Below are 224422 nucleotides of genomic sequence, written 5' to 3'. Positions count from 1 at the left end.
TACAGTCCATGCCTCGAAAGGGGTATGCAACTCAATATTAAGGTGTTCCTAATGTTTTGTACACTCCATGTATACCTGCAGGCATATAAAACAATCTAAATCTTATGTGTTTTGAATTAGTCCTGACGGAGTAGCTTTAATGAATTATTTGGTTGTATAAGGTTCACAGCTTCTGTAAGCAATTATTAGAACGGAGCATTTCTATCTTGCCTCGTTGACCCCGAGTTTTTATTTATTTCATATTTTCTCTTGAGGAATGCTGAATAAGTTAATCTAACTTTACTTCTATTTATACCATGCATTTCACAATGATGTCCCTGGTGACCAATCAGGAAAATTACAAGCAATTTTTTAAGTGCTTAGCTGTACATGAACAGTATCTATTCTGTTAAAACAGCTGTGATGGTTTCAGCAATGTACCATAAGTACATCGGTGTCTGTGTATGTGGTCATGGTATGAGCTGTGCACCATGTTTCAACTCAAGAAACATAGAAGAAAGAAGTAATATAAAGTGCATGTACCTTAAAGGCCCAGGAGTCTTCAAAGCATATTGGTTAGATTCATTTTCCCTTTTTACCTAATGGACATATATGCTGTAGCTAGTTTTCTCCACACCCATTTCTTCCTATTGTCAGTAAATAGAGGTATGATAAATGTTGCACCCCAACGATTGTGCAATTCCAATATCCTCTTTAAGTCCTACTCATGGCCATTCCCACTCACAGGGGAACATTCCCAAGAAAACTGTTTACAGACCATTAAATAAACTTGAATAGATTACAGCAGAAAAAGTAAAACAGCCCCTTTTGGGAATGAAATGAAGTCAGTGCATATAAAGTTGAAGTCAGACGTTTACATACACCTTAGCCAAATACATTTAAACTCAGTTTTTCACAATTACTGACATTTAATCCAAGTAAGAATTCCCTGTCTTCGGTCAGTTAGGATCACCACTTTATTTTTAAAATGTGAAATGTCTGAAATGAATAATAGTAGAGAGAATTATTTCTTTCAACTTTTATTTCTTTCATCACATTCCCAGTGGGTAAGAAGTTTACATACACTCAATTAGTATTTGCTAGCATTGCCTTTAAATTGTTTAACTTGGGTCAAACATTCCTCCTGACAGAGCTGGTATAATTTAGTCAGGTTAGCAGGCCTCCTTGCTCGCACACACTTTTTCAATTTTCTGGGGTCAGGGCTTTGTGATTGCCACTCCAATACCTTGACTTTGTTGTCCTTAAGCCATTTTGCCACAACTTTGTAAGTATGCTTGGGGTCATTGTCCAGTTGGAAGACCCATTTGCGACCAAGCTTTAACTTTAACGACTAATGTCTTGAGATGTTGCTTCAATATATCCACATAATTTCTCTCCCTCATGATGCCATCTATTTTGTGAAGTGCACCAGTCCCTCCTGCAGCAAAGCACCCCACAACATGATGTTGCCACTCCCGTGCTTCACGGTTGGGATGGTGTTCTTCGGCTTGCAAGCATCCCCCTTTTTCCTCCAAACATAACGATGGTCATTATGGCCAAACAGTTCTATTTTTGTTTCATCAGACCAGAGGACATTTCTCCACAAAGTACGATCTTTGTCCCCATGTGCAGTTGCAAACCGTAGTCTGGCTTTTTTATGGCGGTTTTGGAGCAGTGGCTTCTTCCTTGCTGAGCGGCCTTTCAGGTTATGTCGATATAGGACTCGTTTTACTTTGGATATAGATACTTTTGTAACTGTTTCCTCCAGCATCTTCACAAGGTCCTTTGCTGTTGTTCTGAGATTGATTTTCACTTTTTGCACCAAAGTACATTCATCTCTAGGAGACAGAACGTGTCTCCTTCCTGAGCGGTATGAGGGCTGTGTGGTCCCATAGTGTTTATACTTGCTTACTATTCTTTGTACAGATGAAGGTGGTACCTTCAGGCATTTGGAAATTGCTCCCAAGGATGAACCAGACTTGTGGTGGTCTACAAATAATTTTCTGAGGTCTTGGCTGATTTTCCCATGATGTCAAGCAAAGAGGCACTGAGTTTGAAGGTAGGCCTTGAAATACATCCACAGGTACACCTCCAATTGACTCAAATGATGTCAATTAGCCTATCAGAAGCTTCTAAAGCCATGAAACCATTTTCTGGAATTTTCCAAGCTGTTTAAAGGCACAGTCAACATAAGTGTATGTAAACTTCTGATCCACTGGAATTGCGATACAGTGAATTATAAGTGAAATAATCTGCCTTTTTCCAACAATTGTTGGAAAAAATGACTTGTGTCATGCACAAACCTACTTGCCAAAACTATAGTTTGTTAACAAGAAATTTGTAGAGTGGTTGAAAAACAAGTTTTAATGACTCCAACCTAAGGGTATGTAAACTTCCGACTTCAACTGTATGTAAGGTGGCTGAGTGTGTGTCGTAGACCTTAAAGAGCCAATGAACACACTGATTGGTGTATGGGAGGGGGGAAACTGAAAATTAGTTGTCATTGGCAGAGGTTTGGAACTCTCTTTCTTATTGATCTATTAACTAATTAACCGCATGGTGATGTCACCATGGAAGGCCAAAACTCCATCCCACTGACAGGCTGATATTTCCTGCATCTTTCAAACAGCTCGTACAATGAAAGTGCCCTTAACATAATTTTCACAATTTCATAATATTATTCCAATATTATAGTGTGTAAATATACAGTGGGAACAAAAATGAAAGTATAAAATAAATAATTTAAAAACTGAGGTATATTGAATGCAAACAAAAAGGGGGGAAATTATATTATTTTATACTAATACAATTGCTCAGAGAAAGAGATTGTGTTTAACAAGTAATATTTATTTTCTCAAAAAGGTAGCGTTCAAGATTATTGACACCCATTTTCAATACCTTTCAATACCTCACCTTGCGAGGATAATGGCACTAAGCCTTTAAAAAAAATTGGAGAACACATTGGGAGGGATCTTAGACCATTCCTCCATACAGAATAATTCCAGATCATTGATATCAAATCAAATCAAATGCATTTATATAGCCCTTAATACATCAGCTGATATCTCAAAGTGCTGTACAGAAACCCAGCCTAAAACCCCAAACAGCAAGCAATGCAGGTGTAGAAGCACGGTGGCTAGAAAAAACCTAGAAAGGCCAGGATTGATATCCTTCGTCTACGCTTATGGACTGCCCTCTTCAATTCAATCCACAGGTTTTCAATGGGTTTCAAGTCCGGAGACAGCTGGCCATTGCAACATTTGGCCACGCACACCAGTGGTGGGTTTGGTGCTGAAATGAGAATGCACGAGCAGAAAATAACCCCATACTACTGTAAAATATGGGGCTATTTATGGGGCTATACCGCTTGCAGTGTGGAAGCAGAGAGAATAGTCTATGGCTTGGATTGGAGTCTTTAACAATTTTCCAGGCCTTCCTAACACACCGCCTGATATACTATAGCTGTTCTACATGGCAGGCAGCTTGGCCCCAGTGATGTACTGGGCTGTCTGCACCACCCTCTGTAGTGCCATGCGATCGAGGGCGGTGCTATTGCCATACCAGGCTGTGAAGCAGCCAGTCAAAATGCTCTCAATGGTACAGCTGTAGAACTTTTGGAGGATTTGAGAGCCCATGCCCTCAAATCACATGACTGCGTTTGGACCATTTTAAGTCTTTACTGATTTGGACACCGAGGATCTTGAAGCTCTCGACCTGCTCCACTGCAGCCCCGTCAAAGGATTCTGCATGAAGGAATGGTCTAAGATCCCTCCCAATGTGTTCTCCAACTCATAAAACATTTTAGAAAAAAGGCTCAGTGGCGTTATACTCGCATGGTGAGGTATTGAAAGGTATTGAAAATAGGGTTGTGAATAATTTTGACCCCTGCCTTTTTGAGAAGAAAATATATGACTTTTTAACAGTGCTTGACTTGGACTGAAATTGGTTCCGGTAGTCATTTTGGGTGCCGGTACAGTTTATATTTAGGTGCAGGAGCGCCACAATACTTTGAACAGGAGCTCAAGCAGTAGAACATTTGAGGTGAGTAATTGTAGTAGTTAGTATCCATAATATCATTCCCCAAAAAATGTAGAATACAATATAACTCAATATTTGAATTATTTATTTTATACACACATTTTTGCTAATCTTTATCAAGTGCGTCAATGATTTTTGACTGCACTGTGCATTTAAAATGCTCATGTAATTAATGGGTACATTTATCAGTTATTGATAATTGATAGTTATTGATCACCACAGGTTTATGTACTTTATGTAACATGTGCAGAGAACGTCAAATTACTGTAGTAGACTGTGTGAATATGGGAATGGAATGCCTGCTTCTAGCAGGAAGACACACAAAGGCTTTGTATCCATGTTCCAATGTTAGTGTATGTGTATCTTTAAAAAACAGACAAAGGGAAGTGTTGTCAAAAATAGATCATATGAATTCCCGAAGACCTCCACAGCTTTTTTGAAAGATACGTAACAGCATTGTACTAAATGGCACAATAACAATTGCTTATTGCTTTACAGAAGCGTTTAATATTTCACAAAATGATTGTACATAAATGTTTTTAGATGTAATATTAAATAGGTTCCCCATCACTGTCTGTCTATACGATAATTATATCAAGGCATCCCATTTGTGTGTCACAGTGAATTGTTATTCTGCATGGTATTGGATCCGTCTCAGGCGAAAGAGCAGCCATTGCCTGCGGCTGGAGCAATAGCAGGTGTGTCTATTGGCCTGATGAGAGCCAGACAAAGCGCTTGGGTTCACACAAATGATACAGACGGCTGCGAGCTACCACTGCCACAAACTGAGAATGTGTTAAAGAGAAAGTGTTAACGTTTTTACCCGTATTATGAGCTTGGAGAGGGCATAGTAAAAAATAATTATGTTTTTTTCCCTTAACTTTTCGTCTTGATGTTTGACTTCTTAAAACAAGAAACTAAAAAGGCAATGCATCATAATTACTTTTATTATGAAAGGAAAGAGGCTCAAGGCAAGCATAATACATGTTCAAAAGAAGGCTCTAACGTTGACAGTGAATACTGTACTGTACCAACTAAATAACAGCAGCATCAACATGATTAAAGCACTCAACATGCTTGGAGGGGAAACTTTGCAAAAACATGCAAAGACACTTGTGCACAGAAAGGTACCACTAAACTGATACATTGTGATAGGAAAAGGCCACAGTTTATCACAAGAACATCACATGTCAAAGTGTGAAAGCACACTCATTTGGTAGGTGTATGACATCTGCTTGAAGTGCATAACATATTTTTCTGTCATCTATTGACTATCTGTAAACATGCTACTCTATGAGGCGTACAGTTAAGGAGTTGCCACAGACATTGTCCATAAAGGGATCGTCCAAGGTGTGATAATCTGTTCAGATGTAGCACACTGCTAACATGTCATCTGTAGGCAGTGATATGCTTTATTTTATTTCAGATATGAAAAGGATATTACATAGAACTATAGCAAGATGCTATCTACGACAGAACTACTGGAATGAATCTTTCGACTCATTTCCCTAAAATGCTCATCCAGATGTTCATTATTAGGCACAAGTTACGGCACAGTAAACATTTCAATAAACCTCATTTGGTCATTCAGATTTATGACTCTGGATCCTTTACATTAAAAGTGATTTGTAATTTTTTTGATTACAGACATTGAATAGTTAACACTTATCCCACTGCTGACATCAAACATCTAAGGCCCATTGAAGCCTCCCAAAAAATAATGAAGTCTCTTTAAAGGATACATTGTCTACCTCTCTTTCCACGATGGCAAGAAAACAAAGAACTTGGGTGACAAAGATATGGATATCAATGTTAGGCTGGCTGATGAAATATCTGTCTTCCAATTTCAAAAAGTATCAACCAGCTCAATGAGGGTCAGGGTCTTTGTGAGTGCACAAGGCCCTGGTTGGCATAAATGTAACTACATTTGTTTTTTCTGTGTAAGTGTATTTTTGTTTGAGCGATGCTTGATTGATTGTTTGTGCATTTTGTACCTTGGTCAAAGTGGACAATTGAAGTAAAAAATTCCACAGGATACACTGTTTATATACTGAGGACCTTGCCGCAAACAAGCAACTTTATAGCTTCAAGCGGCATTTAAATGTTTTCCTTGTTCTTACATGGAGTTTTATTCCTTTACTACAACAAGTACACAATTGAAATGTAGGTCTATTTGCAGGAGGAACTGTTGCATAGAGCACCTGTAGCCCTTTCCTGCAGTCAAATGACCAAAAGTGGTCTCATGGGTGGAATGTTATTAATATTTATCATAGTTTCATAATTAATAAACATCCAGTGTTGCTATGTCAAACGGTTGTGTTATATTTCAGTATTCTGTGATGTATATAAAATGTAATATTGGGATGCAAACTCAAAATTGAATACATTTCAACTCTATATCTGATTTGGTAAAATTGTCTTATTTTTTTAAACCCATAACCATGTGCGTAAGGTGTATACATTTTTTCTGAGTAGATTTGTTTAAGACTACTAAGAAACACTCTGTGTGACCCTAGTTTAGCCCACCGCAGTAAAAGGTTAAGGGGATGGGGTAGTGAAATAATGCAATAGTAGTGGCAACGAGTTGAGTGCCTGGAGTGTGTCTTCAGGAGTTAGATTTGATAGCAGGTACCTTAGATGATGCCTATAGTGTTAGGCATTTGGTAGAAGTGTTGGCCATTTGGTAGAAGATGTTCCTTCTAAGTGATTCCATACGAAACCAGAACAAATAAAATACCATGATTTAGGGATTTTCGCAACATTTAATCCATAGAATGGTCCTTTGGAGGAAAGCATAACTGAGAATTACTGAATCAAAGTTGCCATATTATGGCATTTTTGCCTTACCCAGGCCTCCTGTAAGACTCCATAATCTTTCATCTGTAGATGCTAAAAAGCTAAAATTGGTGTCATATTAAACTTTAACGCTTGCTCTGTAATATGAGTAGTATTATGATTTCAATAACATTTTTGTACATTCATTTATGAATATTTAAAAATACAAACATGAATATTGAAAAGAATTAACAAATGTTTCAATATATTGTTGAACATAATATACTCTAGGGGCATATCAAAGTTCCATGGTGGGATCTCTGCTAGTTTTAATTTTATTGACCGTTTCATATTGAGAAATTGGCACGGCAGGCAATGTAACCAATCACAGCCCTCCTTTTACTTGCATCATTGCACATCATGCAAATTTAAGGACCCCTGGGAAAGGCCAAAATGTCATAAATATGACAACTTAGATCAATTATTTCTCAATTATGCTTTTAGATACAAATGTCAAATATATGTCAACAATCTTTCTTACAAAGGACCATTCTATGGATAAAATATTTTTTTAAATCTGCAAAATGATGTCCTTTTTTTGTCTTGGTTTCGTATGGAATCACTCGTATGTGTTGTCATTAAGGTAATAAGGGCTGGCAATTACTGCTTATGACTGCAGTAATTGGTGAAGCAATTGATACAACATGTTACAATAGAGCGGACAAAGAAAGGTTTTAGGTGATGCATGCTCGAAGGCTGCTTCTAATCCAAAGGTGTCACTGGTGGTTTGGCACCAGCAGTCATACAGCATGTGGTCCTTGGGCAAAATGGATAAACAAAGTTGCTCCTCGAGCATTGCGATATTTGACAGTGCTTCAGTGTCAAGGGAGCTCCTTCTCCACACGGAGAAGGACACTGCAATACAGTGTCAAGGGAGCTCCTTAGGTCCTCAGACAATGCGGTAGTCAAACGTGTCCTTCTCCGTGTGGTCTGTCCAGTTGGAGGAGGGCATGCTGCGGTATGGGTCCAGCAGGATGCGGAAGCAGCGCACGATGAGCAAGGCCAGGGCGATGAAGAGGAGGAGGACGAAGACAAAGGCAGCCTTCCCCTCAGCCATCCTGGACCCCGCATCCATTTCGTCACTGCTCCTCCTGCCTTCCTCAGATAATCACTTTCAGATGTGGTAAGATACTGGAGCACTGGTGGCTCCTGTGGTGAAAGCCAAACCAATCAAATATGAGTAAATGCAATGTATATAATCAGTGGCTACCTGTCGTTCAGGGCAGGTGGGGCTTGCCTGTTTTGAATGTTATTTTGGCATTAATACGTGTCACATATCAGTTTGCAAACAATGCAACAACAAAAAATATAATTGAGTTAATTAAGCCGCATACAAACATGGTCTCTTTTTTGTTTTCTTGAGTAAGGCAGCTCCAAAATGCAGGTGTTTCAGCTTAGCTTAGTGCTTTCTGTGGTGGTGGGGCAAGCCAGCAGAAAATACGGAGCATTGTGCAGTGATTGGCTCAGTGTTCTGTCACTCATGGGGACACTACGTCACCACCAAGTCTAAGGGTAGACATAAAAAATGATATCCCCTTGGGTGCTGCCATAGAGTTACATTAGAAGTGCCCATCCAAGAAGGCTCAAGGTCATTGGCCACAGATAAAATTACATCAAATCCCGTTATACAGTAGCTTTGAATGAACTGATCAGGGCAACATCATACTTTCAAAATATTAGCTAGCAGTCATCATCATGAATCAAGTCGACAATCTACAGGCAAATCCCTTTAAACCCTTGTCATATGAAGAGAAATAATGAAGAGAAATTATAGATATAATGCATTGGTGCTCATCGCCCATAAACATTACAGAACAAGTTGAAAATCGCAAATTCAACAATGAGTGGTTTGGAAGGAATCAGCGGCTAACTGGAAGTACTGCAAAGCAATCATTAGCCTGCAATTCATTGGAGTGGCCGTGGCTGTGTGGTCCCAAGTCTAAGATTAGGGGTCTATTTTCCTAGTTTAAAATGATAGACATTTAACATTGGCCATGCTGTTAATGAAACAAGATTTGTGCCGCACTCAAAACAACTGTTAACTCAGAACTGCAAAATCGGACTTTAGTGAGTTCAAGACAATTGGGAACTTGGGTAAAATACGTTTTTAACTTTCATCCAACTCGGAATTGTAAATCCGGAATTTGAGCTTCTATCTAGAGCTACAACCTTAAGATCACAGACATCAACAAGATTCAACCATTTTTCCCCCCAGAGTTTCCAGTTGTCTTGAAAGCACAATAAATCCAGAGGATGCCAGACTTTGATGACAAAATTGTTCAAGTGAGCACATCACAAGGTGAGTCCAAAAATGTCTTGTATGATGCTGCATAAATTATTTAATATGCCAGGGAGACAGTATTACTTTCCTTGCAACAGTATTACATTCCTTGCTACAGTATACTTATGTGTATGTTGTGTAGTAAGCTGTTAGTAGCCCATATGCCAATACTTTGGTCTATTTTTCACCTCTTAATTTCACCCGACCAAGATTTAAATGCTGTGAATAGTTCAGGCTCCAAGCAGCAACATTGTGTTAGAATGTTTTGCTCTCTTGATTGTGAGCTTTAAGAGGCTCTTTTGGGCTGGATTTAGGCCTCATGGTTCTGTAAGCATTAAGTGTTGTCACAGAGATTGAGAACGTCACCTGGGAGGGGATGACAGGCAAAGCCGGTAGTGTTATGTGATGGCTTATGGTGAGGATGAAGACGAAAGAGCCCGTTGTTCAAGACATATCTCTGCCAGTGACTCTCGGGAGAGAAGCCTTCAACCCTGCTTCTCTGTGACAGGCAGAGGATGAACATCCTGTAATCCATCACACTTAGGACTCAAGAATGATATTTCACCCTGCTGACTTATTGTGTTGCTAGAGGAAAGTGACATGTGATGTGGCAGTAAGCACAGCTGAAGGAAAAGGAACCAAAACGAATGTCTGGTTTACGGTAAACAAAAATTCAGTCTGATGTAAATCGATATTAGTTAATACAATATAATTGTTGATGAATTTAAGCTAATATCCATGTCTTACTATGATGAAATTAATCATTTAGACTACAAAAAAGAGAGAACATGTTTAAGCAGTGCTTTTGATATAGGCTACCTTCTTCAGTTCTTTAATTCTGTCCCTTCAAGGTACTATTGTTGAGCAATTAAGTCTAGCAACCGCATTTTTAGGCAATATAAAATCAAGTCTCCTCACATTTACTTGACCATTTTGCATTGTCGTTGCATTACGGAAGCCTCAGTTACAAAAAAAATCAGGGAGGCAGTTGACACATTAAAGAATATGATTGTTCATGCCTGTGTAGACATGAATAGAGTTGACTATCAAAGTGGCAAGAGAATGAGTTTTGGTTTGATTTATGACTTACTATTCAATTCTACAGCTGACTTCTAGTGTCATTTTGTAGGGTGGGCTGTGAACAGCATTAATTAAATATATATTTTTATTAGTCAAACTGGAGAGAATAATACTATTGTATGATGGTTTCATACGTTTGTTATTGATTCTACAGTGTCGAGAATGCATATTCTGGGCTATATCTCATAACAAACACATAATTGCCTGGGATCGACTGACTTCTGAAATAATGTGACAGAATGGCACGTGTTGCGCATTGACAAGCCACACCATTTTGAAAATAGAAAACAAGCTATTTTTAGAAAACAGGGCACACCCTTAAATAAATGTTTATTTTAATATGTTTTATAAGAGTTTATAGACTATTAGAATTATTTTCTGATAGTGTTATTGTATCAGGACAACATTGGGAAATTAAAAGGAAAATTCAAGGCATTCTCTCGCCTGTGCGCAGGTGCCAAAATGACAATACACAAAAATAGGCAAGTTTTTCTCTGTCACTCAATGAGCAGCATGGCATTGAAATGCTAAAATAAATTACCAAAACATTATTCAAAATAATTCATGTATTAGGCCTACTTTAGACTAGCGAGAAGATGGCGTGACGCTTACCTGTTGTATCAGAAGAGCGCGGGAAATTCCGTCAGCGCGCGCACCAAAGGCAATACATTTATGAATAGCCTCATATTTTTCAGTATTTTGCGAGAAAAACAATAACAAGCATTTTATCTAAACATACCCTGCTCTCCATTTTCAATCTCTTTCTTTCAAGCTGTTAATATTTCTGCCTGCTCATCCACCCAGAGCTTTTGTCGTCCCCCTCACTCACTCCCACCAAAGTGATGTAGTAGGCTATCTCGTTGCCAGTGGCAACCTGTTGCCATAGTAATCCATCCTTACAGGTGTAAGTGCACGAGAGAAAACAAGGTGTGGTTCTGTCTGTGTGTTTCATGACATAGCAAATTGATAAGCTTCTGTTTGAGACATATGAATAACTGGTTCTTCCACAACCTTATTGTTAGATAATTGTAAAATGTGCAAATTATCTCTATAGAGAGATAACACATCGAAAACACTTAATTCTGGACTTTGATATATATATATTTTTTTACTTCACTGCAAGAAACATGTAGAGAACCTTTGCATAGACTAGTATCTTGGTTTTGACTCATATCCCATTCCCCGAGTCCCCCGATAGTCCAGGCTACCAAACTATTGCCTAATACCCAAATTATTTTTCATAAATAAACAATGATGACCATGCAAGTCAGTTTCTCAATGGTCTGTGAGTAATAGGCTATATTAGACATACCTCACTGGTAAGATGTGATTGAATTACTTGATTCATAATATAAGCAGACCAATACTGTTTTGGGTCACAGAGAGTGGGTTATTTGACCTCAGTGTTCGATGAGCATGATTTGCTCTGAGCCAGACGTCAAGCAGTTAGTCTTCCACATTTAAGAATGATGGGTCAGACTGCTTGAAAAAAAACAAATCCATGTTGAAGTTGTTCACTAATCTAAAACTCACTGATGGGCCTGGCATACAAAGCCCCACAGAGCTCTCTGGTGGTTATTTTGTGTATTGCGGTTTAAAGCACACAACGGTGACGCACGCTGAATGTATAAAACAGGAACCCTTGCTCTTTACATGACAGGTGAATCCAGGTGAAAGCTATGATCCCCTATTGATCTCAACTATTAAATCCACTTCAATCAGTGTAGGAGGAAGGGAAGGAGACAGGTCAAAGAAGGATTTTTAAACCTTGAGACATGGATTGTGTATGTGTGCCATTCAGAGGGTGAATGGGCAATACAAAATATTTAAGCGCCTTTGAACGGGGTATGGTAGTAGGTGCCAGGTGCACCGGTTTGAGTGTGTCAAGAACTGCAACACTGCTGGGTTTTTCACGCTCAACAGTATTCCCTTGTGTATCAAGAATGGTCCACCCACAAAGGACATCCAGCCAACTTGACAAAACTGTGGGAGGCATTGGAGTCAACATGGGACAACATCCCTGTGGAACACTTTCAACACTTTGTAGAGTCCATGCCAGATGAATTGAGGCTGTTCTGACTGCAAAAGGGGGTGCAACTCAATATTAGGAAGGTGTTCCTAATGTTTTGTACACTCAGTGTATAAGAATATACTGTATAACCTGGTATTGAGCCTCAGGCGTTTAGTTACCGGACAGCGATGGGCCTATACCAGTGCTGTCATTGGCTCAAAGGGAAGCTGAATCTCAATAAATCTACACCCTCACCACATGCAGGCTATTATTATGCAAAAACAATACACGTATAGACAAACAATAGTTTATGTGCAAGTAAGAATCAAAGATTTACTCATTTGTTGATTCCTATGGAAGTTCCACTGTTAACACTTCTGTAGCCGCTGACTGTTTTTTGCTTTCTTTCCAACAGAGAACTGAAAACACAGTCTTTGATTAGCTACCCTCCTAATTAGGAGACATTTTCACTTCATGTTCTTTTATGGAAATGAATTGAAATGAACACCGTTCATATCAAACACCATTTGCATAGTTCATTCAAGAAGCTATATACTCAAGAAGCTGGCTACATTTGACCATAACACTTTAGTTCACACACCAAAATCAAACCCATATGAATTTACATTTGAAAGAGGAGCATAATAAATATATTTTACCCAGGGGGTATGTGGTTACAGAACAGATGAAACAATATTCAAACATGCACTCACACCATCCCTTGATGGATGCTTTTCATGTTGGCTACTGTTGGAGGAAAATATAGTTGAAATGACTAATTATGTATACATTCCAATCAGAACTGACTAGTCCAAATGCTAATATGTACTGTACACATATGAATTTTCTCTCTTGCTCCCATTCCCAATTGTATATAATATAGTCAGGAGTTTAGTAACAATGAAGGTCTGTTCCTTTGTACAAATGAATGAACTATCTCCAGATGGCAGAGACGGACTATCTCCAGACTGTCTAGAATGCTGATTTACAGTGACTGACCTTGGCTTTAGGAGAGGAGGGAGGGCTCGAGAACTATGGGGCCTCTACCGGTGTCATGAAGAGATAGAACATTTAGGAAACGCTGACGTCATTTTCAGTTTATAACTTGTGGTAAAATGTGTATGTAACCAGTACTCTCTTGTAATAAACGCTGTTACCTGACTTTTAAGACTGGTCTTGATCTAGGAATTTAGAATTCCTCTAACAGCTACATAGTTTACAGAGCTTTTAAGTCACATTTCTACTGATAAATGAGTGGGCACAAGTGCACACACATATCCTTTCATGTGAAACACACAAACCACAGGAGGCTGCTGAGGGGAGGATGGCTCATAACGGCTGGATTCAAGTGAATGGAATGGTATCATACATGTTTTCGATGAGTTCAATACCATTCCATTTATTCCGTGCCAGCCGTTACTATGAGCCCATCCTCCCCAATTCGTTTTTTTTTTATCCCTTTTGTGCAATTTTCACAAGTATGTGGTACATTTTTACAACTCTTAGTACAAAACTCAAAATAGATAATCAAAAAGGCAGTCGTTTCAAATCTCTAAGCACATTTTCAATTGACTAAGGCCTAGATTTGATTAGATCATGCGTCAACTGGCAATAGCGGACACCCACATAGCTGATATTTTGGTTGTGTCAAAGCTGATGTTTTGGCTGTGTCGGAGGTGTAACTGCATTGGAGATGTCAAAATCTGTGAGCAACTCCTCTTGATCAGTCACAAAGTCGTAGGCCTAACCCTCCCGGCTGACATCTGATTGAACAACAACACACAAAATCATAGTCACTTTTTCACCAAACTTTATCAGTGTTTCAGAAATACAGTGGGGCAAAAAAGTATTTAGTCAGCCATCAATTGTGCAAGTTCTCCCACTTAAAAAGATGAGGCCTGTAATTTCAACTATGACAGACAAAATGAGGGAAAGAAATCCAGAAAATCACATTGTAGAATTTTTTATGAATTTGCAAATTATGGTGGAAAATAAGTATTTGGTCAATAACAAAGGTTTATCTCAATACTTTGTTATGTACCCTTTGTTGGCAATGACAGAAGTCAAACGTTTTCTGTAAGTCTTCACAAGGTTTTCACACACTGTTGCTGGTATTTTGGCCCATTCCTCCATGCAGATCTCCTCTAGAGCAGTGATGTTTTGGGGCTGTTGCTGGGCAACACAGACTTTCAACTCCCTCCAAAGATTTTCTATGGGGTTGAGATCTGGAGACTGGCTAGGCCACTCCAGGACCTTGAAATGCTTCTTACAAAGCCACTCCTTCGTTGCCCGGGCGGTGTGTTTGGGATCATTGTCATGCTGAAAGACCCAGCCACGTTTAATCTTCAATGCCCTTGCTGATGGAAGGAGCTTTTCAAAATCTCACGATACATGGCCCCATTCATTTTTTCCTTTACACGGATCAGTCGTCCTGGTCCCTTTGCAGAAAAACAGCCCCAAAGCATGATGTTTCCATCCCCATGCTTCACAGTAGGTATGGTGTTCTTTGGATGCAACTCAGCATTCTTTGTCCTCCAAACACGACCAGTTGAGTTTTTACCAAAAAGTTATATTTTGGTTTCATCTGACCATATGACATTCTCCCAATCTTCTTCTGGATCATCCAAATGTTCTCTAGCAAACTTCAGACGGGCCTGGACATGTACTGGCTTAAGCAGGGGGACACGTCTGGCACTGCAGGATTTGAGTCCCTAGCGGCGTAGTGTGTTACTGATGGTAGGCTTGTTACTTTGGTCCCAGCTCTCTGCAGGTCATTCACTAGGTCCCCCCGTGTGGTTCTGGGATTTTTGCTCACCGTTCTTGTGATCATTTTGACCCCACGGGGTGAGATCTTGCGTGGAGCCCCAGATCGAGGGAGATTATCAGTGGTCTTGTATGTCTTCCATTTCCTAATAATTGCTCCCACAGTTGATTTCTTCAAACCAAGCTGCTTACCTATTGCAGATTCAGTCTTCCCAGCCTGGTGCAGGTCTACAATTTTGTTTCTGGTGTCCTTTGACAGCTCTTTGGTCTTGGCCATAGTGGAGTTTGGAGTGTGACTGTTTGAAGTTGTGGACAGGTGTCTTTTATACTGGAGGACAGAGGGGCCTATTCAAGAAGAAGTTACAGGTCTGTGAGAGCCAGACATCTTGCTTATTTGTAGGTGACCAAAAACTTTATCTTCCACCATAATTTGCAAATAAATTCATTAAAAATCCTACAATGTGATTTTCTGGATTTTTCTTTCTCATTTGTCTGTCATAGTTGAAGTGTACCTATGATGAAAATTACAGGCCTCTCATCTTTTTAAGTGGGAGAACTTGCACAATTGGTGGCTGACTAAATACTTTTTTGCCCCACTGTACATGTTTCACATTTATATGAGCAACACATGTTCATATACAGTAATTGCCTTTTACAATGCAAATCTCACATTACTTTTGATATGATTTTACTTAATCCGACTGCTCTTTATTGATGATCACGTAAATGTTTGGTTAACCTATAGATTTGACATATAAACTGGTTTGTCTACCGCAGATTTTGAGAACGACATCACGGAAATGTATGTCGATAAAGTAGAAACATAAAAAGTATGATATGTACTCAAATGAACTATTATAGGCTAAATGGTGACTTGTGATTTTACTTCCGAGTAAGTTTTCAAAAAATGATATTGACAAGATCATAGATGTACTGTATGCAACAAATCCAATCAAATTAAACTTTATTGGTCATGTACACAGATTAGCAGATGTTACAGCAGGTGCAGCAAAATGTTTGTGTTCCTACAGTGCATTAATACAATATCAATACGCAATTCAGTACTGTATACCGAAATATAAACCATTTACGTAGAAGACACTTTTATCCAAAGTGACAACAGTCCACACATTTTGGCATTTGACCCCAGTGGGAATCGAACCCACTGCTCTGGTGTTGCTAATGACCTGAGACACGTACGGGACCACTACAATACATACGGACAATACTGTAAAATACAACACACGATTACAATTCAGGTGGAAGAAGTATGACTTCCATCCCCATGAACGTACCACTCTCCTTCAGGCCATGGATGATGAGGATGCAATGATTTCAATCCAGACCAGTCAGGCTTGGATTAGCCATGCCAAAAGGTTTTTCCCCAAGTACATTTACTGTGATGTTGATGAGAATCTATGAACCTGTGGAAAAAATGCTCAAAACATGCTTGATGCAATGGTGCCTGCTAAACATTGCTTCTTTAATTGATTTAATTTGATTACATTGTGAAAGTTGTCTTGAATGATGACACCTTTGATCACACATGGGACAGAAATTATGTAAATGTTCAGTCAATTTTAATGGGTAGTGCAAGTGTTTCGCCAAATGTGAAAATGTGTCATGTACTGTAATGAACAACAACAACAAAATTGAGAAGATGTCAATATGTTTTGTTTTGGTGATTAAACCAATGTACTCATTATATTTCACAGTAAACTTACATTTTGAATCAATGGTTGTGTGGTCAAAGATGTATAGAAACTAAATTAATGCACAATGCAATGTTTAGAATGTAAGACTGGCTGCATGACAAGTGTTATCAGTGTAGAGTTCCGAAAATTCACCACATACTTGTGAAAATAGTACCAAAGCGCAAAAAAAGGTGCTAACAACTTCCTGTGAGACACACACACACACACACACACACACACACACACACACACACACACACACTCTTGTACAACTAACCACAATTCAGTTCCATTCAAAATCCTATTTTCCCTAACTCCTAACCCATACCCTAACCTGTACCCTAAGTGCAACCTTAACCCTAAACCTAACTCTAGCTCCTAACCCTAGAAGTAGCATTTGACCTTGTGGGGACTAACAAAATGTCCCCAGTCGGACAATGTTTGTTTGTTTACTATTCTTGTATAGTTAAAACACACACACACTCTCTCTCTCGACAAAGACAGACATATCCTCTCATGTGAAAGCACGATTTTCCTAACTATTCATCAGGCACAGCCTCAGAAGAATGACCATTACATTTTTTTTATTTTTTATAAATTGGTGGGCTGAAATTGATTTCCTTTCATTATTTTTGTATGAATGTATGTATACTACCTGCCCAAAAGTATATGTTCACCTGCTCGTCGAACATTTCATTCCAAAATCATGAATCATGGGCATTAATATGAGTTGATCCCCTCTTCTCGGCTATAACAGCCCCCACTCTTCTGGGAATGCTTTCCACTAGATGTTGGAATATTGCTGTGGGGACTTACTTCCATTCAGCCACAAGAGCATTAGTGAGTTCGGGCACTGATGTTGGGCAATTAGGCCTGGCTCGCTGTTAGCATTCCAATTCATCAAAGGTGTTTGATGGGGTTCAGGTCAGGGCTCTGTGCAGGCCAGTCAAGTTTTTCCACACCGATCTCGACAAACCATTTCTGTATGGATCTCGCTTCATGCACAGGGGCATTGTAATGCTGAAACAGCAAAGGGCCTTCCCCAAACTGTTGCCACAAAGTTGGAAGCACAGAATCGTCTAGAATATCATTGCGTGCTGTAGCGTTAAGATTTCCCTTCGCTGGAATCATAAAAAACAGCCCCAGACCATTATTCCTCTTCCACCAAATTTAATAGTTTGCACTATGCATTCGGGCGGTAGCATTCTCCTTGCATCTGCAGATTCTTCCTTCAGACTGCCAGATGGCGAAGCTTGATTCATCACTCCAGATAACACTTTTCCACTGCTCCAGAGTCCAATGGTAGAGAGCTTTACACCACTCATGTCTACACTTGGCATTGGATTTCCCGATGAACAGTTCAGTTCTTGTACTGACGTCACTTCCAGAGGCAGTTTGGAACTTGGTAGTGAGTGTTGCAACCGAGGACAGTCGATTTTAACGCTCTATGCGCTTCAGCACTTGGCGGTCCCGTTCTGTCTCGTTCGGCTGTGTGCTCGATTTTATATGCCTGTCATCAAAGGGTGTTGCTAAAATTTCCGATACGTTTGTATATATAGTGAATGTGTACGTATGCGTGCATATACCGTTTAGTGGCCTGAATGGACTAGGTGTGACGAACATATATTCTATTCGGAAACATGGGTAACTCCACGTCTCAGTAGTCTGACTGATTTCATGTGTGTATTGTAGTAATATGCTATGTTGTTGGATGGTGTTGATCTGTCAGTAAACATGTGGTCTATTGAATGTGTAGTGAAGAAAAGTGAAGTAAACCCTTGAGTCTTGAACACGAATGTCAAAATAAAGATAATTCATTATTAACAGTTAAGATTACATTTGTCCATCAAAGAGTTCATATAAGGGCATGGAAGGATGTCACAAATGGATTAATGGTTGTATATGTTTCTATCCACAAGAGGGCACTATACTATTATACATCTCATGTACATAATCCAAAAAGGATCTTTAGTCAGACGCCATTCATGCAAACAGCAGTCATCTTAAATGTTTATTGATCATTGCCTAGATCCTGTCGAACATGGAATTTGCTGCTCTTTAAATTGGATTAATTCACAACAGCAGCCCTGAAAGTGGCTTTTGTGCCTGGAAAATATCCTCCATGTACTGTACAGGAAGGTTGACAAGTGTTTAATTTCCTGAAGTGACTGTCTGGGAGAGTTGTGGCCTCTATGCTCATCGCAGCTCTGCAGCAGAGCAGGCCCACTGTATACAACTGAAGAGTAAACCACAAAAAATATCAAAGTCCCAATCGCTCGCTCGCACGCTCTCTCTCTCTCTCTCTGAGTTATTACAGCATGTTTGCTGCTCTTCCATATAAATCAATGTAGAAATCACTACACACTCATCTTTAGTGGTGATGTGGAGCTGATAATGTCTGGATGCTTTTGACTTGATCCTGCTCTGTTTACAATGCACATTAAGGGGATCGCAAGCGCTTTTCAAACATATATTTTGCTGTTAATTACCCTGAGTAATCAACCTTTCGATTGCCACACCATAATTCTATGATGTATCACATCATTTGAATTAATGAGGTAGAGCGCAGATACATATGGTGTGAAAACATAAATGAAATACAACAGGAACTATCGGCCTCTCAGACAGAATCCCTATTGGTGAGGATTCTTCATCACACTAAGATTCCTCTGTTCTGTGGCCCATCTCTATTTTGTGTTCTTGTACTTTGGGGGAAATCTACTGTATGTAATATCCATTGCCAGATGAATGACGGATTTCTGTTTGATTTTCTTTGTGAAAGTGAGAAATTCGTAATTACACGATACACACCTCCGCGTTATCGGCAGCCTCGCACTACGCACGATGGACAATGTCCTTCTTCACAAAAACAAGTTTAAAAATCAATGAGCTAAGGTTTCATGATCAATTCTTAGGCAGTGCTTGTAGTCTTCAATTTTCCCCCTCTCATTTTCTGGTTTTCTACCTGATGGAACTGTAGAGCATCCAGAAAATAGCCCAACTCATTTAAAATGACAAAGACTAAAATGTTACTGCCTGGAAAGAAAATCAGCATTTCTCCAAACTGTCATCTCCTCAATCTCCCAAAGACAGTAATGATCCTTAGGCTGTGCAATTTAAGGAAACCATTTGTTTGGGGGGGTGAAAAAGAAAGAAGGAATGATGTCTCGGGGAAGGATGGGAAGAGGTTCCGAATCATTAGCTCTGTGGAAGTGCCGCTGTTACGGGACTAATTGAGTGTCCGGGTGAGCCATCGTTGGGTCGGAATCAAAGCGCCGGCATCAGCATAACCAGGTGGGCGGCTGTAAAGCTAGGAAAACGAAGCCCCACTTCCAGGCAGGAGTAATCAGTGCAGTTTAATAGGGGCGACTTTGAGCCGGTTCAGCCGATGAGCGGCATAAAAGGTCATGAAAGGCAGAGCGAGGGAGTGTATGGCGTGTTAAGTGAGGTTAGGTACACGTACTGCTGAGTTAAGCAATTTAATTACAATGTACAAACACCTGAAGATGTGTAAGGAAGTGGAAAAATGGTCTATTGTCACACTACACTCCCCGTTCTGTTTGATCTTGTTCATTTCAACAATGACTTTAGAATCCAGGTCACACCGCCTTTCTCAGACACTGGAACAAAGTGAACAGTGGTTGAATGCTTTATCAGTCTCTTCCCTCCTTGCAAAGTCTCGCAGAATCACCACAGAGGAGGAGGAGGAGCTTCCACCTTTGTTAGTTGTAGATCTTAACTTTTAGGAAAATAAAGATATCATTCCCTTGCTTCACATCCTGAAAGTCACATAAGCCATTTACATAACTCAGTGAACTTCACGTGAAGTCGATAAACCCACCCTTTTCTTATGTCAAGAATTTAGAAATTGTGGTATTCCTCAAGTGCTATAATCGCATAGCTGCAAGACAAGTTACCCACTGAGCTGGAAGTGGAAACCAATTTCATCATCCATTTCACTTCATCATCCACAGCTGGACAGGGCCTACAGTTGAAGTCGGAAGTTTACATACACTTAGGTTGGAGTTATTAAAACTAGTTTTTCAACCACTCCACAAATTTCTTGTTAACAAACTATAGTTTTGGCAAGTCGGTTAGGACATCTACTTTGTGCATGACAAGTCATTTTTCCAACAATTGTTTACAGACAGATTATTTAACTTACAGTGAATTATATCACAATTCCAGTGGGTCAGACATGTATATACACTAAGTTGACTGTGCTTTTAAACAGCTTGGAAAATTCCAGAAAATGTCATGGCTTTAGAAGCTTCTGATAGGCTAATTGACATCATTTGAGTCAATTGGAGGTGTACCTGTGGATGTATTTCAAGGCCTACCTTCAAACTCAGTGCCTTTTTTCTTGACTTCATGGGAAAATCAAAAGAAATCAGCCAAGAAAAAAATTGGTTCTTCCTTGGGAGCAATTTCCAAATGCCTGAACGTACCACGTTCATCTGTACAAACAATAGTATGCAAGTATAAACACCATGGGACCATGCAGCCGTCATACCACTTAGGAAGGAGACACGTTCTGTCTCCTAGAGATGAACGTACTTTGGTGCAAATCAATCCCAGAACAACAGCAAAGGACCTTGTGAAGATGCTGAAGGAAACAGGTACAAAATAATCTATATCCACAGTAAAACGAGTCCTATATCGTCATAACCTGAAAGGCAGCTCAGTAAGGAAGAAGCCACTGCTCCAAAACCGCCATAAAAAAGACAGACTACAGTTTGCAACTGCACATGGGGACATAGATCGTACTTTTTGGAGAAATGTCCTCTGGTCTGATGAAACAAAAATAGAACTGTTTGGCCATAATGACCATCGTTATGTTTGGAGGATATAGGGGGAGGCTTGCAAGCTGAAGAACACCATTGCAACCGTGAAGCACGGGGGTGGCAACATCATGTTGTGGGGTGCTTTGCTGCAGGAGGGACTGGTGCACTTCACAAAATAGATGGCATCATGAGGCATTATGTGTATATATTGAAGCAACATCTCAAGACATCAGTCAGGAAGTTAAAGCTTTGTCGCAAATGGGTCTTCCAAATGGACAATGACCCCAAGTATACTTCCAAAGTTGTGGCAAAATGGCTTAAGGACAACAAAGTCAAGGTATTGGAGTGGCCATCACAAATTCCTGACCTCAAACCCATAGAACATTTGTGGGCAGAACTGAAAAAGCATGCGTGAGCAAGGAGGCCTGCAAACCTGACTAAATTATACCAGCTCTGTCAGGAGGAATGGGCCAAAATTCAGCCAACTTACTGTGGGAAGCTTGTGGAAGGCTACCCAAAACATTTGACCCAAGTCAAACAATTTAAAGGCAATGCTACCAAATACTAATTGAGTGTATGTAAACTTCTGACCCACTGGGAATGTGATGAAATAAATCACTCTACTATTATTCTGACATGTCACATTCTTAAAATAAAGTGGTGATCCTAACTGAGAATTTTTACTAGGATTAAATCAGGAATTGTGAAAAACTGAGTTGAAATGTATTTGGCTAAGGTTTATGTAAACTTTTGACTTCAACTGTATATCTCTGCATTCAGGATTTCAGTGCAGAGGGTGAGCCTGTTTTATTGCACCGATCATCTTCAGAGACAAGTTGAGAACGGCCTCTGTTTAGCACTAGTATAACGGGGCTCGCTGTGACCACCACTAACGGCCCATGATGAGAACACTCAACCTGTCACTTCCTGTTTCCTCTGGCTCTCTGTGTATGCTCCCTGGCCATTCACAGCACAGAGGCTTTAATGGGGCACCACAGAACCAACCAAACAAACAATAATCACCCTGTAAGGTGTCAAACCAGGATGTGTTCACCACATGATGAGGAAAGACTGTCAACATACCCTCCCTGAAGACATCGATAGTTGATGTATTGGTGTTGGGATCATCGATTTTGGTACGCTCTTGCCTACAACAGAAAGCCTTGGGTTTGTCTGAGGACACAGTCTAAATATAGGAGTAGGTTCAGGGGCAGCTGTGGTTGGGGTTGTATGTTATGAGTGTGTTTTTGTTTGATAGGTATCAGTGTGGACTGGACTGGATGAAGGCTGTTTAGACTGGTTGTGCTGTGGGACTTCTAGTTGGCTGACAACACTCTGGCAGGTCTGAGGCCAGCAAGTGGTGTGTGTTGGGGGTTGTAACTGGGGTGGGATGTCCTGGTCTGGACAGGTGCAGGGTGAACAGGTTGAGACAGGCAGGGAAATGGGAAGAAATGGGAGGGGCACAAAGGGCGAGGAGTGGGTGGTGAAGGAGGGGAGGGGCAGAGGAGACTTGTCAGAAACGGACAAGCACAGGTGGCTTCTTGTCTCCGGGTGAAAGTGTCAGAAGTGCTGAGTCGAGACCTCTACTGTGCCAGAATGGTCCGGATTGAACCGGCCCCCGCCCCCTCCGCCAACTGTAGCATTGGGGGTGTGCTACGGTCCACGGGCGCCAGACGTGCCAGGCATGCCAACCGTACAGCATGGCTCTCTACTGACATAAACCCTGATTGTGGCTGAGCCCAGCGCGACAAGCCTCACCCCACAGAGTAAAGGCCACGTTGCTGTAACAGAGAGTGTAGTACTGTTGATGTGGGCATATGCTTCACATTCCCCATGGAACAACATACACAGTGTGTGGCTTTCTCAATGGCCAGTTCACAAAGGATTAATGAAAAAGCCAGTGAACTTGAATAAAATGAGCTTACAGGAAAGTTACTATGTTTAGCTAAGCCCATTTTAAATGTACTGTATATACTGTATGTTCTAGGTCGAGGAAATAGGATTTTGTTTTAGGCAATAGTTGAAAATGTTGAAATAGTCCTTGAGGTCAGAATTGTGGACAGAAAAAAAGGAAAGCAATTTAGAAAGCCCTGAAGAGAATTATCCAATCAAATCACAAAACATGCAGAAGAGAAACTGAGAAACTGTCTGGTAAACCAATACATCTCAGAGGGAGACTTGATGGTACGTGGTTGACTGCTTTGCAGTGGTAGGAGGACAGAGGGTAAGGGAGGTCAAGTTCAGTTTGATCGTGTGGGCCAAGCTACTGTAAGATCTGCATGGGTCCAGAGTCAGATCAATGTTGAACAGGGGCCATAAGAGGCCACTATATGGTTAGTATTAGTGTAAAAAGCCTCACCCCGTGAGACCTATAGCCTGAGAGGATTTCACCCTTAATCCATAATAGGTATGCCTGTCAATTACCATCGCATGACACATTTGTGTTGGCGGAAATGAATTTTGAACATATAATGGATCCTATAATATCCATGTGATGTAGACGAAATACTATTACATACATTTTCTCCCACATTCTTTTCAGAATGAAAGGGTCTTTCATGAAAGGCAATAAAGGAAGGAGAGCATGAAAGAGAAATTTAATATTTTTCATACTGCAATTTTCAGGAAAATGAAATGGTATTCACCCTAGTAGAAAGGAGACTAGAGGCTGCTTGTCTCTGTGCACTGGGTGAAGCCTTGTGTTTCTCCACCAGTGTTTATGGGCCATTTAAAAGGCTCCAAATGCACTGCGGTTTGTGGCTTACTAGTCCTTCCCAACTCCTCGCTGGGAGCGAGGCCTCACTGGGCCTACTGTAAAAACAAATACTGCAGAAATAGTGAGGAGTCTGAGTTATGGACACTAGTCTTGTGGATAGAGAGTTTTTGGCTTATATGTCTGTAAGCACTTCCATCGTTCTGGCATCCATTTTTATTTCACTAAGTGTAGCTTCTACAGAGCTTAGCAATGATCTGGTCAATAAATGTTTCCATTTTTCAGAAGGAAATCATTCTGAGGGGGATCTATTGCACATGCTCAAGCACAAGACCAAAACAAGATATTTGAGGATGTGTCCCTGTTCTTATCAAAGAGAAACATGATTAACTATGATTTGAAGCTATCTTGACCAAATGCACTGAGAGTCTGTAAGGAACGTTTGCATCCATTACCAAAGTATAATAAACATCATAGGGTACTGGACCAAAGTAGTCATTTCAATAACCCCCTATCTTATCAGATGTGTACTAATGCCCTTCAAAGCATGCCAAAGTTCATTCAAAACTGACTTGGGAAAAAAAACCTAACCTTGGTTTCCTCATCCCCTTGTGATACACGCTGACCGAAGATAGTATGACGCTGACTTTTAAGTGAAAACTTGACGGCAACTTCAGCAAGATGTTTCTGTCACCAAATGAGATGGAAGCCTTGGTGGTGGAGTATAAAACAAGCTCCAATTAATATCCAGTTTAATGAGGAGCTTCCTCCGATCGTCTCCATGGGGGCATTCATAAACGGAGTCCTTGCATTCTACTCTCTAGAAAAAGCATAGTGTTGAATTTGCCCTCAGAAGGCTGGCGTCCCTACATCTCTTAGTTGAAGCACACATGCGCCGACTGTGAAAATAAAATGAGGAACTTTGAGGCCAGAGCTTTCACAGGATTCATCATTCATCAAATAATGTGCAGTCAACTAAAGTGGGTTAATTTTGTAAAGCCTGGATTCACATTAGTTGACAACTCAATCAAATGTTCGCAGTGGGAAAAGACTCAGCCGTATTTCTTTATTCTGTGGTCCTATTGGTTGTCTGGATTGTCAAACAGCAATGCTGTGGTCTGCATAGTGACAGCCAGGTGCAGTGAGGCCACCTTCTTTGTTTAAGGCCAGTGACAGTGATGAATGGGACTATATGAAAGCGCCACAGAAAAACACAAGAAAAGGTTGATGGAGGGAAAAGTATGAATACAAGGAAGGGACAAGCAGCATTACACGTGTCCTGAAACCTGGATCAATGTTCTCAGCATCGTCTTTTTTCCCCGGGCAAAACCCTGTCAACTTTTTAGCGACAGTGATTATTCCACTGACAGGTCTCGCTGGTTTAAAAAAATGGTGACTGCGTCTGCCCAGCCTTTCAGACGTTCCGTTGGGAGATATGTAATGAATTCTGATGCCAGCTGTCAGTGTGCTGTCGCTAGGGTGGACACGTCGGGAATAGGAAGTAATTTTAAGGCGATTCCATGATTCCACTGGAGCTCTATTTCTTAGGGGAGGGGGAAGGGGTGGGTTGAGGGGAGTGGAATGGTTGGGGGGAGGGGGGTGCAGGTAGGTCACAATGGAATAGCTGACAGCATATAAACCTATTTAGAAGGAGAAAAATACATGGCTTGTGAAGTCAACAGTCAGGCGGATTAAGGGAGGTGTGGGACCATGCAAGGTAATTGGAAAATGTATTTTTCTGTCAATCATACATGGTGTTTTCTTACATCGGTATTCTATTAGTTTTTCTTCGATGTAGAAAGTTGAAGGACCAATCTAGTTCTGGAATTTGCCAGACAGTGACTTATTTTGGGGCGTTTGATTTTCTCATCAGGAGAACAAGTGTAGGTGGTGTTCTGATCGAATTTGTTTCACATGAACTTCCAGGGGTAAAATTCCGTTATTTGAGGCCAGAAGGCTTTCTCATACACCTCAATTCAAAGACTAGACACACACAAAAAAACAGTCTTCCCATATGAATTCAAGTCACACAGGTGTAGGCCTGCTTTGCATCAGACAAACTAGCTTTGCAGTTAAAAGCACCAAAAGGACAGCTCTTTCATTAAGGTGCAAAGTGGTTTAAGTGATATGTCTCTGATAAGCCATCATAAGTTATTTCAAGGGCCGTCTACAGTTGTGGCCAAAAGTTTTGAGAATGACACAAATATTAATTTTCACAAAGTTTGCTGCTTCAGTGTCTTGAGATATTTTTGTCAGATGTTACTATGGAATACTGAAGTATAATTACAAGCATTTCATAAGTGTCAAAGGCTTTTATTGACAATTACATGAAGTTGATAGTCAATATATGAATATTTGACCCTTTTTTTCAAGACCTCTGCAATCCTCCCTGGCATGCTGTCAATTAACTTCTGTGCCACATTGCAGCCCATTCTTGCATAATCAATGCTTGGAGTTTGTCAGAATTTGTGGGTTTTTGTTTGTCCACCCGTCTCTTGAGGATTGACCACAATTTCTCAATGGGATTAAGGTTTGGGGAGTTTCCTGGCCATGGACCCAAAATATCGATGTTTTGTTCCCCCGAGCCACTTAGTTATCACTTTTGCCTTATAGCAAGGTGCTCCATCATGCTGGAAAAGGCATTGTTTGTCACCTAACTGTTCCTGGATGGTTGGGAGAAGTTGTGTTGGTACCATTCTTTATTCATGGCTGTGCACTTAGTAAGCCCACTCCCTTGGCTAAGAAGCAACCCCACAGAATGGTCTCAGGATGCTTTACTGTTGGCATGGCACAGGACTGATGGTAGCGCTCACCTTGTCTTCTCCGGACAAGCATTTCTCTGGATGCCCCAAAAAATAGGAAAGGGGTTTCATTAGAGAAAATGACTTTACCCCAGTCCTCATCAGTCCAATCCCTCTACCTTGTGCAGAATCAGTCTGTCCCTGATGTTTTTCCTGGAGAGAAGTGGTTTCTTTGCTGCCCTTCTTGACACCAGGCCATCCTCCAAAGTCTTCACCTCACTGTGCGTGCAGATGCACCCACACCTGCCTGCTGCCATTCCTGAGCAAGCTCTGTACTGGTGGTGCCCGATTCCGCAGCTGAATCAACTTTAGGAGACGGTCCTGGCGCTTGCTGGACTTTCTTGGGTGCCCTGAAGCCTTCTACACAACAATTGAACCGCTCTCCTTGAAGTTCAAGATGATCCGATAAATGGTTGATTTAGGTGCAATCTTACTGGCAGCAATATCCTTGCCTGTGAAGCCCTTTTTGTGCAAAGCGATGATGACTGCACGTGTTTCCTTGCAGGTAACCATGTTTGACAGAGGGAGAACAATGATTCCAAGCACCACCCTCCTTTTTAAGCTTCCAGTCTGTTATTCAAACTTAATCAGCATGACAGAGTGATCTCCAGCCTTGTCCTCGTCAACACTCACACCTGTGTTAATGAGAGAATCACTGACATGATGTCCGCTGGTCCTTTTGTGGCAGGGCTGAAATGCAGTGGAAATGTTTTTGGGGGATTCACGTTCATTTGCATGGCAAAAAGGGACTTTGCAATGAATTCCAATTCATCTGATCACTCTTCATAACATTCTGGAGTATATGCAAATTGCCATCATACAAACTGAGGCAGCAGACTTTGTGAAAATGTATATTTGTGTCATTCTCAAAAGTACAGTCGTGGCCAAAAGTTATTTGACCACAGCAGTAGACTCCTATTAAATAAATTAACGCTTCACCTCTGTGCGAGTGGGGCCTTTTGACTCCCTACTCCCTCCCACCACTACCCCCATGCTAATGCTGTCATGATTACCCAACAGGCACTGAGGATAATTATGTACGTTAATCAATACAGGCTTGTTAGGAGCCAAAGTCAAACATTTTCAGCACAGCAGTATTGTACTTCATCAACAAAATGGAGAAGGTAACAACCAAGACATCAATCCCAGGTCACATCAACACATGTAAACAGTCCTCTTGACTAGGGTTGAATATTTTCCTGGTATTTTGCAAATGTTCTATCCCTAAAATAAATCACTTTTCTTCTGGGTGACCCAGCATTTCCTGCCAAAAACAGAAGTGTCATTCTAAAGCATACACATTCGGTATGTCTGGATTTGATTCGAGCTTCGATTGGCATGAAAATTAAATCCGGATGTGCCACACTACAGACATTTTATTAGCCCTACATTAAATACATTTTATGAGCCCAAGCCCAAAGAAGCCTAAATGACTGTGCAGTCATCCAATACATGACCTATGGTGACTTCCTGCTTATATAAAGGTAAAATAAAATATATAGGTTACCTCACATTACGCACAACAGAAAACATAAAAGCCCATAGATGTAGCTATTCTGTCTTGGGTAAATAAATTAAACCAGCTCCAGAAGGCTACTCTTTTTGAGTGTGGACTGACTGTATTACTGTACAAAACTGTATTATACGGACTGGAATTACACACTTGTTCAAAGCATGAAGATGGGAGAGAACATGCGATGCTGGTGCAGTGCATGCAGTCTACAAGTTACAATTATAGGCTAGCAAGTTTGATTTTGAAATATAATAGGGTCTATTTTACTAAAAAAAAAAATAGTAGGCTGACGCAAGGAGTGTATTAGCATGTGTCCTCTTTTTTCTCTATTGCTTCATTGCTTCCTAGCTTTTGACAGTTACATACTTTTAGCTGTCCTTATCTTTGCTATGACATGCTTGAATAATATAGGACTAGAATAAAATGCAGATGGCTTTCATTCACTTCAAGAATGAATGGTGAATAAATAACTGCTATAGCCGACCACCATCACAATCTCTTATTTTCTTTCTATAGGCTGCTGTATTTAACATTCAGCAAACAAGAGCTTGCATTCTTCTTCGAATAGTCTAGTAGTATAAGAAATGCAAAAAAAGTATAAAAATAAACCCATCAAGCAATTCTAGTCTAGCTTTTCCTGGGACTCCAAGAACTAAGGAGTGTTTAAGGATAGAGGCCAGCAGAGCGCAGGTGCGTATTGAGCAAGAGGCTATAAATGAGAAACTTATGCATAATCCATCATTCATTCATTAGCTAAAATGCTACACTACACTGAATGTATTACCTGAAAAAGGTAGGCTAGGACATCTATTCATCTAACTATATACAGTGCCTTCGGAAAGTATGGACTTTTTCCACATTTGTTTACATCCCTGTTAGTGAGCATTTCTCCTTTGCCAAGATAATCCATCCAATTGACAGGTGTGGCATATCAAGAAGCTGATTAAACATGATTATTACACAGGTGCACCTTGTGCTGGGGGCAATAAAATGGCACTCTAAAATGTGCAGTTGTGCCACACAACACAATGCCACAGATGCCTCAAGTTGAGGGAGTGAGAAAATGGCATGCTGACTGTCGGAATGTCCATCAGAGCTGTTGCCAGATAATTGAAAGTTCATTTCTCTACCATAAGCCACCGCCTACGTTGTTTTAGAGAATTTGTCAGTACGTCAAACCATGTGTATGGTGTCAAGGGGTTTGCTGATGTCAACGTTGTGAACAGAGTGCCCCATGGTGGTGGTGGGGTTATTGTATGGGCAGACATAAGCTATGGACAACGAACACAATTGCATTTTATCAATGGCAATTTGAATGCACAGAGATACCGTGAAGAGATCCTGAGGCCCATTGTCGTGCCATTCATCCGCCGCAATCACCTCATGTTTCAGAATGATAATGCACGGCCTCATGTCTCAGGGATCTGTACACAATTTCTCAAAGCTAAAAATGTCCCAGTTCTTCCATGACCTGCATACTCTCCAGACATGTCACCCGTTGAGCATGTTTGGGATGCTTTGGAGCGACGGGTATGACAGCATGTTCCATTTCCAGACAACATCTAGCAACTTCGCAATAGCCATTGAAGAGGAGCGGGACAACATTCCACCGGCCACAATCAACTCTATACGAAGGAGATTTTCTGATCCACGCCCATCCTTTAAACATTTTTTTTTTAAAGGTACATGTATCTTCTTTTTTTCCTACCCCTTTTTGCTCCCCAATTTCGTGGTATCCAACTGGTAGTAGTTACAGTCTTATCTCATCGCTGCAACTCCCGTACGGACTCGGGAGAGGCGAAGGTCGAGAGCCACGCATCCTCCGAAACACAACCCAGCCTAGCCGCACTGCTTCTTGACACAACGCACATCCAACCCGGAAGCCAGCCGTGTCGGAGGAAACACCGTACACCTGGTGACCTGATCAGCGTGCACAGCGCCCAGCCCGACACAGGAGTCGCTAGTGCGCGATGAGACAAGGATATCCCTGCCGGCCAAACCCTCCCTAACCCGGACGACGCTGGGCCAATTGTGAGGTACATGCATCTTCGACCAACAGATGCATATCTGTATTCCCAGGCATGTGAAATCCATAGATTAGGGGGTAATTCATTTCATTCAATAGGCTGATTTACTTGAATGTCTTGGAACTCATTAAAATCTTTGAAATTGTTGCATGTTGCATATATTTTTGTTAAGTACATATAAGTCAATTAAAAAGTGAAACCCGAAATATGGAGATGTGTAAATTAGATGTGCATTCAGTCCTTATATCATCCTACTGTGGCATAGGCTATGCTGCAGCAAATGTAGACCTACCTGTCACAAGAAAAATAAGTTCCCATGATAAGATAATGCATTGTGGACTGCGCTCCATAGCCTACTGAGATGCGCTGGGTCCCAACCCTGAGCGTTGATGATTGATCATGCAGATAGCAGAGAGAAGGCCGGTGATAAGCCAGATTTAGCCAGATATAATGTAACAGTTCAATTTCACGTCATGCTGTTGATAGAAATGATTTATTACAATTTACTGGGTTCTCGCAGTGATTTATCCCAGGGAAAAGGGAGTGGGTTTGGGCGGGAAGTCTCGGTAAATCTGTTCCCGCAATTCAACCCTACTCTTGACAATGGTTTATAATGTTTAATATTTTTGTAATAAAACAGGTAACTTCTATGTGAGAATAATGTGACACATATCAAAGTCAGTGACACACTTGCAATGTATTTTCATTTATTTCTATTATAAGAGACATACAATGGTATTCTGTGAAACCAAATTCATAAGCGCCCCAAAGAATGAAAATATTATGAATCAACGAGAGCCCTCCCCCCAAGAGAATGTATTTACACTCTGTGCAATACTGATAGCTATTAAAAGTCAAATAGACCATTCCCTTTCCCATACAATCTCAATGCAAACTCAAATAAACTTCACTTCAACTCACCAATAAGTACTGTAGCTGCCCTTTTCCTGTTATGAGATATGATCACATTCAAATAAAATACTGTTTCATGTGTAATGGGAGTGATCCATAATGTCTGTGAGGATTCTATTTATGCGTGTGTTGCAACCAAACAACTAGTTTGCCTAAAACGCAAGAATATAGCCATCTATAACAAATGCTGTAGTTTTAGCTCATGTATATATCGGTCAGTCCCAAGGTGAATTCAAGTGTGAAGGGTGAACTTGGGGTCAGACCAGCTTCAGGAATCTAGGGCATAAATACTCTTTTCAGATACAAGTGTTTTTCTCTCTCAAATAATTGACCATGAATCCAGCAACCCATGAAGTAGCCCAGAAAGTGCAACAACAGAGTTCCAGTGGGAGTGGTATTTCTGAGGCCGATCTGACTGCTTTCCCTCTCTCTCCCTGAGGAGAACGCCCGGCAGACGCTTCCGGTCCCTTCCGGTCTACGCTCATCAATCAGGGAGTCCATTCCATTTCTACCTAAAACCATTTCAACATCTTCTGATCAGACGAAAAAAACACCAAATCCCACCCTTCGGATCTTTTCCTGTGGTGTTGAGGTTGAGACCAAGTGATATGTAGGGAGTATCAGAGAGCCTGAAAAATCTTAACATCTGAGGGACTGATACCCCCCCCCTTTTAATCTATTGAGTAGCCTGCTATGCTTACAAACAATCAAAAGGTAAAGTTAGCAATCAGAGAAAAAGCTAACCCAGTGAAAACACATGAAAAGGAGGCAAACAAAAAAGATGCAGCCTCAAGCTGTGGTAGTTGCTATGCCAGGGCTGGCAGGCTCACAGTTCAGGGATATCAAAAACCCTAGTTAGAAATACAAATCTACAATAGATATATGACACATTCCGACGACCATAAAAAATAATAATAATCTAACACCTATTATATAGCATCTTGGCGCCTTGCATTCACCCCTACCCCATACCACATACTATATTAAATAAGGCACACATTTACACATACAATTAACATTTGGCTAGTATTATTCCTTTATTTACAACCAATAGCCACAAAGTGAATAATTATAATAACTGCAGTCTGTACCATGTTAAGAGTGTTTTTTTGGGGGCGGATGGTCTGATCTTGATCCTGATTCATTGGGGGTTGAGTGTCTGGTCCTCTTTGGGTATGATACATGATAATTATATTAGAATTCATGAGGATCAACTAAGCACCAATGTGATAAAAACATTATTTAGGAATTGTAGTAGGCCCTACTTCATAGACCCGCTGTATTAATGCCTTTCATCGGCTTCTCAGGCCAAGGCAGGCCTTGGTATCCATTTTCAAAAAAGAGAAAAGCCTAGCATAGTTGCTTTGAGTAGTTTCCTTTGCTTGTCAGTATCCACCAGCTTGACTCTCTTTTTGAATGTGAGTAGCAAATTCACCTTGAACGTGTTAATATGGTAAATGATGACTTATTCCCCTGGTCCACATACTAACCATGCTGAAACAGGGGCAGGCAGGGCCTTGCCTCATTTCGAGAACTTCTATTTGAGATGCCAAACACCAACCAGTAATGAATTTCAACATAATGGGTTCAGTTTCAAAGTAAGGCAAAAAGACAGAGCTACCTTTAAAAGGAGTTTTGTTGATGTCGCTCCACAGGATACATATACTGCATATGTATATGTATACATATACGGTGTAGATATAAAACACACATATATATACACACACATGCATATATAGAAACACGTTAGGGGGATCAGGACTGTTTGTCAACACTACATAAGAAAAGGTAAGCAAAAGCAAGTTTCATAGGTATCGCAAGAAGCTCTAGATTGAATCTTAAGCTGTCCGATGTTTGATGGCAAACCCTTCCATAACTAAGTTGCATGGTAAATCCACACTGAGGACATTGGCAGCATAATATAAGGGGGTCGCGTTTCACCAACCCCAGTCCCTCACCTTCTATAAGCAAGTAGCTGAGCAATACCAATATGGTACAAAGATATTCATTGGACAAAAAGGGGGAAATAACAAGTTTGTTTGAGGTTTGTCGACAGCAAGAATGGCTGCCACATTATCCAGGGCACATCTTCTCATAAAGGTCTTTCACTTTTCACCCATTGAGAGGAGAGGACGAGGCACAGTCACTCTTGTCCTGTTCTCCTCTCCTCTTTCTCCTCAGTAGTTGAAGTTTCCCTGTTGGTTGACCGGAGAGGAGGCAGGGATGAAGAGGGGTTTGGGAGGGACATCGGGTTTGAGGGAGGTGGTCCGGCGGACTATGGCCCCCCGGTGGAGGTATCCTCCGGTATCCTCCTGTTGCTCTCCGTTGTAGCTCTGCTGGCGTGTCAGGTACCCGTTGGGGATGAGCGGGTAGTGGATCTCGCAGGTGCTGCCGGTGGAGTTCATTCGAGCCAGCATAGGGGGCGGTTGGTGTTGGTGACCGTTACGCTGGCTGAAGCTTTGCTGTCGGTGGACCATCCCTCCACCACCCCCTCCGTTGGCAATCTTAGTGGCAGCGGTAATCAGTGAGTGTCTCTGGGAAGAGTGTCTCCGCTCCAGGGTGGACTGGTGGTGATGGGGCATGTCTGGAGGTACGTCCATACGGCGGGACAGGCTGTCTCGGGGCAGGGTGGATGAGCTGTAGTAGGGCGCAGACTCCGTCTCGGGGATGTGCGGCTGGACACGGTTGGCAAAGGCTAGTTGACCCCCATGGCACCCGCCGCTGGCTGACAGGCCGGATGAGGTCATGACCTGGGCGTTCTTGCTGGCGTTGGCCTCGTGGATGTGTTTGAGCAGCTCATCCAGCGACGTGACCTCCATCACCTTCTGTGAGTAGCAGGGGTAAGGCTGCTGGACCAACATGCGCTCGGTATTGTGGATCTTGCGCTCCTCCAGGTGCTGGGGTCCACCGACCAAGGCATGCCCATTGGCCAGAGCTTGCCCATTGGAGAAACTGTGAGAGTAGGGGTAGATCTGCTGGTGGAGCTGGCCTGAGCTGGGCCTGGAGCCTTGTCCCATGTTGTGGGACTTGGGCTCCTTGGCATTGTTGCAGTTCTGGTTCTTCTCCCACTGGTTCTTGAAAGCCTTCATGTTCTTGATGGGCAGTTCAGGGGTGGAGTCTGGGGTGGGCAGACCCGAGAGCTCCGAAGAGTGGTGTAGGTGATGGGGGTGGACCTGGTCTCCCATGGACATCCCTGGGTGGTGACCACCGTTCCGTCTGGGTGCTCCTTGATGATGCTCCTTCCCGTTCTGGAAGAAGGAGTTGTAGAGCTTGGGCGAGGACACCTCCATCTTATCCTCCTTGTTCTGGCATTCCAGAAGGCCATTGAGCTTGGCCAGGCTGCGTAGAGACAGGGCGTGAGGAATGGGGGCCTCTGGGTCCTTGGCCAGCCTCTTGGTCTTGTGGCTAGTGTGGTTGCAGTAGCAGGAGACCAGAAAGCCTGAGAGGAAGGCTCCAAGGACAAAGGCCACCAGCACACAGGCAATCAGCAGGGTGTAGTGGACACTGTGGTTGGTCTTCTCCATCTCGGGAGGCCGTCGGACACCTTCACAGAAAAAGAGAGCGAGAACAAAATGGTCTTTAGTGTAATAAAACCAGAGACCTAGAAGAGACTATCATTTCTATAAGGCCAAGCAGGCAGCAGCTGGAAAAGACTGGTTGTGTATACAGAAGCTCTACTATGTGGAAAGCAGCATTGCAGAGGTGTTGGAACTAGCCTCTTGGCTTGCCTCCCTCTCTGTTAATGAATCAATAAAGTATTTCTTGCCAAAACCTCCGCTTTCGTCGCCAACTGCAAAGAGTGGCAGAGCGCAAGAGCTCCCCAGTCAGTGAGAAATCAACTCCAAAATGAGTTTGGGTTTTAAATATTGATGGGTGCACCGCACTGGCAGGAGTCTGATGTCATTCACACTGGCTGTGCTTTCAAATGCATGGATCATGGTGAGTGCATCTGCAATGAACTTGACAAAAATAACCAACTCGACCAACCATAGAATAAGAATAAGAATAACCACTCGACCAATCATAGAATAAAGTCGCTCTTTAATTGAACGAGAGTCTGACTGATTCAAATGGTTGTCTGGGAAAACATCTGAACCGCCCCAACTAAGCGCCTCAAAATCTCAAGGTTATCTCAACACTATGAAAACGCCCTTGGATGGTGTGACCCTGCCACTATATTTGCCTAATGTCATCGGAGATTCAACAGGAGTGGTACTAGCCACCTTTCTCGCAATCAGCGCTCATTTACAAAGGCTGCTGCCATCTGTGGTGTCAGGCCCTTCTCCAACCTTAATGATAGTCTCTGTGAAATTGATAAGTCTGGGGAGTCGGGGGGAGTCTGGGGAGTCGGTTTGTGCCACACAGGAGCAGAAATACAGGTGTTCCAAACAGGCTAATTTCATCCCGTAATGAGAGCTCAGGTTAGGCAGTAATGGGCAATGATAGTACCAGCTTTAGATGTAATGGTGGTGATGGGATGTTGAAGATGATGATGAGGAGGAGGATTTAAGTGATTGGGCCTAAGAGAGACTTGTCGAGGGTTTTTCTCTTTCGATGAAATTACAAAGAGCTGCCACATGCTTCAGCTTTAACAGAGTGAGGGCACTTGATTAGAAGGGAATTTCACTGAGGGAATTTACAATTAGGCGTTTAGTGGAATCAAACATCTCGTACAACAATTTAAATGACAGCAGTGTCACTTCATAATTTCTTTAAATGGGTTTTGTTCAAATAGGTTGCCAATACATGATTCTGTCAGAATAAGGAAAACATTGCTGGGCCGAAAACTGGAGTCTGTGAGGGTAAATGCAGGCAGCATACCAATACCATTTGAAAGAAAGATATTCATTAATTTATAAGGGAAAGGGAGATGTGAATAATAACTCACATTAATCTACAGCACACGCAGAACACAAAACGGAATGTCCTTGGATACATTTTCTTAAAAAATGCTCTTAGGTCAAGTGTGTGCGTTTGTCTTTATATATATATATATATACTGTATGTGGAGAACAGGTACACACACAGTATGTCTTTAGGTATATACTGTATGTGGAGAACAGGTACACACACAGTATGTCTTTAGGTATATACTGTATGTAGAGAACAGGTACACACACAGTATGTCTTTAGGTATATACTGTATGTGGAGAACAGGTACACACACAGTATGTCTTTAGGTATATACTGTATGTGGAGAACAGGTACACACACAGTATGTCTTTAGGTATATACTGTATGTGGAAAACAGGTACACACACAGTATGTCTTTAGGTATATACTGTATGTAGAGAACAGGTACACACACAGTATGTCTTTAGGTATATACTGTATGTGGAGAACAGGTACACACACAGTATGTCTTTAGGTATATACTGTATGTGGAGAACAGGTACACACACAGTATGTCTTTAGGTATATACTGTATGTGGAGAACAGGTACACACACGGTATGTCTTTAGGTATATACTGTATGTGGAGAACAGGTACACACACAGTATGTCTTTAGGTATATACTGTATGTGGAGAACAGGTACACACACAGTATGTCTTTAGGTATATACTGTATGTAGAGAACAGGTACACACACAGTATGTCTTTAGGTATATACTGTATGTGGAGAACAGGTACACACACAGTATGTCTTTAGGTATATACTGTATGTGGAGAACAGGTACACACACAGTATGTCTTTAGGTATATACTGTATGTAGAGAACAGGTACACACACAGTATGTCTTTAGGTATATACTGTATGTGGAGAACAGGTACACACACAGTATGTCTTTAGGTATATACTGTATGTGGAGAACAGGTACACACACAGTATGTCTTTAGGTATATACTGTATGTGGAGAACAGGTACACACACAGTATGTCTTTAGGTATATACTGTATGTGGAAAACAGGTACACACACAGTATGTCTTTAGGTATATACTGTATGTGGAGAACAGGTATGCAGTGCACACATTGTAGGCTGAGGAAATGAGCAACAAAGCTCCACTGCAGCTTCAAGCACAAACTCATCATGAATCTATAAAAGTAACAAAAGCACAACAGGGAAAACCTTGATGTGTCAATAGAGGAGCACAGGCATCAGCCTTGAAGCTCCTGGCACTCTGCTCGTAACTCTAAAGGGTACTTGTCACCATTACCGTTTTTCTCTGACAGCCTCTTAATACAAACAGAGAGAATATGTGGCAGAATTAGCATCAAACAAGACTTCGTTCCTCGGTCTTGAAGTAGCTGCCGACACGAGTGTCTCGTTACCTGGCGTTGATGGAAAGTTATATGTAGGTCACAAAGTTACAGGAAAAGTGTCTGCTCCCTGTCTCTCTTCCAGCACTATCAGGAAGTAAAGGCTTTTACAGCACTGCAAAGCTCTCTATCACTATCAATTGGGCCATTTGCTCTACATCAGTAAGTAGAATACTGGGTGCCATTCCCCTATAAAGAGATGCAATATACTGTACTATCACATTCTCCTGGCGATAATGTTAAATTCACAGAATATGTTTGACGTGCTGCTTTGAAATCGTAAGTTCTATCCATTCAAGTGCTATATCCATTGTATTTCTATGGCGTTATTTTTTATTTATTTAAATGTTCAACTTTATTTAACCAGGTAGGCTAGTTGAGAACAAGTTCTCATTTGCAACTGTGACCTGGCCAAGAATAAAGCAAAGCAGTTCGACACATACAACACAGAGTTACACATGGAATAAACAAACATACATTCAATAATACAGTAGAAAAAGTCTATATGCCAGTGTGTGCAATTGAGGTAAGGGAGGTAAAGGCAATAAATAGGCCATGGTGGCGAAGTGATTACAATATACCAATTAAACACTGGAGTGATTGATGTGCAGAAGATGCATGTGCAAGTTGAGATACTGGGGTGCAAAGGAGCAAGATAAATAAATAAATACAGTATGGGGATGAGGTAGTTGGATGGGCTATTTACAGATGGGCTATGTACAGGTGCATTGATCTGTGAGCTGCTCTGACAGCTGGTGCTCAAAGCTAGTGAGGGAGATTTGAGTCCCCAGCTTCAGTGATTTTTGCAGTTTGTTCCAGTCATTGGCTGCAGAGAACTGGAAGGAAAGGCGGCTAAAGTAGGAATTGGCTTTGGGGGTGACTAGTGAGATATACCTGCTGGAGCGCGTGCTACAGGTGGGTGCTGCTATGGTGACCATTGAGCTGAGATAAGGCGGGGCTTTACCTAGCAAGGACTTACAGATGACCGGGAGCCAGTGGGTTTGGTGACGAGTATGAAGCGTGGGCCAGTCAACGAGAGTTCAACGGTCACAATGGTGGGTAGTATATGGGGCTTTGGTGACAAAACAGATGGCACTGTGATAGGCTGCATCCAATTTGGCATGGCAGTGCTTCATTCATTTATTTTGTCCTAGGCCAGTGTGTCAGTGAGCCGAGGCAGTATGGGTGTTTTTTGAATAATACAGGTCAGGATGCCCATGTCTCTGTGTGGATTCCCACAGCCTCCCTGTGGCTCTCAGCTCCCAGTTCTGTGACTCATCTGGGCCCCCTGACCAGGACCCTATGACTATTGAAGGGTTCCACATGGCCGAGGAGCTATGAGTCAAGAGCCACAGTGGGGAAATGCACAGCGGAGGTACACAGATCTCCAACCCCACGCACAACCTGTCACAACACGTTTGGGGCTGGAGTGGATGACTCAATCGGGCCGTATGCGTGACATATGGTGGCATGGTCACAGTGAAATTAATACCCACTGAATCATGGCATGTGGGAGACTGGTGTGCTGCTTGATGGCACACAGGAGGCATATCATGCAGGCCAACAGTATAATGCATTGCCTCAATACAGTGTTGAAAGAAAATACCTTCAAAAAGGGTCAAATTAATAATTTTATGACCCAATATTGTACGACACCTCTGATAAAGAGGTGAGTCAAAAAGGTTTGAGAGCTTTGCTTTAATGTAACATGTGACCATTAATTTGAGTTGCCTGCACCTGTGTAGTGGTAGAGGTTGCATAAAAATATTAGTAAAATATAGGTGTGTTATATAAAGATATGTGGTGCCGCAGGATAATTGAAGCTACTCAAAGCAACAATAACAACCTCCTCTCAATGGTTTATATAATGTTAATAACTGAGTGTTTTTCCATGTTTGTTTTTCTCAGTTGTCACACTACCTTTAGCCAAAGTGTGGGTTCAGCATGATCTCTGTTGAACAGAGGCCTACTGTACGTGTAATGCGTGAAGAACAGGAACACACACACACATTAAGAACTCTCAGGTCTTCTAAAAGGTTAACACACATATGGTTGAGAGGGGACAGGAGGGAAGGAGGAGAGAAATGGTGACGGAAAGGGAGGGGGCAGCTGGATGTATTCATGCTCAACAGGACGAGAGACAGAGACAGAGACACAGAGACAGAGAGACAGAGAGAGAGACAGAGAGAGAGACAGAGAGAGAGAGACAGAGAGAGAGACAGAGAGAGAGAAACAGAGAGAGAGAGAGAGACAGAGAGAGAGAGAGAGACAGAGAGAGAGAGACAGTGAGAGAGAGACAGAGAGAGAGAGAGAGACAGAGAGAGAGAGACAGAGAGAGAGAGACAGAGAGAGAGAGACAGAGAGAGAGACAGAGAGAGAGACAGAGAGAGAGACAGAGAGAGAGAGACAGAGAGAGAGACAGACAGAGAGACAGAGAGACAGAGAGAGAGAGATACAGTAGGGAGAGAAAATATAAATTCAGTAAGAAACTGCCAGGCAACAGAAAAGAGAGAGAGCGGAACAGGACAGAAAAAAGATGAGCAAGAGAACTAGAGAAAATAAAATGATATAGAATGTGGCAGAAAGCTGGGGACAAAAAGTGACAGAAATAGAGTGTGAGAAAGAATGTGCAGGGAGCAGATTGTAAGGGGGAGGCTGGGAGATGATGATGGAGAGAGAGATGTGTCAAAGTGAGTGACAGATTGTCAGCCTGGTGGGTTTTGAAGCCTCGCTCTCAGAAGCAGCTGTGTTTTGGTACGTAGAAGGCCCCCGCTTGACGCTCTCATAGCCCTGCATGAGAGAAACACTGAGCGATTATATCCATAATGATAAAAATAGACAAGGATGTGCATTATGTAACCAAGCTAAAGCTATACGCAACCTGGAGTCTGTTCTGCGTTTCACTAATTAGGTATGGGTTGCGCGAGGAGCCAAAGTTGAGAACGTGTCGATTCTGGAGTGTGAAGTGCTATTTCAGCAGGTGATTAAATGGCTCCAAAACAAACAAAAACAAAAGAAGTGAAACACAAACAAGGAAAGCAGAAGTTTTCACCTTTGACTCAAGTCTAACCCTTCTCTGAGATGCTTAAAACCGAGTTATATAAAATCATACAGATTCATTTAGCTCCAACTGAACTACTACTGTACATACCTAAGCAGTGTTTCTGTAGCTGTGTTTTTATTCTACAGCATGTGCACCATAGAATCAGCTAGCCATCAAATGGATGGTCTTGAGCATCAGGGATTTTGGATAAACTGGACATCAACCGATTATTGAACTGGGATACTACAGTGTTTATGGTAATCCTGATTACTGATGCCTAACTATTGTGTGGAATATAGACAGCTCTACTTTGGGACAATTCCAATGTTGTTTTCAGAGTGAACTATCCCTTTAAAGATTACTGACACAATGGAAAAGTTCACTGCTCAAGATCACACTTACAGCGCCTTCAGAAAGTACTGCTACGGATGGACTTATTCCACATGTTGTTGTGTTATAGCCTGAAGGAAAAAAGGAAACCGCACACTGCTCTTGATAGGATCACTGATCTTTAATAATCTTACGTATTGGCCTCACAGCCTTCGTCAGAGCTCTGCTATTTCCTTTTTCCTTCATCTTGTTCAACTGTTACCATGCACCTGCAAAAGAAGATTGCTCAGATGTGCGAGTGCCTTTTGAATGTTGTGTTATAGCCGGAATTCAAAATGGATCAAACTTATTATTTTTCTTATCCATCTACACACAATACCCAAAAATGACAGAGTGGAAACATGTTTTTAGAAGTGTGCAAAATGTATTGAAAATGAAAAACAGAAATATCTAATTTATTTAGTATTCACACCCCTGAGTCAATACTTTGTAGAAGCACCTTTGGCAGCGATTACAGATGTGAGTCTTTCTGGGTAAGTCTCTAAGAGCTTTCCACACCTGGATTGTGCAACATTTGCCCATAATTGTTTTCATAATACTTCAAGCTCTGTCAAATTGGTTGTTGATTGTTGCTAGACAACAATTTTCAGGTATTGCCATAGATTTTCAAGTAGATTTAAGTCAAAACAGTAGCGTGACCACTCAGGAATATTCACTGTCTTCTTGGTAAGCAACTCCAGTGTAGATTTGGCCTTATGTTTCAGGTTATTGTCCTGCTGAAAGGTTAATTAATCTCCCAGTGTCTGGTGGAAAGCACACTGAACCAGGTTTTCTAGAATTTTGCCGTGCTTAGCTCCATTCCGTTTCATTTTTATCCTGAAAAACTCCCCAGTCCTTAAAGATGAAAGGCTTTAAAATGTAGGAATTTGTAAACATTTCGAAAAACACAATTCCACTGACACAGAACCAAAAATCTAAATTTAATCCATTTGAAAAATCAGGCTGTAACAACAAAATGTTGAAAAAGTCAAGGGGTGTGAATACTTTCTGAAGGCACTGTAGCTAAGCATGGGAAACGACTCCTGAGTTCTATATCTGCGTCAAGTAAAGATGTTCCAAAATAGCCTAATTAGTTTCTGTTTCTCTACAGCTGAGGGGAGAATGTAATAGTTCCATTAAAGGGTACTTCATTCCATAGTGCCGCAATGAGTCAAAATGGCCCCAGGCTTCGCAGGCAACCATTAACCCCAACGAATGCCAGAGATGTATTTTCTGCCATGGAAAACACAACAACAAATCATAGGCTGATATACTACAAGCACTGAGAGCATTTTCAAAATTAGAGACGAACAGGAGTCTGCTAACTAAAATTCGGAGTACTTTGACTGTTCAAATAGCTGATGCTTGGGTAATGATGAACAGAGTTAACGCTCTGTGTTCGTGTGTGTGACAGGGGGTCTGGGTGATCGTGTGAATGAGTTCAATCATGTATTCTCATTATTAAGAATATTCATAATATTACACATCAGTGCCCAACCAATTGGATGCAGCTTGATTTATGCACACACAAGGTAATATGATACGCTGTAATGTAACTGGTTCACTCCAATTGAAAAATAGTGCTAATGAACATGGCATTGTATTAGAAGTGTGCTGATGCATGTAGAGCATCAATAGGTTTCACTGAGGAGACTTGTGTTGAATACTGGTAAAAAAAAAAAAAAAAAAAAAATGGCATGAATGGAGAGATCAAAATGTACACAATAGTTACCTGGAGGAAAATAGGGGAGCATCATGCTTTTTCAATTTCAGTCAGGAGGGTTTAGTGTAACAACAATATCATGGAATAAAATACAATAAATTAGTAAATGATAGTTTCCCAAATGATGATTATTATTATTTTCACAAGTGCATATAGGCCTACCTGTTATGTGGCATATAGGCCTACCTGTTATTCATTGATGATCAGATACTTCAGTTGTATCTGGTTCTGTTGCAATACATTCGAAGAGTTGATATACTTTAGCATTGTTCCAAACTTAAGACTGTCCTCTTTTTTTGTGGTACTTTTACCCGTTTTTCATGATATTCAAATGGGTAGTTAGTCTTGTCCCATCTCTGCAACTCCCCTACGGACTCGGAAGAGGCGAAGGTCTAGAGCCATGCATCCTACAAAACAAGCCACAATGCTTCTTGACACACTGCTCGCTTAACCCGGAAGCCAGCCGCACCAATGAGTCAGAGGAAACACCGTCCAACTGGAGACCATGGTCAGCTTGCAGGCACCTGGCCCACCACAAGGAGTCGCTAGAGCGCGATGGGCCAAGGAAATCCCAGCTGGCCAAACCCTCCTCTAACCCGGACGATGCTGGGCCAATTGTGCGCCGCCTCATGGATCTCCTGGTCACAGCCGGTTGTGACACAGCCTGGGATCGAACCCGGGGCTGTAGTGATGCTTCAAGCACTGTGGTGCAGTGCCTTAGACACTGCGCCACTTGGGAGGCCAATATATCCTATTTTTTAACAATAGCCTGAATAGAAATCCGGTAGGCATGTTTCTTGATATCCACTTCATATTTTAATTATTATTTGGGGTTTTGCGGAGGGTCACTTGTTTTTTTTTCTCCAAGCATTCAGGGAGGGTCGGATAAATATATATTTTACTGAAGGGAAGGCCATCCATTTTCTCCAGGTATCCCACATTACAAATAACGTACAAGACCTTAGAACATGGCAAGTAGACCAATTTGCCATAATATCTCAGTACAGTACATCACTCAACACTGACTTTGAAAACCAAGATATCTGTCAAAACATGAGCAATAATACAGTTCAAAGACACATTTTCTATTTCAAACAGCTTTGGAACAGACATAGTTCAAGTACTGATAGCCTCATCATCCACAATCAAATCAAGCATGGCACTACATGCATTGTGGGACACATTTTTACATGCAATTGCATCTGGAATCAAATAAAGAGATAAAGAGGGCATTCACCATTCAGCACCTGGTAAAGCTACTGTATTCCAGAGCCAATCCCTAACATAACTCCCTAAACAAACAAATTAACTGTCTGAATAGAAAAGCAGCTCTGGAAGAACCATAGCTTTACCAAACAGTGGCCTGAAACCCACGCCTAAAGCCACAGAGAAACAACTGCTTGTAGGCAACAAAAACACACAAAGCAAAGTTTCAGTCATAGGCTTTGAAACTGGGTAGAGAGGTCATATGGGGAAAAGGGGAAGAGAAGGAGAGGAGGATTCAACAAAGGAGGCAGATAAGGATTAGTCCAACCGAAAAACAGGCAGGTTAATAGAGAACTATTCCCCAGGGGTCGAGGAGACAGAAAGGGGTAAGGGGTCGGGGTTAGGAGTCAGGACAACTGCGTGTGTGGATCTGTACACTGTGGGCCCAAACGTCACTGGGACACTCAACATTCTGATGTTGACTAACACTCTGGTCTCCATTGTGTTATCATGATAATAAAAATGTCATGGTGACACTTAGCACTCTGAACCTGAGGGTGACAGTAAACATATAGGAAGTTTCCCCAGACACAGATTAAGCCTAGTGCTGGATTTAAAAGCATGCTCAATGGAGAATCACCAACAGCTTTTTTTGTCCAAGGAGTAGGGTTAATCTGTGAATGGGAAACTAGCCCAGGCAAGACAGGCAAGAACATGATGTGAATAACTTCAGTATAGTGCATGTTTTGAGGTGTTCATTTTGCTGCGTATGGAAAGATGTAGTATTGTGCATGTACTGTATATGACCTGTGGGGAGGTGTACAGTACAGAGCTCTACAGTGTGTGTTTTCATAGTCAAACCTGATGTCAATCTTAGCCTTCATAAAAGAGCGAATAATTCAGGCAGAGGAATTAAAGGAAACAGTGATCTAGGTAAAGTGACCTTTATTTAGTGTCATTACCACATGACTAACGAGTGATGCTAAATTGGCTGCAACAGCTGTGACTGAGGCACTTTAGTGAGGTGGGCAACATTTTCCTGGTTATGATGAATAGCTTACACACCCAGCTTGAGGAGAATGCTGCATTGGATTGTTGATATGCCTAAACTATCCATGTTTTTTGAGTTTATAATGCACAACTTAAAATGAATTTAGCGACATAGGATGACTGATGTTGTCGTAATCAAGAAGAGAGGTGAGGTGATATGAGAGTTGAGTTGTATTTATGGCTTGACGGGAAGTCTATATTCCTCGATCCACTGAGATATAAATAAGAGTAAGGAACTGACACCAACCCTTCTTCAGCAGCAAAGAGAAGTTCAGCCCGAGTTCATTCTCTGCTCTTCTCCTCGTGCTTTAATGAGTTTCAGAGCCCTGCCTGCTTGCCTCTATTATCGAGTTTTCTCCCTGTACTTGTTGGCTAAATTAGCTGCTAGCAAGGGTTTTTTCACCGTACCCACACAGGTGAATTTGAATATGCGGACGACCCCGGAGAAGGTCTGTTTAAAATAAGCTAAGCAGGAAGTAACACTGGGAAAACAAACAATAGGGAGGTCTGGGTCTAAATAATGTGTGTTTGCGTAGGTTGAAGCATTCTGACACTACAGGGAGGTAGGCGTTCTCCCTTGATGGAAACATAGGGTCGAACCGCAGCTAAATGATCGCTGGAAATGTTCATAACAGAGAGGTCTCAAAAGGGGTGCTTGTACTTGAATTTTGGCCAGTCATAGTCTTTATATAATACATTGCTTCTATCCGTAGCTGGATGAATCATGTCACCTTGTATTTGCGTCTGTGTAGGCCTTACATAAAATATAAACAAAAGCAGTTGGGATGCAATTCTAGAGTGCTTCAGAATTGCTATTACTGTAGCTTGTGGTAAATAGTTTGTTTATTGTGCCAAAGATGTTTCAAACCTGCTTCAAGGCTAGCCTTAAACTTACATCAGAGCTAACTAGACTCTTCTCAAATTAACCTCAGTTTACGTTGGTGCTGAGCGAGAACAAAAGCCTGCACCCACAGCTGCCCTCCAGGACCAGAGTTTCTTGACCCCTATTCTACCTATACTGCATCTCTTCTGAAGTTTCCACGATGTTCCTTAACTGAAACCAATAGCATCATATATACACACACGCATACAGTGGGGCAAAAAAGTATTTAGTCAGCCACCAAGTGTGCAAGTTCTCCCACTTAAAAAGATGAGAGGCCTGTAATTTTCATCATAGGTACACTTCAACTATGACAGACAAAATGAGGAAAGAAAATCCAGAAAATCACATTGTAGGATTTTTAATGAATTTATTTGCAAATTATGGTGGAAAATAAGTATTTGGTCACCTACAAGATTTCTGGCTCTCACAGACCTGTAACTTCTTCTTTAAGAGGCTCCTCTGTCCTCCACTCGTTACCTGTATTAATGGCACCTGTTTGAACTTGTTATCAGTATAAAAGACACCTGTCCACAACATCAAACAGTCACACTCCAAACTCCACTATGGCCAAGACCAAAGAGCTGTCAAAGGACACCAGAAACAAAATTGTAGACCTGCACCAGGCTGGGAAGACTGAATCTGCAATAGGTAAGTAGCTTGGTTTGAAGAAATCAACTGTGGGAGCAATTATTAGGAAATGGAAGGCATACAAGACCACTGATAATCTCCCTCGATCTGGGGCTCCACGCAAGATCTCACCCCATGGGGTCAAAATGATCACAAGAACGGTGAGCAAAAATCCCAGAACCACACGGGGGGACCTAGTGAATGACCTGCAGAGAGCTAGGACCAAAGTAACAAAGCCTACCATCAGTAACACACTACACCGCCAGGGACTCAAATCCTGCAGTGAAGTTTGCTAGAGAGCATTTGGATGATCCAGAAGAAGATTGGGAGAATGTCATATGGTCAGATGAAACCAAAATATAACTTTTTGGTAAAAACTCAACTCGTCGTGTTTGGAGGACAAAGAATGCCGAGTTGCATCCAAAGAACACCATACCTACTGTGAAGCATGTGGGTGGAAACATCATGCTTTGGGGCTGTTTTTCTGCAATGGGACCAGGACGACTGATCCGTGTAAAGGAAAGAATGAATGGGGCCATGTATCGTGAGATTTTGAGTGAAAACCTCCTTCCATCAGCAAGGGAATTGAAGATGAAACGTGGCTGGGTCTTTCAGCATGACAATGATCCCAAACACACCGCCCGGGCAATGAAGGAGTGGCTTCGTAAGAAGCATTTCAAGGTCCTGGAGTGGCCTAGCCAGTCTCCAGATCTCAACCCCATAGAAAATCTTTGGAGGGAGTTGAAAGTCCATGTTGCCCAGCAACAGCCCCAAAACATCACTGCTCTAGAGGAGATCTGCATTGAGGAATGGGCCAAAATACCAGCAACAGTGTGTGAAAACCTTGTGAAGACTTACAGAAAACATTTGACCTCTGTCATTGCCAACAAAGGGTACATAACAAAGTATTGAGATAAACTTTTGTTATTGACCAAATACTTATTTTCCACCATAATTTGGAAATAAATTCATAAAAAATCCTACAATGTGATTTTCTAGATTTTTTTCTCTAATTTTGTCTGTCATAGTTGAAGTGTACCTATGATGAAAATGATAGGCCTCTCATCTTTTTAAGTGGGAGAACTTGCACAATTGGTGGCTGACTAAATACGTTTTTTGCCCCACTGTATATACACATATGTGTGTCCTATAGCTAGTACAGTGTGTGGGTGCATCAGAGAGAGAGAGAGGCCTTCCTTGGAACTGCCAAGCTGTTACTTCCAGAACAGTTCCTCTCTCGCCTTATCAGCCAGGTCCCCGTGCTTTTGATTGAACCGGCAGCCAGGCGACACTAGCCCATGCTGAAATAGATTGCGTTGCCCAAGTTTCTATTACGGTTTCCCCTTGTACGCTTGCCAGCTGCTGGTTATTTATTTGTTACAGGCTTTTCTCATTTGAGTCTGAGTGGCTCATCATTGCAGCCGGAGACTCTGTCGGCCTGAATGGAACCCATCACTAGCAAGGATTTATGGACTCCTGACAAGGTGCCAGAGGAGCGCAGCAAGGAGAGCCTGGGCTAAAGGAAATAGCATCAACGAACAGTCTTCCCATCCTGCTGAATATTAGGAGCTCCGGTTGGTTTCCTATTGGGAGTAATCTGGGAATGACATTCAGGAAGCAGCGCTCTAGACAGCGTGAGAAGAGAAGACGTGCTTGGTCGTGTGTGACTGTTAAAGTGTCCCGCTGGAGAGCGGAGAGTAAGCTACCCTAGTAGATGGACTAAATAAGAGATGAGAGGAGACATGCAGGAGTCATTTTGTTAGGACATTGTTTGGAAGAGTTAATTGGATCCAATGCAGTATCTATTTAAGTGATTAAGCCTCTCTAACTCACGGTTGCTTCATTAAGTGAGTGGATATATGGTTAAATGTCTAGTGTCCTACACACAGAGATTAGAGTGTTAGTGCTCATCTTGGTTAGTAGTGTGCAGTGAAGCTTCAGGGCCCATCAATGCAATCCAGTGCAGATCAAAGTTCAGCAGACAGGCACCCCACCTCCTTACCCTCCATCTCCACACTGATTGCTTCCGAGTCAGGTGACCCCTGGTCCCCAACTGGGACTGGAGGACTGCCATCAGGACCTGTACCTCTTTCAGAGTCACCTGCCACCTTAGGGAATGGGGCCACCTGATTGGTTGTGCTGGCGGTGGTTGTGGGTGTGGTCTTCCCTGTTGTTGTGCAGGTGGGGGAGGGGTAACAAAGTGACCCGTTAGTGAAATGGAAATGCAGCACACAAAAACACCTAAATATAATGTTGTTTTATGACAAAGGAAGGATTCTTTGTACCTTGGAGAAAAAGATATGTAAATCCAGCATGAAAAAAATATTACTGTCATAATTACTGTTAAGCTGATGATGACAATGAGGACATTAACATAAAGAGCGCTTTGAAGAGAATTCAACTGAATCCATGACTGCAATAAATCAAGTAGGTAGCCTATACATCACACGTAAAGCACTCCTCCATAGGTGCAACATGACTCAGTGCTTTAGAACCAACATTTTTCCCACTGTTTAATGCCCTTAATAGATAAAACATTCAGGCGTTGCAGAAATTACGAGACATTGGAGAAAAACACTCAGGGCCAATATGGTCATGAGTTGGCTGCAGTGCCGGCCTTAAGATTTCCAAACCGGCTACCTTTGTTACTGAACCAGTGAGGAATCTCTTGCACCTGGCACTGCAGCACATTCTACACAGCAAAACCCTGTTGTTGTGGATGCTACCAGCTGGTGCATGGACTCTTCCAGCACATACAAACTTTGATATACAGTTACCTTTCACGTCCGATTTTCTTTACTAAGTAGTTTGACAGATGAGTTGAAATAGATACCAGTAGCTGAGGTAATGGTAGATAATGACTTACAGCAACTTTCGGTTCTCTGCTTCACTAAACTGTTTTACAGGTAGTTACCGTCTAACCTACATAGGGAATGGTCTCTGGAAAATGTGACAATGTTTATGGAAAATGTGACAATGTCAACATATCCAATTAGGATCTGTACTGGTACTGTGGGGTTATGCGGTGTCTGAGTCTGTGGATCCAATACGGGTCTGTACTGTGAGAGACCTGGAAGAAGAAAGCACTGTCATCATCACAACAACCATCATGAGTGTCTTCCTAATTCTCTGACAGTGGATGTCCTTGAGGCCTTGTGTGCAGCACGCCGCTATTGACGTGGACGTTTCGCTAATAAGCCGGCCATAATGTTAGCATACTGGAGGGTGCCAGCCCAGATTGAAAGTGAAAGGCCCGCTCTCGATGCCAGTTGATAGTTTTCACTCTGAATAAGATGCCCTGTCAGAGCACCAACTGTGCCAGGCAAATTAAAACGCCACACCGGGGGAGTTCAGCCTTGGGATGCCAGACAACAGCTCCAGGGCTGCATTATTAGTTCAATTTATCAACATTGTGTGTGTACATTGCTTTCTCCTTTCCAGAGAGCAAAGAAAGGAGAAAAGCACAATATGCAATGGGGAATGATTTGACTGTCCACACTGCTGGGTGTTTGTCTCTCGCTGCTTTCTCTATGGGATGGGATTGTTCCATTCTGGGGAATAGTATGAAAGAGGACTTAGCAACCAATGCACACCAGCGAGAATGGCATTGTTCAACATTATGGGGTGTTCTATTGTGGGGAAACGTTGTTCTTCAGTTTGGACTCATCAAAGGCTTTTGTCATTCTGCAAGTCTGAGTCTGAAGTCTGGCAGTGTGTGAAGTACTTCAAACAGAGTACAGAGGCATGGATGGAGTAATCGCCTGGCGGAATTAGCCAGTGGGGTCGCTCATCTAGTCCCACTGCCCACTGAGCGGCACTTCCTCCAGCAGAGAGGATACAGAGAACAAAGGCATTGTGGGAATGTGGAGGTCTGAGGCTAAGTATTGCTTGTGTTCTGAAGTAGATAGAGGCTGGACTGGATCCTGCATGGATGGTATTGTTGAGATATAATGGCCAGCAACTCTCATTAAGATGGTCTCAATGCTGTGTTTATCACTTCTAGGGAAAAGCAGCCACCATCAGTACCCATGGATAATTTGTAAGGTGACAAAGGGCTAATTATTATTATTTTTTTTTACCAGCAACTCCTTTTGGGGAAAATGGTGGATTCCCAATTGAATTAGACTGACAAGTAAGTTTGAGAGAAGTGAGCCTGAATGAGTTCACCAATTGTATCACTAACTACCTGACTAGTTAACTAACTAACCCACTAACTCAGCTAACCGAAAACCAGAGCTACGTAAATAAGAGCAGTAAACAATTCTGCTCTCTGAAAAAACAAAAACAATCATTAAGTCATGGCCCAGGGATGTCACTATCATAATTCAAAGATAATTCTACAGTAATTGTTTATTAATGCTACGTTAGACTACATCTCAGCTGAGAGCTAGCAATGTGCTTGCTGCCAGCCGCTGAGCTCTGTAGCCACCCTGCTCTATGGGAAGGCAGTGGGGAGTAACGGAGCGTGACAGGGATGATGATTCTCCTTGATAAAGGGAAGTGGGCAGTTTGGCAACTGGCGCTGCTAGCCTGTCAAACATCCATGCTGGTGCTGCTGCCGCGACTAGTTGGCCAATAGCTCAAATGTTAAAGATAGCTGTTGAGGTGAGAGAGGTGGTGTTGCTGTTCAACGCAACACACTCTCCTGAACTGCTCGTGTTGCATAACAAGTCCAAAAAAGGGGAATAGAGATGTTGCTTACAAGGCTTTGCTAGCGTTAGCCTGTTCGCTAACAACCTCAGACAGTTCTGACAAGTTTTAAAAATAGAGGATAAAGAAATGTCAACTGACCATATGCTGAATCAGCAAGAGTGTTTTGCTTGCGTGTGGTCGCCAGGATGTCTAGAGAAGAAAAGGGAAAGCAACAGACATAGACAGAACAGTACATTGTGTAAGTCTGAGTAGTGGTTAAACACTCAAACTGTGCTTAGTTAAATGTATAATTGACTGCTTGTTTAACGTGCCCATCTGCAAGGGACAATTGAGAGCAAAATTCCCACCGGGGTACTCTTCAGTTAGGAAATGACAGGCTACTTCAACTTGTACCGAGTTGCTGATTCATTTCATTGTACTATCACTCTCCAAGTATGGCAATCACTTTTTCTGTATAATTTTGGACAATTAAATGCACTTGATAAGCTTCGCTTGTTATGAAAGAGCTTTTATGATGGCTGGCTCTGTGCATCTAGTGGAGAGCCATTAAGAACAGATGATTGGTCCACCTTACCGTGGCAGCTGTCGGGGTAGTGAGGGTAGCCGTTCTCCACATCCTGCTCAAATCCGCCCCTGAGGAAAAACAAAAACAGAAGAGGACAAAACGGCCTGTCAGCGTGTGTGTCATTCCTCTTTCACCATTTAAACACAACCTTCCGCTTTCATTAATTGGGTACATTGTCAAGCTTTCCAAAATGAAGACAAAGACTTAAATAAATGGTGCTGCAAAAGAAAACCATTTGATTGGTTTTGTCTCTGCAAGGTCAGGCTGACTGTTTTGTTAATGTCCAAATTCAAATGGATGTGTCGAGGTGCTATCACCTGGCAAGAATAATGTTTCCCCACCAGTTGCATCCATGATGATACTCTGTTCTCTGGTTCCACTTATACAGCAAAAGAAACATTGCATTCTTGCAACATATTTAGTACCTCTAGTATGTATTTACATTTGGTTGAGCTCCAGTGCATTGGACACTTTCTTGGACATCTTTCTTCTATGAATCAAAGGCTTGTGCACATTCAGAAATCATACATTTCCCCTGGTGAGTAATGTGATTGCGTTGATGCACAGTGGAGTGAGTGGCCCCTTAGTCAAGCAGAACATAACATCAATGACACTGAATCTTCTACGACGCAGTATCGACTGAGCAGGCAATCAAAGAAAATAACAGATGTAAATACTCATGAACATTCACACATACGCAAACACGCGCTCACACACTTGCTCGCGCGGGCAATCAAACACACATCTACTGAAAAACAGACGTTCCAGGCGCGGCAAAAAAAAAACAAATTACATCTAAATGAGAAGCAGGCCTAGATGAGTGAATACAGACCCAGTGAGCAAATCAAGAGTGAAAAAATACAACAGGGAATTCAGAGGGGAGAAATAATCAACTCTAAGAAATAATAACTTCACTTATCTTTCCATGCTCAGCAGTGGGCCCACTGACAGCCGATAGCATTAGTTGTATTACCACAGCAGAGTGGGTTTGCTTGTGAGTGAATAGGTCGGCCTGGGGGGATTTTGCGTGATTGTGTGTCCGTGTATGTGGACCACAACTAGTAACCAGTATTACTGTATGCCTCCATTCCCTTTCTGTTTGTTTTATTCATGTATTTATTTATTCTGAGAGTTTGAGAGAAAGAGCCACAGAGAGAGTCCTAGACTGGCCTCTTTGGCACGCCGTCCCCAAGCGCTGACAGTGAGGGGAGAGAGACAGGAAACCATGGAAACAATTCACCTCTGGCTCAACCCCCCAAAAGCAGCCGGCAGAATTTATGCCACCTCTGGAGCGAGAGAGTAAGGGAGGAGAGAGTAAAGGGGGATGTGTCCCCTGTTGCTCTCCGGTCCAGCCCCATTACAGCCTTTATGAGCTGTTGCATCTGTTCTGGAGGCATGGCCATGCTCAGGTTCTGACTTTTTCACACCATATCACTCTCTCTCTCTGACGTGGACAGAGCAGGCACAGCGTAATAGCTCTACTGACTGCATGTATAATATTTGCCAATCTCTTCGGTTCCACTCCATTGACTTGCTGCATGGCACTGTCCCGCTGGTTAAAAATGTGATAAATCAAGCCTCAGTCCAATTCTGATTACCTGCCCAGCACCTACCCACCGCCGCCGCACGCACGCGTACACACACACACACACACCTTTGGAATATTACATTAACGTCTGGCTGTGAAGCTATGGCAAATAAAACCCATGGGTGGCCAATCACAGGATATGCAATAAGTCGACCCCCAGCAGAATAATCCATTTGAAGCAGTCCATATGACTATTAGGATAGTGGCATCTGCCTCTACTGTGATGCCTGTCCACCCATCCACACTAAGTTTACAGCCCATGTTTGCAGAAGCGAATACCTACAGCAAGTGATTTAAGGCCACACTGAAAATCAGAGGAACAGCGACAGCCCAGTCCCTGAGTGTCAGGAGGCAACATAGGAGGTGAAATAGTGCGTTCTACTGCCTCTCCTCCTCTACCTCTCTCCTTCCCTCCCTCCGTTCGGAAGACAGTGAGGTACACACGACATGATTGAAATCCACCCAGCTGAGCATTACTTTCGATTCCATGCTACAGTGCAGAAAGAAAAAGACAGTGGGTCAGGAGGGAGTCTCAGACAGAGGAATTGATTGGCTTTTTGTTTGCACACACACACCCTGCTTGGTGCTGACGCTGAGCCAGTCGATAGCTCTAAGTGTCAAATGGCTTCCTTCCAGTTCATCAGAATGGATCAGTAAATTACATTGAGGTCATTTTGATCGATGCCTTTCAGTCCCACCCCAAGTGACGCACGGCCCCTCCAAGCAGGTATCTGGGGTTTCATTTCCGAGTGATTGCAGACGTGATGTATGTCCGCCACATAGAAATAAACAAGATGGATGCTCGTCCTATATGTGAAATGGAGCCGACAGACCAATGTTTTTACTGGAATTTAGAGGCCGTATTCATCACGTTGACAATCTGGGCAAGTCAAACTCCAGATTAGGTATCGATTATTGAAAGCATACAAGGAAGTAGATTGCAGAGTACTATGAAGTTACTGCTACTTCCTTCATTTACTGTATGTTTCATGCAAGGTCATGTCTATGGCCATTTGATGATGATAAATTGTCAGTAATGTTAAATTTTTCTGATCGAAGACTCAACACTAATATTTGACACATAGTACTCAACAAAACAAGGAGTAGGGGCTAGGGATGGGTTTGATACTTGGCCTCTTAACCTGCTGTCATATAATTGGCTGCGTGGTGAGGTGGTCCTTACGCAACATCTGTGACTCACCTGAATCTGGGCACCACTGTGACACAGCTCCCAGTCCTCTGCCACACGCAGTAAGGGTCCCTCGAGGACAGACAGCTCCTGTGAGACAGACAGACAGTCAGAGTTCGGTGTGTGAACACTATCAAAAAGTAAGAGACCAAATACATATTTTAATGAAGACTCTTTTGTGAGGCATGACCTGAAGTGACATGTGATATCTATTCACCTAACAACACCCCCATATTCTGGAGTGTCTCATTAACATCACAGGCCACAGTCACAGTCAAAGTAAAACAGATCAGGCAAGGATGTCATTTTACCACACAGAAAAAAACCTGCCATTTCAATTTTTCAACTGCAGAGTGAGCCTAGCTTGTAACTCTCCTATCTAGGAGCTCAGAAAGAGGCAGAGATGAATATGAGAGATGGTCAACGTAGTGTGACTGGCTGTTGGTCTGTGAGGCTGCAGACAGCAGTGTTTGGTGAGAGCCCCCTGGGTGTCTGGAGCCCCCTGGGTGTCTGATAGCCAGAGGCAGTCTTGGACATGGACTCAGTGACACAGCCCAACTAACAGGCCAGTACGTAGAAGAGATGTCGGGAGCCAGAGATGAGGACTGAGAGTTAGGTCAGTCATGCTCAACATGGTTTACAACACAGAGGGTCGTGTAGAGCGGGAGAGTGGAGGAGTCTCCACCAGACCGGCATTGACAACATGTCAGAGTTAAAAGGTAATGACCCCTATCTGTAGGGGAGACTTGAAGCATTCCTGCTGGCTCCTTTTCTCTGTGCCTGTCAGGACATGATGAAGACACAGGTGTTCCTCTCACCTATGGATCACTAGAGCTGTGTATATCTCTATAGCTCTGTATGGAACCACTCATTAGAAAATGTCTATCTGGAAGGAAGGTCCACCATGTCTAATCTCTCTTCTCTCAATGGTGTAAATTCACGATGTCTCCTTCCTACCTGTGCCTTGTCAGTTTTGCTGTCTTACTGTTCTTTACTGAGAATATCACCCCGGGTCTGTGGGGTTACAGCTGACCTTTTCTGGGGGTTCTCATTAACCTAGCACTGAGGCAAAACAGTTGCAAATGTGACAACATTTTGTAACTGTGCTTTAATAACTAAAAAGGGGGGAAATGAAAATGTTATGAACATTGTGTGGGTCAGAGGGTTGAGACTTTCACATAACTTTTGATATCCCTTTGCCATCTTTTTCACTAAATCTCTTTTCTCTATATATTTCATTCAACGTGTTTCTGCTGTCTGAATCATATCCATTTTGCTGAAACCTAATAGAAACAGCAGCTGCAGCGAGAAGTGAGAGATAGAAAAACCGTTTTGCTTTGTGCCAAGATAGACGCTACAGTAAGGTGGAGAGACAGACCAAACCAACCAAACCTAATTTGGAGGCAGACAGATGGGGAGAGTGTGGAGAGGAGGATATGGGCCTGACACCTGACCCCTGCAAAGCATCATGGGGCTTAAGGGGCCCCTTATCCCTGGTTGAGGTGCGCTGGGCTGTTTCAGAGTGATCCAGCGATGGAGGGGCTTTAAGCCCTCTAAAGTGAGACAGGCCCTATCCTTCTCCTCGTCGTCGCGTTGAAACCCTGGACGTGGGTTGGCCTGCAGCCAATCAGCTGGTTCCAATTTGTGCGTAAATGCTGTTGAGCACTTCTCTAAGGCTCACAATGAGGGTTTAGCATGCTACGTCCCTGTATCAAATTTAATACAAATGTTTTTCTCGGGGGGTTGGGTAGAGGCGGGGGGAACATTCCTCCACAACCCCAAAATAGGACACAAGATTGTTGAGTATACTAGCTCGGACAAAACATCCCTGACAAAACAAATCCCCTCCAGCAGTTGATCTGACTGCAAGGAAGTCCTTTTCACTGCCCTCATAGCAACGTCGGCTTCTAAACCCTTAGTGATTCATATTGTGAATATAGTCTGTTGCATACAGCATATTCACAATTTGACATAAACGATAGCAGCAACATTTTTTTTATTTAGATTTATTTCACCTTTATTTAACCAGGTAGGTCAGTTGAAAACAAGTTCTCATTTACAACTGCGACCTGGCCAAGGTAAAGCAAAGCAGTGTGACAAAAACAACACAGATTTACACATGGTATTAACAAACGTACAGTCAATAACACAATAGAGACATGATTGATTGTATGTCACACATGTGTAACTTCACATCACCATAGCAGCACAGGGGGAAGGAAGCCTTTATAGCGGCAAATGCATGAAAACTGGAATTCCACAGCAATATTAACACACACTTGGCAACTGTTAACAGTGCAGTACTCGCTGTATATAATGGACGGGGTATCACTCACTTCTTGCAGGAGCCGTAGTCATTGCAGCGGCTCAGAGGTACTCGGACCACACAGCTGGAGAAGGCCACAAACAGGGCGTGATGTTCCCTGTCCAGCTCCAATCCCAGAACCCGTCTGTCCTCTCCGCGGACATTACATCTAGGAAAGGGGAAACGACAAACACGTCTCATTATTTCCCTAAATTTATGCTGATGGATGGCGACATCTACAGCACCCTGGGAGACTGTATGCAAATGAGAGTAGAGTTGAAAAGCTGTTCGGGACACGTACTAACAGCACCACAATGCATATCACTGTCTTATTACAGTGGACTCTGCTTGGAAGCATCACATACAATAACTATCCTCTTACAGCGGGCAAAAAAGTGACTTCTGTTTGTTGCTGAACCAATAAAAGTTAACATTATGAGAGGAGTGCACTATATTATAAAACAGATCGTTTGCATCATGTAGATGAAGAAGAACGGAGAAAGGGAGGCTGACTTGGTGGGGTTGTAGACATCGATGTCCTCCAGTAGCTGTGTGCTGAAGGAGGCGTTGAGCTGGGTGCTGGCCAGGATCTTCAGTACCCTGCCGTCCTCGCTCCCCAGGAACAGCACCGTGTGGTTCTTATAGGGCCCAGCTGACGTATCCACTGCTAGCTGGGTCAACTTGAACCTGGGTGGGCACAACAACAGGGTTGTGGTTCGGGGTTAACATAATGATACCGCCAAAGAGACAAAGCATCTGCATTTAAAGTTCATTGTCGGAGTGTGTGCATGCAAAGTGACAACACTGTGTAAGAATACGCAGGACACTATTGTAAGTAAAACCACTGTACAGCTGCTCTCAACTTTCCTTCAGTCCCACACAAGTTGATGACATGTTGTTTACTCAGAACATCACACTGACTGGCACTACGCTAGCTAAATGACTCAACAACGTGAGGTATTCATCGTTAAAGTTCTGTTGTTCAGCTCGTCTCGGGAGAGTTCTGAAGCAGATGTGACATTTGGAGGCAGATGTGAGACAGACAGCGTGCCTTCCCTCCGCTGTGTGAAGACGCCTGGTTGTCTGTCAGACTGGCTCGGCTTTACCATGTAAGTCACAGCAGGGGACCGAGCTAGGTGGCTGTCTGACAGCCCTCTGACACCCATTCTACATTCAGCACCACTACATGGCTGGGCTTCTAATGAGCCACTGGCGCTATTTCCTGTGTTAGTCTGGTAGACCACACTCGGACGGTGTCTTTCATTGATGTGCTTTTCAGCTTTTCACAGACCCCTTCCTGTTGGATCTATAATTTTGGGGAGGCCCTATCCTTTTTGGGTCTATCTTTGATGTGGTGTTATGGAAGGCCTCATCCTGACTGCTTTCAAACTTTTATATTTAATGGGCTTTTCATGTTGAGACAAGGGACCAAGTTTTCTACCCATCAATTTTCCCTTTTATCTATCCATCTTTCATCCCTCCATCCACCCTCATGCTGTAGCTACCTGCTGGTTGTGCGTGTGAAGTAGGGCCGGTGGTTGACGGAGGGAACAGCCTCGTCCATCAGGGGGTGGTTCTTGATGAAGGTCAGGGTGTCGTCGGGGAAGGTCGTGGACGACTTGTAGGCAGCAGCAGAGCCGTCGCCGGCACAGCGGCCTGGTCTGTGAGACCGAGAGGAGGGGCAGAAGTTAGTCAGTGGAGTTTCAAAGTCAGTGGGGTAGATTTACTAAGAACCCACGGTGAGGGAATATAATACTGTAGATGCAAACTTTTGTTGACAGTGTTTACACTGGAATAAAGTAAATATGTCTGGATGGAGGCTGTCAAAGTTCCCACTCACATGTGTTGGTCTTACCTGGGTTTCGGTACCTGCTCCTCAGGCACGGGTGTCCAGGCTGACTCACTGTTCCTCTGCTCCTTGAACTTCCCGTTGAAAGCCTTCTCAATGTCGTCCATGTAGAATGCACATACTGCTGAGCCTGTGATACTGATGAGGAAAACAACAGAGACATCTGTCATGGACAGCATCCACCTGTAGCACGCACTCCAGCAGGTATATCTCTCTGGTCACCCCCAAAACCAATTCTTCCTTTGGCCACCTCTCCTTCCAGTTGTCTGCTGCCAATGACTGGAACGAACTACAAAAATCTCTGAAACTGGAAACACTTATCTCCCTCACTAGCTTTAAGCACCAGCTGTTAGAGCAGCTCACAGATTACTGCACCTGTACATAGCCCATCTATAATTTAGCCCAAACAACTACCTTTTCCCCTACTGTATTTATTTATTTTGCTCCTTTGCACCCCATTATTTTTATTTCTACTTTGCACATTCTTCAACTGCAAATCTACCATTCCAGTTACTTGCTATTGTATTTACTTCGCCACCATGGCCTTTTTTTGCCTTTACCTCCCTTATCTCATTTGCTCACATCGTATATAGACTTATTTTCCTACTGTATTATTGACTGTATGTTTGTTTTACTCTATGTGTGTAACTCTATGTTGTTGTATGTGTCGAACTGCTTTGCTTTATTTTGGCCAGGTCGAAATTGTAAATTAGAACTTGTTCTCAACTTGCTTACCTGGTTAAATTAAGGTGAAATAAAAAACATTTAAAAAAATGGATAAGGCCCATATTAACCCAGGTTATAATGGATTGTATAACTATAAAAACATTCAAGACTGCTGCCCAAGGTTGTAAAGGACATTAAACAACAATCTTATAAATGAGTCTTTTAAAAATATACAATATCAAGGGGTAGGATTTTGCAAATGTGAGCATTATCTTCTGTGAAATCATTTGGCTGTTTTTTTATTTTTCTATAAAAAGAGGTACAGTAAAACCTCATTATATTCGTTGTATGAGTATGTACTGTATATCTGTATGGCCGTCTGTAATGTTGCTGCCTGGTACTGTGACTGACCTGTTGGCCTGTGTAGTGAAGACCCCCAGCACGGCTGGTCTGTGATTGATCTGCAGCACGTTGGTCAGCGACTGCAGAACGTCAAAGTAGAAGAAGGAATCGCCCGGCACCGAGCAGTTGAGCCGCGCTTTGAGGAACGATGTCCAGTAACGTTCTAGAACCCTGGGAGAACCTCCGTTGTCGTTCTTACATACGCGAGCCACTCTGGAGAACACAACCTGATTGGGGGGGGGGGGGTTAGAGGAATATCTTTATAGGATTTTCCCACATATTTTAATTCCTTTTGTGTTCATTCAGCAACATAATAATAATATAATAATAATAATATAATATATGCCATTTAGCAGACGCTTTTATCCAAAGCGACTTACAGTCATGTGTGCATACATTCTACGTATGGGTGGTCCCGGGAATTGAACCCACTACCCTGGCGTTACAAGCGCCATGCTCTACCAACTGAGCTACAGAAGGACCACATAACACAGTGTCATGACATGACACTGTTTCACATTTGACATTACATTGCAGCCTATCCAATACAATCCAACGTTACTGTCCATATGTTACAACAGAAGAAGTTTTGTGTTCTCTACCCCTCCAGACAGCACATATCACACATACAGTTGAAACAAGGGGGGATTCTAGTAAGCGATATGGAATTGTTTTAAGGTCATACGAAGCATCATTTATCTATTTGATTTTGAATTTTAAGACACCTTGAAGTATCAAAGAAATATACACAAAAATTATTTGGTGAAAAATGTAATTTGGCTTACTGCTATTAGCCCATACAAATGCATTGAATAGCAGATTCTCTACATGGAACAACAGATAATCCCCCCAAAAATATCAAAAGGGAAGTTTATTTTGAAGTGTCTGTCCTATATCTGAGGGGGATAAAAACATTTTCCACATTTTGTTACGTTACGGCCTTATTCTAAAATGGGTTAAATAAAAAATCCTCATCAATCTACACACAATACCCCATAATGAAAAAGCCGAAAACAGTTTCTGAATTTTTATCCATTTTTTAAAATAAAAAATAAAGATATATTATTTACATAAATATTCAGACCCTTGAATTACAACTGTCGTACCTTGCCAAGTGTGGTGTACTCCACAGCAATCTCACTGAAGAAGAAGTACACATAGTTCCCGTACTCAATGGCATGGAGGAAATGAGGCTCTGAGGAGACAAAAGGGAGAAATATGAAACAGTACAACTGACTGTACTACCTGGTATTCACAATAATAATGCATTAGGCAGTCAGTGTTTTGGTAGGAAACATCACTCAAGTGGATACCACACATTGATTTAGAATTAAATACCACTCTAATATGTAATGTACTGCATACAAATATTTCATGATACGTGGCAATGCAAAACTGAGAAGAATTTCAGAAGGAAGATTCAGGAAGATTGAGGAAGGTAAATTCACAAGTTGTTTCAAATTAAGACCTGAGGCCAAAGCCAGGTGCTCACCTCGTAACCATTTGGAGTCGTACTTCACGGTACGAAGCACCGGGCTGCTCTCTCCCAGACTACGGTAAATTACCGCATCACTCGCCAGGAAGTCTGTCATGGTGGCCGAGTAGAAATCGCCACCTGAAAGGAACAAAATAACTCATTTAAGAAAGGCGCGCTTTTTTCAAATGAACACAATTGCAGTGAAGACTAGAAACCCATGCCTCCCAATGTGTATTTTCATCTCTCGGCTACATTTCATGTCGGGGCTGTGCTGCTCTCAATAATACTGTGTGAACTATGTCTAAATGTCACTGGCAAATTGGCAAGATTGAGGGCAGGTTTACTGATCAAGTTGCTGCCCCCAGCTGACATGTCTCTCTGTCTCTGTCCAGAGCAACTCACCAGCGAAGAGGCCGACGTTGGATTGGCGAGACTCAAAGGGACAGCGGGCCTGACCCACCACCTCCTCACCGTCTTGTTCCAGTGTGGACATCTGGGAGAAAGAGGGACGAAAGAGAAGAGGGGACGAAAGAGAGGGAAGGGGGTACTTCATAAAGCTATTTATAGGAGTGTAACTAAAAATAAATACTCCACGGAGCTTATATTGAAAAACCTCAACTAAAATAACTAGGTCATTGTTTGCAGTTGTTAAGTTTAATATTTCCCCCTTACTGAAAAATTGATTCATTCCAAACTTGAGTATTGTTCTGTTTTATACCAGGTTAGCTTTACGGCTAACTGCCGACCCCTTAAAGTCATGGACAGAATGAGCCTCTAGTCAACCCTGATGAATAAATAGGAACACGTGTCATAAAGATACCTTTTATTTAGTACGTTTTACACTGCATTGTAAAAACAGTGAAGTCAAAAGGTCAGGAGTAACACTCCTGTCAGCCTGCTCTATGGCTGCTACTCTGGCAGCACTGTGAGGAGACAGTATCTCCTAACCACAGATCTTTAGCAGCTATTCCTGCCCCACCGTTAACAAGGTCGTAAACCTCGGCTCAGACAATACGTGTGAATCCCGCTGGGGTGGGGGGGAGGGAGGGGCAGAATGCGACCCGGAGGAGAGGTCATTCTCGGCAGCTCCAGCACACCAGCCTTCACAAACACACACAGTGACAGCCGTCAACATGTGTGTTTATATTTAATGCTGTGTCATTGCTCAGTGTTCCCTATGGGTACACTCTCCAAGTGAGACATCCACCAATGCTACTGTGGCTATTAGTTATATCTCTGATATGTCTGCATAACCATGGTTCTGGGGCTTCAATACAGTGTGATTTAGACTAGAGGCTACAGGTTTTCACTTCCTGGTCTAACTACCACCTGGTCACACAACCTCTGTCTTTGATCCAGCTGGCTCATTGGGCAGAGTGTTTTGTGGCGATCAATGTACATGGAAAATGCACTCTGTGCAAAATAAAACATCTTCCACCCGTCCACACCGATAATCCAATCCCCTTTACCCTAACAGACCCGCTCCTGACTCCACTGCCCTTCTCAGTCTTTCCAAGGAATGCTGAAGACAGATTGCATGATATGATTTCCACTTCAGCACACTATTCCCAGTTCTCCGGGTAGTCATCGCTCCTGGTTTTTCCGAGCCGGGAGGGAGGGGGACAGGGAGAGGAATTTGTTCTGGATAAAGTGTAAATCAACGTCTTCCATTGGGAGTCTATGGCGGAAAAGGTAAATCCTCTGCAGTGGTCTGTATGGATTTAGCCAGCTCCCCATTGGACTTCTCAGACTGTAGACGTTACGTCCCCTCTTCCAAAAAACACACCGTGAATCACTGTCCAGAACCGTGATGTCATCTCAGCTCAACCAGACTTCTTTTGTATTGGTAGACATCCTGGGGAGTATGAGTCCATCTACGCACCATGGTCACGATTAACGTATCGCTATTTTCCTTTGTATGTTTCCACTTAGCCGAGATCTCGCTCTTGCACACTTTGGGTTGTTAATCATTTGAGCAGTCAGATAGCCATAGAGACTAGGTGGCGTGAGTTCTTTTGGAACTAAAGTAGTGGCTCTCCTGGGATTCTGACTCCAGTTTTCAGGCAAGTTTTGTTTTCTCTCTCCCCTCCCTTCTCTCGCTCTCTCCCTCCCTCTCTTTCCCCCACTCTGTCCCTCGGAGGATGACATGATCTCAAATCTGCGGTTGCAGTTTATTCCTCAGATGTGTAAATAAAGACAGTTATTATCATCCTGGATCTGTGTTCAGTCAACAGACCGCTGCCAACCTTGGTTGAGTCAACATGTTTCTCCATCAACATCCAGGATAGCAGCACTCCTTTGAAGTGTTTATGCAATCTGGAGCCCTCTGTGCACGACAACGTTGATTTGATGATTTTATACAGTAGATAGTATAAAAAAGTTAGGAGAAAGTCAGTATGTCAACACCTGTAGGCATATGCTCTGAATGCAGCGCCCTTAACCGCTAAACCACCCCATGCTACGGAAAGGAGCACTTAGACATTGGTTCAACAATTTTTTAAACTAAGCTTATTTACCCCATCTGTTAGGTTTCAGAACAGTGCAGGGTATGGAACTGGGGGCTTCAGATAGAAAGGTGACTGAGGTGTAGTGTCCTACCTTGTAGTTGCGGCAGGTGGGGTTAAAGGCGTTGGTACCGCAGGCAAATAGCGTCTCGTCATTGCGTGGGACCAGAACTTTGATGTAGTTGTAGCACTCATCCTGTCAAAGGGAAACGGCTGGGTTTCAGAGGACGGCAATGTGACTACTGGCTGCTGGTGTTATCACCCCACATGCAGTGTCATTGCACAGCTTATTATGCACTGAATTGCATTTTGCTAAGTGTGCACACGCACACCCTCTCAGTCATACTTCTGTTCCTATTCTTGTCATTCCCATAATCCCTGTGCTGATCTCTATGGTTTCACTAGAGCTCTGGGAGGCTGACGCTGCTTGTGCCACAGACTAGTTCTGGAACTACAGATACCTGTGGTGCCGATTTTGATAAGCAATCTATGCTATTGTTAGTGCTACCCTCCAACATCAAATAACAGACAGTCGGAGAGCGAGAAACAGAGAGAGAAAAAGAAAGAAAGAAAGAAAGAAAGGGAGAGAGAGAGATACTCACGCTGTTCTTCCCCCTCACTGTGCATTTATCCACGTCCTTTGTCTTCCAAGTCAATTTCTGCAACACACAGACAACCAACTGTCAGAGCAAGAAAGAGACCCTTTTTTCACCCAGCCATTCAAATGCTATTAGGAGACAGCTGTGATGAAAAAGAAGCTTCTGACAAACAAACAATCAGACAGACAAACATCTGAAACACCTGAGGAGCTGTGTCTAACTTTGTCAGCGTGCAACTAAAAACTATTGTTCCTCTCTTACAACCCATCTCCCATACAATCCATCACAATCCACCTGTACTTCTTAACAACAAGACATCTCTATGGATAATTCGACCAACAAGAAGATCAAGGAATCAGAAAGGAATCTGCAATGCATCCCTGTGGGAAGTAGATTGACATCCCTGATACTAGCTATCTATGGTCCTCCTGGATGTCCTTATCTCCTAGCATTGACCCCCCGCTAGTGGAGTGAATAGGAAGAAATCAACTTGTTAACAAGGTCGCCTGGTTGAAGGTGGTTTAATGCACTGCCCACCAGTGCAGGTCCACTGTTCCACTGCCAACTGACTGGAAGGGTGATTTACTGACCCCGCTGTCCTCCCTGCAGGAGCGCCAAACTCATCACCATGGGGCATGCTGGGAAATAAGATTTCTCCAGAGACTAAAGTGAAATCCCCCTTTTGGCTCAAGACTCAACCGCTACCCTTCTGGGCCTTAAAGTGGAGTGAAATATTTCCCCCAAGGCTCTTCTCACTTCCCTATTGAAGATCCAATATGATAGGATAAATAGGATAGACGTCAGCAATATGCTAATAGTTCCCCCTAGACCTCTGGCAGAGTGAGGTGGAGTTAGCTATTTATTGCTTATACCCATCCAGGCCTTTGAAATACAGTATCTCTGAGTTGGGGATCATGAAGGGTCTGGTGAGGAGACTGGGGATTAGAACTGAAACTGGGCCATAGAAAAGGAATAGATCCATGATGAAGCAGACCCTAGGTTTTTGATTATGACTCAGCCGCACACTAATGAGCTCACTAAGACCGATAAGAAGCATGGGAAAGTGAGAAAGCCAGGTTGGTAATATGGCTGATGACCAATGAACTATGTACCATGCAATGCACATATTCTTAGTTCTCCTAGCTTCCTTTAAAATACATACTTTCTCTTCCGACAATTCTCTGCACTACACATCATTCCTCTCATGTATTTCCACTGCAATCATGTACATCAATAACGTTAGATCTCATTGATGTTGAGTGGGTCCCTTATAGGGATGACTCATGCTGTAAATTAATCTAAATACGATAGGCACAAGCAAACACAAGCCTTAAAGTGATTTTTATTTAAGTGCAATCATGTTTGACAAATGCGATTCAGATGGGAGAGAGAGAGCACAGCACTTCAAAACCAGGAGTGCATGACATGACTTCTATTGGATATCTGTCTGAAGTGAAATGGCTTCATATCTGCATGAATGAAGAGATTGGCTGAGTAAGAAGAAAACAACACAAATAAACTATATTTAAAAGATGAGCAGAAAAGTAGGAGCCATTGAACCACCAGTAATGCTCTTATGTCCAGCCAGCTGCAATGATACACTAGTCTATGACCCATGAGGTCATAACTCATGTAAACGATGTGTTTCTAAGACAACATAAGGCTTACCTGTTGTGGGACGATCTGCTCAGAGGAGGCGCTGAGACTGACAGCAAACACATGATCCCTGTAAGAGGTCAAAGGTCAGAAAACATTTCAAGCCGTCTCCTCTCTGCCCTGAAACCCAATCCCACCACACCACACCCAGGCTGCCTGTTCTTAGCCTAAATTAGATTGATAAGGGTCAGTCACAAAGCTCTTTAATGCAGGCTTATTGATGTAGAATGGCTTCTTGCTGAGCCTGAGGAACCTTTTAGATAATGAACCTACTGTATGACAATATGAACGTAACGGGAGCTATCCAATACGGTTGACTGATACAATGACAGAAATAATACAAAGGGATTCAATGAAGAGCTTTCAATACAGGGATAATGTAAGGCAGTACAGTGCATTACAGTTAGGTGAACAATACTGAGAGGTGTGTTGACTGACCTGGCTGCGATGTAGAGCATGTGGTTGATCCGGAGCATCCTCTGGAAGTCCAGGCCCAGTCGTACTGTATCGTTGTCCGACATGAGGCCCTGGAAGCTTGGGTACAGGTAGGAGTCTGCATGGGGAGGGGGAAAGAGTAGCAAGCTCAGTTCAGTGACAGTGTTCATCTGGGGAAAACACATCTCCATAACGACAAACCAGGCACTAAAGAAATCAAGTGTGTGAATCTGAAAGTAGGGTGAATTCAAGCACAAAAATAGAGATTGTTTGAGTACGAGAGAGAGAGAGAAAATAGGTTGTTGACTTGATAAAACCCTCTGATTGCGGTATGCGTTTCTCATTTTCTATTTTGTATGCTTTTCCTTTGCCCCACATTTGCTGCAGATGCCCAGATTGCAATTTGTTTTAACTGTCAGGTGGTTGTTAATGTGGGCTATCCCATGACTCTATTCTGTGCTGCTAGAGATAATACACTTAACTGTGTAAAATAAGAGGGGGGAGTGGGAAGCATCGCCAGACCCTAAGTTTATCACAAGAGCTGGACAAAACAAAAACACTGCAACAACTGGGACATGCTTAAACCACCTGACCAAGTACTAAAGCAAATGTGACTCCCTAAATCTTTCTCAGATTATTACCAGTCCCACAAGGGATGACTCCAAACACCCAGAAAATGCAACTCTCCTCTATGTTATCCTCACAAATAATCCTGATCGGTATGAGTCTGGTGTTTTGTGTGTTGACCGTAGTGATCACTGTTTTACAGCCTGTGTTCGTAATGGCTGCTCAGTGAAACGGACCTGTCCTGATTTGTCATAGACGTCTGCTAAAAAACGTTAATGAGTAAGCCTTCCTTCATGAACTGGCCTCTGTAAAATGGTATAGAATCAGCTTGATCCCACCCCCTCTGTCGAAGACACTTGGAACTTATTTTTTGATATTTTCAGTGGTATTATTAACAAACCAGCCCCTGGTTCAGCCCCTGGTTTGACCGTGATCTTGCACGGAGTTACTCCACCTCAAGAATTGCATTTGGCCAAAGGCTCGGCACACGCATTCTCAGGCTGACTGGCTCTCGTTCAGGCAAATGAGAAATAAGTGCACTCAGGCTATCCGGAAGGCCAAAGTTAGTTACTTTAAGGAGCAGTTCTCTCTCTGTGGGTCTAACCACAAAAAGTTCTGGAAAAGGGTTAAAGACCTGGAGAATAAACCCTCCTCCTCACAGCTGCACATGTCCCTTCATGTTGATAATGTGGTTGTTCCTGACAAAACACAGCTTACCCTTTTGTTAATCCACCTGTCGTCTCAGATTTTTAAATTATGTTTTACAGTGAAAGAAATCCAAGCGTTTGTGTCCAAGTTTATCGAACGCCCGACAAAACATTATGTACACTTTAAGTAGCTTGGTCACGAAAATCAGCAAAGCAATCAAATTAATCGCTTGCCTTTGATGATCTTCGGATGTTTTCACTCACGAGACTCCCAGTTACACAATAAATGTTCCTTTTCTTTCATAAAGATTATTTTTATATCCAAAATACCTCCCGTTTGTCTGATGCGTTATGTTCAGAAATCCACAGGAAAGAGCGGTCACGACAATGCAGACAAAAATTCCAAATAATATCCGTAATGTCCATAGAAACATGTCAAACGTTTTTTATAATCAATCCTCAGGTTGTTTTTAAAATATCTAATCAATAATATATCAACCGCAAATGTCTTTATCAGTAGGAGAGGGAAAGGTAATGGCTGTCCGAACTCTTTTGCGTGAGCAAAACTCACCTGACGTGATGTTATCTTTCTGGCTCATTTTTCAAAATAAAAGTTCTGTTATACTCACAGACAATATTTTTGACAGTTTTGGAAACTTTAGAGGTGTTTTCTATCCTAATTTGTCAATTATATGCATATTCTAGCATCTGGTCCTGAGAAATAGGCAGTTTACTTTGGGAACGTTATTTTTCCAAACATAAAAATAGTTCCCTCTAGCTTCAAGAGGTTAAAGATTTTAACTCCGGAACGATTGGGTCAAGCAGAGCAGTGATTCACTGTGGGGCAGAAAGGGAGCGGGATAAGTCCACCCCGGCGAAAGCTCGCTCGTTCCTTTAATTACTCCTCAGCACATTCAGTTCCTTTAAAGTTTTGGCCGCCACGTCGCCATGGAAACCACTAACCCAGTTCCTCCAATTAGCCTCTGCGAGGGAGATGATTCCGGAGGTGGATCTGGGTGCTGGATGTATTACCATACATAATGGACATCCTGGGGAGTTGTGAGGGGTTCTGACGCCCAGTTACCTACAGACCTGCTGATAAATGGCCCTCATTACACCTGAGATGGGCTCCAAATATAGATCTATTAGTGTGGCTATTTATGCTAATGTTCCACTCCTCCAGATAGATAAATGAAAGTGCCAGGCCTCAGTCTGTCACCTCTTAAATAAATGGGTCTGGCCAGGACCTCCTGACCACACGTGCCACTGACGGGCTGTACATGTGGCCCAATCAGACACTGTATTTTGTCATATAGCTAAAATGTATAGCCATTTTATTTCGATAGTGGCAATTATGTATTTGAAGTCGTCATCCTATTACTGACATAGATCTGTAAGACAACTGACAAAATATGTGTACATAAAACTAGACATGATGCTGCCCTTTAACGGTACATCAGAACTTCATGCCCCCCTGAACTAAGGAGCAACATTGCATCATGATGGGCTTGCACTCACGTTCTCTCCCCCCAATGCTGATTGGCTCCAGGTCCTGGGGGAAGGGTGTGACTCCCATAGTCAGGTGAGGTAAGAGTGCTGTGAGGGCTAGAGCCAGGACCACCGCCAGAAGGGGGAGGGGCCGAGGCGACCCGGGCACCAGCCTCATGTTGGCAGGGGTTTACCACACCTCACCAGAACAGCATGGCCAACAGCGGGCACACCACCACCTAGAAGATGAGAGAGTGAGACACAGGTTAACATAGCTACAACCAAAGTTAATGGTACAGCTATCTGTTAAAACAGTCACAGGCTAATGTGAATCACTACAACTGCAGCGTCGGCTTCATAATGCTCACTATAATTCTGCTATCTAGTTCTACAGTAGCTGTTGGAACTTTCTAAGTTTGGATGCTAAGCTCTCATTAGCATGCGATGCTCACTGCCAGTGCGGCATTGTGATTGAGTGTTAGCTGAACTGTGATGGCAGCCTGAACACAGAGAGAGAGGGAGAGGGACAGGAACGGAGAGAGAGGTGAGGCCACAAGGGCCCCTTACTGGGACACCTGGCTCATTTACTCCCAGCCTTCAGTCTTTCACAGGTGACTTCACACAATTAACCACCGCCCCCACAGGGGAACACGACCCCCACTGTCTGCACCAAGACACCAGGCCCAAGGGGGAGGTGACAGGTACCCACTTTCACCTAATATACAACAAAAGAAACTATAAATTGTTTGACTAGATGGGAAAAACGAGTGGCCCCTGTAAGAAAGTCAGACGATTCAAGTTTGAGCAAAGTTTACACTCTGCATTATTAATCACTCAGGTAAGCTATGTGTCAGATCTGAATTGTCTCGAAATGCTAATTTCCACATCTGCTTGATTTCTGGGACGAGAGACTGGGACAGATGGATGCGGATTGCGCAGGGATTTGTTCAACTAAATCACCAGAATGCTGTGACCTGTGTTTTGGCACCAACTTAATAAGGGCAGCGTGTCCTCTAAGGGTTTCAACTCAGCACAGCCCAGATTGATGTAGTTCACCAATGTGATCCTGCCACACAACTCTTAAATGGGGAGCTGAAAATAAAGTCAACAGAGATATGAACCGCCATCAATATTGATAACAGGCTGCCTCATTCTGATTCAGAGGAGACTGTTGCATTTAGCGATGAGGTCAAGCGATGATCACAGTGTCATAAATCGAGGGGAGGCGGTGTCTGCTCCTGTTTACTTCATGAATTACTGCCTCCCGCGTGTCCTGCCTGGGCGATATATGAGGACATTACTCCCAATGGATTAACTCACAGGCTTTTCGGCTTCTCAGAGGAGGTAGACAGCTTGAGCAAACAGGATATGATGCGGTGGCTTCCTGCCTGAGCAGGCCAAACAGCATGTCCCCAAAACACCACTGTCACCCCATCTAATCGGAATATATCATTGATGATCCAATATCTTTGTAAATGCTCTGAAGGATGAGCAATGGCCTCAAGTTAAAAGAGTATGCTCACATTTATACTGATTATGCAAATGCTTGAGGGATCTTGAAGTTAAAAAAAACACTTGGTAAAGTCGCAGTTTAAAACATGCTAAATAAACTCAAAACTATGAAATTATTTGCATAACTGTCTCTCTGCTCTCATTAATATGCATAGACTAGACCGACGATCATAAACATGTAGAGTGTGAAAATCAAAGGTTATGGAGATGGGGCAGAGATCAAATATCGACAAGTGCAGAGTATTTATCCAATGGCTATAAAGCCAGGAAAATGCAAAGATGACTCACAGCAAGACAAGCACAGTGCCTGCAGGAGCTTATGCAAGACAGACCAACAGATACACTGACCCTACAGACCCTCTGAGGCTTCTAGACCTTCCACAGATTTCCACACAAAGGCACTGAGTGGATGAGCTTCTTGGCGTGTTTATCAGCAGCACCCTGAATAGTTGCGGTTCCTGTTTGTGAAGTTCTCCACACGTTGACGAGCCTCACAGCTGGGGATGGATGTGGAGCTTGTGGAAGTGGAAAATGCTATGACGAAATGCCCAACGTAATCCAATTAAATCCTAGCTACAGTAATGTAATATAAACCAGCATAAGTCCCTTTGATCTGATGCATACACTGTTGTCCTGGGGTTCACTTCCAGACGGGTGCTGGTGGTGAGGATTTGGCAAGAGGCCTTTATCTAGGGCTTGATGACAGTGACACGGTAGAAAAAACCCTATCATGTAGACTTGAAATGTACTGCATGTGAGGCACGTCCAGTCTTTCATGCTGAGTGAGTGACTGATGTGATGGTAAGCATCACTGAGAGAGCAGGGGCCGACTTCCGCCTCTTTAAAAGACATGCATAGACATTCCACAGTGACAAAGTCAACTTCTTCTTAAACTCAGAGACTCACTATGCCCAAGCCCCATAAAGCCACTGGCTTCATTTAACAGTCTTTTAAGATGTGATTTTACAAATATATTTGGGGCCTGCCTTCAAATTGCCCTGCTTGTGGAGCATCTATTGTGTTCATGTTGTTTATCGCCTCAACCTGTAAATTCTTCAGCTTCTTCTCAATGGGATATTTCCATAGTGACAGGGGCATGATCTAAAACCCGATACCAGGGTCCAGCTGCTCCCGCCACACCGAATGCCACCCGCCAAAACTTGCCATGTCACAAACACAAACACACCACACCCTCCCCATAAACATGTAAACCATGCAGCACCCTTTAGGAATTTGTTGCTGTCCGTTTTCTTTATCTAATCAATTGCTTTTTACAGAGTGAATGGAGAGGCAGGCTGATGAGCTGACAGCTGTCGATGGGATATAAGCCACTGCTTATCCCGACCCACACTCTCTCTCTGTGTTCTGTTTTGGATGGGATGTATGGGATCGTTTTGTTTTTAATGAACTGGACTTGTCAAGCCATCTGGGAGATACTGGCAGTTGGTCCTCTTTGTAGGGCAAGGAATTGATGGCCGCTGGGGCCGCACATTGATTATCTGACATTCATTTGGATTAGACCACAGTGATGGTTCTGTGGTTTGAAGAGATGTCTTCAGTCTGGTGGTTTGAGGGATTTTTCACAGCACTGTGTGAAAATGAAACTTAATGATGAGAAAATGGGAGCCTTTATGAGGGGTGGATGAGGCCACGGTGTCATCTTTTAAAAGGATCCATTTTAATTCATACATAAACCTTAACAAGTCAATCTTTATGACCCAGCTTCAGTTTGGCCAGGGACCACAGTTCCATAAAAAGACGCAATTAGAATAAATGCCAATTCTATCCTCAATCAACCGCTTTATGCACCTGTCTGCTCCAGGGATGTTTATTTTCTGCCAACACCTGTCGTACAAGCTAAATAGAGGCGCATTATCCTAATGCAGACCCACCCCCTCTGATATGCTGTGACCTCACAAACTGAACACCGCTGCAGTTTCACTGGGGGGAGGCGAATCCCTTCACGGTTTTGGATAACAGGGGGATAGCTAGCCAACACCCACCCCCCGCCTCTGCGCCTTGGGATGCCACATGGCCCAAGAGAAGTAGGAATTGAATGAGTCCACCCCCAGGATACATGGGCCTACATAATGAGGGTGCATGTCCCTAGCCTCTGTCATTTCAGACACGATTAGGCACATTACCCCCTGCTCTTCATGGACCATTACCCACCCAGGGCTCTGCTGGGGACTATCACATCACCATGGCGATGAGCAGGGACAGGGGGCCAGATGATCTGCCGCAGAATGTGTGTGTGGTCGGAGTGTGTAGGCCTTTGTCGATGTGTGTCTACCTCATTTGGGAAAGGAAACTGTTTAGCTCTCTAACCATGTATCCCCTAGCTATCGTGACTTTTCTCTGGTCGGTTTACTTTCAGTGATCCAATGATTAAGACTGTGTAATGGCCATTGTTCTGCTTGATAAAGAACCAGAAAGTCATCCAAGTGCATGGAGTACACAGTACAGCACATTCATTGATCAATAGCAGTTCTGTGTGAAAATCTACAAGTTGATAGAAGCAGGATGCTGTTATAATTTCTCACATTATAAGTTACTCAATAAAGTGATTAATGAAATGACAACAGGGAACTTCACAACTCCTAGCCGAGGAAGCACATTGTTTATTCAAGACTGTGGTTACCTCAGGAAATGGCACTCAGTTTTCTTTTCATTCTGACAAAGTTTGACCAACACCTTATACATTTTCTGCTGTGCAAAAACTTAATTGGAAGAAAACTCATCCGAGGCATGCATCTTGTGAGTGACCTTACGACAGAAGATTCCGTCATTAAGCCTGGGCAACATCATCCTTACCCTACTCTCTGAGAGTTCATCTGACTGTTGATACCTGAACACTGTCCCATGAGGCACCATCACAAAGCTGACAATTAGCTGCTGAATAGAGACTGTTTTCTAGTCACAGACAACTCTCCTCTTACCCCGAGACATCCACTCCCCTACAGAGTGCTCAGTGTGGCAGCACTGTATGCAGCTGATGAGTCACCTACGGGTTTTAGGAAGTATGATGCTCCTCCTATCACTCTGAATTCTCAACTCTCCGCCTCTCTGTAGACTTTGTGTTAGATGCTACTTCTCAACAAGCCCCTCTTCTGCCCGAGGGCCCTTTCAACTCTCTACATGAGCCCCTCAGAAAGAGGAACTTCGCTAATTAGATATCCAATGGCTAACCACATAGACGCCGCCGAGGCAAATTGGAATTGGGATCAAGGAGCATTGGACAATAATTGGGGAACAGACCCCGCAGGATACGGGTGATTTTCAGATGACTGCTACATGCTGGTGGTGCTTGGAGTTCATCCTACTGTTGCTCATAAATTAACTTACTGGAGTCTTTGAAAGCCCCTCTATAAGTTCAACCACATCCAGCAAGGCCAGCAGGCTTCAGGACATTTATAGCCTCTGCTGGTTTAACTACGTTCACAGTAGTTTTAAACACTTCTTTATCAGTTACTTCTGAATTCCACTTTCAGTTGGGGCAGGAGTGCAACAATGTTGGATGTCAGTGTCAGAGTTGCAATATCGGCAGGCTTTGACAGGCCAAGTCCCGTGAATGAAGTCAACACTTGATCTAGATGAGGGTCAGAAACTTAAAATTGCTGTTGAATAACAACATGTCAGTTGAAGTTGATGGGGAATTTCAGAGGCCCTGCAGTAGCAACATGAGAGCGGCTCAAGGGAGGCCTCAGTGACAACATTCTGAAAGCCCTATTAGCATGCTGGGTCAAGAGAGAATGACGGCTGGCTGCTTTCCTTTTGGTCCCTATAGTCCCTTAGTTCTGGAATCTGCATTTCAAACGGATGGTGGCAGTGTCGTGGAATCTCTCCTTATAGTCTTTATCTGACAGTTGCATGGGCAGGAGGAAAGAGTTTGGGAGAGGGGAGCGGAGATACGGGGCACCATGGCATCCAGGGTGAGATGTGTCTGTCAGTGGAGGTCAGGACCCTCCCTGCCATCACTGCCACTCAACTTGCCCAAAAGGGATGCTGTGATGGCCTCCTCGCCCATAGGGTTCAGACAAAGTGACGGGTTGTCCTGTGAGATGTGCCATCTATTGTCACCCTACGTAAGAGTGCTCTACGCCTTCCACATGGAAGAGTCCCCACAGATTAAAGCCCGTTTGTCAGCCACGGGCAGCGCATCAAGCCTCCAACTCATCCCCACCAGCTCCTCTCTCTAGGAATGATGTTGGGCTGAATCATGTTGACAGTGAGAGTCAACTAAAGTTGTACGACAGGAAGAAGTGATACTGTACAAAGTCCAGTTCAGTAACCGTGGGCTGAGGGCTCTCTAAAAATGAGACTGAAAGGGAGCATCTAAACATTGGTTTGAAATATCTCACCAATGTTCAAGGACCCGAGACATGTTGACAACTCAAACACACTACAGCAGTGATACATAGAAATATAACTGGCACCCATTACTTTCTGTTTACTGGTATTAATCTCTGAGAAAAGTGCCTCTGCCACCAGTCTGGGCCTAAACCTGTAAGGCATCCCGCCACAGCGGGTTGAGCTGGCCAGACTTCAGACAGGGATCTATGCGAGACACAGACACTGAGACGGTCATCCGATCGATCGGGAGAACCGCTGAGAGCGTCATCCATCGTCTTTCTGTCTACTTGAGATGAAAAAAGCCCCAAAGGCTATCAGCGAGAGACGGATCAGACACACACTAAGGTTATCCTCTTCATTTGCCTGCCTCATATTCATTATTTATTTTTTTATCTTCAGACAAGCCCTGTAATTCACTGGAAAACCCCTCTCTCTGTCTAGCCATCTACAGTATCCATTCATCCACAGTATCCATCCATCTACAGTATCCATCTATCTAGCCATCTCAATTCTCCTCTACTGTTTCTAGTGTGACATCTTCGGATGAGTGTAACCCCGGGTCACCTCATCAGACCTACTGGCAGGAAAATGCAGATGTCGTTCAAGCTCCCTCCTCGACCCTCCTCCCGTCGTCTCCACCTCATAACTAAAACTGAATGTTATCTACCTCCTCCTCTCAATCTCCCCATCATCAATAATTCAAAGTGTTATTGAGAAACACTACCTGAACCTCTATTGACAGAAACTCCAGCACTGTCATTCCCTCAAGGGCATCATAATTGGATCCTCAAAGTCTGCTGCTACAGACCCAGGCGGGGGAACAGGAGTCTGTGTTTACGTTTTTTTGTTGAGGTGTCATTGTGTGTGTGTGTGTGTGTGTGTGGTGTGTGTGTGTGTGTGTGAGTTTGTTTCTATTTTTACATATTTATTTCAATACTCCAAACCAGCCGCCTCCAGAACCAACAGCACACAGCAGGAGCCATCCCGTGCACAGAGTGACCTGGCCAGTCTTCAGAAACATTCCCCTCAGGGGTGTTTTAAAGGTGGGTGGGAAAGTGTTTGGTTATCTAGCACCGTGGAGAAAGGATTGTGGAGGGATTGTGGATGAGTCAGATTGGGAAGGGCAGTGAAGCTCTTTATCAATTGCAGTAGTGCACTTTCTCAAACCTGGAGAGGGCAGTTGTTTGGGACAAGTCAAAAGGTGAAGAGAGTTGCATTGCAAGCAGGAGTGACAGCTTTTGAGAAGGTTAAAATTCTGAGAGCTTGATTTCACAAAGCAACAGTTTAACTCCCACAGTACATGCTTAAAAATAACAGGCTCACCAGTATGACATACTGCATGTTATGATACAATTGTATGTCAACAGCTTTAATATTTCAATGTTGATGCGGGTGGTAGAACAAAAAAAGACTCAGTCATAGAGCTAAATTAAGTTTAAACAATAGCAAAACTGTCAGTATTGACACTAAACTTATCTTCAACATCAACGTCAGCGGTATTCAAGGCCTCGCTTTTATGCACAATATACAAATATGGCAAACTCAACACTGCTGTCGTGCAGAAGTGTCCTCTCCTCTGACAGGTCAACAATAGGAAGAGATAGTGCTCCCTCCCACTACGCTTTGTAGACTATAGTACCAGCGGAGCCTATTATTATTTCACCAGAACTGCCGACCGCCCGGAGGGGAGAGGAGAGGAGGGTGGAGGAGGGAGAGCAGCCAGATGAAGATGCTATTCAAAACACTCCTGCTGGGAAAGATGAAACGCGCCACACCAATATAAGCGAGAGAGAGTAGAACGGGAGGAGAGGATGAGGTGAATAAGCAGCGCTGTCAGTGCTCATCAGGTTGCTGATCGCTCAGCGTTCTCCAGTGGCTCTTTATTACCACCAGGGGGGCTAGCCCTGGACCCTCCTATCACTTAGGACCCCTGAGTTCAGCCTTGGTGGTACAGTACAGAGCAGCAGCGGGGTGGAGATGTGCCTTCCTGCTGGTGCCAGGGCCCCTTGGGTGGCGGTGCAAGCTAATGGGCGGGGTGGCCGAGCTAAGCGGCTGGTCTGCCTCCCTGTGATTAGATTTGGGCTCGTTGAGAGTGAGAGTGTGTGTGTGGTGCTGATCCCCCTCATCACATGGCTCTGATTAGGCACTGCGGTGGTTCTATGGCTTGGCGAGCCCTCGTTCTGCTGCCAGTGCAGGAATAAAGCCTGTCTATCAGCGCATCGGTGCCAGAATGATTCTGAAGGACAACAATAATTATGCTCAGTGGAGAGTGCTGAGAAATAGAAGAAACAAAGTATACGGTTATTGGCAACCTTGAACTGTACAGTAGGTTTAATAACTAATGTTCTAACATAGCGAAAGTAACAATTCATGAAGGAGACGGAGTGTTCTTTGCTATTTTCTTTCTACCCTTCTATACCATGGCATTACAAGGAGAGGTATTGAGACTGAGCCCCTTAGAAACGGGGTCAATTAAGTAAATAAAATGTTTTAAAACATGTATGAGAGCAACCTTTCTTTAAGGCACTGAATGGTGCTTGAGTTGAGGACTGCTGTGATGATGCTCTCATGATGCCTTTGTATCCGTCTCCGTATTTAAGGTGGGGAACAATGAGAGAATGCGACATCTCTATTAACAGAAAGCTCTTTGATCTCCATCTTTCTCTATGCTCTCCAGCAAATGGATCCTCCCCAGGCACCAATTAGATGGGTGCACTGTTTGCACTTCAATCTCTGCATTCCAATTCTGAAAGTTGGAAGACACATGAATTATCGAAGTGAATTTTGAGTGTCACGGTGTTCCGGAGGTTTCATTTGCGAGTGAACTTTAGAGGTAGTGAATTTACTCATCTCAGGCGCATTGTGCCAATTTAATATATATCTTTCATTCTGTTTGAAGGACCTGTACCATGTTTGTCAGAGCCATAGATAGAGCCTTTGGGATGCAGGACAAGCACACAATGATACGTATGAAAACATGTAGAAAGCACCTAGTCAAGGACTCAGGCGTAACATTAGAGACAGAGTAGTTGTGAAAGGAAGATAAATAGCGTCCGCAATCACGCTGCCGTCATCCACCAGATCCATCCTTGTCACATTACCCGAAAATATAATCAATTAAAAAAAGAAGTGGGCACGCAAGACGGGTTGGTGACAACAGTATGTTCTTTAGCAGCTGGCGCAACCTCTTTAATAAATGAAAGATTTTCCAATCTGAGAAGTCGATGCTGATGAAGGGACATATAAATCAGGTGAGGAGCGGCGGAGGGGTTCTGGAGAATGCTCCTCGCTGTAATGCTATTATCATGCCTGCGTGCTTCACTGTTCCTGTGGAGATTAAACACTTTATCATTGTCTTGGCTACAAACAGTCCCCATTCCCAACATGCATCCCATAATCAAACCCCTCCCCATTCAGATCCACCAGGCTGCCACTCTTAACAACACAATCACACACTGCCTGAGGGAGAGTCAGGAGAGAAAGAGAGTGCGAGAGTGAGCGAGCATAGGGTTATCAGGGCCTCCCTACGTTCGGGGTTATGGCCTCAGTGGATGAACCGGACATCATTAACGCCTTCTCACAACTGATGACATCATCGAGAGGCATCCCCGAGACCCCAGGGGCTTTTTGCTCCATATATCTCATGTTATTGCTGTGGCACATCTTTCTCAGCTCAAGAAAGTCCATGACCACTGGCTGCTCATACACAGAATGTGAAGTGAGGCTCTTCTCGGTGTGCTGAAGGCTACATTGCTAACAAAACAGGCACACTATAATAACACTATTCATGATTTTTATTTTAGGAGGTATTTTATTTCTGGATAGTGTATTACAGTAAACAATGGATCTCATGACTCCAGCCCAGACCAGAGCTAGAAAGGCACCAAACCAGAGCTAGAGGTGCACTAGAAGAGAAAGGAGTCATTGAGGAGCAGGACCGGCATACCAGTATGGCGATACTCGTTTGTATCGTGGCAAGGAAACAAAACATGAAGAGGATGTAACTTCTTCAGGAAAACAGTCCTAATGTTGGAAACAAACATTATGTTGTCATCCAGAGTCACATGTATTCATTTCCCAAGCTACAGCACACAATATTTTAAATACAGCAGGATTTTAAAGGATCAAAGTGTTTGTCTGCTTGGTGTTTTCATTTTTGCCATGGAAAAAATATTACGATGCTGGTATCGTCCCGGCTCTACTAGTTGGTACCAACAATGCTTTCTCTAGTCTACAGATTGTTGACTAAGGTTAAGTATGGGCATGGAGACTGAGGGTTGGAGTGTGTGTGTGTGTAAGTGTGTCTCTGAGCTGTTAAAGAGAGTCTCTGATCACAGTGCAGATACTGTAGATCCTGCAGCCCTTAGGGAGGATAAGCTCTTTATCTTTCGGGCTAAATCCCAAAAGTCGTTAAAGGGGTTCCGGAGTTGCTTAGAAGTCCAACTAATTAGAGTTCAAATCATTTTCGGTAACACTTTACATGACACCTAGCGTCATAACATGTAATGACATGGCCATAACCATGTCATAATAGCTGACATAACTTGTCATAATATGGACATAACACTGTCATTACACATATTCAGACCAGTTGTGACATATATAGCATTATTTTGTGGCTGGTTATGACACCTACATAAGGCAAAAACATTCCATTACACCATAGCCTACTTGTCCACAGTATGTTACATACAATTTTCAGATATTGACCATATTAAATTATCATTGCGATTGCACACAAATCAGACGTGCACCTAGCCCAATGCTCTGTTGCTGATGACTGGGATGAATGCATAAACAGATTTCAGGAGCAGGACAAGACACCCTCTTTTTAACTGATGACTGACATAAGGGCATGTACGTGATAGGTCTATCTGGCTCATATGATTATGATGGTCATAATGCTTCTTGACAGTGGCATAAAGTGTATTTTCTACAAGTTATCTAAAATATGATGGCGGGAAAAAAATTGACAAAATAATTCACAACAACAACAACAACACTTAAAAAAAAAGGGAGGGATTTTTTTTTTAAATAAATGTGGGTTTTGACACTTATGTAGATGTCACAACCAGCCATAAAATAACCCAGTATGTCTACAGTTCACAAAGCACGATCAATGAGTTATCAAGCTAAATACTGTACAATGCAGCAGCCCTTTGTTTCAGATGTATAGAAAACAATAAACCAAGCCTGGTCATTCTTGACAGACATTTCGTTAGGGTCGAGATGAGGTGAGAGCCGTTGTGTAGAACGCTGCCCACTCTCAAACAAAACAAACAACAGTCAGTGTGGATCAAAGCGCCGTATGTAGTTTTTCTGTCGAGCCTCCCGCTGCTCCAGGCACAAACACGCATCTGCATTTGTTGTCCTGAAGTGAAAAAGCGAAACGCGGCAGGCACAAAGAGAGACCAGACAAATCCACAGGGCGAGGGTGAGAATGAAAGATGGACAGAAAAAATACAGAGAGAGTGAGAGAGTTGGAGGAAAACAAAAGCTGTCTGTTGCTTCCAGCGTCCCCCCGACTTACCACCCCCCACTACGAACTTCTTCTCTCCCTCAGCAGCCCTGGGAAGCACAGGAGGTTGGTGGCACCTTAATTGGGGAGGACAGGCTCGTGGTAATGGCTGGAGCAGAATTAGTGGAATGGTATCAAATACATGCCAATCTATTTGCTCCTTTCAAGTCATTATTATGAGCCGTCCTCCCCTCAGCAGCCTCCACTGGTGGGAAGGTATGAGCAGGCAGCTGTAATGGAAAAGATAAGAGACTAACAGGCCCATCTATAACAGGCTAGATAGTGGTGTATGGGTGCCGTTAAGCCTGGGCGATGGTGTCATTAAGTGTGAGTGCGTGATAAATGCACTCTGCTTGTCGTATTTGAGATTCTCATTAGTCTGTGTGCAGGAGGGAACCGGAGGCTATTACTCTTGTGGCTGTGGTGACACCGCGCAGAGTGTGTGTCTGTATCTATTGTCTGTGTTTTGTTGTGTACTGGACGTGTGTACAAAGGGAACGTGTGTGGCAAATGTACAACTGTGAGGGTGTGTAAAAGAGTTTGATAATAATCTCCTTCTGTGTTATGGTGAAATGCTCTGTAGGTGTGTACATACAGTGAGTATACAAGAACACCTGCTCTTTCCATGCCAGACTAACTGCTATGATCCCTTATTGATGTCACTTGTTAAATCCAATTCAAATCAGTGTAGAAGGGGAGAATGGTGACCATGGTGCTCGCCTACGGAGCTGTGAGGGGAACGGCACCTCAGTACCTCCAGGCTCTGATCAGGCCCTACACCCAAACAAGGGCACTGCGTTCATCCACCTCTGGCCTGCTCGCCTCCCTACCACTGAGGAAGTACAGTTCCCGCTCAGCCCAGTCAAAACTGTTCGCTGCTCTGGCCCCCCAATGGTGGAACAAACTCCCTCACGACGCCAGGACAGCGGAGTCAATCACCACCTTCCGGAGACACCTGAAACCCCACCTCTTCAAGGAATACCTAGGATAGGGTAAGTAAGGGTAAGTAATCCTTCTCACCCCCCTTCCCCCCCAACAAGATTTAGATGCAAGTGGCTGTTCCACTGGTTGTCATAAGGTGTATGCACCAATTTGTAAGTCGCTCTGGATAAGAGCGTCTGCTAAATGACTTAAATGTAAATGTTAAATGAGAAGACGGGTTAAAGAAAGATTTTTAAGCGTTGAGACATGGATTGTGTACGCGTCCCATTCAGAGGGCGAATGGGCAAGACAAAAAATGTAAGTGCCTTTCAATGGGGAATGGTAGTAGGTGCCAGGCACACCTGTTTGTGTCAAGAACTGCAACGCTGCTGGATTTTTCACACTCAGAAGTTTCCCCATGTGTTTCTAGAATGGTCCACCACCCAAAGGATATCCAGCCAACTTGACAACTATGGAAAGTATTGGAGTCAACATAGGCTAGCATCCCCGTGGAACACTTTCGACACCATGTAGAGTCCATGCCCAACGAATTGAGACTGTTCTGAGAGCAAAAGCGGGGGCAACTCATTATTAGGAAGGTGTTCTCAATGTTTGGTATACTCAGTGTATATAGGAAGTGTGTTTTTGCTTTGTGTGTTGTGTCAGGTTTCTCAAATGCTCCCTTCAAGGTACAGACAGCCACAGCTATAGCAGCAGCCAGCCGCAGAACGACCTGTGGGTCGTCTGGACGTCTGCTCTGCTCCAATCAATACTTGGAGGTGTCCTGTTACCCTGTCTTCCCTAAACCTCCTCTCCCCACTGCTCAACGGGCAGGCAGGCAGCCCTTTGTTGGCAGTTGTTCATATCAGCTCTGGCTTATCATGGAACATCACAGGAAATGTGAGAACAGCCACGTACAGGTCAGTGACACTTTTAATTTGTCTCGGGTGATAGGGTTTGTCAAACTATTCCTGGGCTGCCTCATCACCGACCGCATTTGCTCACTTAGAGGTTGACTTTCCCCCCTCTTGTGAAATGTGGCGACGCTATACTGCTATCTTGACCTTGATGTTGAATTGCATCATGTTTTTTAATTTATTTTCGAATAGGAAAAGTCCTCCGGAATGGAGACGGCATTGTACTGCAATAGAAAGTGGTGCGACACAATCCGCACAACTAAGAAGGACATGAGAAGAGTTTTTAAAATAGATGCCCTTTGCAGTATCTGCTCTACAAATCATCACGTTAGAAAATTAACTAGCTAAATCTAAATGGAGTGAGATATTTTTAAAGCTATAAGACGACACTATAAACAGGTCCCTGCTTGGTGATTGTGGATGTCTAAGGAGTCAAATTAACCAATATGGTACTGGGGTACAAATGAACTTTTCCTAAATAGGTGCTCCAAATAAAGTGTGCCAGGATATTAGATTTTCAAGTTGTCATTAAGGCAACATCAAAATAGCTTTTAATGGATTGTGTACTTGAAATAACTTTCTAAATATAATTTTCATGGTTTACTTCTCAATCTGACCCAGGTCTTACATTGAATTACCAAGATAACATGCTACTAATTATTTGGATGGTCAATATTACTTTGAAAATAACTCAACTCTACATGCTATAAAACAGCACCTTCTGATAGTTTTGTTTATTTACACAAATCTGCCCAACAGACTACATTAGCGCAAAGTCAAAATGTGTAAACACGCAATAAAATGTACATATCACCCATTTTTTCCCTCTTAAATCTTTCAAATGTGTTATCTGGCATTCATCCAATTCAAATCCATTTGAAACTGCACACACGCGCACACACACACACACACACTTTTAAAATGACCCGTCAAAACATTCCATGCAGTGCTACGCCTGGACGTTAGGGTTCATAAAATCCCCAAATAGCAAGGGATGCCTTGTAAAGCGAAGGTTGACTTTGCAAGTCGGGTCTCTTACACCATAACCCTATGATAGTTCAGTTTCAATCGAAACAGACTGACCTCTCTAACAAGGCCCAGGTATAGTTACAGCACAAATAAAAATGATCCAATGTTCAAATTGTCTTCCAGAGTAGAAACTATAGCAATATTATTTATTTTGGGAGAGGTAACAATTACATTTGAGTTTATCCTATTAAACTACTAATCATACTGTAAAGAGGCAAAAGTAGCTTCCTTTGTGTTGAAATGCCATGTCAATTAAAGTCTGGAAGTAGCAATAGTGACGACTACCTTCCATTACATTACATCCCTGTGCCATCTAAAATTAGCCTTGCTCATGGATTTAGTCTCTCTCCCGGGTAGAAATACACTTTCATCTCTGTTATTTTTTTCTTCATTCCTGAGATTGGCAGTGCAGATGTATTTTCTGTGTGCTAAAGCTTAACAGCCATATGTCACCACTGCCCTGTCCATGACACGCACACTTTTAATCAGAGCTCAGTGATGGACCACATTGTGTCCTTTAGACCCAAAGCTTGGAGTCCTGGACTGATACAGCCGTGCTCTGAGCCGGTTGGCTGCCTGCATCCAGTACTGAGCTTCATCACACACATTCCTGGGTAGCAAAAAGTTAATAACTGTGAGTTACTGTGACCCATAGGAGTCTCATTATATTTACATCTTTTAGTGGCATTTCACAAACTGAAAATATACAGACGATAGAGGGAAAGTCCTCTATCCCTATAGCCCAGGGAACATCAACTAGCGGATGGTCAGGGGGCCGGAACATAAATACAAATCATTTGTAGACAGCAAATTGACCGCAAGAAGCCCAAACAGATACACTACATGACCAAAAGTATGTGGACTGCAGCTCGTGGAACATCTCATTCCAAAATTAGGTGCATTAATATGTAGTTGGTCTCCCCTTCGGTGCTATAACAGCCTCCACTCTTCTGGGAAGGCATTCTACCAGATGTTGGAACATTGTTGTGGGGACTCGCTTCCATTCAGCCACAAGAGCATTTGTGAGGTCGGGCACGGATTTTGGGCAATTAAGCCTGGCTCGCAGTCGACTTTCCAATTCATCCCAAAGATGTTCGATGGGGTTGAGGTCAGGGCTATGTGCAGGCCAGTCAAGTTCTTCCACAACGATCTCGACAAATCATTACTTTATGGACCTCGCTTTGCGCACGGGTGCATTGACATGCTGAAACAGGTGCGGGCCTTCCCCAAACTGTTGCCACAAAGTTGGAAGCACAGAATCATCTGGAATGTCATTGTATGCTGTAGCATTAAGATTTCCCTTCAGTGGAGCTAAGGGACCTAGCCCGAAACATGAAAAACAGCCCAGGCCATTATTCCTCCTTCACCAAACTTTACAGATGGCACTATACACCAAACTTTACAGATGGCACTATACATTCGGGCAGGTAGCGTTCTCTAGGCATTTGCCAAACCCAGATTCTTCCATCGGACTGCCAGATGGTGAAGTGTGAATCATCACTCCGGAAAACGCGTTTCCACTGCTCCAGAATCCAATGGCGGCGAGTTTTACACCACTCCAGCTGACGCTTGGCATTGTGCATGGTGATCTTAGACTTGTGTACGGCTGCGTGGCCATGGAAACCCATGTAATGAAGCGCCTGACAAATAGTTATTGTGCTGACGTTACTTCCAGAGGCAGTAACTCGGTAGTGAGTGTTGCAACTAAGGACAGACAATTTTTACAGGCTATGCGCTTCAGCATTCAGCGGTCCCATTCTGTGAGTTTGTGTGGCCTACCATTTTGCGGCTGAGCCGTTGTTGCTCCTAGATATTTCCACTTCACAATAACAGCACTTACAAATCGGGGCAACTCTAGCAGGGCAGACATTTGATGAACTGACTTATCGGAAAGGTGGCATCCTATGACGGTGCCACGTTGAAAGTCTCTTCAGTGAGGCCATTCTACTGCCAAATGTTGGTCTATGAAGATGGCTGTTTGCTCAATTTTATACTCCTGTCAGCAACGGGTGTGGCTGAAATAGCCGAATCCACAAATTTCAACGAGAATCTCAATGTTTGACTAAAACAATATTTTCAAACCTTGCGTACATTTATATATGATCACGTGTTTCTCTATTATGCGTAGGAATGCTTGGGAACAGATTTCTAAAAATAAAGTCACTTGTAGCTGATTTCCTGGTTGTTAGTCTTATGTCCAACAAAATATTATTTTTATTTTTATTTGTTTTAACTTGCTCTAGCCTCTTTCGGCAGCCAAGCCAAGGGTGTATGTAGTCAAGTCAATCAAGAAAGGTCAGATGTGAAACAGGCTGATGCGGATTAATGTTGACAATAATGACATGATAATGCAGATGGCAGATGAAAGACTTCACCCACACTCATGTTCTAATGTTCAACATCAAATCAGAATTCCTACTCTCTCAGAATGTACTGTACTTTAAGGACAGTGCGCGCACGTGCATGCATGTGCGCCCACCAATTATGTAGATTTTAAAAGCATTCTAGGTTCACCTCGATGCCCTGCACTGAAAAAGCACAGACAAGGGGCAATGTCAAGATGACAAGTGCAAACAGCCAAAAGCTAAAAAAAAGGACTTCATATTAAAACTAAAGTAGCTATTTTGGATGACAGCCAACTGTCCAAGTAAATCAATTTGAATTTGTTCAGGAGTTATCTGAAGGGTGAAAGTGATGTAATTTTAATAAGCAAATATGAACTTTAGGATGATTAAATTAATTTAGATGTTTTCCCTCAAAGTGTACATTATTCAATAGCTGAACACATTTGCATACATGAAGTTACATTCCAAGAAAGCTCAGTACATGTCTTAAGTCAAATGGCAAAAACAAGGAAGTCCCATTACCTTACAGTAGATAGTTAAAGGCAAACCTGCATTCATTAATCTACTGAATTGTCTTTCATTAGTTTAACGTAAAACATCGCAAAGGCTTTAGGACTTTCTAAATCTGCAACAAAACCAGGACTCCTACTTTTAGAGCCAACAAGCACCTTCTGAAATGAGAGCACTTTCAGTATTTATTTAGACCTGGCAAAGAATCACCCTGGGAGGTGGTTTAGTGGGGTATAGCAAAACACAATCAGGAAACCTGAATCTCCTACCTGACTGATGTCTTCATCCAGACCTGACCGTGGGGAGAGGAGGAAAGTAGAAGAGGAGTGAGAGTAGGACAGAGGGTAGTGGAGGTCAGATAGGCCATACATAACCAGCCCTGCTGTTGACATTGTAGAACTCATTCTGTGGTTGTAGAGGCATTTCTCTTCCACTTTGGTGAGAGGATTTATTTACATGTCTCTGCCTGCAGCTTTCATTTGGCAAGATTTTACAGAGTGAGCGAGTCCTAGGGTTTGGGGGAGTAAGGTCTGCAGATAGTCTTGTTGACAGTAGAGCTGTTATCACAGAGGGAGTGCTGCTTGTCTCCTCACAGCTTAAGTACTTAAGGGTGTGTGTGTGTGTGCGAGAGAGAGGTTTGGATCGAACCCTACAGCATGGAGTGTCTGAGAGGACACCTCATAAAAAATTCCATGCTGTGTGAAGTTTTGGCCCCTTTAACATTCCATGTGGAAGGAAAATGGCCGCCAAGTTACTTCGAACTCAGCAAAGTACAAAAGCAGAGCATGTCCGTAACTATATATGAGGACACCAAGGGTTGGACCTCAATTTTTTGTATTAAAATAAAAATATATGATTTTGTACACAATAAAGAAAAGAGAATATGGGTCAATTACGAGTCAACATCTAAATATTGTTCCTGGCATTCGTCAAAGCTCAAAATAATAATTTATTTGAATATTCTAATCGCGCCTGTCTTTGCGAACAAGTGGAATTGTGAACAGTGGTTTGTTCGTTATGATAACCTGCATCCCCCTGATTTGCCTCCCAGATTTGCCTTTTTAACAGCACATTCACCACTCTCACAAACAGCTAACTCGGCCCTCTTGCGGCACAGGCCGAGGGCAGAGTTATTTTACTTATTCCACATTTTGTTGTGTTACAGCCCAAATTCAAAACTTACACACAATAACCCATAATGAAAAAGTGACATTTTTTCCAATTTTAACACATTTATTGAAAATGAAAGAGAATTACCTAATTTACACAAGTATTCACACCCCTAAGTAAATACTTTGTAGAAGCACCGTTGGCAGCGATTAAGGCTGTATAAGTCTTTCTGGGTAGGTCTCTAAGAGCTAGACAACCACTAAGGTCTTGCCATAGATTTTCAAGCAGATTTGGTCAAAACTGTAACTCTGCCAGTCAGGAACACTCATTGTTTTTTTGGTAAGCAACTCCAGTGAAAATTTGGCCTTTTAGTTTATTGTCCTGCTGAAAGGTGAATTCAACTCCACCTGTCTGGTGGAAAGCAGACTGAACCAGGTTCTCTAGGATTCTGCCTGTGCTTAGCTGCATTCCATTTCTATTTTATCATGAAAAACTCCCCAGTCCTTAACGATTACAAGCATAACAATAACATGATGCAGCCATCACTATGTTTGAAAATATGGAGAGTGGTACTCAGTAATAAGTTGTATTGGATTTGTTCCCAAACTTGGGGTCGGGGTCCCATGTGGGGTCCCATGAGAAAATCTGTACTAATCTTATCAAACAAGTTAGGAACATAAAAAAAGAGGATATGTTGCAATATGAACATCTCCACATGGCCTATCTTCCCTATAGGCCGACATTAAAATGCAATCAAAATGAAAACAACACAGTTGAAAGTTTTCGCTTCGTCGCTATTTAATTCCTTGAGAGGAAGAACACACAGAGGAGATATTGTGAACGCTTGTCCAGCCTAGCTCGTTTCTTTCTCACTCATCTCCACTGTGTTGCCTCCCATGGTCTCTAAGGACCAGCCGAGGTTGGGGCATTAGCATTCCCACACAGAAGATCCCACAGATGCTCAGGGGAAAGTCCCACAGGATGCAATGATCTGTGGATCAATATCCGGAGCTTAACACATTGTGTTCACAGAATATTAAGTCATCGTGGGAAAGTTATCCCATCACGCTCCAGGTGAAAAGAGCCAAAGCCCACAATTATCCTAAGCCAGCCAGCCACCCACCCACCACGCTACGGTTTGAGATGATAAATGCAAATCGTACCAATGAACAGAGGAAAAACTACTTTGAGACAGGAGTCTGTCGAATTACAAAATACGAAAGCTGCATCTGTAAGCAAAATATTGATGCATGAATCAAAAGTAAGCAACATGCATCAACGTGCGTTGCAACAAAGGAACTGGATTTATTTGAAGTGTCCACAGGGACTTCGGACATTCAGACACAAACTCGTTGCTCAAATGTCGACAACGGCAACTGTGTAAACAGAACATCTCGTTGTTGACATCCTGACATGTACAGTGCCCATATTGCTGTAAACCCCTGAGTCTCCTAGACCTACCATTAGTCTGACTCGTCTATGTCAAATCCCTCCTTGTCCCTGCTTTTCCAGGGTAGCGGAGCGGAGAGCCTGTGACAGGTTACGCGCGCATCCACTGCACACATCATGGATAGTAATGGGGGCAGGGAGGGGTGTGTGTGAGAAAGTGTGTATGCAGGGGGGTTAGCAAGTCAGGATTACACAAGCGGAGCATGAGTTCCGCTCCGCGAGATCAATTTATGTCACCAAATGGCATGACAACCAGTCCCCTCCCAGTCACCATCTGCCTTGTCCCCAAGCCAATTTGTCACAGCACATTCATGTGTGGTGATGCCCTCCTTTAACATTGAGGAAGATGGCTGTGGGGAAAAGAAGAAAGGAAGGAAGGAAGGAAGTAAAGAAAGGAGGAAGGGGAAAATAGCACTGGCAGCACACTTATTGAGGTACTACTGGTTTGGACTGGTGTCAGAACTTAGTTCGCACCCAACTGAATTAGAATTACCTAATTGAGGTGAACACTCTCCAGCATTTTCTCACGTAAGATGGCGTCATTCTAACGTGACATACAGTTGCCAGGAGCCATCTGTCTAAACAAACGTGGAAGAATCATCTCTAAGAATCATGATGGCCTAACACTAGTTCCTAATTCTCCACTCTCCGTAGCTATGATGCACTGGCTACTACGGCAATGCTCGATCAGCTGAGCCAACCAGTGAATGGCCATTAGAGTAGGTAGTTTGCCAGCTTGCTGATGAAGTTGTGTCTGACTGATAGCAGGCACTGTGCCTTGCTACTTTGTAACATTTGGCCAATGCCATAACGCTGCAAAAGAGTGGTCAGCTGTGCTGCAGAACTCAGCCCACTAGTCACGGCAGAACAGAACAGAAACTGCCTTATCATGAAAACTCACTAGTGCTATTAGCTAGAATTTCACTACACTAGCTAACGGTAGTATTCAGCACTGAGTGTGTGAACTTGTTGGAAGCTCTTTAACTTCATATAGATTGATTTGAGACTGGAAAGATGGCGCCGACAGACACGGCAGCTCTGCTTCTATCTCCGAAGGAACTTCGCAGTATTTCGTTCGGAAAAGCTGACCACGACTCCATTTTGTTGATCCCTGCCTACAGACAGAAACTAAAACAAGAAGCTTCCACGCTGAGGTCTGTCCAACGCTGGTCCGACCAAGCTGACTCCACACTCCAAGACTGCTTCCATCACGTGGACTGGGATATGTTTCGTATTGCGTCAGATAACAACATTGACGAATATGCTGATTCGGTGTGCGAGTTCATTAGAACGTGCGTTGAAGATGTCGTTCCCATAGCAACGATTAAAACATTCCCTAACCAGAAACCGTGGATTGATGGCAGCATTCGCGTGAAACTGAAAGCGCGAACCACTGCTTTTAATCAGGGCAAGGTGACTGGTAACATGACCGAATACAAACAGTGCAGCTATTCCCTCCGCAAGGCTATCATACAAGCTAAGCGTCAGTATAGAGACAGTAGAATCTCAATTCAACAGCTCAGACACAAGAGGTATGTGGCAGGGTCTACAGTCAATCACGGACTACAAGATGAAAACCAGCCCAGTCACGGACCAGGATGTCTTGCTCCCAGGCAGACTAAATAACTTTTTTGCCCGCTTTGAGGACAATACAGTGCCACTGACACGGCCTGCAACGAAAACATGCGGACTCTCCTTCACTGCAGCTGAGGTGAGTAACGTGTTAACCCTCGCAAGGCTGCAGGCCCAGACAGCATCCCCAGCCGCGCCCTCAGAGCATGCGCAGACCAGCTGGCCGGTGTGTTTACGGACATATTCAATCAATCCCTGTACCAGTCTGCTGTTCCCACATGCTTCAAGAGGGCCACCATTGTTCCTGTTCCCAAGAAAGCTAAGGTAACTGAGCTAAACGACTACTGCCCCGTAGCACTCACTTCCGTCATCATGAAGTGCTTTGAGAGACTAGTCAAGGACCATATCACCTCCACCCTACCTGACACCCTAGACCCACTCCAATTTGCTTACCGCCCAAATAGGTCCACAGACGATGCAATCTCAACCACACTGCACACTGCCCTAACCCATCTGGACAAGAGGAATACCTATGTGAGAATGCTGTTCATCGACTACAGCTCGGCATTCAACACCATAGTACCCTCCAAGCTCATCATTAAGCTCAGGGCCCAGGGTCTGAACCCCACCCTGTGCAACTGGGTCTTGGACTTCCTGACGGGCCGGCCCCCAGGTGGTGAAGGTAGGAAATAACATCTACACTTCGCTGATCCTCAACACTGGGGCCCCACAAGGGTGCATGCTCAGCCCCCTCCTGTACTCCCTGTTCACCCATGACTGCGTGGCCACACACGCCTCCAACTCAATCATTAAGTTTGCAGACGACACAACCATAGTAGGCCTGAGTACCAACAATGACGAGACAGCCTACAGGGAGGAGGTGAGGGTCCTGGTGGAGTGGTACCAGGGAAATAACCTCCCCCAGAACGTCAACAAAACGAAGGACCTGATCGTGGACTTCAGGAAAAAGCAAAGGGAGCATGGCCCTATCCACATCAAAGCTTCAAGTTCCTCGTCATACACGTCATTGAGGATCTGAAATTGTGCACCCAACACAGACAGCGTGGTGAAGAAGGCGCAACAGCACCACTTCAACCGAGGTTGAAGGAATTTGGCTTGGCCCCTATGAACTTCACAAACTTTAACAGATGCGCAATTGAGAGCATTCTGTCGGGCTGTATCACCGCCTGTTACGGCAACTGCATCGCCTGCAACAACAGAGCTCTCCAGAGGGTGGTGCGGTCTGCCCAACGCATCACCAGGGGCACACTGCCTGCCCTCCAAGACACCTACAGCGATGTCACAGGAAGGCCAAAAAGATCATCAACCACCGAGTCACGGCCTGTTCACCCCGCTATCATCCAGAAGGCATGGTCAGTACAGATGCACCAAAGCTGGGACCAAGAGACTGAAAAACAATTTCAATCTCAAGGCCATCAGACTGTTAGATAGCCATCACTAGCCTGCTACCCCCAGTTACTCAACCCTAGACATGGAATCACTGGTCACTTTAACAATGTTTACATACTGCTTTTATACATTTATTTTTATTTCACCTTTATTTAACCAGGTAGTCCAGTTGAGAACAAGTTCTCATTTACAACTGCGACCTGGCCAAGATAAAGTAAAGCAGTGCGACAAAAACCAACACAGAGTTATGCATGGAATAAACAAACGTACAGTCAATAATACAATAGAAACATCCATATAGTGTGTGCAAATGACGTAAGAGTAGGGAGGTAAGGCAATAAATAGGCCTTAGTGGTGAAATAATAACATTTGAGCAAATAAACACAGAAGTGATAGATGTGCAGAAGATGAATGTGCAAGTAGGGATATTGGGGTGCAAAGGAGCAAAAATATACAAATAAAATAAATAACAATATGGGGATGTGGTAGTTGGATGGGCTATTTACGGATGGGCTATGTACAGGTGCAAAGATCTGTAAACTGCTTTGATAGCTGATGCTTAAAGTTAGTGAGGGAGATATGAGTCTCCAACTTCAGTGATTTTTGTAATTCGTTCCAGTCATTGGCAGCAGAGAACTGGAAGGAAATGAGGAGGAAAAGGAGGAATTGGCTTTGGGGGTGACCAGTGAAATACAACTGCTGGAGCGCTTGCTACGCGTGGGTGCTGCTATGGTGACCAGTGAGCTGAGATAAGGCGGGGCATTACCTAGCAGAGACTTGAAGATTACCTGGAGCCAGTGGGTTTGGCAACGAATGTGTAGTGAAGGCCAGCCAACGAGAGCATACAGGTCGCAGTGGTTGGTAGTATATGGGGCTTTGGTGACAAAACGGATGGCACTGAGATAGACTACACCCAATTTGCTGAGTAGAGTGTAGGAGGCTATTTTGTAAAAGACATCGCCGAAGTCAAGGATCAGTAGGATAGTCCGTTTTACAAGAGTTTGTTTGTCAGCATGAGTTTTTTATTTTTTTATTTCACCTTTATTTAACCAGGTAGGCTAGTTGAGAACAAGTTCTCATTTGCAACTGCGACCTGGCCAAGATAAAGCATAGCAGTGTGAACAGACAACACAGAGTTACACATGGAGTAAACAATTAACAAGTCAATAACACAGTAGAAAAAAGGGGAGTCTATATACAATGTGTGCAAAAGGCATGAGGAGGTAGGGGAATAATTACAATATTGCAGATTAACACTGGAGTGATAAATGATCAGATGATCATGTACAGGTAGAGATATTGGTGTGCAAAAGAGCAGAAAAGTAAATAAATAAAAACTGTGGGGATGAGGTAGGTGAAAATGGGTGGGCTATTTACCAATAGATTATGTACAGCTGCAGCGATCGGTTAGCTGCTCAGATAGCTGATGTTTGAAGTTGGTGAGGGAGATAAAAGTCTCCAACTTCAGCGATTTTTGCAATTCGTTCCAGTCACAGGCAGCAGAGTACTGGAACGAAAGGCGGCCGAATGAGGTGTTGGCTTTAGGCATCATCAGTGAGATACACCTGCTGGAGCGCGTGCTACGGATGGGTGTTGCCATCGTGACCAGTGAACTGAGATAAGGCGGAGCTTTACCTAGCATGGCCTTGTAGATGACCTGGAGCCAGTGGGTCTGGCGACGAATATGTAGCGAGGGCCAGCCGACTAGAGCATACAAGTCGCAGTGGTGGGTAGTATAAGGTGCTTTAGTGACAAAACGGATGGCACTGTGATAAACTGCATCCAGTTTGCTGAGTAGAGTGTTGGAAGCGATTTTGTAGATGACTTCGCCGAAGTCGAGGATCGGTAGGATAGTCAGTTTTACTAGGGTAAGCTTGGCAGCGTGAGTGAAGGAGGCTTTGTTGCGGAATAGAAAGCCGACTCTTGATTTGATTTTCGATTGGAGATGTTTGATATGGGTCTGGAAGGAGAGTTTGCAGTCTAGCCAGACACCTAGGTACTTATAGGTGTCCACATATTCAAGGTCGGAACCATCCAGTGTGGTGATGCAAGTCGGGCATGCGGGTGCAGGCAGCGATCGGTTGAAAAGCATGCATTTGGTTTTACTGGCGTTTAAGAGCAGTTGGAGGCCACGGAAGGAGTGTTGTATGGCATTGAAGCTCGTTTGGAGGTTAGATAGCACAGTGTCCAATGACGGGCCGAAAGTATATAGAATGGTGTCGTCTGCGTAGAGGTGGATCAGGGAATCGCCCGCAGCAAGACCAACATCATTGATATATACAGAGAAAAGAGTCCGAGAATTGGCCCGAGAATTGAACCCTGTGGCACCCCCATAGAGACTGCCAGAGGACCGGACAGCATGCCCTCCGATTTGACACACTGAACTCTGTCTGCAAAGTAATTGGTGAACCAGGCAAGGCAGTCATCCGAAAAACCGAGGCTACTGAGTCTGCCGATAAGAATCTGGTGATTGACAGAGTCGAAAGCCTTGGCAAGGTCGATGAAGACGGCTGCACAGTACTGTCTTTTATCGATGGCGGTTATGATGTCGTTTAGTACCTTGAGTGTGGCTGAGGTGCACCCGTGACCGGCTCGGAAACCAGATTGCATAGTGGAGAAGGTACGGTGGGATTCGAGATGGTCAGTGACCTTTTTGTTGACTTGGCTTTCGAAGACCTTAGATAGGCAGGGCAGGATGGATATAGGTCTGTAACAGTTGTGAGTGAAGGATGCTTTGTTGCGAAATGGGAAGCTGATTCTAGATTTAATTTTGGATTCTTAATATGAGTCTGGAAGGAGAGTTTACAGTCTAACCAGACACCTAGGTATTTGTAGTTGTCCACATATTCTAAGTCAGACCCGTCCAGAGTAGTGATGCTAGGCGGGCGGGCAGGTGCGGGCAGCAATCGGTTGAAGAGCATGCATTTAGTTTTACTTGCATTTAAGAGCAGTTGTATGGCATTGATGCTCGTCTGGAGGTTAGTTAACACAGTGTCCAAAGAAGGGCCAGAAGTATACAGAATGGTGTCTTCTGCGTAGAGGTGGATCAGAGAATCACCAGCCGCAAGAGCGACATCATTGATGTATACAGAGAAAAGAGTCGGCCTGACTCATCTCATATGTATTTGCTGTATTCTATTTAATGCCACTGACATTGCTCGTCCTAATATTTAAATATTTCTTAATTCCATTACTTTACTTTTAGATTTGTGTGTGTTGTTGTGAATTGTTACACATATTTCTGCACTGTTGAAGCTAGTAACACAAGCATTTCCCTACACCTGCAATAACATCTGCTAAATGTGTATGTGACCAATACAATTTGATTTCAGCCAGAAAGCAGGTCGCTAGTTAGCTAGCACATTTTTGTGCACATTTCAATTTTAATACTGATTCTACAACCACAAAACACCTTTAGCTTTATTTCGAATTAGGTAAAGACTTTCTCATGAAAAAAACATCAATATCAGCTACGGGTTTATAGTGTTTGGTTAGATTGGTAAGCCTTAACTGAGCCTTAAGGATGAAAGGTGGTTCAGTTTTGAGGATGAAATGAGTGTTTTCTAGTTATCAGACAGATCAGTGAAGACCCTCCAGTGGCAATGGAAAAGGTTGGATGAATGTCTTATAGGAGCTGTTATAGAGTAGTGAGGTTTGGGACAGGGCAATAAATTGGTGCCAACCAAGGCATTAAAGGAGTGTACACTACAAATCAGAGCTTATTTCTTACCATCTTTCACTAGAAAAAGCAGTGAAACAACCTTTGCAGCGATGCATGGAAGATATGAATAGAATATCACACATTTGTGCCAGTGTGTGAGGCCAGTGGGACGGAGACAGTGCTTTATTGCGAAATGAGTGGGTGACAAGGTATGAAAGCAATGTGAGACACAGTCCTCTCATATACACACACACACACACACACACACACACACTGTTTGCTGTGACAAGTCCCGCCAGTCTGATCACATTACATGCCTATGCTCCCACTGACTGGTGTTCCTTCCCATTTTACCGTTTGTGGCAGCCATAATGAAAAGCAGAAAATGGCCAACCATATCAGAGCCAGCTGTAGACACCCAACTACTCTGCCAGTGACCAATTGAGCACAACACCTATATCCCCTGTCTACATGGCCTGCACACCAAACCCTAATGCATTGTTTGCCTGCTAACATATTTGACAACAATGGAAGTGGCTGGCATGTACTCACTTTGATTGATGCACAACGCTACACAATGGCCCGTGGTGTTTGTATACATAGCCGGCCAAAAGAGGGCTATCAGTACAAAGCCAATGCACATCAAGGGGTATGAACGCAGGTGTGTCCAATGTGAACCCTCGTCCCGTCAAAAGGCTGAAAATACGGGCAACAGGGAGTGAAAAGGGTGACAGAGACAGAATTGCAGCTGTGTTGAGGGCGGTTGTCCATCAAAGCCGGGCCTATACAGATAAGGTTTCAAATGAAAGTCCTGAAGGGCTCATTTCCACTGCGGACAACAATCACTTCATGATGTGAGGGCTCACGTAGTCAGCTACTGGTGTTATCCGGAAGGACATTGAAACATCAACTGCAGGCATCATAGCACACCACTCGGTGACCTTTGAGCTATAGAACACCAATTAGATACGAGTCAGCATTTATTACAGCCAGCATGTTTGACGTCATACTCCATCTAAACCCATGGGTTAGACTACTTTGGATCCTGTTTCCAAGCCAAGATTCTATGTCTGAAATGTAGACATGAAGAGGGAAGAATAATGGTGACAGTACTCACTTTCTGTATCAGTACAGATGGATGGTTATTGGTTACACCGTCAAATGGCCCAGTCGATCTTTGGTTCCTCCCAAAAGAGGTGAAGAATTCAGAGGGTCCGATCCGATAAGTACGGAGGGGTTGTGCAGTTGGGGGAGGGTCAGGGGGTTGAAACCCCCCTCAGATATTTTCACAATTAGTTTTGCAATCCTCAGCAAACTTCCTGTGAGAGAAAAAAAAAACAAGAGACGAACAACATGAGCGGTGCGCTGCAGCAGTGATGGTCCAGTACGTAAACAACGGGAGGGAGAGTACAGCTGAGCTGCAAACACACAGGCTAATAACCTCTGCCTTTTCAACGCACAGCCTCGGCAGGATACTGCAACGGGCCGCTGACCCATGACTGAGGAAGACGTACGGAGGGGGGCAAACATCCTCTTAGCATAATCTCCTCAGTCGCTTTACTGTCATAACATAGCAGCATAACACAAGCAGATGAGCTTTAAATAGAACCAGATGCGTGGGGCTCCACAGGGGTTGAGGCGGTGAGGCGACAGAGAAGCTGCGGAGCTACAGTATAGTGTGAGAACTTATCTCTATACTTATCCATTTCCCCATAGTCTCAAATTGTTTAGATTATTCAAACAGCCTACAATGGATGTGGAATATAGACACTAATGGAAAAAAGAGCTGTCAATCATCTAAGGTTGTTTGTTACATAGTAACGCTAACAGCCTACTGGTACTTCATATAAAGTTGCTGTTAACAACTCTGTGTTACAAATGGCTATTCCACTGAAGCTTGTTTATGAGCTTCAGAACCATCTGGGAGATTGAATTATAACCGGCCTTGTCAGCTAACTGTATCATCATGGTTTTACCATCTCTCCTAAAGAAACCCCCTTGCAGTGATGGGAACCCGTGACAGATGAATTTCCCTTCAATCCATTCCAGACTAATGGCATGTGGTCGATGACTCTTGCGCCCATCGCTAACAACCAGCACTGACTAATGTCATGTGGTCGATGCGTCTTGCGCCCACAAATACGCCCCCGCCGCACATCCATTCATGCGCACAGGAACGCACACAAATGGCTGCGGATTGCAGGTCGTGACCCTGGAGCTCTCCCTTACATCCTGTGATTACTAAAGTATGTCCACTCACTGAACTGACTCACACAGCCCAGCGGATGGAGGACATCAGTGTCTCTGACCCCCCTGGATATTAACCCAGCTGACTGCAGCTGCTATAGACTGCAGAGTGACTCAGGAGCCTAACCAACAGTGGTCTAATGCCCCCATGAATAAGGCTATAAACCCAGAACCACCCCAGCATTCTCCACATTAACTAGGCTAGCGTGGGTTCCTTGGCATAACGACCCACAGTGACTAAACCTATGTGGTGAAGAGGGGGACGCGAACCTTCGCTCACACGGTGTGGGTCAGTAAGTGGATGCGTGTTGGTCTACATGCCAAATGACATAGGTTCCCAATCATGGGAAACAGAAGTTTGCTGTACAGGGTTGATGTCAGTGCTCAACTACAAATACCCTCTACAACTGATTTCCCTTTTCACATAGTTAAGACCACAGTGGTCACATTTGGCACAGAGCAGCCATTTTGGAGTGACACTAAACCATCAGAGGCCCTGTCAACATCTGTTGAATAGCTAATTTAGCAGCCTCTGGCACATAGGATAGCTCAAATTATGGTGAGCTGATTTCATTGGCACACAATGTGTCTTTTCAGAGTAGAGACCAAGAGAAGGTATGAGCAGGGCGTTTTGTTGTTTGTGCTTGCTTGTTTGTTTGTTTTCCCCAGCCCAACATGGATTGACTTGCAGTATAGATTTCACGAAGTTAAAACTTCTAGACGTGGTCTTTACTTTTTTTTCTCTTAAAACAAACCATACCATGCCCTGGAACCGAAGTTGAGAGAATTGGTTTTGGTGCACACATAAATATGGAGAATATAAATCATTCAACACATTTTTACTATTCAGATTTTGTCCAGTAATTTCTAATCTAATTGGCTTGGATTGTCCGCACTGAGCCTCCGTTTCCCCTGCCTTAAGGACAGCTAGTCCAACTTGGTGTCACCCCCCCCAAAAAAAAAAAGACAAATATTTTCACATGAACCTCCCTTTGAACTGTAAAAAAATATTTATTAATGTGGATATTGACTTTGTCACATCAGCATGCTTTTGTGACTCAGTCGATGCCAAGCAGGGCTACGGGCCAGAAGGTTAAGGGTTTCCCCGACCACAATGGACGAGCCACTCCCCGCCATTCTCATTACACCTACACTACGATCATAGCTGGCTGCAGATAATGATCAGCTAAGTGGAAATCAGATTTAACATTTTGATGCTATATTTATAATCATATAAAATATATGCAACAAATTTTCCACCAACAGGTTTCTGTGCCAACACATCACAACCAATAAGCAAAGCATACCGACTTTTGCCGCGTTAATGTCACGGTTTGAGATTTCAACACCACAATCTGCACAGTTTGGAGACTGGAATTATATTTTGGACGAATGTGCACAGGTAACCTACAGGAGATTTCTGAAGTAGTCTAATCAAATTAAAACATTGTGACTAGGTCTGTGACAATACCAGTATCGCAATATTTCTTCCATGGCAAAAATGAAAAGATAAAGCAGCCAAAACTCTTTGGTCCTTAAAAAACCTACTGTATGTAAACTATTGTGTGCTATATCTTGAAAAATAAATAAATGTGACTCTGGATGACATCATAATGATCCCAATGGGCACAGATGTCAGTTCAAAATGTAGTTTTGATTTACATTTGGTTGAGTTAACATGAATTCAACAAAAAATATGGTTTTAGGTTAAAAGTCAGGTAAAAAAAAATAAGACAAAATGCCCTTACATTGATTACTTTTTGCAAATCCAATCAGTTTTCCACATTGATTCAACGTCATCCCTTTTAACTCAGCATTGTTGTAAAATGACCTGCATTTCACTGTTAGTCTACAACGGTTGTTTACTAAGCATGTGACGAATTCATTTTATTTGATCACATTGATTTTCTTGGTTGAAATGGTATGGACACTAGGGATGGGCATGTAACATTTTATTACTGTTCAAGTCACTCGCATGTTTTTATTTGGTGTACGAGTCAACTGGTGATATTATATTGTGGAACACAATCTTCAAAAATGTAGTAACCTCAGCAGTGGGGCTTGCTTGTAGAAGTCTATGGCGTAGTTTTGCTTTGTTAATATAGCAGGCCTTATCTCCTGAGCCCTTATCACAGTCAAGACACCTATCTCATAGTGATAAGTTAAAAAAATAACATGTAAAATAACAGCATAAAATAGAACATAATGCCAGTGCGAAGAGATGTGCATCTCGGGTCTGGAACAGCTATTCTCAAAGAGTGATCATTTGAAACGGGGCTCGATACGGCGAGTTGAAATATTTTTTTTTCAGGGTTACAAACCGAGATCTATCTATCAATATACAGACGTTCCATTTAGAATATTCAAACTGTTCTTTGGAATTTTCCTCAATGGATTAACAATTCCACATTGAATACTGCATGCTGATAACGTATGGCCATGGCATCTGTTTGGTGAGCAGGTTTGTGTATTTTCAGTGTGAAACCCATCTATGTTTAGGCTAACCAATTCTAAAATGGATCATGGCTTTCACCTGGTCAGTCTACGTCATGGAAATGTTTGGTACAATCAGTGTATTTTCCTACTTCAATCAACCAGTCCATTTTGAATGTGTGATAAAACGTTTGTCATTTGACAAGGAATGCAGCTTGTGTATTCCGTTAGTTAGATCCGTTATTATAGGCATTTATTTTTGTAAACCTAACAGGAGCATGTGTGTGCAATCAGCATGCATGTGTTTAGGGAGCGGTCAGAAAACAACTGAGCGAATGAGACGGAGGGGAAAGGGAATTTAGGGAGAAGGACTGTGTGATGCTTGGCTTGGTTTCTTCTTGGTTGTGCCCCGCAAATGCACATCAATTTTGTGAAGAATTTCACTTGCCATTTTGGGCATCCACAAAGCACATTCCACCAAATAATCTCTGGTTCAAGATTGAGCTTTGACGTCCATTCGAGTACTCATGCCCATCCCTAGTGGAAACAATGTTGATTCCACCCGTTTTTTCCCCCAGTGGGATATTTGTTTCCAACATTAGGGCAGATTTCATAAAGAAATGAAATCCACTTTGTGTTTTGTCTCCTTGCCACGATACTAACGAGTATCGCGATACTGGTATAGTCCAGTCCCCTAATTGTGAATGGTTGTGTTTATGCCACACATGAAAGGTAAATACATTTTAAAAGTTAAATGACAAATATTTAGGGTATATTAAAGCTTTATTGGTTCTACGTGCGTAAGGAATATCGGAGAGGAGTCAGACCACACGTTCAGCTTTCCTGAATAACTGGGCCTGCTGGGAGCATATGTGGCCACATTATTATAGGACGACTTGAGAGAATGATGATCCACAACAGACAGCGCATCTCAGTATCACAACTTAAAATACAGCCAGACTGGCTTGCTACTGTGCCTCTCTATGCCTTATAAACTGTTCAGTAGACCCCCTGATCCAAATGGAATGAAATATTCAAATCACAGGGCACTGTTATTCAAATGATATTTTCACTGCAGTTTACAGCCTAGAGTAGAATGTTGTCCTCACTTGAAAACAATACTGAAATTATTCATTGTAATGTTGTGTTGTAGGTTAATCTAGGTAGGATACTTGTACTGTTCCTAACGAGCAATAAGGGAGCTGCGTGTCTCATGTCTTCACTGTTCTTTCCGCTTACATTGAAAATTGGTGCAGCTTTGAATGATATTACATGTAGTATGATTGTCCAGATCTGCAATATGCAAACTAACAAACAATCCACCTACCACTATTGTCACTATGAATGGTGGATAAAGGACATGATAGACAGACTGGTAGACTATTGACCTGTATGGTATAGTTAACGTGGGAAGTACCAAAACACCTTGACTTCCAGTACGGGAGGCGCATGCAAGCGGATGAGGACATGTGGCTAGGATGGAAGAAAGTATAATATTAAAACCTGCAAAAGGGCGAATGCAAACCAGGTTTAAAAAAAGGCACTACCCCCCCCATGCCCAGTTCATCTCTGCCCTCAAATCCCTCCTCCTTCCCTTGCAGGCTCCTCACCTCTTGCCTCCTTTCTTTATCTCTACCACTTCCAACCTTCACCTCCTACCCTTTATTGGCGAATTCCTCCCGTCTTCCAAAAAACCTCTTCAATGTCCTCCTTAAAAGTCTTTGCAAACCCTCCCCCCTCCTCCACATCCTCCCTCCATATCTCAGATCATTCTTCCCTCCAGATATCTCCCTCTAGGCATTGCGCTGGTTCGCTCTGCTGCAGAGGTGATCAATGGCCCCTGGCGCCTCGGGGCCCCTGGGCTCCTGAAATGCAGGTATTAATAATGCAGGGCCCGGCTGTCATATCCTCCATTAGCTTGGGGGAGACATGGGGCCCGGATGGCTGATTGATTACTAATTGGATTAATTGCAGTCTTTTAGGGGAGGAGAATGTAGTAGCCTGGAGACCTAGCTGGCAACTGATAGGGAAGTGCATTTGACATGCTGGCATTCAGAGATAGGGATACCGAATGCTGAAACGGGTAGCGTAAACTGTGAGGGGGTTGGGTAGACTGGGGTTGCCTGTTCAGTTTCTTTGGTTGACGCCAGGGTTGAGAGGGTATGTCATTTGAGATACAGGAACATTTGTGCAACATGCACTTGGTAGAAACGAGGAATTGCTCAAGCAGCTTCTCAATAGAGGCGTTTTCCATTATTGCACAGTGTGTGTCTGCTGAACGAAATTTACTCAATGCCTTGTACACTAAATCACCCATCCTGATGATATCGTTACTTTCATTTGCTAGGTCTTTCCTCCCATTTCCTTTGGAGGTATCTTCTTAGCCATCGACATCTGGCTACACACTTTGATAAGACAGAGATGTAGATTAGGTAAATGTGCAATGATTGTTTCTGATGGACAACACTTTCTGTAATCTTCTAACCTTCCTTTGAGATAAAGTTAATAAACCTCATTACAGCCATGGCACACAGATCTGTATTCTCCAGAAGGGCCCATTCACCACATTGGAAAAGCCTAAAACATGCAGTCATGTCAATGACTTTCTGTATAGGATTCTAATTGTTGACCTATCCATCGCACTGATCGCAGACATGTGCAAATCAAAGTTTATTGGTCGCATACAGTTTAGCAGATGTTATAGCAGGTGAAACAAAATGCTTAATCTACTAGTGCCTAACAATGCAGTGAAATGTCAAAAAGTACACATATATATCAAACAAATAAGAAATGTCCAAATCCAATTAACAACCCAAATTGCCTGTAACAGTACGTCAAATGTAATCCATACGTAGATACACTGAGTGTACAAAACATTAAGAGCACCTGCTCTTTCCATGACACAGACTAGGTGAATCTAGGTGAATGCTATGATCCCTCATTGATGCAACTTGTTAAATCCACTTCAATCAGTGTAGATGGAGGAGAAGAGATAGGTTAAAGAAGGATTTCCTAGTCGTGAGACAATTGAGACATGGATTGTGTGTGTGCCATTCAGAGGGTGAATGGGCAAGACAAAATATTTGTATGGGGTATGATAGTAGGTACCAGGCGCACCAGTTTGTGTCAAGAACTGCAACTCTACTGGGTTTTTCACACGCAATAGTTTCCTGTGTGTATCAAGAATGGTCCACCACCCAAAGAACATCCAGCCAACTTGACAACTGTGGGAAGTCAGCATGGTGAACGCTATCAACACCTTGTAGATTTCATGACCTGATGAATTGAGGCAGTTCAGGGGGAAAAAGGGTTGGGGTGCAACTCAATATTAGGAAGGTGTTCTTAATGTTTGGTATACTCGGTGTATACCCGATGAATTTACACAATACTGTTGAAGTCGAAAGACTACATACACTTAGGCTGGAGTCATAAAAAATAGTTTTTCAACCACTCCACAAATGTCTTGTTAACAAACTATAGTTTTGGCAAGTCGGTTAGGACACCTAGTTTGTGCATGACACAAGTAATTTTTCCAACAATTATTTACAGACAGATTATTTTACTTATAATTCACTGTATCACAATTCTAGTGGGTCAGAAGTTTAAAGGAACAGTCAACTTAGTCTATGTAAACAGATTGGACAATTTCAGAAATGTCCTGGCTTTAGAAGCTTCTGATAGGCTAATTGACATCATTTCAGTCAATTGGAGGTGTACCTGTGAATGTATTTCAAGGCCTACCTTCAAACTCAGTGCCTCTTTGCTTGACATCATGGGAAAATCAAAAGAAATCAGCCAAGACTTAAGAAAAAACAATTGTAGACCTCAAAAAGTCTAGTTCATCCTTGGGAGCAATCTTCAAATGCCTGAAGATCCCACGTTCATCTGTATAAACAATAGTATGCAAGTATAAACACCATGGGACCGTGCAGCTGTCATACCGCTCAGGAAGGAGACGCATTCCGTCTCCTAGAGATGAACGTACTCTGGTGCGAAAAGTGCAAATCAATCCCAGAACAGCAGCAAAGGACCTTGTGAAGATGCTGGAGGAAACCAGTACAAAAGTATCTATATCCACAGTAAAATGAGTCCTATATCCACATAACCTGAAAGGCCACTCAGCAAGGAAGATGCCACTGCTCCAAAACCGCCATTAAAAAGCCAGACTACGGTTTGCAACTGCACATGGAGACAAAGATCATACTTTTTGGAGAAAAGTCCTCTGGTCTGATGAAACAAAAATAGAACTGTTTGGCCATAATGACCATCGTTATGTTTGGAGGAAAAAGGGGGAGGCATGCAAGCCGAAGAAACCATCCTAACTGTGTAGCATGGCAGAATCATGCTGCAGGAGGGACTGCTGCACTTCACAAAATAGATGACTTCATGAGGAGGGGAAATGATGTGGCTATATTGAAACAACATCTCAAGAAACAGCCAGGAAGTTAAAGCTTGGTCTCAAATGGGTCTTTCAAATGGACAATGACCCCAAGCATACTTCATAAAGTTGTGGCAAAATGCTGTGGCAAAATAGCTTAAGGAAAACAAAGTCAAGGTATTGAAGTGGCCATCACAAAGCCCTGACATCAATTCCATAGAATATATGTGGACAGAACTGAAAAAGCGTGTGCGAGCAAGGAGGCCTACAAACCTGACTCAGTTACACCAGCTCTGTCGGGAGGAATGGGCCAAAATTCAGCCAACTTATTGTGGGAAGCTTGTGGAAGGCTACCCGAAATGTTTGACCCAAGTTAAAAAATGTAAAGGCAATGCAACCAGATACTAATTTAGTGTATGTAAACTTCTGACCCACTGGGAATGTGCTGAAAGAAATAAAATATTCTCTACTATTATTCTGACATTTAACATTCTTAAAATAAAGTGGTGATCCTAACTGACCTAAAACAGGGAATTATTACTAGGATTAAATGTCAGGAATTGTGAAAAACTGAGTTTAAATGTACTTGGCTAAGGTGTATGTAAACTTCAGACTTCAACTGTATATACTACGAATGATATGTACAGCAGTGGATATATTAAATTCCGTAAATATAAACACACACACACTAGTACCGGGTTGGACACCTCTTAGCCTCCAGAACAGCCTGAATTCGGAGCATGGGAACGTTACTCAATTGGTATCAAGGGACCTAATGTGTGCCAGGAATACATTCTCCACCCCATTACACCTCCTCGAACAGCCTGTACCATTGACACCAGAAAGGATGGGGCCCATGGACTCATGCTGCTTACGGCAAATCCTGACTCAGCATGACGCAACAGGAACTGGGATTCGTCGGACCAAGCAATGCTTTTCCACTCCTCAATTGTCCAGTGTCAGTGATTACGTGCCTCCTGGAGCCTCTCTTGTTTTTAGCTGATAGGAGTGGAACCCAGTGTAGTTATCTGCTGCAATAGCCCATCAGTGACAAGGACTGACGAATTGTGCATCCCAAGATGCCGTTCTGCACTGTTACTTGTCTGTTTGTGAACCGCCTGTTAGCTTGCACCATTCTTGCCATTCTCCTTCGACCTCATCAACGAGCTGTTGTTGCCCACAGGACTGCCGCTGACTGGATGCTTTTTGTTTGTCGCACCATTCTCGGTAAACCCTAGACACTGTCGTGCGTGAAGATCCCAGGGCGCCGTCTGATTCTGAGATACTGAAACCGGCACACTTGGCAAGGACGATCATACCACGCTCATAGTCACTTAGGTCACTAGTTTTGCCCATTCTAACGTTTAATCGAACAGTAACTGAATGCCTCAATGCCTGTCTGCCTGCTTTATATAGCAAGCCATGGTCATGTGACTTTCTGGAATCAGGTGGGTGTATCTAATAAACTATCAAGAGAGTGTACGTATGTAAATGGTGTGTATAGACAGTTGGGACAGTATGTGAATAGAAAATTAGTTATATAGAATGAACCATGACTAAAATACAGTATATACTGTACATTTAAAGTGGGTTAAACAATATGTAAACATTATTAAAGTGACCAGTGTTCAATGACTATGTACAGCAGCAGTCTCTAGTTGCAGGGTAGAGTACCGGGTGGTAGCCGGCTTGTGACAGTATCTAAGAATAAGGGCATGGTAATGGGCGGAGGCCAGCTAGTGATGACTGTTTAACAGTCTGATGGCCTGGAGATAAACAGCTTCTTATCAGTCTCTTGGTCCCAGCTTTGATGCACTTTAACTGTCTCCGGGTTCTCGATGGTAGCGGGGTGAACAGGGCGAGGTTTAGGCGGCTAAGGACTTTGATGATCTTCTTGGCCTTCCTGTGACACCGGTTGCTGTAGATAACCTGGAGGGGAGGCAGAGTTTCCCCTGATGATGCGTTGGGCTGACCGTACCACACTCTGGAGAGCCCTACGGTGCAATGTTTGCATGTATGTGCATATTAATGCATCCAATGCTGTGCTTATGTGTTTGTATGTGTCGGCCTTACGTGTTGCCCTTGGTAACTGGTGGTCAGGCATAGATCATGGTTGGAAAAACTCATGTGTGTGCACGCTGGGAGTTTGTGTGTGTGTACTGTATGTTTTTACAACACGCCAATACCCACAATAGAAACAAATCCACTTATGCATGGATCCGATACATATCATTGTGGGTTTGTGTATGCGAGCATCCACATGAAAGCAAGTCATATCCTGCCAGCTGGAGCACAGAAACCTCAGGAGTGTGTGTACAGTGTGTGAAACAACATACTGTAGTGTCCTACTTCCAAGCTCATCAGGTTATTTTGAAGGGAAAATACGATTTATTGGCCAATCCAGAAATCAAAAAGGCAACTCATTATTCCTGAATACATTGCAGCCGGACTGCCTCATCCTTTCCCAGGCTGTATCACATCCGGCCGTGATTGGGGGTCCCATAGGGCAGCGCACAATTGGTTCAGCGTCGTCTGGGTTTGGCTGGGGTAGGCAGTCATTGTAAATAAGAATTTGTTCTTAACCTTTACTTAACTAGGCAAGTCAGTTAAGTAAAAAACGAAAAACAAAAATCCTCAGTATAGAATGTCAGAGTGATAGACTACTATAATGGGATTTACAGAAGAGGTCCTTTGTCTGATCCTTGCTCTTCTCCTCTCAAGTCTTATGAATCATTAGAAGACCCTCATCAGGATTTTATACAGTATGAGATGTCATTACGCTTTCTTCCCAACGAGGTGTTGTCAGGATTCCGTCATGGTTTCAAACAGTAAGCCTATCTCTACATTTCACTCCCGAAGCGCACGCACGCACACACACACACACACACACACATACCCTTTGCTTCCTTCCAGGCAAAAGCGTTATTCCTTGGGCAGTCGGGGACAAGCACAACTCTCTTTCTCGCTCTGTCTCTCTCTTTCGCGCTGTGCTGCACCTGCTTCTCTATCCCCTTCACCCACTCCTCTCCTCACCCCTCACCGCCACCTCCTCCTGGCCCCTGTGGCTAGCTGCAGAGATGGCCCGCTGCGCTAATTGAAAGCGACCCTGACTCGTCCTTTTCCCCCCAGGCGCTCCAGCCGATGCCCCATTGTTTTCTTTCACTGGCGGTTGACAACTGGCCTTTTAGCCGCGGCGTGCTGCAGCGCAAACTCTGACCACAGCGCTCTGTCCTCGCGACCTAACCCCTCTCTCCCCACAGCCCCTTTTCAGGCCCATGGTGAAATGGAGAAACTGCAGAGTTGCAGATTTGGTCGTTGTTCTGTTTCTAAGGTAAGAACGGTTCAAAATTAGACAGAATCGCATGTAAGTGGATTCAGTTATTTTGATTATGGTCCATTTATTGGAGCCAGCAGCCCAAGAGGTGAAAATGAGACAGTGATGTTAAAATACTTTGAGTGCTGATGATAATAATTCACTACTTCCCCTTTCTTAGCAAGACTCCCGAAAGGATAAAGGATAAAACATTAAATGGGAACGCTGATATACCCACAAGACAGGCAAATGTGCTTGGATACAATTTCCTTCAGATGGCACCTTGTGAAAAAAACTGCAATGTCCCCCTGAAATGAGGCGCGTGAACGGGGAGTTTTCCCATGGCTGTAGGCTGTTCTTATCACCCACACGGAGCAGAGCTGGAGCCCATAATCTAATAGCCTCGCAGCACAGTCATAAATCACCCTGAGAGACTGCATGCTGCAACACACTGACACTTCCAATCTGGCAACCTGTGTCTTTATTAAAGACCACATTATACGGGGGAGACCCCCCTTTCCTCCAACTATCCTCCATTGGAAAAGCATACATCCTGTACACACACACAAGAACGTTAACACACACAAACACACAGAGATGCCATACATGCCGTGTAAATGCATGACCTGCGAACTGAGAGGGGAGGGCGATGAATGCTAGAGTGATGGCTGTAGTCAAGAAGCACATTTCAGTGCATGCGTGCGTGTTTGTATGTGCAGAAATGCACACAGTAGGGTTGGTTTTTGCCTGGCTGCCTGCCTGCCTGCCTGTGTGGGTCCATGCATGCATGCATTCGTTTCCTTTCAGTCATTTTGACAACTTCATTGGAAAATGCCAATGTAAACATGGATTCTGACAAACAGTAGCAATGCAGGGTCTAAGATAGCCAGCTTAGGCTCACTCATTTCCTTCTTAAATATAATTATAGCAATGTCACACAGAGAAATTACAACATAGCACATCCCAAAACGGAGATAGAACATTGGCTCATTTACGTAATAAAACTAAATGAAAAAAACCCAGCCAACCCACAGGTCTAGATTATTGAACCTGAAGGACCAGCAGGCTATTTTAAAAACATTAACATTTTGAGGAGGAGACAATGATTTTGGTAACAAATCCACAGCTATTCTGTGCTCTTTCTATCTACGAAAGCTCTCTCTTCAAAGTTCACAAGAATGACTCACTGAATCTTTGTCAAGACACTAGATCCATCGCTCAATGTGGAAAATCAAGCGTACCTTTACCAACCCTCATTTTTGAGTTGAACCAACTTTGGTGGAGAAAGCTAAAACTGCTTAAACTCACTGAGCGATGTACCAACAAAATGAGAAATTCAGCTTTCACTGCCTGTCTCAGTACTCAACCAAAATAGTGCAAATTCCCAAAAGGAGAGACCTCCCAAATTCCTACCCCCCCACCCCTCCCAAATCCGTGTGTACACATTGAGTGCCCCTCAGTAAACATTGCAGGAGGAACATCACCTCCAGACCGAGCCTTACTGTGGAAAGACATCACTGAAGACATGATATTTAAGTAGCAGTTGTTATTCTGTAGCGATACACCGTTGAGGAAGTGGATTATACAAAGACAAGAGTCAGAGGTGTTCTTGGGTTTTTCTGTAATCCATTCCACTGTAATATGACCTGTAGTTCTAAACCACAAGAGACAAGTCTCAGAGGACCTTTCTCACACACAGAGCGACAGTGTAGATCTTTATTACACCCTGCCATGCTTCAGAACCAGACACCCTCAGTCTCTCTGCCAGCAGATACCCAGACAGCAGCCTCCTCACCTGTGTCAATACCACACATCCTCCCAGACCCACCGTGGAAACCTGGGCACTGTGCAGTCTGGGCTTGCTGGGCAACTCACAACCAACTGTCGCTGCTATGCAGATGTTACAGAGCCATATCACAGAGAAAAACACTCACACAGTGAGTCAAAGTCTTGGCCGGTGTCGTTATCTCTGCTGACGTGGATCGTTGACACAGATGACAGAATCGGACAGGTAATCCTGGATTACAGTCCAGACGTGTCATATACTGGATGCCCTTTAGACGTGGGCGTAACCTCATCCATCCTTCCATCCTCTCCTCTGGTGCCCATCAACAGAGCGCCGTGCCCCTGCATAGATGGAGGAATAATGAGCTCTAGTTGCCTTGTCAACGCTGTCCTTTCTACCACCGTGCTCTAAGCTCCCATTTGGCCATTCCCTCCCCACCAGGCTCTTTTGTAATCATGGGGATCCAGGAGGCAGATGAGATTTCATATTGTCTGAAATCCCTCAATCTCTGATTGGAAACCAGGAATGGAGCATGCATACCCTGGCTGCATAACTGCGTGTGTAGATTGGCTTTTTAACAGCTTCTACCCCCAAGCCATAAGATTGAACAGCTAATCAAAGGGCTACCCAAACCCCTCTTCTACGCTGCTGCTACTCTCTGTTTATTATCTATGCATAGTCACTTTAACTCTACCCACATGTACATGTTACCTCAATTACCTCGACTAACCTGTGGCCCCGCACACGGACTCTGTACAGGTACCCCCTGTATTTAGCCTCGCTACTGTTATTTTCCTGCTGCTGTTTAAATATTTGTTACTTTCATTTTCTATTTTTAACACTTATTTTTCTTAAAACTTCTTAAAGCATTGTTGGTTAAGGGCTTGTTAGTAAACATTTCACTGTAAGGTGAACCTGTTGTATTCGGCGCATGTGACAAATTCAATTTGATTTGATTACTTCCACGCAGATGATGATTATAAGGGGATCATGTAAAAATGCTCCTCGAGAGGAGGAAAAAAACAATTGCACTTTTGCCTCAGATCTCAAAGCCATCAAACCTGGCAATAACAATGACAATGGATGATGGAGTGTTTTATATCGGAGTATTTAACAGCCCTTTATATTGGGTGGATCGAACCCGAGCAACAAAAATGATCTCGTCCTCAATTGGGTGACTCACTACAGCCAGTTTACACCAGTAAGCTCACCGCACAATTATCGCTATAGGGCGGTATCCAACCAACTTCCCTAAAGTCATACATCAAAGGGAAGAGCGCATCGGCTTGTAATTATGGAGGTTGGTTTCTGGTTAGAAGAAGTGGTTGACTTTCTGGTTTTTCTTCAAGCCCTCTTAGGTTCATCACTCTACTTGAGAAGAGACAGTATAGCATGACATTTCCTGTGGGGGAGCATTCTGCTCCTTGCCCACGTAACAACATGGTGTCAACCACACTCCAAAACAAAAACGTTCAATTCAGACAAACTGAAAAGTTGTGTTTCCTCGTGATGTAGGCAGTGTGCCGTGACTAACCAAATGTCTTTAAATGTATGTAGAATGAAATGCGTGTGATGTGTTGGTATTACGGTTCAGATAAACATTTACAGGTTGAGCTTTTCAGCATTCTCAACCTCTAGGTAACACAAAACGTCCTCATACCTCAGGTTAACGCTCTACTTTTTAACTCAGCTTCTCTTAAACCTTCATATGCATGACAGAGCATTTTTCAGACTAGCTTTTCGTATATTCATTGCTTAAGTTATTATTACTTCTAACTGCCTTCACCTTGTGAATTAAACATTACTTTTTTTTAAAGGTCAAACAGGAATAACTAGTATGGACTTTCTCAATATTTACTCAACCTATGTTGAGTTTTAAAAAACTTTTAGAAAGGGAAGTTATACTAAACCCAAGGGTGTGTGTAACTTCATCTACAGTCCCAAAAAGTCATTCGGCTACTTCATACACTTCATCCCTTCAAAACATCCATTGGGGGTTAATGCACTGCTCATTTAACAGTTACTGTAGCAGAGACAGACTTCTAGTTCTGGCAGCAGGGTTGGATTAGCTCATGTTTCTCTCCCCATAACTGACTCATTAGTTATATTTGAACCAAAAAAATAGAGATCTGTTCTTCAACAAAAGCAGCTGCTCAAACAAAGAGGAAAAACACATGCTGACAGAATAACAAAATGTTTCTTTACCGAGCTTGGTTAATTAACACAGGCAAGCTAACCTCTCACCCAGTAGAGAAAGAGTTAAAAAGAAAGGACTTGCTGAGCAGTGAAATTCTTACTCAAAATCAAATCAACACAAATTGTCACACATCCAGTTGGAAAAGGAGCATGTTTCCAATGATGACATGATGACACTAAAATGCTCTGAGATTTCTCAGAAATTACATTTCCCCAGCCTTGGATATGGAGATGCCTCGTGTTTCAATAGCTGTTGTATTTTATTTTACGAGGCAAGTCAGTTAAGAACAAATTCTTATTTACAATGACAGCCTACCCCGGCCAAACCCTAACCCGGACGATGCTGGGCCATTTGTGCGCCACCCTATGGGACCAATCACAGCCAGTTGTGATATAACCTGGAACCGAACCAGGGTCTGTAGTGACGCCTCCAGCACTGAGATGTAGTGATTTAGACCGTTGCGCCACTCTCGGGAGCCCAAAAAATATAGATTACATTTTTTTTAAACAAAATAATAAATTATTTTTTGACAGCCACTATAAACCATGAAATGTTTCAGAAAATACAATACAAAAAAACAACAAAAAAAACTGTCCCTCCTGTTCTTGAACCATTGGAGGGTAATGTAACATAATGACCACACTACTCTATGTCAACATGCTGTTTGGATGAATGGATGCAGTGACAGCCAGGGGGCAAGGGGTGCCCATACACACTGACATGTCGTGGCCTGGCACGAGCCAGTGTTCTGGAAACCAGTGGGACACGGGCCGCCAGGCAGGCCCGCTACAGGAGTAATCTGGTCTGCTAATGGTCCTCAGGGTTTGGGGCTGCCAATGTCGGCCCCACTGATGTGAGTGCCAGAAGGACCAGACTCTTTCCATCGCTCCACCAGAGGAAAAATACTGCAGTCCCGCTGGCCAGCACTGCACAAACACACACCCACTCATAATGATCAAACATACAAACACACGGGCATAGACATAGAATACTGTCCACAAACGTTTGTGTGGATGTATTGCACATGGAGGAAGAGACTTGCAGCAGAATCTGTACTAACACAAACTAACCCACATACAAAGAGAAAAGCAACTTGACAAACTGATACTGTACCTGATACTTCAACAGCAGACACTGCCCCAAAAACTGGAAACAAGATGGTCTGTTGAGATAGCCTGTTCCGATTCTTGCCATGTTCCGATTCTTGCCATGTTCCCAGCGCATTATGAAAAATTGGTCTCTCTTTCGACTGATCTGTATTCAAGCCAGGCAAACGGGATCCCAACAGGAAGCACGAAACCTCTCGTGAAGAGAAAGGGGGACGGAGAAACATGAGTGCAAGAGAGGGAGCAAGCTAAGGAGAGAGGTAGAGAGGTTGTGGGGCCCCGAGTGTGCCCCGTGGTGGGCCATTTCACAGTCCCACAGACTGACTAACACAGACAGGTCAGCTGGAAGACTCGCTGCCAAGAGAAACCCACAGGGGAAAGAGCCAGGCACAAGGCTGCACACACAGACCACACCTCCCAGCACAGCAAAACTATTTCCTTCTCAATCTGCCACACAATAACTGGGCCGCTGTTTATTGACCTTTTGCATGGGCTTTCATCAGGCAATCAGTTCCCTGCTCCAGGTACAGAAATATAATCTAAGCCCTCTGCCCTCGGCTGTAAACTCACCACCTTCCAGTTGGATGGAGCTGCTAACCCTGATTCTCCATTCACATCAGGGTATGTCAGGGATGTTGGGCTGCGAGCGCCTACGGGACTGTACGTCTCAGTACTGCCAGCTGTCACACCTTTCAGAGTTGATGAAATCATCATGGGTGACAATGAGATATCATATCGCAATAATTAGTGGAATAACAAATCAATTAAGCGTAATAATGGAGCTGAAAGGCTCCATACACAAGGGGGTCTGAGAGACAATGTCTGAATGCAGCGCACACTGTTTGAGTACTCATATCATGTCCCTGTGATTGCCATAGGAACACACATCATTCATTTATGGGTTGAATGTCAACATTGCATTTTATGACATCGTGAAATTGCAATCTACTTCCTGGTCTATGGGATACTGAATCTTTATAATAAATAACAATAATTTAAAAAATAACAATAGGACAGAACTTTCCAAATTTTAGAACTACAGCGTTTCAGCATCACCCCTTCTCAGCGTCAAACTTTAGGCAAAGTTATGGCAACAAGCTTTTGGTTTGATAGTTGACAACAACACTTGTACGAGCACGTCCAAATAAATGACTGAATTATTATCATTCAGAAAGTTCTGTCCTATTGTTTAAAGACTATCTTAGCAACACAAGCTACTTCGAACATACCATCGCTGTGATGCATAGGATCTTCAGCCATGTGGACAAGGGTTTTCTATTTTCAGTTCATTATTTCCATTAGCGTCACTATCTGTGTAGTAGGAGAAGGAGCTGCTCTGTTGATTTGGACTCTCACCATCTCACTCTCTGGGACAGGGGATTAGGCGATGGGGGCTCCATCCCAGTAGAAACCTGCCCGTCCCAGGTGAATAACGGTGACAGTGCGAGTCCCGTTCGACTGACGAGCGGCAGGAAGCCAGGCGGGTAGGCAGCGGCTTATCTGTCAAAACAGCTGGAGTGCTCCGTATCCCCAGCTGTGAGCGCCGCCACGACTGAACGACCCCATGCAGAGAGACAGACAGAGAGGGGGGGGAGAAAGGAGGAGAAAGAATGAGAAATAGTGGGAAACAGTATAAAAAAAGAGGAATTTGGAAAGCGCGGAGAGAAAAACTAGGTGGGAGGAATCACACTTTTGCTCTACTTTTTGCGCTCCCTCACCTGGAGATTACACTAGCCTCGTTCCGCTGTTCACTCATGGCTCGTTCCACCTCCTCTGCTGCCATTTCAATATAGTCCCAATGTAACACATCCGGAACGCACAGGAATTCCATTTGGGGCAGCGCTCTGTGCCAAACTCATCTCCGGAGCCTGTGAAGGGTTGACTAAGCATGGGGGGGCCGCTGTCGGGGAGCTGTCCTGGACTTTGTGGAAGGTGTGAATGTGAGACCCAGGTGTCACTTTAATTGAGACTGAGACATTGCTGTAGGAGCAATACAACTGAATTGTGGGTGGACATTTTAACTTTGCAACAATGTATAACCTTACTGAGATAGTGGGGCGAATAGCTTTTGCCTCCAAATAAACTGAAAGTGTCTCATCCCCAGTCACAGCCATAGACCCAGAGAGGGTTAAGTCTCCAAACAGCAAAAGGAAAACAGCGGTCTGTCAAGGAGTCTGTCTGCTGCATCGGCACACTGGCTCCTCTTTCTGCCGTTGTAATGAAATTACAGTGGGCCCCGTCTGATTGATGAAAGTGCCATGTCTGCGAGTGCCTCTTTTACATAAAGGAGAGGCTCTCCCACAGACTGCAATTCATCATCTGGCAGTCGGATGGCTCCATTCGTCTTAATTCACGCCAGACCCAAAAGCAAGGGCCCAGGTCATGCAGCCCTGCCTCAACCTCCCTGCTCGGGTTGGGGAGGGGTTGGCGGGGCTATTAAAAGGAGTTTAACCTTGTTATGTACTGCCACTCTGAGCGGTCTTAAGACAGCTCAAAGTGTGTATGCATTTTTCTGGGTCAAGAAAAAGATGGAGACAATACAAACAACAAAATTAATACTCAGATCCTGTGCTCTCTACATATTCCTATGGCAGTCCCTCCAATCTATGTGAAGACAGGCCTACACTGCCCGAGGGTAGTGATGAGGGGTCATTGCAATAGAGACCTATTCATCCCTCAGGACCACCCAGACTGCAAGGAACTTTCCCATCCAACTTCTGCCAATAACTGCTACTTTTTACCACCGCCACACTATACACAGAACTGTCAACCTCCCCAAATAGACTGCCACAATTGCAAGTGAATCGTGATCCAAATACTCACCGGCAGATAGAGGGTAATATGGTGTGACTACACACTACAGTGAATCCTGCTATCCAGGGTGAGGTAAGAAAAACCCTACCAGCCCAAAAAGAGGAAGTCTCAGCTCTCTAACTCTGAGGGTAAACTGCTGGTCAGTTCAGTCTGGGATATTTGGGTTGTCCTTACCCTAAATCCTAACCATCACCCCTACCCTAAACCATTTTCACTTCAATGGGGGGGTAGTGACATTTCAAGGATCCCGGGAAGCACAGAACATAAACTGCCAGCCTTACGCAGTTAGGATTTGTTTCTTTCACATGTGGCTTGGCCTATGGATGCAGTCCATAACCTACCACGAAAAAACATGGTCATTACATTGCGTGACTGTTTCTTTTGACTCATTTAGTGAATAGAAATGGTGCTTTAGAAATGTGTTTGCCTCAGCTAGTGAGCAAATAGCTCTATTTTTTTTCTCTCTTTCATTGTTCTTGGCAAGTCAGCAGGGGTAATTGGCATGCATGCCCTGGCAGTGCACTCGACGAGCCAGGTCTTGAGTTTGGGCAAGGAGCACAACGGCTCCGCTATGCCCACGTAATTTGTTTAAAGCTATGATTCAGCTACAGGCAGCGTCCTGTAGGGCTCAACTGATGCAATCCATCACTGCAAATCCATTTCGCTGGGAAAACAACCGATCCACACCGTTCTCTCCCCACACAACCCCCTGCAGCCAGTTTCCACTCCTTACCACTCCTTCAGAGTAAACAGCAGGAATGAGACAAAGCTAAAGAAGGCTGGGCGGTGGCTAACCAGCCACTACCCCTACAGCCATGATTCAAGCAGCCGTGCGAGAAAAACATTGGTGGTGATAAGGTGCTGGGGATGAGGGGGAGGGTTTCAAGGGGATCACATCTTCTAATTAACTTTGGCCAGGACGGGGAGTGTGGGAGGATGAGGTGGAGGGAGGGATTGGTTTAATGAAGACACCTACCGTGAGGGTCCGTCTCCCGACTGCACTGCCCTGTGAGTAAGCTTGGCCGACAGATGGGCTGAGGAATTGATCAGTAGAGACCTGAGCTGACAGACGATACATAGATACACACACACACACATACATATATATATATATGTATATACATACAGATACACACACATACATATATATATATATGTATATACATACAGATACACATACATATACACATACATACATACATATATATATATACATATATATATATATATACATATATATATATATATATATATATATATATATATATATATATATATATATATATATATATATATATATATATATATATATATACATATATATATATATATTACACACACACACACACACACACACACACACACACACACACACACACACACACTGCTCAAAAAAATAAAAGGAACACTAAAATAACACATTCAGGATCTGAATGAATGAAATATTCTTATTAAATAGTATTTTCTTTACATAGTTGAATGTGCTGACAACAAAATGATTCAAACCATGGAGGTCTGGATTTGGAGTCACACTCAAAATTAAAGTGGAGAACTACACTACAGGCTGATCCAACTTTGATGTAATGTCCTTAAAACAAGTCAAAATGAGGCTCAGTAGTGTGTGTGGCCTCCATGTGCCTGTATGACCTCCCTACAACGCCTGGGCATGCTCCTGATGAGGTGGTGGATGGTCTGCTGAGGGATCTCCTCCCAGACCTGGACTAAAGCATCTGCCAACTCCTGGACAGTCTGTGGTGCGACGTGGCATTGGTGGATGGAGCGAGACATGTCCCAGATGTGCTCAATTGGATTCAGGTCTGGGGAACGGGCGGGCCAGTCCATAGCATCATTGCAGGAACTGCTGACACACTCCAGCCACATGAGGTGGCTGGAGTGTCTTGCATTAGGAGGAACCCAGGGCCAACCGCACCAGCATATTATCTCACAAGGGGTCTGAGAATCTCATCTCGTTACCTAATGGCAGTCAGGCTACCTCTGGCGAGCACATGGAGGGCTGTGCGGCCCCCCAAAGAAATGCCACCCCACACCATGACTGACCCACCTCCAAACCGGTCCTGCTGGAGGATGTTGCAGGCAGCAGAACGTTCTCCACGGCGTCTCCAGACTGTCACATGTGCTCAGTGGTGAATTTGCCAATCTTGGTCTTCTCTGGCAAATGCCAAACGTCCTGCACGGTGTTGGGCTGGCAGCACAACCCCCACCTGTGGACGTCGGGCCCTCATACCACCCTCATGGAGTCTGTTTCTGACCGTTTGAGAAGACACATGCACATTTGTGGCCTTCTGGAGGTCATTTTGCAGGGCTCTGGCAGTGCTCCTCCTGCTCCTCCTTGCACAAAGGCGGAAGTAGCGGTCCTGCTACTGGGTTGTTGCCCTCCTACGGCCTCCTCCACATCTCCTGATGTACTGACCCGTCTCCTGGTAGCGCCTCCATGCTCTGGACACTACACTGACAGACACAGCAAACCTTCTTGCCACAGCTCGCATTGATGTCCCATCCTGGATGAGCTGCACTACTTTTTAAAAATATTTTTATTTATTTTACCTTTATTTAACCAGGCAAGTCAGTTCTTATTTTTACAAATTCTTATTTTCAATGACGGCCTAGGAACAGTGGGTTAACTGCCTGTTCAGGGGCAGAACGACAGATTTGTACCTTGTCAGCTCGGGGGTTTGAACTTGCAGCCTTCCGGTTACTAGTCCAATGCTCTAACCACTAGGCTACCCTGCCACTTGTGTGGGTTGTAGAGTCTGTCTCATGCTACCACTAGAGTGAAACAACCGCCAGCATTCAAGTGACCAAAACATCAGCCAGGAAGCATAGGAACTGAGAAGTGGTCTGTGGTCACCACCTGCAGAACCACTCCTTTATTGGGGGTGTCTTGCTAATTTCCTATAATTTCTACATGTTGTCTATTCCGTTTGCACAACAGCATGTGAAATTTATTGTCAATCAGCGTTGCTTCCTAAGTGGACAATTTGATTTCACAGAAGTGTAATTGACTTGGAGTTACATTGTGTTGTTTAAGTGTTCCCTTTATTTTTTTGAGCAGTGTATATCCATCTATCTATATGTGTGCATCCACGGTTATAGAAACAAAAACAATGGTTTCGGGATCTGCTAATCAACAGTAAAGGTTGTATTTGAAGTGTATGCACAGCTGAACTTGAGGGATGAGATTTTTACTCAAGGTGCACCGCATCAGAAACACTTCCACTAATTCTTTATCAAAACAGAAAAACATTGCAGACGCAACACCCCAGAGTGCAGGAGACTGATGAATAAACATGTCTGTGCAGGTGTGCTCAGGTCAGGATTCCCCACGAATTAAGAAAGAACTGTCTGACATTAGGTATCATTCCTGCCCTGGCGCTGTCACTCCACTGTCCTTCTGAGAGCTGTCCTACTTTCAGCCTCTGTGTGACATCCATCTTTCACAGAAATTACATCCCCCCCTTCCCTCCCCTCCAGTCTCATTCTTTTGTTCAAGGCTCAGAGATGGAACCCAGCAATTCTGTCATCTGCAAAAGCTCAATACCTGCCTGCCGCACTGATAAGCAGACAGGTGCTAGTCGAGGCAGAATACAGCACATGCAGTCACAGGGAGGGCGCCTATTTGTTCCATATAACCCAAGCCGAGCATTTTGATTCAAGCCCTGAGGACAGGGAATATGGCTTTTCTTTGTAGCAGCCCAGAATTTCAAGCCTGCTTGAGTGACCTCTCAGGCTAAAGCTTCCCGTGTTATTGCAAAAATCATGCCAAGGGGATATAAGGACAGTTGGGAGAGAGTAGAGCATCTGAAAATGTTCATTTTGTTTAACCTATTGGTAATCTCATTGTAGGTATAATTAGTGTCCCTTGGACAGTGAGCAGGTCAGATATGCAGGCACTCTCACTTCTGTCACTGTTGAAAACACATGCAGACACAATTAGCATAGCACAGAAGGATAAACGTGCTACCACACCGCTAATTTTCCCTGTATTGTGTGCTTTTGTCAGTGCAGACAGTGTTCCGTTACCTCATTCTTTGTCCAGACTAGCAAATATGAGATGAAAATGTATTTTCTATTGATGTCAGTAGATGTTTTTTCTTACATCTCGATGACCCTTTAAAAAAGTCATTGCAAGGAAACAAGGGCTGCTACGCGCCCAGATTCAGATAGCTCAGTGGTACTCCCTGGGGGCTCTGAAAACTCTAGCTGTTCAGAGCACAGTCACCATAGTTACTACTGCTTGACACTGCTGGCAAATAGACTGACCACAATGGGGCACATGGGAGGGCACTGCCAAACACACTAAGGGTCTTCACACACAAAAAGCTAGAGGGCACCAGAATCGCCCTTCTAATGCCATTCAGGGAATGCCAGTTAAGGTTAGTACTTTCAGGAAGTTTCCCGAATGCTCTTTTAGGGGAAATGGACAACGACAGGGGAAGGACTTGCAGGCTGGGTGCCTCTGTCCCTTGGCACAACATGGAATGTTTAATTAGGCCTTGAAAAACAGGACATAGCTCTCTTAAATGTCACATCCTTGTGAGGAGAATGGGGATGGCGGCGAGTTAGATTGACTTCTGTGAACTGATTGATGCCAGTGTTTATTTACCTTTCCCTTGGCAATTCATGCTCCCCATCCCCGCCTTTCCCTCCGAATCGCTCTTTCAGCTTGCTCTTTCAGCTCACTCTCTCTCGCTCCCTCTCTCACTCTCCGTTCCGCTGTTTACTCTGTGATGTATGGCTTCATTTCAACTTGGGCTTTTTTGCCAGAATGAGATTACAATCTGTGCAATTGTGCGGAAACAAGATAGATCTAGCCAAAAAAAGGGGGAAAAAAGGGAAAGAATATAAGAATGGACAGCAGTAGCACTTTTATAAATCCTTCCCTTTCTGATGTCCCGTATTCTCTCCTTACCAAATCATGTCATGTTGCATTGAACTTAAAAGTGGAGGTTCCGATAAGGTGTCCTGCAGACCAGACAGTGCTTAAAACTGAGACCATGGAAGAAGGTGGGAGGAGAGACGAAACACATATCAGAGAGGTTTGTAATGATAGGTGACACTTGAATGCAGCCGGCAGCGGACTTTTAAATGGCAGGCCTCGTTACCGATCTGGTTTCATACCGTCAGAAGGGCAGAGACAAAGATAAAGGGAGCATCGTTAATGGATGGGGAACCAGAAGGGCTGACATGCAGCGAATGAACTAGCCAAACACGCAAATGTCACAGAGGATACATGACAAAATACCACAGTCCATGGATACGTAGGCTATTTGCGTTCATTTCCTGGTTTTGTCCTTGACATAGCTTTGTAATAGCGCTACTTTTCCTGAGTTATGTCTAGTGATACAGTATCCCAAGAGTAGCTTGGGGTACTCATTGAATAATTAAGCAATGCAAAAAATTACTTGAAATAATAATTGCCTCCCTCTAAATTCCCACCAAATTAATCAAACAGGCACCAAAAAGATTGAAAAATGAACCATTCCTTACCAGAGGTGAAGACTGACTGACTCATAGCAATGATCTAGGGGCAATTTAGCTGTCATGATGGTTAATGCTTGGGTGGGGAAACCATTTATTTTTTACAAACTTTGAAGGAGCAAATTCATCCCAAAAGGTGAGATTCCAGATTGTATGCAATGGCTTTTCATGAAATGAATACAGGAGTGGAGCAAAAAGTATAAAGCCTGTCAAAGCAGTGACTCAGGGGTATGTTCCCAACCCTCCCAACAGAGGGAGCTCAGCAATTCACACACACCGACAAAATGCTTTAACATTCTCAACTAAATGTCACGGGGAGCATCTGAAAAGATAGGGAATGAGTCTTATAAGGAAGAACAAAAAAAATGTCCAACTCCTCAGAGCTTCAATGGTTTACACGCTGGCTGCCAGCTCGCGTTTCGTCTTAGTGTTACAATTTGTTTGGAGACCGTCACGGACAAGCTAAAAAGAGAGGGCCCACTCCGAAAGCCTTCCCAAAGGCTGCAGACTTGCTAAACATCACTCACAATCTTTCAGCCAACAGGGAGGGAGAAAGGGAGAGAACAAGAGACAGAGAGACAGAGACAGAGAGCGAGCGAGCGAGCGAGCCTCATGCATCCTAATCCGTGCCTCATGTGGTGCTTGCGGTATAATCTGAGAAAAGACTGTAGAGTTCAGGTTTCAAAGCTGGGAGATGTCGAGGGATTGGACCTGTTTTCCATTCCAGCCAGGCACACAAAAATAACAAGAAAACAGAAGACAAGTGTTTATAGAAGTCTTCAAAAGTTCATTTTACTGTTGTAGTTGAGGGGTTTGTGGTGTTGCGGAGGCCTGGTTTGGTTTCTTTAGTTTGATTCAGTCTAAAGCCCTGCTTATCTCCATCTCACTTCCACCAGCATTGAGGAACGTGGGAACGTTTCCATTCATTCAGTAGGGGTGGTAGAACGATCCGGAATGATCAACCGGTGCTTCAACCTTGCATCGACATGCCAGCTAACTGCTCAGAAGCAGAATCATTTGACTCTACAAGTTGGTCTCGTCTTTCGCTCTACCCAAACGGATCCTACAGGAGCTGAAAACCACTCTATATGCAAGACAATGTTCTTCTGTATCTGAGAGTCCACACATTTTCTGTTTTGAGGGTTGTTCCCTTCCCTTGGTAGTCGCAATTTTACTTGTTCTAATTTTGAATCGAATTGGCTTACATACATTTTTCATTGCCTAGCCCACACTGGTATAAAGGGCCATGAGCAAGAACCAATGACTGTTACAAAGTTATCCCTATCTCAGATAAATATCAATCAGCTCTTGATGGCATTCAGCTGGTCCTGTAAAAACAGTATCTGCAGGTGTTTTGGCTCGCTCAAGAACCAGGCGCTAATGTTGAACATGCAATCAAACTTCAATGTGTTTTAAGCATCAAATTCAGTGAATGGCAACGTGGTGAAAAGCCCCTTCTCTTGGCTGACATGGCTGATTTAAATATCAAAACATGATGTAAAACGGTGATTAAAACTCAATTATAGCACACACCGATGAAAAGTCAATTAGTGCTTTAGAGGCTGGGAACGGGCAGTTGCCAATGTGAGGATAGAGGGAGAAGAGAAAAGAAATGAGAGATAGAGAAAAGGGCTGGAGGAGTGAGCTGGAGGAGTGAGTCGGAGAGAAGAAAAACCAAGAGACCGATACAGTCGCTGAGGGAGCGACAGAGAGCAGCAGTGAATGAGTCCGATAAACACAGCCTCTTGAATTCTGGAGTCAGACTGCGAGCACAATTTACAGTAGAAAAGGATTTCTGTCAGTCCCTTCACAAACCATCCATAAATTATGACCAATTTGCATCAGGAGGCGTTCAATTAAGAGCCCGATCCATTGTGGGACAAGTGGGGGCCTTTTCTGATGAGGCCCCCAAAAAACAAAGGCCCCTTATTCAAATAACTCCATTATACAGTCCCTTTGCTTCCCTCCAGGCCAGGTTCTTTCTGATTGATCCTGCATTACTTATTTATGCACCCGTAATGACTGTTGAATATAAAAAAAGATGGAGAGAGGGAGGGGGGAAAGCTCAGGCTTGGTGCCATGCTGGTCTTCTTGATCACAAGTCTGGAGCCCGCAGGGGAGCGGTGTTTAAATACAGTAGTGGTGACACACCGGCGCAGGAGCCCCGTCGCCATGGGAGAGTAGACTGAGGTTTAACAGCATATGTGGCACAAATCAGCCGTCACATAGAGCCCCTTTCATGACAAACCAGCCTGCGTCCCCATGGACTGCCCCACTGGAAAATAAATACATATAAATTAATATGCGGCAGTAGTGCTGCTTAACCCTTCACATTAATTATTGAAATATGGCTGAAATTAGTGATACACACAAAGCTCTTGTGCTGAGGTTTTTTTTAAGAGGGTAATGAGAGGGTTAGGACAAGAGGAGATCATTTCAGAGAGCTGCCAACCTGGGTCTGACATGCTTCAAGTGGATATCTTTTGAAGTGTTTGGCTGCCTTTTAAACAGTTCATGGAGTGGAGGAATATTTCAGGAAAGCTGAGAAAAGCACCACAGGTAGAATAGCAAGAGCCTGGTCTTTAGACACATTGCATTTGCTTGTTACTCAAGATATTTGGCAGAATCCAAGATGTCACGCGCGCACACGCACACACACACACACACACACACACACACACACACACACACACACACACACACACACACACACACACACACACACACACACAAATCAACTGACGCACACACCCCCAGCAGGACTCCGGCACACACACACTCACTCAATCGTCACCCAGTGAAAACAACCACAGGGTGAAATGTTTACTCTGAGGATTTTTCTCAAGATCGGAGGCCTGGAAAGGTCTGGGAATTCAGAACAGTGTTATCTGAAGAAAAAGTCTAGGATATCAATTAGGGTCACTGACAGCGCATGGTCCAGACAGTCAGCAGTTTCAACTGTACTCTCGCCAGCAGCGCCAATGGCCGTTGCCTCATCTGTGTATGTGTATGTGTATGTGTGTGTGTGTGTGTGGTTAATAGAGAATGAAACACACTCAATGGGCATGAACCACAAATAGAGCAAGCCTCAAAAGCTGTCCTCCCTCCACATTAGTGTGCGATTGTTTTCCTGTAATGCTGGGATTATTCTTTGCTTCTCTTGGTATTTTTTAGATGGTGTGTGGGTGTATAAGACATGTGAGTGTATTTACATGCAAATGAGTTATTCCCTCCACTCTGTTTTTGTGTGTGTGCAAATTTTAAGCCACCACCCAATTACCTCAGGGGATCAGACTTGATAGAGCACGAAATGGTTGGCTTTTGGCAAAGTCCATCCAGAACCCACAAGGAAGAGTCATCCAAGGATTCAAGCTGTTTATATTACTCCACAGAAAATTGCATCAGCTTCATTCGTCATGGTTTGGGCATTAGTCAAGGCAATACCAGCAGAAAGCTGCATAGGCATCAGCTGAATAAGGTTCATGGCTTATCTGGAATCTCCTAAATGGGGGTGAGTGCACAGAGAGGACAACACAGTGCACATGTTTTTATTCAGCCTTCACCTCATTACTGCAATAACAATAATCATAGACCCTGAGTGTTGTGGTGAAAACCTGGAGCCATCTCTAAAATGATTTAGCAGAGACCAGATTCCCGGCAAATGGCGGTCAATGCCTTGGAAACCCTGCGTGAGCGCCCATAAAGGAAAGCTTTTAGGAGTAGAGTCGACTCTCGGCCAGGGTGCTCTAACATGTTCCCGCAGCATTACCATTTTAAAAAAGGGAGGAGAGGAACACACCAGGAGAGAAAGAAAATGACACGAGAGAAAGAGAGACGGAGAAAAGGGGGGGTGAGGGTGAAACTGTGTTTTTCATCCCACTGACTTCTGGGAACCTATAGAATACAGGCCCAGTCCAATCCAACATTGTTTTACTGTATCTTGTGTGCGTTTCAAAGTTCCTGTTTTACCTATTTGATATGTACGAACACGCAGGTGTGATCATTCTACAGTGATCCCTGCAGCGTACGCTCAAACCAGTGTGATTAGAACATCTCTTTAGAACGTCCAGTTACGATTGACGCAACAGTCAGACTTTGAGCTGACCACACTTTTTTCACAGAAACATTTTTGCACAAACACAGTGTTTACAATGTTATGCCCTCAATGTGAGCAGTTTATTTTGGGATGCAATGTTCAGACATTCACAGAAGTAGTGACGGCATAACACAATTCTCATCCAAACCGGAAGATGTAGGCCACATTAGTCCTAGTGCTGAGGAAAGAATGACCTAACACAAGCGGTTATATTTACCTAACTCTCGCCTGACAGAAACCATAATATGAATTAGTTAATAGCAATTACAATTTACAATTCATCACAACACGGGTGAGCTTACTAGTGATCAAAATAATTGAGTAAAACACTTTCTAAAAGTCAAAAGTAATCTGACAATGGGTAGTTTGTGCGCGCCGCCATGTTTTTTTCCCCCCACGTCAACCAAAGATAAGAGGTGACAATATGAGTTGGATCTGTTTGCAGTATTGCTCTTTGAAGTGGGTGTGATAACTTAGTCCCTTAGGGAAGTTTACTTGAAAGACGAGTGGACTATCCCTTCACCTCATTTTGTTATAACATCTTTAGTCTGACAGATGTTTACGTGACAACCAGAATGCATTGTTTGATGTCAACAAACATGGTGCCACACATAGCTGGCAAATAGCTTAGCATTAGCTCATCATAAATCAGTACAACCTTCAAAAATGTGTACAAGAATGCAAGAACCAGAATGCATGATTTGCCACCAGTACTTGAAAACATGTGAATACAACAGTAAATGCATTATGCTCCATACATAAATACAGTGTGCTACAGTAGAAACAACATGATGTACATAAACTATAATGATAACGTAATAAGGCACTTACTTTGATAGGAACGCACACATGTCCAAAGCTATCATTAGTAAGGAAAACATCAATGAAGGCCATGCGGGTACCAGGGGGAAAAACATTCTGTTCTGATTAAAAATACACAAATGTCTGCATCCTTGATCTGGGTAAACACTAGGATGTGCTTGGGCTCTTGAAGAGAGAAGTTTGTCCGGCTCAGTAATGCCTCAATTGTACACAACAGTGAAATGGGCTACTTCTATGTGAATTAATTAAGTGGTAATGCCAAAGAAGCCGGTGTTTGGAGGATATATTTGCACGGGTGTTGTTAGGCCCGAAACAAAGTTGAGGGCCGGCAAACCGAACAAATATATCCTCCAAACACCAGTTTCGAGGGCATTATCACTTTTATACAACGGGTTACGAACACGTTAAAATAATGATTGACATATTTTCATTAAAAACGTTATTTTGCTGAATTTATTCATACTATTTCATCCTTGCACAAGATATAGTCCCGAAACAAAACTTGGGTTGCTACCCAAGCCGGCTGGTCGTTCGTTCTATAGGTTTGGTTGCCAGAGACGTGACCCAGTCGTTTAGTCTTTTTGTTCTGTATGTATGGAAGCAACCCAGTCATTCATTCTAAATGGTCCATTGCCATACTGGCTGGTAACATTATTATGCCTTGCTTGCTAGCTAGCCAACTACGGCTAACTTACAGTCACGTCAAACAGTGCAGCCAGAATAACAGTAGCTGCATTTTTTTCTAGTGACATTTATTTGGATACATCCATAACAATGAGCTAATGATGCACGATTTTGCCTGGCATAGAAAATGTGCTCTCTCGTTAGGACACTGCTGTTCAGAGGAGCTAGCCAACAACACAGCTAACACAATCACTCAATCGCTGGAAAGACTGCAAACTAGCTGCACTTCGTTTTGTTTACCTTTTTTTCAATTGACATTTCTTTGTATATATATACATACATAAAAATGACACCAGCTGATTCACGATTTCGACTGGCTGTGAAAGATGCCTGTCCCTTTCTCATCCTGACTACCGACCCCTACACTTTCATGACTATGAGACAGCTGGAGATCAAATTTGAATATTGAAACAATGTTGCAAATGTCAGAGAGACAGACAGCAAGGTTTGAGAATGTCCAGATGCTTTTTATAGTGAAGATCAAGTTTATCAACTTCCCTGCTTGTGCTGACAAACTGTGGATCGCGCAATCAGATGGAACAGAGTAAATAGGCATTTTAACACCATAGATTTAGCAGGTGGTAACTTGTGAAATAGACACCAGCTGGAATGCACTTTTAACCAATCAGCATTAGACCCACCTGTACGATAATGAGGCGGAACACACCTCAATTCAAACTGTTAGAAAAGAAAAGCTTTTAGAAAATAATTTGAAATCGACAAGTTGAAACATAGCCCATAGATAATTAGCAGGCAGTGTGCCTTGGTTTGATGGCAGTGCAGGTAAACTGTCCTGCAGCATAACAATCACATTTTGGAACAGTTTGTGCATTCTGACATCACCCGCATAAAAAGAAAAACTCACACTGGGGCAACCGTTAGAGATATTTGGAACTCCCACGTGAAAGGTGCATTCAAACATTTGACTGGAAATGGAGGGGAAAATATTCTGAGATCTGTAGCAGAACCACTTAAACGGTCTCTCAAACTTTCCTTGCCAGGTTGAAATGGCACTGTTAGCTGAGCTCTGTTCTGTTCTTCCGATCCAATCTATACACCGTTCACCACTGCATTGTAGCCAAGACTGGTGGGAAGTGTTTTGAGATGGTGTGAAGAGTCCTGCATCCGCAGTAGACCAGTGTTATCGATTTCTCAACCTCTTCACACTCTCTAAGAGACACTGGGAAGGGCAAAACATTGAGTGTAGGGAACTCCTCTCAATGAGTCACACACATCTGTGTGTTGGTGCCATCATTTAGCTAGTTTTTCTGAAAACTGGTTGGTCTTCTCCACCCCAGGACAGGTGCCTGCAAGCAGGTAGTGACACCTGTTTCCACTTGCTATTATTGGGCGTTCTCCAACAGCAGTTCCACCCTCTTTTCCTTTTAGTTGTTCAATGAGTTCCACCCATTCAACAGCTGGATGCAGGCACCCACACATACACACTCACTGACAGATCGAGAACAGCTATTTCACGACACACTGAAGCACAAATACTATCCATGAAGACTGAGGAATGGCTGTGGCTAATTGTTTCACTGGTCTAAGGTAAACAACTTTGCCTGTTTTTTCCCCTTAATCCCTTGGGATGCAGTTTTAGGTACGGCTGCAATGGAAAAAGGTGACGTTTCTCACATAAAGTAAATAAAATGCCAAAACCCATTCTATGGAATAAGCACAAGCGACATTTCTCCGGAAAAAGGCGATCGTTACTGGGAATCAGATAACCTTGGGGAAAGTGTCCCCCGTCTACCTGCTCTGCCCAATGGCCAACTCTTGACCCCATGTTCTATAGCCTCATGCACTGGAGGAGGCCAGGAGTCAAAGAACGAACAAAACCTCTGCAAAAGTGTGCTTAACAGGGCAATCTGAGAGTAACAGAATTTAAGTTCTCCACTTAGAGCACAGAGAGTGGAGAATCTCCATGGAAAACCAGATGGTGGCTTTCCAGTTTTGAGCTTGTTTGGAGGACATTAGATATGGTGCCATTTTGGAAGTCATTTCCTTCAGAAGTGTGAAAAACCCTGCTTACATTCTGCACCTCACTTACATACTCTGATCTGCAAGGTAATCATGGCAGTCACACAGTGAAAGAAAGCCTTAGCGGTGGGTGATAAAGGCTGGGAGATTGTCAGTAGGCAGCATAACTTCCGAGCAGCTTGTTTCAGCAGTAATTATGGAGAGGGAACGGTATACTGTGGCTGGTGCTAAAGAGCTTACAAAGCCTTTTGCTTGTGATGCAATGTCAACGAGCTACTGGAGGGAAGTCAATCGAATAAGTAAAAGTGACTATAAAGCCAAACAAAATGTCTTAAACAAAGACATAAGTGTTGGAGGGATGCAGAGGGTGGGAGGCAGGGGAAAGAGATGTGTTCAGAAGACTATGAATAGGGATGAGATTGGAGAGCACACCGCATCAGTGAACCAATCACAGGCATATTGAAAAATCTGGAGAGAGTAGAGATAAGGAAGGAGAAAAAGAAAGGAAGAGAAGATGGGAATAAATAATGGAGTGGATGAGAGGGCTAGCATAGTCACGGGAGCAGGTGATTGAAAATAACCACCAACAGGATGAACAGATTGACAGAGATATGCTGACAGAGAGCAAGGTTGTGTGTGTGTGTGTGTGTGTGTGTGTGTGTGTGTAAGGGGTTGCAGGTTGCTCCATCCTAATACCCATCACAATGTACATGGAATCTATCACCTCCCTCTCCCCCCTGGTCTGCCCTAAGTAATCTCCTTTTCCCCTCCACCTCTTCATCTGCCCTTGTCTCATCAGTCTGCACTCATCCTCCTCACTCTGTGTCATACAGGTGCTTGTAAGGAGGGCGCTTAACCCCTCTCTCAGGCTTGACCTGGCAGATATGGAAGGAGGGTGCTGGTGGAGCATGGTAGTAGCGGTAGGTACACAGTGTACAGTGCCTAGAGTCTACACCCCCCTTGGATTTCTTCACATGTTATGTTACAAAGTGGGATTAAAATAGTAATTGTATGTAATTGTAAATGTAATTGTCATTTTTCTGTCAACGATCTACTCAAAACGTCAAAGTGGAGATTAATATATATATATTTTCAGCAAACTTAACGTGTGGAAATATTTGTATGAACATAAGATTCAACAACTGAGACAAACTGAACAAGTTTGTTGAACATGTGACTAACAAATGGAATAATGTGTCCCTGAACAAAGGGGGGTCAAAATCAAAAGTAAGTCAGTATCTGGTGTGGCCACCAGCTGCATTAAGTACTGCAATGCATCTTCTCCTCATGGACTGCACCAGATTTGCCAGTTCTTGCTGTGAGATGTTACCCCACTCTTCCACCAAGGCACCTGCAAGTTCCCGGACATTTATGGGGGGGGAATGGCCCTAGCCCTCACCCTCCGATCCAACTTGTCCCAGACGTGCTCAATGGGATTGAGATCCGGGCTCTTCGTTGGCCATGGCAGAACACTGACATTCTCATCTTGCAGGAATTCACGCGCAGACCGAGCAGCATGGCTGGTGGCATTGTCATGCTGGAGGGTCATGTCAGGATGAGCCTGCAGGAAGGGTACCACATGAGGGAGGAGGTGGTCTTTCCTGTAATGCACAGTTGAGATTGCTTGCAATGACAACAAGCTCAGTCCGATGATGCTGTGACAGACCACCCCAGACCACGGCGGACTCTCCACCTCCAAAATCCCAATCCAGAGTACAGGCCTCGGTGTAACGTTCATTCCTTCAACAATAAACGCGAATCCGACCATCACCCCTGGTGAGACAAAACCGTGACTCGTCAGTGAAGAGCACTTTTTGCCAGTCCTGTCTGGTGCAGCGAAGTGTCCATAGGCGGCGTTGTTGCCGGTGATGTAAGGCAGGTCCTCACCAGACAACAGACCTACAAGCCCTCAGTCCAGCCTCTCCCAGCCTATTGCGGACAGTCTGAGCACTGATGAAGGGATTGTGCGTTTCTGGTGTAACTCGGGCAGTTGTTGTTGCCATCCTGTACCTGTCCCGTAGGTGTGATGTTCGGATGTATCGATCCTGTGCAGGTGTTGTTACACGTGGTCTGCCACTGCGAGGACGATCAGCTGTCCGTCCTGTCTTCCTGTAGTGATGTCTTAGGCGTCTCACAGTACGGACATTTCAATTTATTGCCCAGACCACATCTGCAGTCCTCATGCCTCCTTGCAGCATGCCTAAGGCACGTTCACGCAGATGAGCAGGGACCCTGGGCATCTTTCTTTTGGTGTTTTTCCAGAGTCAGTAGAAAGGCCTCTTTAGTGGCCTACATTTTCATAACTGTGACCTTAATTGCCTACATAACTGTGACCTTAATTGTAAGCTGTTAGTGTCTTAACGACCGTTCCACAGGTGCATGTTCATTAATTATTTATGGTTCATTAAACAAGCATGGGAAGCAGTGTTTAATCACTTTACAATGAAGATCTGTGAAGTTATTTGGATTTTTACTAGTTATCGTTGAAAGACAGGGTCCTGAAAAGGGGACGTTTCTTTTTTTTGCTGAGATGTATATATAGTTTTTTTTTTTTAGATGAATGAAAAACACTAATATACCTTGATTAAATAAGTATTCACCCCAAGTCAATACATGTTAGAAACCCCTTTTGCAGCTGTGAGTCTTCTTGAGTAAGTCTCAAAGAGCTTTGCACACCTGTATTGTGCAATATTTGCCCATTACTATTTTCTAAATTCTTCAAGCTCTGTCAAGGTGTTTGGGATCATGGCTAGACATCAATTTATGTCTTGCCATAGATTTTCAAGCAGATTTAAGTCAAAACTGTAACTTGGCAACTCTGGAACATTCACTGTCTTCTTGGTAGGTAAGCAACTCCAGTGTAGATTTGGCCTTGTGTTTTAGGTTATTGTCCTACTGAAAAGGTGAATTCCTCTCCCAGTGTCTGTTGGAAAGCCAACTGAACCAGGTTTTCCTCTATGATTTTGCCTGTGCTTAGCTCCATCCTGTTTCTTTTCATCCTGAAAAAAACCCCAGTCTGTGTCGATGTCAAGCATACACAGACCATGATGAAGCCACCACCATGCTCAAAAATATGGAGGCTCAGTGATGTGTTGTGTTGGATTTGCCCTAAACATAAGGCTTAGCATTTAGGCCAAAAAGTACATTACTTTGCGAGTTACTTGAATGTTGTTGATCCAGCCTCAGTCTCAGTTCTCCAATCACAGCCATTGAACTCTGTTGCAGTTTTAAAATCACCAACGTCCTCATGGTGACATCCCCAAACAGTTTCCTTCCTGTCCTGCAGCTCAGTTCGGAAGGACAATCTACATTTTTGATGTGTCTGGGTGGTTTAATACATCACCCACAGCATAATTATTAACTTCACCACGCTTAAAATATATACTTCATGTCTGATTTATTAGTTACTGTAACAATCACTGCACTTCTCTTTGAGCATTTCAAAAAGCTCTGGTCTTTGTACTTGAATCTGTGCTTGAAACTCAATACCTGACTGTGGGACCTTAGATGTTGTATGTATGGAGGACAGAGGAAGGGGGTAGTAATTCAAAAATCATGCCAATCCCTATTATTCAACACATAACTTATGTGATTTGTTAAGCCAAATTTGACTTCTGAGCTCATTTTAGGCTTTGCCTAAACAAAGAGAAGGGAAAGGAAAGGGGGATACCTAGTCAGTTGTCCAACTGCATGCATTCAACTGAAATGTCTCTTCTGCATTTAACCCAACCCTGAATCAGAGAGGTGCAGGGGGCTGCCTTAAATCGACATCCAGGTCTTCAGCACCCGGGGAACAGTGGGTTAACTGCCTTGCTCAGGGATGAATACTTATGCAATGACAATTTTATCGTGATTGAATTGTTATTAATTAGACATTATGGAGTATTGTGTAGATCAATGACAACAAAAAAAATAATCCCACTTTGTAATGCAACAAAAAGTGAAAAAACTTCAAGGGGGTGTGGACTTTCTATATGCACTGTACATGATCTGGAAGAAATTGGATATTGAATGCAGGAAGGGACGAGGGCCCTGGTGGAAGATGAATGAAGATGAACTCATTTCACCCACCCACACAGGGAGCAAGGGCTATGAATGAGCAAGTCGATAACATTGAGTATGGGGAGGGGACTCCGGACCAAGAGGTTTAGTGACCATGTCCAATCCACCGGTGTCGGCATCCATAGAGAGGTCATTCATCATGGGACAGACAAACGGAAGTTGGGGAGGGCAGGTTTGCGATAAGAATGGGAAGTTCTGGATTGCACTACAAACTGGCTGCTAATATGCAAGGTCGTGGTTCGGTAGAAAAGGTAACAAGATAATGAAAAGCATTATAAAACACGGAATTGGGAAATGTTGTGGGAAATGCCATTGAAATGTACAGCCCAGTCCTAATGGAACTGAATGGGAGGAGTCAAAGAAATGTGGAGAGAGGTCAAGTAAGGGAAAGCAACTATTTTATTGTCTATTTATTAATGAAATGGACCGGAAGTACATCCATATAAATGAACTCCATTAAAACACAAGCAGAGTGCATTTATATTCCAGCAAACTGCTTGCAATTACCTATTTAGAAGACATACGTTGGTAATTAATACAGCAATCCCTGTAATGCTGTACCTAGGGAATGCATAAACATCAATTATATTAAATAGGAGAGTCAATGAGATATAACTTGTAGCCTGCTGCAGCAGTCACAGCATGACACCATTACCAGTAAACATCCCCCTCAACGCTAACAAATGCTTCACTGGACAAAACCATCCAACTCCACCACGTATTTCTCCAAGAGAAATTCTGATTGGGGGTTTTGTGATCTACTACAAATACCAACAGTCTTCACATTGTAATAACCCAGAAGTCCCTTGACATATAAAGAAGGGATGAAGGAGGAGGAAAACAACCTGCCACTGTAAATCTCCAAGCCCTGCTCCCCTGTCAATATCGCTGATCAGACTGGTTCTTCCACATGATGCAGACATCTCCAAGTCCATTGCTGCTTACAGTATCAGTCTTTCACATAAACCATCCGTCTCATGGACCAGATCAATACAAGCTGTCTCTCCGGCACCCTGCAAAGGGTAGGCACTGTTTTTGTGGACGCTGGACAGAATACACTCCGAAATACAGGGCTCTACAGTGCGACCATTTTACTCGCATATGTGCCTAAATAATTTGCTGCGCGACCTGGAATTTATATTTAGGAGCACCAGTACACCTAGAATTTATAAAAAAATTAAAATCAGCCAGATGATATTTGTTGCAATGATTACTTCACTATAACGCAGCCCGAGTGTCCCTGAGAATACACAATGCCGATTCATGACCGTCTTGCTCGCACCATTACTACAAAGAAATCATTTTGTTACTTCAAATATTTTTCATTGTGCTCCTAAATGTATTTGTGTGCTCCTACATTTTTCAACTTAGGCAGACACGTGCTCCTTGTTAAAAAGGTAAGGGCAGAGCCCTGAAACACAATACAACACAGTAACTCTAGTCGCTGTACAGTGGGTCAGAAAAGTATTTAGTCAGCCACCAATTGTGTAAGTTCTCCCACTTAAAAAGATGAGAGGCCTGTAATTTTCACCATAGGTACACTTCAACTATGACAGACCAAATGAGAAAACAAAAAATCCAGAAAATCACATTGTAGGTTTTTTAATGAATTTATTTGCAAATTATGGTGGAAAATACGTATTTGGTCACCTACAAACAAGCAAGATTTCTGGCTCTGACAGACCTGTAACTTCTTCTTTAAGAGGCTCCTCTGTCCTCCACTCGTTACTTGTATTAATGGCACCTGTTTGAACTTGTTATCAATATAAAAGACACCTGTCCACAACCTCAAACAGTCACACTCCAAACTCCACTATGGCCAAGACCAAAGAGCTGTCAAAGGACACCAGAAACAAAATTGTAGACCTGCACCAGGCTGGGAAGACTGAATCTGCAATAGGTAAGTAGCTTGGTTTGAAGAAATCAACTGTGGGAGCAATTATTAGGAAATGGAAGACATACAAGACCACTGATAATCTGCCCCGATCTGGGGCTCCACGCAAGATCTCACCCCGTGGGGTCAAAATGATCACAAGAACGGTGAGCAAAAATCCCAGAACCACACGGGGGGACCTAGTGAATGACCTGCAGAGAGCTGGGACCAAAGTAACAAAGCCTAGAATTAGTAGCACACTACGTCGCCAGGGACTCAAATCCTGCAGTGCCAGACGTGTCCCCCTGCTTAAGCCAGTACATGTCCAGGCCCGTCTGAAGTTTGCTAGAGAGCATTTGGATGATCCAGAAGAAGATTGGGAGAATGTCATATGGTCAGATGAAACCAAAATATAACGTTTTGGTAAAAACTCAACTCGTCGTGTTTGGAGGACAAAGAATGCTGAGTTGCATCCAAAGAACACCATACCTACTGTTAAGCATGGGGGTGGAAACATCATGCTTTGGGGCTGTTTTTCTGCAAAGAGACCAGGATGACTGATTCGTGTAAAGGAAAGAATGAATGGGGCTATGTATCGTGAGATTTTGAGTGAAAAGGTCCTTCCATCAGCAAGGGCATTGAAGATTAAACGTGGCTGGGTCTTTCAGCATGACAATGATCCCAAACACACCGCCCGGGCAACGAAGGAGTGGCTTCGTAAGAAGCATTTCAAGGTCCTGGAGTGGCCTAGCCAGTCTCCAGATCTCAACCCCATAGAAAATCTTTGGAGGGAGTTGAAAGTCCGTGTTGCCCAGCAACAGCCCCAAAACATCACTGCTCTAGAGGAGATCTGCATGGAGGAATGGGCCAAAATACCAGCAACAGTGTGTGAAAACCTTGTGAAGACTTACAGAAAATGTTGTCATTGCCAACAAAGGGTATATAACAAAGTATTGAGATAAACTTTTGTTATTGACCAAAAACTTGTTTTCCACCATCATTTGCAAATAAATTCATTATGTTGTGTGATATTTTGGATTTTTGTTTTCTACCTATGTACCTATGATGAAAATTACAGGCCTCCCTCATCTTTTTAAGTGGGAGAACTTGCACAATTGGTGGCTGACTAAATACTTTTTTGCCCCACTGTATATTATCATCAATGGAAAGTCACTTTACCCCTACCTACATATTACCTCAATTATCTTGACTAACCTGTACCCCCGCACATTGACTCTGTACCCGTCCCCCCTGTATATAGCCTCGTTATTGTTATATATTTTTTTTTAACAAATATTTTCTTACTTAAAAAACTACCTCTGCATTGTTAGTTTTAAGGGCTCTCAAGTAAACATGTCAAGGGCAAGGTTGTTATTATATTATATATATTATTCAGCACATATGACAAATACATTTTGATTTGATTTGATATAATTAAGATGTTTCAAAAATTTCAAAACTGACCTAGGAATCAAGTACTTTTATCACAAAAAAAGAGGTAAAAGGTATGTAAATCAATCTGTAGAGAAAGATCTGAACTAAATAATAGGCTAGGGTTTGCTAATTGAATAAGCTGAATGAATTGCAAAATCACATCTACGGTACTTATGAATCCGTAGTTAACAGAACCTCCTCATTATTCTACTGAACCTTGCTGACCTCTAACACAGGGTTGGCCCAGGGCAAAGCTGTCTCAGAGCATTTGGGCTGAATCCCTCTCGCCACACATCCCAGCACTCTCCTGGTCGGGAAGGCATAAAGCTTCATCCGGAACCCGGGGAGTCCACTTAAGCTAATTACCAGGTTGCACGGGCACGCTGCATTCGTTAAACAAGCGAGCAGCCAAGTTAACATCAGGAGTAAGGAGTCCCTTCACTGTAATCATTCCTTTATTCTAATCAAAAGGTTTAAATTGAGCAAAGCCCTCTCAACTGTCCAAGCAACAAAGACTTTTGATTACATTCAAGTAACGAGACAAATAACTCAAGAGGAAGACAAGAGGAGGGCAAATATTTTTGAAAACTGGATTTCCACTTAGTCGGAATAACAAGCACATGGGCACAAACATTTGTACTTAAATGCTTTGAATTTGAAGCCCACAAGATTAGTCATGCCAATTGAAATAACCAGTATGGTATTGTTAAATTATTTCTAAGAAAGGGCGACAGATGATGAATAGAAAACTCTGAAAAATTCATGAAAAAAAATGATCACAGGCTTGTTAAGACAATAAGCTAAACTATTGTTGATCACAAAAAAATAGTAAGTGCAATGACCCTGAAAGTCCTACAGAACTGGCATGAATCCTTGCTGCTCCAATCAAGCAAATTGTTATCTGAGAATCTAACTGGGTAAGAAGACCCAAAAAGAATGTACATGGTAGTAATTGGAGTGATTCTTGGCAAAGGAGCAGCAGTATTCTGTAGAATTATAAACAGTGAGATGTCTCACAATTAATACATCCAGAGCCTAAATCCTGACTCAAGATACATCCTATACATAGATAGGCTTGTTACGGACAGTTCAATGAACATAATCTGACAAGATTGGCACAAGGCAAAGGTATCATCATAACTATAAATGATGAGGATCAATCAAAATTCCAATATTCAGAATTAGGAGTTTGTCAGTTCAAGATTGAAAAATACTTCAAAGGAGAGCGGGGTTTTCCATTAATAATTCCCCCCTGCATTTCACTTTCAATATGGCAGCAGCTCTTCAAATTGCGAAAAATAGCGTCACTGGCCTGCCATCTTTCAGTCAGGTTCCACATGTTATAGCCAGAGAGGGCTTCCACATACACATCTGATAAGCCAGCTATCCCCCACCCAGTACCCCAATTAACAAAGCCATCACCTCGGGAATGAACTTCTCTGTGTTGCCTTGGGGAAAGTGCATAGGTAACGTTTGAGGTGACCCTCGGAGCAGGTTTGCTCGCAGCAGACCTCATTCACCGAGCCCACTTTCTCAAGCCTTGTATCGCTGTGACTTTGAACTGTGGCCAGAGACGGGCTTTGAAAAGCCAGCAATCTCCCCACCATGACCAGGCACAGGATTAGCAAGTCCCTGTAGGATTGGGTAGGAGGACAGGGGGTCGTTTTTGGGGGGTAGTGTGCGCGCAAGCATTTCCCCTCCGGACAGAGCTGGGGATTAACAAGCTACTAAGGAAGCAGAGAACAAGGAGCCAGCCTCTTTCTTGAGTTCCTCGGAAACCAATTTGTAGTGGGAGAAACTAAGAGAGCCAGCTAATTCTGCCCGTGACCTCTCTGCATCAACTTTCTCTTGTTTTGCTGCTCAGTCGAAAACTATTTTCTCAGGAAAAGAGCTGTGTCCAGGCTGTCAATGTCCCTCTCCTTGACAGTGGCTTTGAAAACAAGCCTCTACAGGGCACGGCAGCATAAGAGCCTGAGCGAAGGGGGGACTTCAATGACCGAGCATTAACAATTTAGCATTTACTGTGTGAAGAAAATAAAAACACAATAAAACATCACTGAAAAAGTGTCATGTCAAACTGTCTTTGAAACAAATAAAAAAGCCCTGAAACTACTGAACACACTTGCATATTAACTAATAGGTCGTTAAATAGATCTGACAGAAGCATATGTTTTCAACTGGAACTGTGTCAGAGGAGAAGACAACCATTTGGGACACATGACCATAGATAGCTTTCCCACTAGCGTTTGTAGATTAATGAGGTCTTTGTCTTATCTCTGATTGAAAGGAGCCTGAGGAGTTTGCCCTCTATGTCTTTGTTGAACAGAGTCTCTTGTGGAAATGGAAGATTGGCCTGTATGTGTGGGTGTGTGGGAAAGCGAGGTGGACGGGCCACATCGGAGTTCAACTGACTTAATAAAGCTTCTCTCCATCTACCCCGAGATCCCCTCACCCCAATTATATGCCTGACACCTCTAACCTCACCCCCGGTCCCCAATCCCACATCCAGCGCTTGTCCTGCCCCTCCCTTCACCGCTCTTAAATCACCCAGCAGGGCTGGCAAGTGTCGGGCTGATGGTGGCAGTCATTCCCCAGGCTCCTCTCACTCTGTTTCTCGCTGTTTGAATTGGGCCAGGGTTGGGGCATCTCCTCTGAGCGCCCTGGATGGTCAAGTGGCAGGTGAGATGGGAATTATTGAGAAGAGAGAAGCTGCTGTATAAACGATAGAGGGTGCAGAAATTGCTATAATTATGCCTGTATGTCCTCAAAATGTAAAATAAATGTAAATCACTCACTAACAGACACCAAACAATAACAAAGTACTGTAAAATGGGTCTTAGACTAATATTATGGACATATTTTTTTGACATTTGCACAGGTTCTACCCTCAGATTGGTCCAAGGTCACAGCTAGATTGCATCTGGCCAACCATCTGTTCAGACCCGTCCCGTGAGATGGCCTGTCACCAGCACACCTTGGCCCTGTCCTCTACTGTCCGTGGTCATGGTCACCAGGGACTGTCAGACCAGACAGGATGGGGGAATCCATGCAGTTGTTTTTTCAATACCTGCATGACTGGCGGGTTGGCCATCGTGCAATTTAAGCCACTTTCCATCACGGCCTTGACCTCAATCTGCTACTGTCATGCTAATGAACACATAACATGATAATATACATCTAATCTACTTCTACAAAAACAAAAAGCAAGGATATTTCAAAGTTATGAACAGGAGTTACCCCCTATATTTGCTCATGAAAATTACTCAGCTCTGTAAATTGATTAAAATATTTTATAAAATCTAATGAATAATATAGGTCATTACAGTGTCATAATAACCTTTCAAACTGCTTCCATTTATCAATCTGTCACTGGGTGCCTCCAGCCAGCAGACCTTGCCCCTATCCTATCAAACCACTCTTATCCAGAATTATTAAAGATCAAACAGTAAGAAGAACGTTCCTAGCCAGAGCTACAACTCCCAATCAACATTCATCTCACTGCAAATCAAATTCACTGCATTCTTACCTTAACTTTCGACAAATTTGACTGCAGAGATTCAGCCAGCTGATGCGGATAGATGATTGGCACTAGCTGGTTAGGATCGTCACCCCGAGTGAAGACATCCACAATCTAAACAAAAACAAGAATAGGAATGATTTAAAACGGGCAAATTCAAGAGTGACTTCCAGTTAGACATTCACCATATGTAATGGTCTAGGCAAGAAATAGAACATCTGCTCTGTTTGGTCATTTTAATTCAAATACGTCTTTTCGAGCAAATGAAGATCTTCACACCTCGGAGGTCCTGCTTGTCACATCAATCAAATCCCTCTGCCGCCGTCATGCATCAATTGATATATTGTGAAGCAGGGTTCCTATCTGGTACATAAAGTTCCTTTTGAACACCGACACAATTATATTAACGAGTGGACTATTTCCTAAAAACAAGATGCAGCAGATCAATAATATTAGAAGGTGATATTCGAACCCTGCATAATAATTATGTATCGGTCAACCTATTTCCTCGCCATCAAAATGTGCAAATAATTGTCTTCTATAAATAGTTTTTGAATTTTTCTGTGCTCCCTGACTGACTACATTTTTTTCAGTGGTTATTAGCGAACTGGACAGCCAAGAAACTGTATGAATGAAGGGCTATTATAATTTCGAAGCAGTTGGTTTAAGTAATTTAGAAAAGTATATATAGATAGAGATCTCTTGGAGCGATCGAACGATAGAGAGAAAGATACACTACCGCTCAAAAGTTTGGGGTCACTTAGAAATGTCCTAGTTTTTGAATAAATGCACATTTTCTGTACATTAAAATAATATCAAATTGATCAGAAATACAGTGTAGACAACTATAGTTTTGGCAAGTCGGTTAGGACATCTACTTTGTGCATGACAGAAATCATTTTTCCAACAATTGTTTACAGACAGATTATTTCACTGTATCACATTACCAGTGGGTCAGAAATGTACATACACTAAGTTGACTTTGCCTTTAAACAGCTTGGAAAATTCAAGAAAATTATGTCATGGCTTTAGAAGCTTCTGATTGACTCAAATTATGTCTAGCCTATTGGAGGTGTACCTGTGGATGTATTTCATGGCATTCAACTCAGTACCTCTTTGCTTGGCATCATAGGAAAATCAAAAGAAATCATTCAAGACCTCAGAAAAACAAATTGTAGACCTTCACAAGCCTTGGGAGAAATGTCCAAACACCTGAAGGTACCACGTTCATCTGTACAAACAATAGTATGCAAGTATAAACACCATGGAACCACGCAGCCATCATACAGTTCAGGAAGGAGACACGTTCTGTCTTCTAGAGATGAACATGCTTTGGTGCGAAAAGTGCAAATCAATCCCAGAACAGCAGCAAAGGATCTTGTGAAGATGCTGGAGGAAACTGGTACAAAAGTATCTATATTCACAGTAAAACAAGTCCTACATCAACATAACCTGAAAGGCTGATCAGCAAGGAAGAAGCCGCTGCTCCAAAACCGCCATAAAAAAGCCAGACTACGATTTACAACTGCACATGGGGACAAAGATTGTACTTTTTGGAGAAATGTTCTCTGGTCTGATGAAACAAAAATAGAACGGTTTGGCCATAATGACCATCGTTATGTTTGGAGGAAAAAGGGGGATGCTTGCAAGCTGAAGAACATCATCCCAACCATGAAGCACGGGGGTGGCAGCATCATGTTGTGGGGGTGCTTTGCTGCAGGAGGGACTGGTGCACTTCACAAAATAGAAGGCATCATGAGAAAGGAATATTATGTGGATATATTTAAGCAACATCTCAAGACATCAGTCAGGAAGTTAAAGCTTGGTCACAAATGGGTCTTCCAAATGGACAATGACCCCAAGCATACTTCCAAAGTTGTGGCAAAATGGCTTAACCTGTTGAGTGTGGGGGCAGTATTTTGATGTTTGGATGAAAAACGTACCCAAATGAAACTGCCTATTCCTCAGGCCCAGAATCTAGAATATGCATATAATTGTCAGATTAGGATAGAAAACACAAAAGTTTCTAAAACTGTCAAAATATTGTCTGTGAGTATAACAGAAATGATATTGCAGGCGAAAACCTGAGGAAAATCCAACCTGGAAGTGCTGTTTTTCCTGAAAGCTCTCTGTTCCATTGCCTGCCTTCGCTCCATTTAAAGGGATATCCACCAGATTGCTTTTCCTATGGCTTCCACATGTTGTGAACAGTCTTTAGACATAGTTTCAGGCTTTTATTTTTGAAAAAATGAGCGAGAAAGACCACATCGCGTCATTGTATGGCTGGGTGCCAGCAGCGTTTTGACTGCGCAACAGCTTGGAGCAGACATTTTCTCTCTCTCTCTCCTATTGAAGGTACAGTCCGGTTGAAATATTATCGATTATATATTGTAAAAACAACCTGAGGATTGATTATGAAAAACGTTTAACATGTTTCTACGAACTTTACGGATAATATTTGCAATTTGTCTGCCCGGTCATGACCGCTCGAGCCTGTGGATTTCTGAACATAACACGCCAACCAAATGGAGGTATTTTGGATATAAAAATCATCTTTATGGAATGAAAGGAACATTTATTGTATACCTAGGAGTCTCGTGAGTGCAAACATCTGAAGATCATCAAAGGTAAGCGATTCATTTGATTGATTTTCTGACTTTCGTGACCAATCTCCTTGGCTGCTAGCTGTTTGTAATGTTGTCTGCTGAGAGATGTCCTTACATAAATGCTTGGTAAGCTTACGTCAGGTGGATTAACAACAAGCTAAGCTGCGTTTTGCTATATTGCACTTGTGATTTCCTGAAAATTAAATATTTTTAGTAATTTAATTGGCGCTCTGCAATTCAGCGGATGTTGACGAAAATGATCCCGCTAACGGGATGGGTGCATCAAGGAGTTAAGGACAACAAAGTCAAGGTATTGGATTGGCCATCACAAAGCCCTGACCTCAATCCTATAGAAAATATGTGGGCAGAACTGGAAAAACGTGGGCGAGCAAGGAGGCGAGCAAGGAGGCCTGCAAACCTGACTCGGTTACACCAGCTATGTCAGGAGGAATGGACCAAATTTCACCCAACTTATTGTGGGAAGCTTGTAGAAGGCTACCCGAAACATTTGACCCAAGTTAAACACTTTAAAAGGCAATGCTACCAAGTATTAATTGAGTGCATGTAAACTTCTGACCCACTGGGAATGTGATGAAAGAAATCAAAGCTGAAATAAATAGTTCTCTCTACTATTAATCCAACATATCACATTCTTAAAATGAAGTGGTGATCCTAATTTGCCTGAAACAGAATTTCTACTAGGATTATATGTCAGGAATTGTGAAAAACTGAGTTTAAATGTATTTGGCTAAGGTGTACGTAAACTTCCGACTTTGTATGTGTGTGTGTGTGTGTGTGTGTGTGTGTGTGTGTGTGTGCGCGTGTGAATATATATATATATATATATATATATATATATATATATATAAAACTCAATACTATAGCCAGGTTTATAGTGGAAGGCAAACATTGATTATTGAAGTAAAGGAAAGACCCGAACAACCAATGCAACTGTAAAGTACTCTGGAAATAACAAGAGCTGCAGCAAAAAACATGCTTCAGATGTCAGAAGAGAAATTACATTGACTAACAAAGCAGAAGAAGACACGTTTCTTGACTGGTTCTTCTCTATTCAGAGAAAGGGAATTTAACAAAAGTGCACTTAGTTTACATTGATAAATGGGCAGATTATGAATAAAATCTGTTGACAAATCCTAGAGAGAGTTGGAGATGGCCAAATCACAGGGCATCTCAGAACACAATCTGTTCTGGCAATCTGCTTCAAGAGAATTAGACTTCACTTTGCCAGTTCCTCTTTCAGTACAGAGTGGTTTGAGAAATCTTTGGATTTCTTTCTTTGAATCCTCCACTCTCTGACAATATGGCAAAGAGATCTTTCAAACAGTGAAAAAGAACAATCTGTTGGTTACGTAAGTGATTTTGTTCCTCTGGATAGGCTGACACCTAGATTTAGGTCCAATTTTTTAAATGATGCCAGAGCATTTCCATGCTCTTGCAGTGCACGGTGAATTATAGCATATTATGAGGGTTATCCAAGTCCTTGGCCACAAAAATATACACTAAAGAAATCCCAAATCGGGACAAGGTCTTGCTTAACATGAGGGCCATCAATCACAATTAACATTTTGGAAACACATTAACCTGGTCATTGTTCTGGAAAATTCCTCCTGCCAGTCAATTCAGCAGAGTCTCAAGAAAGTTCATTTTCCCTCCCATTGCAGTGGCTATTTATAGTTAGACTGAACTTGGTCGGTCAAAATCATCTGCGATTGAACATTCTTGGGGCCATGATTAGAGGCCATTGGCCTAAATCCAACACTACGACCTTATCTATTCCAGACAAAGGTAATTGTGACAAATGGTGAAGGTTGGGTATGTGACCTAGTTACCCAAAAACACAGCAGGTATTTCAACCTGTAAAGACTTATTTTAAAAAAAAAGAAGCCACTGGACTAAAAAAAAAACAGACCAGCTGGCAGCCACATGCTAACGCTGGTTCCTCTGTCTCAAATTCTATAATAGCTCTGTTCATTTGTACTTTGTTCTATTTTCTCTATGCCCCCAGTATGAGAGAAAAAGGTCAAGAGCATAAAGAGAGAAAATGTAAACTGTAGTGTATCAATAACAGCCTATTGTGGGTTGCGTGATATGCGTGGGCTTCTGGCCAATATTCTTTTGTTTTGCTCTTTTTTAGTCTGTAGCAAAATGTTGATTGATGAATGCTGGTACTTGCCATCTGTAAGAGCTGTAATGGATCAGTTCAGATTTCAAAGCACAGCCTGGGAAAGAACAACACAAAATAATAACATATTCAACACTTGTGTGCAGTGGAAACCAAATTCCATTTCAAGTTCAACAGCAAAACATGATTAACTCCAAAGCACTAAAAGGTCCCAGACTTCAAATTGCTCCCAAATGCCCAGTAGATTTATTTTAGAGGGTAGGGCTATGCATTTTATTTTCCTTCGGAAAGGAGGGGAAGGTTGCACAGTTTAATCAACACCACAGATCAATAAGCCACCTGTTAGGATGCTCGTACTATCTGATTGGTGCACTGCGATCAACTCGTCAATGCAATTTCAAAATATATTTTCCTGGAGTAAGGGAAAAAGCAAGCTTCTGTGTCGGGTTCAGTAAACTTTCAAGGCTCTTAACATATTGTATGTGGAGCTCAATCTTATTTTCCTTTTAAAAAATCCCCAAATGGTCTCAATTTAAAAGTACGATACGCAAGCCAGCATAAGAGTAGCATAAGCTAAACACCTAAAAAAAAAAGGGAAAAATGGACATGGAAATTGGAAGGAAAAAAAGATCTGAGAGGGCTTTGAGACAACGGTGCTAGCATAATCTCTTCTGATTGGGTAACATGAGTAGAGGAACGATTCCATCACCAGAGCTAAGGTAACAAAACTGGCCAGCCTGGGCTTCCTCTCAACTCTGAGTTAACATGTAAACACCATTACACAATCCACTGCTCGTAATCACAACTTGGTACGTAATCATGTACAACTCTGGCAGCTGAAACATTTTACAGGATGTTTGTTTTATTTGCAACTTTATTCTACTCTTTTTAGGTGCTTCCATATATGGTTGGAAGGACAAACAAGCAGTTCACACACCTGCATGTTAACATGAGCATGTGCAATCCTGCATCGATTCTGAATATGGACCTTCAACAGTGAAAGAGGAGATTCCACAACCACATCTCCAAAGGAACCAGAAAAGCTTCATTAACCAGCAAAATAACACAAATGACAACAACCACAGATCTCGCCAAGTGGATGAAGAGATGAAGGATAGGGATGGCGGTTAGGAGAGGACAGATAGCTCCCAAACCCTGTGTGTCCCCCCACTGACCTGGGAGCAGTTTGATTAATCACAGAGACTAAAGCGGGAAGACTTAGCTGCTCATTATCCCGGATCAGGACCAAGGCTCGGAATTAAGATATTGGGATCATCTACAGCTGTGGACCACCATGTCACCGCAGGTGGTGCCCATTGTCCAACCCCTCCCTGTGAAGATTTAACACAGGGGCTCCAGAATGGTCGTTGATCAAGCATATGTTTCAAGTGCCCCTCATTTCTGTTACAGTCAATATTAGCAAATATGTAGTAACAACGGTTTGCAGTTCAATGTCACGGACCACCTCAAACTACTTAAAGCGAGAGTGCCAGAATTTCTGTTCTGACCATGTTGATGATATCTCTGATTACTTGAGAAGAGAGACATTTAAAACAGTCAATTAAAATTTAGACTTTGGGCAGATAATTGAGCCCTTCCTCTAGAAATGCATCAAGAACCATCCATTTGTGAGCAACAAATTGCCACCCAAAGATCATCCAAATATCATCAGTTGAGTTCAAGCTAAACCCTAGAGCTCTCTTGTGCATGTCATCCCATTGTCAAAACACTAGGAGAAAATGCAAGACTAGCCAGGGAGTTTTTCAGCTCTACATCAAATGTTAAAAGAACTGACCACAGAGATGAGCATTCCTACGGAATACCAAGAACATGTTCATCGGGCACATAGAGTACGCTGTAAAGGTCCTTCCTCCTCTCAGCTGTCTATTATTGTGGGTCATTGTAGTATTGTGGGTCAGTGAGAGTGAAATCACAAGGAGCACACACACAGTCCAGCATAAGGGAGAGGCATGTTATGACTACTCGTCTCTCACCATTCCTTCACCAAATTCCCATACTCTATGTCTTAACAGTGGGTAAGGTAAATGACTTGACCCCCCCCTAACATGGCCTCCTTCCCCAGATAGCCCCAAAGAAATTCAATCAGTATTCAGGTCAAGCCACAACTCCACCTTAACTCCTGACCTCACCCGGCTCTCCTCAGACCATGACAGGGGTTTGCCTGTGTCAGGCTTTAACAAAGTCCTCGTGTAAAGGGGGGGGAAATCAGCGGTCTAACCCTGTCAAGGCCAACACAATCAATCCAGAGGAGGAGTTCAAGGTGGTCTGACCCACACCTAACCCTGATGCTGAAACCATGGCGACAAGCTCAGCCAATGATTTTCCCATCAAACCCCCACCGAGTGTCTTGAGGAACAGTCCGGAGACACCTGAAACTCCACCTCTTTAAGGAATACCTAGGATAGGATAAGTAATCCTTCTCACCCCCCTAAAAGATTTAGATGCACTATTGTAAAGTGGCTGTTCCACTGGATGTCATGAGGTGAATGCACCAATTTGTAAGTCGCTCTGGATAAGAGCGTCTGCTAAATGACTTAAATGTAAATGTAAATGCAGTCCAGGATATGCTTATGTTTCAGGCTGGCACTGGAGGACAATTACTATAATTTTTTTTAAATTAACTTCGCTCTAGTTTCACTCTATCTACAACAACGTGACACAGCACAGTTTAAACATGAAGGCTGAACAACCCTGCTGCTGGTATAACTGGGGACCAAGGGGAGGGTATTAGCATAGCATAATTACACTGGGGAAAGATCCATGGAACAATAGTGTGGGACACCAGGGAGCAAGACATAGCCCACAATTTGCCATTGTGCTCCTTCCCACTTTCTTACCCCGTTGATATTGGAGAATAATGCCGGAATTCAGACTGTTAGTTTAACCAATGGTGCATTTAGTATCATAATAACCAGGCGGAGCACAGGGTTAAAGTGATTAGCAACCCTGTGCTGACACCTCACCACCCTCCACCAGTGGGGTATTATCATGCTAACCTAAAAGAGAAAAAAATATATTTGAAAGGAAAATATAGGAGGAGGCAGGGACCTCGGAAGCCAAGTGAACACAATGCCTGCGAATTTCAGCCTAGTCTGCCAAGGCGAGCGGGTAGACAAATGGACATAGACATAATGCTAGCTGGTTAATTAAAATAACATCATTAAAAAGGTATTGTGTGTGAATGGTCATCTCAATGCAATCACTGACCTGAGTGTCCGAAATATGTCCCTCAGAGCGCAGTCAGTCTCTCTCCATTACCGACTCCATTAGACATCTAACCAGACATTTCTTAGCACTTTTTCCAAATCAGACAAGCGTCTTGAGATACTGTTTGTTGGAACCTTTTTTTTTGTGACCATCTAAATGGTCACGGACACAGACTGTGATTATAATAGTAGGTAATGGAACCATGCCTTAGAGTGGGAGTGGGAGGTCGGGGTCATTTCCGCTGTGTTGGCTATTTGGGTCCCTTCAAATTAGGTGACTAAAGATATACCTGGTTTACTGTACCTCTCTCCATCGCTCACTCCTCTCCCACTCTTCTCTCTGAGACGAGGCATTAGAGCAGTATCAGGCTCTGCAGTTGGAGACTTGTTTACCTTGAGTTGTCTTTCATACCGTCAGTCACCAGTGATCACCCCTCAGGGAGAGACTGTCGAGGCAGAGAGATAATATGGGAAAGCAATAAAGGAGGATCAAATGAAGCCGCCTTGGAGACACTGGGCAGGAGAAAGAGAACCTGTAGGAGTGCGTTTGTATGCGTCAACACAAATATGTTTACTGTATCTGTGTAAGACGAAACACATGGTAAACATCGTAACAGCCGTTATAACAGACAAATACCCCCACACACACACACACACACACACACACACACACACACACACACACACACACAGCTGCGTGGATGAGTCACCACATGGTTAACTGGCACACCCGTGGAATGGGACGAGTGAAGTGAGAAGGGGGGGGGCAATTGTACGCACACTGGTAGAATTATATGACACTTACCCCCTGGACCTCTACAGACCGGTTTAAAAATAACCCTGATTCAGGCGAAAGGGGCTGGAGTTCAGAGAAACCCAGGAAAATGACTGCGATAGGAGTCTGTTACTGAACTAATCTTGCACCTCGTCCAAACCAAACGACTGATAGCATTATCACCACCCAGAGATGTAGACTTATACTGTAAAAACCAGCACATACACCAACCCTCACACAGGCATAAATACACACACAGACGTTAAACAAAGCGAGGACTAGCCGACACTTGAATGCGATCCATTGTCATCCCTTCCCTAAGTGCATATAGTACAGTACATGCTAAGTCTTGATAGACCCCGGACAAGGTCGAACAAGACAGCTATTTATGGATAGTTGGGAAATTCGATGCAGGGTTTTGAACAAGCTAATAAAAACCCAATTGGCAGTATGCATGTCATTTAACACCAATGTGTGACAGACTAATATATGTATTTTTCTATAGTTGCATGATACCATTAAAAAAAAAAAGAGGCAAAAATAAGAGGTTTAATCAAAACACTTTGTGTAAATGAATACCAGTCACCTTTTGAGTGCGTGCAGAGCCTGAATCGGGTATGATGAGGCATTACTGCATGAAGCAGCGGCTTTAAGCGGGAAAAACAATCTTAGGTTTTTAATTTCCTGCTTCATTTCACGTGTCGGGCCCATAAAAATCCTAAATTCCAAAAACTGCAATAAGCTACTTTGAGACATGATCATGACTCAGAATAAGTTCTCCAGTAGCAAAACTCTAAATAGATCCCCCCCCCCATAAGGTTATTGCTTTGCGGTATAGGCTATATCTGTGAGAACAGACACAATAACTGTGCCACAGATTTTAAGAACACAAACAAAGTCTAATAGGAGGGAATTTCGACCAAAGTTAAGCGTGCATAAAAGGGAATGTAATTTTATTTTTATACGCTTTTCTCTATATACGTATTCTGATGTTACGCATGAGAATAGCATGCTATTCAGCCACTATACATTTGGGGTAGAGATCAAAGAAAGGAAGGAAGTGGCAGAGGTGTATTCTGGTGTTGACTTCATTTCATTGACTTCAACACCTTCATGCAAAATGAAATGATGAATAAGGTCAAGCAACCTGTCGGTTCTAAGTGCAACAACAACTTTCTTTTTTCGAATAGAAATAAAACACTATTCTCCATGCACTAATTTACAGAGCTATTTGAGTAATCCGTTTGGATAAGGGAATTGTACATATACACGGCAATTGTTTAAAATCTATTTTACCTTATGATTGCTGGTGACTAATGTAAAACCAGTCATATTTCTGCAAACTAAAAAGCATGTCAACATGACAGGTATTTCGTACTCTTTTCCACAGTGAAGTATAAAATAGCTCTGCCGTTATTCAGAATTCTAATTGTAGGCCTAAGGCTTTATAATTTGTGGGTCTGAAATTTGGAGACCCAAGCAGAGGCTGTAGCCTGTGAAAACCAGTACACACTGACAGTAGCGGCGAACCTACCGAGTTGATGTATGCACTCTAGAATTATTTAATTATATGGCCGGACATTTTTTTTTTTACAATTTCAATCATATTAAATATTAGCCACTATCAGTAGCCACCATCAGTAATACCCAGAGAAATAGGCCTACAGTGCCTTCAGAAAGTATTGACAGCACCCCTTGAATTGTTCTACATTTTGTTGTGTTACAGCCTGAATTTTAAATGGATTAAATTGAGTTTGGGTCACACAACACCCCAGAACGTCAACGTGGAATTATGTTTTCAGAAATGTATTAACAATGTCAAATGTACAGTGCCTTGCGAAAGTATTCGGCCCCCTTGAACTTTGCGACCTTTTGCGACATTTCAGGCTTCAAACATAAAGATATAAAACTGTATTTTTTTGTGAAGAATCAACAACAAGTGGGACACAATCATGAAGTGGAACGACATTTATTGGATATTTCAAACTTTTTTAACAAATCAAAAACTGAAAAATTGAGCGTGCAAAATGATTCAGCCCCTTTACTTTCAGTGCAGCAAACTCTCCAGAAGTTTAGTGAGGATCTATGAATGATCCAATGTGGACCTAAATGACTAATGATGATAAATACAAACCACCTGTGTGTAATCAAGTCTCCGTATAAATGCACCTGCACTGTGATAGTCTCAGAGGTCCGTTAAAAGCGCAGAGAGCATCATGAAGAACAAGGAACACACCAGGCAGGTCCGAGATACTGTTGTGAAGAAGTTTAAAGCCGGATTTGGATACAAAAAGATTTCCCAAGCTTTAAACATCCCAAGGAGCACTGTGCAAGCGATAATATTGAAATGGAAGGAGTATCAGACCACTGCAAATCTACCAAGACCTGGCCGTCCCTCTAAACTTTCAGCTCATACAAGGAGAAGACTGATCAGAGATGCAGCCAAGAGGCCCATGATCACTCTGGATGAACTGCAGAGATCTACAGCTGAGGTGGGAGACTCTGTCCATAGGACAACAATCAGTTGTATATTGCACAAATCTGGCTTTTATGGAAGAGTGGCAAGAAGAAAGCCATTTCTTAAAGATATCCATAAAAAGTGTTGTTTAAAGTTTGCCACAAGCCACCTGGGAGACACACCAAATATGTGGAAGAAGGTGCTCTGGTCAGATGAAACCAAAATGGAACTTTTTGGCAACAATGCAAAACGTTATGTTTGGCGTAAAAGCAACACAGCTCATCACCCTGAACACACCATCCCCACTGTCAAACATGGTGGCAGCATCATGGTTTTGGCCTGCTTTTCTTCAGCATGGACAGGGAACATGGTTAAGATTGATGGGAAGATGTATGGAGCCAAATACAGGACCATTCTGGAAGAAAACCTGATGGAGTCTGCAAAAGACCTGAGACTGGGATGGAGATTTGTCTTCCAACAAGACAATGATCCAAAACATAAAGCAAAATCTACAATGGAATGGTTCAAAAAAATAAACATATCCAGGTGTTAGAATGGCCAAGTCAAAGTCCAGACCTGAATCAAATCGAGAATCTGTGGAAAGAACTGAAAACTGCTGTTCACAAATGCTCTCCATCCAACCTCACTGAGCTCGAGCTGTTTTGCAAGGAGGAATGGGAAAACATTTCAGTCTCTCGATGTGCAAAACTGATAGAGACATACCCCAAGCGACTTACAGCTGTAATCACAGCAAAAGGTGGCGCTACAAAGTATTAACTTAAAGGGGGCTGAATAATTTTGCACGCCCAATTCTTCAGTTTTTGATTTGTTAAAAAAGTTTTAAATATCCAATAAATGTCGTTCCACTTTATGATTGTGTCCCACTTGTTGTTGATTCTTCACAAAAAATACAGTTTTATATCTTTATGTTTGAAGCCTGAAATGTGGCAAAAGGTCGCAAAGTTCAAGGGGGCCGAATACTTTCGCAAGGCTGTAAATGTCTTGAGTCAATAAGTATTCAACCCCTTTCTTATGGCAAGCCCAAATAAGTTGAGGAGAAAAAGAGTTTAACAAGTCACATAAGTTGCATGGACAATAATAATAGTGTTTAACATGATTTTTGAATGACTACCTCATCTCTGTACCCCACACATACAGATAATTGTAAGGTCCCTCAGTCGAGCAGTGAATTTCAAAAACAGATTCAACCACAAAGACCAGGGAGATTTTACAATGCTTCGCAAAGAAAGGGACCTATTGATAGATGGGTAAAAATAAAAATGCAGACACTGAATATCCCCTTTGATCATGTTTAAGTAATTAATTACACTTTGGATGGTGTATCAATACACCCAGTCACTAAAAAGATACAGGCGTCCTTCCTAACTCAGTTTCCAGAGAGGAAGGAGACCGCTCAGGGATTTCACCATGAGGCCAATGCTGACATTAAAACAGTTAGTTTTCCCCTGTCACAGCCATTAAACTCTAAGGATGGATCAAAAACATAGTTACTCCACAATACTAACCTAAATGACAAAGTGAAAAGAACATGTATCCTGTTTGCAATAAAGCACTAAAGTAGAACTGCAGAAAATGTATTATGTTTGGGACAAATCCAACATAACACGTCTGTGAATATATTTAAGCATGGTGGTGGCTGCATTGGAGTTTTTTCTAGGATTAAAAGAAACAGAATAGAGCCAAACAGGCCATTTCCTAGAGGAAAACCTGGTTCAGTCTGCTTTCCAACAGACATAAACCACATTGACAAATATACACTGGAGTTGCTTACCAAGGCGACATTGAATGCTCCTCTGTGGCCAAGTTACTGTTAACTTAAAAATGTCTTGAAAAATCTATTGCATGTTGTGAAAATTACTGTCTAGCAATGATCATGAACAAATCCAGGTGTACAAAGCTCTTAGAGACTTACCCAGAAAGACTCACAGCTGTAATTGCTGCGAAAGGTGATTCTAACATGTATTGACTCAGAGGGTTGAATACTTCTCTAATCAAGATTGTGTTTTATTTTTGATACATTTTATACAAATATGACACATTTTGCATCGTTCCCTTACATTGTTAGTTTACCTTTCTTTTGTCTGTCAAGTCCATGAGGTTGTTCCTGAGGGTCAATAATGTTTTACATTAGGCTAACATATTACACGTTGTTCCATAATTTGGGACATGTAGCCTATTTGAATCATTCATGGAGCACAGACCATACAGAGTGTCCTGTGAGGATCAGATGGTTCAGATCAGCTTGGCAATGGTTGACAAGAGGTCGACCGATTATGATTTTTCAACGCCGATACCGATTATTGGAGGACCAAAAAAAAAAACGCTACAGATTATTGGAGGACCAAAAAAAAAAAACACGATACAGATTATTGGAGGACCAAAAAAAAAAACACGATACAGATTATTGGAGGACCAAAAAAAAAAAAACACGATACAGATTATTGGAGGACCAAAAAAAAAAAAACACGATAAAGATTATTGGAGGACCAAAAAAAAAAAAACACGATACAGATTATTGGAGGACAAAAAAAAAACACGATACAGATTATTGGAGGACCAAAAAAAAACCAATACAGATTATTGGAGGACCAAAAAAAAAAACAATACAGATTATTGGAGGACCAAAAAAAAACAATACAGATTAAAATCAGACAAATTTCTTTATTTGTAATAATGACAATTACAACAATACTGAATGAACACTTATTTTAACGTAACATAATACATCAATAAAATCAATTTAACCGCAAATAAATAATGAAACATGTTCAATTTGGTCAGAATGATGATATGATAAGAGGTAATGATTAATAAGATGACTGTTTATCCATGAAATATCATTTTTTTATTGAACCTTTATTTAACTAGACAAGTCAGTTAAGAACAAATTCTTATTTAAAATGATGGCATACCCCGAACGGCGCTGGGTCAATTGTGTGCAGCTCTACGGGACTCCCAATCACAGCCGGATGTGATACAGTCTGGATTTGAACCAGGGACTGTAGTAATGCATCTAACACAGATTCAATGCTCTAGACCGCTGCGCCACTCGGGAGCCTTATAAAGTTTAGTTTGGGGGATGGTAACTCTTTAAACAACCTCTTCTGTGGTGCCCCAAATCCTAATGAGTTAATTGTTGCATGATTCATTTAAAAATTGAGTAACAATTAAACATTGTTAGTTGATTAAATAAATAACAGTCATTCGATTAATGAAAGCAAAGTCACGACAATAGCAGTTTAAACCTGGAGCATGGTTCATGACGACGGGATCGTTGTCATCACAGTTCCGGAATTAGTGAGGATAATTAAGGTATATTGATAAGACTGCTGTTCAACCCCCATTGTACCCTTTTCTCACCTTCCAATATTTCATGAATTGAACATGGAAACATTCATGATGAATCAAACCGCTGTTGACTACAATGCTTTCCACAGTTGTGTCAAGTTGGCTGGTAGTGGATCTCTACTATGAATAGATCATTCCATCTCATCCCACAGATGCTCTATTGGATTGAGATCTGGTGACAGGGTGGCCATTGCAGTAAACTGAATTGACCGTCATGTTCTTGGAACTATTCCTGAACAAGCCTTGTGGCATGAGGCATTTAACCTGCTGGAAAAAAATGAAGGGATGCACCTGATTGGCAATGACGTTCAGAAATCCTGTGGCTCCACTTTTATCAAGAGGCCCAATACGTGCCATGAAAATACACCTCACATCACACCACCAACCTGCAATGTTGACGCACTGCATTATGGATGCATGTACTCATGTGGTTCTCCATACCCTAGTCCTCCTGTCAGCGTGAAACAGCAGGAACCGGGATTCATCAGACCAGGCAATGTTTTTCTGATTTTCCAGTGTTTTCTCCATTTAGCACACTTTGTTTTTTGCTGAAAGAAATGGAACTCCGTAAGGTCATCGACCTCCATACCCCATTCGTGTCAAGGTACAATGAGTTGTGCATTCTTTTATTGGTCTTTGGGCACCAATGTTGTACTGGACTGTTAGTTGACTAGCTGTAGCCCATCTGTTGCTCTGCACATTTTGTGTCAGCCTCCTTTGTTGAAGTAGATTTAACAGATGACATCAATAAAGGATCATAGCTTTCAACTGGATTCACTGGTCAGTCTATGCCACGGAAAGAGAATGTACACATGTACAATGTTTTGTACACTCAGTGTATATTCTAGTGAGTCTGTCAAGAAAATTATCATTAAAAAGTTAAAGTATTTAAAGGGATGATTTCAGATAGATGTACTGAAGACTCTATTGAATGAAAACTCCACAAGAAAATCTGTTGGCCAGCAAGTGGGAGGGTTTCCAGAGATTGAATAAATGTATTTCAGCGTCCGCAAGGCAATCACACCTGATAAGCCCGTTATGCACCTGCATAAGATAAGTCTGAATACCAACTACTGAGAAGTGCCTAGTAAAGGCGTGCGTAAGAAAGGCGTACATTCCCCAAGTCTGAATCGGGCCCTAAATGCATAAGGATTACATGTATTATATGGCATGAAGGATGGATTTTAAGATGATCAAATTACATTTTTGTTGATGTTATTCTCCTACTTACCCTGCCTATTTCCAAATCTCTCTCCCTTTTTTTACTAATGTCCTCCTCTCACACATTTTCTCTCTGAAGAACAGATCTTTCCTGCATGCTAAGAAATTGTGGGTCGATTTCCAAGAACAACAAGCTCCAGCATGCACCCACATTTCAATTCCTGGGATGTGGTTAGGAGATTCAGTTCTGCACTTTAATTCTAGCCTAAAAATAAAAACATATATTTTGAAATCATGCAGGAACTAGATGGTTTTCAGCTACAGTGAAATCCATTGCATGATCACAAAAATAGACTATACAAAAACTGTATGAATGCGCCACCAGAAACAAAATCAACTTATAAGGATTTTGGATACAGCTAAGCCGAAACACCAGTGAATCCAAAGTAAACATTCAGTGAAGTGAAAGGACGGATTGCTTCAGTTTCAACATGGGCAGCTAATCAATGAGGCAGGATGGCGGGAGGCTACCCTCATTATGAAGTGATTAAGAGATAATTTGGAACAAAAACCACTGCACCTTTAGCCCCTCTTGGACTGCGCCAATCAATAATGTGTGTGCGGCCAGCAGCAATTCACAGGAGGGCTTGTTTCGTTAACCTACATTCTAAGAGAAGATGAGCAGTAGAGTAAAAAGATCGCTGCAAAATATACACTGCTCAAAAAAATAAAGGGAACACTTAAACAACACAATGTAACTCCAAGTCAATCACACTTCTGTGAAATCAAACTGTCCACTTAGGAAGCAACACTGATTGACAATAAATTTCACATGCTGTTGTGCAAATGGAATAGACAACAGGTGGAAATTATAGGCAATCAACAAGACACCCCCAATAAAGGAGTGGTTCTGCAGGTGATAAGCACATACCACTTCTCAGTTCCTATGCTTCCTGGCTGATGTTTTGGTCACTTTTGAATGCTGGCGGTGGTTTCACTCTCGTGGTAGCAATAGACGGAGTCTACAACCCACACAAGTGGCTCAGGTAGTGCAGCTCATACAGGATGGCACATCAATGCGAGCTGTGGCAAGAAGGTTTGCTGTGTCTGTCAGCGTAGTGTCCAGATCATGGAGGAGCTACTAGGAGACAGGCCAGTACATCAGGAGACGTGGAGGAGGCCGTAGGAGGGCAACAACCCAGCAGCAGGACCGCTACCTCCGCCTTTGTGCAAGGAGGGGCAGGAGGAGCACTGCCAGAGCCCTGCAAAATGACCTCCAGCAGGCCACAAATGTGCATGTGTCTGCTCAAACGGTCAGAAACAGACTCCATGAGGGTGGTATGAGGGCCCGACATCCACAGGTGGGGGTTGTGCTTACAGCCCAACACCGAGCAGGACGTTTGGCATTTGCCAGAGAACACCAAGATTGGCAAATTCGCCACTGGCGCCCTGTGCTTTTCACAGATGAAAGCAGGTTCACACTGAGCACATGTGACAGACGTGACAGAGTCTGGAGACGCCGTGGAGAACGTTCTGCTGCCTGCAACATCCTCCAGCATGACCGGTTTGGCGATGGGTCAGTGGTGTGGGGTGGCATTTCTTTGGGGGGCGCACAGCCCTCCATGTGCTCGCCAGAGATAGCCTGACTGCCATTAGGTACCGAGATGAGATCCTCAGACCCCTTGTGAGACCATATGCTGGTGCGGTTGGCCCTGGGTTCCTCCTAATGCAAGACACTGCTAGACCTCATGTGGCTAGAGTGTGTCAACAGCTCCTGCAAGAGGAAGGCATTGATGCTATGGACTGGCCCGCCCGTTCCCCAGACCTGAATCCAATTGAGCACATCTGGGACATCATGTCTCGCTCCATCCACCAATGCCACGTTGCACCACAGACTGTCCAGGAGTTGGCGGATGCTTTAGTCCAGGTCTGGGAGGAGATCCCTCAGGAGACCATCCGCCACCTCATCAGGAGCATGCCCAGGCGTTGTAGTGAGGTCATACGGGCACGTGGAGGCCACACACACTACTGAGCCTCATTTTGACTTGTTTTAAGGACATTACATCAAAGTTGGATCAGCATGTAGTGTGGTTTTCCACTTTAATTTTGAGTGTGACTCCAAATCCAGACCTCCATGGGTTGATAAATTTGATTTGCATTGATAATTTTTATGTGATTTTGTTGTCAGCACATTCAACTATGTAAAGAAAAAAGTATTGAATAATAATATTTCATTCATTCAGATCTAGGATGTGTTATTTTAGTTTTCCCTTTATCTTTTTGAGCAGTGTATATTGCTTCCTGCATTAAGTAGCCAATGGGAAAATGTTTTGATTAAAGTTTACTGATACTATTATACACATACAGTACCAATAGGTATCTCAATGCCTGAATATTGCATATAGGCCCTTGTGATTGTTATGGTTCATTGGGGGCTCTGGGGGATTGTGGGTGTCGCAGTTAAATGGGAGTATAAAAAAGGCAACCGTCTTAGTCATCGCTCAGTAATCCTCAGTGATGAGACTCAATGTGCAAATGAAGTAGCTACCTCCTCAGATGAAATATGCATGAAAGGGAAATAGGTTTAATCTCAACAGGATGTATTTCTTGCCCAAAACTCTTCTCCCTTACCAGCCCTGAGAGTACTGGGCAAAAACTTCCCATCACACTAATCAAACAGCTGTGTGTGTGGCCAATCTCTTTTGAGGAAGACAAAAAGATAATGGAATCTAAAAGGATTACTCAAAATGCAGATTGAAGCACCTTCCCAAATCACCCAATTACAAACAAACATAGACAAGCCACTCAGACAGCATGATTTACATACTAATATAACACAAATAAAGTAGGATGAAAACATGTTCACATACAAAAACTAAGGGTTGGGAAACCTTTACCGACCTGAATACATAAATATGATACTATCTGCTGACACAGGTTATACTGCCCTCTATAATTGCTGGAACTCTTCCACTTCAGTTCGTGGAGCTTAACCAGACAGTTACCCAGCATTCTCAGCCCGTGGCTGCTGCGGGTTAGCTGAGCGGCCTAAGACCATGTTTGACAAGGGGTTAACACTGCTGAAAAAGGCTTTATAAAACCACAGGAAGACAGCCAGTCTGGAAAGGAGGACTGAGGCCTGTCACTTGTCCAGAGTGTGGTCTGCAACCTTTTTTTATTTTTTTCCATCCTACCCTTTGGTTGAACTCTGCTCTTTTTCCTCCCAAATTCACACACTCATCAGCTCTGGGATAATTACCCGTACTGTGCTAACCGCGGCGGTGTGACAGGAGGGCAGCCATCACTCGCCTGTTTTTAGAATCAGAGCTAATTACTGCCCTGTCAAGGACTCTATTTAAATGACTGCTACTGATGGGGCTAATAGGATAAAACAGTGTCAATATTGAACACAGTCAATTAAACCAGACATTTATTTTGGGCACCAAGGTCCTGGTGTGCTGAAATGAACACAGATATACAGAAAAATAAATGAAAAGAGGTGATATTCAAACCAATACTAGAAAATCCAATTAATCATGATAAATCTATGATACAGTGAAGCTTAGCATTATAATGAGGACTCAGTAAAACAAGTTTCTGCATTGTGAAGAGCAAACAGCTAAAACACAGTAAAGTACATTTCCCCCTACTGGTCCCGGACAATGACTGAAGACCCCCTTCAGCTGCCATGGCAAAGCCACGAGGCTTTCCTCAACCCACCCTTTTTAATGCAATATGTTCATGTGATTTTCCCCCAATGTCCATTGGAGGGGCCAAACCTGAAGGCCAAGGCCTGGTGGTCTCAGCAGATAGCTGGGACAGGCCTGTTCCGTGTCAGCCTTGGGTTATGGATGATGGGGAGGCTCTGGGGCTGACAGGTAATAATTCACTCCCCAGGGTTCAGGAACCTGTCGCTGAACCGAGGCAGGCAGACAGGGAGGGTGGAAGACGGCACGGCCTCGCAAAACCCTCCTTTCCTTACTTTCCCCACTAAGCAAGATATGGGGTCCCCATTGGCTGCCCAGTTGCCATGGGTAACAAACTACCATCAATATGAAATATGAGGTGCCACAGTCCAGTGCTTCACTCCGGTGCAGGGCCAAACAAAGTCCCATATGGTGAGGGTGGGAGCCGAAGATTAACTGTTGCTCCTTCAAGCCAAACACAGTCACACTGCCCATTTTTTAAACTCCAGCAGCCCTCCAGTGCCGTAGGTAGTAATTCAGAGTCACCTCAGACAGATGGTTACTGTCAATACTCCACACTTACAATGCTTTTAAAGAAAGATACTATAAAAGTCATATTGATCTCAAAATGGAAGTTATCAACACAGAAGGGGCAGATTGCAGTAATTCAACCACTGCAATTGATATGTGCCAGGGCGTCTGGGCTCTATTAGGATCCTAACCGAAACCATTCAATATAATATTATGGATAGCATTATGGTACCACAGTCTTCTGCGGAAGACAGTTGACTCAAAAGACAGTTGCTTCTCTAAACAGTAAAGTAACTTGAGTCTGGGCCAGTTCTGAAGCCAGTTCTCCAACTGTTGGAACAGTTGGAGAGGCAGCAGAGTTGGATGAGGGAATATCTGCATCACAGGGGTGACCGTGGGCTGGGAGGTATAGGCTGTACTGTACGTCCCACAGGACCATAGTCCTGGGCCCCTGGGACAGAGCCTATTTCTGCCCTCATGACCCCGCGGACCATTAAGGAGACACAGCCATCCACACATCACAGCCCAGCTCAGCCCTGCAGCAGACCTCCTGTCATTTAATACAAAAACTACAGCACCATCGGAAATAGGAAATAAAATTACACCGTGGTCTGAATGCACCATTAGCCATGCTAACCGAGCGCCGGCTCTTTCAGGGCTGAAATGAGAGCCGGACAACATGCAATTTGGGAGCCGACGGAGAGGGAGCGGGCTGCCTCTCTCAGCTCTAGTCATTTACAGCCATCACCCACCAGCATGCAAGACCTGAGTTACTTATTGAATGGGGTTGGGTAATAAGAAAGCGGAGATGTGTGTTTCTGGAGGTAGGAAATGAGAAAGAGAGAGAGAGCGAAAGAGAGTGAGCAAGGTAAAAAGAGTTCCGAGAGGGCATAATGGTTGGGTAGGAGTTACAAATAATATAAACATATTATTCAAAAATGATAAATCCAGAAAGCGCAACAAACCAGTAGAATATTCCAACTCTGTTGAAGGGAAGCAATAGCACCGCTTGTTGATTAGGCTATGACATCTAAAACACCTAATGTATAACAGTATTGTCATTTTCTCTGACTGAGCAGCCTAGCACCAGTAAAAGCACCAGTAAAAGCACCAGTAAAAAACTATGATACCAACTGCAACTTTGGTTTCCTTTTTAACATGTAAAAGATGGGGGTGAACATTGTTTTTAATAAAAATATCTGCAGCAAGAAACATTTAAAAAGGAGAAAAACAACCTTGTTTGTACTGTTAGATAATGATACCCTAGAGTCAGTGAGTTTTGCACCAAATTAACATGAATATTTACATTTCTTCTAAAACATTGGAATATAGACGCAGTTATCACACATCCACATCACCAAAACTATCATGGATGGGAAACGTTAGTTGTGCATGCTGCCAGTGGCGACATGTCCATAGGGGGCACAAAGGCAAGTGCCCCCTCAGATGTCGTGTTGTGAGATGTTTCAGATGTTAAATTAATTAGTAATCTTCATTTTTAAGCCCGTGTTTTATCCGAATCATTTAGAAAAAGATCTGTCAGCAGCATTTTGCAGATGGGACACACTGACTGGACTAGGCAAAGAGTACCCACCGCCCCCCACAATTCTCCCTAGTAAGTGGTCCCTTCCCAAGTGCACAGAAAAAAGAAAGGCAGGCCACTATACTCTAGCGCGTGGAGTATCGTCAGTGGAGGAGGAGAGTGTAGAGTGACACACAGCGTTTTATTTGCTTTTAGCTGATGGTGTTGGACAGGAGGTATGTTTATAAATGAACGTGATCAAGCTATGTAGCCTATTGATTTCTTCTTCATGAATAAATAAAACAAAAATGTTTTGTTGTTTGTCTGCTTCTACATCTGCATTGCTTGCCGTTTGGGGCTTTAGGTTGGGTTTCTGTATTGCACTTTGTGACATCTGCTGATGTAAAAAGGGCTTTATAAATACATTTGATTGATAGTACTAACCTTGCAACTGTATGATGTTGGCTTTAGTTAGCCAGCTAGATAGACTCCCAATCTCACCATTTCAGGCTATCAATCAAGTTGGATTATCTTGTCTAACCTACCTGCTGGCCAGGTTACTAGACTTGAGAAAAGCAGGCAATTACTAAATGTACTAAATAAGACTCACATTCCTTTCAATCTTTTAACCAGATTTGAGCAAAACCCACCCCCCACACACACGTACTTCATGCCATACTTTGGTCAAGATATTTGACTTGCAGATATAAGCCTACTAAAAGCTTCTCTCTGTTGGGCATAGCTGAGAGTGGTTCTAAAGAGCATAAAAATATAGCCTATTTTTGTCTCAATCCAGGTCTGTAGACTACACACAGACTGTCACCTTCAATGTCCTCCCATCTGGAACTATTGGACATTATTCTCGCTAATTCGACACAATATTGGCTATTATATTTTGGCTAGTGTTTACCAAAACGCATTAAAGACTGCATGAAAAAACTAATATCAACATGTAATTCGAATCACTGTTATTGATAGCCTCTAGCTGTATTTTCAGGCTATAAATATGTGCACAAACTCAAAAAACATAAAACAATTTAAGAATCAGCCTAAACATACAATCAAAGGCATCATCATTTGTTTCATTGCATTATGACAGATAACCAGCAGGTCACAGACTGCAGTTGTTGTGGAAAATTCAAAGTCATCCACAACTAAAATCACCTAATGCGCATTTTAATTAAGCAGCTGTCAAAATGACAAGACATTGCTCTATAATATAAAGCTGGTGAACCAAGTAAGGTCAATCTAGGCCTACAACAACAAGTTTGTCACGCCACACAAAGGACTGCGAAATCTGTGAAATCACCCAACTCGATACATCTTGGCGCACGCAGCTATTATGCATTTCAACTTACTCTTTAAGACTGGCAACAATTTTCTACAAAAACGACCTTGTTCAAATGACCCAGTGAGATTATATAACAGTGTTTGAAAGACATGTATGGTTGCAGGTCTATTATATAGACCATTAAAGTCTCGTTTTAATTTCTGTAAACTATAGCCTACATAAATACAAACAGACGTCTGTCTGCACAACGACAAAAACACAGTCATATAGCCTATCCAAAAACGGATAGAGTATTCCTAGTATACTATTTTTTGCATATTTATTTGATGACAAATGCTATTTTCGCATGCATTTAGCTGAAAAGATGATCGAGCTGAAGCCAATGGTTTAGGACACGGTTTCCCAGTCTCGGTCTTGGGGCCCTTCCTGGGTGCACGTTTTGGTTTTGCCCTAGCACGAAACATAACTAACTCCTTCAGTAGCCGACTGTCTCCGTGGCTGCACCTACATTTAACTTGCGCATTCGTAGTATTTTGTGTTGCCACAAGTTTTCCCCAGTGTCTACATAGAGGACATTGGGCTATTTAAAACAAAACGATGTCGTATTCTAGTTCTAAGTAGGTACTCATAGGAAGTCCTACCATTCATAACGTGTTTGGCCAGTTTATACCAACTACCCGTTTTGGTTTTTGCCCTAGCACTAGCGGAATCAAATAATCAACGCTTGATAAAGAGAAAGTGCCGTAGTATAATTCTTACCTTTTTCTTTCGTTTTGGCTATCTTGTTTCGTTGACAATACTTTGATTCTAGCAGGACAGAGACCAGTGTTACAGAAGCGTCAAAACGGGATTAGTTATTTTTTTCCAAAAAGGCTTGTAATTCCCAGAGCGCGAAAGCTGCGAAAGAGCGCCCTTGTCATGACAGAGACCCACGCACGCTCGAGCTGGACTGCAATCACAACATACCTCACCCAGCGAAGAGCAGCATAGGATAATACACGCCCTAGTGTGTTGAATTGGCAGGCAGTCGGTCCAATGACAGGGGGAGGGATAGTACCAGACCTCGTTTGAGACGGGTTTTTAAAATTCTTTTTTTTAAAAGCTTGTTTGAGACGTGTTTTGTTCAAACCTTTTCATTAGACTCCTCCCTCAACATCTCACTTTTGTCCAGTTGTTGGATGCCTACACATCTGGATCCTTGCAACCCGAGCCTGCAGCCAGTCTCTCCGCCAATGAGATTTCAGACAAGGGCATTTAAATTGATATATCATTAACCTTCTTTCTGAGGCCGGTTACCTTGCTCCACATATAAAATACTTGAACAAAATACTTTCATTCTGTCAACAAGTTTCTCTGTTGTCTTCAGTTATTAATAGTGGTCCAAATATTAAATTGCATGGACCTAACTTACTCCATGTCTTGCTTGTACCTACCTCCCTGTCATTACATACATCATGCCATTATAATAGCATTTTCAGTTTTCACATAAAATAGTGTCCTTTGTATTGTAATAATGGTTCAACAATAAAACTGTTCTTTAAATGATCAAAGAAAAAAAGCAGCCGACTTAGTACAGGCTGCACAGTGCCAATAGTCTATGCATTTAATTTCTGTTTTCAGTAGGCCTTTTAGGTTCAAAGTGTATGCAGCCTAGCGTACAGTATGTCAAGGTGCTAAGTAGATATGTCCTGTCTATGTTGACAGGCAGAGAATTAGGCAGGATGAAGACAAAGAGCATAATGAGGGAACCAGTAGGGTTAATTGGTGAAGGAACAGTAGTTATACTGTATGAAGCTATTGGTCCCATACTGGGGGATTCTAATGAGATATCTGCATAGGAGAGCCTTGCTGATCATTATAAATGATCCAACTGCAAATCACTGTCTAGTGGAGATAGTAATCATGTAGATAGACATGATTAAATAGCTAGTTATCTGTCATTTTCAATCTTTTTTTCTGCCAGAAATATTCCGGTCACATCCTGTCTTTTAAATAAAAATGTATATTTTTATCTACCACAGATGTTAGTTGTTAATGTCAGCTGTTAATGAGCTGTTAATGATGTCAAGTGTTAATGAGATTGTATTTTGTATAGCTTCTTGGTTAGAAGCAAAGAACATTCACTTTAGTTTTATTTGTATGTTTTGTATTCACTCTTAACATGCTTAGTCATGAACATTCTGTTGGGTTCAGGACGGCTGGAACCACAGACAAATGGCTGGTCATTTTTGGTGAGGTTAGGGTCAATGCTGATAGATTTACTCCAGTCATTTCTCTTGGCATTGAAATTGTCTGTGAGCCCGGCCATTGAGGTAAGGTGCCTTCAGGAGTAAGGAGAGGACAAGCTCCCAAGTCCACGATCTGAGTGGACACCCTAAATCTCAGTAGGCATGTGTCCAGTGTCAACTTTGCCAGTAGGGGTTTACTGGTTTTGGCAGTCTGAAATAAAATAGCTGTTCCACTTCGTTTTCTAATTTTTAAGTTCAATAGAGCACCAGCTGAGTTTCATAATAATGTGTAATACACACATCCCAAATATCTTCAGAGCAGGACAAAATGTACATGACAAATAAACAATTATTACCTCCTCACTGGCACAGTTCTCAACCCAAACCAACTCACTTTCTTGCGGAAGTAGGCAACACATTCTGGGTAAAGTTATTAGAGAACTAGGTTAAAGATATCCAATCAATAATATAATGCTATCTTGCCACACCACAGGCTTGCAGGATACAGACACACTGTATTTGTCCTATGCCAGCAGGCAAAATAAAATAAACTAAATGCCAAGGAGCACTGGCTGTTATCAAAAAGACAAGCATTCTTAAACTGACCCAGCAACATATTGCCTATTTTTTCCCACAATTTAATTGCAGTGAGCCAATGGGTGCTAAGTGAGGAGAAAGCATGTGAGTCCATCAGCACAATAGCTTAATTCATATAGACTTGTGAGTCCATGGGAATGACTAGAGGACTCTTGTCCCCATGCGATGTATCCATGTTACCATGAGGCTCTTTCAGAGGGTTGAGAAAGCGAATGGCATTGAAAGTAAAAGTAAAAGGTAAAGCATCTCGAATAATGCTGATAGTGATACTCCAAAAGGACACTGTGTTTGCATGCTGTCAGGACTGAACACCTAAGGTTCTTCAAATCTGCCAAGGAACAACGCCATTTGAGTGTCAACTCTGTCATTAACAGCAAATGGGTGCAATGCCAGCTAGTTTATACTGTCCAGAGCATTTGAGAGCAGTCCGAATGTACCGGGATTCTTCTCCCTCTCCCTCTCCCTCTCCCTCTCCCGCTTCCTGTCAACACCTCTAGCGCCTGGCCTCAAACAGCTTACTGCTGGTCTGGGTCTGTCACAAGACATCATCTCCACGCTGTTTACACACACTAAAACATATAGACACATGAACTACTACACGTGAACATGTATGTTTTTAATTTATACATAGGAGAATATGCTCATGCATGCCGCCACACACATACAGAGTATATATCATTTGTCCTGTTACAAACAAGGTATATCCTGTGTTAACACATGACAGGAACATACACATGCACGCACACTCCAATCAATCCTTCTGTGGATCCATCATGTGCTCACCCTTCCAGGAGCCTGGTTGCAGTGAACAGCAAGTGACATTGTTGTCAGAGTAGGGAGTGAAAACAAGGGGAAAAGACTATCTGTCAGGCTTATCTTTTCTCGTTTGTGTCCAATCACCAGAAAAGAGACTAAACTTATACTATAGTGCTTAACAGTACAGGACAGTAAAATGATACAATTCAAGCACTTATCAAGAGAACATCCCTGGTCATCCCTACTGCCTCTGATCTGACGGACTCACTAAACACAAATGCTTCAATTGTGAATGACATCTGAGTGTTGGAAATAGATAAGAAAACAAGAAAATTGTGCCGTCTGGTTTGCTTAAAGATGGACCACAGAGTTTCTAAACCCAGAGATGCAACATTTTACCTTTATTTAACTAGGCAAATCAGTTAAGAACAAATTCTTATTTTCAACAACGGCCTTGGAACAGTGGGTTAACTGCCTGTTCAGGGGCAGAACAACAGATTTGTACCTTGTCAGCTCAGGGATTTGAACATGAAACCTTTCAGTTACTAGTCCAACGCTCTAACCACTGCCACCCCAACATGACGAGACTTCCGGGAATGCTTGTGAAGCAGACCATGCAGACCAGGCTGGGGTTTGGAGAAGTCAGTGAGAGAAGTGAACAATTCTTTGTTGGCTATTAATTATCTCGAAATCTAAAGGCACAACCTAGATTGTCTTAAGTAGTTGAACATGCTTTTACTTCAATCTCGCGAAAGTGACAAACTGACAGGTCAAAACAAACTTCATATCGAGGGAAGGCCTTTGATTTGACGGCCTGCTAAAATTGTAATCGTTTTTCTAATTTCAGTTTATGTGACAAAACAAGCAGTCACCATAGACTGTAGAGAATCATTGTACCATCTAAACCACTGTGAAATGCATGTTCCATAACCAACAATATTGTATTTTCAGCTGTTTGAAGCTGGTGTACAAAAAACTGAAAGTAAAAGATGCAAAAAGGAACTTATGAATGATATGGTAAGCATAGAAATAGCTTACATAGAACAGATCTACCGCTTCCTAGACTTGCTTTTGTGAGAATGAAAGACCTATAACTCACATTTCTATGTGAATTTGGTCAGGCGCCTTACATATTGTAGCTTTAATAGAAGGAATTTGAAATAATGTATACTTTTACTTTTGATACTTAATGTAATTGCTCAAATATACTTCACCTTTGATACTTAAGTAGAGTACCAGTCAAAAGTTTGGACACACCAAACCTTTCTACATGATTCCATGTGTGTTTTTTCATCATTTTGATATCTTCATTCTACAATGAAGAAAATTGTCATGAATATGAATGAATAGGTGTGTCAAAACTTTTGACTGGTACTCTATATTTAAAACCAGATACTTTAGACTTTTACTTAAGTAATATTTTACTTGGTGACTAACTTTTACTAGAGTCATTTTCTATTAAAGTATCTTTACTTTAACTGAAGTATGACCATTGGGTACTTTTTCCACCACTGACAGAATGACGTAACTATTGAAGTCTTTAGATATCATTTTACCTCCTCAAAAAACAATGTGATAGCTGTGAACAATCAAAATGATCCAGCATGGGACAACAATGGAAACAATATTTGGATTGGAAGCACATCAATTGTCTTGTTACACCCACAATCACATGCTTTCTCGTTCATTATTTCGTAGAGTAAACATCTCTAGAAAACTGTGGTCCCATCCTAATGTCCAATTAATTTGCTGAAAAAGCTTCCTTTTACAAGAGGAAAGCAACCGAAAATTGTATTTTGGGGAGAAAGGCACAATGAGAGAATTTGGCAATAATCTTGGTGAAAAGTATAATGCCAATTATGGCATTAATGACAGAATAGAATAGAAGGATACAAACTGAGGATATGGGTTGATCTCTGAAACGTCAATGCTTCAGAAAAGCATCCACTTTGCAGCCAAGAGCCAATTTATGGCTTGAGGTAGAACAGGGATTATAAACCCAGCATCAAGCCTTTTTGTGGCAGAGTAGTCAAGACCACGCTCCACACAGCACAATTACCTGGCGATGAAGGAAGAGTCAGGTCACTGAGGAGACAGGAGAGGAGGGAGGAGGGGAGAATGAGGAACCAGCTTAGTAAGGACCTGTCTATAATTTTGTCTCTAATAGTTCAGATGAATGTGATTTCACTCAACTGCCATTTATTTTGGGGCCATTTCGAAAGTTAAAATCAAAAGTGGGCAAAAGTTGTTGGAGCCTTTAGAGGAAATGACCTATTCGTATTCGTTAAACTACCCATCCGCTCTGCTCACCACCATGATGGTAGCTGGCTCAGAGACAGAGGCTGGCCTGACAGAGGACGTTGGAGCCGTCTCCGTCGGGCATGTGAATAACAATTAGGGAGGATTTTTTTGGAGGTGGGTATGGATGTTAGGTTTAGATCAGTTGGGCTGCTGAGCTGTGCCCCGTGGGTGAGGGTCGTGGTTGTGTGAGCAGCCTGGATGCCCTGCCCTGGGGTACTACTGGCCAGGCTCCGATGCTAACTTTGGGCTGACCTCTGCCTGCTGGCTCCTCTGCTCTTTCACTGGTGGGCAGTTAAATGCTGACTCATATTACAAAACAAGCCTGAAACCCCTTGGCCCTGGGTGGACATAGGGCGGTATTTTAAACAGATCAGATCACACCATCGCGGCCCTCGTGGTGTTCGGTGAATAAATCTGGGCCTTTTAAAGAGCGGCGATAAAATGTTTTACTGGGTCCGTCTGTTGCGACTCCGGATGGGGACTGGTATAATCCAGAGAAATTAAATCAAATCCTGGTTTTACTCAGCATTGTTTAATGGCTTACAATGTTGATGGCTTTTTGCTCTGTAGATGTCCTCCTGAGATGTCCTGAGTCAGTTATTGGCCATGATATTAAAGCCTAATTCCACCAACCTTCATTGTCTGTCTCGGAAAGGTTAGCTAAAGCTCCTATTTGTATAGAACTAAGAAAAGTCCTTGCAGATGAGCAGGGAAAATTGCTTTTTTTATGTCAAGAGAACATTGTTTAATAATTTAGAGGACCATGTGATTTTACAAAGATAAATGCCTCATACCCTACTACACCGCAACATGACACTTTTCTCTACCAGGAGCTAAACAGTAGGCTTGTTTACATGGAACAGACAGCAGGAAACAAACAGCAGTTGGTGTGGAAGGAAAGAGAGGGCTGTAGATGGCATCGTTAGAACAACAGTGGCTTGGGTTGGGAGCAGTTGGTGGCATGGTGTTAATCAAGACAAGGTGGCAGTATGGGAGCAAGGGGAAAGAGGGGGGAGAGGTAGGGAGGGAGGGGTGATTAGTAAGAGTCAGGGCGTTGATGACCCATAACTCAGGAGGGCATTTCCCACTCCCCACCCCATTCTAACACTGTATATGTGTTTACGCACGCACGCACGCACGCACGCACGCACGCACGCACGCACGCACGCACGCACGCACGCACGCACGCACACACACACACACACACACACACACACACACACACACACACACACACACACACACACTTTACTGCTCAGAGCCTGTACTAAATAAGACTAATTAGACTGTCAGAGGGACAAGAGGGGGGCTGTACCCCACCCCCCTCCCCCAGTGAAGTGACAGCAATTAATTCCGTGCTGAATGTGGCTGTGATGGCAGCCCCCCTCCTGGGGGTGACAGGCACACTGACACCTCACAGTACCCAAACTCTATTCTGTCGCCCGTAGTGGAAAACAACAATAACAACAACAACAACAATAAACAGGAAAGAGAGACGAGGAATGAGGCGTTCTAGGTGCCACATATTCCACTGCTGTAATTATGGTACACTGAATGAGTTCACCCTAATGGAATTCAAACACCCCACAGACAGAAAATCTGTGCAATCTGACAAATGGTCTGAAATTAGTGTAGCCTGCCAAATGATTATAAATGACCATACAGTAAATCTAACATAAATCCACACTGTTAAACCAGCTATCATAAAATCTGACAAATAGTCTAATGGCAGCATATTCAGACAAATTGAAATAATTGGATTCTAATTATAACATACTGAAATATAAATGCAATCTCATCATCTGAAAAAGGTAGGCAGATGAAACTGTCTCTCACATGCACAAGTGTCCACAGTATCTTGACTGTTGCCCTCTGCTACTGATCTCCTCTCCTCAGTGCTCCATTGAGAGGCGCCGCACGTCCCTTTCCACCCTGTTGTACCTATCGTCTCGTATAATACCTCAGTGACTGTATTAAAGTGGGTGCCCCGTGTATTGTATTTATCTGCATAACAATATGGGGCCTGTAATATTGCTGTGTAATTTCCGTCAGATCCCTGACCTGATTCATCTAGCGGGTCCTCTGCTTTTCCATAATTGTCGTCCTTGTAACAATTACCTTGGGTGAAAGAGAGGCCGTTGCATGAGCTAACACGTGTAGATAAAATAAAGGTTAGAGAGGAGCAGAGGGAGAGAGGAGGGATGGAGAAAGAAACAAGGCAGGCCTACTGTTCATCTCAGCAGGCTCCATCATTGTGTGATAACCAATGTATTCCTATCACGTCCTTTAACCTAAGATGTACTTACTGCAAGGTTTCAAAGCAAAACAACAGCAAGACCTCACCCAGCATTCACACCATCTACAGCACTTCATGGCTGAGAGCATGTAGCTTCTTGTCGAGGCATAATTCAATAATATCGACACAGCAACATGCTACGGCCGGTCGGCCACTCAATCGCCTGCTGCCCATTCTCCTCATTGGGAGATGAGAGATGGTGATTGCACTCTGTCACATCCAGTTTCACTCTCTGGAGAATTACAGCGGGCCAGCCAGATGTCTGCGTTTGATCAAATCAGACTCTCGCAATATCCCCACGCCGCTGGCATTTGAATATTTTAGACATGAGGAGGAGGAAAGGGAAGAGGAGTGTCAAAATGGGTACATTTAACTAGTGTAGGTGACATCCCTCTGCTCACAGCTTTCCTTTCAACTTTCCTGAGGGAATGAGGTGGCGAAGGTAGGAGATACGTCATCCACCAGAGCAGAAATCAGGTCAGGTGAAGCAGGTTTAGCCATAACACTCCTTCCACCTCCACCAACTTCCTAGATCCAGGAAGACGACAAGTTGAGCCATGATCCCCTCACCTCCGCCTCCCTCTAGTACCCAGTTTTGGCCAGTAAGACCCTGATCAGGTAATGAATGACCTGCTAGGTGTATGCAAAAATATGGATACAGGCAGAGAGCAGGATTGCCCATTTTATCCAGGAGCCTCTAAAGGCACACAGGGGGAGAGATAATGACCTGCTAGTCTTATCCTAAACATTAAGGGGAGATTCTGCAGTGAGATTTAAAGACAGGACTTAGACCCATCTGCATAGGAAAACCTAAGATAAAGCCCTATATTGTCATATTCAGCTTTCTATTAAAGGTTTCGTGTAGACAAACAGCTAACGTGGCTGGAAGGTTGTGTGATAACAAACGGCTAACGTTCCTGGGCCCGGTTTTCCAAAAGCATTGTTATTAAGTTTATCTTGAACTCGTTACTTAATTAATGACTGCCCCAGACCACTTGTAGAACAGCTAAGAACATCATTAGATGCTTTTTTTACCCTTCCCCATCACTTTATACACAAAAGATATCCGCTAAACACAATATGAAGATGTTTATCTGTCTTTCTGTGACCGCAGATAACACATGTGACTGTCACACCCTGGTCTGTTTCACCTGTCTTTGTGCTTGTTTCCACCCCCCTCCAGGTGTCGCCCATCTTCCCCATTATCCCCTGTGTATTTATACCTGTGTCCTCTGTTTGTTTGTTGCCAGTTCATGTTGTTTTATGAAACCTACCAGTGTTTGTTCCACTGCTCCTGTCTGTTCTTGCTCCTGTTTTCCAGTCCTTCCCGGTTTTGACCGTTCCGCCTGCCCTGACCCTGCCTTCCATTCTATACCTTGCCCCACCTCACTGGATTATTGACCCCTGCCTGCCCTGACCTTGAGACTGCCTGCCGTTCTGGACCTTTTACATCCTCTCTGGATTACTGACCTCTGCCTGCCTTTGACCTGTTGTTTTACTGCCCCAGTACTAGAAATAAACTTTTAAATCTTCGATACTGTCTGCATCTGGGTCAAACCTGAAACCTGATAGTGACAGTGACAATAAATACAAAGCTGCCAATTTCTTTGCATAATAAGCAAAGGATATCAAGACGCTTCAAATGTTTAAAAGACGAGATGACTGTATTCCAAATCAAATCAAATTTTATTTGTCACATACACATGGTTAGCAGATGTTAATGCGAGTGTAGCGAAATGCTTGTGCTTCTAGTTCCGACAATGCAGTAATAACCAACAAGTAATCTAACTAACAATTCCAAAACTACTGTCTTATACACAGTGTAAGGGGATAAAGAATATGTACATAAAGATATATGAATGAGTGATGGTACAGAGCAGCATAGGCAAGATACAGTAGATGGTATCGAGTACAGTATTTACATATGAGATGAGTATGTAAACAAAGTGGCATAGTTAAAGTGGCTAGTGATACATGTATTACATAAGGATGCAGTAGATGATATAAAGTACAGTATATACGTATGCATATGAGATGAATAATGTAGGGTATGTAACATTATATAAGGTAGCATTGTTTAAAGTGGCTAGTGATATATTTTACATCATTTCCCATCAATTCCCATTATTAAAGTGACTGGAGTTGAGTCAGAGTCAGTGTCAGTGTGTTGGCAGCAGCCACTCAATGTTAGTGGTGGCTGTTTAACAGTCTGATGGCCTTGAGATAGAAGCTGTTTATCAGTCTCTCGATCCCAGCTTTGATGCACCTGTACTGACCTCGCCTTCTGGATGATAGCGGGGTGAACAGGCATTGGCTCGGGTGGTTGTTGTCCTTGATTATCTTTATGGCCTTCCTGTAACATCGGGTGGTGTAGGTGTCCTGGAGGGCAGGTAGTTTGCCCCCGGTGATGCGTTGTGCAGACCTCACTACCCTCTGGAGAGCCTTACGGTTGTGGGCGGAGCAGTTGCCGTACCAGGCGGTGATACAGCCCGCCAGGATGCTCTCGATTGTGCATCTGTAGAAGTTTGTGAGTGCTTTTGGTGACAAGCCGAATTTCTTCAGCCTCCTGAGGTTGAAGAGGCGCTGCTGCGCCTTCTTCACGATGCTGTCTGTGTGAGTGGACCAATTCAGTTTGTCTGTGATGTGTATGCCGAGGAACTTAAAACTTGCTACCCTCTCCACTACTGTTCCATCGATGTGGATAGGGGGGTGTTCCCTCTGCTGTTTCCTGAAGTCCACAATCATCTCCTTAGTTTTGTTGACGTTGAGTGTGAGGTTATTTTCCTGACACTACACTCCGAGGGCCCTCACCTCCTCCCTGTAGGCCGTCTCGTCGTTGTTGGTAATCAAGCCTACAACTGTTGTGTCGTCAGCAAACTTGATGATTGAGTTGGAGGCATGCGTGGCCACGCAGACGTGGGTGAACAGGGAGTACAGGAGAGGGCTCAGAACGCACCCTTGTAGGGCCCCAGTGTTGAGGATCAGCGGGGTGGAGATGTTGTTGCCTACCCTCACCACCTGGGGGCGGCCCATCAGGAAGTCCAGTACCCAGTTGCACAGGGCGGGGTCGAGACCCAGGGTCTCGTGCTTGATGACGAACTTGGAAGGTACTATGGTGTTGAATGCCGAGCTGTAGTCGATGAACAGCATTCATCTCATAGGTATTCCTCTTGTCCAGATGGGTTAGGGCAGTGTGCAGTGTGGTTGAGATTGCATCGTCTGTGGACCTATTTGGGTGGTAAGCAAATTGGAGTGGGTCTAGGGTGTCAGGTAGGGTGGAGGTGATATGGTCCTTGACTAGTCTCTCAAAGCACTTCATGATGACGGAAGTGAGTGCTACGGGGCGGTAGTCGTTTAGCTCAGTTACCTTAGCTTTCTTGGGAACAGGAACAATGGTGGCCCTCTTGAAGCATGTGGGAACAGCAGACTGGTATAGGGATTGATTGAATATGTCCGTAAACACACCGGCCAGCTGGTCTGCGCATGCTCTGAGGGCGCGGCTGGGGATGCCGTCTGGGCCTGCAGCCCTGCGAGGGTTAACACGTTTAAATGTCTTTCTCACCTCAGCTGCAGTGAAGGAGAGTCCGCATGTTTTCGTTGCAGGCCATGTCAGTGGCACTGTATTGTCCTCAAAGCGGGCAAAAAAGTTATTTAGTCTGCCTGGGAGCGAGACATCCTGGTCCGTGACTGGGCTGGTTTTCTTCTTGTAGTCCGTGATTGACTGTAGAACCTGCCACATGCCTCTTGTGTCTGAGCCGTTGAATTGAGATTCTACTTTGTCGCTGTACTGACGCTTAGCTTGTTTGATAGCCTTGCGGAGGGAATAGCTGCACTGTTTGTATTCGGTCATGTTACCAGTCACCTTGCCCTGATTAAAATCAGTGGTTCGCGCTTTCAGTTTCACGCGAATGCTGCCATCAATCCACGGTTTCTGGTTAGGGAATGTTTTAATCGTTGCTATGGGAACGACATCTTCAACGCACGTTCTAATGAACTCGCACACCGAATCAGCGTATTCGTCAATGTTGTTATCTGACGCAATACGAAACATATCCCAGTCCACGTGATGGAAGCAGTCTTGGAGTGTGGAGTCAGCTTGGTCGGACCAGCGTTGGACAGACCTCAGCGTGGGAGCTTCTTTTTTAGTTTCTGTCTGTAGGCAGGGATCAACAAAATGGAGTCGTGGTCAGCTTTTCCGAAAGGAGGGCGGGGCAGGGCCTTATATGCGTCGCGGAAGTTAGAGTAACAATGATCCAAGGTTTTTCCACCCCTGGTTGCGCAATCGATATGCTGATAAAATTTAGGGAGTCTTGTTTTCAGATTAGCCTTGTTAAAATCCCCAGCTACAATGAATGCAGCCTCCGGATAAATGGATTCCAGTTTGCAAAGAGTAAATACAGTATTATCTACAGTATTATCTACATAGACCTACAGTACCAGTCAAAAGTTTTGACACACCTACTAATTCATGGTTTTTTCTTCATTTGTATTATTTTCTGAAATTGTAGAATGACAGTTTTTCACAATCTTGGCATTCCCTAAACCAGAGAATGCTTTTCCAACAGTCTTGAAGGAATTCCCACATATGCTGAGCACTTGTTGGCTGCTTTTCCTTCACTCCACGGTCTAACTCATCCTAAACCAACTCAATTGGGTTGAGGTTGGGGGATTATGGAGGCCAGGTCTGATGCAGCACTCCATCACTCTCCTTGGTCATATAGTCCTTACACACCTTGGAGGTGTGTTGGGCCATTATCCCGTTGAAAAACAAATGATAGTCCCACTAAGCACAAACCAGAGGGGATGGTGTATCGCTGCAGAATTCTGGTTAAGTGTGCCTTGAATTCTAAATAAATCTCTGACAGTGTCACCAGCAAATCACCCCCACACCATCACACCTCCTCCTCCATGCTTCATGGTGGGAAGCACACATGCAGAGATCATCCATTCACCTACTCTGCATCATAAAAACACGTGGTTGGAAGACAAAATCTACAATTTGGACTCATCAGACCAAAGGACAGATTTTCACCGGTCTAATGTCCATTGCTTGTGTTTCTTGGACCAAGCAAGTCTCTTCTTATTATTGCTGTCCTTTAGTAGTGGTTTCTTTGCAGTAATTCGACCATGAAGGCCTGATTCACACAGTCTCCTCTGAACAGTTGATGTTGAGATGTGTCTGTTATTTAAACTCCGCGAATCATTTATTTGGCCTGCAATTTCTGAGGCTGGTAACTCTAATGAACTTATCCTGTGCAGCAGAGGGAACTCTGGGTCTTCCTTTCCTGTGACGGTCCTCATGAGAGCCAATTTCATCGTAGCGCTTGATGGTTTATGCAACTGCACTTGAAGAAACTTTCACAGTTCTTTTACCAAATAGGGCTATCTTCTGTGTACCACCCCTACCTTGTCACAACACAACTGATTGGCTCAAATGCATAAAGAAGGAAAGACATTCCACAAATGAACTTTTAGCAAGGCATTTACATTTACATTACATTTAAGTCATTTAGCAGACGCTCTTATCCAGAGCGACTTACAAATTGGTGCATTCACCTTATGACATCCAGTGGAACAGTCACTTTACAATAGTGCATCTAAATCTTAAAAGGGGGGGGGGTGAGAAGGATTACTTATCCTATCCTAGGTATTCCTTAAAGAGGTGGGGTTTCAGGTGTCTCCGGAAGGTGGTGATTGACTCCGCTGTCCTGGCGTCGTGAGGAAGTTTGTTCCACCATTGGGGGCCAGAGCAGCGAACAGTTTTGACTGGGCTGAGCGGGAACTGTACTTCCTCAGTGGTAGGGAGGCGAGCAGGCCAGAGGTGGATGAACGCAGTGCCCTTGTTTGGGTGTAGGGCCTGATCAGAGCCTGGAGGTACTGAGGTGCCGTTCCCCTCACAGCTCCGTAGGCAAGCACCATGGTCTTGTAGCGGATGCGAGCTTCAACTGGAAGCCAGTGGAGAGAGCGGAGGAGCGGGGTGACGTGAGAGAACTTGGGAAGGTTGAACACCAGACGGGCTGCGGCGTTCTGGATGAGTTGTAGGGGTTTAATGGCACAGGCAGGGAGCCCAGCCAACAGCGAGTTGCAGTAATCCAGACGGGAGATGACAAGTGCCTGGATTAGGACCTGCGCCGCTTCCTGTGTGAGGCAGGGTCATACTCTGCGGATGTTGTAGAGCATGAACCTACAGGAATGGGCCACCGCCTAGATGTTAGTTGAGAACGACAGGGTGTTGTCCAGGATCACGCCAAGGTTCTTAGCGCTCTGGGAGGAGGACACAATGGAGTTGTCAACCGTGATGGCGAGATCATGGAACGGGCAGTCCTTCCCCGGGAGGAAGAGCAGCTCCGTCTTGCCGAGGTTCAACTTGAGGTGGTGATCCGTCATCCACACTGATATGTCTGCCAGACATGCAGAGATGCGATTCGCCACCTGGTCATCAGAAGGGGAAAGGAGAAGATTAATTGTGTGTCGTCTGCATAGCAATGATAGGAGAGACCATGTGAGGTTATGACAGAGCCAAGTGACTTGGTGTATAGCGAGAATAGGAGAGGGCCTAGAACAGAGCCCTGGGGGACACCAGTGGTGAGAGCGCGTGGTGAGGAGACAGATTCTCGCCACGCCACCTGGTAGGAGCGACCTGTCAGGTAGGACGCAATCCAAGCGTGGGCCGCGCCGGAGATGCCCAACTCGGAGAGGGTGGAGAGGAGGATCTGATGGTTCACAGTAGTATCGAAGGCAGCCGATAGGTCTAGAAGGATGAGAGCAGAGGAGAGAGAGTTAGCTTTAGCAGTGCGGAGCGCCTCCGTGATACAGAGAAGAGCAGACTCAGTTGAATGACTAGTCTTGAAACCTGACTGATTTGGATCAAGAAGGTCATTCTGAGAGAGATAGCGGGAGAGCTGGCCAAGGACGGCACGTTCAAGAGTTTTGGAGAGGAAAGAAAGAAGGGATACTGGTCTGTAGTTGTTGACATCGGAGGGATCGAGTGTAGGTTTTTTCAGAAGGGGTGCAACTCTCGCTCTCTTGAAGACGGAAGGGACGTAGCCAGCGGTCAGGGATGAGTTGATGAGCGAGGTGAGGTAAGGAAGAAGGTCTCCGGAAATGGTCTGGAGAAGAGAGGAGGGGATAGGGTCAAGCGGGCAGGTTGTTGGGCGGCCGGCCGTCACAAGACGCGAGATTTCATCTGGAGAGAGAGGGGAGAAAGAGGTCAGAGCACAGGGTAGGGCAGTGTGAGCAGAACCAGCGGTGTCGTTTGACTTAGCAAACGAGGATCGGATGTCGTCGACCTTCTTTTCAAAATGGTTGACAAAGTCATCTGCAGAGAGGGAGGGGGGGGGGGGAGGATTCAGGAGGGAGGAGAAGGTGGCAAAGAGCTTCCTAGGGTTAGAGGCAGATGCTTGGAATTTAGAGTGGTAGAAAGTGGCTTTAGCAGCAGAGACAGAGGAGGAAAATGTAGAGAGGAGGGAGTGAAAGGATGCCAGGTCCGCAGGGAGGCGAGTTTTCCTCCATTTCCGCTCGGCTGCCCGGAGCCCTGTTCTGTGAGCTCGCAATGAGTCATCGAGCCACGGAGCGGGAGGGGAGGACCGAGCCGGCCTGGAGGATAGGAGACATAGAGAGTCAAAGGATGCAGAAAGGGAGGAGAGGAGGGTTGAGGAGGCAGAATCAGGAGATAGGTTGGAGAAGGTTTGAGCAGAGGGAAGAGATGATAGGATGGAAGAGGAGAGAGTAGAGGGGGAGAGAGAGCGAAGGTTGGGACGGCGCGATACCATCCGAGTAGGGGCAGTGTGGGAAGTGTTGGATGAGAGCGAGAGGGAAAAGGATACAAGGTAGTGGTCGGAGACTTGGAGGGGAGTTGCAATGAGGTTAGTGGAAGAACAGCATCTAGTAAAGATGAGGTCGAGCGTATTGCCTGCCTTGTGAGTAGGGGGGGAAGGTGAGAGGGTGAGGTCAAAAGAGGAGAGGAGTGGAAAGAAGGAGGCAGAGAGGAATGAGTCAAAGGTAGACGTGGGGAGGTTAAAGTCGCCCAGAACTGTGAGAGGTGAGCCGTCCTCAAGAAAGGAGCTTATCAAGGCATCAAGCTCATTGATGAACTCTCCGAGGGAACCTGGAGGGCGATAAATGATAAGGATGTTAAGCTTGAAAGGGCTGGTAATTGTGACAGCATGGAATTCAAAGGAGGCGATAGACAGATGGGTAAGGGGAGAAAGAGAGAATGACCACTTGGGAGAGATGAGGATCCCGGTGCCACCACCCCGCTGGCCAGAAGCTCTCGGGGTGTGCGAGAACACGTGGGCGGACGAGGAGAGAGCAGTAGGAGTAGCAGTGTTATCTGTGGTGATCCATGTTTCCGTCAGTGCCAAGAAGTCGAGGGACTGGAGGGAGGCATAGGCTGAGATGAACTCTGCCTTGTTGGCCGCAGATCGGCAGTTCCAGAGGCTACCGGAGACCTGGAACTCCACGTGGGTCGTGCGCGCTGGGACCACCAGATTAGGGTGGCCGCGGCCACGCGGTGTGGAGCGTTTGTATGGTCTGTGCAGAGAGGAGAGAACAGGGATAGACAGACACATAGTTGACAGGCTACAGAAGAGGCTACGCTAATGCAAGGAGATTGGAATGACAAGTGGACTACACGTCTCGAATGTTCAGAAAGTTAAGCTTACGTAGCAAGAATCTTATTGACTAAAATTATTAAAATGATACAGTACTGCTGAAGTAGGCTAGCTGGAAGTGGCTGCGTTGTAGACACTACACTAATCAAGTCGTTCCGTTGAGTGTAATAGTTTCTACAGTGCAGCTATTCGGGGGCTAGCTGGCTAGCTAGCAGTGTTGATTACGTTACGTTGCACACCTGTTAATTGAAATGCATTCCGGTGACTACCTCATGAAGCTGGTTGAGAGAATTCCAAGAGTGTGCGAAGCTGTCATCAAGGCAAAGGGTGGCTATTTTGAAGAATCTCAAATTTAAAATACATTTCGATTTATTTAACACTTTTTTGTTACTACATGATTCCATATGTGTTATTTCATAGTTTTGATGTCTTCACTATTATTCTACAGTGTAGAAAATAGTAAAAGTAAAGAAAAACCCTTGAATGAGTAGGTGTGTCCAAACTTTTGACTGGTACTGTATGTATTTCAATCATATTAAAATCAATGTAATGTTCAATCAATTGTTTTATTTCGCCACAGTATTTGTACGTTACTGTCCCTCATTTTTGCCTCAATATATTTCATGATGTGGAACAAGTGCGAACTTATGTGGCAAATTTTGATTTAGTGCATTATTATGGGGTACGCATTAGAATAAGACACGCTAATATTTGTAGCCATCGGTGATATCTCTCTAGGATCTGATGCGTTGTCAGTATTCTGGAATAATTCTAATGTTAAGGTAAGATTGGAAAGGGAGAACCCTGATCCAAGAGCAGTGCTTCCTTTCTTTTGATCCTATCAGTATGGACACATGCCTCAACGATGCACTTATCAAACGTTCTCTCTGCGTGGTGTTTTGTAAAACGCCTGTTACATCTTCGGCCGCTGTAGGAAAGATGCATCATTAAAACACACATATGCCTAAGTTTCAGTGCTATTGGGAAACGGGCTCTGGACAGTTCCATGACCGCAAACAGCTAACATTCCTGAAATGTTTGGTTCCAGAAGTCAGCTCCTATTTAACTATCTAGTCATGTAGGAAATCTAACAGAAGGAAACAATGCTGGTGCAAAGGATTATGGGCTTTTGTCTAACCTTTCGGCCTACTGCCCCTGTGTAGAGCAATGAGGATCTCTCTCCAGAGCAGAGTAGGAGACTGTAGCCAGACTGGCAACGTTCAACCCATTAACATTATCCAAATTCATAAAGGCGTTCAGCTGTCACCTGTTTTCCATTGATCTACATGTGTATGTGGGAAGCTGACAGATGTATGAGGATGCGTTTAGTCTTCAAACGACACTGAACTGCCCTGAGGCGGCACAGTGGGTAGAGAGCAAAACTCAAAGTTAGTCTCTGTCTGGACCTGGCTGTCAGTGATCACTAAACAATGTCTCCACTAGAACATTCATTGAAGTGCTCATTTGAATGGCTGTATTGTATTGGTGTGTGTTTAGATCAATATTCACACGCAATCCAGTGATCCTCTGTGGCTAGGAAAGTAAGCCACAGTGAAGCTGTTGACTATTCACCTTCCTGTAATTAGTGGTTCTGAAAGGTAGTAAATGGGAATGGGTTGATTGACCTGAAATTTGTCTCCTCTCATTTTCAACCAACAGTGCCTTTGGCTCTTAACTTTGAGCATGTGACAAACCACCATCCCGCCCCCCCCTTCCCATATTTCAATATCTAGACACCCAGTTCACCTTAACTGTGATAAAAGTCTGATTAGTAATTACCAACAGGGCCTCATGTATTTGGTCTTAATTAAGAAGAATATATTGTAAGAGGAAGGCAGTGGAAAAGGATAGCGTCCCTTCTTGATTGGCTTTAAAGGGGTAATCAGCTGTTGAAACAATAACAAAAGCTTATCTCTGCTACTGTTTTGCTAAAAAGCTGAGAGATAAGGCTGGAGAAATGCCACCATTTACATGATATCAAAATTGACATGGTAAAGTATAATTATTTTTGTCTATATGTTTGTTTACATTTACATTGTTTACAAACACTTGAGTAAAACCATTTGTATTTTGGGTTCTGATGGGGTATGACAGTTGAGCTGAGCTTATGAGGAATTTATACGTTTCTTCAAGAATTAAGGGGTACATATCGTTAACTTATATGTCCAAAAATGGATGTAGGAAGTGCAGATCGTCCCTTTAAGTATTTAAGCATCAGGCTGAGACTGAGTCTGAGTCATGGTAAACTTAGTGACACTTTACGGTTACTTAACTTCAGCCTGAGGACCATTGTCTGACAGACACATCAATGAGAGTGGGCAAAAAAGCTCTCCCCAACTTCAAGGATACACCGGAAGGTCAAATAGCATTTTAAAGGGTGCACTGGCCTTGGGCACCAATTATGGAAAAAATTGCCTAATTTAACCTTCCATCAGAATCTGAAGCTTTTCAACTCCCCAAATGTGGAAGTGATCAGACAACATCATATGTGAATCTGCTAACCCCAACTAGACCCTCTCAAATATGACTGGCTTCAAAGAGGATGTGAACTGAAGACCTGAGAAGAGAAGAGGACTCCTCCAACAGGGAGAGAATCACAAACCCAGAAACACACTCCGGATGTGAGGTTAACAAGAGCCCTGCATGTGTTTTGCTCAGAATAATGAATTCATATCACCCACTCCAACAGAGGTTATAGGGGTGGAATCATTAAAAAACTATCTAGAGAGTTGGAATACTACATATACATAGGTACAGTGAGCTTTGATACTTTCAAAGTACTTGAAAGACATTAAAAATCAAATATTGGGCTTGCTTGGTACTCCTTGTTGTATTCCACATCCTAGTACTGTAGGTGTCGGGACTGATGATTTGGAGACGTGAGATCGACTTTGAAGTATCTTGCCTTTAGAGAACTTTACTATTATGTGAATGTCTTCTCTGTTTCATCAATACATCACTGTTTGGAGAACATCAGAGTTGCAACAGAAAAATGTAACCTTTATTTAACTAGGCAAGTAAGCTAAGAACAAGAACAAATTCTTATTTACAATGACGGTCTACTCCGGCCAAACCCTAACAACACTGGGTCAATTGTGCACTGCCCTATGGGACTCCCAATCACGGCCGGTTGTGATACAGCATGGAATCGAACCAGGGTCTGTAGTGACGCCTCTAGCACTGAGAGGCAGTGCCTTAGACCGTTACACGATTCAGGAGCCATACTGAGCTAATAAAAAGCGAATAAAAAGTTACCTACATAAACCACTGTGTCTCATGGTCATATTGGGACTTTTTGTGATGGATAATCTAATGGTTCAACCTTATTCTTTCCCTTTCAATGGCACTGTAGGCATAAAAGCAACACTTCAAAAACAAGGGATATTCATTTGTTGGTGAGCCGGTGAAATATGGTAATGCTGTTTCTGTTTATGCCGTATGGATGCGCTAACCTTTTCCGCCCACGCAAAGGCTGTTTCTCCCAGCTAATGTGTTTAGTGAGTGTCGCTGTTTATGTTTCTAACCTGCAGGTTCTCATCTCTATATTAAATGGTCTCCATTTCTAAAGAATAAGTGACATTCTTTTAAATGGCAGGATACAGCCTTTCATATTCAGAAATAGACACAGATCTAATGACATGAATGTACGAGTGTGCCAAATCCACTGAGAGAGAGAGAGTGAAAAGGAAAGAGAGAGATAGAGAGATGGAGAGAGAAAGAGGAAACAGTCTTTTTTATTGAACCTTTGAATTTTTCTTTTCTTATTTTATTTCACCTTTATTTAACCAGGTAGGCCAGTTGAGAACAAGTTCTCATTTACAACTGCGACCTGGCCAAGATAAAGCATAGCAGTGCGACAAAAACAACAACACAGTTAGACATAAACAAACGTACAGTAAATAACACAAAATAAAATAAAAATAGAAAGATCTATGTACAGTGTAAATGTAGAAGAGTAGGGAGGTAGGCCAAAGAGAAATAGTCCAAAGAGGTGAAAATAATAAGAATTTAGCATTAATACTGGAGTGATATATGTGCAGATGATGATGTGCAAGTAGAGATACTGGGGTGCAAAAGAGCAAGAGGGTAAGTAATAATATGGGGATGAAGTAGTCGGGTGTGCTATTTACAGATTGGCTGTGTACAGGTATAGTGATCGGTAAGCTGCTATGACAGCTGATGCTTAAAGTTAGAGAGGGAGATATAAGACTCCAGCTTCAGACATTTTTGCAATTCATTCCAGTCATTGGCAGCAGAGAACTGGAAGGAAAGGCAGCCAAAGGAAGCGTTGACCTTTGGGATAACTAGTGCAATATACCTGCTGGAGTGTGTGCTACGGGTGTTTGTTGCTATGGTGAACAGTGAGCTGAGATAAGGCGGGGCTTTACCTAGCAAAGACATAGATGACCTGGAGCCAGTGGGTTTGGCGACGAATATGTAGTGAGGGCCAGCCAATGAGAGAATAGAGGTCCCAGTGGTGGGTAGTATATGGGGCTTTGGTGATAAAACGGTTGGCACTGTGATAGACTGCATCCAGTATGCTGAGTAGAGTGTTGGAGGCTATTTTGTCAATGATATCGCCGAAGTCAAAGATCGGTAGGATAGTCAGTTTTACGAGGGTATGTTTGGCGGCATGAGCGAAGGGGGCTGTGTTGCAAAATAGGAAGCCGATTCTAGATTTCATTTTGGATTGGAGATGCTTAATGTCAGTCTGGAAGGAGAGTTTACAGTCTAACCAGACACCTTGGTATTTGTAGTTGTCCACATATTCTAGGTCAGAACTGTCCAGAGTAGTGATGCTAGTTGGGTGGGAGGGTGTAGGCAGCAATCAGTTGAAGAGCATGCACTTAGTTTTACTAGCACTTAAAAGCAATTGTAGGCCACGGAAGGAGTGTTGTATGGTGTTGAAGCTCGTTTGGAGGTTTGTTAGCACAGTATCCAATGAAGGGCCAGATGTATACAGAATGGTGTCGTCTGCGTAGAGGTGGATCAGAGAATCACCAGCCGCAAGAGCGACATCATTGATATATACAGAGAAAAGAGTCGGCCCGAGAATTGAGCCCTGTGGCACCCCTATAGAGGCTGCCATAGGTCTGGACAACAGGCCCTCCGATTTGACACTGAACTCTGTCTGAGAACTAGTTGGTGAACCAGGCAAGGCAGTCATTTGAGAAGCCAAGGCTATTGAGTCTGCCAATAAGAATGCGATGATTGATAGAGTCGAAAGCCTTGGCCAGGTCGATGAAGACGGCTGCATAGTACTGTCTTTTATCGATGACGGTTATGATACCTTTTAGGACCTTGAGCATGGCTGAGGTGCACCCATGACCAGCTCGGAAAGCAGATTGCATAGTGGAGAAGGTACGGTGAGATTGGAAATGGTCGGTGAACTGTTTATTAACTTGGCTTTCAATTTTTTTATAAAGGCAGGACAGGATGGATATATGTCTACAACAGTTTGGGTGTAAGGTGTCTCGGGGGGCAAGTTGCAGGGGGTGCTGAGTTGTTGGCCGGGGTAGGTTTACATTTCAGGATTTTTGGTGGCCTTCCTAAGCCAGGATTCAGACACGGCTAGGACATCCGGGTTGGCGGAGTGTGCTAAAGCAGCGAATAAAACAAATTTAGGGAGGAAGCTTCATCAAACTAATGCTTTTACGGTTACAGAAGTCAACAAATGAGAGCGCCTGGGGAATGGGAGTGATGCTTGGGGCTGCAGGGCCTGGCTTAACCTCTACATCACCAGAGAAACAGAGTAGGATAAGAGTACGGCTAAAGGCTAAAATAACTGGTCGTCTCGTGCGTTTGGAACAGAGAGTAAAGGGCGCAGGTTTCTGGTCACGGAAGGATAGATTCAAGGCATAATGTACAGACAAGGGTATGGTAGGATGTGAGTACAGTAGAGGTAAGCCTAGGCATTGAGTGACGATGAGAGAGGTTTTGTCTCTAGAAGCACCATTTAAGCCAGGTGTGGTCACTTCATGTGTGTGTGTGTGTGGGGGGTATATTGAGCAGGGCTGGAGGCTCTACAGTGAAATAAGACAAATGCGACTAACCAAAACAGCAATAGACAAGGCATATTGACATTAGGGAGAGGCAGGTGTAGCTGAGTAATCATAGGGTCGAGTGAGTAGCTAGGCGAGCTGGAGGCACGGAGATTCAGACAGCTAGCAGGTCGGGGAGAGCATCAGGCTAGCAGATGGGCCTCAGGGGGACGTCGCAACGGGGGAGCCTGTTGAAACCCCCTCGGGCGGTTACGTCGGTAGACCAGTCGTGATGGATCGGTGGGGCACCGTGTCGGCAGCAAAGGGTCCAGGCCTATTGGCAAAAGAAGAATTGAAGCCCAGGAATTATCTGATGAATTTCTTCTGCTAGCCTGGAGATGGGCCTAGCTCAAGGCTAACTCCAGGCTAACTGGTGCTTGCTTCAGGACAGAAATCTCCTCGGATGGTTACGTCGGTAGACCAGTCGTGATGGATCGGCGGGGCTCCGTGTCGGCAGCAAAGGGTCCTGGCCTATTGGCAAAAGAAGAATTGAAGCCCAGGGATTATCTGATGAATTTCTTCTGCTAGCCTGGAGATGGGCCTAGCTCAAGGCTAACTTCAGGCTAACTGGTGCTTGCTTCAGGACAGAAATCTCCTCGGATGGTTACGTCGGTAGACCAGTCGTGATGGATCAGCGGGGCTCCGTGTCGGCAGCAAAGGGTCCTGGCCTATTGGCAAAAGAGGTAATTGAAGCCCTTGAATTGCTTGATAGATCTCTTCGGCTAGCCGGGAGATGGGCCTAGATTCGAGGCTAGCTCCAGGCTAACTGGTGCTTTCTTCGGGGAACAGAGACGTTAAGCAGGAGTAGCCACTCGGATAGCAGCTAGCTAACTGCGATGATCCGGAGTAAAGGTTCAGAGTTTGCGGTAGGAATCTGGAGATATGGTGGAGAAAAGCAGTCCGATATGCTCTGGGTTAAAATTGTGCTGTGCAGGCTGGCAGGAGTTGACAGGGCTGAAGATGGGAGATGTTAACGGTGATGGCTAACTGACTACTAGCAAGTAGCTAGTTAGCTGGATAGCTTTTGAAGGGAGTTACAGTTCTAAAATATAAAAATAGCAGATCCATACTGCATTGGGGTTTGCAGGAGAGTATGTTCAGTCCGTAGATGTAAAAATGAGATAAAAATATATACAAAGAAAGAAACGATATATACAAGGGACAGGACAAGACAATAAAAACATCCCACTGCTATGCCATCTTGGATCCATCTTGTATCCATTGAATGAGTTTGAGGTTTGAGGAGTGAAGCCGTCATTTATTATACATATACATTTATTTGATTTTGCGAGGTCACATTTCATTTTATGGTCAAATGTTGATATAGAGTTAATGCTATTACTTTGTCAAATAGAAGTGGAGTAAGTGATTGTTTCAATGCCATCAAAAAGCCAAGGGATATTTTATAATAGAAGAACGATACAGTGGACTCTAAACTGGTCACTAGAATCTACCTATTATACACGCTGATTCTTACACACAAGCCCCAGTTCAAATCCCATTATCTCTTTCTCCCTCCATATCTCTCTATCTGTCTGCATCTCTCATGGTTGACCACCGTTGCATGTGAATGAGCTGAAGGTGGCATCAGCTTAAATCTTTCCCGGAGACGCCGCTGGTTCCTATTAGAGAGAACATAAATCAGGCTGGTGCTGCATGGAGTGGTTACGGAGCCCCTGCGGGCATGGTGCCAGGCTCGCGTGGCAATGGCACCCACACCCTGTGCTCATTACTGCCACCATACAAGCTGTCCTAGAGGGTTCCTGTCTGGAGACAGCTAGGCTGGAATGATGCTCTTAGTCTATTCCCTGCCATGAACAAAACTGTGCCTAGGAAACCCCTGCAGGCATTATGGTGTAATGTCGGATTGCCACAAGACTCTGTCCACCTTTCAATACCTGGGCATCAGCTTTGATGTTTATCCCCCTTGGATAATATGCACTCAATAACACAAACCTGTAGAAACAGCTGTGTGTGAATGAGACAACATTCCTGAGTAAAGAAAATGATTAGAATTGTAACAGTCTTCTCTGCCTGACAGAGGACAAACTGAGATTAAAAGTCAAAATGTCTGCATGCAGATATTAACATCATTTTTTTCTGCTATTGGCCACACCACCCTGTATCCCTCTGCTGGCTTTCATCTGAAGCTAAGCAAGGTTAGACCAAGGCAACAGTTGGATGGCAGACCATCTGGGAAAATGAGGTTGCTGCTGAAAATGGTGTTGGAGGGTCAGTAGAGGTTACTCATCCATCTGGTCTGAAGAAAACCCTGAATCACACAGGGCAGTGATGAGGACCCTGTCCTGCAAAGAACTTTCAGGTCCTGTTCCCAGCCTTGACAAGACTTGTTGCACATACAATATGCTATAGTCCTAGCAAAAACGAGGAGGGTGCAGTTTCAGAAAGAAAAGTAATGTGGTGTTGAAAGGTCAGCAGACCATACCAAAGCAAAGAACCAGTCTCTTCATCACGTAACCTATAGAACTAACTTGAATCCTCCAAGTAAATTGCTAGGATAAATAATACTAATGCTGTCACTTTTACTGGGGCTGCTAATGTTGATCATTATTGATGAGAGTCAACGCTTTGAAGATGACATGTCTTTAATCAAGAATTTGAGCTGGTCTTGCAACTTCTGGGCTATGTGCATGAACATGAGGGTGATCAAGCCCAAAAGTTGACAGCACACTTAGTTACTTAGAGACGGGTTCTTTGCTTTGGTATGGTCTGCTGACCTTTCAACACCACATTACTTTTCTTTCTGAAAATGCACCCTCCTCGTTTTTACTAGAACTATAGCATATCGTATGCGCAACAAGTCTTGTCAAGGCTGGGAACAGGACCTGAAAGTTTTGCAGGACAGGGTCAGAGAGAAAAGTAATGTGGTGTTGAATGGTCAGCAGACCATAGCAAAGCAATGAACCAATCTCTTCATCACATAACCTGTAGAACTAACTTGAATCCTCCAAGTAAATTGCTAGGATAAGTAATACTAATGCTGTCACTTCTACTGCGGCTGCTAATGCTGATCATTATTGATGAGAGTCAACACTTTGAAGATGACATGTCTTTAATCAAGAATTTGAGCTGGTCTTGCAACTTCTGGGCTATGTGCATGAACATGAGGGTGGTCAAGCCTAGGTCAGACCCCCCCCTCCCCACCCACCTCCCCCCCGCCACCAGAGACTTCCTGGTGAAATAAAGGTTATATTGCTCAAGTAAATAAATAAAAGCCAGTGGTGCTTGGTTTTAACAGGCGGCTGCTGCCATTGGCTGTAAACTATGGAAGCTTTAACTCCTTCTAAACCCCTCTCTGGTGCCCCTCTTCTCAAAACTGGTTTTGATTTATAGAAGCAGGGAATTTCTCTCCACAACCCCCTCCTATAACCCTACCACACACTTTTCCTGCCTTACTCTCCCACAGTCAAGTCCCATTAGCAGTGGGGCTAGCGTGTCTGTACAGCCCCAGGCCCACCAGTAAATTATTTCTAAATGAAGACCAAATGTTGGTTTAGGGGGGAGGAGGGGGACGACACGGAAAGAGTGGGACTTGGTAGTTCATTTGGGGAAATACGCTGGGTGTGAGGGTTAGGGGAGGTGGGGAGACCCAGGGGGTGATTCTATAGATTTGGGAATATCGTGGGAGTGCGGGGTGAGGAATTATAGCTCCTAAGTGTTGACACACTGAGAGGCGGGTCATGGGGAGAGAAAAATGTGTCTCTTATTCAACATACGTACGTGCTAATTATACGAGAAGCTGTGTGTGTTGCTATGAATGTCTATCAATAGTGTAATGTACACTACATTCATGTATTCTACACATTTATTCAAAACACATGATACTTTATCTAAATGTATGTTTCCCCTGTAAAACTTTAGCTGGAGGTAGTTCCCTGAAAACATTTACAGTAAGATGGGAAACTTCACTGCATGCAGTTTGCAATGAAGTGTAGAAATTCAATGTGGTCCCACATTTATTGAATCGAAAGTCGCCTGCTATATTAAAGGAAAAAGGAAGGATCTTGAAACATTTACCGCACCACAATAATATACTGTATGTATATTGCCATCATAATTCATCCTAATTTGATATTACATAAAGAACTTCTGTGAAGACATTTTTATTAGAAAAACTGTGCAGAAAAACAACTATTATATATAATAATACATTCATATCCAATCATTCCACAAAAAGGAACAAGTACATGTTAAAAAGTATAATGCCTAAGACAGTTGTAACGTCTGCTTCCAACTCACACTCTCAAACACCGAGATCCCCTGAACGCAGCTCACTCTCCAGATCCCAGGCACCTGAATTCTGATCACCTGTTCACACTGTCATTATCACAAACTATTTAGTTCCGTTCTTTGCACCCCATCATTGTGAGCTATTGTTTGTTTTGTGACACACTTCTATTCGGAGCGCTGTCGTCACCGTAATTGAATCCTCCTGTGTATGATTGTTTTGGCCTGCCTCACTAACGATGCCTTTTGCCTATCCCCTGCCTGTACTTTAGCCTATCGGATTTCCTGTTCTCAACCTATTGCCTGATCTACCAGACAATGTTACTAGCCTTTTCCCTGCCTGTACTGTTGCCCTTTTGGACCCCCTGTGTATGACCTTCTGCCTGCCCCTGGACCCAGCTACCTGCCTCCTCCTGTGGTCCTTTACAATAAACACCTGCTGCGCCCTGCGCTTCAAACCAGCTCTCTGTCTACCATCATGTTCATTACAACAGTCAGTAATGACAAAGAGTTTAAATTGGAATAGATGAACAGTAATGCTCGCTTTGTCAGTCACACTACAACTCACTGCTAATATCTTCATGCCAGAGGGGATGTATCTCTACGAAGGGCTCCATCTCTGCATAAAATGTAAACTGTGATGACTTCTCTACTCAGTTTGAGACTGGGGATGTGACTGTTACAGGGGACTGAGCCAGACACCAGCCTACAAGTTTATCAACCCCGACTATCCAGCTCAGTATTTTATTTGATGTTATTCAGCAATACAATACTGCTTCAGGGGAAACACTTAGCTTATTTTAGTTATCTTGCACATTATGGCAACGATAGCTCTAATAACTGACTTTACATAGACTTGAATGCAAACGAATCAATGGACCATTATATACCAGGCAAGTTCATCAAGTTCTTTGAAAAGCAACCAAGCTGACAGGTTCCCAATTTTAGTAGCTCTGCTATTGGTCTAAAGTTCTAAGGAGATGTACAAGAAACCACAAGTATACATAAGTATATGGGAGCGATAAAGAGTCTTCTCAGAGCTTCTGGGGAGAGAGAGCAATGTATAGGGGTGATTAGCTGAGCTGAGGGAGAGGCTGCCTCAGAAAGAGAAAGAGTGCATGAATCAGAGCGCACCCTGGGATAGATAGGGAGAAAATAGATGGTTGTGGGTGGCGACCATGCCAGGCTGTCAATTGGTCCACTGGTATATAATCAGATTTTGCTGCTAAAAAAAAATCACACCAGGTAGGAAGTGACACCTACCTGTCATGACACATTTTCAAACCATGGTTGTCACCGAACCCGAGGCGGTCCAATTTAATGGCGAGTGGCTGGCGGCGTGATTCGGAGGGAACTCAATGAGGTTGTCCTGACCTTGCAGAGGCTGTGTGTGGTTTTGTATTTGCGTCACTGAGGGAACATGACAGGATTAGTGTCCTAGCGAAACGCAGGAGTCTGTGGCTGAAACGTAAACAGTCTAACCCTCTGTTGGCTACTTAGCCTGCATGACAGCAGCAGCAGCATAGGGAGGGAGAGTCTCATGTGGTAACACATCGAGCCATGAGCTGAATGCACTGCAATTGAAGATTAACTTTCTCATTCAAAAGGAATCAAAGCTTGAGCAAAATATCCAAACTTGTGAATTATGAATGAAACAACGGCCGTTGCCTGGGTTCAGGCGATGAAACATCAAGCAAATAAAACTAAAACTCAAGAATAGGGTCAGCTCACATTACAACAAAGCATGACTGTATTCCAGGTGTCCACGTTACTACACCTCCAAGGTCACGTGACAGGCATCATAATTCTCAACTTCTGTACTCTAACACTAAGTTAGACTTTAGTTGAGAATCCTGTTACATGTAACTGAACAGCCAAACATTTCAGTGACAAAGGTTAATCTGGTCAGTCATTCATTCTGTATGGTAGAAACCATCAAGAGACTATATGACACACATCTCCTTACAGCTATACATTAAATGTTCCAATTATCTACAGTGTTTCTCTTTCATGACCTGCTGGAAGCTTTCAATATTCCTACCTGTTCTTTATCATTTCCTAGAGACTCGTAATTTCCAAGCTTTTATAAAGCTAGGTGTTATTGCCTTTAAAACGTTGTGATTTACAGTAATTATTCAATCCTGCTTCCGAAATTGCTGCACTGAGAGATTTCATTTCATTCCTGGAAAAAGGTGGATATTTTTCATATTGCTCTGAAAAGAGAAATGAAATTCATGTGGACATTGGTCTGAAAGGGCAAAGTCTGTCTAGGTTGTCCTTCCCCAAGTTTGTCCTTCCTCTACTCGTCATTCTCTTTCTCCTTTCTATGCTCCCTCTCTTCACAACACACACAAGATGAAGTGGCAAGTTTCTATCTGTCAGAAATCTTTCCTAAATAAAAGGTCCTTGACTCTTTCAATCGTGTCCTTCAGCCTTTGAAATGGCTTTGATTATACTCACTATAATGCTCAAGAGATGATATGATTGCAGGGCAGGTAGGAACCATCCTCATCACTCTTGATAATCTAAAGGAGATCTGAGGAAGTGAACATGTCAATGGTATAAATGTGCGGTGTCAATGTCAAAGTATGTGGTTGTGAGCGGATAGTATATTTGTGTGAGTGTGTGCGAGTGTGTGAATAATTGTGTGCTAGTGCGCGCGAATGTGTGTGTGAGACAACTTTAACATAATTGTAGAAAGCCAAAACACCACCCTCCCTATCCTACCACATCCCCTTCAATGACAGAGGTCATTACTAACATAGAGAGGGTGACAGGAACAAAGAGCAGGATAAAGAGAGAGAGAGAGAGAGATTAAGGGGATGAGGAAGCAAGAGAGACAGCAGGAGAAAGAGAGAAGGAAGGGAGGAAGAACAGAGGCTGACAGGAGAAGAAAGGAAAGATTGAAGATGAGGATGACAGAGGGGGAAGGACAGAAAATGGAGGCAGACTTCAGGAGTGATGATGACTTAGAAATAAAGAGAGGAAGGAAGAAACCAGGAAGAGAAACACGGGCATTAGTAACAAAATGGGGGTGACCTTTTGTCTACGCCCAACCATTAACCTCATCAGGTCTGAGGACCCCAGTAAAATTCTGCCTTTTTTTCACTATTTTTTATTTATTTGTATGTCCAGCACTTATATTTAGCATCACAATTAAGTGTTTTACAATGGTATTTTCAGGACAACCAGAGCTACAAGTAAAACACAAAACAATGTGACAATATGACATAAACAGTTTCATTAATGAGTTTTATTGACAAATAAAACATTTGTAAAAAATAAGGACCGACGTTAACGAGCATTACTGTTCATCTCTTCCAATTTAAACTCTTTGTCATGACTGACTGTCTTAGGCGTTATACTTTTTAAAATGCAATTGTTCCATTTTGTTGAATGCCTGGATAGTAATCTATTGTTATATATAATAGTTGTTTATCCGCACAGTTTTTCCAGTGAGTTTGGAGTTTGTGACCGCAACTATGTGAGCTTATTACAGTGTTATAGACATTATGTCCTGGGAATTCCTATGATGTTCCAAGAACTCCTTACCTTCTAACTACTCGTGTGGCTTGTGAGCGTCATAGAGCCAAACAGATTACATGTACACTACCGTTCAAAAGTTTGGGGTCACTTAGAAATGTCATTGTATTACATGAAAGCATACATGAACTGAGTTGCAAAAGGAATAGGAAATACAATCAAGACGTTGACAAGGTTATAAATAATGATTTTTCATTGAAATAATAATTGTATTGCATTCGTCAGAGAATCCTCCATTTGCAACAATTACAGCTTTGCAGACCCTTGGCATTCTAGTTGTCAATTTGTTGAGGTAATCTGAAGAGATTTCATCCCATGCTTCCTGAAGCACTTCCCACAAATTGGATTGGCTTGATGAGCACTTCTTACGTACCATACGCTCAAGCTGCTCCCACAACAGCTCAATAGGGTTGAGATCCGGTGACTGTGCTGGTCACTCCATTATAGACAGAATACCAGCTGACTGTTTCTTCCCTAAATAGTTCTTGCGTAGTTTGGAGCTGTGCTTTGGGTCGTTGTCATGTTGTAGGAGGAAATTGGCTCCAATTAAGTGTCGCCCACAGGGTATGGCATGGCGTTGCAAAATGGAGTGATAATCTTCCTTCTTCAAGATCCCTTTTACCCTGTACAGATCTCCACTTTACCAACACCAAAGCATCCCCAGACCACCACATTGCCTCCACCATGCTTGACAGATGTTGTCAAGCACTCCTCCAGCATCTTTTCTCATTTTTTCTGCGTCTCACAAATTTAATTTTTTTGTGATCCGAACACCTGAAAATTAGATTAATCTGTCCATAACACTTTTTTCCTATCTTCCTCTGTCCAGTGTCTGTGTTATTTTCCCCATCTTAATCTGTTATATTTATTGGCCAGTCTGAGATATGTCTTTTTCTTTGCAACTCTGCCTAGAAGGCCAGCATCCCGGAGTCTCCTCTTCACTGTTGACGTTGAGACTGGTGTTTTGTAGGTACTATTTAATGAATCTTCCAATTGAGGACTTGTGAGGTGTCTGTTTCTCAAACTAGACACTCTAATGTACTTGTCCTCTTGCTCAGTTGTGCACCGGGGCCTCCCACTCCTCTTTCTGTTCTGATTAGAGCCAGTTTGAGCTGTTCTGTGAAGGGAGTAGTACACAGCGTTGTACGAGATCCTCAGTTTCTTAGCAATTTCTGGCATGGAATAGCCTTCCTTTCTCAGGACCAGAATAGACTGACGAGTTTCAGAAGAAAGTTCTTTGTTTCTTGCAATTTTGAGCCTGTAATCGAACCCAAATAGACCAGTTTTATTGCTTCTTTAATCAGGACAACAGCTTATTTATCCGGTCTGTGTGGGGCGAGAAAAACGTGCGATGGGGAGAAATAGAGAACATATGCTTCATATCTCTACCTGAAAATACATTTCCTTCAGAGAGTATTCACACCGTGTAAGTGGAATGTTTTTTAATTTTTTATTTTATCAGATAAATAAGCTGTTGTCCTGGTTAAAGAAGCAATAAAACTGGTCTATACAGGCAAAATCCTAGAGGAAAAACTGGTTAGTTAGTTTTTCAACAGACACTGGGAGACAAATTCACCTTTCAGCAGGACAATAACCTAAAACACAAGGCCAAATATACACTGGAGTTGCTTACCAAGACAACATTGAATGTTCCTGAATGGACTTAGTTACAGTTTTCACTTAAATCGGCTTGAAAATCTTTGGCAAGACTTGAAAATGACTGCCTAGAAATGATCAACAACCAACTTGACAAAGGTTGAAAAATTTGAAAAAGAACAAGGTGCAAATATTAAACAATCTCAGTGTGCAAAACTCTTAGAGACTTACCCAGAAAGACTCACAGCTGTAATCACTGCCAAAGGTGATTCAAACATTTATTGAGTCAGGGAGTTGAATAATCATAGAATAATTATGTTTTATTTTTCATAAAATAAATGTTTACCCCAAAATAATTATTCCACTGACATTAGAGTATTTTCTTTAGATTGTTGACAAAAAATGACAGGGGAAATTGCTCACTTTTGCCTCCAGGACAAGGCTCATGGTAATAAACGTCAACCTGCGTAATAGTGTGCCTTATTTACTTTGAAGAACTATTAAACATTTTCCATTTTGTCAGACAGCAGCTCTATAGAGATGAGATGATGACATGGAATTAAATAATATAGTAACCAAACAATATACACAACAATGGAATATTTTCTTAAAGTAAAGTCATGTAAATAAATTAGGGATAAGAAGTGATAAGGAGTAATGGCAGTCACTACCATCATGGGACTGTTTTATTCTGTGTTGTTACAGCATTCAACCAACATAATGCATAGTGCATTTAATGTGCGGGGGAAACTGTGGGGGCATCTCGGATGGTTCAGGGGCAGGTCTTGGGGGAACTAACTGTGTGTGTGTGTGTGTGTGTGTGTGGGAGGGGGTCTTGGATGGTTGGGAGCTTGGGTGTAACCAACTCGCTGGTTTGACTTGGTGTGAGATCTGTCGATGTGCCCTTGGGCAGGATGCTTGACCATGGTTGCTCCCGTGGGTCACTTGGATGGGAGTGTCTGCTAGATGACTCAATGTAACGTAAATGTTGAGCATCACTGCAGGGAGATTGTTTTAAAATTCAATTAAAAAGTATATATATATATATTTTTTAAATAACATCTTTGTTACATTGAACAAATAAAGAGTGACACTCATCTCCCCACCTAAAATGGTGTCTAGGAACATTTCCCTCACATTGCTACTCAACCATGTAAAAACCCACTCACTCCAAGCTCCCCATACTTGGACAGGGAGTGGGAGGACGTATGTAATTGGCTATTAGATAGATTCCCGCTAGGTCGGCTCATTACAAGGGGAAATGGATGAACCTAAATGCGATACTTTCTCGCCCATTTCCCAACCTTAAAGAGCTGCTACAAATGCTGCAATTCCAACAACTGGCAATCACAAATGCCTGTCAACATCTAATGGCTAGAGTGCTGTGTGTGGGTGGGTGGGTGACTTATTTTTTAAAATCTACCTAGTGGGGGAAATGATGTTGTTGCCGGTGTGTTTTTAGAAACCATATCCATAATATGCAAATACTGTAGGTTGTGTCAAATGCATAGTGACCAGGGTACTAATTACAGCAATTTCACCAACACAATAATGATACTATGATGCAACTCAAAGAATATCATTTGAACAGTAAACAGGGTCTAAAATTATACTAATTACAGCCTGTAGTGGCTTGACAAGTAGCAGGGTTATTTCCTTTACTACAGTCGTGGCCAAAAGTTTTGAGAATGACTGTAACGCCCTGGTCGAAGTATGTATGTATGTTTGTCTTCATTTATTTGGTCAGGCCAGGGTGTGACATGGGTTTATTTTGTGGTGTGTTTTTGTATTGGGGTTTTAGTAGGTATTGGGATTGTGGCTGAGTAGGGTTGTCTAGGAAAGTCTATGGTTGCCTTGAGGCGGTTCTTAATCAGAGGCAGGTGATTTTCGTTGTCTCTGATTGGGAACCATATTTAGGCAGCCATATTCTTTGAGTTGTCGTGGGTGATTGTTCCTGTCTCTGTGTTAGTTGTCACCAGATAGGCTGTATAGGTTTTCACGTTCCATTTGTTGTTTTTGTATTGTTTGTGTTTTTCTTTATTAAAGATGTATCGAACTAACCACGATGGAAGAAAGCCGCTACAATGACACAAATATTAATTTTTACAAAGTCTCCTGCCTCAGTGTCGTTAATTATTTTTGTCAGATGTTACTATGGAATACTGAAGTATAATTACAAGCATTTCATAAGTGCCAAAACCTTTTATTGACAATTACATGAAGCTGATGTAAAGAGTCAATATATGCCGTGTTGACCCTTCTTTTTCAAGACTTCTGCAATCCGCCCTGGCATGCTGTCAATTAACTTCTGGGCCACATCCTGACTGATGGCAGCCCATTCTTGCATAATCAATGTTTGGAGTTTGCCAGAATTTGTGGGGTTTTGTTGTCCACCCAACTCTTGAGGATTGACCACAAGTTCTCAATGGGATTAAGGTCTGGGGAGTTTCCTGGCCATGGACCCAAAATATCAATGATTTGTTCCCCGAGTCCAATCCCTGTATCTTTTGCAGAATATCAGTCTGTCCCTGATGTTTTCTGCTGCCCTTCTTAACACCAGGCCATCCTCCAAAAGTCTTTGCCTCACTGTGTGTACAGATGCACTCACACCTGCCTGCTGCCATTCCTGAGCAAGCGCTGTACTGGTGGTGCCCCGATCCCGTAGCTGAATCAACTTTAGGAGACCTGAAAGTCCTGGCGCTTGCTGGACTTTCTTGGGCGCCCTGAAGCCTTCTTCACAACAATTGAACCGCTCTCCTTGAAGTTTTTAATGATCTGATTAATGGTTGATTTAGGTAAAATCTTACTGGCAGCAATATCCTTGTCTGTGAAGTCCTTTTTGTGCAAAGCAATGATGACGGCACGTGTTTCCTTGCATGTAACCATGTTTGACAGAGGAAGAACAATGATTCCAAGCACCACCCTCCTTTTGAAGCTTCCAGTCTGTTATTCAAACTCAATCAGCATGACAGAGTGATCTCCAGCCTTGTCCTCGTCAACACTCATACCTGTGTTAACAAGAGAATCACTGACATGATGTCAGCTGGTCCTTTTGTGGCAGAGCTGAAATGCAGTGGAAATGTTTTTTTTTGGGTGGATTCAGTTCATTTGCATGGCAAAGAGGGACTTTACAATTAATTGTAATTCATCTGATCCCTCTTCATAACATTCTGGAGTATATGCAAATTGCCATCATACAAACTGAGGCAGCAGACTTTGTGAAAATGTATATTTGTGTCATTCTCAAAACTTTTGGCCACGACTGTATGCAGTATTTGTGGTTCTGGCTGTGGTCAACTTGAATTGAAATGACTGGCACCAGGTTGTTGCTGGAGGTAGTCGAGACCAGTGTCCAGTACCAGTAAATTAGTCATGCTCCAAAGATGGGGTGAGCATGCAATACATCAAGCACTTCTCAACACCACTTTCAAATCAAAAATATACCAATCAATCTGTGCTAGGGAACATACTATATGGCAGGTTTTCAGCACCACAATTGCACTCCACAAAACATCTCATTTACAATAGCAGTCACTTTCTCACACCCAATACAGTTGGCCAGCTCAGGCCTTGGACAACGTATTATTGTGGACAATGATAGAAAACATTGAATGTGAATCGTTTCAGTGGCAAATGTCCTTCAACTGTCCTAATTCAATTATTTGTCCTGGCTAATTCAATTGTTAAGCTATTTCATTTGATTAATGTCAATGAAAGCATAATCCTTCTTCATTGTTTAATTGTTTTATACATTTATTTGGAATTGACCAGAAAGGTAATCTTACCAGTGTGAAGGATAGAACACAGCAGTGTTTGTGAAGTTCTGTTTGTATGGGACAAGGGGGAGTGTTTGTCCATGTGTGAGTGTGTGTGCGCACGTGCGTTGATAAATATGTATGTTTGCGGCAAGTCGCTGGGAAATTAGGGGACAAGCCTGTCTGTGTTTCACCTGACTATTTAATTTCCTAATCTCGGTTTATCGTTTGTTTGGCTGCTCAATCAATATTTGTTATCCGTGACATGTTTTTCTCCCAGTAAGCATTTCAAGCCATGATTTCACTGGGGTCACATCTACAAAGCAAAGGATTTCTTGCCGAAACTCTCAGAGACATTGGAGAGAAAATTTGTACAAATCTGCATTGCTTGCTCATTAGGGGTTGTAGGCTGGTTTACTGTATAAGCACTTTGTGACATCTGCTGATGTAAAAAGGGCTTTATGAATACATTTGATTGATTGATTGATTGATTGATTGATATTGGGAATTGCCACTCTGGAACACAGGCAATATCTCCTTCTCATGGTTGAGTCCTCAAATATCTCCATATATTTGGTCATAAATAATGTGATCACAGGTTAGTGTAAGCAGTAATATCTGTGCTCAACATCCTCCTAATTTACAGATATTTTTGAGCTGCTTTTATGTTGGCAGAGAATCAAGGCCAGGCGAGCTATTTAGATATCCCACAGAGAACAAAATAACATCTTTTTAGCTCCTGTTCGCCATAGTGGCTCCATAATTTCACTCCTGTCTATTTTCTTACTGACATAACAGAGAGAAGAATTACTACACAACACAATGTCTATAGGGCATTACCAAATGATCTGGCTGCATTTGTAAAGTTGCACATCATTTCAAACTGCTGAGTTGTTTTGAGCTCTAAATGATTGAGATAATTGACTCATTATCAGCAGAAACAGGAACAATAATCTAGATATACGTGCATTTATACACACATGCCTAATATACGCACACTCGCATGCACACTCTACCTAAAGTTCCATTTAAAACCACAGAAGGTAACCCAGGTTGTACTATTCCCAAGGGACGGTGCTACTAAATACAGTATAGGTCATTAACATTCCGCCCCCTCCCTATTCCAATATCAGAGGCATCGTCTTGGTTTTCTACAAAACACATTCCCCGCTAATCTGTCTCCTGAGCAAACCTTTAGAACTGTCAACAACAACAACCACATCTTTAATGATGACTAATTGCATCCAAAACTCATATCAGTTTTGCCCCCAAATGAATAGACAAAGAAACCTTCAGAACAACAAAATTATGATACGTAGCTAATCATTTAGTAATTAGGGAAGATGGATTAATTATAGTACCTGCTGAGAGGGTGAGAATACTAATGTTTCAGAAGAAATCCCAATGCTGTGTCAATCTAGCCTTAACAGGTGTTCCAAACTTTGTACACAGTTATCTCTGTGCTTTTTGGGTTATATATAGGCCATTGGGTAGATTGAAAGGAAATGCCTAAAGGCTTACAGACTAAACAGAGAACAGTAGTGTGGATAAAACAGTGAATTTCAACAGTACTCCTATGTACTGAACCACTTAAGTAGTTGTTGGTGGTATCGGTATTTCACTTTACTATTTATGTTTTTGACAACTTTACATTTACTTCATTACATTCCTAAAGAAAATTCTGTACTTTCTACTCCATACATTTTCGTTACATACAGAATGCTTAGCAGGACAGAAAATAGTCCAATTCGCACACTTATCAAGAGAACATCTCTGATCATCCCTACTGCCTCTGATCTGGCGGACTCACTAAACACAAATGCTTTGTTTTTAAATTATGTCTGAGTGTGACCCTGTCTATCCGTAAATTAAAAAATTGTGCCGTCTGGTTTGCTTAATATAAGGACTTTTAAATTATTCCTACTTTTACTTTTGATACATAAGTATATTTTAGCAACTACATTTACTTTTGATACTTAAGTATATTAAATCCAAATACTTTTAGACTTTTACTCAAGTAGACTTTTACTGGGTGACTTTCCCTTTTACTTGAGTCATTTTCTATTAAGGTATCTTTACTTTTATTCAAGTATGACAATTGAGAACATTTTCCGCCACATCTCCAATATGGAATTCTGGAAGGAAACTGTATCAGAAACAACAGACATTAAATAATTGAATTACAAATCACTTAAATTGTAATGCCCGGGGTGTAGTGGAGGAAGAAGTCAGGCGCAGGAAACAGAGAGTTCAGGGTAGCGATACTTTTAATTCACCACACCGGTGAAAATGACACCAACCCAAACAAATGGATAATAAAGCCCAACTAATTAACCTAACTAAACACAGGTGTAACTAATAAACAGACAAGGGGGAAAAAGGATCAGTGGCAGCTAGTAGGCCGGTGACGAAAGGACCGCCGAGCGCCACCCGAACAGGAAGGGGAGCCACCTTTGGTAGGAGTCGTGACATAAATATAATTGAAAGACTGTGAAGACCCTTTCACTGAAATGCTGTATCAAAAAAGAGACTAACTACACAACAAATTGTAAAATGAATACAGAGATGATATTGATTTGTTGGCTGCACATGGCCCTCTCACCACCTTCACAATCACATCAACCTCTTCAGTATAGACCCACAACACATTGTATTACTCTGCCACTATCTGACAGGACGCCTTAGAAAAGGGTAGGGAGACGAAGTCAGTGACTTTTCCATTTGAAAAGCCTGACATATGACCCAGCAGAGCTAGCCCCTTATCAAAGAATAGACGATATGAGGAATTCCTGAAACTGACAAAGGACCTGAAGAGTAAGGAGTACACTGTAGCTGTGCGCATGGGAATGCAGACAATATCCGCTTTGACGATGGGGAAACCTAGAACAGTTGTTAAGAAGGTATGTCAAGTCATAATCCTCTGCTTACTGTGAGGAAAAATGTACAGCCTTTCTAAGGACTGTAATTTAAGGCTAAATGTAGCTTACAGTATAATAATTGTCCTATTCATGAAATTGTCAGCTATGCAGTCGATTATGATTACTTAACTGTGAAATATGCCATGGAACCTCGAAACCTTTTAAGATTATGAATAAACTTTTGACTTTTCCATGAAAGCTCCATCCCTACATTGAGAAGGAATGATTAGAGCAGAGTAACTTTGCAATACAGTGAAAATAGTATGTATCTAAATCATAGAGCTAGGCTACCACAATTCCCAATGGTTTCCTTGGAATCTCTATTAAACATGCATTTTAGTGCAGGACAAGGCTTAATCTGTGTCTGGGAAACCTTAGAAGCAAATGATTCTATTGTGTTCATGTTAGTCAAGCAGTCCCTGCATTTGACTGTGAATAAGTCACATTATTAAATTGCAATTGCATGGACTTCAAGCGTCTGAAATACAACTACAGTCAACTGTGTTTTTCCATATTACAAACATTAAAGCGAGAGAAAAAAACCATGTCAGTAAATCAGTCAATCCATTGCTAACTCACTGACGTAGCACAATAACTCTCCACTAACTACTGAGATCATTTCTCCCCTGAGTCGTATGGTTGGCAGGGCATGGCGTGTCAGACAGTCTGGCTGGGCTGGGTGATGCCAGTGACAGGGGCATGCCCCAGACTGTCACCAGCCTGCGTGGCACTTCCAAGGGACAGAGCACGAGCTAGAGGGAGAGTGTGTAAGTAAAACGCCCTTCAAAGTCTGTCTGATGATACAGACATACAACACCTCACTAAACTTTGTCTCAGAGCCTCCCTGATGACATGCAGCACCAGCTTTACATACAGTATGGGAGAGTAAGCACAGAGAAACTGTATCAGACTATTGTGATCTGTGATCTAATGTCATGATAGATGTTATTGCACTCTTTCATATCTTTATTCGTTTGCATGTTACATTGATCAAATGTCAGCCATAGTGGAAACACAAGCAGCCTGGTATCATAGACTAGACGTATCATAGTGAATATAAATCCGGTACACTCAAATTAGTATGACATATGAAAAGTAACATAAGACAGAAGGTTACTCAAGGTAAAAACGAAAGGAAGGGTGGGTGGGTGGTTGGTTGGTTGGTTGGTTGGGGTGGATGGGTAGATGTATAACACGAACATCTAGCAACCAAAGGTTGTTTGTTCGAATCTCATTATGGACCACTTTAGCAATTTAGCAACTACTTACTACCTTTGAGCTATTTTGCAGCTACTTAGCATTTCAGCTAACCCTTCCCCTAATGCTAACCCTAAAGTTTTAGCCTAACTCCTAACCCTAACCTTAACCCCTAACCCCACCTAGCTACCATTAGCCACAACAAATTGCAATTTGTAACATATTATACTTATTCTATTGTACATACTGTACACATTTTAATTCGTAACATATCATATGAAATGGATGATTAACACATACCATACCAAATGGTACATATCATACTAATTTGAGTTTACTATGTTACGTCTACCCCTAGTCCAGATTGACACAGGATATGCTTCAGGTAATTCAGTGGTGTTCCACTCTAATATCTCTGAACATTTAGCTGTATAAAATCAATATGCTCTTGAACCGCAACTTACCGCTTACTGCAAAGTAATGTTCGTAAACAGGGCTGTTGTTACCATGAGCGAATGAGTTAGGAGACATAAGTAGCGATTAGAGGTATTTAAACAAAATGCTGTAATCTAAAAGACTCTTTGGGTTCTTCTGCCCTTTGGCTTTCAAACACTTGGGGTCCCAATTAATCGTTGGATGCCTTGAAATGGGTGTAGCTATGATGTTATGAGAAGAGTGGATACTGAGAGAGCAGACGTATCAGGGAAATAGCTGGCCCGAGGCTAGATAACACAATTGCAGCACTCTCATTCTCTCCACAGCTGATAAAGGCTTGGGCAGTATGTGTCTACATAAAGGAGTGTAGCTGCCTTGTCAGAATGGGAGAGATGCTCTGGCTTGCAGGCAGGAAGCTGTTCATTAAAAACCATGCAGAATGTGACACAAAGCAGGAAGCTAAATGTGCCCCAGTGGATGGGTGTTGACAAATGAACAGCTGTTGGCTTCATCGAACAATACCAATCGATTAGATGGCAGGATATGAATCCCTGTGCCTGGCAACGCTAGGTGTGTATTTTCTCCTGTCTGGTTGAAATTGGATTAGCATGTTTGGAAAACAAGAGTTTTCTGTCTGTCTGTCTGTCTGTCTGTCTGTCTGTCTGTCTGTCTGTCTGTCTGTCTGTCTGTCTGTCTGTCTGTGTGTGTGTGTGTGTGTGTGTGTGTGAGAGAGAGAGGTGTGTATAAAGAGTTAGATTATATGTTGCCCCAGTAACAGCAGAAGTTTTTAGCCCTGGCCCGTGCACATCGTTCTCCCAATGTAACATTATGGGATGTTATTGCTCCTTTGCTCAGCTGTTTCTCTGTTTTACTCAACTGTAAAAGCACTTTAAAATCGCTCCATTAAAGCTGAACTAAACCCACAGACTATAACAGGAACGTGTATTATCTGTATGATAATTCTGGACTCCCGAAGCGACACACTATGTCACTTGAAATCACTGTAGCATCTCCGGAATACCAACCAGAGGATTAGGATGGGAGAGACGATGACTTTTAATAAATCGATTCATATTTTCCACCCAAAAAGAACAAGTGATGCAAAAAAATCCACAAGCCCCACAAGACGCGATTACGCCTGAGATAAGAGGATTTGGGCTATTATTCACAAGGAGATTGTGTCTTTTTTGGACTGCAAAAATCAAAATGGATCTGCTGATCAGAATCCCCTATTTGTGTCTCAGTGGTTGCTAATCCATGATGATACTGAAGAAGAGAACTACGTCAAATAAACATGGGACCACGCCTTAACATGGGAGAAATGTTAAAATGCCTATTGCTCTGTGATCCTGTCTAAATGAATCCCAGTAGAGTTGGCCAGTTCTAACACAGATGCACTACTCGTTGTCACCACACTAATAAACGGTCTCTGAAACATTCAGCCAAACACTGCCACGTTCACAATCCATCAGTGCTATTTAAAGGGTAAATAAATGACCATGTCTAATGCCTAAGACATCCTCAAGGCCTCAGAGATATAAGGATATTCTAATAAGCACCCAGATAGTCAGGGTAGAAATTATAACCATCTGGACATTTCCATGTCTGTCTCGTCAATCTCCATTAATTGTCCTTATGACTGGCCCTGTTTTCTGAATCTGTTCCAGCGGTATGAGACAGCCAAAGGACAGACATTCTTTGAGAGCTCTCTTAGGGTTCCGGCTGCAGACAGAGAAGCAGTCACAATATGGGCCATTTTCTCACTGTAGACACTTAACCCAAGTCTAAGGGTGAAAAGTTGATTGTGTCTATGGAAAGAGGGGAGGGAATGAGGGGCGGAGGGGGGAGGGAAGGAGTAAGGGAAAATGAAGGTGTAAATGAGAGCAATAAAGAAGCCGAAAATAAGAGCAATAAGGAGAGAGGATTGGCACACATATTCTTGTAAAATAATTTAACTGCTGTGATCTGGATACGTATCGCATTAAGAAGAACATGTGGAAAATGTCATTTCCTCCTCTCTCTGAATGTGCGTGTTTTGGAAAATAACGTTGCCTAAAGACCTGCAAACACAACTTTAAACATACTAGGGTCATTCCACCAATTCGGTGCCTTCTGAGATGTGTAATTTGGTGAGAAAAAACCCATCTGATGTCACTACAGTCTGTCATAAAGAGCACATGTTCAACTGAATTTTGGCAGTTTAGCAACTCTTTATTCACATAAAAAAATACATTTATTGAATTGTCCATGTGGTCTATTTTACTTCATTGACTATAACAGGCTTTTAAATGCAATATTGGTGCACAATTTCTACTTAAATGTAACGGTTTTCTTGTGTCGAAGGAGAGGCCGACCAAAACGCAGCGTGGTTATTATTCATGGCTCTTTAATAAAGAAACTATACATGAATAGACTAACAAAACCAAGAAATGTGAAAAACCAAAACAGCCCTATCTGGTGCAAACACAGAGACAGGAACAATCACCCACAAAACCCAACACCAAACAGGCTACCTAAATATGGTTCCCAATCAGAGACAATGACTAACACCTGCCTCTGATTGAGAACCATATCAGGCCAAACATAGAAATAGACAAACTAGACATGTAACATAGAATGCCCACTCCCTGACCAAACAAAACATAGAAACATACAAAGCAAACTATGGTCAGGGTGTGACATCAAAATATTAAAGGGGCACTCATTTCATGGAACGACCCAGTAATGTAAAATACATGTTGGGTATTGGTTTCTATTCAGCTCTGATATTCCCTCATACGGTATAGGCTACAGTCAAGACAAATTACTGGGAATGTTCAAATCAAAATCAAATCAAATGTATTTATATAGCCCTTCGTACATCAGCTGTTATCTCAAAGTACTGTACAGAAACAGCCATCTAAGCTGAATCCGCAATTCCGTCAACACTGGTCTGCTTTCACAACTGAGCTGAGGCAGTATACAACCAGTATCAGACTCCAGTCTGAAGCCATTAAAGGTGGCCATCAAACCACCCATAAAAAGCAAGTATCACCAGGCTTATGGTGACACATTGGAGTTTTGAAGCCCAGTTGTGGTTGACTGGATCAGTGTGTAAAGTCAGGAAATCACTCCAAGCTGGTGCTGAGGCGCCATAATGATATAATGGGGCTGTGGTGCATTCAGCAGAGACGTTTTGGGCCATGATACAGAGGAACGGAGCCATAAACCTGGATCATTGACTTAACGTACCGGACTAAAGCTATACACTACTTAATCTGAGGAAGACTTGTCTATCACTGTTATGGAGTCATAGTACTTACAATACTTTGTAAGAGTATAAATATGGCTGTGTTTTTCAAATAAAAAGCACCTAAAGATACTGTGTTACTACAGTGCACTCACAGTCACAATATACACATCTACCCTATACTATGCAGTCAGGCTTTTGCTTTGCTGTTGTTGAATAAACAGATGTGTATTCTTGCGAATATCACGCACAGATGATATCAGTACTCCATACTGCTAAAGGGTGACTCATTACAAAGGTGCGCCATGACAGAAGAATACTTGATACAGAAGCTACCCTGCTGCCACTGAGGTGCAGAGTGTAGTCATCCATCTTGTTCCCTGTAAGCCATGGTTTCATCTCGCAGGGCTTTTGACAGATGGCCCCAGGGAACTGTTTCCCTGTGAAAGGTCAGGATCTCTCCAGATCTCATGTGTGATGTAGACTCTTCATGTAGCACATAGACATGACAGGGGAGAAAGGTGATGATATCAGATACAACCTAGCTTTATGTGATGTTTACTAAAGAAATGTTGGACAAACGGAATTCATAGTTTAGACACAGTATGTTTCTGAGATGGGGTAATAACCTAATATTGGAGAGTTACTTATTCAGTTCAAGTTTATGTAGGCAATTTGTCGGTCTCGCATCTATCCTGTTGCATAATGGAACCCTTCTCTCCCCTGTGCACCCCGGGAACATCATCACCACCCCTTACCACCTCACACAAGCCGAGAGACACTAATTAAAAAAACAGGTATGGAGGGTGGCGTCGCTGCCGAGCACAACACAGTCAGAGCCGTCAAAAACCTCATCTTGGTAATTACACCCCTCAGTTCCGTAACATTGACAGCGTGGCACTAATTGCTTTTTCTGTAATTGTGTTACTTTTTTTTCCCCCCTGTGAGAGATAATGAAGGAGAAGTCATTGGCCATCTGCGCCAGAGGTACCTGATAGAGCCTGGTAGAGATGGGAGGATCAACACTGTATGCGTCTATAATACATTGACAAATATGGATCCATTTAGCAATGCTATGCAGCTGAGAAATGACTACTTTGTTATGACGACAAGGTGCACAGGTGAATTATGGGTGTTGAGCCCAGCACGCCATAGGCGCGGTGCTTGGATTATCATTTTTTATGCTCACAATTTAATTACATTCCTGTAACCGATACAGGACTTTTGATGAATGGTTTACAAAGAGAGTAACTTCAGTCACATGTACACTGATGCACGCACATACACACACACACACAAGACCCCTAATACCTTGTTCTGTTCCTTCATACTAAAGTGACATTAAAACTCAAATTTGTAATTGCGAACCACTTTCCTGACAACATCTTTGAAGTGATGTGAGGAGTATCTAAACTAAATAAACAGTTTATATATTTTTTTTTAACTCAAATATGAAGTTCTAAATTTGAATGAATATGAGCTAAAAAGAAATCATATTTGGAATTCTACCCTACACGGACGGAAGTATTTGGAGTAATTTAGACTTGGGTTTCTTTCATGTTTTGTGTTCAAGTCCTTTTCTTACTATTCTTCCTATGTTACCATTACAAAATGTGCTGATAAGGCTCTGGCTCTGTGAGCTTATTAAATCTAAAATATATATTTTTAAATACTTAGAGCTTTCCTTGGATATTAATGAGAATATCCCACATCAAAGTTATTTTTGGATTGGGGACAGAAATGACTGTCGCACAAGTGAGGTGCAATGTGTAAGTGAAGTTTGGCTTACATCCTGCAACCGTATCCCTCCATATAAAAAAATAAGCTGACGGATCATAAAAAGGAGAGGGATTTTAAAGTTCTGCAGCATATCCAGTCCAGGGATTGGAACTAATAAATTATAAGTTATAATAAGGTCTTTGAATCCCCTGTGGGTCTCTGGGTCTCTCTCTCTCTCTCTCTCTCTCTCTCTCTCTCGTTATGGGACAGTGCTCACTGTTTTGTGCGGACTGCTTTGTGCTTTGTTTTGGGCGGACTGCATCGTGCTCAACTCAAATTAATTGTCTGCCTGATAACTCACCCTGATTTTTTTTTTACTCAACAAAAACAAAGAATAAACTCATCCAACACTTGGCACAAGATGTTCATTTCGTCATATATTATAACATACCCACTGTAAGATAATTTGCCATCAGAATATCCATGGTTTAGCTTTCTCACCACTGCACCTGTCACAATATTATGATACAATTTATCACATGATAGAAATGCCAGTTGATGTGCCATATTGTGAATACTATTCTGTGGATATTTGAAAGCAGACTTTCAACATAAATACTGTGACATACACTACTGTTCAAAAGTTTGGAAATAGCAGCTTGATTAAATAGTACCCGTAACAACTGAGCAGGAGAACAAGTACTTTGTCATACTTTGGAGTGTCTAGTTTGAGAAACAGACGCCTCACAAGTCCTCAACTGGCAGCTTCATTAAATAGTACCCGCAAAACACCAGTCTCAACGTCAACAGCGAAGAGGCGACTCCGGGACGCTGGCCTTCTAGGCAGAGTTGCAAAGAAAAAGCCATATCTCAGACTGGCCAATATAAATAAAAGATTAAGATGGGCAAAAGAACACAGACACTGCCTAGAAGGCCAGCATCCCGGAGTCTCCATCCCGGAGTCTCTCATTTCTAAATGACCCAAAACTTTTGAACGGTAGTGTAAATCCTGTGACCTCAACAGAGGTCAAACCGATCAGGAGCAGAGTTTTATCTCCAGTACTAACAGGTCAATGGCTTGTGACTGGCAGAGTTGCCATGGAAATAAGGCAGCCTTCCAAAACCTAATGGCTCTTAAGAAGGTCATTGCTTCACACCAAAACAATCACACTTGAAGTCACACTTGAATGTTTGATTTCATTAAACACAATGCATTGCATACCTCATTGCTGGTTTAATGTACCTCAGCTTTTCCTCCTACACATTACCAGCTAGGTAATGGCTGTAGGGAATACGAAATTGTAGAAATCCTCCAATGACACAATTAGCGTTGAAAATGTTCTCCCTCCAGAAGGACAGAAGAGCATGTCCGGTAACAGCAACTCAAGTTGATCAGTTACTGATCATAACCTGGACAATTACATTTGTTGACATGCCAATGAATGCTAATGGCATTCTTACTTTTAGAATTGCCACAGTTATCGGGAAGTACTGAATTATTACACAAATATGCTAATAAGTTGCATGTACATTAGGAATAATGAAATTGTTGATATAGCCTTGCTGCTTAAGGTACAGTATGTTTTATTGTCAATATTGCAAGGTCTTTATCAGATGTACTTGCAGACAGCCAGTTTGTCACCTGTTCTGCAGTGATTCAATAGTACTTACCATCTGTGGTAACTTTGTGGCAGCCAGTTCTCGGTCAATCTCTTTTCTCATTAACATGACCCAGATAGGTCTAGCATTGAACTTTTGCCGCTTTTGAATATCAACAAGGAAAGTAGTCTCGAGACTACTGTTAAGGGGCTCATGCTAAGCTGTGAGAGCACTTACAAGACCTGCTGTATCGCCTCCATTTAATAAACTAGTCTCACCATGGAAACCACCATCTCACCATGGAAACCACAGCGCCAGACTACAGACCTATTACTGTGCTGAACATTGATATCAACCCCAAATCAAAACTGAAACTCTCCTGACAATCCTGCCACAGTGGCTCTTCTCCCGGACAATGAATCAATACAAAGAAGTCCCAATACAAGATGGAGAGGTATATGAATGCGTGTTGAAATGATAGAGGAGCACATGAAAACATTACCAAAGAACATTTCAAGCAATATCTAGCTCTCCGCACCCCTTGTATACAATAAGGTTTTGCCTTTGACTAGTGTAATCATACAGCCCTCTGTAGTGGATTCTTGAAACAGGCGGTGGGCAGGAATCATTATGCCGTCTCATCAGGGATTACCCATTTTAATTACTTCCCCCCTCTCAGCTATTGACGTCTGCCTCAGTCTGGATAGGCGACACGCTATTCAAATCAATTGCTGAGATCTGCACAATGTTTGCATGATAAGCTACACTGAGGTATTTTCTGGGCTTTGTAATCCAGTTTGCATTCAATAGATAAGGTTTATTGCTTGCTAGGTAATCTTTAGTTGTCTGGCACCATTCCCACTTATTCCAATTAGTTTGCTACCAAAAGCATCCAGTACAGCAAGACCAATGGATAGAGCAAATAATTAGCATGTTTTGATATACATGCTAAAATATATCATGTACTTTTAAGTTACCCTACAATACCAGGTTGAATCATTACACAATTGTCTTTTCCCACACTGACTGCATATTGTTTACGGAAGGTTATGCTGTGACTCAAACAATCAATCCAGTCATTGGCTCGAGACAGCAATTGCTGATGCTAGCGATAGATGCCACGGCTTGAATATGTAAGAAAACAAGGCTGCTGACAAACACATTGCCCAATGCAAGATGTATTGTAGATATGCTGAACAGAAGATCGATCTTCTTGACTAGGAGTTATATGAGTGTGTTGGTGTACAATATTCTCTTCCAGAAGTATGATCATAGCCTAACTACTGGAGCTAGTTAGGAACACTATTGTTAGGTCTACTTCAAATCAAAGTTTATTTGTCACGCGCGCCGAATACAACAGGTGCCTTACAGTGAAATGCTTACTTACAGACTCTAACCAATGGTGTGGAAAAAAGGTGTGTGTGTGTGTGTGTGTGTGTGTGTGTGTGTGTGTGTGTGTGTGTGTGTGTGTGTGTGTGTGTGTGTGTGTGTGTGTAGGTAAGTAAAGAAATATAACAACAGTAAAAAGACATTTGAAAAAAGAGTAGCAAGGCTATATACAGACACCTGTTAGTCAGGCTTATTGATGTAGTATGTACATGTAGGTATTGTTAAGGTGAATATGCATATATGATGAACAGAGAGTAGCAGAAGCGTAAAAAGAGGGGTTTGCGGGTGGTAGGACACAATGCAGATAGCTTGGTTAGCCAATGTGCGGGAGCCCTGGTTGGTCGGGCCAATTGAGGTAGTATGTACATGAATGTATAGTTAAAGTGACTATGCATATAAGATAAAGAGAGAGTAGCAGCAGCATAAAAGAGGGGATGGGGGAGAACACACAATGCAAATAGTCCGGGTAACCATTTGGTTACCTGTTCAGGAGTCTTATGGCTTGGGGGTAAAAACTGCCCTAGACTTGGCACTCCGGTACCGTTTGCCATGCGGTAGTAGAGAGAACAGTCTATGACTGGGGTGGCTGGGGTCTTTGACAATTTTTCGAACCTTCCTCTGACACCGCCTGGTATAGAGGTCCTGGATGGCAGGCAGCTTTGCCCCAGTGATGTACTGGCCATACGCCCTACCCTCTGAAGTGCCTTGCGGTCGGAGGCCGAGCAAATGCCATACAAGGCAGTGATGCAACCGGTCAGGATGCTCTCGATGTTGCAGCTGTAGAACCTTTTGAGGATCTCAGGACCCATGCCAAATCTTTTTAGTTTCCTGAGGGGGAATAGGCTTTGTAAGTGCCCTCTTCACAACTGTCTCGGTGTGTTTGGACCAATCTAGTTTGTTGTTGGACACCAAGGAATTTGAAGCTCTCAACCTGCTCCACTACAGCCCCATCGATGAGAATGGGGACGTGCTCGGTGCTCCTTTTCCTGTAGTCCACAATCATCTCCTTAGTCTTGGTTACGTTGAGAGATAGGTTGTTATTCTGGCACCACCCGGCCAGGCCTCTGACCTCCTCTCTATAGGCTCTCGTCATTGTCGGTGATCAGGCTCCCTCTGTTGTGTCGTTTGCTAACTTAATGATTGTGTTGGAGTCGTGCCTGGCCATGCAGTCGTGGGTGAACAGGGAGTACAGGAGGGGACTGAGCATGCACCCCTGGGGAGCTCCAGTGTTGAGGATCAGCGTGGCAGATGTGTTGCAACCTACCCTCACCACCTGGGGGCGGCCTGTCAGGAAGTCCAGGATCCAGTTGCAGAGGGAGGTGTTTAGTCCCAGGATCCTTAGCTTGGTGATGAGCTTTGAGGGTACTATGGTATTGAACGCTGAGCTGTAGTCAATGAACAGCATTATCACATAGGTGTTCTTTTTGTCCAGGTGGGAAAGGGCAGTGTGGAGTGCAATAGAGACTGCATCATCTGTGGATCTTTTTGGGCGGTATACAAATTGGAGTGGGTCTAGGGTTTCTGGGATAATGGTGTTGATGTGAGCCATTACCAGCCTTTCAAAGCACTACATGGCTACGGACGTGAGTGCTACGGGTCTGTAGTCATTTAGGCAGGTTGCCTTCATGTTCTTGGGCACAGGGACTATGGTGGTCTGCTTGAAGCATGTTGGTATTACAGACTCAATCAGGGACATTTTGAAAATGTCAGTGAAGACACCTGCCAGTTGGTCAGCACATGCCCCGAGCACACGTCCTGGTAATCCGTCTGGCTCCGCAGCCTTGTGTATGTTGACCTGTTTAAAGGTCTTACTCACGTCGGCTACAGAGAGTGTGATCACACAGTTGTCCGGAACAGGTGATGCTCTCATTCATGCCTCAGTGTTGCTTGCCTCGAAGCGAGCAAATAAGTGATTTAGCTCATCTAGCAGGCTCGTGTCACAGGGCAGTTCGCGGCTGTGCTTCCTTTTGTAGTCTGTAAAAGTTTGCAAGCCATGCCACATCTGACGAGCGTCATAGCCCGTGTAGTATGATTCAATCTTAGCCCTGTATTGACGCTTTGCCTGTTTGATGGATCGTCGCAGGGCATAGCGGGATTTCTTGTAAGCTTCCGGGTTAGAATCCCGAAAGCGGCAGCTCTACCCTTTAGCTCAGTGCGAATGTTGCCTGTAATCCATGGCTTCTGGTTGGGGTATGTACGTACAGTCACTGTGGGAACGACGTCCTCGATGCACTTATTGATAAAGCCAGTGACTGATGTGGTGTATTCCTCAATGTCATCAGAAGAATCCCGGAACATGTTCCAGTCTATGATAGCAAAGCAGTCCTGTAGTTTAGCATCTACTTCATCTGACAATTTTTTATAGCCCGAGTCACTGGTGCTTCCTGCTTTAGTTTTTGCTTGTAAGTAGGAATCAGGAGGATAGAGTACTGGTCGGATTTACCAAATGGAGGGCGAGGGAGAGCTTTGTGCGCGTCTCTGTGTGTGGAGTACAGGTGATCTAGAATTGTTTTCCTCTGGTTGCACATTTAACATGTTGATAGAGATTTAACTGATTTAAGTTTCCCTGCATTAAAGTCTCCGGCCACTAGGAGCACCGCCTCTGGGTGAGTGGTTTCCTGTTAGCTTATTTCCTTATACAGCTGACTGAGTGCGGTCTTAGTGCCAGCATCTGTCTGTGTGGTAAATAAACAGCCACGAAAAGTATAGCTGAGAACTCTCTAGGCAAGTAGTGTGGCCTGCAGTTTATCACAATATACTCTACTTCAGGTGAGCAAAATCTAGAGATTTCCTTAGATTTTGTGCACCAGCTGTTGTTTACAAATATGCACAAACCGCCCCACCTCGTCTTACCAGAGTGTGCTGTTCTATCCTGCCGGTGCAGCGTGTATCCCGCAAGCTGAATGTCCATGTCGTAATTCAGCCACGATTCCGTGAAGCATAGGATATTACAGTTTTTGATGTCCCATTGGTAGGATATTTGTGATCTTGGTTTATTGTCCAATGATTGCATGCTGGCGAGTAATATTGACGGTAACGGCAGCTTTCCTAGATGTCTTCTGCGGGTCCGGACGAGGCATCCGGCTCTTCTTCCTCTGTGCCGCTTCCTTTTGCGAATAATGGGATGTCTGCCCTGTGGGGTGTTTGGAGAATATCGTTTGAGTCCTGCTTGTAGTTGTTGTTGAAGAAATCTTCTTCAAATCCGAGGTGAGTGATCGCTGTCCTGATATCCAGAAGCTCTTTTCTTCCGTAAGATATGGTTGCAGAAACATTATGTACAAAATAATTTACAAATATCGCGAAAAAAAACACATAATAGCACAATTGGTTAGGAGATTGTAAAACGGCGGCCATCTCCTCCGGCGCCATTTTATGGTTATGGGTATATAGTTGCCATTACAATAAATAATGTTGATGAATTTGGCCATAATATGCATTTGGCCTATGATTAGCATGGAGAGACTCTTAAATAACTGCCTATAGCAACAAGCACAAACCACCCATGAGCCGTATAGACACCTCCATACGAAGGAGACTGGTCAAACTAATTGTTAGAGTAGAAAAGGCTCATTAAGGGTTTCAATGGTTCTAATGGCACTGACTACGCTCTGAAATACTTTAGTGGTCTCACCAACAGCAGCCCCACTGACTATGAGAGAGAGTGGGGAACAAGAAGAAGAATGAGAAGAGCAAGAAGAACAAGAGATAAATAGAGAGACAGAGGGTGAGACAGAAAGTTAGCTTTAAAAGTGTCAACGGGGTACAGAGTGAGAGGGAGAAAGAAAGAGAGAGAAGCTCATCAGTGTTAGGGGTGTTAGGGGAGCGTTAAATGAGGGTCACAGCGAAGACACTGAACTCCACCATGTTAACATTGTGGCTGTGCATTAGTCCAGAGATGGCCTTATTTAAGTAGCAGACAGGATCAATTGGGCTCCCTAATGCAGCACAACGAGATGGCCGCCTCCAGCAAGACAGGGTCAAGCACTTACCGCAAGTCTGGCGAGCACATCTTAATTTGAGTTAATAATGTATACGGAGCTGGGCGATGTGGAGCCTACTCACGTAGCATCTGCAGATAAAAGCGTATTTGTTTTTGAGCAGTGTTGTCGTTAAGCACACAGGCTGTTTTCTCAATAAATCACCCCACCATATTAGTCACCATGGAGGTGGGTGCCAGGCAACTGTGACCATACTCGAAAATGTACAAATGTGTCCCTTCAGGGAGTGGTTTGACAGATGTGCTTTGTTTGTTGACAGTAGAGCTCAAGCTAACGGTGCCAACGTCAGGAATGAGTCACAAAACTTCAAGTGCCAGGTTCATTGTTACCGATCAGACAAGTCTGCTGTAAAGATAACATCATTACAGTTCCTTCAGAGAACTTAGGAGAATAGTCAGGCTCATTTGCGGCCTGCTTTGCTTTGGTCTGCGTGATTTGTGAATCCGATCACTTAGCCTGTGCCTTTACAAGAGCTCCTTACACAACTATGATGTCATTGATGACCCATGAGGCACATCTGCTGTCTGTCATTTTCCAATCAAAGTAGAGTCAATGAAATGAAGGACAGTGATTGTTATTTTCTTACTAGAACATTGTGCTTCCCTGGTAAACATCAAACAAACAATGCTGTATAGCAAATTAGAAGGATTAGAAGGATTTCACAAGATTTTTTATCTATTACAGTTGCCACTTATTCAAATATTTTGACTTTGTTTCAGGGTACATCTATAGTAATTATGTCTACATTCATGTTTTTGGGATTTGCAACATTTTTCTCTTTTTCTTGGAAGGGCAGACCAAAAGCAAAATATTTGACATCTCTCTAAATGCTCTCTTTTCTCAACTTTAATCATATTAGGCCCCGCAAATTGCTTTTGGATATGATCTTCTCTGATATATGACCCTCATAAGAAAATAGTTGTTTATCTGGTGGTGGGTGATGGTAACTTTATGGAGTGTTAATTAATAGATTGTTCTCAACATCTAACATTTAGATATTAAACAAGAAATGAGGCATTACACAACACAAATTATGAAACGCTGACAAATGAAATGTCACAGAAATGCCAGCTGGTAAATATGTAATAGCCACTAAGCCAAATCACAAATAATTCACACACAAAAGATACCTTTTCATCGTCTATTTTGATCAGACTCCAGTCCAGCACCAGCCTGAAACTGTTTCATGTCACTTAATAATATCTCCAATGAATCCCTTTGATTAAGGAACAGTTTGAAAATGATTCACAAAATCTGGCATCCCGCCCGATGTCCAAAAAAACACGACAGGGAACTTACTGGAAGAAGTTCTATCCATATCAGCCCCTCATTCGGTTTCCCAGAATTCACTACTTTTATGACAGCAAGAAGCCTGAGTTAGCGCCTTCACAAAATCTGTCATAATCTTTCAGCAGTAAACAGAGCATGAATGAGACGAGGTCTCAGTAGCTAGCGATGACAGTGCATCAGAACAGGATAAACCAAATCCTCTGTGGCAGAATAGCCCTGTTGGATTGAATAAATTGCACAACAGCAGGACCAAACCATTACATGTAAGGGGATTTTCTATGTATCATCTACATGGGATCTTGATCTAATTCTGTGTTCCAAGGAGGTTGACAATCCAATAACTGGGAAGGGATTCAGAGGAGAAGTGCAGGGACATGTCTGGAGGCAGCAGACAGTAAGGCTATCACAATAGCATTGCCAACCTCTTTATAGTTTACATTTAAGGCAGCCTTTAAGTTACCGTACAAGGAGTCAAGATTTCACAATGGGGTCAGATTTGAACAACTACCCTATCTCTGCTGTTTAAAATACAGTACAGGGCCTCCCGGGTGGCGCAGTGGTTAAGGGCGCTGTACTGCAGCGCCAGCTGCGCCACCAGAGACTCTGGGTTTGGACATACCTACTCATTCAAGGGGTTTTCTATATTTTTACTATTTTCTACATTGTAGAATAATAGTGAAGACATCACAACTATAAAATAACACATATGGAATCATGTAGTAAGCAAAATATTTGATATCTAAGAGTTTTCAAAGTAGCAGCCCTTTGCTTTGACGATAGCTTTGCAAACTCTTGGCAATCTCTCAATCAGCTTTATGAGGAATGCTTTTCCAACAGTCTTGAAGGAGTTCTCACATATGCTGAGCACTTGTTGGCTGCCTTTCTTTCACTCTGTGGTCCAACTTATCCCAAGCCATCTCAATTGGGTTGAAGTCGGGTGATTGTGGAGGCAAGGTCATCTGATGCAGCACTGCAGGTGTGTTTGGGTCATTGTCCTGTTGAAAAATAAATGATAGTCCCACTAAGCACAAACCAGATGGGGTGGCAAATCGCTGCAGAATGCTGTGGTAGCCATGGTAGTTAAGTGTGCCTTGAATTCTAAATAAATCACTGACAGTGTCACCAGCAAAGCACCCCCACACCATCACACCTCCTCCTCCATGCTTCATGGTGGGAACCACACATGCGGAGATCATCCGTTAACCTACTCTGCATCTCACAAAGTCATGGCGGTTGGAACCAAAAATTCTTGAAATGTTTTGCATTGACTGACCTTTATGTCTTAAAGTAATGATGGACTGACATTTTTCTTTGCTTATTTATAACTGTTCTTGCCATAATATGGACTTGGTATTCAACCAAATAGAGATAACTTTTGCATGCCACCCCTACTTTGTCACAACACAACTGATTAGCTCAATCGCATCAAAAAGGAAAGAAATTCCACAAATTAACTTTTAACAAGGCTCACTTGTTAATTGAAATGCATTCCAGGTGACTACCTCATGAAGCTGGTTGAGAGAATGAGAAGCGTGTGCAAAGCTGTCATCAAGGCAAATGGTGGCTATTTTGAAGAATCTCAAACACTTTTCATGGCTACTATATGATTCCATATGTGTTATTTCAGAGTTTTGATGTCATTCTACAGTGTAGAAAATAGTAAAAAATAAAGAAAAACCCTTGAATGAGTAGGTGTGTCCAAACTTGCCTTGTACTGTATACTGGATGCTTTCCTTTTCTGCACAACGATCATTATGTCTTCCTCAGAGGGACAATTTTTAGTGGTGTGGGGGCGTAATATAATATTTGGAGATGTTGAAATATATTTACACTTTTACTGGGTCTTGAATTGGGAGGGAAATGTGATCATGGCTCCCTATCGACGAGTTAACCCCACTGCCTGTCTGAGTCTCTGCAGTCTACCACGTTAAACAACAATCTGGTTGCTCGGATACACTAAATGTTTATCCCAGTTCGCCTCAGCAGCTACCTACACAGTCCAGCTGGAGGCCCCAGGCTTGGCGAAAAAAAACAGCTGCTTTCTGAGGAGAGAGAAAGTTCCGTCTGATTGAAGTGGAGGACAAAATGAAGTGGGATGGTGCTTAATTGCCTAATGGTGGCAGCAAAGGTGTTACAAATCTCGTCGGAAGGGTTATGTTGCTGTAGGTTGTCCAATGATGAAGCCAAGCAGGCAGGGAGGGATGCTGATGTGCCACCAGTGGGAATAGAAGCTACAGCCCAGCTACTGCACTCAGGGATCTGGTGTAAAGGGCCTCAGAACATTCCCAGAACATTTGAAAAGGTTTTAGGTTTTAAGTAAGATAAAGGAAACTTCCTCAATGTAGGTTTTAGAGCTGTTATAAGGCAATGTTTTCAGAGCAGCAAAATGCAACTGATGGAACTTAATAGGAGTGTTATCTTATTGGGGGCGGGGGGGCTTCAACGCCAACTCCATTCTGCCTCAGTCGTGTTCCTTCATCAGTCGCTGGCCTGGCTGGATAATCCCCACCAATCAATTGCTCTTCACAGGCAAAGTCAATCAGGCAATGCTGGCAGGGGTTATTTCATCAGTCGCTGAATCAAGGGAAAAATGAGGGAAGCATTTAAGTGCAACACATTCATTCCCCAACGCTGTATGGCTTGCTAATGGAGCTTCGAATACCGCTGAATCCCATGTGACCCTCGTTCAGGAAGTGATGGATTCAGGTGGTTTAATGGTGGTCTCCTGCTTTTGTTTGTTCTGTTTTGGCCACTTCTATCCTAAATCGGGCTATTTATTATAATTGGATGTCAGGCTCGATGCTGTGAAGAAAGAGAGCTATTGCACAAGCTTGGAATAGCAACTCACAAATTACTGATATTGTCCTCGGTTTTTGGCCCCGGCCTCAGAAGTTTGTGAAGAACTAGTAAGTAGTGATTATTACATAAGTCACAACATCACACTTGATCTTTTTTTAAGTTAACCAGCATCAAAGTCAGAAGGACACCTTTTAAATACAAGAGTTCCCTTCCACTATTTGTCTTATCTTCTAAATCCAAAACAAATCCCCCAGTACTCTAGTGGAGTCTACAGGGCTTCAGGCAACAAACCACCATAGAAATCTAATGATGATAACATCTGAGGACTCAAAACTGTGTGCTCCTTCAGGCATAGTTGCTCTGTATTTCGTAACCATTAAGAAATAAATAATGTTTATTACCCCCATTGTTGGCATTCAATGCAATCTCTGCCAGTTTATTCTACAGACCATACCACCACTAAACGAATCATTAAAGAAGGGAAAATTGCTACTCCCAAAGACTCTACAGTGACCCTCAAGGATTTATGTGTGTGTTTGTGAGTGTGTGTGTGTGTGTTTGTTTATTACTAATCATTATGTGAATGAAGGACAATGAGGAGGAATATACAGTGGGCCCTGAAAATATTGGCACCCTTGATAAAAAAATGAGCAAAAATGACTGTATAAAATAAATCATTCCAATACTAAGCTATATTGTATGTTTTCAATACCTTTCAATAGCTCACTTTGAGGATAATGGCACAGGACACATTGGAAGGGATCTTAGACCTCTCTCCTCAATACAGAATCTTTCCAGGTCCTTAATATCCTTCGCCTGCGCTTATGGACTGCTCTCTTCAATTCAAACCACAGGTTGTCAATGGGATTCAAGTCCGGAGTCTGAGATTGCCATTGCAAATGTAGATTTTTTTGGTGAATTAATTATTTTGCTGTGGGTTAATGTCTTGCTGGAAGATCCCCTTGTGGCCAAGTTCCAGCCCCCTGCCAGAGGCAACCAGGTTTTTGGCTAAAATGTCCTGGTACTGGGTAAAGTTAATGATTCCATTGACCTTAACAAGGGCCCTAGGACCAGTGTAATATCATCAACGATCCACCGCTATTATACTGTAGTTACAGGTTTTTCATCTGCTTATGCATTCTAAATTCAACGCCAAAACCACCACTGAGTTCTATTTTGATGTCATCCAAGAAATGTAAACGCCTGGAGTTTGCTAAACGGAATTGGCGCTTGGATTGAAACCGGTGCTATGGTCAGATAGATTACATGAAAATAGAGCTCTTTGGCCACACACACCAGTGGTGGGTTTAGTGTCGAAATAAGGATGCATAAGAAGAAAAAATATAATAATCTGATTATACAATATATGAATTATTTATTTTATACAGTAATTTTTTTATACAGTAATTTTTGCTCATCTTTATCAGGGCTGACAATATTTTCAGACCCCACTGTACATTACTTAGAATTACTTATACAATATTGGACCTTTCATCTGTGTCCCACTGTTTACATTACAGTGAAGAGTAAGTGATTTCAGTGAGTCAGTGATTTCTGTAAAATGGTGCCTTCCACCACAATGTTCATCGTTTCCCCTTGATACACTGCAATCCTGTAAAATCATGTCAAGCAGACTCTCTGTCCTCATGACATGTCCCTCTGGTGGTCTGCCATGACAGAGGACTGATCGTGTGTGAATGTATTTGTGCATGTCAGCCACATGAACGTCTGTGAGAGACATAGCATATGAAATTGTGCGTTCCCCAAAACATCCCCGCTCCCTAGGACAGAGACAACATCACTTCATTAACACCCACCTGAACCTGCCTGAATGGACCGGACTGCTCCAATGAGGCAGCAAAAGGAGACAAAGCACTCATGTGGGTTGGGAGCAGAGGGATGAGTCATTTTGTGGGGGCCGGAGGCTAAGTTGCAAGCCATTGACCTGCTAGAGTTGGTCACTGAGAAACCAGAGCTATTGTTCCCAGGTTTGTTTTGTCATAAAAGGGGATGAGAAGCTCTGTGACAATGAGCTTGATGGATATCCATGTCTCTACCCCTAACATCTGTGGTAAATTATTATTTTTACAGGGGCTCATGGTTTTGTTGGATAGTGACAGAAAGGAAAGCCAGATACTCCTATTGTACAAAATAAAGTTCCCCAAAAAGTTCTCACAATTGATGGAAAAGCTCGTTTCAACTTACTGCTTTCAAAACAACAGCATACCAACTAGCCTGACACAGTAGCATTAATAGTAAAGCATTCCTAATTTCACCTCCAAATAGCTGAAGTGTTGGTGCTGCCTCAAGACAATATTGGTAACTGTAATTGGTCTACTCTTTGAGATATGCTAATCAGATCAGAGCCATTAATTTATTCAATCATGCTGATGGTTGTGATTGGGCTTACACTCCAACTGATTATGGGTCTGATTGGATAAAAACAAGAGTAGACTTAGAAGTAGAATAAAAGAGGTAAACGTGTTAATTATACTTTCTGAAATGTTGCCTTTGCCCTTGTAATCCACTCTGTCTCTTTCTTTATATCATGAAAGTGCCTTCATAATGTAACCGGTGACCATGTCCAGTTTGTCATCAAAGGATTTATGAATGACAACTAAATCATAATGATAGGGAGCATATCAAACCTCTTCCAGGCTTCAATGTTTTATTTGAATTGATGAGTAGGTGTCAGGAAGAGAGACAACGGCACAACACAGCGGCGGCAAACAACGTCATTGCCTTTGTGACACATCTTACTGAGATGGAAAGTGCTGAATGGACTTTGTCAGCTCTCCCTTTGTGCTCAAGCAAGTCCAATTATATGTTAACCCTTTCTTAACCATTTTTATATGCTTTCACCCACTAGCTTGTATTAGCATACAGTGTTCTAGGTATTTTATGAAGTTCTTTACATGTTATTTAAAAATACATATAAGGTACCAGTCAAACATTTGGACACACCTACTCATTCCAGGGTTTTAATTATTTTTTTAAAACTATTTTCTACATTGTAGAATAATAGTGAAGACATCAGAACTATGAAATAACACATGGAATCATGTAGTAACTAAAAAAGTGTTAAACAATTCAAAATATATTTTATATTGGAGATTCTTCAAAGTAGCCCCCCTTTGCCTTGACAGCCTTGAACACTCTTGGCATTCGGTCCCAGTCGCTCTGGATAAGAGTGTCTGCTAAATTACTAAAATGTCAATGTGAATGTAAAACACAATCATAGAAAACAAATACATTCTTCAATGAAAAGCTCTTCAATCAGCCAACCAATAAATCCAATTTTAGAGAACCTTGGAAATTATTCCACAAGTACGGCTTCAAAAAAACTCTAATCAGATTCACTTAAATCAGTGGAGATTGAAGTGATCTCCAGAGTTAGCCATCCCTGAGACCGGCTCTGCTATCTTGTACATCTGTCTATAAGTTAACAGTGAAGTAAGGTACAGAGGAAGTTTATGCAGGAGGGCTTAACAAAAGAGTGCAATGCATCGATTTACGAGATTTCAAAGAGGGCCAGCATACTCTCGGTACAGAATGCCGTGATGCGCACTGAGCCTATTGCCCATAATAAAGCACAGTGCGCCGTGATGAACTTTGCCCAATGGCTTCAATACAGTGGCAGCTGCATTCAGGAATGAATTAAAGCTGTACAAGCAGGTAATTCAGTTGCACAGGTCTCATCGAACTATATGTATATGTATTGAGGAAAGTATATGAAAACAACTATATAACAACTTGGGCCAAAGTTGGTCAAGTTAGAGAGGTACACGATTGAGTATTTGAAGTAATCTGTTATGTGTCACATGCCCCACAACGTACCCAAATGCATTATCATGAAGATGTATGCATGCATTCTGCTTCGCATTGCAATCTCATTAGGGTCTCAGTAAGAAGCGGACATTACCTTCATGCTCCATCGGTGGCGAATGGCACCACACTTAAAGCTAGTTATTTCTCATGCATGTGTTTTGGTTTATTCATCATTTTCAGAGAAACAACACATTATGCAAATGAGGCAAAAAGGATCGATTCAGCATATTCCCAAAAGCCTTTCCCTGTCCTTTATTCAATGTCCGTTGTTGTGCATTGTTTTGTGTTTTTGATGAATCAAGCGAAGCCACAGGTTATACATCACTCCATGTCTGACAGCAGGAAATGAATGGTTATTTGTAGCCGTATTTAAAGCATTTGTCTGACATCCCCTTTAAGATAGGAAGGAGACCAATGACAACAGGGGATGGGATTGATCAATGATAGTACAATTCAATATGCGTTAACACATGGCTGTGACTGTGTACGGCAGTAAAGAATACACTTCAGGAAATTGTCTACGGAAAAGGTACCCCAAAGATAAATCAATTGAGACCATTGAGGTCAGTCATAAATGAATAAGAGCTGAAATAAATGACAAGTTCATTTATTGTGCACTTCTACTGTAGACAGGAAAAATTATCAAACAAAACCATCAGTGTAAATTATGCTGGGTTTGGACATATTTTGTGTGCTATATTTCCATCCCTCCCGCCACCTTATCGTTGTCTTCCACACTCTCTTCCTGAAGGTCAGATGTTCCATGTGTCCATTCCTCCTCCCCAACACACACCACACAACCCCCGTCTCCATCTTGCTAATCTGAGGGTCAACATTGTATGTACAGCCCCTACCGTGTACCTAGAACACAAACAGACACACGCTGGAAGATGAGTTAGGCCTGACTGAACATGTCTGTAAATATACATTGGGAATTAGAGAGAGATTGCGATGGGAGACAGTTGAGTCCCCTCTCTGCTGCTCTCAATCAAGCTTCACTGATGACACGTGGCAACAATCCCAGACGAACAGACAGGGACTGTAACCGTTTCTCTGGCTATTAGGTTGCTAAACAACATTGATATGCTCTTGTTACTCCCCACCAGTATATAAATTAACGTAAACCTTTATTGTTCTGATATACCTGTTTTGTTGTGTATTATTATAGAGTGAACATATTGGAAATAACCCTAAGCATCTTTGTATTCTCATGTTACTCTTATTGTAGGACCAATGGCCAGGAGACTATATAATGCAATCCAATGTCAGTCTGACCAAGTGTGACACATACAGGGAAAAGGCTAGTAACGTAGCCCGGGAGATCAGGCAATAGGTAGAAAACAGGAAATCCGATAGGCTAAGGTACAGGCAGGGAATAGGCGTCGTTAGTGAGGCAGGTAAAAACTATCATAGACAGGCGGAGTAAATCACAGGCAACCCAGTGCTCTGAAAGACGTGTCACAAAACAAACAATACCTCACAGTGATTGGGTGCAAAGAACGGAACTAAATAGTGTGTGGTAATGACATACAGGTGTATGAACAGGTGA

General features: G+C 42.9%; 1 protein-coding gene and 2 long non-coding RNA genes across 17 annotated transcripts; 1 reads left to right on the top strand and 2 right to left on the bottom strand.

Moving 5' to 3' along the window:
• Positions 1-4943: 4943 nt before the first annotated feature.
• LOC118367508 (uncharacterized) lies at positions 4944-11061 on the bottom strand. The gene is made up of 2 exons (XR_004822124.1): positions 10826-11061; positions 4944-8001 (listed from the first exon to the last, which is right to left on the bottom strand). It is a non-coding gene; the product is annotated as an uncharacterized LOC118367508 (long non-coding RNA).
• Positions 11062-31209: 20148 nt separating this feature from the next.
• On the bottom strand, positions 31210-163543 carry LOC118367507 (semaphorin-6D-like). 8 transcript variants are annotated; one of them, XM_035751050.2, is made up of 22 exons: positions 163259-163543; positions 139740-139844; positions 96607-96808; positions 86557-86579; positions 69213-69421; positions 66484-66598; positions 66058-66115; positions 64393-64449; positions 63885-63986; positions 61689-61779; positions 61302-61424; positions 60916-61004; positions 59819-60036; positions 58748-58879; positions 58398-58553; positions 57406-57579; positions 56924-57061; positions 54600-54677; positions 51820-51878; positions 51384-51434; positions 48595-48759; positions 31210-34975 (listed from the first exon to the last, which is right to left on the bottom strand). In XM_035751050.2, exons 5-22 carry the CDS (start codon positions 69358-69360, stop codon positions 33609-33611), a joined length of 3321 nt encoding a protein of 1106 aa, XP_035606943.1. In that variant the 5' UTR covers positions 69361-69421; positions 86557-86579; positions 96607-96808; positions 139740-139844; positions 163259-163543; the 3' UTR covers positions 31210-33608. The 8 variants fall into 8 exon arrangements, with proteins under 8 accessions (XP_035606943.1, XP_035606944.1, XP_035606942.1 ...); XM_035751051.2 differs by lacking the exon at positions 86557-86579 and adding an exon at positions 114306-114501 and having other exon boundaries at positions 163259-163542; XM_035751049.2 differs by lacking the exon at positions 86557-86579 and having other exon boundaries at positions 163259-163542.
• Positions 35549-37334, top strand: LOC127914293 (uncharacterized). Of its 8 annotated transcripts, none has more exons than XR_008087920.1 (4): positions 35549-36470; positions 36518-36611; positions 36706-36870; positions 36918-37334. It is a non-coding gene; the product is annotated as an uncharacterized LOC127914293 (long non-coding RNA). The 8 variants fall into 8 exon arrangements; XR_008087918.1 differs by having other exon boundaries at positions 36518-36658; XR_008087922.1 differs by having other exon boundaries at positions 36436-36517; positions 36565-36658.
• Positions 163544-224422: the final 60879 nt, after the last annotated feature.

This window comes from Oncorhynchus keta, chromosome 31, assembly GCF_023373465.1.
Source record: "Oncorhynchus keta strain PuntledgeMale-10-30-2019 chromosome 31, Oket_V2, whole genome shotgun sequence".
Taxonomy (NCBI): domain Eukaryota; kingdom Metazoa; phylum Chordata; class Actinopteri; order Salmoniformes; family Salmonidae; genus Oncorhynchus; species Oncorhynchus keta.
The sequence above is the reverse complement of the archived record's forward strand: the minus strand, read 5'-3'. Positions and strand labels throughout refer to the sequence as shown.

Bases quoted from the DNA above. Each gene is read 5' to 3' on its own strand.
- LOC118367507 (XM_035751050.2), bottom strand. From the start codon at position 69,360: ATGAGGCTGGTGCCCGGGTCGCCTCGGCCCCTCCCCCTTCTGGCGGTG. The intron at 57,062-57,405 runs GTCAGCCTCCCT...CCCCTTTCCTAG, and splicing joins GATGTCTACAACCCCACCAA to ATGTAATGTCCGCGGAGAGG. The intron at 51,435-51,819 runs GTAAGGTGGACC...TTTCTTCTCTAG, and splicing joins CTACCCCGACAGCTGCCACG to ACATCCTGGCGACCACACGC.